Genomic DNA, 288,358 nt, shown 5'->3' with positions numbered 1-288,358 from the left:
ACGTCAAATCACGTGATGTAACTACATAAGGGGTGTGAATAGATTAAGCTGAAGTCAACAGTCAGTACGTTTACGTGCACAGCTTAATCGAGCTATGCTCAAAATTCGATTCTGGCATCTAATCGGACTTCTGTCCTTGTCCCAGTTTACATGCAACTGAGAAAATCAAATTACTGACGGGAACGTGTCCTCCTCCTCAACACTAGGTGGCGATATGCGTCGTTTCAGCGGGTTAATATGGTCCCCTTTCCGGTTGACCTATTACGTCACTTAATAATAAACAAGTCAGGCAGCAGACCGGCATTTTCGAACAACAGCAAGATGAATAATCGTACAGCTTTGTTCATCTCGTACGTAATGTACGCGTTACTGATTGTGCAGATAAGGTGCACGTTATCCCTCGTGGTCATGGCGATTTCGAGAGGCAGACAAGAACGCCGTATGCTGCTGGAGGGCTACAATAGCATGTCTTGTCTGTTCTGGGGTCATACGCCAGTGCGGGGGGTGTGGAGCATGCGCACATGCATTGTCTAGTTTAACTCCGATTACGGCGTATTTTACACATATACATTTTATATGCACTTCAGTTGTCCAGTTATAGTCGGATTAAAGCAATAAGTGTCAAGTAAACATACTGACTGACTTTAGTTTCACACAGGACACAGACAGCAATCTCCTGAATGAAAGTCCGGTGTTTGTTGACCCATCCACCACCCTGACCTGTGAAATGCAAGTTCATAGAGGCCTACATTTCAACCTCTGAGCATATTTTCAGTGTCCACAGTACAACTATTTAACATTGTCTTTAAACTCTTAACTTTTTGTTCATTGTAATTTCTTTTAATTTGGAAAATGAAGTAAACTCAGTAGCTTACGTAGACCTATAGGGTACATGTTGCCTATGATAGGTGCCACTGAAATAACCATTCGGAAGACATTCAAATTCCTTATCACGATCATTTATAAAGACATAATACTTTTACAAATGTTTTTCTTTCAAAGACATATATGATCAAGTGTTACTGTAAATATAAGGTGTTCAAATTCATAGCATTTTTTTTAATTTAAATGATTTTTTTTTCTCTCTCTTAGCTCAGAACAAGATATCCAAACGGTCCCGGAGAGGCAGAGTTTTGGTAAAATGCCCTCCTTACACGTTAAACAAAGTTGTGCCTTTCAGGTTTGGGTAGGGCTCTTAAAAAATGTACACTGTTCATGATGAACTGTTAATAGAAACCCATATCTAGATATTGGGCTCTTTTAATGTCCAACACCAACATTCCACAATCTGTTACTGTGAGTAACTATAAAACCACCATATCTCAAACATTTTAATATCCCTTTAAACTTTGTTTGCACAAATCATTTAGTTGTGCTAAAGGCCTCACAGGTATATGGCAGAGATATGTGTCCCTGTGGACCAGAGATGGTGTGAGTGCGGCCGTGGTTTACAGCCCACAGAAGCTGTACATATCTTTACAATAAGACAAGATTGATATCTCCATCAGCTCGTTGGGACATCAGGCAGCTCAGATGTACGCACTGCCATATGTGTTGCACATGACATGAAGCCATTCAAGAGGAAATCTTAACGCAGCACATGACGCTTTGTCAATAATCTGATCAAAATTTGAAAACCCTATAAGATAAAACTTGCAGGTCCAGATAGAGAAAGAGGATGCAGAGTTTTTCCTCCCTTCTCTTTCCTTTCTTTCTCCATATGGCAGCCATTTGTCTGGAGGAGGTCTAACAGACATAAATAATAGGTTATGAAAAAACAGTAGGAGGGAGGGGGACGCTTGCTTTCTTCCTGAGGGACGGGATCTCCAGAGGCCTGGTGTCCTTCACAGCAAAACGGGGCGAAGGCGAGACGGAGGGAGAGAGAAAGAGAGAGATGGATTGAAGGATAGATTGAAGGAGAGAGAGACGGAGAAGGAGGAAATACAGGCTGCAAGCAAGTGAAGTGGTCAGTGCGCTGTCTGGAGAACCAGAAAGACCTCATGTTATAGTCGACTCATTTGTAATTTGTATGGTTTTTTACTTTACTGCAGCTGTCTTAAGCTATGACCTCCATGACACTGCAACCTTTGCATTAAAGCAAGATGAAGATTGATGAATTGCCTGGGCAGGACGGCAGGAAGACGACAAGCCAGGGGGAAGAGAAAGTGAAGGAAAGACAGAGCGGTGGAGGGTGTATTGTGAAAGGGAGATGGAGTGCAAGGCAAAGAACATTAAGGCCTTCTTGAGTTCGTGCGCGCTGATTTTCATCTGAAACCAATTAGTTCCAAACCACGAAGACAACACCAAGCCTAGTTTTTAAAAACATCCTCTTTTCCCCTCTCCCCATCTTCCCCCCCTCCCTCCCTCCCGTCCATTCATGTGTCAGGCTCTGCAGCTCTCCGCTCGGTCTAGACTCCTGTGTGTGCATGAATGCAAGCATGTGTGTGTGTGTGTGTGTGTGTGTTAGTGTGTGTGCGCGTGCTCTTAAAGGCATCGTGATTAACATTCGCCCCAATTCGCTGAGGGACACGCATTCTAAGCCCTTCCTTCCTGCTCCGAGTGGAATTCTCATTAGCTGATAACTACTTTTCAAGAGACTGCTGCATTCCTCTGCTGGATACCAGGGGCCTTACAGGACTCCTGAACACACACACACACACACACACACACACGCACACACATGCATGCACAAGCAAAGCCACAGATACAAACAAGAATTGGCACCCCAACATGCAGAGATACAAGCGGATACACTTGTTAAGCTTGTAAATCTGATTCTTGGACTTTTCCTTGTTTTCATTAAGAAGTTTCATGGCCGTGTTGCGGGCTAACAATCCTCCTAACTTCAGTCGTAACCCAAAAGTTTCCACAAACACAGACAGGTACACCGGCAATAATAATTTCTGATATGTTCCTGCATAATTCTGCCTTCCTGAGCCACAGGAAGAGAGCACTTTTCATTATTAGATTCTCACCAGAAGTTTATGGTATCTGTTAGCATTGAAACCAAATGCTGTCTCGCATCTCACTCACTTCCCTGGACTATGAGGCTGCCAAGCAGACCAGGTGGGGGGGGGGAGAAAGAGAGCGAGGAGAGAGGAAAGAGAGGTGAGTGTGTCTGTTTTTAAGTGGGGGCAGACAGAGGAGAGACAGGGACACCTGGTGCTCAGTTTTCTCATCATCATCACACCTCATTTGGTTTCATCCGATTCAGAACTTTGGCGAGAGCTGTATAGGATATCGACTACATTCGGGAGAACCTGACATTTATAATACCCATGGGAGCATGAAACCTGTTGATGCCGTAAAGAAATACGGTCAGGTATGGTGACATGGAATTTAAAAAGAAAGAACATAAGAAAGGATGTGGAGAAGTACAGTCATGCTAAAAGAGGAGGAAAAGTTAGTCGGGTCTTCAGCCAGCCACGTCTGGCCAGGGTGTAAATGTGCAAAAGGTGCTCGGTGAGAGACTAATCACCAAATGACCATCTGTCTCATATTCTTCTCACCCTGCATATGTAAACTCACCTCCTTTGCCATCTGCCTTTTTGCTCACAGTAACGGCTGCACGGGCTGTTTTGTTTTACAACGTTCAATTCTCCAACAAACCCAGAGATTTGTCTTGTGCTCAAAGTGCACCACATGCTCGATACTTCATGTCAACACATGGGGCTATTAATTTATAATGTGTTATGCAGAGTGGCCTGGTTATTACAGAGACCGAAAGGGGGAACGTCTCTGTGACAATGGAGAAACAAAGACTGAAGGGAAAGAGGACGACAGTGGACGAATATATTAAAAATCAAATTGAAAACATAGAAATAAAAGCACACAACAACGGCTATGAAATTAGACATTCATCTCCCGCTCTTCCCCAAAATGTTTTCCTCATAGTATCTCAAAATGGTTTGCAACCTTGATAAAAATCATTATAACCCATTGCAGACCTCTCTCACGCAAGCTCTCTGTGTTTAACTCCTCTCTTCAACTTTAAAAGTGGATTGCATGTTAAGCTGTTCTGTGATATTTCCGGTTGTATCTTTGCTTGTAAAGTCAGAGTCCACCTCCGTGATCCCTGTTGTCTACCTGTAGGACTGATGAAGGCGAGTAGCTCTGTTATAGGCCGGTGGTGCCACCCACTTAGCTCTCATTCAGTCATTTGTCTGGCTCCATCCCCTCTCCAGGAACACTTCCCCTCAGCCTGTAAAATGATCACCGGATGGCTACTTGATTTCCCTCTCTTTTCCTCTGTCTACTCTCCTTTCCCCCCTTCCTCTCATCTCCTCCTTATTTTCACTTTCTCGACCCCTTTACTACTCTCCAGCTCACCCAACCCGACGTATAACCTTAATTCTCTCAGTCCTTCCTCTCCTTTTCTCCTCCTCCATCATTTTGCCTTTCTTCCGTTGCTCTTTTCCTCCCTAAAATGGATGCTGTTCCCCTGGGAGTGGTCAGCAGAGCACAGAGGAAGGAGGAGGCACTTACTGTAGAGAGCCAGCGCTGGTGCCTTAACACTGATGCTTCTGTAAAGGAAGGCTGTTAATTCACGGAGGTATTAGGTGTTGGCAGTTAAGGATGATGAGAGAGGTGCTGGAGCTATTTCCTGTCTCTTAATTAAAACTGATAAACACAGTTTGTTGTAATCAACTGTACGGTGTCTGAGTCATCACACTTTTTATTAATTTATTAACATGTCCATAGAAAAAAACAGCTTTACCAGTTTGTCATTCTTCTTATTTTTTTCTTTTTTGTCACTTCAACTTTCCTTTGTTATGTTTACGTCTAATATGTTAAAAATGACAAAATTGATGGCACTGACCATTTAAAGTCCAGGTTTTTATAATTTCAGTCTGTGCGCGAGAGGTACTTCATAAACGTCCTAAAACCAATAGCCCAAGCATCCATCTCATGCTGGGTCATTGGAGCTGGAACTTATCCCAGCATACCTTGTGCCCTATAAAACTACCAAGTTACCACCTAGAAAAGCCACAGGCCTGTGTCTGTGATTGGCCCAGTTGAAAAGAGTGCAGGAATTTTGGCATTTGCTCTCATCAGGTAAATCTTTTATGGAAGCCGGTTTGTGGTTTTTGCCAGCACTCAGGCAGCGGTTTGTGGAAGGAAGTGCACCTTCCATAATTTATGTTCCAAACTTAAAAAGTAAAAAGTTTCTAATGCCCACACTTTCTGAGCTTTCTGACGTGAAATTGAGATCTGCCTTCTGTTAATTGTACATCACTCTGTATCCTCAAGCTGTTAGAGTGAAATATTCAGAATGAAGTTTTGTAATGTTGTATATTTTTTGTGTGTCTATAGCAGCTTGGACTTGGACAGTGGATGTGCACGCAGCTCTGCTTATGCATGAATTACTTTTTCTGCAACTGATGATGTGCACATCTATGTAGCAAACACCCAATGCAGACAAAACTACAAGGCTGTCTGTTTTGGGAGTATATCTGGTTCATTAGACTATGTTGGGTGTCTACTCAGCAACCTCTGGGGCTGAAGAGTAAAGCCAATGCCAAAATACTGCAGTTCTTTGAATGGCCACTTAATTGGGGCAAGCTCCATTCGTGCCACCATAGACGCTTGAGTTAAAGTGCCCAACTTTGCAGCAAAAATAAACATTTTGATAGACTGCTACGAAAAACGGTTTTGGTCTATACAGCTAATCTTCCACTTCGTGACAATGTAACAGGAGGTGAATTTTTATATAACTCAACCATTTAGGGCCACTTTGAGTGACAGGCTATCTGCACATAGTGCCTCCAGCTTCTCAGTCAGATCCACTCCTTGCTCCTCCACAGCTCCAGCTTATCGTCCAAATATGGTCAACCCTGGCTCCAAAAAAAAAACAAGGTGTCGGCCAAAATGCCAAACTTCAGGATTCAAAATGGGAGCCCACAAACCAATGGGTGACGTGACGGTAACTATGTCCATTATGGTGTCTACACACCCACTGTAACTGACTCTACACCTTGGTTAGGAGTAACAGTGAAAATATTGTCTATAAGAAAAACTGAACTATGACTTTTGCTTTCAAACACATCGTAAGTGATTATAGAAAAAAAGAGGCAACAGAATGGAGCTTATTATTATCATTATTCATTATTATTATTATTATCATCTTAGCCATCAATTTTGCTGAAAAATAGAGAAATAATGTTTCAGTGTGGACAGATTATTGCAAATGGTCTGAAAATGCTGGTATGCCGAGTCAGACTGGGAACAAAATTCATCCCAGGCAATTTTCCTCTGGACAGGCCCCGTCGCTACCCATGGCTTGCAGCATCAACCTTGAGTCTTTTTTTCTTTTTGTCTCTATTGTCTATTTGTATTTTTATTCCACTTGCTCCACTTTTTCTGTCTTGATTTCATTTATATCCTGCTTGACCTCTGATATTAGGTGAGGGACCAATCCACTTGAAGGGGTCGGGGGAGGTGACAACAGTTGGTTCCACTACACCGTATAGGTAGGCCATTGACAGTTTTGGGACCATGTAACCCCTAATCAGATGGGCTGTTCCAACATCAAGTGGGCTGCAGCTAGCAGGTCTTTCCTTCTTTTCCCCCCTACAATTACTTTTCCAACATTGCTGGTGGTGGCCTTGCAGCCCACAAGGTGGGGAGGCCCATCTGACATTTGCCAGAATTGCTTGATGGTCAGTCCAAGCTTGCTGGTGTCCATTCAGTGTTTTTAGGTTAAGCCGGTACCAGCATAGTCTTTGTGATTCCTTGCATTCCTTTAAGTTTTCCATTTGGGAAAAACAGATGGCATTTAGCTTGTTACTCAAAGCACAACATGTCTAGTGGTTGAAAGCCTGGTCTATTCAGGCTTCTGTTGATGGAGAAATTACGTATGTGCCACTGCCTTCCTGCAAATTGTGTGCCAGCCAGTACAACATGATGAGTCAAGAATGAAGCTCCCGCCCTTTGATTCTGTGTTTTTTTTGTTGATGAAGCTAACATTTTGCTCCAAACTCCATGCTGATCCTCAGAACATCCAACCAGCCAGCTCTGCACCAATCCTGGGGCCTGGTGCCCCTGTTGTTGCGTGATCAGACAGGCTCAGGGGCCCCCGGTCACTCTGGCTGACTCCACTTCTTTTCAATGGGGTCTTCCGCTGTCACAGTCACAGCCATGGGTCTGAATTCTCATATACACACACACACACACACATTCACACACACATACACAGTCCCTACCCATCCACCCGCACGTGCACACACACTCACAGACATCAAGGGAGGTAGAGGCTGGAGCCGGGGGGACGGGGAGAAGGGGGGCGCATTGGGATAGCCCCGACCGGAGGCACGCTTCTAGACTTGTGGATGAGGCAGAAAAGCCATTATGGATTGTTATGGTTGGCTGATCGCTCCCTTTCAGCTGCTGAGCTGCACACAAAAGCGTCAGGCAGAAGCTAAAATAATGGATCTCCTTTCCACACACCCCCTCCAGAGCGTATCTGACTTTATGTGATCACAAATGCATGTTGGGAGGTGGAGAGGTGTGTTTTTGTGTGTGTTTATATGAGTGTGTTTATGTGTGTGCCTGTTGTTGAGTGTGTGAATAAGAAAATGAGATCACAAGAGCAGGACTGTAAATCTTTGCAAATGCAGGTGAGCATTTGCTGAACGGGTTCGTTTTCATTGACAAAAATGTTCATGGGGGATGATTTGCTAAAGGTATTAGTATGATCCTCAGGTGTTACTAGGGAAACAAAGCTATATTTAGTAAAACACACACACACACACACACACACACACACACACACACACACACACATGCATGCACAAGTGTGGACACAAACTCCTACACAAACATGACAAAAGAACTACATCCTACTGAATGAGATGCTGCACTGCTCTGCTTGCTTAAAGACCCCTCCATTCAAAAATGTGTTTTTCTTATGTTTATATCATTTAAAATGTCTGACCTTGACTTTACTGACTTGTATCTGTGCAACGTTTGTCGCTACAGAACTGTTTTTACATTCCTCTAGAGGGGGCACTGTCTGTGCACTTCCCCAAAAATCTGAGATTCAAATACAACACGCAAGCTTCATTAGGTACGTCACCTGATAGAAAAGCTAATCACTGACTGTGTTTACAAGGTCTTTAGTATCCCGGTTTTGAGGCTTATCCCAGCTTTGAGCATATGCGGGATATGATGTTTACATGGAACACAGAGAAACCCGGTTATTCATATCCCTGTATACATGATAAATACCAGTAACCCGTTTTCTGATCACTGCATCCTTTCTGCGCAGGCGTGTGTTACGTCTTTTACATCTTTTGTTTACAACAGATTGAGCAGGAAATGTGATATATTTATTAGAAGTAAGACAAAAATGAGACCTCTGTGGCTTCTAGTGGGTTTGGCGAGGTGGAAAACCAGCATCACGTAGCTTGTCCGCAACAGACTTGAATAGGTCGGCATTTCTGTGTCTTCTGCTGTCTAAACACGTAGTTATGTTGAGTTCTTTCATCATTTCAGGCAAAATTCAGTCTCTTCGTCGCTCCAAAAATGGGAAGCTCTCGTTGCCGCCATGTTGCTTGTATATCTGGTGCATCACTCTGGTGCCTGCGCACACGCCGGGCAGCTGTCAGAGACCGGGATAAGGCGTATACATGCTTCAGTATCCCGGCTTCTGTCGGAGTACTCCAGGTGTCAAAACCAGGTTTCTTGAAACCGGGAAAAGGGCATAACCCGTTTTCTGAATTCGGGATATGGTGTTTACATGCACAAACACAAAAACGGGATACTTAAAAAACCCAATCAAAACTGGGATACTAAAGACCTTGTAAACACACTCACTGTCTCAATGGGAGAACAGATTTCTACATAACACCGGCAAAGAAACCTGAAACCTCAAGAGCCGCACAGACTGTCAAGGGAGAGTTTGCATTAGCATAATGAACGTTAGCAAAACATAGTAGAGTGTGCAGTGTTTTGATGTAAACTCGACCAATGTGAACACACATTATAGCATAATATTGTATGTTTCAAAACCACTAATGCTGTGTCAACCACTGCCAGTTACAAGCTAACGAGCTAACAAACAACATAAAAAAATAAAAGATGCTAACCACACTTACCTTTCTGATACTTAAGCCAGCTGCCAATTCTAGTGCACAATAAACTCCTCATCTGAGTCTGGGTGTGACTGAAGCTCAAACATACATGGCCGAATCTCTCTGACATTTTGTTTTATGCTAACGTTACTCATCTTGATATCTGGCATCTATCTCCACACTTCACGTTAGCACAAGCAGTGGTGGAGGAGGCCAGACCCAGAATTTCACAGTGAGGGAGTAAAGTGCCATTTATACTTATGCGTCAAATCAGTGGCGTAGGTTCTGTGCCGTAACCTATGCCGTAGCCTGACGTGCACCTCCTCAGAAAGGTAACTGCATGTTACAACGACACACACATCCTGTATTTTTGTAAGCTGAAAACCATTTCCCTCAGTGGAAACAAAGCCTTTATTTGCTTTTATTTCACAGATAAGAAAGAATACATTGTGAAGACAATAAAGCCAGTAACATTACAAAATAGCATTTTAAGTCTTGTGTGTTATTTATCCTTGCTATGAGTAGAGGAAATCTCCGCTAGTTGCTGGGCTAATTTATACAATGTAAAATGCCATAGGCTTGTGCTAATAATGTTAGCATATTGTATTTGTTTGGAAAATGTGTTTTGTACAAGACAGTTGTTTTGTTGGTGAACTCTGTGAGCTGTAATGGAGCTGAGTTTTGTAATGTTACCTTTGATAAATGTTACTGTTGTCCCTGGCTTCATATGAGTATAGGCTTATGCTAATAACGTTAGCATGATGTATTTTTTGACTTGAATCCTGTGAGTTATAACGACGCCCCTTTGTGTACTTGTGTTCAAACTGTTGCTATTAAGCCACGTTTAATGTGTGTTTTGGCTGTGTTTTCAATCAAGTAAACTTTACAGCACTTAACAGAAACCACACTGCCGACTAGTGTTTTGGAGGTGTGACTGCAGAGTGACACAGACACACCACCACACAAGTATAAATGCTAGCAACGGCAGAGGCTAAAGCATAGGCTCTGCATAGAGCTGATGCACAAGTATGAATCCGCTTAATGCTGCATTCACATGCTACTCAGATGGTCCCTTTTTCTGAGTTTGGGTGCTGTTGTTCTGACTTTGACGTGTTCATGGGCTTTTTATTTCCCAGACTGTCCCAGTGAAGATTCATGTTGCTAAGTATGCTGAAGCAGTTTGAAGCTTTATGTTACAAAGTAATTTTGTCCCAGACTTGTTACTGCGCTGGTGCGCTACATTCCCTAAAACCATTATAATAGTGCTTTACCCTTATTGTCTGGTTTAATGCTAACATATAACTCTCCTAACTAATCTAGGTCATTCTAGGAATAAAAGAATTAACAGTTACAAACGTAATATCATTTTACAAATTGTGTGTGAGCAAAAATTAATATGCAATAATGTGAGAATTAATAATCAGCCTACATTTACTTTTGTCCACCATGTTTCTGTGTAAGGTGACATCAACTCAGCATGTTGTGTACCAATATTTTTGTGATCTTTCTTTGAGTTCTTGCTCCGACTGCAGGGGGCATTCATGTAAATTTTCCTCGTGGGGAACTGATTATTCAGATTATTGCGACACTACATGAATGCAAGGAAAGAGCAGAGTTTTTGTTTTACTTGTTATGTGGTAAAACAACATTAGACAAAATATTATTCGTTATTAATCATAGCAGGGTATTTTTATATACTTTAAAATGTGGCTAGAGGGGGACTTTAAGTTACAGTTTGATATTAAATATATGGTCAGGAGTGAATGACTGCTCATGAACATGATAAAATGGAGTCATCAGTGATAGCTAAGCTTGCTGCTAAAATACTTCATTACTGTAAGGAATAATTTTGGATCAAACAAATGTGCAGATTGTGTGATAATTTATGAGCAAATCCTCATAATATGTTACCATTTGCCCTTTTACAAACAGCCAGCCTTAATTTGTTGGGAAGATGTTATCCTTGAGTGCTAACATAGCACAATGACAGTGGCACGCTGGCTCTTGTTATGTCACTGGGCTTCAGTGACATTGAAGGGAGTTACAGCCATCCATCCATCCATCCATTAATCTATAAATAGACCTGGAGCCATTTATAGACCAAAGCCACGCTGTGACGCCTGAGTGCTGCTTTTTACTAAATGGATGACATGTCTCAGTCAATATGAAAAATGGACAACAGGATTATGTCTCAGTGATGGCCTCACCTCACAGTGTCCAACAGTGACAGTGTATTCTTTTTTTTTTTTTTTTTAATTTACATAAACCTATTACAGTAATATAAAAATACAATTTTTACAATAAAAAAGTCACTTCATCTTTGCTGCTTATTTTGGCATGTTTACATGGGTATTTTTACTGCTGCCCGTACACAGGAACTACATCCTGTCACTCTCAAAGGCCACTCGGCTGTCAGTGCTGGCTGTTGCAGAATCAAACCTGTGACCTTTTAGCAGCACTAATAGGACCGTTTAATAGGCTTGCCTCTGTATGCCATAGGTCACTCTGATCCCAGGGTGCATTTTCAAAGGAGAGTACACTTTTTATGTCATATGTTCTAACTTGTGCCCTCACTGGAGAAAAGTCTGTCTGAGACCATTGTCAAAGTCAAACAAAGGCAGCACGCATAATAGAAAGATTTACATGTAACACGTCATAACACCAACATCCATTGTTTTCTATATGTGAGTCTGCATTCATGCAGGGCGATGTACCCGTTCATCCGGTATACCAGTCATAAATTCCCATATGATATGAGTTTTCATGTTCTGCCATATGGGCGCATATAGCTGAAACACCAACTGCAACTCCTCAACAAAGCAGCAAATTAAACATAGTCCTATTAACTTCTCTCTAATTTATTATTGGTCAATTTATAACACAACAATTAATAACAATTAATAACGCCACTAAATAGCATGCTGGGTACAGCTCGCTAGCTAACATTAGCCAGTTAGCATAACAATCATAACTTTGCCAGGAGAAGCTCAGGGGCCGTTTATACGACAACGATTTCAGTAAAAACAGAAAAGTCTGTCCTTTGCGTTTTAAAAAACTTCTGCGTATATATGACGACGTTATTTAAACAATCCCCGTTCACACGGAGCCGCAAAATCTACTGGAAACGCTGTAGTATGCACGCCAGGTCAATGGGTGGCAGTGTAAAACTGCAAAGCAACACCACAGCATGACGCCATGCGCCTGCGCTGAAGCGCCTTCCTCTCCAACGCCGTGATTACAAACCAAAACAGAGAAGACACACTGGCGAAAGCATGCACAGATAACTCTGTCTGGATGGACGACGAGCTGGAGTTGCTACAGTAACAGATCTACACTTCACTTCAAATCAACAGGGTGAGCAGCGCAAACAGAGCTCAGTATTGTTGTTGTGACGGTCGGCATGCCTAGTGACTGGAACCGTAATGCGCGAAAAGTCTCCGTTTTCAGAGGAACTGCATATTGCACGTTTACTTGACAACGGAGATGTTGCCATTTCCAAAATGTTGCACTCTGGAACCTGTTTTCAAAATCATGCGTTTTCAGGCACCCAAAACGCCGCTGTCGTGTAAACGATCGGCCAAAACGCAACTAATGTTTACCGTTTTCAGTTGAAATCGTTGTCGGGGCCTCAGTCACCACATAACATTCAAGATCAGAAAAGAGAGATGGAGGCTAAAGAAAGAGATCAAGAGATGGGAGTGGCACCAGAAGAACTTCTGACTTGCTTGCGCCCAAAGACAAAAAAAACCCACTTTTAATAAACAAACAGCAGAGCTTACTGACAACCGGTGTTGTGCTAGTTACTGAAAAATAGTAACTAGTTACTGTACTAGTTACTTCATTAAAAAGTAACTCAGTTAGTAAAAAAAAAACAACTCGACTTAGGACTCTTGTCCTGGCTGTAGATGACTGAGTGGGGACGCTACAGGGCACTAGGTGCTTTTCTTTTTTGCAGTGTAGTTTTTCTAAAATGAGCTAAAGAGAACATTTGAAGAGCTACATGATGGTGTCGAGTCTGTCGGCCACCACAGACATTGTCTGTCCACAACAAAAGCTTCCTCGGGATAACAATGGACATCACGTCACTGAATATAACATTACTGGGACTAAAAATCTACAGAAGCGCTAACATTACCGCTTAATGTACAGCACTGTGGTGAGGCCAGCAGGTGGACAGTGACTTCAGAGATGGTGAGAGACGTGTTTCATTAAGATGCTCTGGTAAGAATTGTTCATATACCTCTATCTGACTTGACTATCTTTTATTGTTTAGGGCTAAAATGTTTTAGTGAGAGGGAACTTCAGTTTGTGAAGGAATACTGCATGCTGCGCGCTGTTTTAAAACCTGGCCAACAATAACGGAGTAACGCACCATCTGGTAACGGTAACTGAGTTACTGAATTTAAAAACTGATGCGTTAGAGTATTAGTTACTGCCAAAACTAATGGCGTTACTGTAACGCGTTACTAATAACGTGTTACTGCCCAACACTGCTGATAGCGTTAGCCTTCACGTTTCCAAACAACATGGTTAACTGCTGGAGTTGGAGATCACGGAGAAACAATGGAACTGTAAAATGTTTCCTGCTTCCCTGAAGTCAGCATTGTGGCAACATGTTGCCTCCGTGAGTTACGTAAACAACGAAAGCATCTTGACAGGAAAACTACAGTCTAGTGAAGTGAAAGTCAAAATAGCCTTTTGCAGGTAAGGAAACTCAAGCTGTTGTTGTGAATTACCCTCTGCTAAAAAAATTATTGTGATATACTGTGAAACTACCAGACTCTTAAAAAATACGTTGATACAAATTTTTGGTCATACCGCCTAGCACTTCCTACCATCATGATTTGATGTCAACTTGTTGAGCTATGTTACTGTCTTGGTTCCCAAATCCTGTCTCCCCATACGGGCACAGTTCTAGCCATATGACAGCTTCAGCATCCTTTAACCCTTAAGTGATCGGCAATGTGCCCACTATCTCTTGGACATGTTGGGCTCCTTTGTTGGTTCTGTGCTTGCTGGAATGACACAGAACTTGTGAAAAGGGTTGAGTGTATGTCAGCTGTGTTGCACCTGTTTGCCCTCCAGGCATGATGCACCAACATGTCTCTGTGCTCCTTGATGACCCCAGAAATGTGTGTGTAGGGTGTCTACTTCTTGTCTTTTGACGCCTGCAAGGTTAGGCCAAAGCTCCGCCCAGCATTAAAAAGTAGGCGGCCTATGATGACTAACCTTTAGCCAGTCAGTGTGACTGGATCAATGTTATGTCGTGACAGGGCATCCATTCATTGGGCTCCACTCACTGTATCCATATAGTCTAATAGAGGACAAAGCCTGTATAAGACAGAATGCAGGTTACAATATTGTAACCTTAGTTCTATTAGCTAAACAGCTTGCTCAGCTTGCGTGACGGTGCTCAAACCACACGACTTTTATCTTATGGAAACATCAGAGCTGTTATCAGTGCTGACAAGGTTCTTGCAGTTGATTTGCTGATTCACTGATGCTAATTTACTCAGGAGTTACATAAATAGCTTTAATCTAAATCACAAACTATGGAGACATCAAAAACTACAGGGTGTGTTTCCTTTTTGTTGAATTTCTTCTGCACCCACTTGCAAAGCAGACAGCTAAAAATATGAAGATTGTGATAAGTGGTGGAGGGAAAAAATAAATCTGGTGTGTGTTGTGGCTCTTTGACTTCAGTGGTATTATGATGTGGAACCTACTCTATAGCTCTTTCCCACCCAGTTTGATAAGAGTGCTGGACTGACTCAATGCTGAAACAGTTATTTCCTCTCATTGTCTCTGATTCAAACACGCACACTCATAAACAATTGACTATAGGTGATGAATTTTCCAGTGAACTAATGTTTTTATGTCTATTTCCACCCAAGTGACGTTAATCAAAGATATTTTTATACTGCTAATGTATTGTCAGCTGTTGGTTAATTATAGACACTTTAGATTCATATCACTAAATCTGTTAGCAAGCAGTTTATCTCTGTGACTATGCTGACATACTCTCTTTCCATTTCCTCCATTTAAAAAAAAAGTCCTTCAGTATTTATTTTTTCTCATCTCTGTCTCAAAGATCCCTTTTTAAAGATTTGCTTGGAGGTTCACAGCAATGAGAAAATGAAGGAAGTTCTTTTAAACGAAAAAAAAATTGCAATTTCTCAACTTTGAGAAATTTTGACCTGTCTGAAAGAAGTCACTTTAAGGTTCACTTGAGGCGAAAGGAAGTGCTAGCAATCTGTCTTTTCAGGCCTTAGAGTCAGAGTCATAAGACTGAGAGTCAAGGCAGTTCTTGGTGTAGAACAGCACCGGGAAATTTAATGCAGTGCTTGTTGACGTCGTATCATGTTGAGTCACTGCATACGCTACATCTAATGAAACATTCCTACAGTGTATTGTGCTTCATCTCAATCTTACTCAGACTGCTCAGGAGTAGTTTGTCATTTTCATATTGGTTACATATTAAATTGCAACTTGATGATACTTTGTTATATCGAGGGAACATCTTGAAATAGCCTCAGTAAATATGAGCAGTTGGATCAGGGACAAGGAGCCAAGTAAACAAAAGTAGTGGTTCTCAGACTTTGTCCTCAATCTATCAGCAGGTAAACTGACAACCCCTGACAACGTGACATAGATGTAGCATATTAATATATTCCATGCATAACAATAACAGTGTAGAACAACTGATAAACTGTAAAATTAACCTAAATATTGAAGTAAATAACTGCAGGTTTTCAGCAGATTATTTCCTATAAATATGGCATCAGAGATTAGTTTTTCTGGGGTTTTTTTACTCAATTTTTTGTCTCTGTAATGTTTTTGTGTGTTTTTTAAATTTTTATTTTTAGCAGTCATACATAGACCGACTTAATAGACTTTTTTTTGTTGACAAATTCAGTATTTGCTTCAGCTCTTTGCCTGGCTTAACTGCATACTTCTCTAAAGCAGGATAAGGCTGTTGGCATAGAGTCAGGGGTCTGTGAGTATAGCGCAGGGTCAGCTACCTTTACTATCGAAAGAGCCATTTTTGGCCCCTCAGTTTTTTTTTTTTAAATCTGTCTGGGGCTGCAATACATATTTGTGCCTTACAGTGATGGCAACACAGCCTATTTTATCTAAATTAGCCTATAAAAATCCTTAAAGGTCTAAATGAGCATTCATTGAATATGTTTTACAACAAAGTAGTTACTCTGCAGTGAGCTATTTATAATTATTTGATACTTAAACTTTGCAGCGTTTCTAATGAAAGCGAACACATCTGTCCACTCACTATGAGATTCTCTGTTTTCCTCCGAGACGATTTCTTTTTTGGATGTGGAATCAATAGCTAGCCTCACTAAGGCCTCATTCAAGACTAGCCATCACTACTGAGATTTGGCAAATTGTAGGAAAAGGCACTGCTATCTTCTGTCCCTGGTTCGGTAATGGTGTTAGTAACCATCTTGCAACGGGCCAGTTTAGCATAGCGTGCCTCACAGCATATCTCACCAGAGCAGATTGTTTTGGTTTAGGATGGGTGTGGCAGACAGCATGTTGTCTGTTCCGTCATATGGGCTGCTGTGTTGAGCGCAGTGTTTAAGCTGTATTTATTTTTTCCCAATGTTAACAGGATAGTTTCGTTTTAAGGTGTACCATGTACCAAACCAAAAGCCTTGTACTGGATGCTTCAGTATGAATACATGTTTTGTTACACCTCTAGTAAATAGTGTACTGTTCAGTATAGTAGCAGAAGGAAAACTGTAGCACTCCTCATACTGTCTGTGCTGGAACACCTGTATTCACCCTCTGTCTGAGGTCCCGTTTATATGACGATTTCAACTGAAAATGGTAAACTTTAGTTGTGTTTTGGCTGATCGTTTACATGACAGTGGCGTTTTGGGTGCCTGAAAATGTAACGTTTTGAAAACAGGTTCCAGAGTGCAATTTTTTGGAAACGGCAGCGTCTCCATTGTCATGTAAACTTGCAATATGCAGTTCCTCTGAAAACGGAGACTTTTCACACATGCGCATTACGACAACAACAATGCTGAGCTCTGTTTGCGCTGCTCACCCTGTTGATTTGAAGTGAAGTGTAGATCTGTTACTGTAGCAACTCCACCTTGTCGTCCATCCAGACAAAGTTATCTGTGCATGCTTTCGCCAGTGTGTCTTCTTTGTTTTGGTGTGTAATCACTGCGTTGTAGAGGAAGGCGCTTCAACACAGGCGCCTGCATCATGCCATGGTGTTGCTTTGCAATTTACACTGCCACCCATTGGCCTGGCGTGCATACTACAGCATTTCCAGTAGATTTTGTGGCTCCGTGTGAACAATGATTGTTTCAATAATGTCGTCATATAAACGCAGAAGTTTTTTAAAACGCAAAGGACAGACTTTTCCATTTGTAGAGAAACCGTTGTCGTCTAAACAGGGCCCGAGACACCCTGTTTTAGCACCTATCTCTTTATGCTTTCCTCCCGAAAAAGCCAAGTCTGCTCTGATTGGACAGCGTTTCTACAGTAGGTGTTCTGTATGTGCTCTTTTGGCTTCTCTGCACCATGATTACAGCAACGGGAATGACTGTAACAGAGTATAGCTGCAGTGTGAAAAATTATCAATTCAAACTTCCAAAGAAAAACGACCATGTTGCAGCAGGAATATGATTGAAAACTGGGGAGAACATCAGCAACCAAGAATACATGTTTCTCTGACATTGGCATGAAGCTACATGTAGCAGCGTAGACTACATAATGCAAACACTTGCAGTAGTGTGGCCGAGGCAGATGACCATATAAAGAAATCCGCCTTGAGCTCATGTCAGCTTGTTGGAAACTGAGTATGCAGAAATGTCTAAAAGCTGAGGTTTCTGCTCAGGGAGTACTTTTACATGTGTTTACCTCATTATTTGAAACTTTAGCCATGTCTAATATAAATATCCGACATGTTAACATCACATATATGACAGAAAATGAGAACAAATACAGTACATCTCCTTTAAGGAACTGGCCAGTCCAAGTTAGGGAGAGAAAAGAGGGCAAAATAAACAAAGTCAATCTACTGTAAGTTGCCAAGTAACATGAAATGTTTTGTCTTTGGTTTACATTTACTGACATTTCTCTTTGTCTATGAGTGGAAATGCAAAATAAAACTATTTTGTGGTTAAAATAAAATAAACAACATTTCCTGCAGTATAATAACAAAAATACTCAAGATAATGTATCCCCAAAAGAGTAACATTTCTTATCCAAGAGGAAAGCTCTGGATCCCAGAGCACTGTCAGTGCTGATAATGAGTGATTCTTGGTCATGTGTGAGTAATAAAACCCAGCACACTGTTTATTTCCTCAACCTGACCTCTTTTCAGAGCACGCATAACTAGGATTATTACACCGACCGCAGTGATTGTTTTCAGAGGTCTCTGTTTTTAACACATGCCATATAAAGTAACTCTTTCTGTGTGTGCGTGATTGACACTCGCAGCTTTAATGCAGCGATTGTGTAAGAGCAAAACAGCCCATTCATCATATTTTGCTGCGACATGAGAATCACTTTTGACACATTCTCAAACACCTTTTTGCCTTTTTCTTTCCTCTTATCTCTTCTCTTCTTTGACTCTGTCATTCTGTTTGCTCTTCCCTCTTTCTCTCCCTCCTTTCTCTCTCTCAGTCTCTCCCCCCTCCGGTCTTCCCATGGGCCCACAGGAGATGATAAGGTGATGTCATACCTCCGCTTCCTGGGGATGTGAGTAACTGTACACTGTGTGCCTTGGGCCATGGCAAGGAGTGTGTTTGTGTGAGTGTGAGTAGCACGTAGTTTGTGTTTTTGAGTGTGAGAGAGACAAATGGAGAGAAGAGGAGGAGAGAGTCAGTGGTGGACTGACTGCAAAAGTGGCTCAGACAAAATGTTTAAATGATTGTGTAAAGCCCTTCTTTCCCATGTCTGTAACACACACTACGTATTAAACGCTCTCAAGCACTAATATTTTGACATAACTGCAAAGTTGTTTGTGTGTTTGGGACTACGTGCACAATCAGTATGTGTTTGTACATCACAAGGAAAGTTATATATTGCGCAAACTGTTTACAGCCAATGCGGAATTTGTTTCCCTATATTTGCTGCTAAAGCATGATTAAAGTATTTGTGGTTATGTCAAGGCAAGTGTCAAAGTACGAGATTTAAATCTGGGAAGGATCATGGTCAGAGTTTACTTAAAGCGAAAGATGGGATCAGAAACTATCTTTCATCTGCTACAATCAATATTTTTAACAATGGATCAGATGACTTTGCAACACATTCTCACTCCAACCTCGTCACATACTGACATTTGGCCATGAACTTTTCACATCCAGATTCGAGATGAAAGGTACCCTGTGTGTGTTGGTTGTTGACGGTCTGGGACGCTGTGTCAAATTCTGCTTGTTACATGCACTGTCTTCTTTCAAAATACGCTTCTGTTTTCACAGGAAATTTACCGTTTCTGTCAAAATAGATGCACTACGGTGGTACAACACCACACATTGACATTTATTTTCCTCCAACAACCGACACACGTGGTTGGGTTTAGGCACCAAAAGCATGTGGTTAGGTTTAGCAAAAAAGAACAGGGTTTGGCTTTAGAATCTCACTGGATGCGAATACTGCTCTCCCGGGTAAACTTTGGAGTTTGTTGGACCCGTCCATCGCCCCTTCCACCCAGCCTACTCGAACTTTCATCGCCTTAACTGTCATTCGTGTCCTGCCACACTTCCCCCTGACACTGCTGAGCACCGTTAAACTATAACGGCGACTGGCCGCATATCACGCTGACATTAAAGGACAGCTTTTCCGTCAGTGTCTGACGCTACAAGTCGCTGCCCAAGTGCCAAAATTCTAACAACTTCAGAGTATGTAATAGGGGTTGCTTGTAGTGGATAATTGTCATCCGAATCTGCAGTTCCCCTTAACTCTATGAAGCATTTTAATGTCTTTCAGCCTGTTGTTTTGGTTTTTGGGTCCTCACCTTTACTTTTTTGGTTCAGTGTCATCTACATTTACTTTCAACTAAAAAAGCTTAAAATAATGACAGTATGCTACCTACCCAGTAAACAACACAGAGAAAGGATACAAAGTTGGCAACTGGCTGATGAACTGTGGAGCATTTAGCAGCTAAAGAACCAGATTTCCCTCAGGAGTTGGCAGAGAGCTAAAACCAGAGGGAATTTGACCTATATTCAGTCAATCAGCTCAAAAAGTATTTTTGTAGGCTTTGGATTGAAAGTTTTCAATTTCCTAAATAATGCCCTAACTGTTTTTGGAGACCACTGTCAAAAACAGTTTTACAAACTCCCATCCTGTATGGTGTTTCCCTTTAAACTGGAACCTGTGTGAACCAGACTTCATCTCTTATCTGTGGCCTTGTGTGCTTTTATTTGTGTGCTTTGAGTACTCTCATTACTGAACGGTGAATTCAGTCCATCCAAATAAACTCAGGTTACCTATCGATCTCAGAATTGAGTGAACGCTTAACGTTTCACATTAATGTCAACATTACACTGAAATCTACTGTGAGATCTACTGTAGTTGAAACTTGTAGAGTCTCATTTCCAGTATCACTTTAATTCTGATACTCTGGTGTAACTTTCGTAAGCATATCAAAATCAGTGCACACAATAATTTCAAATGCATACCACTACCTCTATTTTTAGTATTGATGATAATAATATAAAAAAAATAATATAAATTCAATTTTTGCAGAATAGACAAGATTATTTTATTGTTAATTCAGTCAAACACATTTTTATTCATGAATACTTTTTTTGTGTATAAATGCATTATGCTTCCATAAACACGTTTCTATTTACTGCTCTATTAGCTACTAAACAAAACCACAGACTGTATAAAATAATGCACATAACTAGGTGTGCTACAAAATGCTGCTGCTGACTGCTATCACGATGATACCAGTCAAGCCAACAGACTCATTAGCTACTGCATGTAAGCTATCCAAGGTGCTCTCTTCAACCACGTTTGCTTGTGACTTGGGCTATAAAAAACGGTGAATCTTGAAGTTGTTGTGCTTTGTACACCACATGACTGATCAACAAAAGGAGGTCACAAAAGATCTTTCACCTGATCAGGAACTGCCTACACATCACCCACTGGTTTGTGGACTGCCCTTTCGAAGCCTCAGATTCAGAATTTATTTTGTTGCCATCTTGTTGTTGTTTTTGTTTTTCTTGAAGTTGAAAGCTATCCACACTCCTTGACTGGAGGGGACTGCACAGGAAGCTGCGGAGACTGGGAGAAAACCGAGCTGTGTGCTGCAGGGACACCTAGCATCATCTCTTGCTGCATTCAATTGCACTCGGTCATCAGATTTTTCGATCTTGTAAATTTCCAATCAGCCACAACTTTTTGAGTTTCTGGGGGCCCTCAGGAGGGCGGGGCCATTTCAACTGAAATGGGTAAAGCATATCTAAGACTGCCAATCACCTTATAGTGGTGAATGTGAAATAAAAAATTGTACTATTTTACTTTAAATGCAGTTCCCACTTAGCCTGGAAATCCAGACGCAAATCTAGAAAGATTTTGAGTCTGGCCCTCACCGATACACCCTTCCTACCCAAGCGGCGGCACTAACTGAGGCATATTAAATGCTGCTGCACGCAACTGGGTAGCACGATAGCCAATCAGAGCAAAAAACAAGGTGATGTATTCATTGCACTAAGAAAAGATAAATGTCGTTGGCTTAGTGTTTCTTCCAAAGCTAAATTGAATGGACGCGGTCCTTCAGCAGCTGCCATCTTGGCTGTTTACTTTTAGACTCTAACGGCGCGGCGCTGTTGTCATCATGTTACGCCCACCCAGAGCCCACCTCTGTCAGATAGACTGATCTGTTGGTTGGATGGCGATTCACCGGGCTCTGCTCGTCAGGGCCAGAGGGAACTGCCCATTGGTCTGACAGCCCGTTAGTCTGACATCCCATTATTCCGACCATATTAAACCCATTGTTCCGAAGTCCCGTTGTTCCGAAATCATCATGATGCCCTGTGGTTAAGGTCTGGTTAGGTTTAGGCACAAAAACCACTTGGTTAGGGTCAGGAAAAGATCATGGTGTGGGTTAAAATGAAAAAGAAAGTGACAAACACATAAGCTGTGAGCCTGCTTTGCCTCAAGCCTTTCCCAGCTGACCCAGAGTTGGTTGTGGCGCACCATCAAGGTAGAAATACGCCCGCTGGGAGCTGTTCAGCACCGCAGACCATTGGACTAATGGGATGTTGGACCAATGGGCTGTCAGACCAATCACATGGACCCGGGGCCAGATCCCCGTGCAGAGCAAATTCAAATTTGCTAGGGGCGGGACATCTGGATTTCCAGGTTAGTATCCAGTGGCTCCACATTGCACACACCTTATGTTCCTCACAGCCGTTTCTTAAAGCATACCTCAACTTTATCAAATTATTTACGACATTCTAAGAAATTTTCAAGAAATTAAAGGAGACTTAAAACTTGCTTGATTAAAGTCAGCTTGCTTTTTTAAAATCATAGTTTTGTAGTTGAGCTTGTTGCGCTTGAGTAGACACCGCAAGATTCTAGAACCACCTATCAAAAAATGTTCACAAGCTGTGATCCTAGAAAAACAAACCTAGAAGACAAACATGCAGAATGTGGAATATATATTTTTTGTGTGAAATAAATTGAGTTTCCTATAAGCATTTTTGATCCTAAAAAAGTAAGGACAAAAAATGGTTGACCACAAAAATTTTCTTATTGTGTGCTGTTTTCAAGTCTGTGTAAATTGATTTTCATACTGACATGACATGAATGGAAAGCATGTTTCCAACATTTGAATGGCTTCTAATGGTAGATCAATCAATCAATCTGCTTTCAGATTACACACATGCAAATCAAACTGAGATATTTTTTACTTGTTTATTTGATGCATCACTACAAATACTTTGAGTAGCATGCAGCACTGGACCAGCAACACTAAAATGCAGTCAGGAAATGATGTATGCAATGTACAGCCACTTTTGAAAATAATATATAAGCAGCTGTGTGTTCTCAACAGCTTCACATGAAATACAGCTCAGTCCTGTTCACCGCTTGTTGTCGACAGCTGACTAAGCCGCCCACTATTATGTTACAGTAATGGATGAGTTATTTCGAGCCAGAAGCTCTTGGCATACATTTTTAGCAAAATTATACAGACGAATTCTCTGGGAGGGGAGCGGCGAGAACGGGCCGGAACAGAGGGAGTCTGAAAATAACTTAAGGACTGGAAAAAGAGAGATTCCCACCTCCTGTTGTCCCTTTAAGACCTGTCTGTGCCCTGAACCCGTGGCAGGTACGCTGGACAGCAGCATGAAGCTGTAAAACAATGTTGAGGGTGTGCTTGAAGCTGTTCCCTTATAAATCAAACATAAAACCATGCTGGCGCTGCAGTCCATCTGGGCCCAGGAGCAGCACTTCGAACTGTGATCATGTGAAGCTTTCACCTCGGATGAGAGCAGAGTTGCGTTAAGCTTCGATGGTGCATTTAAAAGGATAACACCATGTTGTTTAAAGCTTGTACTGGACTTATATACTGCTCTAACGTGTTGGGAAGAGTTGAAGAAGCTATTTGCTGTCATTTATCACTTGATTCTTATGATTTGGAAATTGCTCATGCAGACTTTTTTGGAGGGTCCTTTTCCAGTTGTGTAATCTCTCTTTAATCAGTAGCTTTTATTGTGACTACTTTTGAACATTTTGGATTGGCTGAGTAAGGTATCGGACACAGTTGAATGTTCACAAAACACATCACCAATCACTGATATCCTCTGCAGTCACAGTTTATTGTAAATTACCTGTTAACCACAAACTCTACAAAAAACATGATGTGGTCCACACTAACTCAGATCATTTTGAACATTTTATTTAGGAGATTCTTGATTTTGAACACTATTTCCAAAGCCTTTTAAAATCACTAACATATGTACATAGGATAGTAACGCAGTGTACCATAAAACTCAATTAAAAGCCCAGTCCCTTTTACTAGCTCGGCGTGGCTACACATTTTGACAAATAAATGCTTGTCTCAATTAGATTCCTGAGCTGGTTGTAAAGCATCATTTTTTGCCAGTAGACATTCATTGGATATATAAAACCAGTTTGTGGCTACCTCAAATTATGTGTCCATTCCTCAATTACCCTGTAAGTTATTTATACTCCTTTAGTCTGTAAGGGTCCTCAGATCAGAGGAATCAAAAGGGTTTTTCATAAAAAATTGTGAGTATTGTTTTAACAGGATAAAGTGGTGCTGTGTCAGTATGCTGGATGCCGTAATCCTTGAGTGACGTAACTCTTGCTCTCTGATGAAGCACTGGACGATCAAATTAATGATTTATAACTGATTTCTGACCTGAAGCCTAATTTTTAAACAAGTAATACTTAGGGGTGTAAATCACCAGCTTCATCACGATACGATATTATAACGATTCGTTTGGATGACGATACGATGTTTGCCAATATCACAAAGTCTGTCACGATATGATTTCAATTCGATTCAATTCAGGAGCCTGCGATCGATATGAAGTGATATCATATGCCCATCTAACACAATCATTTACATCAACTCACAAAAACAACTAGAATATAATTTGACCATTTTATTTCTGAGCTCTTCCAGGTATCAGGCATTTAAATGAAAAACAGTATTCTTCTGTAACAAAAAATAATAAAAATAGACCTGTTCACTAAAGTCTCACATTTCTCATGTTTAAGTGGATTTCAAAATAAATGTGTATCTTTAAGATGACGATATGGATCGATGTTTTCATTTTGCATCGATATAATCGGATCGTTCATCGATACATCGATCAATGAATCGATCAATAGGAATTAAAGGCCTGTCGCATGTAGACGCCTGTCTATATAGAGGCCCATTGATGTCAGTGATTTAAGCTATAATTGATGTTTTATGGTATCCTCATACAGTTTGTATGATGTCTTATGAATTAGCACCCCATGAATGACATCACATACTTGATGTAAAGTTGAGTAGGTTAGGATTAGACACGTAACGTTACTTTGGTTAGGTTTAGGACATATCATAAAATAACTCAAAGTTTACTTGGTTTGACATGGTTCAGAGCACTGGTCTCCTGAGGGGAATGTCCTGTGTTTTGTGACCCATTCGTCACCCCAACCTGCCTTCTTAAGAGGACTACTTCCTTCTTTGCTCCTATCAGTGCATCGGTCACGTGATCGCAGCCTTCCTTAATGCGTGGGTTATACATGAATTACTGGCTCATGATTACGTAGGTAATATACAGCTCTTGGTGTATTACTACTCGTGGTTATACGTATGAACAGTGCATGAGAACAGCCTGAGTCATGTGATGTCTGACAACTGAATGCTGCCTGGCAGAAAGCATGAAGGTGCTGTGTACGGCCATCCAACCTTGTCACTTAAAAAATACATTTATATTCTAAGAAATATTCAACAACATTATGTTTCAAAACAAAACCACCAGATGTTCTTAGCAAAGTAACAAGGAAACATTTTGTGATCATGAACAAAGTTGCAACGTACATTGTCAGCCTATTTCATTTGTTTTGCGCCTGTGGCAACTGAAGCAGGATCAAAGCACTTAGTAGCTTTGTTGAACACCACTTAACCAAATTGTTCTTGTAGCTTAAACCTAACGACACACTGGGACACGACCCCCGGCCTCTTGAGTCAAAATGCTTCATACACCCTCCATCCATCCATTCCGACCACCGCCCTGTGAGTTTTCTGTGGTACATAGCACTTCCTGGACTGGTAAAACAGTTGCCAGTGAACGTAATCCACGGAACAATTACGTTTCCTCCTCACAATGTTAGGCTAACCCATTTAGTATGCTATAAATGGAATTCTTAGGAGACAGCGTTGGACCAGCAATTGTTTGGGCCCTTATAATGCGGGCACTTAGTTGGAAGTCAATCCTCTGGCGACCTTAGTGTTAATCAGCAATGTGGCAGTAATATTCCTTTTCTTTCCTATCACACCTTTCTCTCATCTATCGTCATGTCTCTGTCCGTTCCCTCCCTCCTCTGTCCTATTTGCTCACCTTTCCATTAGTCCCTGCTCTTCCTCCTCCTCCACCTCCTCACCTTCTGAGGTCAGCAGACAATGGGCCACTTCAAAAGGCTGGTTTGCTTTAGACATTCTTTCTGGAGTAGGAGAGAACAATTATAGCTACTCCTCTGGTCTGGACACACACACACACAAAAAGGATGTTGCCTAAAAACAGAAAGGAAAGGAAGCGGGGACAGAATAAAACGGGGGAGTGAGTAAGACAGAAAGAAAGAGAGAGGAAGCCACAGTATCCTGCAGTGACACGGCCACGGCCACAACCAAACAGTCTGAGATATCTGGGATATGTGGAATGTCAAGCATTTGCCATAAATGGGCCTCAACGTTTGTTTAGGGATCTATTTTTCCTTCAGTTGGACTTCTTTTTATTTTCATGTTCTGAATGACAGGAAGGGGAAAGGGAAGAGGAAGAGATAAGAGGTTAAACTTGGACGTTTCTTTCCCAGAAAGGAGACTGGGCAGCGACGCAGAGAGGAGTGGGTGTAATGGCTTTGCTTACGCATTCACTGCCAGAATAAGAATAATTCCATGACGACTTCCAGGGAAATGAAAAGAGGATATCGTAATGTCTTTTGCATCATGTCCTTGACCCAAGTGCAGTCATGTCTTTATTTCTGTTGGAGGGGGAGTGGGCTTTTTGCTGCTGTTTGCACATAATTGCTTTGTGTTTCACACCACTTGTTTTAAGAGTGATTTATTCAAAGAGCGTAAGACGGATTGTAAAAATAAATGATATGATGCAAGAGAGATTCATTGTGATTTCCCTCAATGACAAATAGCAATCCAATTAGGTCATGAAGTATCACATTCATAATCAATCAACACAGATAACAAACAGGAATATGAATTCCACCCACCAAAATGTTGTTAATATTGTCCTTTTTTTGCTAAAATCCCAGTCCCACGCTTTAGCTGTATGTAGTAACAATCGGTTCATCGTTGACAACAATGTCTTTTACTTCATTGCCTGGAAAATAAATGGCTTCCTTTCAGTGGACATCATGATGTCCTGCCTGACGTTTTGGTTCCTATTTTGATGTTTAAATGGGAAAGAAGTGAATAATACTTTTGAACAATACAGTACAATGGAACAGTAGACCCTTTCCGTCAATCTGAATGTCATCAGGAAGTCAAAAACGTCACAGGTAGTTTGAAAGACGCACAACGAAAAGGTGTTTTCAGCAGAAGAATCCAGAGCTCAGTTTCCCATAGGATGCTGAGTAATATGGAATGTCAAGACAAACACAGTGTCCACAAAGAGTCATGCAAACTAATGTCCTGACTTTAATCTTATACTGTAATGTGTCGCCATGTGCTTAAAGGGAAATTTCGGTTTATTTCAACCCGTCTCCTATCGTCCTAAATTTGTTTCAAGTGACTAGTGACATAAAAATAATAGTTAGCATGTTAGCCGTTAGCCTAGATACAGCCGGGGCGCATAGTAGTGTCAGACCTGTTAAAACGTAAGTGAACGGGCAACCTTCAAGTGCAAAGTTAATCCACTAAACAAGCTTTTTTTCCACAAAGACCGCCTCATATCGTTAGGATAAATGTCAGAGAACATATAGAAAATGACATGTAAACGTGTTGTCTTACCTTACCGGTGTGCTGCCATGTTTGTTTATCCCTCTAGCTCTGCTTTCCAAAGCGCGGCCGAAATCTCGCGAGAACAAGCAGCAACAGCTGCAAGGCAGAACCGGACAGTAGCCTGAAAAGTTCATTCACTTATTTTATGAAAGATTTATAGAATAATGGCTGACTTTTTGCCAGACTTCGACTTTGTGGAGGAGGAATTTGATTTTGTGTTTTTGAGTTTGCGTGATTTGAGTTTGATGGCCGCCCTTATTTATTTGAGCCAGAATACACTGACGAAGAGCTTTGTGAAATTGAAGAACGGAGGAGGAGAGAGAGAGGTGCAACAGGTAGAGGACGAGAGAGGAGGAATGGCTGCTGCAAGGCTGCGTAGCCTGGAGATTGGTGGTGTACCTGTGAATGCTGTGCCCCAGTGCCCACAGAAGAGGAATGCCTCTGTTGCAAGGAATGGGACCGGTTGGAGCCTTATTTTCAAGGTCTGGATGTGACCGAGGACGAGACACCTCCACCCGGAGTAGTATCCAGCTGGGCTTTATCTAGAGCTGGCGAGATATATTTCGGCCGTGCTTTGGAAAGCAGAGCTAGAGGGATAAACAAACATGGCAGCACACCGGTAAGGTAAGACAACACGTTTACATGTCATTTTCTATATGTTCTTTGACATTTATCCTAACGATATGAGGCGGTCTTTGTGGAAAAAAAGCTTGTTTAGTGGACTAACTTTGCACTTGAAGTATACACGTTCACTTACATTTTAACAGGTCTGATGCTACTATGCGCCCCGGCTGTATCTAGGATCACGGCTAACATGCTAACTATTATTTTTATGTCATTAGTCACTTGAAACAAATTTAGGATGATAGGAGGCAGGTTGAAATAAACCGAAATTTCCCTTTAAATGAGTGTGTGTTCAAATCATTTCTGGTGTCAGGCTGCAGCGTGTCAATAGTGTAAATTCCACAGGATGTCAAAAGAGATAAAAGGAGCAGAGAGAGGTATGACTTCACTGCTAAATATTCCATTCAGGATATTTTTGACCATCACAGGCGTCATCGCTGCAGTTGGTCCCTGTGTGTTAGAGTGTATTTGTGTATGTGAGACATCACAGCTGAGAAGACAGGCCAGCTTCCGGTCTCAACAAGGTGTGTGTGTATGTGTGTGTGTGTGTGTGTTTGTGCCTACTCAACTAAAACAATGGATGACAGTTCTTCCATATTTGCAGAAGCACAAGCAGTGATTTAGAGAGTCACACTCAAAACGTGTGAGACACTGGGGTGAAGACCATGTGTGTGTGGGACTGTGTGTGTGTGTGTGTGTGTGTGTGTGTGTGTGTGTGTGTGTGTGTGCAAATGGTACAGAGTGGAAGTGTGACAGGGGAAACAATCACCACATCAATTATCCATCTCTCACAGTTTTTAGGACATTTGTAAGATCCTTCCGAAGTCCTTGAAGAGTTTGATGATTAAAGTCTATCTTGGGACACTTTGGTTTATTCTGCAACACTTAACTCCTACATTTAGGGCACATTACTTCCTGTTTGGCACTAAATTTTGCCAGTGGGATTAAATCCTGAGGTGCAGAAGCATACGATACAGAAATAACACTGGTCTGTTCCAAATGAATCACCTAATTTTCCCACCCGATACTCTCCGAATAGTGCAAGATGCAAGATATCAAGAAGTTGCAAATCCGAAATTTACACAGTGCCAAAGATTAATATCATTTCCACAATGAGAAAAAGATAAGCTCAATAGGAGCAGTCACAAGTTGTGAGTAATTTTACTCATTAACCAATAAATCACAACGAGTGCCATTTATTGCTAATGATGGCCTGGTGGGAAAGCCCGTTAGCCAGAAGCTACATGATACAGCCACATGTTATCATGTGACTTTAGTTCTCTACTTGGGTCATGAGACGACAAACGAAATGGTTCCAGTCACTGGTAAAAAAATAAATAAATAAATTTAAAAAAGTCTGGCAAAAAGCTTTTAGTTTTACCCCCTGGGTCTAAATTACAATATTTTTCATGGGTAACTGTTTTCTTCCAAGGGTTAAAAACAAAACAGTAAAAACTTCACTAATCTGACTGACATCAGTGACACCACCACTGGAAACATTTTCATGTAGGAACAGATCACTTCCTAACATCCAAACAAGTTTTCAAATTTAAAAAGTTAATTTGACATTTTTGGAAATATGCTTATTTACTTCCTTGCCAAGTTAGTTGTGAGGATTGATACCACTCTTATATCTTGATAATAAATATTAAGTAAGGGCCAGCAGCCTGTTAGCATATCTTAGCAAGACTATCCATTTTTGTTTTAAAATAAAAATTAAAAACATAACTTTTTTTATTGGTAAGCCAAAACATTATAGTTAGGCCTATACCTTTTGAGATTTCATCCCTCTTATGTGGGTCCTCCTTTTCCTTTGCCTTAGCTTGGATGGATAGGGAAGGGCGGAATGATTTGAGCCTGTGGCGAAGCTTAGCCACTAGGGGTGTAACACGGTACACAAAAATCTCGGTTCGGTACGTACTTCGGTACACAAGTCACGGTTCGTTTTTTTTTTCGGTACAGTAATGAAAAAAATAGGCAACTATTAAATATCTTTTACTTATTGGTAACCTTATTAAAACATACCACCACAGCAGTTAACTCTTTTTACACAACTTTTGAATGAAACAAATATATATAAAATCCTGCTTTTTCACATTGTTTGAATGAAAATAGAAATATAAAAGTGAAAAATAAAATCCTGCTGTTTTTTAACACATTTTTTGAATTAAAAATATAAATATACATTTCTGCTTTAACAGTATTACTCAATTAAAATAAAAAGTATAGTGCAGCTGGTCAGCTTTAAAGCCTGCTCAGATTCAGTTTTACTAGGAACTTACTTAGCTTTCCCACTTTGTTAAAGTGCAGTAAACAAAACATGCTTCAATATCTAAAGTGCAGCTTAAACAATTTTACTCAACTCCAATGGCATTGGTTATTTCTTTAGCGCGACGGTCAGGGAAACGCTCTGTCTTTTTAAACGACGACGTTTAACGTTGTCCACTTGTTTATTTCCATCTTCGTATTTTACCCTGAAACCTTAAGGTTTGCGGGTGGGTCTTCAGGTTCGTCAGGCTCACTTGCCATGTTGTCAAAATGCGAGAATGCGCTGCACAAAGTGAAAGCGGAGATTTACGGGACTCGGTCCATCACTCAATTATGTCCATCGGGGAACTAGATATTTTAAATGGTTCGGCTCACAAAAACAGAATTAAAATAAAACAAAATAAAATAAAATAATATTCTGCACCCAATAATTCGGTACAGGGTCGTGTCGAACCGAAAGTCACGTACCGAACGGTTCGACACAAATACATGTACTGTTACGGCCCTATTAGCCACCCTTTGTTTCTAGGCAACCATAGGCCCTGTTTAGATGACAACGGTTTCTCTACAAACGGAAAAGTCTGTCCTTTTTGTTTTAAAAAACTTCTGCGTTTATATGACGATGTTATTGAAACGATCTCCGTTCACATGGAGCCGCAAAATCTACTGGAAACGCTGTAGTATGCACGCCAGGCCAATGGGTGGCAGTGTAAATTTGCAAAGCAACACCATGGCATGACACCATGTGCCTGTGCTGAAGCACCTTCCTCTACAACGCCGTGATTACAAACCAAAACAAAGAAGACACAATGGCGAAAGCATGCACAGATAACTTTGTCTGGATGGACGACGAGGTGGAGTTGCTACAGTAACAGATCTACACTTCACTGTTTGTGAGCAGCACAAACAGAGCTTGGCATTGTTGTTGTGACGGTCAGCATGCCTAGTGACTGGAACCGTAATGCGCAAAAAGTCTCCGTTTTCAGAGGGACTGCGTATTGCAAGTTTACATGACAATGGAGACGCTGCCATTTCCAAAAACTGCACTCTGGAACCCGCTTTCAAAACGTTGCGTTTTCAGGCATCCAAAACGCCACTGTCGGGTAAACGATCGGCCAAAACGCAACTAAAGTTTACCATTTTCAGTTGAAATCGTTGTTGTCTAAACAGGGCCATAGGCAAAATTGGTCACGTGACTGAAATAAATTTAAGAGTAGTCTGTTTTACTCAATATGTGTTTTTTTTTTTTGTTGGACTTGCTGTTCAATGTAGTTTATGTTTTTATGTTCAAGGAGTCATGAGTCTTGTGTCTGAAAAATTATAGACAAGGTTGAAAAAATCTCACACATATGTAAACGCTTTAGGAAGTTACAATATTAGGCTATACTGTTAGCATGATGCTAGTGCTTAACTGCTGGATGAGTCAGTTTTATTAAAAAGGTGGGAGTGGGATCATTTAAATGAGCCAAAAGGTCTGAGGAAAGTTGAACCAGTGGCCTACTGAGGGTGATTATTAACATATTATTTTACTGTCATTCTACATTGTATTCTTTTTATCACATACATGTTGTGACATTTTAAAATTTAGACCAAAACCATCATGTCACGCTTCTATAAATGGAAAACGGACAGGACTTCAACTTCTCTTTTTGGAGGAGTATGAGAGGTACAGAGGGGAAGTCCGTACATCAGGTCGCAGAGTCGACAGAACGACTTTAAAGTGATACATGGATATGAAGCAAGTAGGAGTATCCCCATGTGGCTTAACTTATCCTCTCCCTGGGCTCAACTTACCCCTCACCGGAGGTAAGCTGAGCCAAGAGACCACTTCTTTTTTGGAAGTCATACGTTATGAGCTGTTTATTTTAGATCTAAAGTGATTATTCTGAATGATGCACCACATCCTGATATATGTATATATTTTAGTTGGAAACATTACTGTCATGCCCTCACTTTAAAGATGTCTCAAATAAAACTGGTCCAGCTCACCCTGCTCTTTACTAATGCTCCCAGTACCACTCTAATATGTCGCCATATTTGCACCGACTCCCAATCTATGTGACTGCTTTATAATCAAATATTAGTCTTATTTGTTGTCAGTGCTGTTCTCCTCCATAGCAAACAATGCTAGAACACTCGTGGATGGAAACGCTATTTTAAAATGGGGCAAAACGGCTTGTCTAGCTGCAATGGATCAGCCGTTCTCCGGAGCTTAACACATTTTTAACACATTAGCAGTAGTCAAAATAGTTGCCGGTGCTGATCAATAAACCTTTCCTTGTGCTGGCTCCTTTATATCCGTCCTCCATCTTCCGTGGCCCCTGCCTGCACATACTCTAACTAAAACATCCAGGGCTAAATGACTGAAAAAAATTACCCTAACCACGCCACTGGCATACCCGCTACTTCAGTTACAAGCACACCGCTGCCTGTCAGTAAGTGGATAAAACATCTAATGTGGCAGCTTTGATGAACTCAACCCTTAAGCACATTGGAGACTTAAAGCTGCACTGAACAAGCGCTCAGTCGCTTTTGGCTCATTGTTTTGTTTTGCTTTGTTTCGCCAAAACAGTGCAGCAGCTCTCAGCTTTCATACTTGCAAGCCGGTCACACGCCACCGTGAAATAGCAGAGAGACGACCTAAATGAGTGCCATGTGAAGAAGGTCAAACATGTAACACGCATAAATCTCTCAGGACTCTTTTTTTTATTACAGTTAAAGCTCCTCTTTTTTCTGTCAGCCCAGGAACGACTGTGTCAGTTTCCCTTCACTGGATTCTGTGGCTAAATCCTAAAGGGTCCATCAGTTGACAAATGCCATTCGCTCCCACTCTGAGGGAAAGCTGCATGTTTGGAGCCCCCGCAGAATGTGTCTATCCAGCACAAATCGTCTATTAGGAAAACAGTTGCTGTAGGGCCAACCACAAGCATCCGGGCAATTCTCTGGGTTGTCAGAATGCTCCTGCTCGCTCTCTCTGTCCCCCTGTTTTCTCCCCCTCTATCTCCCTTCCTCCCCTCTTGTCTCAGAGAGCAGTAGCAGATGGGGAGACCGGTGTCAGCATTTCCAGTTGGATCAGCTGACGGATATGTATCCCTGTTTCCTTTCCTGTCGATGTGTGTGTGTGTGTGTGTGTGTGTTTGTGTGGTTGCTTGTGTGGAGGAGAAAGGTGAAGGCAATAGCATGCATACAGTAACGTTGACAAAGCATCTCTGTTTTCTTGATGAGGCCACCAGAACAGGATGAGAGCAAAGGAGGAGCGCAGAGGGGCAGAGTGCAGCAGCCACAGGGATTCAGTGTCCAAAGAAACGGGTCATTATTAAGTAAGATTTTGTCCAGTGGTGGATGAGGTTATTTAAATAAAGCCTTTGCTTTAAAGAAGCATTGCATAGTATGTCTTTACACCGACATTGTTGGGATAGATGAAGAAGACGAAGGTTGTATATTTACTTGCTTTACAGCCTCGGCTTTGCACAGAAAACCAGCTATGTCATGAACAGAATTGTTCACATGCTTGACTATGTTCTCTGCATGTTATTGAGGGACTTAGCCAGAGGGCACACCAGAGAACTAAGGCCGTATTGATCTTCAGGTTTTGCATGATGTTACCAATAAACATGGACACATAGAGGAGGTTATTATATTCTTAATTTTGAGATCCTAACAGAAAAAGCAACAGCAGCGCCATTGAGATAGTAGGTTTTTCACAGTGCAGCGGCAATGACAGGTGATGGATGACAGATATGGGTATTTGCAAAGCTCTACACTGCCCCCACTGTTCATGTGCGTATTGCATCTTGTAAATGTACAGCATTATTTTCCAAGGGCGTGCACAACAAATGCTCCAAACAGACACAGTGTACGTGGACAGCCATCATGTGCACATGAATACGTAGTTCAAAGCAACTAAATCTCCAGCTTAAGATATTCTAATCAGCTTCTGTCTAATCGTGCATTTTCAAAAGTTGTTGGAGTTCCCAAGCAAGGGTCCGGGGTCCAATGAAAACTTAAAATTACGAAACTTCTCAAATAAAAGGACTGAAAAATTAGAAATTAAAGTTGATTTGATGTGGTTACTTAAAAGACAAAAATAATTGATATATTGGAAGGTACAGGGCAGTAAGAAATTAGGAAGAGTGCTAGCAGAGCGGAACAAAGAGAGAGAGAAGCAATGCTGGGAGAAAACGATGAGGAGAAAGCAATAAGAACGAGACAGAGGTTAAAGGAGGCTGGAAATTGAGAGACAGGCAGGAAGGGAGCGTAAAGAAAGACGAAATTGAGGAAAGAGAGAGGAGTAACAGATGAGAGAATGTGTCCCAGATCCAGGGTGTGTACGCGTTCATCTGTGTGTGTGTGTGTGTGTGTGTGTGTGTGTGTGTGTGTGTGTGTGTTTGCTAGAGTGGTTTGTGTTGCAGGGATCTTGGCCGCTGTCAGGCTAGGGGACTCCCAGAGGAAGCCAGTCCTTGTTCAGTTTACAGTGAATGATTCCCTTCCTGCCCTGTACAGCCCTGCAGGCCAATGGCCAAGCAGGTTTGTGTGTGTGTGTGTGTGTGTGTGTGTGTGTGTGTGTGTGTGTGTGTGTGTGTGTGTGTGTGTGCTGTGCTACTTCATAGGGCGGCCTGTTGGAAAGAAGGGGAGAGACTGTCCTGTAAATGAGAGGTCACAGGTTGCATAAGAATCAGTGTTTGTCCACCAACAGCCATGTGTCCGGTCAGTGTCCTTGAGTCGGACAGACCTTCCTTTTTTTGCAGACCCAATGGAAAACCGTTGGATAAGAGGACAGCTCACTTTTTCAGCTTGTTTTTATTTGAGCCTTCACTGGTTTCTTCTCAAACTTAAAAAAATTCAAGTTTGAGAATTAGTTACTTTAACTTTTCCCCCGAATGTGTAAGAGTCGTTAGCTTGTAAGAATTGACGGAGGAAAAAGAAAATATAGTAGTACAGAATGGTATGAAAAGGTGATTATACAGTGGGCCAGTGCAGGCCAATGGTGACAGACATTTTACTCAAGTATAAGTATCAGTACTAAACTGTTAAAACACTTCATCAGAAATCCCATATTCAAAATTTTACCTGAACACAGTAAAGAAGAATTAAAGGGCCCCTTAAAAATTGTTAGTATACACAGTAACGCATTATTGGACTATGTCGTATCTTACAAAATAGCGAATTACTATAGCTGTCAAATAAATGTAGTAAAAAGTATAATATTTTCCTGACATGATAGACAAAACACAAATATACATACGGCGATACTCGAGCTGACGAAGTTGCAGGTCAAGTAGTCAAATAGTGCTGATACTTCATTGTCAACTGAGAATGTTAAATTTAGATCTTCAGCAGAGACGTCAGTGAAATATTATCAGAAAAACAAATCGGGGGACGGAAAGGAGGATAATCCAGCTCTGATGTGACATTTACAAAGGGTCATCAGAAAGTAATCTCTTAAATTGGAAAATGCACAACTATTGCTCAATTTTAAAAAGTAATTTGTCACACTCTTGGAAAAGTAATAACCCTACTGTAATGTTCCCTGCCAACTCGGTTTAAATCCCACAATAATATGGAACTTGTTGGAGCCATGAATCAGCTCCAGTCGTCCCAAACATCTTAAACCACGTTCCAGTGTTTCCTCCAGGATCTTTTTCCTGGCACAGCGGCCTCCGAAACAGCATTTGAGGCCATGTTCTGTTTCAGCCGTTACACATTAAGTGTGGATTACATGAAGAATGCCATTGCTTCCAAAAATGTGGTGAAAATACTTGATCGGGGTGAATGGAGGTCTTTTTCTGTTCGGCTGCGATCATCTGTCACAACTTTAAGGCTGCAATGATTCCAAGTGGACAGCAGCAAGTCTTCACTGAAATTAGTGCAGATGGCTTTTTCCGAAAGGACAATGATGTGTTAACATGGCTGAAATCTTCTCAGAAAGAGTTCTTAAGGTTGCATCATGCTGAAGTATTCAAAATGTAAACAAAAATCTGTCAAAGACTGGAGGTTGGCACTCAATTTTTGGTCGGATTCATGGTCTAGTTTCTTAGATCTGACATTAAATCGCATTTCTATTCGTGTTGTAGTGGATTTTATTTAGGATTAGGATTTTGTATGGCTGCATGGATTAAGAAAGTCAAACACTGTATTTGGTCATTTTAAGTAGAAAATGTGTTTCTACTCAAAAGAAAAAAGCATGCTATTTCTAAAAATAAACCTCACATGGTAAATTTTCCCCTACCCAAAATAAATACAATTGTCTTGGTAATTCTTTTTCAGATATTTAATTTACACGACACATTCTTTATTTAATGACGGAGGATTTGCTGTGTAGTGTGCTCCCTGAACTGTCACAACCCATATACAGGACCTACAGCTGGATACACACATGCTATTGGCAGCAACTGTGTGGTTTCTTGGATTTACCTTTTTTCATTCATGATTTATTTTTACTGGGATTCGGCGAGACCCATGTGTGTAATGATAATAAACCAAGACTTTTGAAGCCCTCTGTAGCGGCCTGAGCGTAACAACACTAACCCTGGAGCAATGCTGCCATCTTGTGGCCAAACATTATTATTTCTAGTGTTTGTGTCACATGGAGGAATGTGTCTCTGGTCAACACCTGTAAGAGTGTAGTTTCTTAAAAACACAGATGTTCACATGCAGTGCAAGGAAGAGACACAAACAACAAACTGATCAGCAACAGAAGTATTGAACACTGGACATAATATGTTCCTTTAAAGAGATGCACAGTTATACACTTTTATTCACATGTCCATGTTTTGGGATAAACAATAATCATTGTCACAGTATACATACTATTAACTCAGATTATGATGCAAACTTCATACATGTCAGTACACTTAATACAATATGTATTACTTTGTAAAAAGGTTACCTTTTTCACTATGCATGTATAAATTATTATTCAGAAAATGTCTATTGCAAAGTTCAGCAAAATTAAACTTTATTAGAAATAAAACTTTATAAATAAATATTCACAATAGTTATTTAACCTAGTATAGTGTTACAGTAACATTTGTTTAAACAAAAATACATATGTTTACAGAAAGAGCTGTTGGGGTGAGAAGCCATTTTGCTAAGTGAAAGGAAACTTTTTGTGACTTCCATGGTCTAGGACAGAATGGTCAATATTTGGTCCGTCACTGCCTCCTCATAACTAAAATATAATAATCTACACGAGTATTTGGTGCAATCAAGATGTTAAATATTCTCTGGTTCCTCCTTTATTTTAAAAATACAACTCAATAATAACTTCATTGATTAATGAAGCTCCGTTTTCACATCTGCCTCAGCTGGCCGAGGCACAAAACAGCAAAATGATCACACAATACAATTATACAATCATACAAATGTTTCACTCTTGTCACAGCTAACTGTATCATAAACAAGGGTGCTGTTTTCAAGGGCTGCGGTGTTTAAATTATATCAACCAAAAACTTAAACTTAAAGGTACAGTTCACCCCAAAATCAAAAATTCATATTTTTCCTCTAACCTGTAGTGCTATTTATTCATCTAGATTGTTTTGGTGTGAGTTGTCGAGGGTTGGAGATATCGGCCACAGAGATGTCTGCCTTCTCTCGAATGTAATGGAAATAGATGGCACTTGGCTTGTGGTGCTCAAAGTACCACTAAAAAACCTCAAACTCAACACTCATGTCTCTTTTCAGAAGTCATGACCTGGTTACTCAAGACACTCCACTGAACTTGTGAGCAGTTTCATTGAAACTGAGCTACACCTACCAACCAAATTACCTGGCAGAAGTAAGCGTGCATCTACTGCTAGCTCACCTAGCACCACTGAGCTAGCTCACATTACAGCTCAGCCAAAAGTAAAACAAACTTGATAACTTGCTTTTACATTGCTGACACTCTACATAGATCACTTGTGGTTACAGAAACAGACATCAAACAAGTTTGAGCAGAATAGTAGTTACTAGTAATTCAGAAGTTAGCAAACACCCACCCTAGTGAACCATTAAGCAAGGCACTGAAATATTTATTTTATTACTGTACTATTAGTCCCTTCACTGTTGACTTTGTTTGCTTAACTTTGAATTCAGCACCAGATGGTCGGCTCTTTTATGTTTACTGCCTTGTTGGTTTCCTTTGTGCCAGACGTGATCAATTGTAAAACTATTTCTGTGTAAAAGCGGCCCGTTGCTGTCTTCCAGCAGTGGAATTTCATACGAGGGTTCAAAGTGAACACCCATCTATCAAGGCTGACATGCACTGATACCGCACACATTTTCTTGTCTGCAGTGGGAGAGTGTATATGTGCTTATATCCCTGTGATCATATACAGTGTAAGCTGCTTACATGAGCTGGAATCACATATTCCAAGAGGAATAAACAAACATGTAGGTTATTAACATTAAAATACAGCTTGAACTAACTGTAAAAAAACAGCATTATGTGTTTGCCTCGTGGCTCTACCACCCTACTGAACTGATTTTGAGTGACCTTTTTATAAGGTTCCTTTGCCCGGTGTGAGAATGCACTATTAATGTGCATTAATGTGAGCGTGTCCATGGTTCCTGGTGCAGTCTTGCTTTACATGTTACCCACAGGTCTTGGCAGGAAAAAGATGGCCTTCTGACCGTGGTGGGTGTCCGGCCCTGCTTTGGGTTGGCCATTCCTCTTCAGCCCAACATACCAGTTGTACTTCTGAGAGCAATATGTGTTGTAGTGGTTTTCTTCATACTTCTCCAGGAAGTAACACTCATCGTTCAGTGCTTGCTAAGACAAGAAAATAAAAGAGAGAAGAGAAGAGAAGAGAAGAGAAGAGAAGAGAAGAGAAGAGAAGAGAAGAGAAGAGAAGTTTTATTGCAAGTTTTCTAATTCTTCCCATCAATTCATTTTAAATGTTGTGTGGATACACACAGACACACAGCCACAGAACAGCAGACTATAGTGCTGAATAATAGAAATAAGAATCCATGTGACAAATCTGTAATTCCTTAATGACTTACTCATCTGTACCAATGATATATTACTGCGCACAGTGATTTATAGTCTACCCTTTGGCGCTGTGATTTTCCAGCATTTTGCAGTTGTGGAAATAACCTAGCTATTACAACACTGTAGGAGTGAGTCTGAACTTATACTAAAACGTTAACAACTATTATGGAATTTGACGAAAGCAGCCCCAACGAAACACCTCTTCAAACTGTTAGGTAACATTTAATCTTTACTCATCTTTACTTCATGGCAGCAGTATTTTTGTGACAAACTCTAAAACGTAAATACTCACCGATCCATAAAGGCGCCCATTTTTGTTCATAGCCAGGTACCTCCCTGTCATCTCGCCCTTGATGACCACCACTCCCACGCTCACAGCCTTCAGCCTGAGGATGTCTGCAGCACAAAAATACAACCCTGTTCAACATAACACCGCCGCATGGCTTTTTTGATGCCTCTCCAAGGATGAAGTGGAAAATAAACTAACTTAAACATAATGTCACCATCATTTTTCTCCTGAAATAAATATTTGCCTGGCATTTTTCAGGCTCTGTCGTCTGAATGTGTACACAGGGTAAGTAATTATATTAACAGTGATCAAATCAGTGAGCAGCTTTACTAGAAGTGCAGCAATTAAATACCTTGCTCAAGAGGACTGTAAACAGTTATTTTCAAAACTATCACACTCATGAGCCTTAATATTCTTCCATTTTATCAAGTCCAGTTATCATTTTAAGTCATTTATTGTGTTTTATATTATCATATTTTACCCCGTCTCTTTTGTTTATCATCATCAGAAAAGATAAAACTGTCATTTAAAGTGTTAAAAGTCAAAAGAGTAAACAGTAGATATGAGTAACATTAACAGAATTTGCTCAGTTTCATTTTCATCTTTAATGTTACAGCTAACAGACTCTCCTCTTGTCTTTTACTTTGCTCCTGATTCTGAGACACAACAACCAATCACACAACAAGAAGAAAGAAAAAAAAAAGATTCCTTCCTCACCATAGCGGTCATTTTCCTGCCTGCCACCGCTCACAGTTCCATCTGGTAAAATCCTCAGGTGATATCCTCCGTTCTGGCTGTACAGCCTGGTCAGTGTCTGGTGCTCTTGCCTGGACAAGTCCAGAGATGAAGGTCCGAAGGGCAGCACTGTAATATCTCCCTCAGACATCTTACACAGAGTGTGAGGCTTAGACGAAGCAGAGTGATGTCCCTGTGTCTGCAAAGACAGAGGAGATCCATCGTGCTCACTGTTCATGTCACCTGGACTGTGTCTGAGACACGAGAGAAAACAGGAAGAGGATGACATCGCCGCTTTCATGATGTGATTACAGGAAATGCTCAACTCCCCCGACTCCCTCAATCACTTTCTCCCTCTCTCTGTGTCTCTGTTTCTCTCCGTCAACCTTTTAAGGCGCTGTTTTTTTTTTGTTTTTTTTTTTTACATAAAGTGATGAAACCAGGCAGGGGATATGATCTGGAAGGAAGTCAGGCAGAGCCGCCACATGATCAAACTTGTTTTCTAACTGAACATCACTTAGGCGCTTTCTTTGTGATAATCATTTCCAGATGGCAGTGATGTAACTTTCACCTGAAATCAGTGCAAGGCCAGACTACCAAATAAAAAACACGTGGACACACCGCAGCAGAGACAGTTTGCGGTAATGGTTTTACTCCCGGCTGGAAATGTTGCAAGTGCCAGCAATAGTCTATCAAGTATATCCAACAGTTTAATAAATGGTAATCCACAAGTGAAACACAAGAACCATTTTCATCATACTGGTTGAGGCAAAGACTTTTGCATTAACCTCCCTGCATTCAGCTGGCTTCAGCCGACTGGTCAAACAAAGTCTCCAGCAGCCAAACTCTTAAATCTTTCCACGAGAGGAACAAGAATCCAGCTCGCCCTGTCTGTCTTACCCTTGGACTGTCTGCTTCCCTTAAAAGCTTATCCAAAAAACAATCAAGCCCATCTTAAAGCCACAATGTCAGTGTAATCTCAACATCCTGAAGGGTAGTGATCCCAGAGCAGCAGTGCCTGTCATAAAGTCTGTCTTGTCAAATGGAAAAGTAGTAGGGAAGCAGCGAAGGACCCAGCCAGCAGTCAGTGGTACTGTACAGCTCGTACAGTCGATGTTATCATTTGTAGCCAGAGGTAGAGAACAACTGCTACAGAGTAATGCTAGCCCACATCTGGAATGTCTTGGAAAAGCATAAGAAACAGAGGGAGGAAGAGGGGAATGAGAGCAGGAGAAGGAAAGCAAAAGACAGAGTAGTGCAAAGCCACAAAAGGAATGTAAGGCCTACCCACTCACAGACGTTTTTTCCTAAGAACAGGACCTGGAGAAGAATGTTGTATTACGGGATATGAGAGGTTACTTTATATCCACAGGGACCTTCGGACAGAGCTGCTGGTGGCAATGACGTCAAAAGTCGACCTGGTGACCGAGTCAGAGTGCAGATGTGTGGGAGGATAGATTGAACCTGTGTGTATGTTTGGGTTGGGGGAGATAGTCGAATTGGATGATGTCTGGGCTAAAGTAGAGCAAAGTTCTGCTGGGAATAAAATACTGATGATTCATGGAAGAGTTCATGGATGCTGAACAGTGGCCCAGCTTGGCTACTTTTGATCCTTAACATGCAGAAACACACACACGCCACATCAGGTGGATTAATTCGTCAAAATTAAGGAAGATCAGTATCAATTTGCTTCCCTGTCATCAAAGATCAGCATCGGTTAATGGTGTATCAGCAAAACACAAACAACAAGCCTCCTCTGATCCAGTGGGTGAGTCACCTACCTGTGAGAAAGTCATGTGACAGTGCCCCTGATAAGCCAGCATGTCCTCCTCTTTTCCTCCTTTAAACTGAGGTTGGGGTGAAACCAGCTCCTTTGCGCCAAACTTTCTGCTTCTTTTCTCCAGCCGAGAAGTGGCTGGACTTTAGAGACTTAAGTGTGTATTTGTACCATATCTACCCCCTCCTCACCTCACCACCCTTCTAGCAGCGTCAGAGGATTCATTTTAACAGGCCAACGTCAGGACTAAAATTACCGCAGTAGAATAGAGAGAGAGGAGACTGAGACAGAGTGACGCAAGTGTCCAGGCGATGGGATCCAGCCAGAGCCTGGAAATGAGCAAGGCTGCCCGTCTGACTGAGCACTGATACATTCTTATAGCGGAGTCCTCCTGGAGACACTGGTGAGCAACACAATATAAACATTTATAAAAGACACAAAGACGGTGACTTCAGTTTCCACAATTAATCTTACATAACGCCAGAACCAGTCCCAGCTGCTTTGATGCTCGGCCCAGATGCCCAGTGGTGAATGGTAAATGGACTTACATTTGTCTAGTGCCTTTCTAGTCCTCCAACCACTCAAAGCACTTTTACACCACCCATTCACACACACTTTCATACACTGGTGGCCAAGGCTACCATGCAAGGTGCCGCCTGCTCACCTATTCATTCACATGCACTCGATAGGTGTACATAGTTGGGCAAATCAGGAACAATTTGGGGCTCAGTATTATAGAGGATACTTTACATGCAGACTAGAGGAGCCTGGGATTGATCCGCTGATCTTCATATTGGTGGATGACTCGCTCTTCCACAGCTGACCCACTGGCGACTTGCTTCACATTCCTGCAAAGTTATAATATGTACTCATCAAAAAAATACATTTGACAGCTAGTAATCCCACATACATTAAAGCTACAGATGGTAACTTATACGAAAATAAGTGCAATATTTGCTGAAACTGTCACTATATTGTAAAAAGTAAAAGTAAAAAGCATGTAGAGCAGCAACAAAGGATCTCCACTCCTGTCTGCTCTGGGCCAGCGTCTTTACGGAACCCCAGGTGTGATGCAGGGCCTTCAGCTCTCCTTCCACCGTCCTGCACCAGGTGTTCTCGGGTTGGCCTCTTTTACGTTTACCATCTGGTGTCCAGTGAAGGGCAGTTCGGGTGATGTTGTCCTGCTCTCTACGGATGACATGTATAATCCATTTCCATCGCCTTCTTATAAGGATGGTAGCCATATTTTCCTGCTTACACAGGCTGAGAAGATGCTGGTTGGATATGGTTTGGGGCCAGAATATTCTCAGTATCTTCTGTAGGCTTTTGGTGTGAAAGGCTGACAGTTTGTGGAGATCATTTTCTGTCGTTCTCCAACATTCTGAGCCGTATAGCAGGGTGAACAGGACGCAGCTCTTCTCTGTTAAGTAGCTGTCCATTATTTGCTCACTGTGGCACTTCAAAATAAAAGCGCTGTACCAGAAATTCCCAGTACTTCAAAATTAAGTGTGTTTTTTACAAACTTGACACATTCACAAATCACTTGTGGTCCATTCAGAATGGACCCATGACCCACTTTTGGACCCCAACCAAGCAGTTAGGAACCACTGGTCTAATGTAATCAGGCCACGGCACGGTCAGTCAACAACCAATCCAGAGCCAGGGAGTCTTTAACGCAGCTGTCAATCATATCAATCGCTCCATGAGCTGCGGTTAAACTGCCACACTAGGCAACACTGACCAAATATGAATCAGGTTCTGTTACTGCGTTTCCTATTTCTCTCCTCAGATATTTTAAGAAACATGTTTTAGTGTACTGTTTAGCTGTAAAATGAGAGTTTGTGAAATGGCCACCATATTGGATACAGGTAAACAGAGTAACAACTACTGTACTGTTAAAGGAAATGGCCACTTTAGAATGAAAATACAGGCGGCACTTACTGACCTTCATGCCGACAAGAAGTCCAGTGTAGTTTTTTAATCCACAAAACTCGTTCGGGGTATCGGAGGATAACAGCTAGCCGGATTTTTCCATACACTTGAATTGCACGGAACCCACATCTTGAAAATGTAATAAAACTCCGCTAATGCATTTCAAAAACGTCAGAACGGCTCGTCCGTAGTAATCCAAGTGCCCTGGAGCCGCGGCATGCAAAACTGACTTGAAAAGACGTAATTTACTCCACTTTCATAGCATCATTTCTGTGTTTATGTGGCAACTCGTGCAAGACTAGCTGATGGCTAGTGGTGCGGCTAGTTCTCGAGTCTCGTGCGTCAAATTATTGTACTATTAGTCCCTTCACTGTAGTCAAAGTCAATTTTGCATGCTGCGGCTTCAAGGCACTTGGATTACGATGGACGAGCCGGCTGGCTGTTATCCTCCGATACCTCAAACGAGTTGTGTAGATTAAAAAACTACACTGGACTTCTTGTCGGCATGAGGATAAGTACTGTCTGTATTTTCATTCTAAAGTGGCCATTTCCTTTAAGTTGCAAAAAGAGAAAGTTGTAACTCTGTTTAACTGTATCCAACATGGCAGCCGGGTCACAAACTTTCTCATTTTGCAGCTAAACAGTACACTAAAATATGTTTCTGAAAACATTTGAGATGAGGAACAGCCAATGCAGTTACAGAATCTTGATTCATATAATCAGCGCTGCCTAGTTTGACAGTTTTACAGCAGTTTACTGAGTGATTGACGGCTGGGTTAGAGACTCTTTGGTTTCGATTGGTTGTTTTCGTTCACATGCAGTATTGCTGTTAGAAACAGACAAGGCAGAGGACTATGGGTTTTTTTTTTCATGGATTATATTTCGCATTTAGTGCTGTGTTGATATAGTGACAGTTTTAGCAAATATGAAAAAAGTTTTTCTAAAAGTTACCAACGGCAACTTTTAAATGTCCTCAATATATAAAAGCAGGTATAAAAGTAGATCTTAAGAGGGAAGATGGTCTTTGATTTCACAATAAATACTCTGTAAGTGAAAGGCAAGATGAGTTTTCTATTTTTTAAAAACTGTAAACTGTAATCTGCCACTCAGATTCCAGTTTTGTCACTGGGGCCCCAGTAGGAGCAAGCAAATGGGACCTTTGAAACTCTCTCGATAGTTTCTGTCTGCAAACAAAGATACTGGTCTGGCTTCAGACTGCCACACACACCCAAAAAAACAGAGAGGTAGGGGTATTACTGTCAGAAGAAAGAGAAAACATACCTATTATTGTGAATCACTTCAACACCTACAGAAGACAGATAATAGTAATGTTTTATTATTCATAATTTTTCAGGACACACCAAAAGAATTCCCCAAAGCCCTGTCACTCACTCGTGACAACTTTCAAAGTGAATGCACTCAGCTGAAAAATATATATTTAAATATGTACTGTGGGGGTGCTGACATCTCTCAATATGGTGGAAATGGCTTCAAAGGATTCACCAGACTCAGTATCTATTTTTACACACTCTCACTGTCTGTCTGGCACTTCCGTGACAATAAACAGCAGTGGTGTGCGGGCTGGGTGAATTATTCACAGCGGTTGCCTCGCCTCTGTCTTCTTCTAATGGATACTCCAAGCTCCTCTCTGTATAATTCATTCTCAACAGTACATCTGCATTTTAAAATCACTCTGACTTTCTAAGTTGCTGGAGACGTAAGACTACATAGAGAATGTGCAGCAGAAAAGAGAGACAAGACTGCCAAAAAGTGGACAGCCTGACCTACTTTTCTCTCACCTGTTGAGCACAGAGCTTCTTAGGTTTTTGAGGGGGGAAATGCAGTACCGCTTACATACCAGGAGATGGCAGAAGAGGTCAACTATCACAAAAACAAAATCAGTTTGGCTGCATATTATGGTATACTCAAGCGTATTGCATTCACTTGACAAATAAAAAAGCCCTGTTTTTCTGAGTATTTTTTTCTGTTTTTCAGAGTAATTTATTTATTTTTCTGTTTTTTTGGTGTAATTTTTTCTGTTTTTCTGAGTAATATTTTCTGTTTTTCTGAGTAATTTTTCCTGTTTTTTGTGGTAATTTTTTTTCTGTTTTTTGTGGTAATTTTTTCAGTTTTGGGGGGTATTTTTTTCTGTTTTTTGCGGTAATTTTTTTCTGTTTTTCGTGGTAATTTTTTTTCCTGAACGAGGAGACAAGATACTTCAAAATCTCGCGAGAAGCTCCCACCTGGCACCTGCAAGTGACCTCTGCATCCATGGTGCATCCGTGCTCCTGCTCCTAGACAATTTCAACTACGGGATCAATAAGGGTAAGGCACGTAATTAGTTACACACAGGGTATGATAATCTAGCTATGTTTTGGACTGCATCCTTCTAGTGTAGGCCTATCGCTCAGTGTAACAGGTTAGGTTAGTAACAGGTTGTAACAACATTAGCTGACAACTGAAATCATGCCCATACACGTTTGTCAGCTAATGTTGTTAGAACCTGTTACTAACCTAACCTGTTACACTGAGCGATAGGCCTACACTAGAAAGATGCAGTCCAAAACATAGCTAGATTATCACTAATTACGTGCCTTACCCTTATTGATCCCATAGTTGAAACTGTCTAGGAGAAGGAGCACGGATGCAAAATACATCCATGAGCAGGAGTCACCATGGATGCAGGGGTCACTTGCAGGTGCCAGGTGGGAGCTTCTCGCGAGATTTTGAAGTATCTCGTCTCCTCGTTCAGGAAAAAAAATTACCACGAAAAACAGAAAAAATTACCATGAAAAACAGGGAAAAAATTACTCAGAAAAACTGAAAAAATTACACCAAATAACAGAAAAATAAATAAATTACTCCGAAAAACAGAAAAAATTACTTAGAAAAATAGGGCTTTTTTTTATTTGTCAAGTGAATGCAATATGCTTCCATAGTAGTAGGCTACAACACAACATAAAATGTTTCCAAAAATTATTAAAAAACTGAAAAGTGTAAAATTCCAGTGACACTTTTGTTGGCTATAGTTTGCACAATATGTGAAAAGAATCTGTTACTATCTTACATTTGTGAGGGAGCTCAGAGCTGTAAGACACCCCCTCACTATTGAGGTTAAAAACACATTTTGAGTATAATGTATGCATAGAAACTAAGACAATAATATTTCTTTTAGTTCTGGTGATGTTTAAACCTAGATTCATTGGGGGTTTTTTTGTCTCAATTCATACAATTTCACTGTGAAAAAAAATGATACATAGAAAGTGTTAGCAAACAGTTGCCTTTTTACACATGGAGCATGTGTAACGTTCATTTAGAGCTGAGTGTGATGAAGTCACTCCACTGTCCCTTTAGCACTCTTTTGCTCTCCAAAACTCCAGAGGGAAATATAGGTTTCTTTAAGTGCTAAATGCTCCACTGTGTTCAGCACCTAATTGCTAGCTTTGTCTGTCCACCACGTGGTGCTGGGCAGGTAGTGTTCACTGGGATTTCATCAGAGCTTTTCTTCATCAAATCAAAACAATGAGCTGAAAGATGCTAAACAGCTCCATCAAGCTGAGAAGAACTGGAGCCTGGTGATAACTCTCTGTGGCATATAAATGACTCCTTCCAAGTGCACATATCCCTTTGATCCATTATTGAATTATCTATCATAGCAACTTTAATTATCATAGCCAGTAAAAGCAGTCTGTCAACCATTAATAATGTCTGTTTGGTTAATAGAAGTGCACAGATGAGGCCTCTCCAGCTCATTCAGGCATCTTAATTGGTTTAAACCAAGCTGAACTAAGGAGAGGTGTGATATATTGTGTTGTGATAGACTGACTTTGCCGCTTATTGTTATTTCGGTTTGTTCTGTCTGTCAGTATTTGTTGCATTTCATAAAAAATAACTATTTAAAGTTGTAACTATCCTGCAGACCTGGGGTTCCCGACAGGTGGGTCGCGATCCAAAAATGGGTCGCTCGCAAGTGACTCACAAACGTGTCAAGTTTGCAAAAAACACACTTTATTTTGAAGTAGAGTGAATTTCTGGCAAAGAGCGTTATTTTGAAGTACTATTTCCTGCTGTAGAGTGAGTGACTAATAGACAGCTACGTGACAGAGACAGCAAACTAGCTGGACTGCATGGCCAAACACAAGTATGACACTGACTGTGTTAAACTGTGTGGACCTTGAACTAATGACTGAGGAGAATTTGGCTCCTGTGGCTGGACCAGTTGGGAACCACTGCTGTAGACCACTGATGTGCACCATCTCTGTTGTAAATGCAGTTGTTGGAGCATATGTAGACATTGTCTGTCATATGTTTGAAGTGGACCTCATGGTGCTGACTGGACTTGAGATGTGCCCATCAACTTCGCTGCCATCCACTTTTGGCACAGATCTTTTGGCAGGGATTTTGTGACTTCACTAAAGCTCACAAAGTAGCCTTGGACTGATACCACTCTTTATTTTACTATCATGTGCATCTCAGTGCCACAGGCCGGCATCTTTTGTTAGATAAATGCACCTAAATCTTTCCATCCTGAGCCTTGGTACATTTAGGTTTCATAGTCCTTGTGTTGAAGGAGCTCGAACATCCAGAGGGAGCTCGGAGTAGAGCCACTGCTTCTTCGCGTTGAAAGGGGTCAGTTGAGGTGGTTCAGGCATCTGATCAGGATGCCTCCTGGGCGCCTTCTGTTCGAGGTTTTCTGGCCACGTCCCACTTGTAGGACGCCACGGGGCAGACCCAGAACACGCTGGAGGGATTACATATCTCATTTGGCCTGGGACTGCCTTAGGGTCCCCCAGGAAGAGCTGGAAAGCATTGCTGAGGAGAGGGATTTCTGGGGTACTTTGCTTGGCCTGCTGCCTCCACGATCTAACCCTGAATAAGTGGTTGAAAATGGATGGATGTCCTTGTGATGTGACAATCCACACATGGTGGTACTCACTGCTCCACCTTAGTAGCATATTAGCCATGTATATTACAGGAATCATTGTCTAAATGTGGATCTTGTAGTAATAATAATACAGAATCATCTTCAATCATCAAGATAATTTGACTTAGGTCTTCAGTGACTCTCAATGTATTTGCAAACTAATGTACAAAAAATGCGCTCTGCATATTTAGAGCTCCTACAATGACTGTACTTATTGCAGTGGCAGGATGTTGTGCACAGAAATTAGTGTCAACTGGACCGTACCAGCGTCCTGTTTTTAACACTGACTGTCTTTACACTTTGGGCAGAAGGACATCCTCTGACTCACCGTAGAGGAAGCACTGAGAATACGACACAAGTGGGTCTCTGGCTCGGCTGTCGTCCTGTGAGGAGGAAAGGGGAGCGAAAGCAATGTAATGCTGAATAGAAGTGATTGACAGCTTGAGACTCAATGAACAGGACTGTGAGGAGGAAAGATTGGTGTGACTGGCACCCTGTAAGAGTAAAAGGGAACTTCATGAACCACATGAGACCCACCAGCAGTTACTTTAAAACTGTAGATCTATATTTGTGATTCAAAGGTTTCCTAAATGCCGGTCTGAATTCTAAGCAAATGTGTGGACAATGGAATATGCAGGCATCCTTTTTTTTCTCCCTTCCAAGTACTCATGGATGAATCTGGAGCAGAATGTAGCTTGCGACAGTAAATGTGACATTGTTCTACGATGTGAAACATTTCTTCCAACTTTACGGTGACTTAGACACTTGAGGAGGACATTGGAGCTGTGAAATGGAAATAAGCATCCGTATTTTTAGCTGTCGATAATGAGGTTACTGTTCTCCCAACAGGAAGCTTTTTGTGAGGGAGGAGGTTGATGCCGAAGATGAAATTAGAGAGGGACAAAAAAATCTAATTAACAGCATCTTGATGGCCATAAAGCATCTTAGCAGTGATGCTGATTGAAGCCATCATCTTTAAATAGATTGATTCAGTGATACTAATGTGATTGGAAATTCTTTTTATAAATAACCCCTCTTCAGAGAAAAGTCAGCATCAATAAGGAAACAGCACAAATGAATCTCTGATTGATGTAGTCATTAAACACTAGCCTCACTACAGACTTGGATTATGTTGTAGAATTTGAAATTTCTTCCTGACGTAGATCAACGACGGTACATGAGCTCATAGAGGGACTAATATTGTGTGATTGCTAAACATGAATTTGACCTGTATTTTGAAGTAAAACCAATTGCAATTTTTAGAAAATTTTTCAAGTGCTGTTACTTTTTAATAATGGTTATTTTCATTTACAATACCAGACTACAAACAAAAACTAATTCTGGTTTTTGAGTTAGCCTCCCACATCTTAAACTTCACACACAAACAACAGGCCATGACGCCCGGTAAAATGGCTATTTCTGTACACCACAATATGACGAGATGAGGAGATGAAGAAATAAGCAGGTGACCAGATGCTGTGCTATGCTTTGGCAAAAGAAATAGCATGTCTAACTTTGAGCTGTTTTCACACCATGACCACAAACTATGCATGTGTCGATCACATGCATGTAGTGTTTAAAAAATGACATAATTTCAGTTGCTAGTCAGAGGTGGCAGCGACTACAATATACAGTCCTATTTTAAGTCAGTGTGTGGCAGATTCAGTTGGCTTGGGGGCTATTTGTCCTTACAACAGTTTTAATCATCATTAGTGTGTGTTCTTGGAAAATATGACATGTTTAGGAAAATTAGTTTTTTGTAGCTTTCCTCTCCCACCAAATCAAAACAGTATTTGATCCACATTAAGTTTAGAGTTAAAGGAGTCACTAAAAGTTGACCCAACAAATACAAATCTGTTGCGGTGCAGCATTGTGCCAACAGAGGGCGCCAGACAGTGACGGCGGCTGTAATCCAAGGCAGATACCACTGCACAGAAATTCCCCGCTCAGGCTGAAATGACATCAACGTCTCCTCCCACCAACCAGGCTCCACTCCCGGCTCCCTGCATGCAAAGATTGTATGCTCAGGAAGATGTCATACTCAACAGAACTTTCGCCCTGCGTGCACACTTCCTGTGTACTTTTAACCTGTCCTGTTAGGCTGCTACTGACTGGGGATCCCCATCTCAACTTCTGTTATTTTCCACAAGTTACATCATGACTTTAATGCTTAAACTGGGTGTGTTAGCTTGACTGACTGGCTCGTTCTGTTTAACCTCCACACAGATCCTGGAAACATCCTGGAGAGCGCCATTTAACCAGGTGACTCTTATCTACCTGCCAATCTGACAGAGCAGAGGACTGGTGAGAGAAGGAGAAGTGCTCGAGAAGTGCTATACGGTGAATAAGGACCAGTGTGACAGTGGAAACGTGAGGTGTTGTCCTGGTCCTGTTGTGGATCACAGCAGGGGTGGCTGCAGTGCGGTGCTACCTGTGTGAAAACCGTTCGGAAACATGGACAAAATTTAAAGAACTTAAAGGAGCTGATGGCATCACATTTCACTGGAGTTGTACGTAGAGTAATTCTGTGTGACAAATAAATGATTGTTTGATTGGTTTTGAGTGAAATGTCTCGACAATTGTGAATTGCTATGAATTTGCAAAGATAGCCTGCTCTCCGAGAGCTTGGGTCTTCAACAGACAGTCTGTGACCCCTAGGGGGTCATCAGAGTTACTGCAGGGGGGACGTCAAATCACCTCTTGATAGTTTAAGTTTTTTACTTGTATCGGCATCGGCCGATACGCGCGTGGGTTTGCGGATTTATTTTTCCCTGGCACTTTTTTTCATTTGAAAGTATGTGGTTAAGTTGAACAAAGCTGTTGAATCCTACTGTGTACAGTAGTTGTTGTTTTATTTATGCTTCAGCTTAAATATTTGTTTATTTTATAAAGACATTACTGGAAGATTTAAGAGCACTGAACTCTTTTTTATTTGAATGTATAATAATAATAATAATAATAATAATAATAATATTCTCTCTGTTCTACCTCAACTTTCCATCTTGTTTTAGTAGTTTTTACTGTTCAATAAATGTTTCTTATTTTAAACTTGAGACCTGTAATATTTGTTATCATTGTGTCATTTTTTTTTATGTAAATTGAGGGAGCAAAAGCAGTATCGGCCCCAAATATCGGCTCAAGAAAATCAGCAGTCCATAATCGGTCATCGGCTAAGGGTGATGGCAAAAATCGGTATCTGCATCGGCCCTAAAAAAATCCATATCGGTCTATCCCTAGTTTTAGAGCCTTCCGCCATTCTGCCTCTTGCCTCTAGAACTCTCTCCCCGACACCATCTGCAGTAGTGACTCTCTTTCCACCTTCATAACCCATCTGAAAACATATCTTTTTAAAGCAGGCATATTAGGTCTGATTTAATGGTGACACACATATTGAGACTTGCATTGATAACAATTTTATAATGATGATTATATACTTAATATTTATAATTACAATTTTTCATTTCATTTCGTTTAATTAACTTTTATTGTATCTTATAGAATTGTTTGATATTATGATCTATGGATACATTGCTGCTTGTTTGTTTTTTTTAACTGTGTCTTGTAAGGTGTCCTTGAGTGGTTTGAAAAGGGGGATTTATACTTGTGCGGCAGACCCTACGCCATAGCCTATGCAAGTGGCCTACACCGTTTTTATTGTTTATTGTTTACACACCCGAAACACACATTAAACATGGCTTAATAGAGGCAATTTCAAACACAAGTACACAAATCTGCTTTACAATAACTCGCAGCATTCACAGACAAACACTTGTCTTTATTTGAACACATTTTCCCCACAAATACAACATGCTAATGTTTTTAGCACAAGCCTATGGCATTTTACATTGTATGAATTAGCCTAGCAGCAAGTGGACTTTTTTCTCTACTCATATAAAGCCAGGGACAACAGCAACATTGAATGAAGGTAACGTTTCAAAACTCGGCTCCATTACAACTCACAAGGTTCACCGACAAAACAGCTGTCTTATACTAAACATGTTTTCCAACAAGTACAACATGCTAACATTATTAGCACAAGCCTATGGCATTTTACATTGTATAAATTAGCCTAGCGACGAGTGGAGAGTTCCTCTGCTCATATGAAACCAGGATAAATCACACACAAGACTTAAAATGCTCTTTTGGGGGGCTTTATTGTTTTCACAATTTATTGTCTTAACTAGAGTGTGGATACCCGACCTGAGCCCGACGGAACCAAACGGACCTATCAGAACCCAGCGGGCCAGGCCGGGTTCGGATGACAAATCAGTAATTTTGATCGGGTTCGGTTCGGGTTCGGCCCACTTGACATGCTGCTGTGTTGTGCTATGGCCTATTGAAGTGCTGGATTTTTTTCATTTAAGTGACAACGCCTGAACGCAACACAGGTCAGTAGTTACATTTCAGGCAAACTTGCTATCAGGAAACTTAAAACTGCCGAAAACCATGCAGGGAAATCGGTGGTATGGAGGCTTTTTGATTTAGTGATTAATGCAGGTGATAACGAAGCAGTTGGTTGTGTGTGTGCTGTGCTGTGCTGCTGTGCGTGTGGCGTGTTTGTGTGTAACAACAGCCTTTTTTAATGGTCATTTACACACTGTCCGTGTGTAATCACAGTAAACAGACAAGCTGTAACCATGATAACAATAACTGTGTCAGGTAACAAACTGCGTCGCTTGGGTTGGGTTCAGACATAAAAATCCGAAAGGCTGTTGGGGTCGGGCCAGGCTCGGTTCGGACAGTGAAAAATGCGGCCTGAACTGCGCTCTAGTCTTATCTGTGAAATGAAAGTAAATAAAAGCTTTGTTTCCACTGAGGGAAATGGTTTTCAGCTTATAAAAATAGACAGGAAGTGCGTCTCTGTGACATGTAGTTACATTTCTGGGGAGGTGAACTTAAGGCTACGGTGTAGGCTCTACATCGATGTATAAATCCTGCAAAGGACTTGAATAAATAAAATGCATCATTATTATTATTATTATAGCCTACTCAGTGACTGGTTGCAGATATTTAGCCCAAGATATAAACCTTATTTGTCCCATTTCACCTGATGTCCTAAATTACCTGACTCCACCCTAAGACAGCAGAACAGAATACCTTTAAGTTCAGTCATGGCTTTTGGTTTTGTTATGTCCCATCTGGCCACCCGTATTCAAAACTTCTGGGGTCGCCTCTGTGCAGCACCTGATGAGATGCAACAACCCAAACTCTTTCCAGGAAAAAACGCCTCTAGAAACAAGCTCAGAGTGAGCCCTCTTCATCTCTGTCTTCATCTCTGCTGTAGAGTAGCTCACCGCGCACCCGCCCCCCGCAGGGTCAGCTCTCCGCTCCGGCCTTCTGATTGGCGGAGAGAGCCGTCAGTCAGGGGATTATCCGTGTCCGGGTAGGTTGATTACGGTCTGCAGCGCTGAGCCGAGCGGGGCTGTGCAGAAAGCATTGCATTTAAAACCGCCCAGGGAAGACACCGCATTTACGAGGCTAGTTTTGTTTTTTTTGCTGCCGCCCTCCCTCCCTCCTCGCCCCGGGTTGACTCTGTCCCGACCACTATGACTTGGTGGAGAGGAATGCAGCACCGGTTCACCTGAGCGCGTGCGTTTTTCTTTTTTAACCCCATCAAACACTTACTCTGCTACTTTTTATTTCATTTAATTGGATGCCGTGTCGGACTGCTGCTGCTGCTGCTGCTGAAAGACCCAGGAGGACTCTTGCTTGTGTCAACTTGTTTGCCTTAAAATAAAGAGACGCAAGGTTATGTAGGTAGGCACTGCTGTGGGATACACCTCCGCTCCGCTGTTTACATGTTGTAATTGGATTTTCCATCATTTCCAGCAGCAGTAGCAGCACCAGCACCACCACCAGCAGCAGTAGTAGTAGTAGCAGCTCGGGGTTTCCTCCCTCCTCCTCCTCTTGTTCCTCCTTCTCCTGTTGGGAGCGTTTTGCCGGGTGCTGGTGGTGGTGGAGAAGAAGATGGGACTACCTGCTCTGGAGTTCAGTGACTGCTACCTGGACAGCCCGCAATTCAGGGACAGACTCAAGTCCCATGAGCTGGAGCTGGACAAGACCAACAAGTTCATCAAGGAGCTGATTAAAGATGGCAAGGCGCTGATCCAGGCTTTGAAAAGTAAGTGTGTGACATCACTAACATTCATGCATGCTCTAAATATTGACAAAACTCAGTTTACTGCATGTGGCTTCTCAGAGTGAGTCACAGAAGGCTCTGACAAAGTCAAGATGCCTTCAGGTGAGTGTGTGAGAAAGAGTGCTTTGGAAGCCTTATCTCAGTTGCACCAGATGAAAAGCCCACACTCTTTGCTGTGTGTGTGTGTGTGTGTGTGTGTGTGTATGTGTAACTGATAAAGCACATTTCAGAAGCTAAGAGGCAAGGTGGGTGAATTTGACTGAGCCCTGAAGCTGTCAGCTCATTTGTTCCCATCAGCTTACATTTTAAGGCATTTAGAGGGAGAGAGGGAGTGTGTGTTTTGCTCACACTGATACTGTGTTAAAGGCTGTGAAGTTGTTTAATGTTGATAAGGGATTTAACCACCAGATCGTTGTCCATACTGTGAAAGAGCTCTTATTATTGGCTTGAGGAATGAGGGGGTGACTCCAGGTGAATAAAAGCTGGACAGATGGGTAGCAGGGCATTGGGGAGGAGCATGATGGTTGTTTTCAGGTATAGCAAGACTAGATATGATTATGTATTGTAGTGTAGGAGTTAGGCAAGGTTTTTTTGATCCACAAGAGCACAGCAATGGGTTGTATTGCAAAATATTTTACACAATGTATGAAACTTTCAGAATTGCAATGGCCGAATGCCAAATGTTAACAAGGACTTTGGTTTCTAATGGCCTTAAACGCGCTTACCCTCAGTTCCATGAACAATGTTCAGGAAGAAGCTTCTATGTAAAGTATGTGTGCGTTCCAGCACCCATACTAGCACACTATATAGTATGCTAGAACAAGATTTAGTATGTCCCAATACATATAATGCCAAAAATACCAGGATGTCATACTATATCCAGTCCGACCCACAATCCTCTGCACTGTGGACGATACATCACATTGACGGAGACGCAAACAGATGACAGTCGATTGACAGCTGACTGAAGCCGCAATGATGGATGACGTTAAAGTGACTGCTGCCAGTCGAATAGTAACAATAACCATAAATAAAAACAAAAGGGCAAAAGTATTAAATAACAGTGACAGAGAAATGTAAATATGATTTCAATGTCGTGAATATAACATGTTAGAATCGACAGTGTACGCAGTTATAACTTATTGCAAAGTAAAAACCAACAGCTGAGGGTGATCTTTGTCTCAGGCAAGCTCGGTGAAGGCATTTTGTTTTATCCCTGAGGTAAGAGATATATGAAAATGAGGGTCAAAACTCAGAGCGTTATGTTATTTACAAGTGGTATGTCCCGATTGTGTGCATGCTGCGTACAACACATTTTAAGGACAGCTGCAGTACATACTAAAAGTAAAAAGAAAAAGTATGTGTTTGGAACACACCCTATAACTTATGTGTAACCAATTAGCTGAAAAACTAGATATGTATTATACATTTCATTGCAGCGTTCGCAGCTTATTTAGCCTACATTCATGGAAGATTTGCATTTGCATGAAAACAAGTGTCCAGTACTCAAATGGGGGATCTTATCAACTCATCAAGAATGTTATTGTGACATGACACTATGTGAGCCATGACTAAAACCTGATGCTAACCTAAAACAAAACTTTAACTGAAATAACCTAACATCACATTAGCCACCCCCCCTCCAATTAAGACAAAGCTATCAGATGTCTAATCAATGAAACAAAATAAAATGTAGGACTATTTGTCCCACGTTTTATTTTGTTTCATTTTGTTCTTGGTCCATGTAGTAGCTGTTGTGCTCTTGGAGATTGTGTCACAATATTCCTCAGGAAAAGGAGTTGCATGAAGTAGATATTAAACGTTTAGATTTAAAGACAGACAGTTTCTATGTGGTGACATTATTCTTGATATTTAATATCATCTAATGAATATCCTCTGGTAATATGAAAGGGATTTGTGTGTTTGACTGTTGTATAGTTGAATATGTTTTGTTATTATTATCGGTATTAATGTAGATTTTACAGTCATATGGTCCAAATCCTGGTTCAAATGTCTCCAACCCATCAAAGCACAAGATCTTCCTATGGGATTTTCTTTGGCATATAAATGGGCGGATTAATATGTTATCCATATACTCATAAGTCTTTTCACTTGTACAGTAAAAAAAATCAGCTGTTTCATATCTATATGTGTTAAGTTTCATGGTGCCACACTGTACATGTACACTCCTGATACTGTAGATACTATTGTGTTTTGGTGTATAGTATTATTTACACTGCTAATATTCAGATCCAGAGTCTAGCCGGCAGGTTAACCTGAACTTTCCACCCCTGTGTTATTGATTGTACCTTTAAAAACAAACCAGCTCAGTCCTCTGTCACCACAAAGCTCGGTCAGCTGACGTGCGGCCACAAAGACAATTCTGCTTTTGTCCACTGGTGAGATCTAGAAATCAAACAGCATGGCCTGATTCACTGCGGCCACGATGAGAGTGAGAGTCATTTGCTTGTTCTGTGCCATTGTAGCAGGGCGCTGCTGAACAAAGGACAAGTCAGCAGATTTTCCTGGTTAATCTTTTTATACCTGCACTACACAGTGTTGCTGCCCTTTGCTGGCATACGAGATGAATCGGTTACAAAGGTCTTGTCTGACAGCACTTTGAAGTTCTCCATGCATCTGTGCTGTAAATCTTTTCCGCTGCATCTTTCAACGCACCTCGACCTCCTCTGCTTTGCTTGAGGCACTGAGAGGATGTGTGACCGACCGTCCTGGGAAGCCCCTCAAGTTTTGTTAGTCACTAATTGCTGCAGGAGGAGGAGGAGGAGGCCCAGAGTCTCCTGACAGCTTTCACATGTGTTTTTGTTGTAAGGACTACATGCATGTTACCACAGGAGAAAGTGAAACATTTACAGCATGCTACTCAGAAGCCTGTTGTTATGTCTCTTGCTTCTCCGGGTTTTAAGTTTAGTTCATATTGCAGTGTGATGACCTGTATAGGGTTAGGCGATATGATGATAGAGACTAATGAGACAATAAAAATGTAACTAATATCAGAGATTTTTTAATACTGTTTATAGGAGTTAAATGTCTCAGACGGTTCACTCTATAAACAAATATACATATTGTCACTCTTACCTGTAGTGCTATTTATCAGTCCAGATTGTTTTGTGTGATATCGCCTGTAAAGATATCAGCCTTCTCTCAAGTATGATAGAATTAGATGGTCTGCTTGTTGTCTCTATATACAGACTCTACATTCACTGAATGTAGAGTCTGTAGGCCAACCCCGGAGATCTTGCCTCCGGAAGAAGAGAGGAAGAGTCCTGGTTTCCAGTTGTAGGCTGTTTGTAGTCCGCGTGACATTGACCAATCACGTTTGAGCCGGCTGCAGTTGTTGCCAGGTTAAACGGTCCCTGCGGTGAACTAATGAGGCGGAACATAATTGGCATCACTGCAAACTCTGAATCCATCGCAGTGGTTCAGCATATTTACTTATATATAAACGGAAGTCGGAAACGGAAATTCATCTCCTCCGCCCAAATCAAACCGGAATGCCAAAAAATCGGGGGTCTGCCCCCAGAGGCTGTATCACCGTCTGCTGGAAGTCAGACGCCGAATACAGCCGATGGAGTCCGAGAATGGTCTGCTTGTGATGTTCAAAGACCCAAAAATAAATTGGAAAAACTCAGCAGCAATGTCTCTTTCCAGAAATCATGACCCGGGTTACTCAAGATAATCCACAGACCCTGTTGGAAGCAGTTTCACATAGGAACTGCTTTCCCTCTGCCGAACTACACCCGCCAGCTGTATCACTGTGCAGAAGGAAGCGTGTATCTACTCATGGGTGAGGAGCTCGTGCTCTTGATAGGGCAAGATGTAAACATTAATGGCATCTATGCTGATCTGTAATGTTAGCTAGCTCAGGTGAGTTAGCAGTATCGTACTGTCATCCATGAGTAGATGCACTCTTCCTTCGGAATGATGATATGGTTGGCATTTGCCTTTCGGTAACAAAAAAGTAGCTCCTACATGAAACTGATTTCTGGAAACAGACATTTTTGTTGAGTGTTCCAAATGTACTTTTTGGTGCTTTGAGAACCACAAGCTGAATACCATCTAGTCTGATTACATTTGAGAGAAGTCTGACATCTCTACAGCTGATATTTTCAACACAATGATTGTCACACCAAGACAATCTAAATTGATAAATAGCACTACAGGTCGGAGGAAAAACATCTATGTTTGATTTTGGATGTGAACAGTCTCTTTAATGTCTGTGGTTGTAATGCTCTACAGAAATACTGGGCTTTTGGGATTTTTGAATCAGTGTATGTTTATTTGTCAGGTATTTCATTGCTAATTTTGATTTAATTTTGTGTTAAAAACAAACATTCAACCAATTTTGTCTTTAAACAGTTCAGTTAATTGGATTTCTGGGAAATTTACTGTATCATGTTGTATATTATCAGTATAAAATTACATACATATATTGTGAGTAATTTTATATTGACATGCACCCTCAAATGCCAGTTTTCATGTTATTTAGCCTCTCTGTATTGATATGGATGGGATGGACACAACAATAGGAACACCTGTTTGTATGAATCCGCTTTTATGTCTGGAATCTCCCGTCTACATTGGGCTTGAGATGTGCCCACGTTGAGAACTTGGCTCAGATTCCGGAGTTACTCCCTTATCCTTAAGCCTCCTTAAGGAATCTGATCCCGTTTGATTAGGGGGTGGGTACCTCTGGCGAGTGCATGCCTTTGCTGACGTTGACCCCAGCAAGATTCGAACCCTGGACCTTCTGAACACCTGTCTGTATAATGCAATATGATTCAACATCAGCACAAACTGCAGGCCCCAAAATGACCATAGTCCATTCAACACCTCACTACATTGTAACCTTCATGAATGTATGATTTACAGCAGGGGTCTTAGACTGCATTAGTTTTAGCAAATAAACTGTCAACTGCAGTGTATATCCATATTGTCCTGTAGAAGACTGCACAGCACACATCTGTTATAGATTCATTTTGTGTGCAGTGTGAAGCTGGCACCTGACAGTTTGTTGCTGATGGTGGTTTCTATAAATAAATAATGTTGCCAAGTGCTGAGAGCGTCGTTGCAAATTGCATAACTGCACTTATTTTGCTGTTCATAATGTGTAATCATCAGATGACAGGAACTATATTAGGGAATCTAATAGTAAATGTTACTAAACATTGATCACAAACAACATCTTTCAATAAAACATATATATGAAGCTAATCTTTTTGCATATGTGAAAACAAATCTGCACTGATACTGATGTACCAGGGATAAACTAGCTTCCTCTTCTTATCTTAAGCGAGTTAAACACTTTGACGTGTCATTGCTCATCAACACCATTTTTCAAATAGAGGAAGTTACACATGAGCTATGATCACCCCATTCCAAATTTACCGCAGCTCTGTCCTGTTTGTGGGTGCCGTTTGGTTTATGTAGCAATTCAACATGTAGACACATTCAGACAAACGACTGTACGCTCACACAAACTCGCACAGACACATGCAAACTCTGCTTCGGTATGGACTTTGCAAACCACAAAGTCTCCTTTGAATAAGTACCTTTGAGACACACACAAATGCGTATGTACAGTATACACAGACACATATGTGTGTGAGTTTAAGTGTGTGTTAGCCAGATGTCATTTAAGGGCAGATGTAGCTTGTCATTACGGAGCCTGTAGAAATGTTTGGTTCTCTGCTCCACCTCTAACATGACACGGCTCAATCAGCCAAACAAACCCTAATTGCCAGCTTGGCCTTCACTGGTGCTGTGAGGGGGAAACGAGACACTGTGTTTAGATAGTTTATGTGACACCGACGCATGATGTTGCCATGTTTTCAGCTCAAAGTGTAAAGATTAATGGAGCTATTTTTGTGTCTGGATTATTTTTGAGTTGGACTCCAGATTCTTTTTCTTTGGCGTCATCGTCCTCACCATGTGATGTGGCAGAAATGTCACGAAGCAGTGTGTAAAATTACTGACCAGATCTGTTGTGCTGCAGTCACTCAAACGCTCCTGTAGCTTTCCAGAGCTGAAATCCATTTTGAGACATTGATTGGATTTCAGAAGCATCGATAAATAGGTTTTAACACAGAGATACTACTGTAAATGTTATCACTATCACGTGTACCATTTTTTTTGCACGTGTGTACACCTGTTGTGAACATAGAAATACCAGATTTAGCGCTCAAATCCCCTTAACAGTTCAACCAAAAGTCAAGCACACCAGCAGTAATCTGTCAGTCAGTAGATCATTTACTCAAAACCCCCCACCCAACTCTATAATCCATGATAGCAGTAATAAAACAATGCTAGAACCAGTACATATCCAATTCTTGTTACCACCGTGGAGTCCCAGGGCTCAGCTGTCATGGACTAGTTTTTCACAATGAGGTCATCGTCCGCTGCACTGACAGCGCTGCTTCCTGGATTTAGGGATGTTTTAGCCCGAGAGTCATCCCATCATTAAGACACACACTAATCACATTGTCATGCACAGTTTGTGTGCAAACACATACACACACGTGTTGCAGTGAAAGCGTGACTTATCATTCTGTCATATAGATCGTTTTTCTTAACCATTAAATAGAGCTTTTAGAGCCCGGAGGCTTGAAACATGAGAGACCGCAGCTGGTAAGTTAGAGTTCCCTGTTAGTGTTGGCTGTGTGTGTGTGTGGTTTCATATCTGCGCATGTATGCTGTGAATATAGTACATTCCTTGATAAGTATTCATGTAGCCTGGTGACCTCTGTGTATTATATCCTGACCTTTCAGGAGCTAATGAGATGATGCTAATTAAAGGGCCAGTGTGTAATATTTGGCATGGTTTATGGTCAAATCTGAATCTGAATCTGAATATTCTACCCATTAATATGTTTGTATAAGTGTACAATCGCTATAAAATAAAATTTGTTTGGTTTTCGTAGCCTTATAATTATGCTTTTATATATATATGTATAGCAAGGGCCTTGCTTTAGAGAGGTCGCCATCTTGCGCCGCCATGTATGTACAGCAGACCAAGCGGACAATCCAGCCAGCCAGAGAATGCGTTTCGTGTGTATAAATAAACCAACGAAGACAGCGGAAGGAAGGAAGAAGGAGGAGGAAACAGCAGAGAGTGTTAGTAGTTCGTCAACAGAGAGTAGTGAAAAGTTTCTTTAGTCATAAAGTTTGCGAATGGACCACACTTACCACGCAACAGGAGAGAATGAACCCGAACCGTCATCTGTGAGGAAAAGAAGACGCAACTTCACTCCTTGTGATGCACTCTCTGCGGTGCTTTTCCTCCTGATGATATGTCTCCCCAAAGATGGTAGCACCGAATCCCATTCTGTGCAGCAAAATGGGAGTGGAGGATTCAGCCTCTCGTCTCGCCCACTCAGCATCCAAGTTCCTCATCTGTATGCTCCGGCTCAAACAGTTATGGCTCTGGGTCTGTGTCTGCTACAAGAAACTCTTCAAAAGTCGTCCATTGCAGCTACTATAGTCCAGAGATATCGCTAGGCTGAATAAACAGCTGAGCTCTGTTTACCGGCTACGCTGTCAGTCAGTGTGCGGGCTGGAGATTGGTGGAGCAGAGAGGGGAGGGGGTACCCGCTTGGTATTGTAAACGAGAATGTGTGTATGGAGTGTTTCTGTTACGCTAGAAGAGTCAGAGTTTGGGACGGAGTCTTTTACCCCCTGGAGTGTTACTGTATTTTTTGGAGTGCTCAAATAAACGGGCCTTTTTCCCGAACGCTCCTCTGGTCTCCTGCTCGTGAGGGATTCATTACAATATCGTAACATGGTTTAGATTTCTAAATAAACATTCACCTCGTCGCTAGATAGACCAACTCCTGAAAAACTCGTGTCTGCGCAAGGCTTTTTGTCCCAACGAGGCCACCGTCATTTACCCGACGGGAGGGTTGAGCGAGTGAGCCCTGCAATCTAGAAGTTGACCACTGATGTCACTGTTTTCAGCGGTTTTCAACCCATTTTACACACTGGCCATTTAATAGAGGGTTACAAGCCAGGACAGATACACTACATGGTGAGACAGAGAAAGCAAGAAAGGGAAAATACAGAGAGGCAGATGGTGGATGACCCAAGAAAACAACGTGTGCTACATCATGGAATTTGTCAGAAATATTTTAGAAACACACCATCTCAACTTTGCACTAAAACTAGAGCATTATGTCGTAATGATGAAATGGTTTAAACTTGAAAAGATGTGTTTTTTAAGGAACTATACAGCTTTATTTCAGCAGAAAAACACAGTCAACTTGAAATTGTTTCACTTTATCAATGGCTACAGCTCAGCCAGGAAGTCTGTCTCTGGTGTAGTTTGGACAAAAATGGCTACACTGAACCATAAAAATTTTCAGCGACTATTTCAGCCCTATATAATTGTCCAGATTTAGCCAATGAAACAATGCCATGGCCCTTTGGGGGAATAGTTGATGCCTAAACTTTTACAACTTTTTTTTTTTACCCATAACTAAATTTACTCTCCAGGAACCGCTGCTATATGAAAATGACATAGTAAACTGGTTGGCCTGTACCAAAAAGTACAGCATCAAAGGCTTGACCCTAAAAGCACACACACACATTGTTCAGGCATGTGTGCGGCCTGTTCCTGGTTAAAAACAGGCCTCCACCCATTAGCACTGTCTTGATAATGGCCTTATTTTCAGGCATTTACCCTGGCTTCAAATTGAACCATTAACTGCCCCTAGCAACCTCTCAAACAAGCTGCGGGCTATGCGAGCTTATTTGTAAATGTCCCAGAGAAGTGGAAGTGGGAATTCCCAGCGACAGACCGCACACTGTTGCAATCGATATCCCTCTCCATCTCCTTCCTTCTTTACCTTCTGTCTTTGTTTTTCCGCAGCCACACACTGTGCTGTCAGTGGGTAATAAGGAGGGTAATAGCAGTCATTCAGTGGCTCGCCTGTCAGCTGGGCTGATGGATGAGGGTCACACACACGCACAAATGCACACCGCACCATAACTAATTCTCAATTATGGCTGATGGAGGGAGTGAACCCTGGCTTTGAATAAGGTCCAGAGCAAAGGAAGAGTATGTGCCAAGGGGCAAAAGAAAGAGAAGAAGAGTGTGTGAGAGAGAAAGAGGAGGTGGGGGTGTTGTTGTCTTTCACAATGGTGTTTAAAAGCCGACATGGCCTTGTTTTCTAGAGGAGCAGAGCGATGTAGGTTGTGGAGAGAAGGAGAGGAGGGGAAGGGGTAGAGGATGGAGGTGGAAAGAAGCAGGAATCTAGGTGGGGGAAGTGAGATGGGTGTCACTGTCTGAAGGCATTCCTATGCAGACGTCACATGGGAACAAAGAGGAGAGAAGGGAGTGTGTATCTGTTTTTGCGCATGCAGCGTATTGTCTGCTCTTATTAATATTCAGGATTTGCACTACATGCATGTTTTCTATTATACTGCTACATTTCTGCTTGTGAGAAGATGTGCGTGTGCTCAGTAGACATGTCCGTGTGTGTGTGTGTGTGTGTGTGTGCATGTTGCCACTGCAGTACAGCCCAGTGGGGGTTGGGGGTCTTCCTTGAGCTGTGACGTAGCGTGGAGGAGAGGGAAATTAGGGCACGACTCAGCCCAGCTCTGGTGCTATTGTTGCCTCGCTTTTGTCAGGGCAGACTGTCTGACAAACACACACAGACACACACAGACACACACACACACACACACCCACCCACGTGCAGTCACTGACTTTTAACATCGTACTAGATCAGAATTACGTGTATTTTCCAATGGAAGAAGCACCAACACCCTAACTCAGAATTTTGCAACAGAGCAGTTTAACACATTTTTTGTGTATCTGATCATTTGTTGCAAAACACGGGATTTTTGCGTTTGAATAAAAGACCAAACAACTTGACTTCTGCACTCAAGCACTTTAACTCCTTGTGCACGCGATGCAAGGTCTTTTGTTGTTGCACATTAACCTGCTGAAATATATATGAGCACATATGAACTTCTTTAGATTTACAGAGCGCCAGTGGCAATATGGGAAAACTCCTAGTGTTTCATCAACAGGTTGCATCCATTAAGAACATCTATGTGGCCTGGTGCATGTATAATTAATATCCTCATTAAAAATCTGTTGGGGCCATAAATCAGGTAATGAAGTGTATTCAAAGTGAACTTCTAAGACAACAGATTTGTTGCAGAAATGGCATTTAGAGTTCATAACAATCACCACAGAAGTGGATCTCCAGCCAGTGCACCGCTTCATCTCATTAGCTAAATCTTTGATGTGGTGTATCGGCCCTGGACTCCAGCTGGACTGAAGCTGGTAAATATTTTAGCTCGGGGGCTTATTTAGTTACACTGCCCGCCATTGATACACTGACTCAGCCCCGAGACGCACTGTGGTATTACTTACTTGTGTTTTCTCTCATGACAATATGGGACTTATTTTGCTGGTATGCAACCTCTGCTATAGGCCCCCAAGATGCATGCACATACAGATGTAAAAAGATGATGTGTTTCCTGTTTTGGGGGGGGGGCAGGTATTGCTGTTGCAGCCGGCCAGAAGTGTTAACACAAGCAACACCTTCCCCTGAGTTTAACTCTGGTTATATGTCTGCCGGAAGTCTTCAGATAGTTTAAAAAAAGCATGATGAATGTACAGTATGTCTTCAGGCAGAGGCAAGAGAGAGGAATGTAGATGTACAAACAGATTCAGGGAGGTAATGTTCGAGAGATTTACAGGATTATATAGAAAAATCTGTCATCAGGGGAACTGAAAGAAGAAGTTTTTCTCATGCCATACTTGTGAATACACTAGAGCCATTTAATTTAAATTCCAAATGTTAACATTTAAGCGTACCTGAAACTGTATAGGAGGAAGTGAGATTCACACGTACACACTGGTATGTTTAAATCTGAATCGCTAACACTTCAGCACAGCCACCACATCACCTTCAGTGATGAAAATACCCCTCTGACTCTTGACAGTAAGTTAAATGCAGAACTGCAAGCAGTGTCTGTGGTGCACCTTTGAAGATGCATACACTGATGACTCATCTTGTTTTATATGTGCTCGGCCACATAGTTGCAGTTCTATTTAAAGACAGTTTTTGTTTCTCTAATGCTGCTGATCATTACTAATATAGAAGATCTGGGGTTTTCCTGTACAGTGACATTTCTACAGAACAGAACTACTTTGAACAGTGCACCTACAGTATAACAAAGCTTTTTTTGTTGCACTGGCCTCAAGCAAGTAGTGTTAATCTGCCAAGTGTGAGCGTTATGTAATGTTGCAGCGTCATTATATTATCTTGTCAATGTGTAGCAACCGAGGCCTCACAACCAAGGCTGATTCCCTCCAGACATGTTTCAAGATGTATAAGAATGTTTCAATAATCTGCTTTTTGCACAGAAAAGTTCAACCACCCTGTTAGAACTCTAAAAATAACATGTGCTCCTTCCTCCACAAGATGCCCCATGGATTTAAGGTGAGCACGGACAAACTTCGCCTGCTCAGCAGATGAATGTGAAAACAGCCTGTTAGTGTCAAACTCTGCAGATACATCATTCTGCACGGTGAAGGTCAAACGTTCAGGTGACGTAACAATGAGCAAAGCACATTTCAGGGAGAAGCCGTGGCTGAGTGCCATTAAAAAAATGAAATATTTTGTTTACTAAATGAATGTCTTTCAATAAGTTGTGATACTTTCCTTCTGTTGTGTGTTTAGTTTGAAGAAATTGGAGCAAGACAGGAAAACAAACCGTTCATGATGAGTAATTGTGGAGGAATTAAATGTGCGTAACTCTATCCTGGCTGCACCTTGTTCCACCTGACTGTGTGTACTTTGTGCCTTTGCAGCTGCATGTAAGAAAATGCCCATCTTAGCCAGTTACAGTCATGTATTTATAAGCATAGTCTGGTCCTGACAGGTTACTTTGCTTAAAAGAAATGAAGCAATCTGCCTTTTAAGTGAGATAATGTCTCCTGCAATCCAATGAAAACCAACTTGATTCAAGAATGTTCTTGAACTGAGCTTCAGTTTTGTCTTACTGCTACAGCTGTTGGCCTTGTTCATCCTAAATTATTTAGCAAAACCAGGAAACTTTTTTTAAATATATATTTTATTCAAATATTCCTCTATGTGTAAATTTGGTGCAAGCACGGTTTTGCTAGTCACACATGAATTTGATCACATAACTACACTCTGAAGATCATAAAGCACCAGGAGTGAAGCAGGATGAGAGGAGGGAAAGTGAACTCTGAGGAATGCTCTTTAACTTTCTGCACACCGCCACCTGATCGCTGCTGTTTGGTCATAAAACAGACAGCTGTGCTTTTTCACAGCTGCTTAAAAACCCTGCTTTTACTGCAGGTGGTTATGGATGCAAATTGTTTAATTGGAGCTGTTTTTACAGCAGGTGGTAGGCGATGAATTATCGTACCTGTACCTGACACCCTACCCTCGTCCTCCTGCACAAGGAACCGAACAGCAGCACGGTGGAGCTTGAGTGTGAAGTTTGTGTTTTCACTTGAAAATTTATGACAAACTTAGACACACAGAAGGGCTGTTATCTCGTTCATGGAGCAGGATTTTACGGCTGATCGGCACCTAATGCAGCAGATAAAAATGAGGAAAAAAGATTTTTCCATTTGGCTACATGTCTGAGCATCTGTGTGTTGTGTCGTAGATCGGAACTGTCAAAAGCACTTTTTTCTTACTGGTTTAGTGGCTTATTTTCACTGCCACACCTGACAGGATGTTGTGCTGGACGTTGGATGTTGTTACTGTCCATAAAGTGTCACATGAGCTGACTTTGTTTGCAGAATTTTATGATGGTTGAGGAGCAAAATGTGCTTCCATGTAATGATAATACCCAGATTGTCCAAACAGGAAGCTACAGACTGAGGTTTATTACTGAATGCCATGGGAATGAAATGCTGCTTTTTCTGTCCTGCAGGAAAAAGAAATGTCAGAGGAAGACAGGAAGATTTATCTGAACCTCTTAAAAGTGAATCTTCACCTTGAGGTTATCGTTAACTGGATAGCCTGCAGTGTTGAGCTGTCAGTCCCAAATTCAAGACCTGTGATAATGAACTAGAAACTCTCAGCCGGTGGTGGCGTGAGGTGAAGGTGTGGCTCTGAGTCGCTACGCTTGAGCAAGAAACCTTAGGCTACTGTAGATCTTGCCACCCAGATATGTTACCAGGAACACTTATGGAAGGCCTGACAGGTGTGTTTCAAATTGGGCAGATAATACACAAATACACCCACACACACATTCTCTCTTACATATACATACACACACATGCTGACACATGTTGTTGATAAAATAGTTTTTTTCCTCCCACATCAAAGCTCCTGTAGTGAGTCAGAGCGAAGGAAGAAGAGCCTGTGTAACAAGTCAGAGGCCGGCCTGGTGTTCATATCCAGCTTCTTTTCAGGGATCTGAGTGTGGAGGTTGGAAGGTGAAAACAGGTTGTTGTTGTCCAGGAGGGACGAAACTGTCTTTGATATAGCAGAGAACAATCCCTCTTTGTTGGGTTTAGGAGGCAGCTCAGATTTAATGTTCAGCTCCAAGGTTTCAGTGTTTTGAAAGCTCACTTCCTTGTGGGCATGAAGGAATAAACAGGTTTTGGTTTCCAGTGACCGCTTGACGTCATGGTGATTACATTTGTTTAAGTACCGTGCCTATTTACCAATTCTAGGTACTTGTACTTAACTTTCATGCCATTTTACACTTCCACTCCAGACAGAAATACTGTATTTTTTTCTCTTCAGTTACTAGATACTTTACACATTTTGATTTTACATCGTAGTGGCATGGTGGTGCAGTGCCTAGCATTGTGGCCTCACAACAAGAGGGTTCCCAGTTCAAATCCAGGGTGAGGGAGCCCTTCTGTGCGGAGTTTGCATGTTCTCCCCATGTCAGCATGGGTTTTCTCCAGGTGCTCCAGCTTCCTCCCACAGTCCAAAGACATGTAGGTTAATTGGTGAATCTAAATTGGCCGTAGGTGTGAATGTGAGTGTGAATGGTTGTCTGTCTCTGTGTGTCAGTCTGTGATAGTCTGGTGACCTGTTCAGGGTGTACCTCGCCTCTGGCCCAATGTCAGCTGGGATAGGCTCCAGCAACCCCCAACCCCTAACAGGATACGGAAAATGAATGAATGAATGATCATAAAATGAGCTTTTCAATTATGTGTTGCTAGAACTTATAACATTAGATCCACCATGAGTAACTAAAATAATAAAATGCTATAGAGTGTGCCAGTAAACCCGGAACTCCGTTAGTGCTTTTACCACTTCCGTTTCTCTCGTCTAAAAGTCGATATGCTTTTTGAATGGGATTTTGGTAAAATGCCTCAAATAAGGTCTGCGGTTAACAAAAGTTTAAGCGAGCTTCAGGTTTTGTTCTACGACATAAAACAGGTCAGTAAATACCCTACTTGTGAATTTTGAAGCTTTACGTGTCGTAAAAAAGGCGGTTGCTAACAAGTTGCTCAATAATACAAACCCTGTCGGGGACATTAAACGTCATCACCCCCGAACAGGCAAGAGTGCTGGCAGTCCGCCATTACAGCTTCTTATTTAGCTTAAACAGTCCGATTTCCCCATTATACAATGTTTTTAAAATAAAGAGGCCGAAATCAGTTGAAAGCTTAGTGGCGGTGACGTCAAGAGTCATGCGACCGTGGAGTAGTCATGTAGTCCGTTAAAGCCTAACGTTAGCTTTTTACTTCTGGCGATCGCATTTAAGCTTCAAATGCGGTATGAAAGGTGTTCATGTGTGAAGATTATCTCGCTGAACAAAATCTGTAAGTATCATAAACTTGTGTTAGCCACAGAGCTTATTTTCTGACATAATCCAAAATGCAATGTAAAAATCACATTCACTTTCTCTTCCGGGAATCAGCCCGATGCTAAACTTCCAGGTTTTGACGTCAGCCCCGGCACACTCTATTGAGCATTAATGCATCAGTAAAAATAATCTAATATATAACAACGTGACATAATGAGTATGTTTACTTTTGATACTTAAAGGTCAAATGTGTAGGATTTAGTATTGTCTAGCGGCAAGATTGCAGAACTGAAACTTCTTTCTTGTGCCAAGTGTGAAGGAGAACTTAAGTGGCTGACATTAAATCGCAGCCCGCTCTAGAGCCAGTGTTAGATTTGTCTGTTCTGGGCTACTGTAGAAACAACATGGCAGACTCCATGGAAGAGGACCCGCTCCCTAGATACAAACAGCTCATTTTAAGGCAGCGAAAACATAATGATTTTTATTTCCATCTGATTATAAACTAATGGAAACCTAGTTATGAATATTATATACAATTTCTGTCAATAGATACCCTAAATCCTAGACCATTAAAGAATATTTTGCTAATAATTGCTAGTTCAAGCTTGTTATTTAAAGGTAATAAAAAGGCACTCTGGGACATGTCGAACGTCCATACAAAGCAGCTTGAGGGTCACTCTAAAATGATAGACCACAAAACCCTGACATAGATAACTCTTAAGATATTCATAAAATAAACAGAAGTATTTTAGATTCAAACCGATGGGACTGAGCTCATGCGCTAAATTTGATCTCAACGAGTTGTGAAGTTTGCGCCTACAGGCTGCCGAGCTCCCGGGACACCCTTTAACACAATCCTCCTTTGTTGGATTTCTCCTTGTTGACCTCTTGGTGTTGTTCGTTTTAAAGTCTTTTCCGTTGACCATGTGTTGACAGCTTTCTTTGAAAACGATTACCATCTTGTACTTTAAACTGATTAATTGTTTCAGAGAACAAGTAACAAGATGTGGTAACTATTGGCGGCCTTTACAGGAAAAGGCGAACCTACAGCCTTCCTTTTTATTCCTCAATCAAGAGTTTGTTTTTGATGATCTGTGTGAAAAATGCTGTTAAAATTCTCACATGAACATGACATATGACTGTTCATATCTTGATGTTCAGTTGCAGGTAATTTTCAGGGTGCAGTTAATTAAAGAGGGCAGAGTTTAATCCTCATTTCCTCAGCAGCAACTTTATAACCTCAGTGTCTTGTGTGTTCATCACTGGCAAAGATATCATATGCTTCTGTTCCTTTCTTTACTAGTGTGACATCTTGTTATTGTGTTACAGCTATATGTGACTATGACTTCCTTCACCACCTCTTCATAGATGCTTTTGATAAAGGCATTAAAGCACGGTGTGTAAGCTGGTAATGATTAACATGTAAAATGTAATGTCAACATCCCACTCTTCACCTTAAAAAGGCTCTTTATCACAGCTTAATCTTCCACCAGGGTACTTTAAACAAGTCATGAATGAAAGGCGAGTAAGTCCTTAAGGCTCTCATTGTGTTCTGCCTGACTGGCATTGAAGGAGACAGCTGACCTTCCAAAACAATGATCCTACTTTCCCCTTCTCCTTCTCCTCCTCTTCCTCTTGCTTCCCATTTCCTCTTCCGTCATACGGGCACATTTCTACATATATACCTCATCCTCCTTCACATTCTTTTCCTCATCGTCCTGTCCCTCCTCATTTCCTTTTGTCAGTCTGACATGGAAATGCCTGTTACCCTTTGTCTTTCTTCCAGTCTCTCTCATCCTGTCTCCCTCCCTGATGCATCTCTGTTTCGTGTTATTAAAGTAGGATAAGTGCTTGCAGAGAAACCTGACTTGGCTGTTATTGGAAGTGTCGTGGCGAATGAGTGAAGGAGTATTAAATGAAGTGCAGGAGCCTCTTAACGCTCGCCATCTCTCCCATTGTTTCAACTGTAGCATGGCAGGCATGACCACTCGCCGGCCAGGCCTTGTGATGCGTTTGGCCAGAGGTTGTGTTATTTTTATAACAAACGAGACATGAGCAAACCCCCACTGTGGTGAAGTAATCATACCGGGCGTCGGTCCGAAGCAAACACAGTAGGCTAGTGTAATGATGTGATTCAGAAAACTACTAGCAGTCGTTGGATTGTTAGTTGTTCATGGCATCTCTGATTCTGAGATGCACATATTGAAAAGTGTATTTCCACGTGCGATCACACCCAGCCAGACGTTTTCTATTTATGTCACAGTGATATCCTGTATATGCAGGAGATTAATGCAAAATGGTCCTAAAAAAGGAACGGATGCTCTGAATTATTGAACACAATGCAGTGACCCGAGCTGAGGCGTGCCCTCTGTGTAACTAGTGGAGTCAGCAGTCTCAGACATGGAGGTAGAGAGATGGAAACTGCAGCAACAAAGGAGAGCAAGTAAATAAAGACTTGTAGTAAGAGCCTTATAATGAGACCTATTTAATAGTGAAAGAGACAGAATAGTCTCCCTGTTTAGAGGCAGCAGTCTGATCCTTCTTTATGTTCAAAATGGATACAGGAAAAAAGCTAGAGGTGGTGCAAATGCATGCAAAACCATTGAAAGTAGGCAAAGTTTCAAGTGTCAGGTTTCAGGTTTCATGGCAATGAAATTGACCCAACTTAAAGGGATGGTTTGTGTCTTTTGAAGTGGGGCTGTATGACATACTTTTCCATAGTCAGTGTGTTGCATACAGTGGATGTCAGCTGCCACACCCACAGTGTCGAGAAGCAGATACCAACACAGAAGCTAAGCAATGTACTGCTATGGAGGGGCTAGCATCAAAATGTATTATAGCCACCTGAAAATAGTCCCACTTTAAAAAATCACTTTAAGTTTAAGTGTGTGCTATATTTAGAAGATGTTTTACCATTTAACCTGTCAGAATGTGATTCCCGATGCAGCTGGTATATTGACCTCTACAAGCCAGACTCCACTGAAAAAAGCAGTAATTTTATCTTGCTGAACATGGGAGCTGCTGATCTACCACTGCCTTGATCAGTTAGTAAGATTGTGTGTGACTTTGGTGTTTTAGAGGTTAAGTGCACATTCACTAAAGTTACACAATTAACACAAACAAACTAACCGAACAAGGCAGCAGTAAACCAGCAGCTCCCATGTCCAGCAAGATAAAATTACTGTTTTTCTCAATGGAGTCTGGTGGCTTTTACGAGAACATAGATGAGGAACTTAAGCCGTTACATCTTTCCTGTCGGAACAGGCTGTATGCATCAAAGTAAAGCAGTGAAAATATTCTCAGTATAGCATACACTTAAACTGATACTGATTTGTTTAGGTGGCTAAAATACATTTTGCTGCTGCCCCCTTCAACAGCAGTACATTGCTTAGCGTCTGCAGTGCTACTCCTGTCTGCTTCTCCAAACTGAGGGCGTGCCAAACGACATCTACTGTACGTAATACACTGACTATGGATAAGTACCTCAAATAACCCCCACTTTAAAATTAACAGAACTATCCCTTTAACTCATGGCGGTGCAAACTAAGGTACAGATGTGCATACTCCAGTTGAGAGATGCTTTTGAGGACTCCTGGTGTCTGTGACTTATTTTTAGTCCATTAATAAATTCAGCTGCAGGGGAAATGTGTCTATTGGGCACTGTGGACCAAATAAGACGGTATTTTCGTTGCCTTAAAAGACAGTTGATGTAGCCACATGAGCTATCTTTATGTTCTGCAGGTTTACAGAGTTTTTTTAGCATCCCCTTTTTGAAATGTTATGGCCCTCACATTCACAGTTTTGGTTTCACTGTACCTCTCACATCAGCCCCATTTCCAGCAGTAGTGAGCAATCTGGTAAACGCTACCTGCCAGACAGACAAGGTTAGTGACTAGATGGTGATCATAATGAAGCATGGAGAAGTGGAAGGGACAGCTGGTTCTGGAGTTGTTATTTTTTCCTGTTCTGTATTTCCACTTCCCGTTTTTTCTATTACTGAAATTCTCAATGGTACTCAGCATAGAAACAAGGATAAAGTAACAATACTCTGGGGTTATGTTACGGCCACTAGTGAGCCTCAGCTGCCACTGCTGTGTATAAGTAGCCAGTTAAAGATGCAAATCAGAGCTATAACAAATTCAAAAAGTTGTAAAGAAAAAAGTGCACTGTCGTTGCTATTCATCCAAAATTGATAGAGAATCCGAGGTGATTCACAGTGACAGTGTGGTCCACCATTACAAATGAGTGCAAATGTTGTTCCATGTCTGCTGGATGTGTAAATAGGCAATCATTTGCCAACATGTGCGCCATAGGGAAAGTGTAAGCAATAATAATTTAGGGCAGTGTGTGAGCTTGTTGTGGAGTTCATCCACCTGTCTGTTGCAATGAATGATAAGCTAATAAACAGCAACAGAGCGCCCTGGTTTAACTGTCGTCTTTAGTTAACATTAAAGTAACAGTTTTCCTTCAGTAGCTCATACTGCTACTCTTTCCATCTCCAGCACCGAAGCACTTGAGCAGTGTTTGTTGGGGAAAGGAAGCGTGCTACTGCTTGACTTCCACCACCTAGATTTTCCCAGCTGGTTGAGGGATTTGAACTGGCAGCCCTCCAGTCACAACCTATTATATGTATGTAATGAACTGATGTAATACATTGTTTCACTGCCCCACTTTTCCCCTTACTAGTGTTAACCCGGTGTTGATTTTTAGGTCTGCAGTACACCTTCATAGTAAGATAGAAACGTGCAGCTTTAACTCTGTATCTGCATGTATGGGTGAAAGGGTGGGCTGAGGGTAAGACTCATCTCCACTGCTGCCCAGAGCCAACTCAAACAAACCACAGTCCACTGGCATGAAGAGCGAGGAAGTGTGTGTGTATTTAATAGTGTGCGTGTCTGCGTTCGGCTCCCATCCTGCTCCAAAAATAACCCCCGCTAAGATTATTTAATCCCCAGGTTACCGCACCCACTCTCTCTTCCTTTTATGCCTTGCTCTTTATCACACCCTCACACATTTTGATGTGCATACTATATCCACACACTCTCGCACACATGCAGGGGTGGTGTGGGGGGTGGGTCTCCTGGTGTAAAGCCGGCCAAAACTCAGGCTTAGCGGGGGTAATCTGGTAGGTGTGTGCTGAGTTTATCTGTTTTCATGGGTCTGGTGTCACTGTCGGGGATAAATTGGTTGGCTTGGTCTGGTGTCTGGCTTTGGCCTTGGGGATGAGGGAGTCTCTGCATTAGTTATTTATTTCGAATTCTTGTTGTCTTCCTCAGGATTTGATAACTATATTTTTATTTGAAGTGACATTTAGATCTTCCTTCTCCTCCCTTTGATTCTGATCACATCCTGTCCACTAATGGAACTTGGTGTCATGAGGGCGAGCCGATTAATGCTGGAGAGCTGGGGGGGTTTGGGGTGGTGTAGATGGGAGAGGATTGAGTTTGGGGGGGGGGGTAGGGATTTATGTCCATTTCTGTGGGAAATTATAGCCAACACAGACTGTTTATGGGGTGGCTTGTGGTTGATGCTGGTGGAAGAGGGTGGGGCCCTCCTCTGGAGGACCAACAGTGTTTTGTAGTTAAAGAATTCTGCAGAGAGTTTGACTGTCAGCTTATACTTACTCATTTCTTATGATTCATTGAATACAGAAATGACACAGAGCTGAAGAGACTGGCAGCGTGCCTCATTTTCAGGTCGCATTGAGCCTTTTGTGAACACTTCTTCTTACAAAAGCTTTCACACTGAATGTTTTTCCACCTCTGTATTAGAGGAGATTTTGCAAAGAGTTTGATGAGATGGTGAGTTGGTGAGGTGTGATAATGCTTAGTACAAGCTCCATTCAAGGCCAGATGTCAGGTGGTTGATATAGAGTGTGGTTACTGCAGGGTTCAAGGTCGTCTCTGGCCTGCAAGTCGAGGCTGCGATCAATAATGTGACTCTGCACTGTTAGCTCTGCCGGCCTAGAAACACAGAAGTGCAGTATTTAAAGAGTATGTGTGTATTTAACAGTTAACAGTAATGTATTATTTCAGTATAAATGAATGTGAAAGTTCAAGAAACATTTTTTATTGAATAATATGTTATTTAATCTGCTTTTTAAGGTTTTTTTGGGGAGTTCCTCCTTATCTGAAGTGAGGATCTAAGGCAGAGGTTCTCAGATGTGGTGACTGAGTGCCAGTTTAAGGAGCCGGCATATGATTTAGGGCCGCGCACAAAAAATGCAGTTAAAGGGAAATTTCGGTTTATTTCAACCTGTCTCCTATCGTCCTAAATTTGTTTCAAGTCACTAGTGACATAGAAATAATAGCATGTTAGCCGTTAGCCTAGATACAGCCGTTAGCCTAGATACAGCCGTAGCGTCAGACCTGTTAAAACGTAATTGAATGGGCATCCTTTTAAGTGCAAAGTTAGTCCACTAAACAAAGTCACAAAGACCGCCTCATATCGTTAGGATAAATGTCAGAGAACATATAGAAAATGACATGTAAATGTGTTGTCTTACCTTACCGGTGTGCTGCCATGTTTATTGTTTATCATTTAGCTAAGGCTGCAACCGGTCCCATTCCTTGCAACAGAGGCATTCCTCTTCTGTGGGCACTGGGGTACAGCATTCACAGGTAACGTTACACTACCAATCTCCAGAGCTAAAGCCTTGCAGCAGCCATTCCTCCTAACATCCAGCTAACATCCTAACTATTATTTCTATGTCACTAGTGACTTGAAACAAATTTAGGACGATAGGAGACGGGTTGAGATAAACTGAAATTTCCCTTTAAGAGCTGACCACCAAAACTGCCAACTTAAGCTAACGTCACTAGGATTTTATTTGTGATTTTTCAGTACATAAATACAATTCACTATGAAAAGTGGCATTTGAGCACTACCCTTTAATCTTAATCTGACTTGCTGTGAAGTGAAATTAATGCATTTATTGTCAGTTTTACAACAACTGTATGTAGGTTTTAGCTCAGGACAGCAGAAGCTCGGAGCTATTGGTTCATTACACGTAAAGGCAAAGTGATTGAATATCTATTTTTTTTCTCCATCAAGGTGAATATACATTCTTTGAAAGGTAAAACAGCTCCTCTGATGGGTGATAGAAACTCGCTGTCTGTTTTTGAATTATTATCTACAGTCAGGTCCATCTAGCTCAGACATTATGACTCTTTGAGCAGACTGTTCCTTGCAAGTTGAAATTGAGCTCACAGAAGATTCATTAGACTAGATATAAAATTGAGTTTTGTTGGTTTGATTTGGCTGAGCTGGTTCAGTCTGTCCCAGGTTTCTGTTTGCCAGAGAGATAATAGCTCATCAAGTTGAATAAGCAGAGTTTCTCTGAGACTTATTACACAGAAATGACACAGAAATCATTGTGCTTTCTTGCTGCTTGATGACTTACAGACATCAATGATAAAAATACACATTTCTATTGGTATCATTTGGTATTATTGTCATTTGGATGCACTGCATAGCTCTAGGTTTCCATTTTAGAAGCACTCAGAAATGAGAGTATATTCTGCAGGGATGTGGGGCACAGCTGAATACTGAAAAGCATCTTATCCCACAGTGGTGTGTGCAAGTGCTGAAATCAAATCTTGATATTTTTATGTTGTTATATATTCCCAGCATGACTTTTAACGCCCTCCAGGAAAGTGAATTTTATTGACAGTATTTCCAATTGGGGAAGAAAAGTGAGTAATACACAGTATCTTGATGAATAATCGTTTTTTAATCTAAAACTCCAGATACTGTGGCATCACCATCTTTTGTGCTGACTCAGAAAGCCAGCTTAACTTGTCTGTTTTTCATTGTCATGACAGATGACTTTTCTCAGCCAGAAAGACACAACATTCAAATTCTGCCGGGGGTTTGCACAAAGAAAATTCCTCTCTATTCTAAATTTAGACCCTTATATAAGCTGACAGAATCTTTCCAAAATTGAATTGTTTCATTGCGGCTTCTTTTTGAAGAAGAAAGGGGGGCACAAGCCAAGCAGGGCTCTGACAAAATATAAATAAATAGAAAGGAAGGAGTAAACAAGAAAAATAAAAATGAATGGAAGCTCTCAGACCTCGAATGTAAAGCTGTGTTGTTTTTGTACCAGCATTCACTAAACAATTACATAAGTTATATGTAATTGTTACATAAGTTGTAATACTATGACATTGGTCCTCTTTAGTATTTGTACAGGGGGATTTAATGTAATGATGGAGTAAATTATCACCATCACCATCACTCCCTCTTCACACAGCTGGCAAAAAATAGAAAAATCATCTTTCAAATTGAAGTTGTCACTTCGAAAGACGTCCCGGGGAAATCAAAAGCTCACTGTGGGAACTGTGGAGGATCATATGGTGATAAAAGCAAATTTTCTGGCTCACAACTGAAACACCAAAACCGCAATAATGTAAAGCTCATTTGTCTTGCTATGCGCCGTAGGTCCCAAAAAGTCTAGTTTCCCATCCACCGTCAACAGACCATCACATGTTGGACTCTTTATCTGATTCCCGGCTAATTGGTTTAGAACAGTCTAATCAATAGCCAATTAAAGTAACTTAAATAACTCCAAACGAATAACATGTTAAAATGGTAAATTGAGTGGAATTCCCTTTTCAGCTGCTCTGTAAACCAGTCCTCTATCTTATTTGTAGGTTGTCCTGTACGATTTCACAGATTGACACTGAAGTTTGCCACAAAGATATGTAATCGCCTCATTTCAGCTTCCATTTAAAAACTCTCTTGAGTTCTTTTCCGATAAATTCATTTGGGGTATTTCTCTCTGATACTGTTATAATGAGCTAGTCATAACTGTATAAAAAAGAGAAGGGCAGGTGATAGCTGTATTTGCACCTACAGCGAGTTTGGGCTTTAGTCTATTAAAACTGCAGCATTCAGCACTTATACGTAAACATATCTGCCAGTAGTTAGTTGATTATATGTATTATTAGTTTTGGAGCCTGTGCACATGCGTCAGCCCCCCTCGTCCACAGTAAATATACTACGTTGGAGATGTTGTAGTTTCTCACGGTGGTTTGTGATTATTCAGGAATCCAGTTCCACTAACAATGAACACAATTTGCTCATGACTGTTACAGGACAACCATGAAATGTCCTGCTACATTATATAAACATGTACTTCCTTGCACAGACCAAGGTGACACAGGTCTAACTGAGGGCTGGGCGATATGTCCTGAAAATTACATCAAGATATGTATAGGCTGTATCTCGATACACGATATGTATCTTGATATTTTTAAATCTCCCCGAAAGTACTCATTAATGCTACCCTGGATATCCAGAGTTCTCGCGAGAGCACAATTTGAATTTGCTCAGCGAGTCACTCTGGCAATCAGTAATGATGCTCATTACCTATAGCCATGAAACCGAGCTGCACCAATCACATTGGTGTATCTGATATAGGCGGGCCAGAGGCGAGCTAAACAGATGACGACAGCGCTGTGACGACGAAGTCCGGAATCAGTCAGTAAACATTGCAAGATGGCTACGGATGAACACCAGTTGTTTGAAACGGCTTTCGCCACTACAATGAACGAGTTAGACTTGGCTTTTTCTCTAAAAGAGGAACAGAAGATGGCGCTCGAGTCTTTCCTTTGCAAGAAGGACGTTTTTGCTGTTTTGCCGACCTGATACGGCGAGAGTCTAATCTACCAGTTAGCTCCGCTGGTAGCTAAGCGTATACGTCACCCCGTGTGTTGTTCTAATTGGTCGTAGTGTTATCCAATTGCGTGCAGTGATTTTTACAAATGCATGCTTGGTGCCGCCCCTCAAGTTGGGCCATTTTCCTTACTCATGGCCAGACCATAAATCTTTCTAGATTTGGGTCTGGATTTCCAGGCTATATTAATGCTAGGACTGGGGGATGAAATCGAATAGGACCAAATACCCTCTCGATGCAAAAAAAAAGTTGTATGGATGACTCTTCTTGTTTTTTTTTTTTTTCTCCAAAAATATTAACAAAATAATGACTATGTGGGTTAAAAGTCTGGTAAGTTGATAAATTTACATCACTTTACTGTAACGCAGCCTTCAAAACAAGGGAATAAACACAATTTACTGTATGTCATGTCACAATACAATGATATACAAAATCTAAGACGATATATAGTCTTATATCTCGATAACGGTATAATGTCTTCATATTGCTCAGCCCTAATCTGACTAATGAAGGGTTTTTTGATTTGATGAAGAAATATCCTCTGCAGACGTATTGTAACATACGTATTTACAATATTGTCTGTGTGCATTCAGTACCTTAAATGGTTAAAAAAAATCCAGCTATCATTGTGTTGATGCTAATTTTGCCACTAGCATTTTGCCATCAAATGTAATGTGGCACCAGTATCATTGGAAGTTTCATCTCTCCTTGCATACAATGTATTTTTTAGTAGTATTCAGATTTCAGTATTTTGGACTATAGTATGTTTTTCGGTTGCTGAGCAGTCAGAATACCAGCCATTTTGCTGTCAGCTCATAAAGTTGAGACAGACATTTGCAGGGCATGAACCTGCCCAAACGGCAGAAAGGAGGATGGAATTCGTAATACCTTGCTGCCTCGAGGCAAAACGCGTCTATCATGCCTTCAAAGTTAAACCTCCAGCTTGTTCTTCCCAAAATCTGTGCGAGTGCATGAGCAGCGTGGCATTTCATGCGTTGTCTTGATCTGTTTTGAACCCACAACCCTACTGTCTTTTGTGTCTCTCTCATCTCTGTCTCTCTCTGTGTCATGCCGGCCTCAGAGGAAGGACTTAAACTGACAAGCCACCGAGCAGCAGCCACTCGGCCGCAAATCCCTCAGGCTACTGTGATCCGTCCTGACAGAGAGAGGGACAGAGACACAGAGAGAAGTGGGGTGAGGAGAGGCAGAGAGAAAGAGAGAGAGAGGAAGAGAGAGAGGGACTAATGGCTGCACTAACAAAAGACTGTACCAGGCTCAGAGGACAGGGCATGTACTCTCTTTATCTGTGCTATCTGTGCACACTGTAATAGCCACTGAACACAAAATGAGGTTGTGTGCGTGTGTGTGTGTGGTTAGACGCTAATAAAGCGTATGATGGTGCCTTCAGGGCTGCTTTTAGAGTCCTACTGGGACAGAGAATGAGTTGAAGACGGGTTGGAGCGTTCAGCTTCTGTATTTTCTGTAATAAAACCAAATGTGAGTGTGTATATGAGACAAGCTAATCAGCAGTGCTTTTATTACCATGAATGTTAAGTGCTGTAATCTTCTGTACTGTAGTCGAGCTTTTCTCTACATGTACAATGCCTTTCTGTCTTTCCTTTTGTTTCACTGAATATGAATTGATTTGAATCTCTTTCTATCAGTGAAAGGTTGTTTTTCCTCATATCTGTCTGACTAATAAACACGCCTGAGGATTACAGACCCAAATTTATGGGTAGTTGGGTGTTTTGACAATAAAAAGACAGATTTACAGTTTTGGATTTTCATGCAGATGTCCAGAGAAGAACAGTAAGGAAATTATTTTAACAAGAGTTATAGCAAATTACTGACTCAAGGTCTTTACACACCGGGGGTGTGACGAATAAGCGACAGAAAATATTATGCATCAAAACTAATCATGTGATGCAAATAGCGACACTTGCAAGTGGTTTGTTATGATATCCGTTCTGCACAAAATGATTGGTTGATGCCTTTATACGTGGTGTGAAAGCTCAGGAAAATCGACCTAGACCAAGGCGACCAACGCCTGACTGGCAAAGGGTGTTTTGTTCCCCAAAAACGTGCTTTTTTTGCCATGTAATATTTGTGTTCTGTGTAAAGTACTCACGATAAAATGGCAATTAAAAAAAACATTCCTAGTGATACAGCAACTTCAGAATTTTGGAGTACTCTTCGCTACATCATGAAATGCCTTGTCAAAGATATTTTTTTGGCACAAGTGAACAAGTATTGTCAGTCACTGTGGCAGTAAAAGAAAGTAATGCACAGTGATTCTTCACCTCGCTGCTGTGGTGCCCTTGAACAAGGCGTTCATCATGTTGAAGGGTGCCAAAATCTGTCTGAAAAATTCTTCAAACCACTCGTGGTGTGTTCGGTTAAACAAATCTCTTTGAGTTGATGTAATTAATCTACAACTTGTCATTTCTTCATTTAATTTGATTGAAGTGGATTCACAGAAGGATTTTGCAACCATTGGCTCCCTTTCCTGGGGAAGAGGTGGTGTGATAGAATGACAGACAGAGACGGAAATAGAGGCACAAAGTGTAAAAACATGAGGAAGGGTATGAAAGCACAGCGAGATATTCTTACAAGAATTTCAAAAGTGTAAAATTGTGAAGAAGAAAGGAAATAGAGCCCTTTTCCAATTGACTGCACAATGTTCTAACACAGAATGATGAGCTCAAGGCTCACAGAGATTGATCCACCCATGTACAAGTGTTCATGTAAAGTTAAGATAATTGAAATTGGCAGTATGAGGGATTCATGTGGCAACAGTGGTATGTTTCATGCTGTGTGTGTACACTGGAAAGCCCAACTCTGCACGCTATCTCTGCACACTCTTCCCTTATCCCCCAAACCCTCTGCCCTTCTGCCTTCAGTGGCTCAGATTTACTGTATGTGTATGTGGGACTAGAGCTGCAAGTATGCTTCCTTAGAAGTGCTCATCAGATGGTTGCATAGCTTCGTAAACCCCCTCTTTCCACGCCTCTCTAGTGTTGGATTAGGGGAAGTTGTGTCTGAGCATTTCTGCAACTTTTCTGATCCAACATTCACATCCATTTCACACCGTGATTGGCCAGGCTCACAGAGGTGTTGGAGTCTGGGTTTAAACTCTCTCTACCTCTCTTTTTCTTTATTCTTGGCTCAACTATGTCTGTCACTTAAAGGGATAGTGCACCCAAAATGAAAATTCACCCATTATCTACTCACCCTCATTCCGATGGATGCTCAGGTGAAGTTTCAGAGTCCTCACAACACTTGTGGAGATCCAAGGGGAGAGGGGGTAGCAACAAAACGTCCAAAAACACATAATTGAAACCACAAAATATCTCCATGCTGCTCGTCCGTAGTGATCCAAGTGTCCTGAAGCCCCTACATAAAAAGTTGTTTGGAAAAATGTCAACTTTTTATGTCTCCGCAAGTGTTGTGAGGACTCTAAAACTTCACCTGAGCCTACATCGGCATATGGGTGAGTAGAATGGGTAAATTTTCATTTTTGGGTGCACTATCCCTTTAACATGTGAACAACCAAGTAATGACTTCCAGGAGAGACTGTCTAAAAATGCCTGACATTATCCCCATATTTAAATGATTTTACCGGAACATCGTAACGTTAATGCAACATTACTTGACCATTATGTAGTGACTTGGCTCCCAGCCTTTCTTAACCTCACGGCAGCTTGCCCGAGGCTGCAGCAGGTGTCAGAGACAGCTTGCTCACACATGCATGCGTACGCACAGCAGCATGAACACATGGGCGCTGAGACACACACTCGCCCCATTAGTTTGCCTTGTAGCTATGGCCACACAAAATTCAGCACAGCCACAGATTTGCAAATGACAGCTTTCCTCTCTCTGAAGTACAGATGCATGTCAGGAAAGGGCTCTAATTCAACACTTAGAGCTTGGGGAATTAATAGGATTGCCCTGATAACCTGGCAACATCTCAACAGGAAAGGAGCAAACAGGAGAACGAAGGATTAGCCATGGAAGAGGAGAGGAAAGGGAGATTACAGCTGGGAGGTGCTTAGTTTGCGTGGGGTTCGGCTCAGTAAAGGTTGAGGTTTCATTGCTGGTGATGGTGGGGGTCGGTTGGGGGTTGGGTGTTGGTGGGAATGACTGCGAGGCTCAGTCATGGAGCTAAGAGAATATTAATTTAAAGGCATATTTCTCTGCCTCTAGGGAGAGGGGAAGAGAGGGAGGGAGAATTAGCCAGAGTGAGGGAGAGGTTTGAAAAAAGAGATGTTCAGACGCAGACCGGCAGGCTAGACTCCACGTCTAGATCAAAGTGCAATTTCTTATTCCTTCTTCCGGATTCTGTTTGAAGCTGGATTTTCTCTGAATACTTTCAACACCTCCAGCAAATTCTCTGCCGCCACAGCACATAAAAGGCAGCGAGGTGCGGGGAGAAGGGGGGCAGGGTTGCTAGGCTGGCTGGCGAATGTCAGATGGCATTGGATACACAACGAGATGACTTCTCTGTATCTGCTCAGTGGATAACTGGTGCTTGGCCAAGTTAAAGGTTGCCATGTGGTGGCCATTCAGACTGTGTATGTGTTCAGTGACTCAGAAAAATAAATGGGATCACAGGTTTTCTTGTTGTTGTTTTGTTCTGAGCAAACAGTTACAGTATTTCAAGCCCACGTTTCCATCCAGCACAACCAGGCTTTGTCTTTTGATTTTGTGGTGGGTTTCAGCATGTCTTCTATATTGTATACGAATATGAATAATACATAGAAAGAAATTTAATAGGGAATATAATCAATTTTTAGTCTTTGTGTTTTAATGTATTTCTGCAGTTGAATAAATAAAGATTTTAAATAATGTTGCTTGATGCTTCAGGGGTTGTGTTGTGCTTCGTTATGCTCTCCTGTGTGTTGGTGTTATATGGAATACATGAATGTATTATGGTGTATGCTTTTCATTTCTTCTGGACTATTATTGTAAGGCAGCAATACTTGTACAACTGATTCCAAGACGAATTTTCCTATGTGGACAATAAAGTATATTGCAGCGTATTGTATTGTATCATATCGTATCGTATCGTATCGAATCCTATGGGATCATATCTCGTATCACATGGTATCATATCGTATCGTAATTCTAATAATTTTTAATGCTAATCATTCGCTGTTTCTTGATCCTCAAAAAATGTCAGGATTATCTGCTTTTTTTATTGTTGTACAATTTATGTTTACAATCATTTGACATGATATATTAGGCAAAACAACTGCAGTTTTTAAAACAAATTGTACATTTTGTCAGAAAGTCTTCTAATGGAACTGTTCTCAAGCAACCAGTGAGTCAAGCATCACTTTTGTCTTTGGGTGAAATGGATAAGAGCCAGATTTGTTCTTCAAGCTGTGAAGCTGAGAATGCAGCAATCCATTCATCACTGACTGTTTAATGCTTCATTCTAAATAAATGTTTTGACACCGCAGCACATGAGATATTTCCTGTGCTATAATATAACAGAATGTTCCCACGTCAGCGTTTGGGTTAAGTTTTTCTGGCTGGAAAAAAAAGTCTGGATGGAGAACCCACTTCCTCTTCCTGTTCTTGTTTGGCACTTCCTGATTCAAACTTCCCAGAGCTACGACAAAGAAAGTCAAGAGGGCCGCTGTAAGCCTGGGAAAACTTTTAGTATGAACGACATGCACAGATGTTGTACTTTGCCAGTACTTTGTATGATGTCTATGAGCTTTTCGAAAAAACATTATGGCTGCAAGTGCTGTTATTTTTTGGATTGATTAATCTGCGCTTTACTTGCTCAATCAATCAATTATTTTGTCAATTGAATGTCAGTAAATAGTGAAAAACGCCTTTTAGAATTTCCCAGAATCCAAGACAATGTCTTCAGGCATCTTGTTTTGTCCAGTCAACATTTAAAAACCCTAAATTATTCTGTTAATTATCACATATGACTAATTGCAACAAGAAATCCTTCTATTTGAGCAGCTAGTACCAGTGAATGAGAAGAATTTTTGCTGAAATTATTATTAAGAATTTGGGATGATTTCTTAATTTTTGAATGTGAACTTGGGAAAAAGTGTAAATATGTCTTTCCTTTACGGGTTTCTTGTAATGTTCTTTTTTTTTTACAGACTTGACTTTTGACATTTTATATCATATAATCTCAAGTTTTATTTGAATTAATTTGTAATTTTTTTGACTTGGAGCCCTTTTTGCTTTCATCCATGTCCCTTTAACTTTTAATTTCCTATGTCTTCTTGCTTTCACTCGAGTGTTGTGCTTTTAAAACACTTTTACAGTAAAGTTTTAGGTTTTCTCATTGGGGATATTGTGATAATCAGGATCTCAGATTTTTCATGTACAGCTCAGTTATTTTTTAAATAGAGCTCAACCTTACCAGTTTTATAATTCCTTGTGTTTGTGTGACTCATTTTGAACCCACAACTGCTCAATTTATTGAATAGAGAAATGTGTTGCTCATTGTAAATAGTCCGTAAGCTTACTGCAATCATCAGAATAGTTAACGTCTACATATTTCATGCATACTAGACTCCCTAAAGAAGGTTTCAGAAGATGGTTTCATTAGTTAAATGTTAATTGTTTCATATCCACAAATAATCTTCACTCCAGTTGTACTTACTAGCTTTCTCTGGAGCTTTCAACCGCATTTCATGGTCTTCCTCAGTGAAGAGAGTTTTCTCAACTGCATGGAAATGGCTCAGTCATGTTGCAGACATGTAAGTATGGAAATTCGGTCACCCCATCTGCTGAGGAAGACTATGCGATGTGGTTGAAAGCTTAATTAAAAAGAAAAAACACACTAGTTAGACTATGATTGGTTCTTAGCTTGAGACGCTGTTAAAACTGATTTTTCCTGCATGCCACATTGATACTGTATGAACGCTCACTGGTTCAGAGCAGCAGTTTTATGACCACTTGCCACATTTACCACATAAATTCCTCACTTCACTGCCAGTTTTCACTATTTTACAAGCCATTTTATTTTGGAATTTAAATGAAGAATAAAGTAGGGCAGGACTTTGAATAATTTACCTGTCTCAGTGGTGAGATTAAACAAACTTGGCAATAATCAAAACACACATGATCATTTTTATGCACAAGTTAAAGGTAGATAACCTCTGCTTCCCATTTTTTCCCTCCAGTTTTGACTCTCACTCTTTTTTGGCTTCTCCCTTAATCCTTTCCTCCGTCTGTCCCTGAAGACTTGAAGGAATGAGGTCAGGGGCTTCAGCCAATCCTGTTAGAGACTGCTGATTTATTTCCTGGTTAATGTCGAGCCGGGCTTGTGTTCAGAGCTGCTGTCCTGTGTCGTCTTAGACAGAGGAGATTGGCATTTATACAAAAGTCTTCAATCCAGTCAGCACTGGCGCTCTGGCAGCACGTTGGCAGCTAATTCACTGGCATTTTATCCAAGCATTCAGTTGTAAGTGAGGCTGGCATCCATCGAAGGCAAGTTGCCACGCTGTAGAGCTGGCGTCTGAAGGATAGCCTACTCCATTAACCATGTAATGTGTTTAAGACTGGCATGGCAGACATAATAGGTATTGTAGTTGGAATACATTCCACTTATGTAGGTCAGTTCTGCATCGACATGATGCCAACAACATTTCCTGAGAGAGTAGGTCGTCTGTTTCCAGCAGTTTTTGAGGCCTTTATTAAGACTTTCTTTACATTTTTATTGACCAATGCAGGCACAAACAGAAAGGTCATGCTGTTTGGTTGTTTATACCTCATACCCTAGCTGTTTTAGCTACTGAATTTGTAAAATATAGAACTAAAGTTATCAAGATGGGTGATGGTAAAGATGCAGGCATGGGAAAAATGCTCTTATGCGACAGTCAGAGCATTAATACAGCAACAAAGCACTGTTTGCTATGTACAGATATAGTGGAGTAATGGTGTCACGCTACCTTTGTGTGTGTTGAAACCTGAGCTTCTCTGTGGTTTGCTGTGGTAAGCTGGTCCAGCTGCATGTGCATGTTATTGCATGTGTGCACCTCACTGGCTAGCTCTTCGCCATTGCTTTGCACTACTGTCATATGGCGGTTACTGCTGATGTTGGGACAGCGTTGTTGCAGAAGTTTACACCCACCCTCTGGTTCCCCCTTGGTTAACACTGTTAGCTCTGTCATCACTGTTTCCATCGTTTAGTGGTGTTTATGGAGTTAGCTGCTAGCTGCTGGCTCAGCCAGACAACTCATACGCTCTGCAAAGAGCCCATTGAAATATTTTTCATCAGTGCTGCACTCAAAAATCAAACAATTTTGGCCTTTTATAAGTCCATAGATGTTTCTGATGTGTTCGCACTACAGACTCAGTATTCAGTAAGACTTACTCAACAGTAAACAACAGGGAAGTTTCAGCTGTAAAGTAACCAGCAGTAGGAGGCCTCTAGTATAAGTAAGCTCACAAGGTCACAGTTAAGCTCTCAGAGAGGGTTGTAGGCAGTGTTTTTCTGTATGTTTGTGTTGTCTTCTGGCACAGAGGTCAGGTTTGTGTCGGGCGTAGGGGAGGAAGTGGACAAAGGCTATTTGGAGACTGGCGCTAATCTGGTTAGCGTGGTTTCCACCCTCTCTTCTTTCTCTTTCTCCTATCACCACCCTTGCCATTCTGGTCTGATCCGTGCCAAACAGTCCTTTATACCACTGACTGCTGCCTGAACATTGCGTAGTTGAAGTGTCTGCATGAGATACTAAACTACTGTGCAAGTCGAGACTCAAACAGTTAAATTGTTTGGGTTCTTTATGTGAGAACACTGCTTTATGAGGAGAGAACGTTTGGGCAAAGCTGATGGAAAAATGTGTGAACAAGATTGTCTCAGCATTGTTGATTTAATATGATTTATTCACAACCTTTTGACATAATAATAAAGACCAAATGTTCTTTTTCCACTGTTTGTGTTGGAATGGCATTTAGTTTGTCTTGTACCAGCGATGACCTCAAGTGGGATAACGGAGTCTCCCAGGCAGCTCAGAGCAACTACACCAAAGCACAACAGAAGGGAAACTACTCTGTCATCCTCTGGCTCTTGTTTCCTTCTCCGTTTCTCTCATCTTCTCTATGTAAGTGTGTGTATCTGGGTGTGTTTCTAGCATCCCGTGTTCTCCGCACTCACTGACAGCTCTGTGTAAAGGGAAGGTCATTTATTCTCTTACATTTCCTGTTTTGAAGAGGATGCCAGGGCTCCGTTTTAAGTCATGGTCATCATATCAGGGAATTCTCTCAGATGGGTGGCTTTGGGGAGTATTGGAGCACCAGTCATCTTAAAGGGCTGCAACAAATTACTTCTTCTTTAATTAGCAATTTAGCAACCATTCATTTTCTCAATTGTATGATTATGGTTTGGTCTATTAAATGCCAGAAAATTAGGGAAAAATGCCCATTACAATTTTGTTTAGTTTGATTGTTTTTTTTCAGCCAACAGTTCAACACCCACAGATATTCAGTTTAGTGTCATAAAAGCCAAAGAAAGGCAGTGAACACTTACCATTGAAAAGCTTAAACTAATGTTTGGCATCACAATACTGTAGTTACGCTAATGGAGTCATGTGCTCATATTTCTTAGTGCCTGCTAAAAATTCGGTTGGCAGCAGCGCTAGGCACCAGTTGGAGTTGGCGAAGGGAGCTCTGGCTGATATCAACGTGAAATGCATTATTCTAGTAAAGGTGGGAAAAAAAGCATATATCAAACAGTAATATTTTTGAAATTCTGATTTATCTGTTCTGGTTTTGTTTGTTGATTTGATCAGTGGTGACCTGTCCAGAGTATACCCTGCCTCTCCCCCCAGTGTCAGCCCCTCCCCGACACTGTACCAGGATAAGTTACGGAAATGAATGATTTGATTGAGGTGTTTATGGTGAACGCTGGGGAGGAAGTGGAAATATTTATGTTCAATTTTGACCTGTGCCAATCAATTGTTAAAGTAATTTATCAGACAAAAATGCATAATTGTCTGTAAGTTATTGTAATTGACACTTCTTCCAGAGGCCTGCACTACAAAGCCAGTTCAGCTTGGATATCTTTGCATTATCTGGCTTGACTAACCCTAACATTGGCTGTCTGGATAACTGGTATCTCGAAGCTGGTTCTCAACTCGTTCAGTCAACTCATTCAGTAAAAGAGGCGGGGATGTTAATTGAAGTGGGCTACTTCATATGACGTGATGAAACGGTAACAGTAACCTTCGGGAATGTTCGGTCCTTGGGACAGTAAAAGTCATTGGTGTGAAATGTAAATGATGTACTCTTATAACAGAAGATGTAGCAACACTGGAAATCATTTCCAAATATTAAACACAGGCGAATAATTAAAATATGTGTATGTATTCTTATTATATGTGAAACTAGTATAGAGTAAGTATTTTTTACTATTTAGATAGATGATGAAGAAGCTGCTCTGAAAATGTCACACTGAAAAAACACTGCCAGACTGTTTCTGATCCGAAATAAAGGGTAATATAATGACTGATGATGTCTATCTGACTATAATGTTGCATAATGGGAGCCAATGAACAGTGTATAAATGATTTCCTAATCAGTTAGTCTTTGGTTGTTTTTTCCCCCTAGTTCTCATTTCACAGGTGTCTCAGTGTCAGTGTAAAAATAGCAACACTGTTAGCTGTCACTGTGGACTAAAATAAACTTTGCATAAATTAAAATACAGTTAAAATCATGTGTTCAGTGTTGTAAACGATCTCTCTGTTTGTTATAAGCTGTTTTAAAACCAGTGGAAATAGAGCCCAGGAACAATAAGATGATTCTATTGACCTATGCAAATATATAGATCAGTCTTTTTAACATGTCACTCATGTCAGGATACTTCTTTTCTTCAGTGATCTGATTGGTCGGGGTGTTGACAGGTTGTGATCTGCTCTGGATCAGGTTAGCTGTCCAGCACAAGCTACCACAGTGATTTATCACGGTAAAAAGAAAACCATCTTCGTAGTACTGAAAACCCAGGATACAGGATTAACCCTGAAATTACCTCATTAACTCCAAATCCTGCTTCATAGTACAGGTCTCTGATTGATTCACAGAAAACAATCAAAAGCTGATGAAAACCCACATCAATCTGCAGAACTTATGACCGTGAGCAGCTGAAAATCACAACAGTGGATGATACTGGGGTTGCTCATCCAACTGACTGATAACAGATAATGAGAATTCACTTTGCCCATTGAATCTTCACTGTTCTCCTCCTTCTAATGCTTGTTGCAGACAATCTTAACATCATGATCGAAGCTCTGGAGGAAATGCTACTGGGCACACACGGATACTTGTGGCGTCTGTGTTCTCCTCACTTCACAAGAATGTTATAAATCTGGCTGAAAACTTGGTGTTTTCCTTCAAATTAGGAGGTCAGTTTTAGCCAGAGCAGGGCATTTCTGGCCCCGTGTCCTCCGCTCGGATTCCAAGTCAGATTGTCCCACATTCCTGCTGTGGATTTTTCCAACGGCAGCCGGCGGTCCACAGGATGATTTCACCCCACAGACGCTTTCTTTCTTTTTTTTTTTTTTTTTTTATTTAAAAAAAAAAAAAGGGGAGAGAGAGGAAAACCTCCCCAGTTGTCTCTGTTCGCTGTGTCAGCAACAGGCGTGGCAGGGCCAAAATCAGAGCGGGAGAGAGGTTGAAAGAGGGTAACAAAGTATGTCAGACAGGGAGAGGAGGGAAGAGTGTGAGAGAGCATGAGAGCATAATATCAAAAGAGTGAGGGGGAAACGATTGAAATAAATAACGATGAAAGACATGGACAGAGGAAGAAGTACTGTACAAGAGACTTAAAAAGAGAAAAAGTGAACTTCCTGCTCCTTACGGTGGCCTGGCTTCTTTGTGCCTGTTGCTAGGATACGATAGCTATGTGGCCTGGGACAAGAGAAGGGAGAACGTGAAAGCCTCAATGATGTACAGTGTTCCTCTCTTTTATTCCCAAAGCTGCACAGATAACTTCCAACTATTAGAGTCAATCATATAATTATAGTGTCAGCGATATAATTTGACCCGCAGACACTGAGGAGGATTTGGAAACTCAATGTTTCACTGTCATGGTGAAGATATAAAGTGAATGCTCAGATATTTTAACATGTTGTACTTAATACTTAATGCGGATCTGACGTTGTGTATGTTTGTTAGATAACAACCAGTACTGGATTAGGAGGCAGATACAATGTCAATATCTGTAACTATTGCTGGTTAAACGCCGTGATACAATTTTGATAAACAGTCATTTGCCGAGCAAATATATAATTAGCTCATTTTGAAATTAGGGCTGTTGATTAATCTCTCGTGCGATGCCAAATACTTGTTAGAAAAAAAAAATACTTGTTTGAAATTGTGTGTCTCCCAAACCCAAAGATGACATGCTCATGTCCTTTTTGGTCCACAACCCAAATATATAAGTTAAAGAACTAAAGACGCCATAAAATGTTCACATTTCAGAAACTGGATTCACATAATTTTGACTTTTTTGTAATGATCAGATTAGTCGGCTTTTAATTTAATAGTTGACAACTAATTGATTTGTTATTGCGGCTCTGTCTGAAACATAAGGATTGCTGCTTTTCTTTGTTTTAAATCATGTGTACATCATATATAAATTATGAGTGTATTGAAAATCTTTGGGTTTTAGACCATTAGTGGGACAAAACAGCCGGTTTGAAGATGTTGCCTGGACACAAGGAACTTGTGATGAGCATTTTAGACGACTAAATGAATAATCAATTCACAAAATGAATAATTAGCAGTAGGGCTGCCACGATTAGTCGACTAATTGATGACTAATCGACTATTAAAATAATCGGTGACTATTTTAGTAGTCGACTAATCGGTTTGAGTCATTTTTCATAGAAAAGTACTATAAAAGAACCCCAAAATACTCTTACTGCAGCTTCTCACGTTCAGATATTGGCAGCTTTACACACTCTCCCTTGACAGTGAACTAAAACCCTTTGGCGTGAGTATGAAACAAGACATTAGATGACGTAATTTTGGGGTTTGGGCGAGACAGACCGACATTTTTCAACATTTTAACACATTTTTCGATGAAATGATTAGTCGACTAATCGAAGAAATAATCGACAGATTAGTCAACAATGAAAATAATCGTTCGTGGCAGCCCTAATTAGCAGATGAATTGATGCTGAAAATAATCACAAGTTGCAGCCTTCACTGGTTTGATAACTGCCTATCAGCCTATCACGTAACGTTTTTGATAAGGATACCGTTCAGAAACAGGAAGACACTTGACATAAATAAGTGACAGAGGTGGCTGTGGCTCAGAAGTAGATTGGTTCGTCCACTAATTGGAAGATCAGCGGTCCAATCCCCAGCTCCTCCAGTCTGCATGTTGAAGTATCCTTGAGCAAGATGCTGTGCCCCAAATTGCTCCAGATGGCTGTTCCATTGGTGTGTGACTGTGTAGCAGGTGGCACCACCTCAGCCACCAGTGTGTGAATGTGACTCGTAGTGTAAAAAGCGCTTTGAGTGGTCAGATGACTAGAATGGTGCTATACAAGTGCAGGTCCATTTACCAATGTCTTGAATGCATGGATAACAGCATGTCAGTATCTAAAAGTAAAGTATCAAATTGATAATGTTTTAATGTGTGTGTGTGTGTCTGATTTTGAAAGTAAACATTACACTGTTGATTTCTTCTTCTTCCCTCCAGGCTTCTCTTTCCTTAATATGCCCTCACCCCTTAAATATCCCTTTATTCCTCTTTCCTCTCTGATGCCTTAAATCCAGCCAGAAACCGTTCACATCCCCTTAGTCTACAGCTGTTTCTCAGCTCAGCGCCCTCCGTCCCTCACTAAAACTATACAACTTTCTTCCTCTTGCTTCTCCCTGTTTCCCCAACTCTTCCTGCCCCCTCTCCAACAACCAACTCAGTTCATTCTAGCTGCGACTCTGTGTGTCATTGTTCGACTCCTTTTGTTGCCAGGCTTCATTTAGCCATTGTTGATCACTTTGTTGGCCTCTGACCACCATTCATTCATTTCTGATGAGCAAAGTGCTATTACAGAGCAAAGAGAAGCCATAATAAACCAGTACAGAGCTTCACTGACTTTATAATCTCTGTGTGATTTGGAGGAGATGATTTCATCTTGTGTTTTAGTGCTTTTCTTGTTCTTTGCGCCTTTAAATTCCCTCCATGGGATTCTTCCTTGGGATGGGCAGTTTGGCACTCATTAAACAGGAATGAAGATGCAGTTGGGGTGTGTGCGGACTGTCAGTGTGTGTGTGTTGTGTTTAGATTGTTTAGCTCCATGAAAAGTCGGACCTACTGTATGTGGAAAATTAAAAGGCTCTGACTGTTCTCAGCTAATTACAGTGAACTTTTACAGTACACACACACACTCTCATACACACAAACACTTGTCCTCTCAGTCGCTGCACTGTCACATTGAGACGTGATGAAAGCCATCTGCTGAGATAGACAAAGGGAGTGTTTCCAGTTTGTGTGTGTGTGTGTGTGTGTATGTTCAGTCTGTTTTGTCAACCCCAGTGCTGTGTCATGTGTTGGCCCATGTTTGCTTTTATAAGTGGTTCCAAATGCGGGCCAGTGAGTGCCCGTGTTAGTTCCTGTGTGTGTGTTTACTGTCATGACTCCCACATGCGAGGGAGTTCCATCACAGCTTAGTAGTGTTTATGGTCCACGGAGCAGCTGCTGGCAGACACACAAAGGTTTTCACAACATTATCGTAGTAAATATAGAAACAAATGTTCGTAATCTGTTCACGGTCCTTGAAATACAGTATAAACAAAATGTATTTGTCACCATGTTACACATCTTTTGGGATTTATGAAATTAAAGGTCTCGAGTCTTTAAGTCTTTTCTAAATCAAAGCTGTAAGCCGAGGAACCTGAATCATTCGTTTAGGTTTAATCCAGTCCACTAAAACAAATGACATATGTATATTACTTAATATGTTGGTCAACTAACAGCTGTATAGTTTCATTCGCTGTTTTAAAATGTGGACAAATATTTTAAACCAGTGTCAAATTTAAGTACTAAATTGTGGCTTTAATATTACCTCATTTCCTTCTCCATTGCCTTCTGCGGTTTAACGTGTGTCCAAAATAAAACTGACAGTGAATGGCTGGCAGTTGGGGGTTGGTGGGGGGTCCGTGTGTCAGCCTGTATTAAAGCACCAGCAGGAATATTTATACAAGTGGCGGCAATTAGTGTGTGATTGAGAGGTATGTAGAAACTGTGTGTGAGTGTGTGTCTTTTAACATTTTGCCTTTTGAAACCGCTGTGGTGGTGGTGGTGGTGGTGGAGTACTTGTACCTTGGAGCACATATTCATGAGCACCATGCTGGTGATAGGAAGTGGAGCTATGTGGCCAATAAAAGGCTGCTCAGTATCAGATGAAACATGAAGAAAGGTCGGCTACTATGCCTTCTGTGTTCTGTATCTGACATCAACACAAATCTCTAATGGATTTTGATACTGTGCAAATAAGGACCTTATTTAAAAAGTATTGAAATGATGTCCAGTATGTTGCATTCACTTTTGGTTTATAAATTTCATGCATATAATCAAGGACTGGGCAATAAAATGATAACTGTCTAATCTTGATATAATTTTCCTCTATAGAGATATAACAAATGTTCGTTAAATCCTTGATATAATTAAATTATCCATATGCCCGTGGAAGGAGGCGGTAAACACCGGTTGCCACCCGCCATAAACCAGAAGAAGAAGATGGAGCATCAGTTGTAGTAGTAGAAGAAGAAAAAGAAAACAAGACCATGGATAACAGCGCAAGGCTACCCCATGACTGAATTCACCACATAACCTTAGCTGCAGTAGCTGTGTAGTTGATCCACCTAATGCTGATTTAAGTTAGCAAGTTAACGTGACTGACCTTGCTATTTCATTAGAGTGATATGACATGATGTAACATGGTGCAAGGGGATGTGACTAAAACTTCTATACAATTCCTTGTTCGCAAACATGATTTCTGTCTGAGTCACGCCAGTTAGATTTTCACCAGCAACGACCCCACGTTACTTCATGACATTATCAAGGCTGTTGTTTGTTATTGTTTTGAGTGAGAAATGGCAAAAATGACTAGCCTGGAAATCCAGACCCAAATCTAGAAAGATTTAGGGTCTGGCCATGAGTAATGAAAATGGCCCAACTCAAGGGGCAGCACCAAGCATACATTTGTAAATATCACTGTACGCAATTGGATAACACTACGACCAATCAGAACAACACACGTGATGACGTATCCAGAGCTTAGCTACCAGCGGAGCTAACTGGTAGATTAGACTCTTGCCGTATCCGGTCGGCAAAACAGCAAAAACGTCCTTCTTGCAAAGGAAAGATTCGAGCGCCTTCTTCTGTTCCTCGTTTAGAGAAAAAGCCAAGTCTAACTCGTTCACTGTAGCGGCCAAAGCCGTTTCAAACAAATGGTGTTCATCTGTAGCCATCTTGCAATGTTTACTGACTGATTCCGGACTTCGTCGTCACAGCGCTGTCGTCATCTGTTTAGCTCGCCTCTGGCCCGCCTATATCAGATACACCGATGTGATTGGTGCAGCTCGTCTCCCAACGGCATGGGTAATGAGCATGATTACTGATTGCCAGAGTGACTTACTGAGCAAATTGTGCTCTCGCGAGAACTCTGGATTTCCATGGTAAGAAATGACACACTATGAGTACAAAACTTGTACAGAAAGTACTGACCTCAGTTGAGATTATTTTCATTTGACTATGTATTTTGTTTACAGTGTCAGCTAAAACACTTACAGAATGTTTTCAACCATCTGTACAAAGAGTTTGACATGCTCCTAACCAGAGATAAGAGTCTTTTGACTTTTCATTGTTTGATTTGTTGAAATTATTTTGATTATTATTGTTTTGAATCTACTTCAGAATTGGGAAATATTCTGCTATTTGACAAATGCTGTCATGTTCTGACAATAAACAATAGTGTACACTACAGTTAACACAATGATTTCTTCAACGCTTACACAGGAGCAAAAATCAGCCTTTAAACTTAGAAATATTGATTTGACTTTCTAGTGTGATAATTATCCGTATTGACTTGACATACAGTTTTTTATCGTGATATGAATTTAAGCCATATCGCCCAGCCCTTATACAATCTAATGCTTTGTCCCTTGCACATTGTCATTGTCAAATTTAAGAAGGTTTGGCCTTTGATCTCAAATGCCTTGAATTTTAAATGAAGGTCCAAAATGACCAAAACAGCACCTCTTTAACATTCTGACAGCGTGCAGATAGCCACCAGCATAAATGTTTTTAAAATTAAAATGTTGATATTAAACTTTTAATCAGTTATCCAAATTGGAATAGATGAGATACTTCCAGCTACTTCTAGTAGTATTTCTACTTAAGAAAGTAATGTTCCTTTGTAGTGTTCTGACTAACGCTTTTAGCCATGCTAGCAGCCTGGCTCTATGGATGGCAGCGTTGGTTGGTTGATTGGTTGACCACTTCGGTCCACACTCAAATATCACAAAAACTTTTAAATGAATGGCTGTGAAATTTTGTACAGACATTTATGGTCCCCAGAGGATGAACCCCAGCGACTTTGGAGAGCTTCAGGTTTTTTTCTTCTGCCGCAGCCATGGGTTTCACGTGCTTTTGAGTGAAATGTCTCAACTATTGGATGGGTTGCACTAAAATTTGGTTCACACAGTCATGTCCCCCTTTGGATTAGTTGAATCCCCTCACTTCTCCTCAAAGTTTCAATTTGTCCAATACTTTGGTTTATGACCAAATGTCTGCAAAACTAACAACATTGCCATCAGCCTTAACTTTCTGTGAACTACTAATTAGCAAATGTTAATATGCTAAATTAAGATGGTGAACATGGTAAACATTCATCAAGAGCATGTTAGCATGCTAACATCAGCATTTAGTACAAAGCTCTGTTGTGCCCAAGCCTCACAGAGCCACTAGCGTGGCTGTAAACTCAGTCCTGCTTGTGTTTACAACTTGCTAACATATTAGTAATATGACATACAGCACATTTAAGAAAATAAATCATCAATAAATGCATATGTGTGCTCATGTTCATGTATAAATGCATGTGCCTCCTGCATGTGTGCGGGGATGTTAGTGTGAAGACTAAACCGCTGTGTGGAGGTTGTCTTGAGCATCTTGGCAGCAGCTTGTCCTGATGACATATCTAATGTACAGGCGGCCAGCTTAGCCGTTGGAAGGTGATGAGATAAAATATAGCTCTGAGCTGTTTTTCCACTTGTTCTCCCCACGTCTCTCTGCCAGTCTCTCACTCTCTCTTTCAATCTCTGAAGTGACGTTAGCGCTGTAACATCCAACTCAAACTTACACTGTGTTGAAATGGTCTTGGATATGATTTCTCATGTGCCATAACAAAACATTTGAAACTTGACTTTCTTGTTTGCACGTAGTTGGAATACCCACTCGCATGCTGTTTTCCAAGTCAGCCATAAAATTAACACCATCCATGCTACAGTATGACTGAAGAGGCTCAGTTTGATTCCGCCGCAATAAGAAATCCACCTTTAACCTCTGAACATTAACCCGCTTTACACAGCCTGCCTGCAGGGGCTGCACGACAAGGTATTAGATGCTATAGACATAATGTTACTGGACAGCAGTGAGCTTTTTTTTCCTGCTTTTCTCCAGCTGTGTTGGTGGATCACGTTACAGGCAGATGATGGGCCTGAAATGTGGATCTGTAACAGGATCTACACTGATGGCCAGATTTGACCTTAATCACCCATATATGCTCCACTGTGGGCACAAGAAGAGCGATGAGACAGTGTTGTGCGTCAATGTGGACCGACCCAGTCTGCTTCCCATAAAGCTGACCGAGCAGAATGGACGGACGAAGGGTGACCTTTGACCTCTGCTTCCCCCACCAACCTGTGCTCACCACGGCAACGCCTGAAAGAAGCCATCTCCACTTCCTCGCCCTTTTTCTTTCTCACACTTTCCCTGCTTCTGGGACTTATTGTTGCCACGAATGGAGTGTTTCCTCCCTGCTAAATGTCCAAGTGACCTTATGTTCCCTGCCCAACAGGAAAGCCCTGTAGGTCCATGCACAGTGTTTGATGATGTTCACTTACACTGGGCATTCTTTTCTTTATAAAGTTGATCTCGAGCAGCTCCTGGTTTATTGTTGAGGAAGGAAAGAGGCTGATTCAAACCCACAAGGTTTCAATTAGAGTGTGTTTGTTTCAGCATAAAGCTATCAGGATGCCACAGTGATGGTATTTAAGTTTGACAGCAATGACCTTTGCAATATTAGCTACTCTCTCTGTATGTTCCTCCTCCCTTTGCCCCCCTGTCTTTACATCCCATGAACCCACGCACACAGAGAACAAGCTATACAAGAAAACAAGACTGTTTGGCCAAGGGGGAGGTCGTTGGCTGTCAGAAATCGGGGTCAGTTTCACAGAATTTTCCAAAGAAAGGTGAAGGGATTTGGCTTCTTGCTGTAGTGCCCTGTTCTGTGTTTTGTCCATCCCAGCCTGCTTATGTTGCAGCGCTGCTCTCCTTTTCCACAGCCAGGCTCTGAATCTGCACCAACAGAAATGTTGTGTTACAAGTCTGACTTCAAGAGAGGGTTTTCTTTCACATTTTCAAAGCCAGATTAATAAAACGGCCTGGACGATATTAACTTATCAACAACATATTGGTATCTGTGTATATGCTGGTGGACAAGTAACAAGAAATGACAGTAATGAAATGCAACAGATGCGTTTGAGGTAATTTGGAAACAAGAGAAAAAGTGCACCACTCACAATTTTTTAATGACCAGATTTAAGGGCTCCTCATCAATAGCCCCTTTTACACTGCCAGATTTTCCGTGAATGTTGGGCCATTTTGCCGGCAAGCTGTGAGCGTTTCCCTCCCATGCCACTGTTTACGTCACATGCTGAGCTACACGTTTTGTTACTTGCTCATGCCCCCCCATTGTCCCGAAAAAGGCGCATTCTGTATAAACAAAAGTAGGTAGGCGGCACTCCCCGATTTAGTTTTTATGCTGCCAATGCTGAAAAAAGACTGATTGGACTTTCCTGCAAATTTGCATAATTCCTGTTTAAAAAGGGCTAAAATGTTTAATGTTACTTACTACTGCTACTTTTTTAAATGGCCTATGTGCTGTTAGGAGATTTTTTAAAATTCTCAACCATTGATATTGGTATCACCCTTAATCAATATCTCTCAAGCTGTACTGTTGACCGAAATATCTTTCACAGTATGGGAACACAGGGCGGCACGGTGGTGTGGTGGTTAGCACTCTCGCCTCACAGCAAGAGGGTTGCCGGTTCGATCCCGGGCGTGGGAGCCCTTCTGTGCGGAGTTTGCATGTTCTCCCCGTGTCAGCGTGGGTTCTCTCCGGGCACTCTGGCTTCCTCCCACAGTCCAAAGACATGCAGATTGGGGACTAGGTTAATTGGTAACTCTAAATTGTCCGTAGGTGTGAATGTGAGTGTGAACGGCTGTTTGTCTGTATGTGTCAGCCCTGCGATAGTCTGGCGACCTGTCCAGGGTGTACCCTGCCTCTCGCTCCGATGTAGCTGGGATAGGCTCCAGCCCCCCCGCAACCCTCAAGAGGATGAAGCGGTTAGAAGATGAATGAGTATGGGAACACAGAACTGTATTTGTTTATATGACTGTTAAATTGAGATGAAAAGCCAACGTACAGTACGCAATAACGACGGCATGAAAAATGGATCGTCTTTTTCTTCTGGCTGTTGTGGCAACGCATTTTTATTTCTATTTAGTGCAGCTTCAGATAGTTTATTAAACAGTCAATTTTCCATCCAAAGGACGCAGTTTTTGTGCATATAATAAAACATGATAAGCATTTTTTGGCAGTTAGAAAACTCTTCTTCCTCGCAGGGCTGGAACTCGACTAACATGAAACACACTGTAGCTGGAACCATGTTAACGGATGTTGCATCTTTATCGACTCAGCGAATATTGTACAAGTCTGAAGCCACATGTGGAAGTAAATTAGATTCAAACGCCTCATTTTTTCTGTTGGCGCTGAAACCAAGGCAACCACAAAGGAATATTTACACCGTGACATTAATTTTTAGAGACTAAGATCAAAACAAAAATGTCTCAAGTGAAACTCTGGACTACATTATTCTATCTGGACACTTGAATGTGTCACTCCATTGTTGTTCAGATATCATCCTGTTAAATCACAGGATTTTATGACAAGAGCATAAATTGTGTCAGTGCGCTGTGTCGTATGATTTCACAGTCTCACAAATTCCTCTCCTTGCTTGGCTGCTGGGTCATGTAAAGCATTAGATGAGGAGACTGAAATCTGTCTTTGTGTCCACACATGAATGGTGTGCGACGTGTGTGTGTGCGTTTGTCCCACTTGATGAATAGCATTTCTATTCACATGCTTGTGGAACAAAGCTACTGCAGAGTTCAAGCTACTGCTGGATATCCTGTTGATATCACACAGGCCCATTCTTTCGACTGTCTATATGTGCGTGTGTGAGTTAATACACACAGCGGCCGTTGTGCACTTCTGCTGCATGGTTGTGGTTAATTACAGATTCCCTTTGTGTAGCTTATAGTGCAGTGTGTGAATGTGTGTGTGTTTTTTTTCTCTGTGCTGCTGTGAGCAGGAAGCCTCATTCCAGCAGTGTCTAAACCACTGTCCTTCAAATGTCATTGTTAAACTGAAGGCAGAGCATGTGACTGGCTGACAGGATTCCCCTTGCCACTAATGCCGCGCATGACAAGCAAACGCTTTTTAAGAAATATCTGTGTGACGCCTCAGAAAGGAGTGACCAAGTCTTGCCTCCCTTCCTCCCCTTTGTCCAAAACTGCAACATGTCATGGCAGTCAAACGCCCCTGTAGTGTTACAGCTCACCATGCAAGCATCAGTGTTGAATGAGTTTCAGGGGACCTTTTCTCGACACAACTCGGATCTTATTGTTGCAGCCGTGGTGATGATAACTGTGTATGTCTGCCTATATGTTGTATTCCTGGCACATTTTTACCACGCTGAACCCAAATCACATTCCAGTGACTTTGGTTTTGCGGCCAACTAAGATCTGGGAACACTGCGACATTTCTACAGTAAAGTTTAATCATGTAAAGCGCTTTATTTAGTGATAATCCCTCATTGCATAGGAGAACTGTTTGTGTGGTAGATCAAAGTTAAACCAATAAATGGGTCTGTGAACTGTGACAGATGTTCCCAATAGATAGTTTGGGTTATAATTTCACTCTTCGCCTTCATTTTCCAAATAAGTTTGACTATCACAAGAGTTTGTTGTCTTAACTTCTTTTCAGCGACGTTGCCATTGTTTGTTTATTTGTATGTGTCTCCACTGGCCTCTGTTATGAGCCCAGGAGGGAGTGAAAGGCAGAAGAATGGGGGGAATTCTGTCGTACAAGTGTGAAAGAAGAGGGGAAGAGGACAGAGAAGCGAGTGTCAACAGGGCCACTTATTTTTAGCTGTCACTGTCCTCAGTTGTCCTTCCTGCCTGGACACGGACACAGAGACCCACACAAACACTAACAAGCAGTCGCAGCATAGCATCATCTGTGCATCTGGGAACCCCCAGCAATGTTTTTTATTTTTCATTCAGCTGCAAATCAGATATTCCATCCATCCATTATCTTTACCCGCTCATCCTAAGAGGCTGGCTGGAGCTGATCCCAGCTGACACTGGGCGAGAGGTGGGTGACGCCCTGGACAGGTCACCAGGGCTGACACAGAAACAGGCAGCCATTCACGCTCTCATCAAACCAACGGGCAATTTAGAGTTGCCTATTAACCTAACCTGCATGTTTTTGGACTGTGGGAGGAAGCCGGAGAGCGAATCTAATAATGCATGTTCAAAATATTTCAAATATTTTCTAGTCGGTGGTTGATTTTTATCAGTTTAACAGCCGACCTACGCAGCAATACCAACGATGGAATGCCGGTGCAGCAGCAGGGGCAATGTAATGTATAATTCAGTTGTGTTTGGTGGTTTATTTAAATGGACTGTGCACTTGATGGACGTATGTAAATGGGGCAATGATAGTCAAAAATGGCCAGTGTCAGGGCAGCCCTGTAGCCTGAGGGTTAAGACATTGTCCTTGAACTTCTGTGTCCTCGTTTTGTGTCATGTCTCTACTAGTATTTGCAGTAAAGGACAAAAAAAAAAAGGAACTTAGAAATAGCCAATGTAATCAATAGTCCGTGGTTAGGTACTGTATTAATGGGTCTTCACCAAAATTCACTCTAAGTTTTCCTTTCTAGGTATAAGTTGATTTTTGGTTGTTTGTTTTAGCATTTTGGGTGAACTGATCCTTTACCTCTGAAAAAATGGCTGTTGCAATTAGTGGCAATCAAGTGCACGGCTCAGAGATGATCAGTGATATGATGCTGTGACCACCCAGTCATGATATACCTCTAATGTTATTCTTTGTACACTGGTGAACCTGTGAATCACCTCAGTGAAATCACTACAGTACCATAAATGGTAATAAGGCATTAGCGCTGCTACATCTGTAAGTAGACGTTCTCTTACACTCTGGACAATGTACTTGTTGTGGCATGTAATTCCCTCTTTGTTTTGTAGTAATTCATTTGTGTTGGCGGGATCTTACAGAATCATATTGGCCAACAATGTGTTTTCAATTTAGAAAAATAGTCCGAGTGAGCCCGAGAGCCCCGCTCGGAGCCGATGTGTGCTTGTGTACGGATGCGTGAACGTTCATGTGTGTTTGCATGTGTCTGAGTGTTGCCAGCATCTATGGAGAACATGGCTATGGGGAGCGATATGACATGCATGATGTATCTGCGTATACGAGCCAGAAAAAATTCTTTGACGTTACCTCATCACACCGTTTGCCAAAATGTACAGTGAGACATCCTCCAAGGGCGAGTAAACTAAACACAAATGCACGCTGGCAAGTTTGTTTTTCATCACAGATTTGAGTGATGCAACCTGAACTCATTGTTTCCAAAGAAGAATAAAGTCAGTTGCTCAGTGCGCCAGCACATAGATAAACAGTGAAAGTCCTTGCGGCATGTAAATACAATTTGGACTTTGCAGCATTTAAAAATGTGTTATCATCTTAATAGCAACACTGTCAAGTAACTGACAAACAATAATATGAACAATAATGCAGTCCTAATAGTTTTTGCACCCATTCCAATGGATTATGGTCACTGTTGCTGAATTGTAACAGTGAGGAAGGACAAATCAGCCACACATTCATACAAAAAAAACCCCAACCTGGATAATTCACCTTATCAGATGCTCAGCCTTTAATGCGCGCAGCAAGATGTATAAATTCACTCTTGAAGGTGTTAAGCACTTTCTTTTGAATCAGTGTAAACCTCAAGAAGGCTTATTTCACTTGTGCATAAACTGTGGTGACTGCTGTACTTTTTAATGCTCGCATAAAATATAATGGTCTGACCTAATGTGCCTCCACCAGCATTTAGTACTAAAGGTTAGGCAACACTCCACCAGGGAGATCCTATTAAGAATGTTTTCATTATGTTTTCATACTCTGCTTGAGGTGCATTTAAATTTACGACCACTTAAACAGCCACATATATTTAAGCTTGATGCTAAATTATTATTATTTTTTATATATCAAGCTGCTTGTGAACTGTGACTCAACATTTCAGCTATGAACTGACAGTATCCAAGTCTGCCTTTTTGTAGGGTTGTTTGTGTGTACTGGTCTTAATGAGGACAGTTTGTTGCTCTGAATTTTCAAAGTCTAAAATGTTTCTCTCCAAGCATGTGTAAGATTTTTGAAATTCTGAGAGGTGTTTTCCAGATGCGTAACCAGTAACTTAAGTAACCTGTTTGCAGAAGTGGGCAGTTTCAAATCAAAAACGGTTTGTAACCTTTCAGCTTTTGTTCTCCAAACCAACAGTTTAACACTTTCAATGTTTGTGAGCTGATAAGAAAACACAAAAAAAACAGGAAGGGATATGTTTGTCAGTTAAGATAAGCAGTTTCATTTCAGCAGTGACCATGGACTATCAGACCCATCAGGGCATTCAGCTCTTATGTGTTGCATATAGATTCTGTCTGTTAGGGAAAAATCTCCCCTAAAACACTTGAGCTTTGTTGAAAAAGCTGATAGTGTATTTGTGATGTACTCTGCATTTCTGGGTGCATTGAGGGTCTGTCTGAAACATCAGCGACAATCACTTACAGGGGTGAGTCCCACTGAATCAGAGGAGGGGCTTCTCTACAAACTCAACATTTCAGACGGATGTTTGAAGGTTATACAGGAAGAAATTCATCACAGAAGAATTTTTCCACTCACAGTCAAGCAGCAGTCACCATGTCTGCATGTTAACGCCACTGTAGATGTCATTTTAAAAAGCAGGTTCTGTAGTGACACAGGATTCTGGCTTCACTAAAACAAACACACAACAGCTTGTTTGTTTATTTTCCATAACTGTGTTAAAAATGTCTTGGCAAACCAAGCCCCTAAACCTCCTATTCTTTATATATTTCAGCTAATTTCAAGTCTTCTAATTCAGGCCTTGATGGCATTGTGAATTGTGAAACCATTGCTCGATTAGCTATTAAGGCATAAGGTCTTCAGACATGGGTGTTATCACAGGTTCTACATCCATGTTTCTGTGTCCAACAGACTCAATAGATCTCATGATTTTATGAAAGTATTTACCAAATGAAAAACCTCTCAACTGTTGCTCTGTCCTGCCAAAAGTTCATACTGACTGTCTGACCAAAGGCATTTTGGAAAGTCTTCTGTCCTCACAATACATGTAGGTGGACAGATATGCAACAAGCTAAACACACTTCCAGCTAGACTGGCACAGACCTCTGCCAATGCCAAATGACCTATCTCTTTTTCTTTTCTTTTTTTTAAGATATATTTTTTCAGGTGTTTTTATGCCTTAATTGATAGTACAGCTCCAAACTGGATGGGCAGGCTGGGAGAGAGAGGATGGATGATATGCAGCAAAGGGCCACAGGTTGGAATCGAACTTGGGTCGCAGCTAAGTAAGAGGCTGTATACACTGTAGAGCTCAAGCTCTACCCAGTGAGTTAGAGTTTGTCCCCAAATGCCCAATCTTGCAATGTTGACTAAAATGAAATGTAATTTGTTTATCTGCCCTGTGACTCGAATTTGCTCTAAAATTTAACGGTTTCTTTTCTGGCCCCTTCTACACCCTTCCAACAAGTTTTATGAATTTTCAGGCCTGTAGTTTTTCCATAATCCTGCTGACAAACAAACCGACCAACCTATATTACCGATATTATCTCCTTAGTGGAGGTAATATAGGTTGAAGACACAGATTGCCTTTGAGGTTTTTCTGGAAGCAGTAGTAGAACTGTGAAAACAGAATAGGACATCAAATTTCATGAGAGTGATTAGAAATCAGAAAATGTTTCCATAAACAAGAGTTAGATCAAAATGAGTATGGTAACAAAGACTGGATTCACAAAAGTACAGAGTAGCAGTCATGCTGTTACAATGTGCTTCATGTCAAGAAACAAAATGTCGCCAGTGAAACATTATTTAGTCCTAATAGGATGCATAACACAGTAATTAATTGTTTAAACAAGATACACAGTGGTTGTCCCAACAGTACTTTTAATTCAGCTGTTCCCTACAATGTTACATTAGCAACACATTAGCTCCAGACACTTTGTATGGTGGCCAGCTTGGTTAGCAAAAGGCTGATCATATGAAAACTAAATTCTACCAGATCACAAAACAGCTGTAACTAGTAAAGTGCACTCAGCAGATTGTAGATCTCTGCCAGGTGTGTCTGGGAGCATGTGGTTGGGAAACAGGGAGTGCAAGGCAGGCTGTGCGTCCAGCGAGTGTGCCTGAAAGAGAGTAAGAGTGGAATGAAAAGAGAGACAAATGCAGGTTAGATTATCAAGGTGATAGACACGCTTGATGAGAGAAACCTCTACCTCTATTTGCCCTCCCAAACAAAGAAGAGTCTCATTCAGTTCACTCTCCCAGCACCCTGAAAACTAAGTTAGTTATTTATCTCATAACACGCCTAATTTTAGTGAATCTTACCATATTGGGCATGGAATTAATTTGATACTCCAGTTGCTCCAAGATGCGGCCAGACTTTTCCATGAATGTACGTTTTTGAGCCACAATAAAGGCTACAATGTTGCCTGGTACAGAAAAGTAAGACTTGTTGTCGCCTAGCTGATTGTGGGAAATGCGTTTTGGCTATGTGAATGTGTTGATCACTTGCGGCTCCTGTCAGCCGCAAGGTTAGAAGGACACCATGTGAGGTGTTTGAGCATACATCCATAAATGCACATAAAATATTAGGCTGCTGGGTCCAGTAGTATGTGAAATTAGCTTAGGACAGAAAGATACACACATGAACACATACAACTGAACGCACGATCCACTCATGCCTGGCAGAGATAATAAAAGGAGTGTCTACAAATAATGCTCCAACAAGAGCATTTGCGCAGTAGATCTGACAAAATGGTGGATGTAACAATGTCAGTTAAACTGTTATAAAACTGTGCCAGTAATGGTTGCTACTAGCAACATAATGTTCAACTGAAACCAAGTGCTGTTGGCAGAACAAAATGTATGAAATGGCAAAATGAAGTAGAAGTGCATGACTGATACTCATCTAACAGCGTAAGTGTATCTGAGGCTGTGCTTTTTTTTAAAATGCCCGTCTGTTTTCCTACTCCTCGGTCTGTGGCTGGTTTTGATGTTTATGAAAGGGAGCACGAGGAGTGTGGCAGGAGCCAGCGTGAAGAAATTAACAACGACAGGCACGTTTCACTCACAAGGTGCTGAGAGGAGCTGTCAGTGGCAGAAAGGAGAGGGAAGAGAGGCAAGGGCCAAAAATAAATAGAGAGCAGGGAAGCAAGAGTGAGGAGGACGGTGTAGAAAGAGATACAGCTGTGTGTAGCTCAGTGGACACATAGCATGACATCAGTCGCACTGGGGTCACACAGGTTCATGAAACCTGATCAGCTAATATAACTCTTCATGGTAGCTGATTTGACAAAGGATTTTGGGTTGATTGCCACTTTAGTGCTCCACAGTGTTTTGATAACATGCAAAATAATGGTTCCCTACTCTCTCCACAGTCACTGCCAATGAATTATCATCAGGAACAGCACAAAAACACCCTGATATTTCTGCAGAGCTCTCACTGTTGCTGTTGAGTCACTCCTCATATCTCACAGATGAATATGCCAGGTGCTGACATTTCTGGCTTTCAAAGCTGTGCATGCACACACAGCGGCTTCAAAGAGTCGGCTGTAACTTTCCTTTTAAGCAGAAACGCCGTGCCGTCTCTAACCTCGACACGTTTTCATTCGCTCAATGGTGGGAAAGACACAAGTGACTGTAAAAGGGTCGTGACCATTTGCTGTTGGCCTCATTTCATAAGTCTTCAATACCCATGTCTTCTATTAGATGTAAGACCTGTTTCAGATAAGGTTTTAGCAATATAATAAACAGGTTTTTGTTGGTATTTATATTATTGCCACTTATTTATAATGAAATTTATTCGCATTATTAACCTCTTTTTAAACTGTTAAACTTGGATTTGTAATCTCCAGCACAGTTCATATTGTAATGTATCTCACTTAAGTTTCTCTCCAACTTTGTTATAATTTTTATTTTAGGGCTACTACTTTTGAATTAATTGTGACAGTGCACAGGGTACCAGGGGACAGACGAGAAGAACTTTAAGTATTTCTTTACTCTACTGGACACTGGCACTGTAAAGCTGCAGTTTATCCTTCAAGGTCAGAGTGTGGGCTCAGTTCGGTCATACTTAAGTTATTTTGACGCTACAGAGCCGCTGTGACTGTGTGTTTTACAGAGTTTATCCCAGGAGAGATGGTGTGTGTGTGTGTGTGTGTGTGTGCATTTGTGTCTGCCAGCGTGTGTGTTTCTGGCAGAACATGCAGGAGCGCCTAGGTCTGTGTTTCATTTTGCCGATTGGCAAGCTGCAGTAGATCTTTCCAAACACACACACACACACACACACAAAGATATCTGCATGGTGTGGTATTTACATGAACATGGTCAATTACACTCTGTCTGTCTTGTCTCTCTACACTCACTGTCCTTTCCCTGACTCCCATCCGTCTTTCCATGAGACTCTTGATCTCTCTTCCCTCTTCATTTCTCTGCATCCTTGTCTTTATTTTAACTTCCATCAGTAGTTTGTAAAACTGGCTGGTGTGTGTGTTTTGCATAGTTTCTGTCCTCTCTCTGGAGAAGTTGGAGATCCCTGCTGAGGCAGACCACATCATAGTTACAGTTTTCGTCTGTTTCTTTGACCATGAAAGTAAAGGAAGGCATCAATAGAGCTTATGAGCATTTTCAAATTCCTCTAACTCAGGGTAACATGCAGTTCCTAGTCGCAGTGTGTCGTTCCTCAATATGTGCAGTTTCTCAGAAAGTTATGAGAAGTGTCTCTTTCGCTCCGATCATGCATATGCGGCTGACCTCGGCCAATGCGGCAACAGGAAATATGGCTGTGAAGGTGACCCTGTCTTGGGTTTAAATAGACGGGAAGCCAAACTCGCCGTGAGTGTCTGTCTCCTAGGAGCTCTTAGCGCCTCATGTATTATTTGAAAGGCATCCATCTGTCCGGCGCTTTTCACCGCCTCACTTGGCTGATGTGACTTAAGTTTAATGGAACTTTTGCACTTGTTAGCACATACACACACACACACACATGCACAGACACAAAAACTCCACACAAATGTAAGAGCTTTCGACCTTCATCACTAACACCACTGGGGATCCACTCAGAGTATCCGCCTGTCTGCATTGAGCCTCCCTCCGCTCACTCTCACTTTCACTAACAGCATGTTATAAAATAAGTCTAATCAGATCTAGAATATTGATATCCACTTTCAGGGGCTCATTACATGTTTTTAGGACAGCAAATATGTGATGCTTTATATGGTCCTCACTGCTGTCTCTTCTCTTCTCTCTTTCTCTCAGGTCTGTCAACGGCCAAGAGGAAGTTCGCCGACTCGCTCAATGAGTTTAAATTCCAGTGTATTGGAGACGCCGAGACGGATGATGAGATATGCATAGGTGAGCTTGCTGATATGAAGTCCTATATACTCCCTGTACCGACAGAGGGGACAGCCTGAAAATACATGGGAGACAAAACGCTGTCATTTATAGTAGCTGAAATCAAAAATTAAAGGCCAGCTTGATGCTAAGTGCTATTACATAGGAAGCTATAACAATCATTATCATATTTTGACTCTGGTGCCTAAATGTGGGTGAAAAAGGACGAACACTTTTCATTTAAAACAGCAACTAATGAACAGTCAAAGTAAGACTTATTCTACATCGGCTATGAACTTAAATACTGTGATCATTTGATTTGTTATTTGAATTTGCAGCCGTTTTGGTGCTTTATCATCTTTAGTTGTCACTATTAATCTTCCTTTGTTTTATTTATATAATTTTATTTCCTTGTTAGAATCCTCAACATAATATAAACTATATCATTACCAGAAAAGAACCTCTCACGGGGTCACAGAAGCTGTAGCCGGTCAAAATATGCAGGAGCCTAATCCTCACTCTCCTCTCTTCATTCGTCTGTTGTCATTATGTGATGTGCTAACAATCAGTAACTAGATTTTTCCAGTAGCATCAGGCACATCCATTGTGTGGATAACATGAGCTTTACAGTCCAGTTTACAGTAGAAAATTTCAGCTCAATAAAAGCTCCATATACAAAAGATACACAGTCATAATTACAGTGTCAGTGTTGCCTCATCCTCTATAATAAAGACATGATAAAGTATCGTACTTGAAGTGACATGTAAAGCCTGCTTATGTTGCTCCCCAACTAGTGTTAAACTCACATTAGAAGATTGTATAAAACTGTGGTGTAGTCTACAGCACGTTAGAATATAATCCTTTATTCCATGAACTCATCCAGGCCCCTCAGTGCTCTTTCTATCACCGTCCAAGCAGCCCGCTGTGAAACATGCAGCAGTCACCACACCCTCCCATGCTGCCTGGCTCTGTCTGTGCAGGCTGCAGCTTCTCGCTGGCCTGTCCCACCCACTACTGTTGTTTAACTAACCCCAGCTATCTTTCCTGAACAGCTTGCCGCTCAACTGGGCTGCACCGTGGAACTGTTGTTCTTAGGATATTCTTAGTTATACTCATGTCCAAACTCGTTCCTTCTCTCCGGTACAGTGATGATTTCACTTCAAACGGCTCTACAGGATATCAGTCTAAAGATCATACTTTCATTAATTAAAATGCAATGGAAGAATAGCTCACAATCAGCCTCTGTTAGTTTAACTTGGTCTTTATCTGAGTGTTTTTCTCTCAGTGTCATATTTTCAATATTCTATGTGATTGATAAAGAATGTGATTGAGCTTACTGCGAGGTTTATAAGCTTTATTAAACCATCACACTTTGTTTTAATGCATTCCTCACATAGTCCTGAGGTTCTGCTCCCTTTTAGTTGGATCTAACTTCCAAGAGCCAAATCCTGTTACTTGAAGTATGATGTTGAAAAGCAGAGTGTGTGTGAGTGTGTGTCGTGATGAGTAGGAATACACTGTGTATGTGCATGCATGTGTGATTTCCCTGTGCACATACTGCACGGGTTGAGTATGTTATGTGCGCTCGCTGTGTCTGAGAGTTTAAGTGTGTGCGTGCGTGAAGTGTTGGACAGGGACGGAGGCAATTGAAGTGGAAACTCTGACCTAAAACAATGTAGCCAGTCCTCGCTTGCCAGCGAGCGGGGAAACAAGCACTGAGCTGTGCTCGCTGTGAAAGCACCATAGAAACAGACCATCTAAATTGCGGTTTCATTTCCAGTTAATTACTCTGCTGTGTCATGACTTTAGAAACATTTGTATGAGGTCCAAGAGCAGAAATAAAGCTTCATCCCCGCCACCTCGTGCCAGCTCTCTTCAAACACTCTCCCTCTTTCTGTTTGCCTGTACTTGTGTGTCTCTCATGATAATTGTTTGACATAACTAATAACTTTGTCTCTGTCTCTGTCTCTCTTTCTAATTATCTCTCGTCTGTTATGTCTCTGTCTGTCGACCAACATGTCTGTCCTCAGCCAAGTCTCTTCAGGAGTTTGCAGCGGTGCTACAGAACCTGGAGGATGAGAGGACACGGATGGTGAGTGTCATAACTACTTGTACTGGCTGTGGATGGAGAGTATGTTTTTGCATTATTATTATTATTATTATTACTATATAAAGGCCTTTGTCATTCCTAGAAAACTATTCCATGCCCAGCATCATATAGTAGCTTTGGTTTGTGTGTCTTTTTGCCCCCAGATCGAGAACGCCAACGATGTGCTGATTATGCCTCTGGAGCGGTTCAGGAAAGAACAGATCAGTGCAGCTAAGGTGAGGAGGCGACAGAGCACAGCCACAGGACTTGTGACTGAAACACACGTGTACTGTGCATCAGTACTGATAAGCTGGCAGTAAAAGAAAAATCAGAAAATCAATAAAATCCCTTTAGTGCTTGTGCAGCTCTTAGAGAGGGGCACTGGCAGCCACAACACCCACACACAACATTTAGCTGGTGATAGACCTCTGCTCTTATATTGGCGACTGTTAAACTTCAGGAAAGATGTGAGGACACTGGAGGTGGTAATTGACGTGTGACCTTTGACCCTTTGATGGATGACTGCAGTTGAAAAACTTGCAGCCTCCTCAGTATTGGCACCTCCACATCACCTCTACTTCACCTTTAAGATGTGACTGCAGGTTATCTTTTGTTCCAATACTGGAGAGTGACTTTGTCATCTGCACATCTGGGTAAAATTATTCTTACTAGTTAATAGTCACTGTATATTTTCATTTTCCTTGAAATATTTGATCACAGCAGCCCCAGAAAATTGTGCTTCTACTGTTCGCATTACCTTTTTAAAGTTATTGGCACATGATAAAATTCCAGTGAGATCCTATTTAATGAAGGATAAGTGCAGTATTTCCATGTGTTAGTAGGAATGTTCAATACACTGTGATATTAAGAAAAATATGTAGCATATTTGACTGAAAGGCCCGGTATAACAGCCTCACTAGGAGCAATATGATGTGTTGGAGCCATTTATTACGGAAACATATTGCATTCACTTGACACATAAAAACAGCCCTGGTTTTTGTGGTAGTTTTTTTCTGTTTTTCGTGGTAATTTTTTTTCCTGAACGAGGAGACGAGATACTTCAAAATCTCACGAGAAGCTCCCATCTGGCACCTGCAAGTGACCCCTGCATCCATGGTGACTCCTGCTCACTCAATGTAACAGGTTAGGTTAGTAACAGGTTGTAACAATGTTAGCTGACAACTGAAATCATGCCCATACACGTTTGTCAGCTAATGCTGTTACAACCTGTTACTAACCTAACCTGTTACACTGAGCGATAGGCCTACACTAGAAAGATGCAGTCCAAAACATAGCTAGATTATCATACCCTGTGTGTAACTAATTACGTGCCTTACCCTTATTGATCCTGTAGTTGAAATTGTCTAGGAGCAGGAGCACGGATGCAAAATACATCCATGAGCAGGAGTCACCATGGATGCAGGGTCACTTGCAGGTGCCAGGTGGAAGCTTCTCGCCAGATTTTGAAGTATCTCGTCTCCTCGTTCAGAAAAAAAAATTACCACGAAAAACAGAAAAAAAATTACCACAAAAACCAGGGAAAAAATTACTCTGAAAAACAGAAAAAAATTACCACAAAAACCAGGGAAAAAATTACTCAGAAAAACAGAAAAACATTACCACGAAAAACAGGGAAAAATTACTCAGAAAAACTAGAAAAAATTACCATGAAAAACAGGGAAAAATTACTCAGAAAAACAGGGAAAAAAATACTCAGAAAAACAGAAAAAATTACCATGAAAAACAGGGAAAAAAATTACTCAGAAAAACAGAAAAAAATTACCATGAAAAACAGGGAAAAAATTACTCAGAAAATTACTCAGAAAAAATTACCATGAAAAACAGGGAAAAAATTACTCAGAAAAACAGAAAAAAAATTACCATGAAAAACAGGGAAAAATTACTCAGAAAAACAGAAAAAAATTACCATGAAAAACAGGGAAAAAATTACTCAGAAAAACAGAAAAAAATTACCATGATAAACAGGGAAAATTACTCTGAAAAACAGAAAAATTTACTCAGAAAAACAGGGCTTTTTTTATTTGTCAAGTGAATGCAATATGCTTCCATAATTTATAGCAAGTCTTAGTTTCCTATTATTTTTTTAAGTCACGTTAATGCACCACCTGACCCGGCATCTTGGGAACCTTTAATTAAAGACAGGTGTGTTGCAGTGAGTGTTGAGCGTGGAAGACGCCATGGGTTTAAGATCTTTAACTTTATTGCGGCTTCCAAATAAGTTCAAAAGTAGCTGCCCACAGACACCGTAACAGGAGATAAGAGAAACTCGCTGCCCATTTTTTTTAATCTTAGTTTTTTGTTGTTTGATGAAGTCGTTTACTACCCCACTGATCTGAACTTAGTTTTGAGAAAGGCCTGTTTATTTGGAGAATCCTGCAATCCTGCAACATCCTGCAAATCAATCAACTCTTAAACCAACTGAAGCACCCGGATCATCAAACAGTGAGTAAAATGAAACCAAAGACAGCGAGTTTATCATATCTCCTGTTATAGCGTCTGTGGGCAGCTAATTTGAACTTATTTAGAAGCCGCAATATGATGATACAAGTAGTAGTGGTGGAAAGTATTTAAGTGTATTTACTTAAATAGTGAACATAAGTACAGTTTTGAGGGCCTTACTTTAGTGTTCTCCTCTAATAATGTATACTTCTGCCTCACTACATTTAAGAGGCAAATATTGTACTTTTAACTCAACTATATACAATTTTAATTACTAGTTACTTTGTGGATTAAAACTAATGATGCAAAATATAATCAACAAATACATTCTGATGTATTATAATAGGTAAGGATATGATAAAACTTAACTGACTCCCAGGGGGAAATGTACCAACTACCAAGCAATATATAAAGTCATTAAAAATGACCTCCACTTTAACCAGCTGCAACATTAAAGTGATAAACACATCATGCATTTAAATCCAGTTATTCTGAAATGAGCCGTTCTGCATAAAGGGTATGCAACTTTTGATACTTAAAGTATATTTTGATGTTAATAGTTTTGTACTTTTACTTAAATGGAGTTCTAAATGCAGAACTTTTAGTTGTAACAGAGCATTTTAACACTGTGGTATTTCTTCTTTTTCTGTAGTTCAAGGGTGCATCTTGCACCTCTGATAAGTACAGTATATATTGAAGACTAATGGAGATGCTATGATACAACACTTTGCCTAAACTGCAGACCTGTAAGTGTAAATGACGCCATAAAAGTCTCTTTACTACGTTAGTATTAGCACAGTACAATCACACATCCACACCACACAGTGGAGCTTTGCACCAGCTCCAGATTATTCAAAATTCAGCAGCTAGACTTTTGACCAAAACAAAACGATCCTCACACATCACACCTATTTTGGCCTCCCTGTCTCTTTTAGAATCCATTTTAATGTTCTTTTAATTACATACAAAGCTCTCAGTGATCTGGCAACGCAGTATATAACTGAGCTTCTCACACTGTACCGCCCAAACAGGCCCCTCAGGTCTGCTAGTCTGGGTCTTCTAACTGTTCCAGAGTCCAGGTTAAAGATGAGCCTTTTCAGTTCTTGCTCCTTGTCTTTGAAACAGCCTCCCACTGAGCGTCAGATCAGCTTGAAAAATGCTCTACAAATAAAGATATTGTTATTAACCTTGCACCAGGAGAATATCAGAAAGTGCTTTTTAAGGCAGGTTTGTAATAAAGCTATAGTATAAATACAAATATATAATATTTACTGCATGTCTCCACCATGATTGTCCATAAATCAAGGTCTTAACCATCAGTGCATGACCTGGATAGGAGATTAGAGGAATACATAATCCTGCTATAAATCACTGGGGGGTCTCTAAGACCAGCAGGGCCCCCTCTGTTGTCTTAGGGTTTCAGTGTGTTTAAATTTTTTTGTCCCCTGACTCAATGTACAGGAGAGTAAGAAAACACTGAACATTAAAAAGTAAGTAAGTATGGGAGCATGTTAACTCAAGATTTACTACTATATACAAAGTATGGTCATTTGCTCTGAAGACTTCAAACAACAGTTCTACAACTCTCTCAGGGTAAAGGATAAATACCATACTGCATATTTTTTGGGTAATCCTTTGCCCCATGTTTTAAATATGCCATGATTCAGTATTCAAATCTCCTTACAGCAGGTCATGGTGCACTTACCCCAGGCCGTCATTAGCCATAGGACCCAGATGAGTAGCCACAGGGGGCTCCCCTGATACATGCAGTATTTAGCATGTCATCAGTGTATACTCTGCTAATCCATCCCCTTGTAGCAGGTCATTGTTTGATTGTACATCGTGGTCAGATTAAGAAGTGAACGCATAATCTGCGCAGTTAGGTCACCATGAGCGATGTACTAATCCCAGTTTAGCCCTAAAAGAACCGAAGAAAGATCTTCTCCTGGCACAGTTTCACCTCGTCCTAAAGCTCCCGAGCTGCCAGTCCTCTGACACAGGAGGAGTTTAGGCAAATTTCAATGAGTCGAAACAAGTTTGAAAGAGTTTACTTAAAGGAAACTCCAGGTCCTAATCTCATTCGCTGTAGAATTCACGCAAATTGTGGAATCAAAGTCTCAGAAAATGCTTTGCACAAGTATTTAAATCCCTTCAGCAGTCACTGCAAGCATGAAGAGCACAACACTGCTTTGAAGATGAACATGACGCTGGCATGAACCCGTGTACTCTAAAGGACATAGTGCTGGTAATGTGATGGCCATGTTTGTGTACCAACAAATAAGTCAGTCCTGCAGCAACTATAGAAACCTGTCTGAAAAGATCTACTGCTGTAATGATTTTTCAGAGGTGTTTCCACTGATTAAGCAGAGTTAGAGAATACAATGAAATTCTGGTAAATTGGTATATCTGCAATCCATCTGTCCATCATTTAAGACTGAATGATAACTTGTTTAGGTTTACACATTTACACTTTGATCAGAGTCAGTTTAAGCCCCATGCAAGGCACGGCAGATGCCTCTCCTATAGGATAGGATATTTTTATTAATACAGCACAGTGCATTTCTTTTACTGCTAGTGAGCTTTGGTTTCATGGTAAACTGAATAAAAGCAAGAATGAAGTGAATGTTTACAAAAAGTCTCATGCCATGTGCTGCGTGCAGAACCAAGCAGGGAGTGATGATGTATTGCTTCATGTCTCAGCGGGACCTCCTGGTAACTGTTGACATGACGGCACAGTGGAGTGTAGTATAACTTGATTGTAGCTGTGATGAGTCAGTGTAGTCGCAGGGCATGACCTTGTATCAAAACATGTCATGTACTTTACTCTTCTGGTAGAAGAAGAAAACAGCATTGAGTGTCATACTGAGGGGAGACTGCCATCTGCTGGCTGAGAATGGAAGTGGCTTAAAGTCGACCAGCTTTAAATGCCTCTAACTTTTTTACTTAGTAAAGGGGGAAAAGGTGACTAATAGAAACATGACATTTATACTGGCTGCGTAATTTGAGGTTTTCACTGCCACATTACTTTCAATCAAGCTTCCTTAATTTGTTTTTAAAATGTATTTTTAGTCAGAATTATGTCATGAAACTCTAATCAGAAACACACAGGCGAAGGCAGCAGCTGCAGTCATTTCAGACACGGTTCCACAGTGAATATGGAAAAGTCAAAGCAGCCGACTTTAAACAGAGGCCTTGTTGTTTAGAGGAATGTTCATCTTCTTCTGATGCGTTCTGCAGCTGCTGTCTGTTCCTCCTCTGGCCCTGACAACTCTGCTTGTTGTTGAAACTGGCTTGGCAGTGGAGCACCTGTGTCATGTGACTGCAGCAGGGGCTGACATCACGGCGATTTTTATGTGATTGATTGTGACATTATTCCGCTGCTTTCACTGATCTGGGAGTTTTATTTTCTTGGCAAATGTCTTTCCGAGGGGTGTTGGGAAAACTAATTCACGCAAAAACCAATAACCAGACAGGAAGACTGGAGAGTCCAGCAAATTACGTACATGACGGATGAAGACAGTTCATCACATTAATGCATAAAGTCCTGTAAACCGCAAAATACCATAAAACAGTGTTGTTCAGTGATTCACAACGTTACCTCCCAACAGGCCCTTTTTACAGCAGACATTTTGACTTAGTATGGACTGCATCATCAGGGGTGGGGTATTGATTTTTTAATACATAAATTATTAATGTTACAAATACAAATTAAACTTCAGGTAGAATAGTCCACTAGATATGTTTTGCTGCAGATAAAATGGCTGAAGTGATACAATATATTGTATTACAGTACTCAGTGTGTCGCAATAATATGGTATGGTGACCCAAGTATTGTGATGATATCGTATCATGGAGTCTCTGGTGATTCCCGCCCCTATATATCACTGGTTTCCAACCAAGGGGTCCCAACCCTCATAAGGAGAAGCCAAAGCATCGTGGGGGTTGTGAGGCCTTCATGATTTTAAGGGATGTAAGAAACAAACAAAAACAACTACAGTGGGCCTCAGCATTTCATTCATTTCTGTGAAGGAAACTAAATGAAATTGTTGTTTTTACAGTTTAGATTATAATTATTTAAGATATAATATTAATAAAATCTCTCACAAGTATGGTGTCGTATATATGATTGTTAAAAATTGAAAAAAATCATAATACAGACAGATCGCTGTAAAGAAAACCTTTCAAAAATATCAGGAAAACTTATCTTTGATGCATTATATACAGACATAATCTGCTCAAAATTTATCCAAATCACTCGTTTTACACAAAGTTTCTGTGGTTACTTCCTTCACTAATTGTACAATTTACCAGTTGTTCTGTACTGTTATTGTTATGTATTGAATATAATGTGAAGTTTCTATAGAAAATGTTGCTTAGTGAGGGGTTGTCAATTTTCTGCATGAGAAAAGAGGTCTCTTAAAGGGCCAGTGTGTAATATTTTGCATGGTTTTTTGTCAAATCTGAATCTGAATATTCTACCCATTAATATGTTTATATAAGTGTATAATCACTATAAAATAAAATTCGTTTGGTTTTCGTAGCCTTATAATTATGCTTATATATATATATATATATATATATAGCAAGGGCCTTGCTTTAGACAGGTCGCCATCTTGCGCCGCCATGTATGTACGGCAGCCCGAGCGGACAATCCAGCCAGCCAGAGAACGCGTTTCGCGTGTATAAATGAACCAACGAAGACAGCGGAAGGAAGGAAGAAGGAGGAGGAAACAGCAGAGAGTGTTAGTAGTTCGTTGATAGAGAGTAGTGAAAGGTTTTTTTAGTTATAAAGTTTGCGAATGGACCACACTTACCACGCAACAAGAGAGAATGAACCCGAACCATCATCTGCGAGGAAAAGAAGACGCAACTTCACTCCTTGTGATGCACTCTCTGCGGCGCTTTTCCTCCTGATGATATGTCTCCCCAAAGATGGTAGCACCGAATCCCATTCTGTGCATTCAGCCTCTCTTCTCGCCCGCTCAGCATCAAACACATGGAGTTCCTCATCTGTATGCTCCGGCTCAAACAGGTATGGCTCTGGGTCTGTGTCCGCTACAAGAAACTCTTCAAAATCGCGTTCAAAGTCGTCCATTGCAGCTACTGTAGTCCGGAGATATTGCTAGGCTAAATAAACAGCTGTCTCCTGCTCGTGAGGGATTCATTACAATATTGGAACATGGTTTAGATTTCTAAATAAACATTCACCTCGTCGCTAGATAGACCTACTCCTGAAAAACTCGTGTCTGCGCAAGGCTTTTTGTCCCTACGAGGCCACCGTCATTTACCTGACGGGAGGGGTGAGCAAGTGAGCCCTGCAATCTAGAAGTTGACCACTGATGTCACTGTTTTCAACCCATTTTACACACTGGCCCTTTAAGGAAAAAGGTTCAGAATCATTACATAAATTGTCACACTTTTCTGGCATCAGTAAGTTTAAGCTGAAAATAAAACCTAATTGGTGAACAGACGTTTGGCTCGCTGGTTCTCAGTGGATCAATTTGGCGATACATTTGGCTCTTCTGTGAATTTAAATTTGAACAACTTGTTTATAGCAATGTGGACACATAAACTGGCATTGAAAACTATTACTTTCTTTATTGTTTTTTGTCCATTAACTGATTAACTGAATATAGTGTAGGAGCAGAGAAAATTGAAAAACGTCCCACACAATTTTCCATCTTCTTCTCTGCAGCAAGGCCTCACATTGAAAAAGCTGGAACCAGAGAATGTTTAAATGTTTATTTCTTTAAAGCGATAAGTTAATTTTCTATCGTCCAATTATTGAAGTTGATTGTGTGTGTTTTTTAATGGTGAAACGCTCAAACGATAGAAGCACTGAGCCGGATGCTATGCCCAGTGTTTATCAGCCTCATTCTGAAGCTCCAGCCTCGTCACTTTATTTGTTTTGGATAAAGACATACAGCACTGTTAACTGGCTGGGACAGATGTACAGTAATAATACCACAGGGCCTCTCTGACAAAGAGAGACCCACCCTGATCTGCCCCTCCTCTGTTTATGTGTCCACTTCTCTCCTCGTTTCCCTCTCTGTCTCTCCTCACTCATATCTCTGTCTCCCCCTTCAACTGGCCTAAATTAGATTAAAGTTTAATGATCCTAATGAGACCATCAGAACATCCTCAGGAAAGAAACAATCGGTGTGTGTTTTTTCCTTTTTCTGCCTCTAAGTCTTCTTGGACACGTCTCAGTTTATCTCTGTATTTTTCAGTCCAGTAATCTTAGGAAATACACACCCTGCTGTGGCTGTCCCTGGTTTATCATCCGTCTAACTGTCTGTCTCTTCTGTCAGTGATGTCAGCGCTGATGAAACAGTGTGTTGTTAAATAAGCAGCTGTGCTCCCCGGAGGAACAATTTCATACTGGAGAGTCTCTGAAAAATGAAGAATGTTGTATGAAAGTTAAAGTTTGAGTTCCTCTCTGGTCTCAAAACCTGCAGCTCAACCTGCAAGGGATACGATGGGTTGCAGATGGCGACTGTCAATGTATGTTGAGAATTAGGACAGATGTTTGGTCTACTGAGGTAGCTGAGGTGAAGCTTGATCTTCCTGTCAGTCACTCAAATAAGAATTGTTTTATCTGTTACAGGAAGCCAAGAAGAAATATGACAAAGAGACAGAGAAGTATTGCGCAGTGCTGGAGAAGCACCTTAGCCTCTCAGCAAGGAAGAAAGAGGCACATCTACATGAGGTAAGATCCGATTTCACTTCACTATTTTGTCTCCCACCATCTCTCATTTTTCTCACCATCGTGTTTCCTGATGTCCCTCTCCATTCCAGGCGGACAATCAGGTGGATAACGTACGGCAGCATTTCTACGAGGTCTCCCTGGAGTACGTCTTCAAGGTGCAGGAGGTCCAAGAGAGGAAGATGTTTGACTTTGTGGAGCCTGTAAGATGACGCTTGTTTTTGTTTTTCTCTCGTTTATGCAATGTGTCTGTTTTTAAACTCTTGATTTTCCCCAAAGTTGTTGTGCACACATGTTCTTTTTCGGCAGTGGGCTGTCATACATTTACTCACTTTGACATATCCACACCCAACAGCTGCTCATTACACACACAGACCTCTGATGGTAACGAACAGTGGTGTGGAGGTTTTCGTGCCTTGCTTGAGGGCACCTCAGTGCTAGTCTCTGCGGAATTAAAGACAAGTTGTTGCACATGCACCACAAAAACCTCACTTTTAACCTTTTATAAACTAGGTACAATCTAGTATGAGTTCTGTCTTTTGAATGAGAGATTGTATTTTATAATTGGTCATTGTTTTGTGGTACAGACATACTTCCAAAGTCTTGTAACGATAAAATATATCTGTTCACTCTTTATCCTCTTCCTTTCTTTGCATCCTCCTCTTCCAACTCCTCCACTTCATCTTCCCCCTCTTCACTAACCCAAAATTTCCTCCTTGTCCACATTCTTCTCTTCCTTTTTGGCTTCTCCCATCGCATCTGCATTACTTCGCTATCTTCCTCATCTGCCTTGTCCGTCTTTACTCTTTTTCACCTTCTCCATCTTTATCTCGTCCTTGTCTTCCTTCGTCTACTAAATTATCTTGCTGTCGTTGTTCCCCTCAGCTGTTGGCGTTCCTCCAAGGCCTGTTCACCTACTATCACCACGGCTATGAGCTGGCAAAGGACTTCAACCACTTCAAGACTGATCTCACCATCAGCATACAGAATGTAAGGTCCATCAGTGCTGGTGTTTAATTTGTTTTTTTTGGTTAAGGTGGTAATGATACATCTGCCTCGTTCAGATTTGCTTTGGTTTTTGATTGACAGAAACATTTGAAAGGGCATCACTTTAATTTCAACTGAACTGGGCTGGGAGGAATTTAAAAGTCAGTGAGTTATTCAAAGGGAGTTTTTCAATATGCTAACATGTCTTCTCATTTCCTGACACTTCCTGGTGTCTTTGCTCCTCCCAAGGTGGGTGTGAGGGATAGATGCAAGAAGGAGACATGAGGACAGAGGAGCCAAAGCTGCTAATTAAATAAATCATTGGTGCCATAGCGTCAGTCTAACGGCTCATGTATACTCTCTTTATGTACAAAAATTGACATGTCCATCTCAGACTTTGTAAATATCACTGCCCTCATACTTCCATGCGTCCGTTAGATACAACCACTAGAGGGCACTAAAGGGAGAGTCAAAGGTTTCATACAACAACAGCGGATGGGGTCATAATAATGCACCTTTTAACAGAGGTAGTGTTGTAGACAGTGGTGCTATGTGAGGTCATTCAATACACTGTGACATGTGGACGGAGAATTCTTTTTACTGTATCACCAATTTCTTGCATTACGCTATTTTTTAAATGTCTTTGTCATCTTCTGCATTTGTATCTCACATGAACTACACTACACTGCCTCTGTTATCTCGGTCGGTCCTGCTCCTTTCACAGAATATGTACAAGTACACACAAAACGAATGCAGAGAACAGACAGATAGCTCATCTGTATGTATTTAACGCTGAGCACAGATGAGCCCCTCAGTGACATCGGTTACTCCTAACATGCTGTGCCACACGTGTGGAGGTATTGCGTTAATACATCATGCCATCTGATGAAAAACTTTGTGTAGGGTACACCTGTGTTTCCTCACTCTAACTTTCTCCAGAAGTCTCCTCTCTCCTTGCTCCTTGTCTGCTCGAGGTGCATTTAAGCATTGTAAGATTCTCCATGAAGGCAGTGGGGAAACGCAGAGTCATGGGAGGAGAGAGGACATGAGGAAGCATATGTTAGCCTAATGAAAAGCAGCCACAGTTATGGCTTTAACTTTATAGTTATGGGTTATAAAAAAGAACATCCAGGAACCTCTCTTCAAAAAATGGAGCATTCAGTGAAAGGCCCACGGTGTGAGCTCCACTGTACTTGTGTTGACAGACGAGGAACCGCTTTGAGAGCACGCGGTCGGAGGTGGAAAGCCTGATGAGGAAGATGAAGGAGAATCCACATGAACACAAGAGTGTCAGCCAGCACACCATGGAGGGATATCTGTTTGTGCAGGAGAAGCGTATGTATCAGCCCATTTCTGTGTGTGTGTGAGTGTGTTCATGTCACATCTTACAATGAGGACACAATTCAGCAATAATTTAAAGTGTAGCAGTACCATGGAGACATGATTGAGCATGTGTGGGTGTGTATGTAGGCACAGTGCGTGCATTTTAAGGACATGTTGTTTGGCTCAAACATACACACAAACAGTGTCAGAGCAGCAGGACAAACAAACCATAATGAACCTGTGGTTGACGAAGTCAAGTCTGATCTGTTGGAGACGTGACTGTAGCTCTGACCGCGTGCAGTTACCATGGTAACCCATCTAGCACTAACGCAGGCATGACTAAGACTGTCACCCCCCTCCTGCCTCTGTCTCTTCTTTTTCCTGATTGTTTGACATCACTGTTTTCTCTTTATTCTGCTTTTCTCCTGTGGTTTTCTTTTTAACCTTCTGTCTCTTCACCCGTCTCCATTCCTGCCTCTCTCTGACTCAGGCTCCTTTGTATCTACCTGGGTGAAGTACTACTGCACGTATCATCGTGAGCCCAAAAGGGTCACCATGGTCCTGTTTGACCCTAAATCAGGAGGGAAAACGGTGAGTAGCTTGGCCATTTAAATAAACAGATAAGGTTTCAATCTATCTGTCTAGCTCTCTGTCTGGATCAATATGCACATAAATCTTTCACATGCTCAGCCACTCTCATATACAGATGCAAGAGTGTCACATTGGCCTGTCATTTTTCCTGATTTGCAGTTGGGTTTCACCCAGTTCATCCCACTGGGCTGCTCTCCAACACCACAAGCTCTCACTGTGATTGGGTGTATTTTTATTATTCCCAAACACATGATGTCACAGGGTATTTTCAGGGAAGCTACAAAAGAGTTTTGCAAGCAGGAAGCTGTTCAACTATTTTAAATCATAAACAGTGTAAATTTCAAGCTTTGCGTCAGTCCTTCCGCTCCAAGACGAGAAGCGTTCCTGATGCCTGGTGCCACTTTACACCGGCATACAGTCATCTCGGGAAATATCACTTTTAACAATTTCTCCCACAGCAACAGCTTCAATAGACGAGAGCGCAGCGTCGCCTAAGATGTTTTGAGTAGGCAGCATGACTCCAACTATTTTCTCAAAGTGCTATCTGTTATCACTCTCTCCACCTACACACTAAATAACCCAAAGCTGGTGCAAGTTCAGGCCTGCTTTCTGAAGGTTCTCACGGAGCATTTTGAGTGTTTAACTGAAGGAGAAGTAAAAAAACACTGAACGTCACAGAAAGCCTTTCAGCTCCCACACAGGAAGACAGCCAGAATATATATAGGGGATCACAGAGCCAAGCTGATAACATCACACCTGGGCCTATAAGAGTTTAAACCGGAAATGCTTTGCATGTGTGCTGTGTGTATATGAAAGTGGTGCTTTATTAGAAATTACAAACATAGATTAAATGAAAGGAATAAAAACACACGATTAAAGAAACCTCCATTTTATGAGAGGAAGTGAGACCGAGCATTTTTAGTGATCGACTTGATTGATGAAAATACAGCGTGGAGGTAAGTTTAGTTGCTGCTTCTGAGGCTGTAATATGATTTATATCACTCAACATTAGTCCAAGTATGGAGACATTCTCTTTTTGCCTCTCTTGGAATTTTCTTCATGTATTCCTCCTTAGTTAAGTATTTAGGGCCAGACATGTAAGACAACTGCCTTAAGATGCATTTGAACCAGTTTTAATACCAGTTCTAATTTTTGTGACTTACAACATGTTGCACTACCCAAATTTTCTATGAGGATGTAAACCAAAAGGGACAGTTAAAAATCAAAATCCCATATTTTTCTTCTTACCTGTAGGGCTATTTATCAGTTTAGATTGTTTTGGTGTGAGTTGCAGAGTGTTGGAGCCATAGAGATGTCTGCCTTTGCTCAAATATAATGGAACTAGATGGCACTCGGCTTGTGGTGCATAAAGTGCCAAAAAATATATTTGAAAAACACAAGTCTCCAGAAATTGTGACCTGGTTACTAAACTCAACCTGCCAACCCTATCACCATGCAGAAGGAAGAGTGCATCTACTGCTAGATCACCTAGCACCGCTAAGCTAGCTAAGTTTACACCTCAGCCGTGGAGGACGCTATTCATTTTTACATCTTGTACTGTCAGAAACACGAGCCTCTGATCCGTGAGTAGATGCACACTTCCTTCTGTGCTGGTGTTGTTCGGAAGAAAGAAGATAGTTCCTACATGAAACTGCTTTTTTGCGCTTTGAGCACCACAAGCCCAGTGTTATCTACTTACATTATATTGGAGAGAAGGCAGACATCTCTAAGGCTGATATCCCCAACACTCTGCAGCTCATACCAAAATAATCTAGATTGATAGACAAGACGAGACGAGACAAGAAAAAAGACAAACTTCACTGCCCCCAGAGAAATTTGTCTTGGGCCAAAAAAAGTGCTGGACACAGCTGCATGACTTTCAAAACCTGACAGTACATTACCGCAGGACAAACCATGTACAGCGAACAGCATGATATCACATGACATGGAACAAAAATTAGGCGAAATATTGCACATAACCCCATAATGAATTCACCAAACTATAAGATACTAATACTATGAAAAGCCCAAAAACATGTGATAGTGAGACCATGAGTCTTGCAAACTTACTGTAAGCCTACCACTGAAATTAACCTAAATTAACTTGCTCCTTAGCTTTGTGATTCGTCACCATTAAGGAGGATTAACTAGCACTGTAAATGTGAGGAAAAATATGTACTTTTAATTTCGCACGTCACTTTGGCACAGCAAATCATATCCTATGTAAATGTTGCAATCCATAAAGATATAACTAGTTTCTCTTGGGCTACAGTCTGTGAGAAGACAATCAGTCAGGTCAATGATAGTGCAGACTTCATCAATTAAACAGTCCAGATGCTTTTTGCCCTCAGTTTTGGTTTCAGCAGAGAAGCATGCTCAGTTGGATTCAGGTCAGATGATATGACTTGGCCATTGCAGAACATTCCATTCTTTGCCTTAAAAATGTCTTTGGTTGCTTTGCAGTATGCTTCAGGTCAATGTCCATCTGCAATGTGAAGCATCGTCCAATGAGTTTTGAAGCATTTAGTTGAATCTGAGCAGATAATGGTGCCCCAAACACTTCAGCTTTCATCCTGCTGCTCTTGTCAGTAAGACAAGACTTCACTAGAATAAATACAGAGGGTTTATCACAAGATGCAAACCATTGGTTAGCCTTAAAAATGGAAGGCCAGATTAGAGTTTGTCAAAAACCATCTAAAAAGCCTGTACAGTTGTGGAACAGCATACTATGGACAGATAAAACAAAGATCAACTACCAGAATGATGGGAAGACAGGAGAAGGAAGAAGGGAAGGAACTGCTCATGATCCAGCACACCACCTCATCAGTGAAGCATGGTGGAGGTACTGTTATGTCATGGCCATGTATGGCTGCCAGTGGAACTGGTTCTCTTGTATTTATTGATGATGTGACTGCTGACAAGAGCAGCAGGATGAAAGCTGAAGTGTTTGGGGCTACATTATCTGCTCAGATTCAACCAAACGCTTCAAAACTCATTGGACGATGCTTCACAGTGCAGATGGACATTGACCTGAAGCATACTGCAAAAGCAACCAAAGACATTTTTAAGGCAAAGAAGTGGAATGTTCTGCAATGGCCAAGTCATATCATCTGATCTGAATCCAACTGAGCATGCGTTTCTCTTGCTGAAGCCAAAACTGAGGGCAAAACACCCAAAACACAAGCAGGAAGTGCAGACGGCTGCAGTAAAGGGCTGGCAGAGCATCACCAGGGAAGAAACCCAGCATCTGATGATGTCTATGTGTCCAACACTTCAGGCAGTCATTGACTGTAAAGGATTTGCGACCAAGTATTAAAACTGACTGTTTAATTGATGATTATATTAGTTTGTCCAAATACTTATGAGCCCTTAAAGTTGGGGGACTGTGTGAAGAAATGGTTGTAATTCCTACACGGTTCATACTACATTTTTGAAAAAAGCCTTAAATGAAAGCTGAGAGTCTGCACTTTAAGCAGGTATTCATTGTTTCATTTAAAACCCATTGTGGCGGTGTACAGAGCCAAAATGATGACAACTGTATCATTGTCCAAATAATTATGGACCTGACTGTAGTTTCAACTGCTTTCAAAACTTTAAGATGATACAGTAACACTGAAGTTCTTAGTCCCTATTTATACATGTTTTTCAGTTTCAAACTCATTCCTCGTGAGCCAGTTCCTGCAGAGATTTGTGTCGCTGCCCATCTCACACTGCAAATGTTTGTCCAAAATTATCTCAATGTGCTTCCAATTGCAAGTTTAGCAGTTGTTCTCCAACACGAGAAGAAAGAGAGTGAGTCATTATCATGATATGCACTTATCTTAGCTCTAAAAAGCTGACCTAGTGTTTTGCTAAACATGTCAGAGTTCTTAGTTTTGTCCAAGAAAACATCCATCATTATCTCAGTAACACCCAAGATGTGGTTGTTTTCTCCTCTCGTCCTATAGAGAGCACTGAAATGAGTGCCCTACATGCTATTATCAAAATAATGCTAATATACTATGATGCTTTTTTCTCCTTCACTCTCTCTTTGTCAGGGCGAAGAGGAGAGCTTCATCCTCAAGTCATGCACCAGGAGGAAGACGGACTCCATAGAAAAAAGGTTCTGCTTTGATGTGGAGGCTGTGGACAGGTCAGTGTGTGTGTGCTTTGACTTTGTCTCGGCTTTACAGCTTCTCCATCTCCGGAATATAGTGAAGTTCTGCAGGAGGAGTTTGATGAATCCTTTGGGGAATACCGCGGCACAAATACACCAGATTCTATTTCACAACTTGTTTCTCGCACAGAGTAAATTAGAAAATGGTTCTCAGGGGAATTTGTCCCGGTAGCCCAGTGATTGTACTGAAAAAAAAAAACAACTATCTGAAATACAGGCATGCCAGGAAAGAGTAAGATATTGAAGGCTTCTGACTTTGTTATAGAAAGTAATGGAAGCGTCATGGATTTTGATGCCAGTGAATGCAGTCATGTAGCACATTGCAGCCATGTTGCTCTGATGGTGTAATTACAGCTAACAGACACAGGGGGGTGCTCAGTCGATTTGGAGCTGAAGACGAGACATTGAAGCTCTCCGTCCTCTCAGGCTCGGCCTCTTGCAGTGCCTCGCTTCCTACACTCCTCCTCCCCTCCTCTTTCTCCCTCCCCCCCTTCCTGCCTACTCCTCCTCATGTTCAACCTTCCTCCATTAAATCAACTCACCTTGTCATCATCTTCTCCACTTGTTTCCCCATCGTGCCTTTATTTGTATTACCGTTGTGTGCGTGCTAACGTGTGAGTGGTATTTCCTCAAACGGTGTGTTTACACGTCATTTGTGTGTTGCAGGCTGCCATAAAAACATTTGATTATGTCAGTTTCGTAAACATTTGTTTTGCTTAGCATGTACTTATCTGCACCCGCATGCAGAACGTGGCTGTGCACAGTCACCTGAGTGTGACTGTACTCCGGGTGGTGTGTCATGATTGAAGGACAGTGTATAGATTGGTGTGTGTGGAGGGGGTGCTGCAGTGGTGACGGTGCCAGTGACAGGGTGACAGACTGTATAGGACTGATTAGAAACCTTAGAAGACTGGGATAGACATGACCAATGAGGCCGTGGGAGTGTGTGTCTGTGTGTGTTTGCACTCTGAAGGTTGCCTGTATCAGGGTGATATATCAGTTGCTTAGTGGAATGAATTTTCAGGCTAAATTCTTTGTCCTTTTTGAATCCTTTTATGGTGAAGAAGCTGTTGATCATCTGTTTTTGCTGGAAGGTGATACAGTAGCCATACCTCTGGTACCCACTAATGAGTATGTGAGATTTACTGCTGAGATCCTTCTGCACAACTACAAAAAACACTTTAAATGAATTATTTTCAATCATGACATCAGGTATATTTTTATTTGTTACATTAGTTAGTTCTAAAAATCTAAAAGATCTCCTGTTTGATGTTATGGTTGTTATAATGATGCATTTTTATCCCTGTGTGCGTTCAGTCACTACTTGCAAGGCTCGGTGACGCTTTTAACAAACAGTCTTTACCATTCAAATCATCATATCTAATAATGTACCTTTTGTGTGTGTGAAGGTCGGGCGTAATCACCATGCAGGCTCTGTCAGAAGAAGACCGCAGGTTGTGGATGGAGGCCATGGATGGGAGAGAACCGGTAGGTTACCAAGGTTACCAGTTTGTTCTTATGTGACGAGAGAGAGAGAGAGAGAGAGAGAGAGAGAGAGAGAGAATGTGTCTGCTAAAGAAAACAAGTGCCTCAACATTTAAAATCATTTTTGTAGCACTGGTTTGACTCGTGCAGCCCTCCCTCTGTGCACGCTGTCAGGACATACATAGCATTATGTTAGCTGTTAACATAAAGTATTGATTCTCAATCAGGGGCTCAAGACACCTCTGAGGGCCCTGACACACTAAGGTGATGGCATCTGCTGTGTTCAGAATGTTTTAGCTTTGTTTTTGTACAGTGGGGGTGAGTGGAGATGCGTCGTCCATCTTTATATACAGTAAACGGTCAGTATTGGGCTGTCAGTAAGCATCTGTTGCCCTAGTTTTTGCTGTGTGTCCTTGGCACTTGGCAGCCGTTGTTGGCCCTTGAATTCGCACTTGATACGGTGGTGCCTGTCAGTAAATGAAATCACTTTGGTTGGCAGTTCAGCTCAGTGCACCAGAAGAGAAACGGAAGTGAGGAAAGCAAACAAACCACTACAGTCAAGAGGCCATGATATTAAAACTAACTTATTATATTAGGTGAGATGATGTTTTTAACCATTTAGCTCTTCAGCAGACATGATTTATAATTGTTTATGTTATTATTTGCGAGCACACCACAGATATCCTTCGTTCTTTCAACATCAGGGGATTTTGTTAAGGTGCTGAATCTGAATGACAAATACAGACTACTGCCACCTGCTGGTATGGAGAGTTACTTCCTCTCACAAAAGTGCAGGGTGTTAGTTTTGGTTGGCTCTTGACTGTGATGTGTTCATATGAGGCTTTTTAGCAGAGATACAGGCGATGTGCACTGATGCAACAGTCGGCCTCTGTCACCAATGGTACTCAATGTTAGTTTGGTGTGTCTGGGCCTTGAGGACTCCCAAAATAAATCTGTGGACAAAATATGAGTAATGAGATTGTAAAAGGGAAGAAACTCAACACTTTTTCTAAATTTTTTCCTTTTGAAATACTAATCTATTCAGCTACTTTAGGCCAAACAGAGAAACAGTCTGAGAAGGTAAGAAGGGAAAATCGGTCTTTGGCGAAGCTGCTCACAAGTCTTGACAAATAGTCCGCAACCTGTGGTGAGGGCTTCATTTGAAGGGTCATAACTAAAAACAAAGAAGTTGTGGAACCACTGTCAAGACGCCATTATCCCGCAGATTATTTTGGTGTTTATGCTCCTAATAGGAAAGTTGACTGACAGCCAGTTTCTCCAACTATTTGTTTATGCCTTCTTAATTTTCAGCTTTTTCCACCCTAAGGCTTTCAAGCATGTGTTAGCGCTTATTTCCACACTCTGATTTAGTCGCGTTCATGCCCCAACACCTCTCTCATCTTTGTGTCTACATTCAAACGTGCAAAGGTAATCACTGTCAATAAAGCCACCGCAAGCTCCGACAAGTAGTCGCTGAGCTCAGGCGATCTGTAATAAAACAGAGATGTTGGTGTTCGTGTTTCACTTATGCTTATTCTGTCTTTGTTGCTGTCTGCTACTCTTTGTCTGTACATTCACACTGATACTTGGTGCAAACTCACCACTGACCACAACTGCACAGTACAACCACAAGAAGTTCAGTGCATCCTGTACAAGCGCAGACAATGGAGGGGTGGGGGAGTCGTAAACACACACAGTCACGTAGTTTGTATTTTCTGTATTTCCTATATGATAGTTGGTTAATTGTTAATTGTTTCTAAATGTGACCACGTATGGATATTCTTTAAGGATATTTGTGAGTTATTTTTTTTTTACAATAAAAGTGGGCATGAACACAGAGCCCAAAACCTAAACTTAAAATCCTCATCATTACCATGGGAACTGAATTTATACAGATTGCAGAAAAGCCAAGAATAGCTGTGACATTTTTATACGTTTCTCAATATCCTCATGTATTGCAGATTATGTACTCAGATTTTCTCAGATTTAAACTAAGCAGCATTTGCTAACAAGCATTCAAAGCCCAACAGGGAGACATAGATAAACAACAGAATACAACAGGTGTGTTTTTCTGCTTTGTGTGTTTAAATTGTTGGCAACGGATGTTGTGATGTACAAATATATCCTGCTCTCATTAGGCTAAGTTGTGAATCATTTTCCATCTGAAGGAGTTGGTGTTTTTTTTTCTATTTATTTGCAGGTATACAATCTGAACAAAGACAACCAGGCTGAAGGCAGTAAGTAGCTTTAATTGGAATTGTGTTTATTCAAGGGCGCAGAACATGCAGAGTATTTTCAATACGAGTATTTTCAAATACTCCAGTCTCCCAGAAATCTAAACTTTTCCATTCACTGTTACTAAGATATAAGGATTTCAACTTCCTGTTTTATGTTAGAAATCAAAGCATAAGTAAAAATTTCCTGACTCTGTAATAATTCTGTTTGTCTCCCTTCCCATCAGTGGCCCAGCTGGATGTGATCGGGTTCAACGTGATGAAAAAATTCATTTACGCAGTGGAGACTCGAGGTATAGCGTTAACTCTGATTCATATTTTATTCCTTTTGTTCTGTGGATTTCCTGCCAGTTAAAAGATCAACTCCTATTTTAAGAGACTCCCTGGTAAGGTGTGTGCATGGTAGAAATGAAATTATATGCTCGAACCTTAGTATTGATTTTGTAGCACAGAAACTGTTGGAAGAGGGGGTTTTGAAATAACTGGTTTCAGGGATCATCTGCAGGATTTAAACCCTCCACTCTCTGAGTGGATTGTCTTCTGACGCACCTGGAGGTCCCTCTTTACAGACTTCCTTCTGAAATGTCAAAGTAAAGGTTCCACATGTGCAATATCTGCACCTCTTCCTTTCATCAGCTGCTAAGAGCATCTTCTGGGACACTATTTGGCATGTCATCGCTCAGCAGATGCATTTACATTTAGATGGTGTATAATGACGGCCCTTGTGTCTCCGAGCTGCCAGGATTATGCTTTATAGCAGGGGCATGTGTGAAAGTAAAAGTGGAACAAAAAAAAAGAGTATAATGTTAAATCAAATGTCAAGGCAAATGTATATGTTCTTGGATGCTGAAATCACTTGAAGTATACTGAAATAATTTGTCACTATGGTAACCTTTGCTTGCTGCCCTGCTCTTGGTCCTCATGAAGTGTATAAGAAAAGACTTAATTAATTGCACACTGGGGAACTGCACACTCTACAGCAGCTCAGAAGTATGATAAAAAATATGATGAATTTACAAATTAGACAAAAAAGAAATAAATTAATATTGAATCTAAATTTACTATGCTGAATAAAATCCGTCATACCCCTTTTTAGACTCAGCAATTTGATTTCCTGTGACAGATTAATTGAATTGGAGTGCGAGTGGTGCCAGGTTTAAAATAAACCTACATAAGCATGGAGATGTGGCATCTTATTATCACAGGGCCCAAGTGCTTGAAGTGCTTGGATTTCGAGGAGAAAAAATCAAGTACTGAAATATCTTGAAAAACAAAGTTCCCTTGAAATTCATTTTGTAATGTCGGTATGAACCCCGTAACTATTTACGCCTTCTTCAGATGGTTCCCGATGTTAAACCAGCTTGTTCTTTTTCCCCCACGTACTTTAGAATTGTTTGTAAGTGGAGGTATTAACATTGCTGATGTATGTTACCTTTTATCTAAGAAATGTCAAATGAGGCTGGTGTACTGTACTCACATGAGGAAGCTCAGATAAATTCAGTGTTTTGGTTGGTTAAAAAATTCCTCTCCTCTCCTCTCCAGGTATTGATGATCAGGGCCTGTACAGACTCGTTGGCGTCAACTCCAGAGTACAAAAACTACTGAGCCTCGCTATGGGTAAACACAGACACACGTATATTATTAAAATTGAAACAATGATATATTTTCCCCTCTGTAATATAATCATTGTTTCTTTACGTCCGTCAGATCCCAAAACATGCGCTGACGTGGAGCTAGAAAACCCCGAGTGGGAGATCAAGACGATCACGAGTGCTATCAAACATTATCTCAGGTTTGTGTGAAAGCACTGAGACAAGATGTAATAAAAATTGCAAGTGCTCTGAAACAGCTGTAAAATGTTCTGTAGTTATTATCAAAAAGTTCCCTACTGTTGTGATTCAGTATTCCAAGATTAAGAGCTTGTTTCCAACTCAAAGACCCTCGCTAAATGGATTGATTGCTCTTTTTATAACTCTGAATTATTTCTTCTTGTTCAGAAATTGCAGCACTTCTCTGTTTTTTTCCACTTAGTACTTGAATAAGTGCATATTGCTGCTTCCAGCCTGTGCCTCTTGTATTGCACAGTATTTGCTGTATTCACTTACTTTTATTTTACCATAGAGGGATGGTTCATCACACAAATGATCTTTTCTTCCACTTTGTATTCACACTTGAACACAATCGTGTTAACCCCAGTCTTACCTGCAGGTCACTGTAAGGCAATACAAATGACCATTTTTATATCAATTATTCATGTTACATTGAATTTGTGAAGAGAACTGTTTCTCGCATGCCTCCAGTGAACGGAGAATCCAAAAACAGAGCAAGTTCTTGACAAATCTAAGCCACAGGCGACTGCGTTTACAGCAGCAAAACTATATCAAAACATCTGTTTACAAACTTTCACACAACTCCAAGTCTCATTTATCCAGTCGTATGATCAGTGCTTCACAGGCAGAGGCAGGACAGATTAAAAACTGGAATTTTACCTCATCAAACTCAGGAGCTGCTTATCTACTGCTGCCTCAATCAGTTAGTTTGTTTGTGTTACTGTATGACTTTGGTTTTTAGTGAGGTAAAACTACTGTTTTTGTCAGTGGAGTCTGGCTTTAAAGAGAGCATAGATAACTTTCTTTTATTTTTTTAAGATGTTTTTTCGGGCATTTTTAAGCCTTTAATCGATAAGACAGATGAGCGTGAAGGGGGGAGAGCGAGGGAGTGACATGCAGCGATGGGCCACAGGCTGGAGTCGAACCCGGACCGCTGCGGCAACAGCCTTGTACATGGGGCGCGTGCTCTACCACTAAGCCACCGACACCCCAGCATAGATAACTTTCAGTTCAGTTCCCCGTCGGAAAGGGCTGTCTGTTTGAGAAGTACTGAGCATACGACTGCATAAATGAGACTTGGATTACACTGCACAAATTGTGTTAGAGTTTGTAAATGGATTTTTTGATATAGGCTAGTTTTATTGTTAAACGCAGCTGTCTATCAAGAATTTTCTGTTTTTGGATTCGTCGTTCACTGGAGGCATGCCAGAAACAGATTTCATCATGAATTCAATGTCATGAATGATTTTAGTTAATAATTAATAAACAAATGGTTCTTTTGGGGTTGAAGTATCCCTTTAACAATCAACTGCTTTATGAAGACCAGCAGGGAAGACTGGGGTTGAACTGTGGAAGACAAGATCATTCGTGTTATGAACAACCCCTCTATGGTAAAATAAAACTGCTGAGCATGTGACTGGATAAATGAGACTTGGATTATACTGTAATAGCTGTGTGAGAGTATATAAAAGGATGTTTTGATGTAGTTTTGCTGTTGTTAAACACTGCTGCCTGTGAGTCCAATTATCAAGAATTTTCTGGTTTTGGATTCTTCGTTCGCCAGAGGAATGTGAGAAAAACATCACAAATTCAATGTAACACAGGGTGAATAATTGATATACAAATGACCATTTGGGGGGTGAAGTATTCCTATAAATGACTGCCTTTCCTCTTAACATCTGAGATAAGGGAAGTGAGGGAAGATCAGGATTGATGGAGGACAGGAATAGGCTATAGCAGAAGAAGCAACGCATGAAAGGACAGAGAGTAGTGGTGTTCAAGCTGTGCTCAATCTACTCTGCCCTAATTAATGTACACTGCACACAACACATACACACAGATAAAGATTCACATTCATAGACATTCATACGCATACATGCACTTCAGTGGCCATACATGGACAGCTTCACAGAAAGACGGGCTACCTGCACACACACACACACGCCACACTATACACATTAACGGCATTAGGACCATCAGGCCTCATTGAGAAGCAGCAGGAGTCATTACACTCCTCAGGCAGCGGTGATAAACTGATGTCCAGCTGTGCAAGCAGGCAAGGTGGAGATAAAAGGCAAGAAGCAGAACATAGTTAGACGAGTGCTCTTCCAAAACTGTCAAGATTTATTGATTTTCCCGGAGCTCTGTTTTCCAAGCTGATATTCTACACCTGACATCTCTGTCTCCTTTCTCTCCAGAGTGCTGCCCGCTCCTCTCATGACGTATCAGTACCAGAGGAGCTTCATCAAAGCTGCCAGTGAGTGTTTTCATTTTATTTTATTTGCCTCTCAAATGTGGCTTTGTCGACAGAAGATAAAACACTCTCCTGCAGTTTGAGGTTGTTGGATTCCTACTACGGTCAACCATATAAAAATACTACCAACAGCTATTGTAAGACCACTTTGGATAAAGAAATAAATAAATCTGCACGGTTTACATGGAGAGGTTACGACTAAACTGCTAAGCACATAGGCATTGATTTCAATATTTAGAACATGTAGTTTTGACCCCCGCCCCAATAAAAGTAACAGAAGGCAACATTAAAGGCATTTACACCATAAATTGATGCAGAAAATGCACAAATTGGTGCATAAACATTCACAAGCAGGCAGGAAATAAAGCGTTAACTGCTTAAAGATTTCTACTGGCGGACCCCCAAACCCCCCGCATCATGTGTGTCCCCCTCAGTGTCGAAATGAAACCCATGCCCTTGGCTAAGTATGAGAATCCTTAAGTAGCCTTTGGTTTGTTATTGAATTAAGATGAAATCCCCTTAAGTCATGTCATGTTGATACAGTATGTACAGTTTATGAATGGATTAAAGATGGATCAGATGTTTTTTTCATTTTTGTCGAGACAGGGATTCTTTGTCCTCTTTCTGCAAACTAGTGCCTGTTTGAAGCAATTTCTTAAGCTTTCCTCCTCAGTTTAATTTGAAGAACGTATCACATGAATTATCTCGTGAATGAGATCACGACTTTCTATTAAACCAATTACAAATAGATGTTTCACCTACTGAGATAACAGGGCGCCCACTGTGCCATCAGGTCGCTTCTATCCGTCCGTTTGCCCTGGTAGCTGAGGCTCCCCCGACTGCTGCTTCATGTTGTGTGTGTGGCACACAGCGTGCCGCCGACCTGCTGTGTCAAGTGTTTTTACACAATATTTATATGAGATTCTAATTCCTCGTGAAGAGGAAAGGATTGGTGAGCTGATCTGAAAGTGAAGTGAAAGCTGAGTGTTTCGAGGTTTGCTGGGTTAAACAGCAGCTGCAAAATCTTCCAATTTTTTTAATTCACCAGCACCTGATGGGTGCGGTGTATTGAGCCTGATTATATAATATAATTTTCAAAAAACACTCGGCTGTCTCGAAGACAAATTGCCTAAACTCTCCAGCAGTCACTGCAATCATTTCAGTGTATTCGATTCTTCTCATGTGGCTCCTAGGCTACACAATAAACATTTACAAGCACTAATTGATTCAGACCATAAAATCTCTTCACAGCAGAATAATAGCTCGTACTTTGAGGATTTTTCTGGCCTTGTTTGGTCTAGTTTAGTTTAGTTTAGCCTGGCTTCGTATGGTCTGGTTCATTTCCATGTTGTTGCTGCATCTGCTTTTTACAGTTGGTCTTTTTAGCGAGCCCAGGTGCAGTTAAATCTAGTCCAGTCCAGTCTGCTTTTATACAGGATGCGTCAGTGACCTGTTTTCTCTGTTTGTCGGTAGCTAAGCCTCTAGAAAGCCAAACTGACAGGGGAAGAAACTGCAGGAAATGACCGTGTGTCTCTGGCAACGCAACCAGGAAATGGTTCCACAGTGAGGCCAACTGGAGAGAAAAAGAGTAAAGTGTGTCTGAGGAAAAAGCAGTAGAACGTGGCAGTTAAGAATGCCAAGGTCGCGGGTATAATAGCAACTGCTATAACGCATGCATTCATGGATTTGTGATAACCGTAAAATATAACGCATGCTTGCCAACTATTTATATATGTTTACAGATTTATATCTCCCCTTTCGCACCAGTTCCTTTCTTCTGTTAAACTTCTCTATTTTTTTCCCCCTCTGCAATTCATCCGTTTCTATTCATGTGGGTGTCCACATTTGCAAGTCATGAATTTGTGTGTGAATGCAGTTGTGCAGAATGCGTCTCTGCTTGTGTGAGTATGCTTTTGAGTTTTTTCCAAGGCAGAATTTTGCAAAAGCAGCGAGGTGATTTGAGGACAGCGTCCTCAGTTGAACTCCGTCTTTTGGTTTTTCCCTTTTTTTCCTCCTGTCTTTCACGTGTCCTCTCCAGCTCCTCCCACAACCCTGCTCGCAAACCTTGTGTTCCTCCTACAACTCCTTTAGTTTCGTCTCGGCTTACTCTCCCATCCTGTGCTAATCTGGTTTTAAATATCTGGTCTGAATGGAAAGCTTAATGTTTTTAGGTTTGTTGGGTCAAATGACAGCTGCAAAATTTTCCTTAGTTTTTTGTTTTTAACCAGCACCTGATGGGTGGGGTGTATTGAGTCAGGATGAATAATTTTGTTTTCAAAAAACACTCAGCTGTCTGGAAGATAAATTGCCTCAACTCTCCAACAGTCATTGCAATCATTTAGTGTATTAGATTCTTCTCATGTGGCTCCTAGGCTACACAATAAAGTTTTGAGAGCACTAACTGATTTAGACCATGAAATAGAGACTTTAAGAGAAAGATGAGGAGAAAGGAGGGCAGCCTGCCACCTGGATTTCAGATACCTGCCTCAGGCAAGTGCCAGCCCAGCAAGAAAACACACATACAGTAATTATTCTGTCTCTGGTCATTGGGTTTTGCTCGCAGTATCTCTTTCTCATTAATTCATGGGTTTTCTCCTCATATTTCACCTTTACTCTCTGTTTTCTTATTCCATCTTCACTTGTGTGAAATACCTGCATTCCTCCCGCTCACTTTTCATTGGGCTTCATTTTTCAGTGCTGCAAAGTGAAGGGTTTTAATAATGGTACTACAAAGCTGGACCAAACATTATTCACTTTTACCATCATTACAATTTTTTACTTTATAACCTAGTACATAAAAGAAAGAGGTGAAAGGATGAGAGATGATACAGCGGTGACGGATGATGACCCTGAGTTGAATTTAAAGCTAATGTACAGTTTGACATTGGGAGTCTAACCTGCATGGTCCATATTTCACAGGCTTTGAAATATCCTATCCCTCTTTTCAAGCAGCCACGCTGACACAGGTTCTTTTGAAAAAAAAATGGTATCAGGTCTCAAAACCAGTCAGTCGCCTTGTTTAACAAGTGACGAGACGGATGAAAAGATTTCTTTTTTTTAATACTTTGTTATCCAAATATTTGTTCTTGTTTTCCATCCATCCATCCATCCATCCATCGATCCATCCATCCATCAGAACCGGGTCTGAAACTCCATTCCCCTTAAACCTTTTCGATGTGACTGCAGTCACAATTTTTGCAACTTTCCGAAATAAGGTTGCCAAGCAGCCAACTTCATGCAATAAATGAGAAAGTATGCAAGATTTTTTCCATTCTTCACACTATTTGTGTCACTTTTTGTCTGTGCAACCGACAATTGACAATCGTTATCCCCATTTCTGTGATTCATCATCTCTTCTCTATGATGACAGGCTTTCACTCCACCTTTAAGCATGGACATTTGGAACATGTATAAGTACATTTGCTGTAGACGTGGTCAGAATTTGTTGATTTTTAAGCATACTCTGGCCAACAGCAAAGTAGCCTGGATGCCCTGCTTACTAGTTACTATTCCAAGGCAATCCCAGGTCAGATGGAAAACAAAAATCCCTCTGGCATGTTCTGGGTCTGGCCCAGGGTCTCCTATCAGTTAGACGTGTATGGAGTACCTCCACACGTAGGAATCCAGGCTGCATACTTAGGAGAAGCCCCAGAAATACCCCAATGCATCAGTGGTTTTACAAAAGGTCCCTTTCTGTATCATTACATTATCCTACTTAACTTGCTCTGAAGGTTCTCTGCGTTCACTTTGAAGGCTGTCATGGCCGTTGCGACAAAGAGAAGAATGTCAGTGATGATAGAACACGTCAGTGAACATTGTCCTTTGAAAAAAAGGCATATGATCATACTTCAGAGAGCATCACAGCGAGAGTTTGAGCCTGGTGAACAGTTACATCTTCTCACTCAACAGCAAACCTGCTGGCGTTACTCCCAACAATGGAAAACACTGTAGTCAATAATTTAGACTGCTCTGTGTTCATCACTGGATGTAGTCAGTGTTATGTTGCTCCAAGCCAGGTGGTGTAATTTCAGCCTGCATCTTAAACGGTGGTCAAACATTATGTTTTCTCATCCCCTGCATAATAATTCTCATCACATCTTTCAGTGACGGCCAAACAGCTCCCAGCTTTCAGCTTGACAAGAGACAGATTACATGAAACAGAAAACTGAGAGCTGGAGAATTGCAAAGACAAAGACAAACACCTGTTGTTTCCCCTATGCCAGACACCTCCTCCTCATCATTTTGCTTGGAGAATTTTGACACTTAATCCATAAAGTTTGATGCCCGCTACGGAAATAAAATGTTTTTTTTACATGCTGAGCTTGCTGTCAGTTACTAAACAGCTTTAGTTGCCTGCAGCTGTTCAGAGCGATTATGTCTCTGTTCATGGAAACTGTGTCCAGGATGTAAAAGTAGCCTTTACTTGCTAGTTCAGAATGAAACTTAATTTGTGTTGTCTGCCATGATTCTATGAACATTTGTCATTAGGTGACCAGTGCTAGATAAGTATGAGAATATCTTTTGCATTTGGGCCTAAAGCAGTATTCAGTGATCTCACGTGGGAAGCAGAGCAAGCTGTAAACACAACTGTGACATTTTCTCATCTGTGGGTTTGTCACTACAAGTGACCCACATGTAATTTGGACCCTTGTTAATATAAAACATAATGATGATTGAGTGCAGCTTTTAAGATAATGCACGGAGTTCACAGTAGACCACTGAACCTACTACTAAAGATTATGCAACATTTCAAATTATTGTTTAATACCATCATTCAATTTATTTTTGAGGAAATAGGAAACGTTTGACCTTCTGTTCCTCAGATTGTATCAGTCACGCTCCAGTTAAATTAGAATCATGTGCTTGTTCAAATTTTATAGCAAAATATCTTAAATGTGAAACACTCAGTTTGTATACAAGACGCAACTCTTAAAAATACTTACTGTAGCAACGTTGGTTCAAAATGAAAAACGAAATTTGCCATCGTAAAAATGTAAATGTTTTGGGGTTTTTTTCAGTTCTATCTTGTGTATTCTATATGAATCCAAGCAAGATTCTGGAGATGAGATATGGATATACTGCATATACCGGCGCACAGACTGGAGACATCCAGTATGAATAATGAATGATGAGAAAGTAGAACAGGTGGTGGTGCTGGAGTTTGTTAAGAATCAGCTGATGGTCAGCAGATGTGGCAAGCTTCTTGAAGCAATGTACGCTTCATTTACTGTATGTGGGTGTGTACGTGTTTGCTTTCCCCACTTTGATTGTAAAAGTATGTTCTCCGTGCATAATCAAAATCCCCTCTTGCTTTAGAGAAACAAAGATGATGTTTTGATGGAGAAAGACCCAGACTTTTGTTCCTTCAACTTTTTCAGAGCCAGAAGCTGTAAAGACAGGGGTATTTTACACAAATCTATGCTTAAATGTGTTAAAAGATAGAAGTGTGTGAAATTCAGTTTCAGCCAAATTCATGTACATGTGGAAATGCAAACACACATGTACAACAATTAGAAAGGATAGGCATAAATCCTAAATGGATATTGTGTGTGGATATCTACGTCGTTGTGTGCAGGTGCAGCTTTAGGCTGTTCATATGCTTGATCCCCCACAGTATGTTAAAAGACAGACCATGAATACTGGGACCATAGTTTATTTATTCGTTTGTCTGAAGGGCTGAAATCCAAGGTGAGGGAGGACAAAAGTGGCTTGAAAAGGTCGTCGTCTGTTAAGTGATGGATGAGGTGGAGGCTGCGATGATGAATGACTTCTGCTCGGTGTAATGACTTGTGACTCAGCACCATAGCTACTGACTGCTGTGTCACATCGACATTCAGCCTACGTTTTGTGCATGTGTTTTGTTTTCTGACTCATCGCTGCTGCTGTCTATTTGTGTGTGTGTGTGTGTGTGTGTGTGTGTGTGTGTGTGTGTGTGTGTGTGTGTGTGTGCATTTGAATGTGTGTCTGTACCTTAAGTCCCAGACACACCAAACTGACTTTAGAGAACTAGCAGCAATGAAAGCTGAATGTTGTGTCCCCTCATGTCGCCTGTGTCGCACCCAAATAGTTGCACCTCTACACACTGCAAAGACTACAGCCTACAACGAGCATGTATGTTCTGCGCCTGCATAAAAGGGAATAACTCTCCAAACCAGCAGATAGTGGTAGTCTGTATTCGTTACTCAAAAAGGGAACGGGAAGACCATCTTTATGCTAGTTAGCCTGTTAGCATATTAACAACACAATCCAATGTTAAAAGAACAAAGCATCTTTACCATGCACCAGTGAACAATATCACAAACCATCATTAAACGTTTCTGCTAAAGAGCTCAATGGCTAAAGAAAAATAATCTTACCTTATGTGACACGTTTGTTTTAGCCTCACTTGCTCTTGATTTAAGCTGTTTGGTTACTTTCCTCACTTCTGTTTCTGTTCTTGTGTGCTGAGCTGAACAACCAATCTAAGTAATGTTATTCACCAATGGGCTCTGCTGTCGCTGACACTGACGCTGACTCAATATGCTGAATCAGCCCAAAAAAAGCCAATGGGGCTGACTGCTGATGACAAGGGGCAATAGTGCAGGACACCGCACCAACTAGGGCAACATACACTAAAAGCCTAACATTGACTGATGGCTAACCATCGGCCTGGTGTGTCATTGCTTTTAGTCCAGAAAGAACACAGCTAATGTTCTTATTTATTCTACTGAGTGCTTTTAAGTAATTTTCCTTTATGGAAGGGCTGAAATTAGCCACTTAGCTTATTGCCTTGTGGTTTTTAATACACACAAAGAGAATCATAGCAATCATGTGATCTCAAGGCAATAAAGCAAATAAGCATAATTCCCAAAATGTTGATTAATTCACTGGATTTCAGAATGACTGTGCCATTTGACATAATTGAGGACAAATGATCAGCTTTTGTTTGAACTACAATCAGTGTAGCATCTGCACACTGATCTATGTGCATCGAACTAAATTGTGAGTACAGTAGTAAAAATAGGCTCTCTTGTAGTTTATGAAATCAAGCCTGTTAAAACCACCCTGATGCCGTGAGCTCAACATTATGTTTCACTCTCTGTATCAGTCTGGACACGGTGCTGCCCCAAATACTTTCAGTGGGTGGGATGACTCACCTTGACAGACGAACTCCTTCAGCCAGTCAGTGTAACAAAACACCAGGAACATCTTCATCACCAACAGAGCCAGTTGATTAATCAAGCTTTTGCCAAATCCAGTTGGAAGAAGTGGAAACTCATGCGAGTGCATACTCTTGTTCTTGTCTGCAATGCAGTCCCTGAACTACGGTGCAGATCCCTGATGGGTCTTGATTGGATTTTGATTTCAGGAAAGTGTTTGGGGCATTAGTGGGGCCAGAGTGATACAGAGAGTGAAACAGAATGTTGCGCTCACATCATCAGGATGGTCTTACCAGTCTACCTGAAAGCACCCAAAACACACCTTTTATCACATTATCAGCTTTATTGGTAATAGTGTTGCACGGTATACTGGTACTAAAATAGTACTGTGGTACTAGTAGCATTCCAAACGGTACTATACTGCATTTGGAAAATACCGGTACTTTTTAAATTGATTCAATTCATTCATTTAATTCATTTATGCACACAAACGCCTTCCTTGTTCTTATTGGAGCACAGATTGTACAAGTGGTGTGTATGACAACACCTGTATCAACATTTGCAGCTGGCGTACGTGAAAAAAGACAAGAGAAAGTCTGCCTCGCAAAGGGAGACAACACGAGACAACACAAACTTGGTGGAACATTTGAGTTACCAAACCGTGACGTCCGTACCGAGGTACTTACTGAACCATGATTTTTTGGTACTGTTACACCCCTACTATTTATTGTTCTAAAGGTTTGTAGCCAAAAGGACTTTTCCTTAGGAAAACTACCGAAGAGTATTGAAAAGTATCGAAATTCATATTGGTATTGGTACCGAAACAAAGATTTTGGTATTATGACAACACTAGTTGGTAATGAGTTGATACAAAAGATAAAATTACTGTAAATTAAAATTTACCTCATGGATGAATCATATTTAATTTACCTGTCTATGTCTCTCCTCGTATTTGGTAGGTGTTAGTGGGGGTTAATTCTAGAACTTAGTGTGATTGGAATATTAAGTCAAGGGGGGAAAAACTGTCTGCTGTAAATTCACTCCTAGATAGAATAAAGATATTTTCAATAGTGGTACACAACACATGTGTGCATGTAGTGTATCGGGTTTGAAGGGAAGAGAAGAGTGTGTGCTTTGGCATAATGTGTGTGAAGCGGTGGACACCAGTGAATGCATAATAGGGAACGATGTGTGTTGCTGTTTTCATGTGCATGCATCTGTTTGGTGGTATGTATGGGTGCAGTGGACATGTACATGCATGTGTATGTTTTAGGTATTTGAGTTTAGTGTGTGTGTGTGTGTGTGTGTGTGTGTGTGTGTGTGTGTGACTGGTTACCTGATTTTGTGTCTGCATGCATCTACTAAATTATTCACTTTTTATGTGTGGGAGTGCTTGCAAATACTTGCTCTACATTCACTGTATTTGAGGGTTGGTGTGTTTATGTTTTTGCTTGTGTGTGTGTGTGTGTGTGTGTGTGTATGTGTGTGTGCTTTGCCATTTGCGAGTGCATTGCCTGGTGCTGACAGCCCGGGCCTGAGGGCTGATCTAGTACGAGTCTGCTGTCATCTCTCGATCGACTAGCTCTGCAGCCGAGACTTATTATTGTCATTCATCAACAATAGGTCTCTCTGCCTGTCTGTCTGTCTGCCCTGCATGTCTACCTGTTAATCACCATGACACAGAGCTTTCCCACTTTGCAACAGAGTTAAACACTCAGTGACTGAAACGACCTCTTCATTTGTTCCATCAGCCTTTTTTTTTTTTTTTTTTTTTTTTTTTTTTTGGTCTGACTCCCTCTGTGTCTCTCAGTCTGTGTCACAAACACTTGACTTATTAAATCAATTGTGATTCAGGCGCTGCACTGCTTTTCATGAAAATTATTCAAACATAGTGGTGGCCATATCATCTTGTTCACGATAATACTGGTATAATTTCCAATGCCACATGAAAAATTCACATCGTGATACACGCAATATTTCGACATGTTGGCATATTGACGTTATACTGTTACCCACGGCATCAACAAGCATGGCTGAAAGCAGAATTATTACAAGCTCCGTTGTGGTTCCAAAACGAGGAGCAGCCTCAGTAGCCTGGGATGTCCTGAATGTTTTATGAACAGCCCCAGACTTCTCAGACTCTTTCAGCGACTCACCACTCAGAGCAAACTCAGTCAGCAGCTCCTCCGGCAGCAGCACAGCGTCCCTCCCTCTCCTCTCTCGCTGTGTGAGCGAGAGATTTTGTCATAAACCTTTGGTAAAGTAAACTTACAGGACACCCATGGCTCGCCAAAAAAACAACATATATGTGAATGTGCAATAATTATGGTAGCATAACAGCCTGCCACATGTTACAGCGTGATGATTAGAGGAGAAATGGCAGTGCATAAAGGTCCAGGTGGAAAAAACATAACTCAGTCATTCAGGATTTTGCTGAAAGAGAAGGAAATCACCTGTTGATTTATATATATATATATATATATATATATATATATATATATATATATATATATATATATATATGGATCCCAGGGTACATTTTTTGTATTTGAGAGCTGTTTAAATGCATAATTTGTGGTAGATTTTATTAGGTTGCACTATTATTATTGTACACAGAACCTGAATCTCACTCTGAGTTACTGTTGTTGTTCACAAACTAAAGAAAGAGATAATTTTCACTGAATATTTGAAAGCAAACTGCAAGGTTGACTCTCAAAAATACCTTGAAATATCTTGATATTATTTCAGGGCCATATCGCCCACCCCTAATCAAAAATATCGAATTATGGATACATATCGAAATGGTTTTAAGTCTCATTTTTGGCAGTAGCTATACACTGGTACCAGCTCCTGTCTCTCTGACTCTCTTTTTTTTTTGCTAATGTTTGCTACACTCATTCTGCTACTAACCAAGAAAAGAGAAGTCTGTGTTTTAATGCCATAGCCGGGGAAGTTTTGTTCCCTCAATGTCAATGTTTCCTAGTGTTATCAAATATTGATATTTTTCAAGATATTGTATCCAAGGTCGATATTCCAACATCATGACAACTGTACTCAAACTGGAGTAAACAGTGCATTTGTTTAGGGCCATTTTCAGTTACAGTTTAACACACATTTAGCGCTCTATTGAGTATTTAGGGCAGCAGGAAGGTGTATGCAGGATTAACTCAAAATAAAATACAGTGTCCTTATTCATGGCATCGAAGGAACATGGGACATACAGTTTTTGAAAAACAGCGGGGCTGGATGGAACAGAATAATGAGTTGTATCAGACTGCAGCTACACAGACACTACTTGTTAGCAAGAGTGATTGACTGTTGTTTGGTGATTTCACGAGATTCATTGCTGATGAGAAAAATCAAGCCAGCCTGGTCCTTCACATCTTGAGTGATGACATAAATATATACATACTATATCTAAGAGGACCTCTGCATGATGGATCCGCTGAATGGAGTGATATGAACCTTGTGTTCTTTTAATTTCTTAGCTCATTCTTACCAAGCGTAAGTGCAGGCGTACTTACCCTATGTGTCTATGCCAAGGTCTTGTAAATATATATAATGACCACAGTATGCATCATCTTTATAACAAGACTAGATGAACATTAAAACCACTGGCGGTTGAAGTGAATAACATTGATCATCTTGTTACAGTGCAAAACCTTTGGTCCTGGAATTTATGTAGATGCTATTTGACGCGCTCCACCCATTCGAACCCTGACCGTCAAATACCCCAGATCCCAATCTGGTCGGAACGTTTTAGGGATGTGCTGGTGCCTCAGAGGTACCCCCGATCCATGGTCGGTCCTCCTTGGACTGGACATGGCTCTGACCTGTTGAGGCATGGACACAGGAACTCGGGATCAAATCGGGATCCAGGAAATTTGGAGGCCAGGTTGACGCCTTGAGCTCTGTCACCTTCCTCGGGCAATTCCTGAGCAGTTTTTGTTGTGTGGCATGACGCTCTGTCCTGCTGAGGGGCGGGGGGCACTGTGACTGGGGAGTGCCACTGACATAAGGAGGGGTACCTATTCTGCACTGGTGTTCAGGTGGGTGGCGCATGTTAGGTGGCAACCACATGAATGTCAGAACCCTGAGGTTTTCCAACAGAACATTGCATTGTTACAAGATGATCAATGTTGTATCGGTGCATGTATGTGTCAATCATCAAATGTGACTTGCTCAAGTCTTTAACCGTTTGTGTGTCTGTCCGTTTATCTGTCTTTGTCCAGAGTTGGATAACCAAGAGGCCCGAGTGACAGAGATCCATGCGCTGGTGCACCGGCTGCCTGAGAAGAACAGACAGATGCTGGAGCTGCTGATGAAACACCTGGCCACGTAGGTGGACACATCACACACAGACAACTGCAGTCATTCATTATGCTGTATTATACATTGTGCACCTACAAAACATCACAGGATTTAATTTTAGCAGTTCCTATGTCGTGATAACGGAAATCCTTTTCTCTCATGCCCTCTCCTCTTTCTACACCCACATCACGGTAATACTCCTTATCTTGAGTGTTGTTGTTGTCCATCCTTGAGAAGGATTAGGGCTCTATGTAATCTCTTGACCACATGCATTAAGGCAGTGTGCTCTCAAAATAGAAACTCATCCAGCACCCATCAGGGCAAATCTATTTTCCGACTTATCCCTTGAAGGGAGAGAGGGGTTAATGGTCAGGTGCAGGTCTTTATGTGGATGCCAGGAAGCGTAGGAGCTACCATGGTCGCAGCCCATTGAAGACTAATTTGGTGATTTGCAGGGCAAACGATGTCCCAGTGTGTAGGTAGTTTTTCATACATTTAGTTTACTCATAACTCTTCTGTGAACAGGATTGAAATTACTATATTTCGATCTGCAACAAAGACATCAGTGCTGTTGAAACAATTTTATGTTACGTAAATGTTCAGAAACCGAAAAGTTCAAACTAATTTAGCCCAGTTATAATCGAGATGATTTCTGAAAAATAACTGGTAGATAAAAGGATGCCACTTACCCTTTGAGTTGATTGTAATTCAATGTTTTGCTCAAGGACATTTCAGTGGGGCGAATGCTGATGAGCACTCTGGGTGATTGGGTTCAGTAAGTCAGTTGTAAGACTCCTGCAAAGATCTCATTTTCTTCTTATGAACGCCTTTCCCTGACTATTACCTCTTCACTTTTCCCCTCCCAGGACTTCAAATCCCACTTTTGCGTCCACATTTTGGTTGGTTTTATACTGGAGGCAACGATATACTGTCAAGACAAGAAAAGAAAAACGTCATGAATCAAACAGGTTGTCTGTCTGTAGATTACATAACCACAAGCTGCTGCAGCCTATAAGCTAAAAAGCAGGGCACGGCACAGTTGGCTTATGTGTAATTATTCCTCTAAAGCAGCTGACTGGCATTGTGTTTTCACTCCAAACCCTCGTCTAAGCCCTCTGGCTTTATCAGGCTTTTCTTCAACAGCAGCAGCATGATATAATGTGTGACAAATGGGACATCAGCCAGGGTTATACAACACGTAGGCGGGCGCGAATGCATTCTTAAGACATGCACATCTTTACCTGGGTTTAGTGGATTATACCTGCCGGCGGTCATTATAATCATCATCACTGGCTTATAGGTTGAATGACTGGATCATAGTAAACACACCTTAGCTCTCCTCAGCTTTCTGTCTGCTAAATGCAGTCTAGTACAACAATAAATCCTACCGTCATAAAAGCTACAATGTTCATTTTAAAGAGGTGTTGATTCAACTTTATGGTCACATTGGAGGATGCAGTTCGTGGTGTTGTTGAGCTGCTATACACAGAGAGGTGTTCTGTTATTCAGCCTCCCCCCACACTGTTATAAATAGGACTCACTAACTCTCTGTCTACTCCTCCCCTCACCTCGACAGAGTGGCCAGTCACCACCAGCAGAACCTGATGACCATCGCCAACCTGGGTGTGGTCTTCGGGCCGACTCTGCTCCGCCCGCAGGAGGAGACGGTGGCAGCCATCATGGACATCAAGTTCCAGAACATCGTAGTGGAGATCCTCATTGAGCACCATGAGAAGGTAAGAGGGTGCGAATATGAGTTTATACAAATGAATCACATGAGCAACAGAGTTTGGTGGCGTGGTTGAGGATTAAATTAATCCTTTGGCTTTGTGGAGGGGATTACCTTTTGTTTAATTGTGCATTCAGACAACAGTTAAAGGGATAGTGCACCCAAAAATGAAAATTCAGCCATTATCTACTCACCCATATGCTGAAGGGGGCTCAGGTGAAGTTTCCTCACAACACTTCGGAGATCCAAGGGGAGAGGGGGTAGCAACAAAACTCCACCTAATGGAGGCTGACGGCGCCCCAGATTCAAACGTCCAAAAACACATAATTGAAACCACAAAATATCTCCATACTGCTCGTCCATAGTGATCCAAGTGTCCTGAAGATAATGGCTGATTTTTCATTTTTGGGTGCACTGTCCCTTTAATTCACCAAATTTTTATATCTGAATGAGCACCTGTCACACACACACACACACACACACACACACACACACAAGCCATAACTGTGCCCTCCGCTGTATATACACTTTAAAGCTACTTCCCCTTTTAGATCCAAATAGCTAACTGGCAGGCCAAGCTGCTTACAGATGTCACCATGGCAACAGACAAGTCAACATGACTGTTTCAGAACCTAGAATTGTGCACACATGGTACATTCAGCCAGTGGAGAAAACAAATGATCAGATGCACAGACAAATGACACATATCCCACACGTGTGCGGATTAACACACAGACTGGTTACGCACACACACACACCTGCCCCGCATCCAGACGTCCCAGACAGCAGCTGTCTCCAGTGCAGTGTGCATAAACAAAACAAATACAGTATACATGCTGTGACGGAGGGGCTCTGAATCCTTAAAGAGATCTCATCACAGTCCTCGTGTCACCGCCTTCTGCTGTACACCTGCAGAATAATGACACTCTGCACTTTGCTTATCTGCATCCTCTCCACAAATAAAAGGAGGATTAGACCCATATTTCAGAAATCCTGTGCATTTTAGTTGCTGAATTCAGCTTGTGTGAAGAGCTTTTTATCATCTTCCCATGACAATATAACCGCCTGGTAAAATGAAAAGATTTCATTTTGATGTAAACAACACTGAAATGATGCACTCGAGCTTTGTGATGTGCTCTTGTACTGTACTGAAACATTTGTAGATTTCATGTGATCCTGCTCATTACAGTTTGTCACGCTTTTCTGCATCCAAAACAGCAAATCCAGTGTGTTTAAAATAAGTTCTCAGTCTGTTTTTTCCTCCTCTTTTCTTCTCGAGTGGAGCTAAGGGTGTGGAGCTGGCTGAAAAGCAGGAAAAAGGCGATGACAGTTGAATGGATGTGAGAATGATTACGTTTTTACTGAAGCTGGAAAAAAAATACTAATGCAAGCACAGCAGCATTAGTGGAAAAAAAAGTTTGAAAAATACGGAGATATGTAATTGAGGAGGAGCAAAAAAACACAGTGCAGTATGTTTTTATCACAGCATGGTGCTCTCTGCATCTTGCATAATTGTAAATTGAAATGCACTTCAGCAATGTCATGCATGGTAAGTGCCACAAATCACAGACAGAAGCCCACAATGTCCCCTGTTGTTACGTTTCTGCACATGTAATTATTCATAGAACTTTTACACAAAGCAGCAAGCAGCTTTGTTGTTTAAGTAGCATCTAAGCTGTGAAGGCTGCAGCTCAGTAGCATGAATCCAGAAATTAGTTTTAGATGTGCAGATTTTTTTAGTACTGTTTTTCTATCAAATCACAATCCTGCATAGGTGCACGTTTTTAAATTTAAGCACAATTTTGTGATCTCTGTCTTTGCCTTAAATGTGATGACCTGCAGTTACATTTGAGATCATAAGTTGTTGGACAGCACAAAGAACACGCTGTACACATGTTGTTCACTGGAGAAAAACACATAAATTCTGTAACTTTTTACCTGCATGTTTGTTTTGTGAATTTATAAATTGTTTCTTTGACTGTACTCACACTTGACTGTCTGTTTTGTGTGTGCAGATATTCAGGGACATGCCAACTTCGGCAGGCGGTCCGACCAACATGCAGCTCAACCTGTCCAGGAGCAGCAGCCAAGGTCGAACCCCGAGACACAGCCTGACCAGCAACGACGGAGAGCAAGACACCCGGCAGATCCGGCCCAGCTCACTGTGAGTGTATCAAAAAGTTACACCGTGTAGTTCCTCAGACGCTGTAGGTCCTGTTATTTACAGTTTTAAAAAAAAAATAGAGTAAAGGGCCACTGACTGGATAATGATAGTAACAGTATTTTAGAAATTAAATTTAAATTATTAAAAGTACCATTTACAGTGTAAATTCAGTGCAGTTTAACCATTTGCGGTTTAATTAATAATTTTCAGGGATAATTAACATCTAATTTTCATGTTTTTTCCCCATTTTCTCTTCATTTTCCATGACCAGAAACATTTTCTAAGCTTTCCTTGTTTATGGTAATCTGACGGGAAAAGTGTCTGATTGTAGGGGGAAACACTTTTGGATGTTTGAGGACGTAAAACTCATCAGAAAATCTGTTTAAAACGATCGTCATCTTGTAAAAAAAAAGGGGTATTTTTCAAGGAAAATCCTACTAAAACTCAAGGTGCTTTGCACAAAAAAACTCAACAGAAGCAAATATATTAAAAAAAAAAAGGAGAACACAGGGAAACCACAATGAGAGAAACGTTAAGAAAAACAGAAATAGATTTGCAGCAGATGGGTGTGAGTGAGGAATAAGGAATTTGCAGAGTTCTCATTTGTGTTTACAAGGAGAAGTACATATACACATGCAAACCTTTAAAACACATTTTCAGATAATTAACATCTAATTTTCATGTTTTTTCCCATTTTCTCTTCATTTCCATGACCAGAAACACTAAGCGTACATGTGCATAATATGTGGCTGCTGAGCACTTGGAGAGTCAGTCTCATGACTGGCAGGTTGTCTGTTTAAAGCTATGGTCTAAAACTCATCATGAAAAGATTTGAAAAAGCATCCCCAATTTCCTCTGTAAAAAAAGGGTATTTCAGAGGCAGACTTACCTCCTTTCAGCCTTTGCGGTGGCAAGCAGAGGCTGCTGCAGAAGCTCTCTTTATTTTCCTTACTAAAACTCAGTAGAGAATCGCTCAGGGCCTTACAAACCGCTCGTACTTTCAAATGCGGAGGGGGGTTGGGACGAGATGGGACGAGGAGCAGAGGAGTGTCAAAATAGAGTGAGGGGATTGGACAAAGGGTAAGAGAGAGAGAGAGAGAGAGTGCAAATTTGAGCAGGAGTTCTCATGCGGACAAGGATGGCTGTGATATACACATGCAAACCTACAAACACATGGGTTCAAGAATGTATGTGTGATTTTTTTGGTTCCTTTTGCTCTTCACATTGTGTAGCTAGCACTATTGGGCCATAACCACCATCTAAATGATGTTAATAATAATGATCAATCTTTCTAAACGTAGACCATAGCTTTAAATCCCCAGAGCACCTGGGAAATATTTACAGAAAGCAACTCTGACTGCACCAACAATAGAGGACTGTGTCTACTTCCTCTGAATGAGGGAAACTTGAAATAAAAATAATAACACAAAATTCCATTCACATGCATTCACCCATAAATGTATCATGTAGCAGGTACAAAATCTATTCAAATAAGTTTTGAATACATTCACATACTGGGCATGTATGTGTTGGATTTATCTTTCAAAGCATGCCTACTTTTCAGGCTGTCTCGGTGTCTGGCCAGCAGTTTACACGACTGAAACCAAAGACCAACTTAAACAGAAAATATTTTCACTGGTCTGAAAAAGCACCACAGCCATGCTGAGGTTATTAACAGGTGTAAACACACGCCTGCATATGGAATTCACAGCAACATGAGGCTGAGTGCACACACACACACACACACACACACACACACACACACACACACAGGCCGTCATTGTGGGATCTTCTGTTCCATTCTACAAGCCTCTTCGGTGTTGACACACACCTTGTCAGATCAAGAGAAGATACAAACTACCAGTCATCACACTTCCTGACTTAAGAGTCCTTCAAGTGCAGCCTGTCACCAAAACGATTGCACCTCACCACTGATTACTTTCCTTCCTCTGTCTCCTCACTGAAACCTCCACTCTCTCTCCTTGACTCTCCCTCTCCCCTTCACCCTCATTCTTTTAATCTCTCTCTCACAGATAGTTTTACACCCAGCTTTTGGTTATGTACTCACCTCTACATGTGAATTCTGTGTCCTGTGTTCTGAGTTCTTAACTCAAAATCCTGCGTCATACCTTCATTCTAACATAACAAAGAAAATATATAATTAAACTTTAGATAATACTCACATTTTCCTCAACATTTGCTTTTAACATATGTTTAACATACAGTCTACACTAACTACGTTTACATATGCAAAATATTCCGGTGTCAGTCTAATATTCCTTTCATGTTGTTTACATTGGTAATTAAATTGAATATTCCAGTAATATTCTTGTTTTCATGCAGCCATGCATACTCATATTAACGTAAGGTGTCTCATAATGTATCTCCTAATAAATACTTAATATTTGCACATATACAAAAACCTGTTGATATTCTTCTTGTAACATTTAAAAGTAGATGTGTTTCTCCCTCTGAGCTTTTCTTTTGGGCATGCATCTCTACCCCATGGCCTTGCAAACTGTTGGCTAGTTCATTTGGGTATAACGTATCCATGACAACACACAGAGCTGACTGAAACAGGCAAGAGGTCCTGTTTCCCAAATTGGGATAAAGCCAGAGGATCCACCATACGATATTATCACGATACTTAAGACACGATACAGTATTATTGCGATTTTAAATATATTGCGATATGTTGCAGATTATTACCTTTTTTAACTGTAAATTATGTCCCCAGAGGAGAACTTTGTCAACATCTGTTTTATCTAATAAGATAAAGTTTTCAATCTGTTCATCTCACTTGAGCCATTTTTATTTTTAATTAGCAAAATGTATCCAGTGGACTCAAAAAGTAATTGATTATATCATTCTAGTAGACTACCTTAAGTTTAATCTGCATTTGTCATATTAATGATTTATAGGATAAAATCGATACTTTGCACTGTGTGACATACGATATTGCCACACAGAAATATTGCGATACCATGCTGTGCCGATTTTTTATCCCCTGCCCCTAGTAAAGCCCCCAGTCAGGATGCACATTCCAAATGCATGTATACCTGTCCGAGAAATGCTCCTAAAACTCAAATGATACCAGCATATTCCACATGCCTTTATGGAAATTGCTACAATAGGAGACAGGCCTATTTCAGAATAAACAAACATAATGAGCAGAGGTTTCATTCTAACAGTGAAGAAGTATATTTTTTTTTAAGGAAGGAGTACTTTTCATGTTCCTTTTTTTAAACTGTACTTCTAGTCTTAACTTGAGTATATCCTGAGCCACTAATCTACTTTTTACTTAACTACATTTGCCATTTCTACCTTCGTTACAGCAAGTCTGCTCTAGATGCGATCGAGTTTTGGGGGGAGAGCACCCGGATAGTACTCTGGAAATCCAGAGTTCTCGCTAGAGCAAAATTTGAATTTGCTCAGTGAGTCACTCTGGCAATCAGTAATGATGCTCATTACCCATGATGCTCATTACCCATGCCCTTGGAGCCGAGCTGCACCAATCACATCGGTGTACTTGATATAGGCGGACCAGAGGCGAGCTAAACAGATGGCAACAGTGCTGCGACGACAAAGTCTTCAAAACGGCTTTGGCCGCTACAATGAACGAGTTAGACTTGGCTTTTTCTCTAAAAGAGGAACAGAAGACAGCGCTCAAATCTTTCCTTTTGCAAGAAGGACTGTTGCTGTTTTGCCGACCGGATACGGCAAGAGTCTAATCTACTAGTTGGCTCCGCTGGTAGCGCTCTGGATACGTCACCCTGTGTATTGTTCTGATTGGTCATAGTGTTATCCAATTGCGTGCGGTGATATTTACAAATACAGGCTTGGTGCTGCCCCTCGAGTTGGGCCATTTTCATTACTCATAGCCAGACCCTAAATCTTTCTAGATTTGGGTCTGGATTTCCAGGCTACCTGGATAGCACCACAGTTGCAAACCAGACTGACCTAAAGCATCTCGGATTTTTCAAAAATGTGTTTTTCAGATGTTTTTTTAATGAAGCATCTAAGACCAAATGCTACATTTTACACATACATACAACATACAACTTTTCTTTTCAACCCCACATTGAAGTAATGTGCACAACCTGTAGTTGAAAATGAGTAAGCAAGCTAACATTAACTATGTTAATATTTCATGTGCAACATTAATTTTCAATGTTATGATAAGGAAGGGAGGGGTAGGGAAGAAAAGATGAAATAATCCTTATTTGTTGCTTGGTTTTTGCTATTTTTTGAGTAATCTATTAACCAGGTACTTTTTAGCTTGTACTTGAGTAGGTTTCTCAAATGTTAATTGTACTTGTACTTGAGTTATTTTTTATGGGAGTAATTGAACTTCTACTTGAGTGTAGATTTCTGGGGGACACAAATGAAAAGGGAGGGTTTGGGGGTTCTTCCAGAGGAAATTTTAAGCGTCAGTCACTTAATTTCCTGCCTTCTGGTGAATTGAAACAAGAGTCCTCTACTACTTCCATGCTTTTGGGGGGTGGGGTTGGACACCCAAATCTACGCCCATGTATTCCCATGACCTGTATCAAACTGGGACTATTGTCATATCCTGATTAATAGTGTAATATTAGTGAGCATGTAAATGTAGTCAGTGAGTAGTAAAACCTGCAGTAAACACTTGAACTACAGTCGTACTAATCCTGTTGCGCGCTATTGTTCCCTTGGGGCAACTTGCCTCAGGCTTCATTGCTCTGTAGATCGGCCCTAATTACAACAGTCGAAGGAATAAATATACAGACCAAACAAGTCAAACAGTATAATATTTTGAATCACCATGGCCTTAGTCCTTAAAAAGTGGAATATGGATGCATTGAAAAAACATCTATATAGACCGCTTGACATGCAGCTTCATCCTCAGAATGTTACAAAAATTGTCGCACTAGTTGACGCATCATGATGCTGTCATGTGTGTGAAGTCTGAAACTTATTGAGAAAACAGACACGCTTTAAATCCCAGGTATTAATGTAATCCAGTTAATGAGCTTTTCTGTTACACATATATAGGCATGTTATTTATTTATTTTGCATTTCTTGTACCAAGGCCAGGATCCACCTGAGGGTGTTATGCAAAGATAAAAGACCTATAGCATCTATGACTGCTTGTTAATGTTGGAGGGGGGAAGTGAAAAAGAAAAAACTGAATTGGAAAGAGACTGAAACAGATATTCAAGAGCACAGAGGGCAAATGAGTCACATTAAAGAGGCATTTAACGACAGAAGTGAACAACCTGTCGGTCATGACAGGGCACCTAATGATGCATGAAATGAAACGTTCGCAAGCATCTGTCCTAATTTTTTCTGCCTTTTCTCCCCTTTAGGTGATGCTTGTGTGGAATAGAGTGCTATCAAGTGTTTTATACCTGTGGGCCTTTTATGCATGTATTGCATGCACGCGTGTGTGATCGAGGTGAAACAGATTTCCCTTTATTAACTCTGCCCCAGCCAATTTAGTTGTTAGCATCTTGCAGTTTCTCAGATGGAAAGCCTTACGCCCTTTGTAGGCGGATTATAGCTACATTTTATTTTAATGCATTTAAAAAAAGGGCAATGTGTGATCAAAGCTCAGTAGGGTTGGGTCGATTCTCGGTAATACCAGTTCGGTCCGGTACTCCGTCTTGGACCGGGTTTTATTTTTTGAGACCAACCGGACCGCATACTCGGGCAGAATGTACGCAGAGCGGACGCCGCGGAGGTCCGCCTGGTAAAAGTGGACGTCCGCAAGCCCTGTGCGCGGAAAGCTCCACTCCGCGCACCAGTGTCACACAAAAGACTGTTCGCCATGTATTTTTCACATCGTGGGGATTTTTCATGGACATTTTTACACGGAGTCCGCTCTGCTTATAGTAAGCCTGAGTCTGTGAGCACATGTGTCTGCTTCTTCACCAAGCGCACAGCGAGCAGGAGAGAGAGGGGGGTGGGGCGGGGACTGAGCTAGGAGGTGCGAGTGCGCATGCGCATCTACTGTAGCCTGGAGTTTGTTTAATAGTGACGGGGAGTCGATAATGGCGGACAATTTAGTCTCGACGAAATCATGGAATGCGCCACTATGGCAACACTTTGGCTTTGAGCCAGACGAAGGAGGCAACCCTTGTTTGCACTGATTGAGTAAGCTGCAAAATGTATTTGTAAGGAATAAAAGAAACAACGTGTTGCTGTCACTCTGTTGTCTTAAGGTCTTTTTTTATTTTAAATGAGTCAATTGCGCCCCCAAGTGGCAAAAATCCGGTATTACGGACTTGATGCGGTTTTTTTTTTACAAAAACCGGACCGTTTTTATTTTTCTCATACCAACCCAAACCTAAAGCTCAGCGTGAAGAGACACACAGCAGAGGATTTTATTTTAGATTTAAATGTTGGGCTGCTGAGTGATTTTCAGCCTCTTAACAGTCAGCCACAATGAAAACACGACACATTACGGTGCAGAGAAAGTCTATTTCCAAAGCTTGTGGCTGGAGTTGTCAGTGAAGTGCGAATCTCAAAAGGGCTGCCAAGGCCGAGATAGATCCAGTAAGATTCTCATTATTGTACGAGGTTGTCCTTTTAAAGCAGCAGTCCCGAATTGTGTGAATCAGCCACTAACATCAGCTTTTGTCTTTAGTGGGGACGGTTACATAAGGCCTTCATTTCTGGAACAAATGACGCTGCAGTCGCCATGGGTATTATCAGCTGCTTGTATCCAAGCAGCGCTCACACATTGCTCCAATTTTGTCGGCACAGAGCTTAAAAACAGACTGAATAAGTGACAGATTAAAAAGAAGTAACCACCATAACACCTTCACTGGCTTCCATGCTGCTTTTTACTGTCTATTTACCTGTTTGCTACTGCGTTTGTGACGCTGAACGTGACACATCAGGAAATAACTAGAAAGGCGTTCTCATCTAAAGCACAACTCTGGTCTACTGGCAATCTGAATGGAGCATATCGCCTATTTTTAGTGTGTTTTCCATGTTTCAGAAACCTTACATGTGGTAATTCTGGTGGAAAAAGGATAGTATTCAGAGTCAGATGAGAGGATGCAAAATCCATAATAATCAATTTGATCTCTCATCTTGGCACAAAGGCTGAAAGAGAGATGAAACCAAGGCGTAATAAAATCAATTTAACTTGAAGGCAAATAAATGTACATCTCAGATAAATTTCCCTTTGATCGAAATGCAGTGTTAGCATGCTGCTACTCACTCTTGCTGATTGATTCTACAGGTAATAATAGCAAAAATAACCATGAAAGGTTTTATATTTGCATCACAATAACGGATGATAGGTCAAAGAAAAGCTTGAGAACCGCCACATTACCTTGGTTCATATATGGAGAAAAAATGCATGAAAAAAAAAAGGTCCCTGGAACAATGTTGTAGCCAGGGTGCTCCATAAAATGATCTCAGCAAGGATGGCAATCCTCCTGGCAGCTTGAGATTTTGCTTCTGCAAAGACACTAAAATAGAAAATTAGAAGCGGGTTATTCCAACTGGTATTTTGTCTGTGTTCGTTGGCTGCTGTCCTTGAAACCTGTCACTAAACAGTGAATGCAAGAAAGGATCATTTTTCATTTTATTGAAATAGATTATCTGCATCTCTTTGATTTGCTGTGCATTATGTAACTCCCTCTAATTTACCCATTCAGTCTAATCTAGCAGAAATGAAGAAGATGGGTTAAGCAGGCTGAAAGAAACAAAATCTGCTCATCGCAGATTATTGAAAACAGATATAACTTCGTGTTTACGAGGGCTGTGAAGACCCTCACACACACAAACACTCTGCCATAACAGAAAAGATTTAGTTTGACAAAGGCATGATTCTTTTGTTTGTTACCACATACCATCCATAAATAGTCATGACACTCCACACAGAGTGCACAGAGTTTTCTGAAGATATTCTGATCAGGATATAGAGCCTAAACTTCAGTTCAGAGCTGCAAGTGGCAGGTTTTCATACATTAGATCATTAGAAGCTAAACATCATTTTTCATTAATGGTTTCATATATGAGGCAAACAAATATGTAAAAGTTGAATGATGGCATCCTGAGCGGAGAATGAAGTCACACTCCCCTTTGTGTATGTTGTAAGGTTCATATTTGTGCACGTGAGTCCCGCTCTTCATGTCCCACAGGCTACATAATCGCTGCCATTCTGCACGGCACTCATGAGGCGGTTACTGTGTCTGTAACTTTTCTGACCCACGTTAACACAGCTGGCTCTGTCAGCACTGTTGCCACTGTTTTTACATATTAAGATCAGTTTACTCGTTATGATTCCACCGCCTGTGAAATCAATTGTGTAATGCTTTCTTTGGCTCTGGAGGAAGCTTTGTAAAGTTTCAAAATTAATCTCTGACACACCAGAAGTCGAAACATTATTCTTTTTCATAAAGGTTGTTGCCTCTTGTCTGTGTGCTTCAGCACATTTTGGACCTGATCTCTGAAGTCTCCTTTGATTAAAGGCTGTCCACCAGACAGACCTGCCATTCATTGAGTTGTGGCTGAAGTATGCTGAACTGTTTCCTTCTTTTCTAACTCTTATGATGATGTAATAGTCAGTCCCTCCAGGATCTCGCAGCAAAAAAACCCTTGAATTTGCGGCCAATTTTGTCAAAAATTTCGATTAAAATGCATGTAAATGTAATCACTTGCTACAATAATCACACTGAATATTACAAAAATAGCTGCAAATGTTTTTTTTATAGTTCTCTTCTTTAGTTTTATTTCATTAGGCTAATTTCAAAACAATAATGTTGCAAAAAATCTTGAGTGAATATTGTAGTCCTCAAACCAGTGACTGTAAAACAACATGTAAGCTACATCTTCTGTAAACATAACATTTTATTACATTCAACACATATTGTATGCATTTAAACAGTGCAAATTCTTATGTCAATACAGAGCGTTTCTCCATACTGCAAAGCCATTAGCGCATTTGATGACACATCTGATGACATTTCAAATGACGTCGTGCGACGACTTCTGGTCAGCCAGAAAATGTGGAACACCGAAAATCGCGGGACTTCTGAAAAATTGCATGCCCCTAGAAATATTGCTGACTTTTGTTGAATTTGTGTCAATTATTGCGATTTTCTTGAGGGACTGAATAGTGATGTGTAGTGAAGGTTACCTCATCTTGGTCTCAGAGAATACAAATTCTTCTTTGATAGTCTTGGTAACTAGAAATGGGAAATCTGAAAGACATGGGTGTTACCAGTCGTTCTTTTTTAATTCTGTATCTTGCAAGTGTTCCGATGTGCTGTGATGGAAGAGCAAAATCTAAATTGCTGGAGTAGTTCCTTTAAATCCCGACAATCCTGTTTTATATGCAAAGTGTATGATGGAACGTTCTCCTTTGAACAAGTAGCCTGGCCTTCTCCAATAGTGCAACAATGGCCCAAATCGGATTTATTAAAGCCAATTTACAGCATAAGATGCTTCCATTTTTTAATCAGCACATGGAGTCTGTCTGGGATGCCAGACATTATGGATTTCCAAGAAAAGCCGGCCTACACTCTCATCACAGACAAGAGAGGTACAAAGGTCAGAGTTTAACAGCTGGGCCTTCAAAAGCCTCATGCTCCCCTGGGGCAGATGTTATTTTCAGTTTTGGCACCTTGAGCACTTGTCAGGCTTTGTGCTCTTTTACTCTAGCTTGTTTTTGGGTGGGAAATGCCTGGGGGACTAACGCCTCTTTTAAAATATCTCTTTTAAAGATCACTCACATGCAAATCACATCCCCATGACTCTTTTTAGCAATGCAGAAAAAAAGTTAGTGAAAAAGGAAAACACAGTCAAATTGGCAAATGAAGCGAGTGTGCTAGAGTTGGAGTTTACTGTCTGGCCTCTGAGTCTGTAACACACGCTAGCATATGTGATTAATATGACTGCTGACCCCGTGGACTTGACCTTGGACCTGATGTTCTAAGGTGAAAGCATAAATGGCGAAACGTCTCTTTCTGTTTTCCTTCTGTCCCTCAGGGAAGGTTTATTCCTCCTGTCCGTTTGGCATTTGGGAGAAAAGCAAAAAAAAAAGAAAAAGGGAAGGAGAAGTGAAGCGCAAGCATGGGATGAAGAGAGATTAGAGTGAAAGAGAGCGAAAGAAAGCTGGAAAATTAAATTAGCCCCGGTGGGGGGAAGAAAAAAAAAACCCACACACGCTATGGGTGAAAAGCTGACAGAAATCTCCATTGTTACTATAAAGTTTATACAAAACCTGTCATAGAAATATTTCCTCTCCACTCCATAACCCCCATGTACACACACACACATGCACACACTCAATGCAACTTTTACTGATGAGCTGCTTCTCAATGTTTCCTCTCATTCTCTTATTCCAGTTTTATTTATCATTTATTTTTCTGCCTTCAGCACAGCACAGACACAATATGTCTCTCTCTCACATGCTCTTTGATCTTCAGATATTACACTGAGCACTGGCAGTCGCTCATGAGGGATTCAGCTTAAGTTTTGAAATGGGTTTAAAAGCTGCAACCCTGATAACACTTGGTATTTTTGATTTTGCCAAAGGCATCAAGATCAGAGAAAGTTCTGCATAGACTTCCTCTCCCTGACATTTTCCGTTCTCTGCCTTCGTCAGTGTCTCGCCCTCTCGTCTGCAACACTGAAAGTATAATTAATGTGTTGTAAGATCCTGTACAGTCATGAGTGTGGCTACATGTTACAGCTTTATCTGTTAGGTTGATGATGAAAGTCAAAGTATAACCAGTAAGCAGGGAAATTAATCAGGAAGTGAGTTTGCCTTATTATTTTAACTGAATGACTATAAAGTAGCTGCTTTTGCTGTGAATCCTCATTTAAAAGTGAGTGTCACCACTTTGCTGCTCTAAGTTTCTATTTTCAGTATAATTACCAGCTTCATCCACCTGATGATTCCATTTTTTATATATCAGGTTTTTTCTAATTAACATTAAGCTGCTGACAGACAGACTTTTAATGTGAAAAATCTGCTGGTCTTTAGTCGCCAGGGCTGCCCCCAACTAAGAATATTCCTAGTCGACCAACAGTTGTCATTTAGGGCCATTAGTCGACTAGTCGCCCGCATGTTTATGATATTAATTTAATTGTTTAATTATACATTTTGGGCGGGGCAACACAATGGTTTGAGTTGAAGGTGTGAGAAAGAATAGTATCAGTAACATTGTTAACACTGTGCTACATTACAGAGAAATACAAAACCGTACTAATGAACCTTCATTAATATAGGCCTATATTTTATCTACAAGTGCACGTCACACACTGAGCGAGCCGCCTGTTAATGACGCTGTGGGCTAATGGGCATGTAGCTACTTCCATGTTTCAGATGATACGTCATGTTTGTAGTCGACCAATGAAGATGAGTTTACATATCACCTTGGGTTCGTCCTTCACCTTCTCAAAATGATCCCACACTTTGGATTTCCTGCCCGACATGTTATTAACTAGCCTGTGGAATAACCGCAGGTACCAGCCCTGTGAATTAGAAGCTGCACACATTCTGCGTCTTTAACCGCCTGGAAAATGCAAGGTCGGGCGCTGGGTGCTTCTCTTGTGCGTTTTCTGTGCCAGCTTTCAAGTGTGCAGTGGCAGGTTGCATCTGAGGTTGCTAAGCAACCTTAACAAGCAGCATATAGCCTATTGACCTGAAATCCTGAGTGCAGAGCTGATCTTCTTCCAGGTGCTGTTTATAAGTGTGTAGGTCTATCGTCTGTGGGACAGATGTAAAGCTCTGGGTAGCCCTGCACTAACATGATCAACATTTCCGTGTTTATCAGACTGAATATTTACAGAAGAAGGGAAAGATCTCTGTCGGCTGTGATTGGTTTGTAACGTGACTCCTGTCTGACTGCTGAGCGTGGACACTTCCTGTGTCTGTCCTTTCAAATTAAATTCCCGCATGGTCCAGTCATATAGGTTTTGATTTATTTTGACAAGGTGCATCTCCTGATAGAGTTTCACGTTTGTTTGGTTGTTTTTTTTTTTCTGCGACTAAGCGACCAATGAAATCTTGCAGACTAAGGACCTCTCTGGTCAACTAACGTTTGGTCGACTATTTGGTGGGCAGCCCTGTTAGTTGTATTCATCAATCAGATAAAATGGGAAAGTAAAAGGATTTGAAATAATTCTATGGTAGAGAAAAGAAACTCGGAGCAACAGATTGGTTAGTATGACATGACTCTGTTGTTATATCGATAGGATATGTGCTGTGGAAATGGACATCATACTGTCATTATCAAGACAACAGTTTCACATGGAGTTAGTTTAGAGTTATGGACAGTAACAGTAGGAACTAAAAGCCAAATAAAGGGTGGTTTTATAAAACTGTTCAGCTGCACAGTAAATCATTAGATAGTGTTTCACAATGGTGTCACAGCTCTGTATATTCATGTCAACAAGATAGAAATACACCCCGAGGGAAGAGGCAGCACAAGCTTGTTTGACCTCCTGCCTTGTCCTTTGTATCACTGTAAGTATCTTGATGTAGAGCATCTTTCTGTCATTGTAAAAAAAAATTGAGGTAATCTTTGGCTGAGTATTCCCTCTGTGACAACTGTATAAACTAAAATTTACGATGCTCATTACTGAAATATTTCTGAGAGCTGTTTGCACCTTTGTGTTTTTTCTGGAGTCCAAACTTGAAATTTGCAGGTCATGCGTATTTATTTTGCGAAGGGCCTTTAAGCAGTAGACGATACATTCCTATGTAAGAGATCCTCCAAAGGTTATAAACCTACACTGTATTTGTACCTCAACAGGACTCTTACTGTTAAAAAAAGATGCCATCGACAACAAAGCAGTGACCAATCCGTGGACAAGAATTGCATGCTGTGGTTGCAGAGCAGCATTTGTGTCAGCAGTAAATACAGACACATACATATAGGTGTCGTATTGGTGGCAAACACATTGTCTAACTTTGATTTGAGATTGTTGTTTTTAGTATCAAGGCTGTTAAAATCTTCACTGCTTACATGCACTGTCTATAAATTTTAAATACATGCTCACTGTTGGCAGCTCTCACGTGTCATTGCATTCACTTTTTAATGAGATGGAAGTGTGTGACTCTGCATGTGTGGCTGTGTGGGTGTGTGTAGCACAGTGAATTGATGGCCTGTTAGGGGAGGAGGTGGTGAGAGATGAGGGATCGGTTTAATTAAATCAGCTGTCAAATGTGTTGTGAGTGCGATGGTGAGACTGTATACACCTGAAACAAGTTGATTCACTTTGTAACCATGCCGACAAATGTGAGTCTTACCAGAGAAAGAGGAGAAGTCAGTCAAGAAAACACTATTGATTTATATATTCAATCAAAATATCCCGATTGTCAGCTGAAAAGCATTCCTCCTCGTCTCTTTCAACAGCTCTGCTTGAGGAAGGGAGAGAAGAAGAATGGATTAGAGCGAGATAGATAGGATGGAAAGAAATTGAAACAGAGGAAGCAGATGAGAGGGAGCGCATTGACAGACAAGCAGTGAGTGACAAATGAAGAGAGAAGGTGGACTGTTGAGACAGTCACTCAAACTGACAGTTTAATAAATAAATAAATAAATGAGGACCACAACCACATCTTTTTACTGGGTTGTTCTTTAAGTTGGAAGTCTTAATACAAAGCAAACTTCCATTGAAATAAAACACAAGAAGGGAACTGTATGGAGAAAATAGATAAAACCCACAAGCTAAATTTAAATCTGTAAAATGTCTTAAATATGCCTTATTGAGCTTGTTTATTCAGTCTTATTTATACTAAACAGCATGTATCATCCTTTTAGTGATCACCGCAGCTCATGTTCCAATATTGAGATCTGTCTAGGGCAGGAAAAAAAAAAAAGCAGGTCAGCTTCACAGTGTATCACTGAATTAAAAGGATATCATTTCCTGCTCTGTTTCCAATCCATTTTGGATATCAGTCAGAGCACCATCTGCTTAACACTCACTTAAAAAAATGTCATATTATTGAGAATTTCAAACCAAAATATTCATTTTACAAAGTCACCTCATAATGTTTATATCCTTTCCAAGATTCACAATATGCTGTCAGTGCAAACATCCATCATCCGTGTGATACTTTGCAAAGGTCCAAAAGAGCCACAGAGGGGACCATGTGGTGAAATAGTTTTTTCCTGTTTCCAAGGTCAAGACTGAACTTTTCACCTCACATCCATCACCCTGTCTATATTCGTCACTTGGCGACTTGTGATTCCACCGCGGAGTTATTGCCAATATTATCTGCTGGAGTGCATTGTTGGCATCGGCAGATGGACTCCTTACAGCGTGTACATTTATCACTTCTCCTCTTTGTGTTATTGAAAGAGTGATAGCATTAAAGGTGGTTATTGAAGTGGAGCATGCGTTTGTTGCTAAAGATTATCCCAAATCTAGCCTGGGGATATAGAAGTGTCACTATGGCAACCACATTGCACGTCATCATAAAAGGGAAAGACTATGCTATAGAAAGAAGCTCTGCTGTGAATGAGTTGATATTTTGTGCCAAGCAGTAGATAAGAGTCACCTATATGCTGTAAAAAAGGAATAGGGAGTGAACTGTCTGACCCTGGCAGAGGCATAAAATATTAACATTCTGCATTTGCTGCAGAGTACTTCTGTTTTTTTCAAATGATGAACCCTAAAGCTGCTTTAACCAATGTTTTTATATCAACAATGGACAAATTGACTGTGTGTAATGTGAAAGGAGTAGGGATGCACCGATCCCATATCTGGATCGAATATCAGCCCCGATATCATCAAAATAGATGGATCGGGTATTGGAAAATGCAACCTATACCTGAGGCGATCCTTTCCCTTTAAATCTATTGCGACACAAGCTACGTCATACATCATGGAGCGAAGGAGAGAATCTGCTGTGTGGAGGTATTTCACACTATTTCAACTGCTGTTGCACAGTTGTTAATTTTTGTTAAAAATAAATAGTTCATCATTGCATTAATCTGTTTCGTTTTATCTCAGGAAAGAACTGTGTAGTCATCAATGCCTGATGCCTCTTGTCTTTTCTGTTCTACATGTAAAGGTATATAGCTTTTTAGGTCAACCATTGTATCGGGTATCGGCTGATACTCAAAGCCACAGCATCAGGATCGGTTTCGAAACTGAAAAAGCCTGATCAGTGCATCTCTAGTAAGGAGTCACTCATAGTGACGAACCTACAGAAACTTACCACCTGACTCCAGTTAAGAGCGAATATTTTGAAGCTTTGAATCATCATTTCAATCGGGAGAGACTTGTTTTAATCGTGAAAAGAATATTTATTAACATGCACGAGAAAGAAAAATGAGAAAAGTCTTTGGTGATTGGACCCCATGGAGATGGTATGACGAGGGTGATGAATCCATAGTTGAACAGGAAGGTGGTCGTAGAGGTGGTGAAGATTGGTTTGGAGAAGATGGAGACATGCAGGTGATCGGGATGAGTAGAGGAACGAGTCTTTGTTGAGCTTGTTTCGGACTTTGGATACGTTGGCTGGAGGTGAACGGGGTGAAGGTTGCAAAAGTTCTGCCTCCTCTGCCAGCTGACAGCAGCAGAGGAGAGAACAGGTTTAAACTTTTGCAGTAGCATCCTGATTGGCTGATAGAGATCGTGGCAAAGTTTGATTAGATAATTAGAAAAGTGAACACCCATAGTTAGCTGATTAGAGGAAGCAGTGGGAGGGAGAGAACTGTGAATGGATGAGCACAAAGAAAGTCTTCCTGATTGAACTTAAGCTGAGCTTCATTTATAACATTTGCACTCAAAAATCAACTTAAATCAAAATTCGAATGCTGTGCAGCTTTTTCTTTATGCATGTCTATTCATTTGGTTAAAACCCAGTATTTCTGCACAGTTAGAGATTAAGATAAGGCAAATATTATTAGTATTATACTATTAAAATAATCAGATTCCAGTGATGGCTGTGGAGGAATGTGTCCAACTCGTGTGAACCAATCCAAATATTTTCAATATCTCCAGAGCGCTGTAAAGTCCAAATGTCAAAATTCATTTAAAAAGAAAGATGAGATCATTTTCAGCATTCACAACATTCTGCTCTGTCCATAGTTTTTGGTGTTTAGCCTCTCAAAAACAACAAGTCCGCTGTGATCAGAAAACTGCTCTTCTTATACATACCTGTGTTAGCCTAGCAACAGTCTAACAGAACTATGAGTAATTTTTTTCATTAAAGAAAGTTGATTTAATATAAAAACAGACAATCTCATTTAATCTGAAAAATTACCTCATTTGAATTGAGGATTTTGTTTCCTGGATTTTAAATTTATTTTACAGTAATCACATCATGAAATATGACTAGGAACAATCAAGGCTTCATTCAAAAATCTCCACAGAAGCTTTTAAAGGAAAAAAAAAAAAAGACATTTGGTCCAGCTGTACTGCAGTTACCCTTCGGCTTGTTGTTTTGGTGTTACAATCTGCATCTTTACTGTTTTGGTACAGCTGCAAACAGCAGACAGACAAACTTAGGGATTAGCTGGTGAAGATACTGTGGCATGTAGCCACTACAGAGCCAGATATTTATCTCAGTAGATGGTAGAGAATAAACCAGAGCTACATGCAGAGTGACGATTGGGCTTGCAGTCACCAGATGGCCTGAAACACAGCAACAGTTTGCTATCATATAAGGTGTCGATATGTCAGTGTTGTTAAACTCGGTCAACAGTGTTCGGAGGGTTACTTTAAAATGTATTTCATGACAGATTACTGAATATATGCACTGAAATGTCATTTGTAAAGTTTTGTCTGGGTCTTATATTTCCATGCCAAAAACACAGGACAGTGTCCTGGCTGTGGATCTCCTCTGCCACTGTCGTGTGGCAGGTGCACTTCACACACTTTTTTAAATATTTGTTTATGGAAAATACGTGCCTCATTTGAATTTTTACGCCAAACATCGCTCTCTGTCCACACTGAATCTGTTAAATATGAACTTCTGTTAAGTCATGTAAACAAACCACGTAGGCTCACATTACTTACAAGATGGGCAAGTACTTTCTGTTTTCTCCATGTCCACTTTTTAAGCAGAAAACACACATTTTAGGGACGTCGGTGGCTTAGTGGTAGAGCAGGCGTCCCGTGTACAAGGCTGTTGCTGCAGCGGCCGGGATTCAACTCCAGCCTGTGTCTCTTTGCTGCATGTCACTCCCTCTCTCTCTCTCTCCCCGTTTCACACTTGAGTTTCCTATCAATTAAAGGCAAAAACTGCAAAAACAAATAAAATAAAACTTTCAAGTATTATTTTGAATACTAGCAATTTAAACTGTTACTCTGTCAATACAGTTACTCATATTTTATATTTTAAATATGTAACTCAGGTACTGGCAGCACAGTGGTGCAGTGGTTAGCATTATTGCCTCACAGCAAGAGGGTTCCTGGTTTGAACTCGGGGTGGCGGGTTTGTGTTCAGCCTAGGGATTCAACTGACCACAGTCCAAAGACATGCAGGTTAGGTTAAATGGTGACTATAAATTGGCTGTAGGTGTGACTGTGAGCGTGAATGGTTGTCTGTTTCTATGTGCTAGCCGTGTGTTCAGGGTGTACCCCGCCTCTCATCCAATGTCAGGTGGGATTGGCCTCAGCCTCCTGCAACCCCTAACAGTATAAGCATCTACGGAAAATGAATGAATGAATTTAGTTACTTCCATTACTGCCAAACCCTGGAGATTATAAGAGTGGCCAAAACATACTGCATACAACATAACATAACTCCTCTGTTTCCCCAGATATCACCATTTGTTTTTTGAAAGTGGTAAATGGACCTGCAATTGTACAGTGGTGGAAAAAAGTTTTCGGACACCCTTAAAATTTTACACAATCTCAAATATTATCATGAAATATTTGTGGAAAAATCTTTTTTGTGTTTCAAAAGGTGTGGCTGCATTAGACAGATACAAACAAATACAAATTATATTTTTTTGTTTATTGTCTACAAGAAAAACTAACAAAACTAAATTCTTGACAGTTTCAATATGTCAGTTCTCAACATTGTCGGTATCAAAGTCAACAAATAACAGAGAATGTGTTCAAAACTGAACAAAACATAAATAAACCATCACATCATCAAATTAATATTTAGTAGTCCTGCCACTGGCACGTAGTAGAGCTCTAATCCTGGCGGGCATGTTCCCCATGAGCCTTTCACACTGTTGAGGGGTAATCTTGTCCCATTCTTCTTGAATTACTGCTTTTAATTCTTCTAAATTCTTTGGTTTATGCTTTGAAACAGACCTTTTGATAATCCACCACAGATTTTCAATGGGGCTCATGTCCGGGGATTGAGCTGGCCACTCTAAGACCTGGATACTGTGCTCCTGCAGCCAAGTTCTACTGGCCTTGGATGTGTGGCAAGGGGCATTATCTTGATGAAACACTCAGTTTTTACCTCGACGGAACAGTGCACGCACAGAAGGGAGCATGTGGGTTTGGAGAATGGTACAATACTTGGTAGAGTTCAATGTGCCATCACAGACAGTGAGATGACCAACACCAGCAGCACTCACGCATCCCCAAACCATGATACTGCCTCCACCATGCTTGACAGTAGGTACTGTACATGCTGGAGATAATGCTTCGCCTGGCCTTCTGCGTACCCTCACATTAGTAGGAGGAGAATAAAGCTGGAAACTGGACTCATCTGACCACAAAATCTTCTTCTAATTCCTGGCTGACCAGTTCTTGTGTGCCTGGGCCCAACGACGCCGGGCTAACCTCTGTCTCTCATTGATCAGGGGCTTCTTGATAGCCTTGTGGGACCTTAAGCCATGATCTAAAAGTCGGCCATGTACAGTGCAGGTGGAACACTGGACACCAGTTTGGCTTGACCACTGCTGCTGAAGCTCCTGTGATGTCATTTGGCGGTTTTGCCTGCACATGCGGATCAGGATTCTTGCTGAGAAACCCTTGGACGCCCAGATCTTGGTTTGTCTTCCAAGCTGTTGGTTCGTCTGTATTTCTGCAGAGTGTATCCAACTGCTGAAGGACTGCATCTGCACTTCCTGGCTATCTGGCGGCAGCTGTACCCTTCCTGGCTGAGAATCTCTATCTTCAGGCGTGTTTCCTGCGTTAGGTTCCTTGTTTTAGCCATTTTTGTGTCTGAAGAACTTTCAAATGCGCTGGCTTTATGTAGACACGAAGCTTGGCAACAAAAATTGTGTCTTTTAATAAAAAGAACGATCTTCATCACTGGTAGCAAAATGACCCAATACTCAAAATTTCTTATATATTTTTATGGAACCAATCAATTTTAAGTTTTTAATGGCCTTTTCAGGATTTATTTAGTATTTTGGCTGTGACTGTACTAAAAGAAATTGCACTTGAAGACCTAAGAGTGATTCTTAATGCAATATTTCACAAATGCATGGGGTGTCCGAAAACTTTTTTCCACCACTGTATAGCGCCTTTCTAGTCATCCGCCCACTCAAAGCGCTTTGTACACTATGAGTCACATTCACCCATTCACACACACATTCACACACTGTTGGCCGAGGCTACCATACAAGCTACCACCTGCTACTCAGTTTTTAACATGCTCACACAGCAATGGATGAATCATTGGGAGCAATTTGGGGTTCAGTATCTTGCTCAAGGATACTTCAACATTCAGCCTGGAGGAACCGGGGATCAAACCCCGCTGATCTTCCGATTGGTGAACGATCCGCTCTACCATCAGGCAAAAAAAAATAAAAAAAAAATCCAATTATCACATTGTGTGTCTGCTTGTTTTAACATTTCATCGAAACTGTGCGCTGAGATATTCAAACCAACATCATGTCTTTCTTGGCTTTACCATCACATCAAACAGAAATGTAGATTTATGTTCCATAATCATGTACACAGTACTCAGTGTGACATGTTCAGTATCTTTGGGAACTCCCTAGAATTCAAAATAAAGTTTGGTTTGACTCTCCACCCATGTGACTCTTGCAATGTTTAGGGCAACATTCATAATTAGCCGTATCACTTTCTAGTTACTTTTAGTAGCTGTTGGATACTTGCATCATTTAAAACAAAGTATTCAACTATCAGACATTAATTTAAAAAAAATCCTGCAGACTTTGACAAAGGTAACCTTCTGTCTCCAATTTGTGCATCAGGGTGGGGTAATGTGTGCTTGCACCTAGCACTGGGGTGTGGTTACTTGGCTGCGCTGTGCTCTTGGAGAAAGTTTCTGTTCCACACCTTAACTTGCACAAAGCACGGTTTGAATACAACTGAACTTCAGCACTATTAGCTTCAATAGCACCATTTTCTCAATCCTGGCAACAAAATGTCAGTGATTAAGGGGCAGTTAGATCGTGCTGAGTGTATTTTAAACTCATTGGACTGGTCAGGTGGGAACCCTGTTGATTTCACATCATGGATCCTGAACCAATGAGAATGAAAAGGCTCAAGAAGTAGTTTTGAAGCCCTTGAACAATGGAAGCAAATTGTCTTTGCAGTTCAGTTTCATGAATAACAAGGCCCGTAGGCAAGATCTATAATAGAACAGTTAATTGTCTCCACTTAGATTTTATTAAAATCAGGCAAGTGGCATCTAGTTGTACTGTAAAGGGAACACCAGGCAAAACTTTGCTGATATAATCCAGCCTTTTAAGGCTTTTCCAGTATTATTTCAGTTCACATGGGGCAGAGCAATGAAATAATGGAGAAGCAGAGGCAGCAGAAAATCTCCTCTTTTAGCCTGAAACACATGTAGTCAGTCGTGATGCTCGACAGCCTGGCTGAGTGGTGGGTGTTCAGTGTCCTCATGACTCCACTGGCCTTGTTTATGACTGATTTTTCAGCGATGGCTGCGTGATCACAGAAATATATTAAATCAAGGAAATTATCTCACAGCCTGTTGCAAAACCCGGTCCTACATAATTTGATTGACACATTTTCTTTGCTTTCTCCCTTTATTATGCCTCGCTGTTTCCTTACTCCAGTCTTGAACATGCCTCTCTGTCTGTTTCTTTCACCTCGTCTAGACCATGATTCATCCTTAAGGGCAGCTTGTGATGGAAAGCAACCTGCGTGTCATCTCTAAGAAAGAAACCGAGACTTGAGTAATCGACATGCTGTGTGTGTGTGTGTGTGTGTGTGGGTGTGTGGGTGAATGTTTGAGTGTGTGTGTGTGTGTGTTTGGCAACTTGCAGCATGAGATTAGATGGATAGAATGACAAATGGATTGATGAAGGCAAACAGCTTGTTTAGATAGATGGATGAATTATATTTCACATCATGATGTCGTCTGACAATTTGGAAATTAGATTAGATTGATGTAGATACACACTCTAACATAAGCTTGGAAAGAGTCCCACTACAACTATGTGTAATTACAGTAGATACATGAACCAAATCTAAATTACTTAGTCCTGTCAAATCGATGTTACGTGTGTGCCCCTGCTGTCTACGGACTGTGAAATGCAGCAATTAGTTTATACACTGGGCAGGTATAAGAATCATGTCGGGGCCAAGTGTACGTCAGCTAAAACCTTCATCTCTTTTGACCCTGGAAGCTCACCAGAATGTACTGTTTTTCTTCATCATAGCTATTAGCCTTCATTTAAGATTGTTATTTTAGTCAAGGCTGGAGCACATTAAAACAACTCACATCACCCATTGAGAGCTATTAAGGAGTCAGAATCTCCTTTCAGCTAAATTATTTGGGTTTTATTTTAATTATTATTAATATTTTTTTTTTTTTTTGCCAAGCAAGCTGGGAGGTCTTCTCTGTGGGCTTGTCATTTGTTCCTTGTGTGCTGTAGAGCTAATGCAAATAGACCTCAGCAAGAGGACAGTGAGAAGGGAAAACCCCCTCAGTAATACAATCTCTCTTGAGACTTAATGTCTAAATTAATATCAGGTTTGTTAAAATAGCTTTCCTTTGCTTTTACAAGTCCAGAAACATTTTAGTACTTAACCTTATAGCTCCTTCATCAGGATGGATTACTTCATCATGGTTCTTATTTCGTCTTGTGTTTCCAGGCTGAACCCAAAGAGTCGTGGCAGCATACCAACCAGGTAAAACATCACAGCTGACAATAATATAGTTTGTAGTCGATATAATGCTGCCAATGCTATAAATTGCACCCTCTGTATGTATGTGTCCGTCAGCACAATGTCTCCCAGCCCCACCTCCCCGCGCTCTCCCTCCTGGCCGATGTTCTCTGCCCCATCAAGTCCTCAGCCGACGTCCTCCGCCTCCAGTGACTCCTCCCCCGTCAGGTTGGTCCACATTGTTTGTGTAATGATTTAATCACAGCTTGCCACGAATCACGATGAAGCTGTAAAAGACTGTCGGTGCACTGGGGAACTCTTTCTCAACAGCAAAGGTGTGTGATTGTGTGCAACAGAGAAGACAGGGAAGAGAAAAAAAAATGGATCCGTTTTTATTTCTTCTGGAGGTGTTAGAGTTCTTGCAATTTGGTTCAAGCACTAGTCAAGCACCATTCAGTAATATATTTGAATGGTGTTGGCAATATGCTAATGTGCTCTTATTCATTTACATAGTTCTTCAAAATTCATCTTTCCAAATGTCTTGACTGTTGCCATTTTACTTTGAAACAATAAAGAACAGCAAAGTAATTCAAGAAAAGCTCTAAAACCTGAAGGCTTTTTCCTGCAAGTGTCTTTCTTTCTGCAGTGTCCTTGAGCAAGACACTCCCTATTTAGAGCCATCTTATAGTGGACCATGGCCTCGAGCTTTTAAATTCAAATAGCTCCTCAGTGGATCGATATGGCCATGTAGACATACTATGCTTCAAGGTACAAGCTTCCAGTGTGCTGGTGCTGCTGCAGAAGCTGCTAGTTTCTTGCCACTGCTTTGCACCCTCAAAACCTCAGCCCTCCCTTCAACCACTTCCCACTGCATGGCAGCTAGCAGAATCTGTGGCAGACCATGATTCTGTAAAAGCTACAGTTATAAAACAATGACGTAAAAGAAAAATGAAGTATTACATTTGATATACATGAGCATTATGTGTGCGAGAAAAAGGGAAACATTAGAACTGGAAATCCATTCCAGTCTAAAAAGGATCACTTCCTTATGGTTTGACTCATGGTAGAAAACATCCTTTATCATTTGTAAATACAGCCACCTGGTACTTATAAAACAGTTGATATAAAGTAATGACCCATGTCTGGTTTTAGGTGTCTAAGTTAAGCATTGTTTCAAACTGAAAGCTTTCTGTTTTTTCCCTTGAATGAGCCCAGAACCTACTGTCTCACTCTCACTCTCTGAATATCTCCAGTATCGCGGGCAGGAAGGCTCGGGCGCTGTATGCCTGCAAGGCAGAGCATAACTCGGAGCTGTCCTTCATCGCCGGGACCATCTTTGAGAACGGTGAGTCAGGCCCTGGACTTGACAGCAGAAAGGAAATAGGAAAGAATGTGGGTTGGTGTTTGAAAAAAAACAAACAATTACTGTCAAAATGAACAGTCAGCCTTGGGAGTTCGCCGTGGTGTTGGATTTCATTGTTGGGGTTGTAAGTAGTCGACGGTTTTTGCCCAGAAAATAACAACTGGAACACAACTTTCTCTGGACTACCATTTTTTATAACAGACTTAAAAGGTCCCCTGTCACTTCTGCCCAAAGTTTCTCCTTAGGTAAAATGTGGTGGTCATGTTGGAGTGAAGAGGAAGGTGCACTGGAGTTGCACGAAGAGGCTGTTTAGTTGACATCTTGCAGTTAATTACTGAGAGCCTGAGCCCATAGCATGTAATACTTTTTTTCTTCTTTTTAGAGTATTTTTATCCAACACCTGGCTTTAAAATAAGCTTGTGTGTGCACTCACTCATATTGCACACTACTCCAGAGAATATTAGAGGCTGGCAAGCAGACTGGAGTGTGACAGATGTAGTAATGTGCAATGCATGCAGCCAAGCACTTAATATCTTTTAGATTCGGGGAGTCACTTCTCTTTAGGGGGCGGGCAAAAGTAAGTGTTCATACTTGAAAGTAACCCTAAGTACACACACACACACACACACACACACACACACACACACACACGATGACACAGAAAAGCATTTAAAATATTAGTTCTATTTTTCCTTTCTCTTTTTGTTTCCTTTCCTCTCTGCATTGGGATTTCGATACAGACATTCTCAGGGTCCTCTCCAGCCTAATTTAAGCCTCTCCAACCTCAAGCCCAAAACTATAAATCACATTTATCTCCTCGTAGTTTTGTTTGGCTCAGCTCTCCTAATGAAGACCAGATTTGCACAAATTTAAGGATAATAAAACCACTTGGGCAGTACTTAGGCGGCTTCTCTAGTTCTCAAGCAGGAAAACAGTCGAACTTATTAGTTATCACGGTATGTTGTAAAGCCTGCAGGGGAATTCTGCAGGGACACATACAGGGATTCATTTTTTTGGTCATGCCAGTTGCCACATGGTGCCTCAGACCCTAAATAGAGTTAGCTGCGTTCAGGCTATTGAGGGTTATGTAATGCGTAGCAGTGTCATCGGAGCCTTTTGGGTCAAAATGTGACCTTGGGGACATATAATCCCTACAGTGGTGTCCCAGTCTGCTCATGGCTAGCCACTGATGGCTGTCCCCTCAGAGCTTGTACTGCAGACTCATAATGCCTTTGTAGCTGTCATAAGAATGCTACAATACACTGTATTTATGTGTTTATCTGTTCTACAGATTATTACCACAGTTTTGATTCATACTTTGTTGCACAAACTAATTTCAGAGGAAGAGGATGATTTAGTTTTGTCTAAACCAGAAAGACCCATGACTATTAAAGACAGATAAAAACCTTGTGTACTGTCTCATATTAAGTTTAAATTTTGTGTCTTCCTTTGATGTGACTCTGTGGTAGAAGGGTCTGCAGCTTTTATTGAGTCAGATTTCCTGTGAGGACAAAATGTGGTAAACACACAATTGATTTCTGCAGCGATGTTCCTTTGAACTTCCTGTGTTTTTGCCATATCTTGCCAGAGGCCTTCTTTTTTTAGTGGAGCTTTAACCAGAACATTACAATATACTGCATGCAACAGCAGCACACAATTGGATCAATTACACTGCTTCCTCAAAACCGTGGTATTACTATAGTTCATGCATGTCAAGCCCTGCAGTGTTAGTCAAGACAGCTGTTTGGGCCTGTATACTCTAAAATCAAAATCAGCTTTAATGTTGGTTTTCTTTTCATAAGCTCAACTTCAGCTTCAACTTTCTTATATTTACAGCTTGCATCGTCCACATGTTTACATCTGGTCTTTTGCTTCCTACTGTATTCTACCTGCCCAGCACCAAATGGCCAACAGCTTAAAGGCCCAGTCACACCAAAACAACTTCAGAAAACGTCGCCATGTCTCAGCCAGAAAAGTTGCACATGAGCACACCCCACAGACTTCAGCCAGTGGTCAGCCAGCACATATGTTTTGTGCCTGCATTAGGGCTGCAACGATTAGTCGACTATCAATGACCAATCGACTGTGCTCAGTCCACAAGATTGTGGAAATGAAGGACTTGCAGTGACTTTGTTTAACATTTTTAACGCAGTCGGACTGTGTTTACGAGCACAAGAGTTCAGCGAGCCACCGAAGGACCGCCCTGCGGATTTACTATTGGTTCTGCAACATAGGGAGTTTTTTTAAACTCTGAAATTGTATCCGCCCATCTAAACACAAAATCAGGGAGAAAGGCATCAGTCTTTAGTTAAGCAAAGCATCTATGGTCATTCAGAAAGGGAAACCAGTAAACCATCTTGATGCTAGGTAGCCAGTTAGCGCATTAATGACACAATCCAATGTTAAAGGAACAAAACATATTTACCATCTGCCAGTGAGCAGTAACACAAGCCATCACGAACATTTCTGCTTAAGAGTTCAGTGGCCAAAGACAAATAATGTTACCCTATGTAAGAAGTTTGTTTTGGTCTCACTCCCTCCCGTAAGTGTTTTGTTTACTTTTCTGACTTATGTTTCTCTTCTGAGGGCTGAGCTGAACTGTTAATCAGAGTAATTTCATCACCGACGGGCTCCACTGTCGTTAATGGCGATTCCATATGTTCAGTCGTCGAGAAAAAAAAAAAAAAGGCGACAGGGGCTGGCAAGGGGCAATGGTGCAAGAAACGCCACATCGTCGAGGGCAGCACACACTCACCAATGGCCCAACTTTGACCAATGGTCGACCGTTGGCTTGGTGTGTCTGGGGCCTTACAAGTCAGACATTTCCCTCAGGAGGTGGTGGGGACTAAAACGGAGCTAAAGAAGAATGAATATGGACTTGGACACGACTCCAATCAAATGTGTGTGAATTAGCACTTGCCTATATACTGCCAATGTCAACTTTATAAGGCCATAATATTTGGATGTTGTGTTACTCCTGCCCAGAAAATTAATTAAGACTGGCGGCTCATTTAGATAAAACTGTCCATGGCTTATGAGGCACTGCATTGACATGAGGCTACACAGTGGTATAAATGCTCTTTTCTGATTAACAACAGTAATGCTGAAAGAATATCCAATGTAGCATCACAACTGTACAAAGAAGGAGTGTTGCGGGGACAAGGACAATCCAGTCCAGTAGAATTCTCAATAGCAAAGCACAGCTTTTATTAATATTTAACCATTGTCACTTAGTTGCTTGGTTTTACAGCTTTTGCCAAAATATTTTTTCAGTACTTAGCTAGTTCTCACCCTCTTCTACAGTCGATGATCTTAGTGGATCCAGCAGGAAACACTACATCTCTCATCCAGGCACATATTTCGTGCTCACTTATTAGCAGCTATTGCTGTGTGATTTTCCCGCCAGAGATGTATGCTCAAAATATTTAGATATGAAACACAGAGATAATGAGGAACATGTGAAATTATTGAGTGCCCTGTTCTCACTTATTGGCGTCTGTCTCTCCACCCCCATTCCCCCACTCTTTCACTCTCCCCCCCACTCTCTGCACATGTTCATCCACATGTTTAAGTGCCACATCTTTGTGGGTATTTTCCTCCTCTATCTTGAGTTGTTCAAACAAAATAAACATTTCTTTCTCTCTCTCCAGTTCATGCCTCCAGGGAGCCCGGTTGGCTGGAGGGGACTCTGGATGGCCGAACAGGATTGATACCAGAAAACTATGTGGAGTTCTTATAGTCCAGGGCAGAGACAAAGACTTGAAGTGGACGATATTGGACTGGAGTTGACCAAACTGGACCCTAGAGGACTAGATTTGACTGCACAGGACTGAACAAACTCAAATAGGTCGTATATCATACTGGACTGGACCATTGTTAATGAGGCCTCTCTTGTCCTGACTGAACCGGGAATTGAAACTGGACCAAGAAGAATCATATGGAATGGATATAACGCAGGACCGAAGTAGAGACCCTTGGATTGCACTGGAAAAAAAAAAAGATGAGTTCCACTGTGGTTCCGGCTGTTATTGGATTAGTGTGGATGACTTCCCAAGTCCTGGTGAGATGATGTGGTAATGAACCTGGAATGTGTGTGAGAGAAAAAAGTGGAGGGGTTTGAGAAAATCACATGTATGAATGAGATGAAATTGAGGCTGAGCTGTGAGGCTTCTCAGCCCTTGCTTTATTACGTTGAACTGCACTGCCATATCTTCAGAATCTCCTCTTTTTATCAGCTAGAAATTAAAAAAAAAACCTGTGGAGATGATGGAGATGATGACAGGGAGTAAGACTAAAAGCAAATGGCTTTTTTACTTTGGACTTGCTAGTTCACCTTCTCACTGTGCGCTGTTTGAATGATTGCTAATCCCACTAGGGGGACTGGAGTTTTTAAAGCTGATTTAAATGATTGGGTTTTGGTTGTATGGCTATAAATGTGTTTGGGAGCAATTGCTGTGGCGGTCCCATAATTCCCCAGGACAAGACTCAACCTTGCTAATGTTTCAGATGTCCAGGTCAGCAGCAGGAGCCCTGGGGCAGATCAGCACAGGGTGAGGTTGCCTCAAAACAGTTCGCCAAAAGGTCAGCGTTGGGTTTATCCTTATTTATAATGCCTCTCCCTGCAGAGCCCTCACAAAAAATGTGAAAAATTTCAAACAAGCTCCCCAAGCTGGTCAGTGGTTTACAATACAGCAGAGGAGCTACAACTGATTCCTCCTGGTTAAAACAAGTCCGGCTGCGAGCCTTGCACTGCTACCCCAGCTTAGATGCTTTTTTGATTGTTGGAAATAATTGGATCCAGTGTGGAACATAGTGCTGAGTCATGTTCCCAGAGTTCAAAGATGTCGTATTTTTCAAACCACTATTGTTATTTTTCAACCTTACTCGACAAAAACGTATAATTGATCACATGTATTTCTATGAAGCCTGGACCTTTCTCTCCTAGTTTTAACCGTTATGCCAATTCAGTGCTAATAATGTAAATATCTGAGGAGGCAATTAAATTTGGAACTGGGGTTTACAAGCCAAGGCTGTCATAAAATGTAGATGTGGATTTTAGAGAAGCTAAGACATTTGAAAAAAAGAAAATCAATATGTTTTACCAGAATTGCTCAGATGTGTATATGCAAGCTGGTCTGCTTTGGGGCTCCAATGAATGTCCTCATTTCATGAGTCGAAGTTGAACAACTTGGAGATCTGTATTAAAGTATATCATTGAATTGAATATGTTCTGTTAGGGCAGAATATTGAAAGACCATTTAGCATTTTAACAGGAAAATCAAATGGGAGAGTACAAAAGAAAAAAACTTAAATGTGAAAAGAGACTACTTTGTTCATATCTGAACTTCTTATTTATGAGAGTTTCTGAAAGGCTCAATCCTGAACTGTATTCATTTTGAGGTGTTTTATTGACATTGTAAATAAATACACAGCATTTGATAAGGTATAATTTTTTTAAGTATGAAATTTTATATTTTGTATTTTTAGAATACTAACTTAATTCCTTAATTCCATCCTTGTTGCCCAGATTTTTGTATCATTTAAGTCTATCTACAGCCTTAAATATTCTTTCAGATGTTTTGGTGAATTGATAAGATTGTGCAGAATTAAAGATAAATGTTCAACAGCTGTACCTGGAGTCTTTGATGTTTCTTTTGGATGTAGTGCCTGAAGATTAATACTGTGGCTGTATTCAAACATGCTGAAGTGCTTTCTTTGTATTTATGACTGCCGTGTTTAAGCAGTCAAAATCAAGTTATGTCAATGGAATAGCAGCAAGAAATGGATTCACTTGCAGCAGCAAAGTAAATTTGTACAAAGTGGATCAACTTCTGTGCAGTTCTACGTATGAATTCACACCATTGACTGTTTTGATAAAGCTGACCTCTGCTTTTCAGCTATCGTACAAGCTGTGTCGCACGGCCAGCAAATAATCATTGAATTGCAGAGCTTTCGGCACAAGCTTTTTTGTGAGGATGCACAAATGAATTTTGGCGTGCCATTTTGGCATTAGCCAGCACTATGTTTTTGGTTCCCTGTACTGCAAGTAGAATTTCTAGTACATTTGTTGGTCTAAACCACTTGATTTTAAACTGATCCAAATTTTGGATCCAATTGTGCTAAAAGCTGTTAATGAAGACTTGCAGCTAAAATAAAATTACTTGATAAAATCAATCAAAAATCAAAGCACACATGATCTTTTATCAGTCATGCATTATTCCTTAATAAATGTACTATAATAAGTAAAACAAGAAATGTAAATGTAAGTTCACAAAAGCATGTTATATTTTAAACTGTATTCCAATTTTCAACTGCTGCAACAAACACTTACATTCACACTTAGGTTTGTTCACCGTGTGTTTCTACCAAAAATGTTTTCTGCTGTTCAGGGAGTACTTGGCTGAAAAAATGTTTCAAAGCAGGTAAATTGTTTTAAAAAAATGATTTGGAAAGCACTGTACCATATTATGACTTTCTCATGACATTTTATGTCATACTACACTATGACTTTTCTTATGACATACTATATTATCAAAATTTGTATGGCATACTATACAATAACATTTTTTATTATATATATTTTTTAAATGAGTTGTCAGTTAACATATCCTGTCTCTCTTTAATTGTCTTCAAATTATGTTTTAAAATTAATTTGCCAAAAAAAAAATCAAACATTGAGCTTGTTTTGCCTCCCTACCATACCGCGACTTTCTCTCATGCGAGTACATGCGAGATTTTGACTGGTCCGGATGTTCATTGTAATAATGATAATGAGGTGTGCGTTGATTGGCTGCAGGAAGGACAGGGCCGGAATGGGGGCTGGCCCAATACATCCACAAGTTGGCCGACTCCGAAATAACAACAATCCCTTCGTCATGGCGCACGCACCAAATGAACAACCTGACTGGGCAGCTGTTAATGGAATTCGCTCTTTTATGTTTGAACCGGAGTCGGAACCTGCCAGAGAACCTGGGTCTCCGCAGTGGTCCCCGTCATGGTCTCTGTTTACAAACATCCATACCACAGTACAACGCACCCCGGAGATATAAAACGAAAGACATGGGGTTCATTTCTAAATCACATGAGGTCCACAGGTTATACTAGTCCCTTGTGAATAATGTTAGCATCTAGCGTTAGCCCAATTAGCATAGCTGCTGTCTACCGTCGTTTCAGGGTCAAGTAGCCAACACAGTAAAACATACCGTTAACTGTTACATAAAGCGGCGAGACTTACCGATTGCACTGCTGGTGAGTCTCGAATAGTAGGAATTGCCCCTTTCTCCAAACGCAGGGTTGAGGCCAGATTCGCCTGGTACTGTCCCAAATTTGAAAAACTGTCAGGCGAAAAATGTTTCCCACAGACGTAAGGGCGACAGGAAGAGGCACGGGAACATTGTTATTGAAGATAAAATGTATCCACTGTTCCTTTGTTGCTTGGTCCGCCGATGCTGGGATGCTGAAAATACTTTTGTGTTCATTGTGGCAACCAACAACGGAACAATTAACATGGGAGCGTCGTTTAGACATTTTACACACCTTGTCGGTAATGGCGGCAGGTGCAGTCTGATTCAGGTGGTGTGTGGGGCGGGGTGGGGGGTGGTGGTAGAGAGGTGGAGCTTTTGGACGACATACTATACTATGACTTTTTTTCAAGATTTTGAACTACATACTATGCTATGATTTTTTTATGATTTTGAACAACATACTATACTATGACTTTTTTTCAAGATTTTGGACGACATACTATACTATGACTTTTTCATGGTATTAAACAACATACTATACTATGACTTTTTGTCACGATTTTGGACGACATACTATACTATGACTTTTTCATGGTATTAAACAACATACTATACTATGACTTTTTTTCATGGTTTTGGACAACATACTATACTATGACTTTTTTTCATGGTTTTGGACGACATACTACACTATGACTTTTTTTCATGGTTTTAGACAACATACTATACTATGACTTTTTTCAAGATTTTGAACGACATACTATACTATGACTTTTTTTCATGATTTTGGACGACATACTATACTATGACTTTTTTCATGGTTTTGGACAACAAACTATACTATGACTTTTTTTCATGGTTTTGGACGACATACTATACTATGACTTTTTTCAAGATTTTGAACGACATACTATACTATGACTTTTTTCATGGTTTTGGACAACAAACTATACTATGACTTTTTTTCATGGTTTTGGACAACATACTATACTATGACTTTTTCATGGTATTAAACGACATACTATACTATGACTTTTTTTCATGGTTTTGGACAACATACTATACTATGACTTTTTTCATGATTTTGAACGACATACTATACTATGACTTTTTTCATGGTTTTGGACAACAAACTATACTATGACTTTTTTTCATGGTTTTGGACGACATACTATACTATGACTTTTTCATGGTATTAAACGACATACTATACTATGACTTTTTTTCATGGTTTTGGACAACATACTATACTATGACTTTTTTCATGATTTTGAACGACATACTATACTATGACTTTTTTCATGGTTTTGGACAACAAACTATACTATGACTTTTTTTCATGGTTTTGGACGACATACTATACTATGACTTTTTCATGGTATTAAACGACATACTATACTATGACTTTTTTTCATGGTTTTGGACGACATACTACACTATGACTTTTTTTCATGGTTTTGGACGACATACAACACTATGACTTTTTGTCACGATTTTGGACAACAATGGGATACGAGAGAGAGAGAGAGAGAGAGAGAGAGAGAGAGAGAAGGTGCCCGGTGTATTATAGGGGGTCCTCCGGCAGACTAGGCCTAAGTCAGCCTAACCAGGGGCTGGTACAAGGCAAGCCTGAGCCAGCCCTAACTATAAGCTTTAGCAAAGAGGAAAGTCTTAAGTCTAGTCTGAAATGTGGAGATGGTGTCTGCCTCCCGGACTGTAACAGGAAGATGATTCCACAGGAGAGGAGCCTGATAGCTGAAGGCTCTGGCTCTTTATCTACTTTTGGAGACTTTAGGGAACACGAGTAACCCTGCGTTCTCAGAGTGCAGAGTTCTGGTGGGATTATGTCATCCATATAATATAATATGTCCTCCACAATCGTGAAAAAAACTTATAGTATAGTATGTCGTCCAAAATCATGTTAAAATGTCATAGTATAGTATGTTGTTCAAAACCATGAAAAAAACTCATAGTATAATATGTCGTCCAAAGTCATGTTAAAATGTCATAATATAGTATGTCGTCCAAAATCATGAAAAAAGTCATAATATAGTATGTTGTTCAAAATCATGACAAAAAGTCATAGTATAGTATGTTGTTCAAAATCATGAAAAAAAAGTCATAGTATAGTATGTCGTCCAAAATCATGAAAAAAAGTCATAGTATAGTATGTCGTCCAAAACCATGAAAAAAAAGTCATAGAATAGTGTGTTGTTCAAAATCATGAAAAAAAGTCATAGTATAGTATGTTGTTCAAAATCATAAAAAAGTCATAATATAGTATGTTGTTCAAAATCATAAAAAAGTCATAGTATAGTATGTTGTTCAAAAACATGAAAAAGTCATAGTATAGTATGTTGTTCAAAATCATAAAAAAGTCATAATATAGTATGTTGTTCAAAATCATAAAAAAAAGTCATAGTATAGTATGTTGTTCAAAATCATGAAAAAAAGTCATAGTATAGTATGTTGTTCAAAATCATGAAAAAAGTCATAGTATAGTATGTTGTTCAAAATCATAAAAAAGTCATAATATAGTATGTTGTTCAAAATCATAAAAAAGTCATAGTATAGTATGTTGTTCAAAATCATGAAAAAAGTCATAGTATAGTATGTCGTCCAAAATCATGAAAAAAGTCATAGTATAGTATGTTGTTCAAAATCATAAAAAAGTCATAATATAGTATGTTGTTCAAAATCATAAAAAAGTCATAGTATAGTATGTTGTTCAAAACCATGAAAAAGTCATAGTATAGTATGTTGTCCAAAATCATGAAAAAAAGTCATAGTATAGTATGTCGTCCAAAATCATGAAAAAAAGTCATAGTATAGTATGTCGTCCAAAATCATGAAAAAAGTCATAGTATAGTATGTTGTTCAAAATCATAAAAAAGTCATAATATAGTATGTTGTTCAAAATCATAAAAAAAAGTCATAGTATAGTATGTTGTTCAAAATCATGAAAAAAGTCATAGTATAGTATGTTGTTCAAAATCATAAAAAAGTCATAATATAGTATGTTGTTCAAAATCATAAAAAAAGTCATAGTATAGTATGTTGTTCAAAATCATGAAAAAAAGTCATAGTATAGTATGATGTTCAAAATCATAAAAAAGTCATAATATAGTATGTTGTTCAAAATCATGAAAAAAGTCATAGTATAGTATGTTGTCCAAAATCATAAAAAAGTCATAATATAGTATGTTGTTCAAAATCATAAAAAAGTCATAGTATAGTATGTTGTTCAAAATCATGAAAAAAAGTCATAGTATAGTATGTTGTTCAAAATCATGAAAAAAGTCATAGTATAGTATGTCGTTCAAAATCATGAAAAAAAAAGTCTTAGTATAGTATGTCATCAAAGTGTCCCCAAAAAAAGTCATAGTATAGTATGTCATTCAAAATCATAAAAAAAGTCATAGTATAGTATGTTGTTCAAAATCATGAAAAAAAGTTATAGTATGTCGTTCAAAATCATGAAAAAAAAGTCATAGTATAGTATGTTGTCCAAAATCATGAAAAAAAGTCATAGTATAGTATGTCGTCCAAAACCATGAAAAAAAGTCATAGTATAGTATGGAGTCCAAAACCATGAAAAAAAGTCATATTATGGTATGTTTTTCAAATGATGAAAAAAAGTCATAGTATAGTATGTTGTTCAAAATCATAAAAAAGTCATAATATAGTATGTTGTTCAAAATCATAAAAAAGTCATAGTATAGTATGTTGTTCAAAACCATGAAAAAGTCATAGTATAGTATGTTGTTCAAAATCATGAAAAAAAGTCATAGTATAGTATGTTGTTCAAAACCATGAAAAAGTCATAGTATAGTATGTTGTTCAAAATCATGAAAAAAAGTCATAGTATAGTATGTTGTTCAAAATCATGAAAAAAAGTCATAGTATAGTATGTTGTTCAAAATCATAAAAAAGTCATAATATAGTATGTTGTTCAAAATCATGAAAAAGTCATAGTATAGTATGTCCTCCAAAACCATGAAAAAGTCATAGTATAGTATGTTGTTCAAAATCATGAAAAAAAGTCATAGTATAGTATGTTGTTCAAAACCATGAAAAAGTCATAGTATAGTATGTTGTTCAAAATCATGAAAAAAAGTCATAGTATAGTATGTCGTCCAAAATCATGAAAAAAGTCATAGTATAGCATGTTGTTCAAAATCATAAAAAAGTCATAATATAGTATGTTGTTCAAAATCATAAAAAAGTCATAGTATAGTATGTTGTTCAAAACCATGAAAAAGTCATAGTATAGTATGTTGTTCAAAATCATAAAAAAGTCATAGTATAGTATGTTGTTCAAAACCATGAAAAAGTCATAGTATAGTATGTTGTTCAAAATCATGAAAAAAGTCATAGTATAGTATGTCGTCCAAAATCATGAAAAAAGTCATAGTATAGTATGTTGTTCAAAATCATGAAAAAAAGTCATAGTATAGTATGTTGTTCAAAATCATAAAAAAGTCATAATATAGTATGTTGTTCAAAATCATAAAAAAGTCATAGTATAGTATGTTGTTCAAAACCATGAAAAAGTCATAGTATAGTATGTTGTTCAAAATCATCAAAAAATTCATAGTATAGTATGTTGTTCAAAACCATGAAAAAGTCATAGTATAGTATGTTGTTCAAAATCATGAAAAAAAGTCATAGTATAGCATGTTTTTCAAAATCATGAAGAAAAAGTCATAGTATAGTATGTTGTTCAAAATCATAAAAAAGTCATAATATAGTATGTTGTTCAAAATCATAAAAAAGTCATAATATAGTATGTTGTTCAAAACCATGAAAAAGTCATAGTATAGTATGTTGTTCAAAATCATGAAAAAAGTCATAGTATAGTATGTTGTTCAAAACCATGAAAAAGTCATAGTATAGTATGTTGTTCAAAATCATGAAAAAAAGTCATAGTATAGTATGTCGTCCAAAATCATGAAAAAAGTCATAGTATAGCATGTTGTTCAAAATCATAAAAAAGTCATAATATAGTATGTTGTTCAAAATCATAAAAAAGTCATAGTATAGTATGTTGTTCAAAATCATGAAAAAAGTCATAGTATAGTATGTCGTCCAAAATCATTAAAAAAGTCATAGTATAGTATGTTGTTCAAAATCATGAAAAAAGTCATAGTATAGTATGTTGTTCAAAATATCATAAAAAAGTCATAGTATAGTATGTTGTTCAAAATATCATAAAAAAGTCATAGTATAGTATGTTGTTCAAAACATCATCAAAAAGTCATAGTGTAGTATGTCGTTCAAAATATAAAAAAGTCATAGTATAGTATGTTGTTCAAAATATCATAAAAAAGTCATAGTATAGTATGTTGTTCAAAACATCATCAAAAAGTCATAGTGTAGTATGTCGTTCAAAATATAAAAAAGTCATAGTATAGTATGTTGTTCAAAATCATAAAAAAGTCATAGTATAGTATGTTGTTCAAAATCATGAAAAAAAAGTCATAGTATAGTATGTTGTTCAAAATCATGAAAAAAAGTCATAGTATAGTATGTCGTCCAAAACCATGAAGAAAAAGTCATAGAATAGTGTGTTGTTCAAAATCATGAAAAAAAGTCATAATATAGTATGTTGTTCAAAACCATGAAAAAAAGTCATAGTATAGTATGTTGTTCAAAATCATGAAAAAAAGTCATAATATAGTATGTTGCTCAAAACCATGAAAAAAAGTCATAGTATAGTATGTCGTCCAAAACCATGAAAAAAAGTCATATTATAGTATGTTTTTCAAAATGATGAAAAAAGTCATAGTATAGTATGTCCTCCAAAATCATGAAAAAAGTCATAGTATAGTATGTTGTTCAAAATCATAAAAAAATCATAGTATAGTATGTTGTTCAAAATCATGAAAAAAAGTCATAGTATAGTATGTTGTTCAAAATCATAAAAAAGTCATAGTATAGTATGTTGTTCAAAATCATGAAAAAAAGTCATAGTATAGTATGTTGTTCAAAATCATGAAAAAAGTCATAGTATAGTATGTTGTTCAAAATCATAAAAAAGTCATAATATAGTATGTTGTTCAAAATCATAAAAAAGTCATAGTATAGTATGTTGTTCAAAATCATGAAAAAAAGTCATAGTATAGTATGTTGTTCAAAATCATAAAAAAGTCATAGTATAGTATGTTGTTCAAAATCATGAAAAAAGTCATAGTATAGTATGTTGTTCAAAATCATAAAAAAGTCATAATATAGTATGTTGTTCAAAATCATAAAAAAGTCATAGTATAGTATGTTGTTCAAAATCATGAAAAAAAGTCATAGTATAGTATGTTGTTCAAAATCATGAAAAAAGTCATAGTATAGTATGTTGTTCAAAATAAAAAAAAAAAGACATAGTATAGTATGTTGTACAAAATCATTAAAAAAACTCATAGTATACTATGTTCTTCAAAACCATGAAAAAGTCATAGTATAGTATGTTGTTCAAAATGATGAAAAAAAGTCATAGTATAGTATGTTGTTTAATACCATGAAAAAGTCATAGTATAGTATGTTGTTCAAAATCATAAAAAAATCATAGTATAGTATGTTGTTCAAAATCATGAAAAAAAGTCATAGTATAGTATGTTGTTCAAAATCATGAAAAAAGTCATAGTATAGTATGTTGTTCAAAATCATAAAAAAGTCATAATATAGTATGTTGTTCAAAATCATAAAAAAGTCATAGTATAGTATGTCGTCCAAAACCATGAAGAAAAAGTCATAGAATAGTGTGTTGTTCAAAATCATGAAAAAAAGTCATAATATAGTATGTTGTTCAAAACCATGAAAAAAAGTCATAGTATAGTATGTTGTTCAAAATCATGAAAAAAAGTCATAATATAGTATGTTGCTCAAAACCATGAAAAAAAGTCATAGTATAGTATGTCGTCCAAAACCATGAAAAAAAGTCATATTATAGTATGTTTTTCAAAATGATGAAAAAAGTCATAGTATAGTATGTTGTTCAAAATCATAAAAAAATCATAGTATAGTATGTTGTTCAAAATCATGAAAAAAGTCATAGTATAGTATGTTGTTCAAAATCATGAAAAAAGTCATAGTATAGTATGTTGTTCAAAATCATGAAAAAAAGTCATAGTATAGTATGTTGTTCAAAATCATGAAAAAAGTCATAGTATAGTATGTTGTTCAAAATCATAAAAAAGTCATAATATAGTATGTTGTTCAAAATCATAAAAAAGTCATAGTATAGTATGTTGTTCAAAATCATGAAAAAAAGTCATAGTATAGTATGTTGTTCAAAATCATAAAAAAGTCATAATATAGTATGTTGTTCAAAATCATAAAAAAAAGTCATAGTATAGTATGTTGTTCAAAATCATGAAAAAAAGTCATAGTATAGTATGTTGTTCAAAATCATAAAAAAGTCATAATATAGTATGTTGTTCAAAATCATAAAAAAAAGTCATAGTATAGTATGTTGTTCAAAATCATGAAAAAAGTCATAGTATAGTATGTTGTTCAAAATCATGAAAAAAGTCATAGTATAGTATGTTGTTCAAAATCATAAAAAAGTCATAATATAGTATGTTGTTCAAAATCATGAAAAAAGTCATAGTATAGTATGTTGTTCAAAATCATGAAAAAAGTCATAGTATAGTATGTTGTTCAAAATCATAAAAAAGTCATAATATAGTATGTTGTTCAAAATCATAAAAAAAAGTCATAGTATAGTATGTTGTTCAAAATCATAAAAAAGTCATAGTATAGTATGTCCTCCAAAATCATGAAAAAAGTCATAGTATAGTATGTTGTTCAAAATCATGAAAAAAAGTCATAGTATAGTATGTCGTCCAAAATCATGAAAAAAGTCATAGTATAGTATGTTGTTCAAAATCATAAAAAAGTCATAATATAGTATGTTGTTCAAAATCATAAAAAAGTCATAGTATAGTATGTTGTTCAAAATCATGAAAAAAAGTCATAGTATAGTATGTCGTCCAAAATCATGAAAAAAGTCATAGTATAGTATGTTGTTCAAAATCATGAAAAAAAGTCATAGTATAGCATGTCGTCCAAAATCATGAAAAAAAGTCATAGTATAGTATGTTGTTCAAAATCATAAAAAAGTCATAATATAGTATGTTGTTCAAAACCATGAAAAAGTCATAGTATAGTATGTTGTTCAAAATCATAAAAAAGTCATAGTATAGTATGTTGTTCAAAACCATGAAAAAGTCATAGTATAGTATGTTGTTCAAAATCATGAAAAAAAGTCATAGTATAGTATGTCGTCCAAAATCATGAAAAAAGTCATAGTATAGTATGTTGTTCAAAATCATGAAAAAGTCATAGTATAGTATGTTGTTCAAAATAATGAAAAAAAGTCATAGTATAGTATGTCGTCCAAAATCATGAAAAAAGTCATAATATAGTATGTTGTTCAAAATCATGAAAAAGTCATAGTATAGTATGTTGTTCAAAATCATGAAAAAAAGTCATAGTATAGTATGTCGTCCAAAATCATGAAAAAGTCATAGTATAGTATGTTGTTCAAAACCATGAAAAAAAGTCATATTATAGTATGTTTTTCAAAATAATGAAAAAAAGTCATAGTATAGTATGTCGTCCAAAATCATGAAAAAAGTCATAGTATAGTATGTCGTCCAAAATCATGACAAAAAGTCATAGTATAGTATGTCATTCAATCCATCCATCCATCCATCCCCTCACCGCTTGTCCTCTTTAGGGTCACAGGGGGGCTGGAGCCTATCCCACCTGACATTGGGCGAGAGGCAGGGTATCCTGGACAGGTTGCCAGACTATCGCAGGGTTGACATATAAAGACAGACAACTATTCACACCTACGGACTATTTTCTTTTATCATTGCATCTTTTATTGTATTCAGTGTATTTTATTATATTCTAAAGCCTGACCAGGGACACAAACTGCAAAGTAGCTGAAGCTAGACATCTTATATGCATCACATTTTCCCATTTTTTTGTGGCAATGTTGTATGTATCGTCCCTGTTAAATGAACATTAAATAAATAAATAAAAATTGACTTATCCCCAACCTGCATGTCTTTGGACTGTGGGAGCAAGCATGAGTACCCAGAGGAAACCCATGCTGACACAGGGAGAACATGTAGACTCCACACACAATTCACACTCAGAATTGAACCAGCAACCCTCTTGCTGTGAGGTGACAGTGCTAACCACCACACCACCCTGCCGCCCTTATCATCATCATCATCATCATCATAATATTATATATTATTGAATAATTGTCATAAATGTCATGATATTTTATGTCTAAAAATCATTAAAAATGTCACAATTAAGTATGTTTTTACAAAATGGCTTTGAATGATATTATAAGAGCATACTATACTATGAAGTTTTATGACATCCTCTGAGATAAATTAAACTATGGCTTTTTTTTTGGACATTCTTTTAATGAAGTACTATACTATTACTTTTTTTTATAAGATTTTGTATGATGTATGATACTATGACTTTTACAATTTTTATTTCATACATTTCATAACTTTTGATTTTTTTTTTTCTTTTTTATATACTGTACTATAACATTTTTATGACATTTTCTATGACAAACTATACTATAGCTTTTTTTATGACATTTTTTATTATGGCATGCTATACTATGACTTTAATTACTTTTTCTTTGACGACACTATACAATGGCTTTTTATGAGTTTGTCTTTGTCATGGTATACTACCCTGTGACATTTTATATGACATACTGTACTATGGCTTTTTATATCTTTTATGTAATACTATACTATAACTTTTTTTATGTAATACTACACAATGACTTATTAAATTACTTTTTGTGTGATATACTATACTATTCTTTTTTATGTATGCATGACATTATTATGGCACACTTCACTATGACTTTTTTTGACATTTTATATGACATACTATGGTATGGCGTTTTTTTTTATGACATTATTATTGTGGCATATTATACTATGACATGTTTTATACCATTTTTATGACGTATTATACTCAATGAAATTTTTTACAACACACACTAACTTTTTAAACATTTTTTTTCTGACCAACTCTACCACAACTTTTTTTTGACAAACTATACTATGACTTTTTATGACATGGTTATTATTGCATACTATACTATGACTTTTTTTTTTTTTTTTTTAAATAATGCCATGCTATATTATGATGTTTTTATTACATTTACCATGACATAGTTGCTTTATAGTTTGTTTGTTGTTTTTTTTTAACAATTTTATTATGGCAAACTATACTATGACTTTTTTGAATTTATGACATATACTATAGCTTTTTGATGTCATTTAGATAATGGCATTCTTTGGTGTGACTTTTAATGACGTTTTCTACAAGGTACTATACTTTGACTTTTCTATGACATTTTTAATCATGTACTATTCTATGACTTTGCATTTGCTGTTACATATTATACTATGACTTCATGACATATTGTGAAAAAACTATGGCACACTATAAAATGACTTTTCACTGGCATACTTTACTTTAACATTTTACCATGAGATATTTTATAAATCCTTATGACAAGTTTATCGCATATTGCACTGACTTTTCTCAATGACAATCTATACTCATGCTCAGCAAACAAGTTGAGTGTATTTCCCAGATATCCATGTATTCCTTTAAATTATCTTTTTTGAAAACCAATATACATGTAATTGCCAGCATTCCCAGGTCATTTTCACTATTTGAGATCTGAAATAAAAAGTAAAACCACTGAAACTGAGTGTTGAAAAACAGGAAACTTTATTGTGTAAGATGTCTGAACTAAAAAGAAATCAGTTCTTCTGGATCTCCACTTTCAACCAGTGATGAGAAAAACTTCAGCCAAGTTGTTACCAACATGATGCCAAATCCGATGTCAAAGAACAACACAGATAACTTAATTCAACATTTAATCAAATAGGTGAAAATATCGACACTGACTACAGAAGAGGTGTAATACAGAAGTAAAACAAACTATTGTTTTTTTAAACAAACATTTTATATTTTTTGTTTGTTTTTACATTGGATTACATTTACATAACTGAAATACGAACAAAACAGACTTCAATGAAAGCCATAGCCATATGTACCAGTGAAACATGATCTGCCCTTAATCTTTAAAGATAATATTTGCATGTATTTTATACAAAATAGACTTTATCAACCAGTATGAGGGTAGTGCAATTCCGTCAGGCTCTGGTAGATTTACTTTCACACGAAGATTCAACTTTTTTTGTTTCATTTTCTGTTTTAAAGTGACCAGTAAATCCTCACAGCAATATACATGGGATCCAAAGCCTGGACCCTTACAAAAGATACCTTTCAAATAAAATAAGAAGTACTAGAAGTTGGATAATAAGTGCTACTTAAAATGTAACTGCTTGAATACTTCTTTTTGTTTGTTAAATCTTTTTTTCTCCTCTCTGCTTTGGTCACTCATATATAACGCAAAAACCTCCTCCAGTCCGTCTCGCCTTTCCTCCCTCGTTTCCTTATAACTTTAAAACACAGTGAGCATTCATATAGACTTTCCCATTGACTCGTAAAATTTACATTTACTTCACAAGACGAACATGTTTAACACTTCCTAATGTATTCAACACGTCTACCTTTATCAAACACAAACCAACAAACAGAAAAATATTTACTTTCTTGACTCGTTCAATGTACAAAAAGGATTGGGTAAAATTATCCATATCAAAGAAGATCAAGCTTATGTATTCAAAATCACAGAAAATATTGTCTTTTTTTTCTTACAATAGATCAATCTCCAAAAGCATTAATATTTGTTAAGGGTTTATCTATTTCCTGATTTGAAATTGTATTTCTATGGCTCTCTGTCTCCCTTTCGCAAGGCCTTTACATGTAGTTGAAAGGTAAAAGAGAAAAGTGTATGAGTATAGAGATTATGTCCATGTAAAAATATTTTTTAATAATAGACATTGTTTACATTGCACTGGATATGTTGGCGCTGTTATATACACTTATGGCCATTTAGAAATGAGCAGGGATATGGTTACATCTACACGTTAAAGCTGGTTCTCTGAAGCACCACCACCTGGAAACAACTGTACTACTGTATGCAAAAGTCACCCAAACAAATACACTTTAGTCAAAGCTTCCCCAGAATAATCAACACTGATGTGAGCGCCATCAAGCCCATGTTCATCGAAGCGCAAGGCCAAGAGACCGAGTGAGCGAGCGAGGCTGAAAGCCTGCACTGCACATGAAACAACCCTGCTGTGAATGACCATCCTTTGGCAGAATGGCTGATTAAAAACATGATGGCTCTTATTTAATAGTGGCTTGTATGCGGCCAGAGTCTGCTGTGCTGTTAGCAGGAAGTAACACACAAATGATCGGTCTCTATGGCAACCTGCTACCTGGTCTGTTAACTGCCATTCAGAGTTATGCGCTGCGGAGGGATGAGTACCATTCAGAGTAAACAGCTGAAAATCTGTACGGTCGACATTTTAGGCAGAAAGGCCTGGCAGTTACAAGAAACACTGAGGAAAATAGAACTATGAGGGGGGAGCATTGTGTTTGCACTTCCAGCAGAAGCCAATGTACAACTGCACTGTTAATGTCTATTTGCTTCGGCCATCACATAAGCTGGTACGGACGTTTTCACATTACAAATGTACCGAATGCTGACCACCAACTGTTTGACAGCAGTGTATATTACTGCTTTGCAATTTCAAAAATACAATATTTTGTGCATCTCAAAAAAAAAAAAAAAAAAAAAAAAAGTTGATACAATACATACATACACTTGACTTGGATGAGAACAATCAGTACTTCTAAGCTGGTGTAGGTGTGACACGGAACTAAGAGCTCATAAACGAGCACCCTCAAGCAAAGTTACAAAAACCACATCATGTCGAGTCCCAGCTGAATCATCACTTCTTCACATCTCCAGGAAAGGATATATCTATATATATATAGATATAAAAACTTGATATTACATTTGGCACTAGTGGAGCACATCTGGATGATGTAGTCACTCATAGCCTGAGCTTTGATCTACAAATTATTTGGATCAAGCTGCATCTTCTACCAAAAATATTTCAACTTTAGAGGTGAAGTCCTGTGCTGAGTAAAGAGTTTCCATCGATAACGGGTGTCTCTATTTTAATATATCTCATATACAAAACATATATTTATTTATATATATATGTATATTCAATTACCTTTTCAGCCATGCTAAGCTCAACAACTTAATAAAAACCCCACTTCCCATCTGTGCAAACAATTTGAGATGAAGCTGATTAAAGGGCATTTTTCATTTAAAATGATGTTTTGAGTGAAATACTTTGGTCACAAATAATATGCTTTTTGTTGATCTATCAGGAGTACTAAAGGGTGAAATAATACTATTCTAAGTATTTAGTAATTTGAGAATTGTTGAGCACCTAACTTGTTCGTGGTACCTTATTTTGAAAATCTAGAACCTAAACCTAAACTAATACCTTAGCATGGATGCAGCTGGCAATGAAGGACGGTTCTGACTTTAAGCCAGGTTTTCTATGGCTATTAACTAACACACAGACACCTTGGATGTTTTTTTAAAGGTATTTCAGTCTTAAAAACCCCACCTGTGTAGTTGCATCTGAATGAATTGCAAAGATCTGTAAGAAAAAATCTTATTCCAATTCACAACTCACTGATTATTCCAAGATCTAAATCTCTATGCCCCTAAATATGAGAAAATATCATAATGCCTTGTTTAATTCCAGTGGCCTCCATCAATGTGGTTGCAGCTACTCACAAGCTTGTTTAGGAATTGATTGTTTATTCAGCGTTATATTTGTTGATATAATCTGGATACTGTAATTTTGTGTAACAATGTGATACTGATTGGAAGATGCAGTATTTATCAAATATGCTTTACATGGGATGAAGAGACACTTTTTTTTTTTTTTTTTTTCCTCTAAACTTTCCCTGTCTTTTTAGCTGCGATTCTCAAACTTTCTAAGACCTAAAATTTCATTTCTAAGCTGTACCATAGGCTGTCTTGCTTGGTGAATGTCTGGGGATCAGAACCGAGAGCCCACATTAAAAAATGCCAACAACGGCTGCTTGGAAAGAAAACAGAAACTGCTAGCTCGGAAAACGAAAACAGGAAAAAAAATGTGGAGGTATGACGTATGGGTAAGTTAGATTCATACACGAAAAAAAAAAAAAGTCGGCTTGGAGAGGATGGCTGTGAAGAGCTTTAAAAGCTAAAAGGCACTGTTTTTCCCTTCTCAGATACATCCTGTGTAAACATTTTGCTGAGTGTGTGTGTCTATGAATACTTGGTATGTTTTATGTCCGTGTGTGTAAGCGTGACTTGCATGTGAGTGTCTGCATAAAATAAATGAATATTCCTCTGGCTGTTTTTTTTTCTTCCATTGGTCAGGTATATAAATCTGATTTATATCGTTTCATCAATGATAACTGACTCATAGCTGAAAAGTTTGTCCTTAGAGTCTTTGGGTCCAGAAGGAAAAAAAAAAAGATTCTGTCATGTCAAAGCGTTTTTGTTTATCCCCTTCTTCGCCAACAGTCCTCTGGAAACAAGTGAAAACTCACTACATTCTCTGCGTAGTGGAGCTGGGAAGGGCAAACAGAGACAAGCTGGGCAGGTGAGCAGAGGAACAGTAGGCTTGAACTTGGAGGGACCCTCAATAGGCTGCTAATTCGGTGCAATGGACAGTATATATGGTGTCATGTTAAGGGTGGAAAAGGTGTTTCTAGGTGTTGGCTTGTCAGTAAAAACAGCAATAAAACACTATAGGCAGGAGAGAGTAAGAGGCAGGCGGCCACCAAAAGAAACAGCATTAGAAACCTGAGGACAGGGCTGTGGACGGAGGAGGGGGTGAGGGGGCTGGAAAATAAATCAAATAGACAGAATGCCCACAATGTGCATCCTGCCCACAAGGCATTCAGAGCCAAAACATTTCTCCTGGAGGACAATTTTCTTATTGTTTAGCCAAGAGGACGGGCTACAGGTTGGTGGTAGGTTGTCCTTGTTTGGCCCAACATGGGGCCAGATTAGTTGGTGTGAGGCCACAGGTATTGTGCTCCGAGATTCGTCTGAATGGCTGAGGCTAGGAGGGGCGTGGCAGAATTCCTAGAGGGGGCCTGGGAAAACTGAGGAATCCAATCCAAGTGATAGCGGAGGCAGGACAAGCAAAGGCTTACGGCTTGGGGTGAAAGCTTGGGGCCCCGGAGAGGTACATGGGCAGGGCAGGATTTAAGGCATTGCTTCACAGTTTAAGGCAGTCACTTCTGATGAAACAGCAGAGGCTTGACACTCCCGTCTTTGAATTTTGGTATTTGGTTGGAGATGATCTCCGCCAGCATCTCCGGGAATTCCACACTGAGGGTTTTATTCACAAAGGTGTAGAAACAGATCTGGAGAAGACCCTCGACCATCTGGAGGAGACACCCAGGGAGACAGAGACACAAACTGATTAGTGCGAGTCTATAGATATACAGTATAGATTAATTTGCAGGATTATCCTTAAATTAGCCTCAGGTCTATATACAGTAGGTCTTTACTTCAGCAATAAAGAGGCTTTACAGAGAGCGGTTGGTAGAGAGTGCTTGTACGGACTGATTTGACTGGAACATACAGCAATGCACTAAGCAGGATCTATGAGTGTATTCTTGAGGGTTTTACACTAATCAGCATGGTCCAGGGGACTCAGTGGAACTCCAAGTTATTGATGCATTTGAACCGCAAGATATGAAAGAAAAAGCCTGGCTGGTATATAAAAGACATTAAAGGAAGCCATAGTACTAGGGATACACCAATTCTGGGCAGATTCTGATACAGACTGTTTAAGAAAACAAGCAATATGGCCGATAGCCGACACCTAATGGAGGTTTTTATGTTGTTTATTTTGTTTTTGTTGTTATTTATCCCCCTTTTGTGTCAGAGAAACAAAGAAATGTACCCTACAAAAACTTTAATTAGTAGCCTGGGCTATTATTTGCTTTAATCACTGAAGTCAACAGGCTTATATTAGAGACAGGCGTCTATGTGGGATGGGCCTTTCATTCCTTTTACACAAGATTTTTGCTTAGCAAAGATGGGAAATTCAATCAAATCACTTATATAATTACTTACATAAATATTAGGCTTTGAATAAGATATCAATTATGTATTATGCATTATGACACAGCACCCAAGCATAAAACCTTAATTCTACAAGATAATACTAAAGACTTAATGAGAGTGTCATAATTTAGCTTCGTCCAACACTTATTTTTACTGAACAGAGCTTGAACGCATCATAGCATAACTCAATGCAGCCTGCGTGAGCCGACAGTTGCAGCCACCAGCTGCTTAAAACTAACATTTACCTGCTCTCCTGCTGATAGTCACATGGATTCATTGCTCGCAATGTGACATTATCAGGGAAACATTAGAGTGCATCCTCCGATGCGACAATTGTGTCTTTTCCATCCTTTCGTCCCAACAGGGAAGATCTCTGTTCATCACAAACATGTTTTCTGTTGTCCCAGGGAAAACAGGATACCAGATGCTATGAGCTACAGAGTCTTGTCACACAGCAGTGAGATCACAGAGCCAATTTGCCCAATACTGATGTGACACAACAAAAAACTTTGGCCTCTGCCGTGGGTGAATGCCATCATCTCTACTTGCTGATAGCCCAGTGGCAGTCAACAAGAAGAATATCTGCTGACACCAATGTTCGGCTGATAAATCGGTGCATCCCTACATGGTTCACTTGTAAAATGCTCTACATGCATTCTATTCCAATTTACTAATATAAAGAAAATCCTATTTAAAACAAAGAAACGAAAAATACAAAGCATGCAGTACAGGTCAGTGTGTGTGTGTGTGTGTTTCTCTAACCTCCTGCATGGAGTCCAGTAGCTTAGTTAGCTGGTAGAAACGCTGCCAGTTCTGACTAGCGTTCTCCTCTCTCTTGACGATGGCTTTTCCCAGCTCCTTGATGTACGTCATCCTGATCTCGTCAAACACCGCCTGGCTTTTCAGGCCATCTTTTGGTACTGCACACACAAACATTAGCGTAAGAGTTAGCCACCATCGGCAGGACTGTGACTGGTAAAGTAAAATTACAAATGAATAAATCACATTGTTGAGTTACACAGAGTTTGCTTGAAAATTTTACTTGTAGTTGGAGCCCCTCACAACATCTGTGATGTAAAAAATAAACTACTTTAAATCTTATTACAACATTGCTGTTATATTAAGCTGGTTGTTAACACAGAAGCACCCAACAGTTTTTTATGTTAAGAACTCAAAATAAATTCTCATTACGACAAAGAACACGACTGTAACACCCCGTCTGAGAGGAGGATATGGACTTTGTTTTTGTCTTTGAACACAGGGAGTGAGAGCAGTCTTTAAAACTTATCCTCAATAGAAGAAGAAAAATTAGATTGTAAGTGCACTGAACAGCTTACAGTGTACCCATGCACTTTGCATGTAGACATTTGTATATCTCTGCTCTGCCATCTGGACAGCTGGTGATGTGAACAGCTGGTTATGCACATTTAAACTTTTGACTCAAACTGAAAAATCCACCAGTAATATTGCTATTTGTCTTAATCTGTTCTTTTTCCCGTCCTCTGCTGCGACCAACAGCACAGGGCATTAATAATTCATTCAAATTTACTGTGTGGGACCCCGAAGAGGACAATTAGGAGATGCTGAAAAAATACACACAGGAGCATGCACATACCTCTTAACCAGAATGCTGTAGGCAATGGAAAATATGCAAAAAAGGCAACATCAATAGCTTCTGTGTGCAGCGTGTGTACTCACTGGTGTGGTCTGAATGAGAGTATAAGAGGACCAGTGAATGTTTGGACACACACCTCATAAAAACCACAACCTGCATGCTAAATGTATTGAGAAGACCACACACTGACTGTGCTGGTCACCACTAAAAAAGCTAACAACCAACAAATGGCTGATAAAACATCAGTATGCCGTCGTCATAACAACCATGTCAACACATCACAGACTCCTCGTCAGTCTGGTGCCTGGCATTGGGCCCAGGCAAAGCCACAGTAACTGGCCTAGAGATTATGCAAAGCCACAGAGGGCAGCGTCGGGGTGAAATACTGTCCGATTTACATAATCAGATAAATGGGAGATACTGCAGTGCGAGCGCTATCAGGCCTCTTCATTACACATGTTCAGATTTGGCTGAGAGAGCAAGAATCAAAACAGATTCCCTTTGCTGCTCTCTACTCTGGATTATTTAGTGTAAAATAACCGAATGTGTTATCTTATTTAACAGGGTTTAGGGATTAAGTGGAAAAGAGCTACTATGACCCATTTGAGTTTGCTTTTAGAGAAGCAGTGTGGAAGATTTAGGGAGATTTAGTGGCATCTAGCTGTGAGAGCTGCAGACTGCAACCAGCTGAAACTTCAACCAATTAGAATTCCTTTAGTCTTCATAGTAAAGGAGGTTTTAAGCGCAGGCCAAACTGACCCTTTACTAAGTCCCACCCCCGGACACAGACTGGCCAATCATAACGTAGCATCTTGCAAGCTCAGACCAGGGTCCGACAACAACACAGCTGTGTTCCATTGACTCTAATGCAATTGTTTCAGATTTCCTTTATTTCCATTTATTTGGTTTTGTGGATTTGGAGCTAAATGTTGTGCCTGGGGCACGTCGTGTATGAATGATACTCGTTACCTGGAGAGGTTGGAAAAAGATATACGTTTGGTTCCAAAACCAAACCCTGAAGTGTAGGGTTAGCTAGCTAGCTACTGAAGATATAGCCTACTGAATGTATACACATGCTGCTTTTGCTCTTTAATGATTATAACGCTGTAAAAAAGACAGACCCTGCTGTACAGGAACCAGTGAAGGGAAGCAGGGAAACTTTGCTGATGTTCAACCAGCTGTGTGTCATCACAGTGTGTGCAGATGAACATTGTCTGACTTCTCCGGAGATCCCTGTACATCCGGCAGCAGATGTCCGGGTGCTGGCAGCAGCACGGGGGCAAAGCCAAATGCCGTTCATCTGCACATACCGTGATGCCACACAGCTGGTTCAATATCAGCAAAGTTTCCCTTTATATTCATTGTCTTGTGTGGCGATCAGCAGTGATGTGGTGGTTCACTTTTACACTGTGATCTGTAGCCTATAGTTCGGCTTTAGCTTCTAACTATCTTTGTCTTTTTAACCTGTTGTTGCTGCTGAGTCAGTTTGACATCCTGGATATATCCTTCAAACACAGACTGTAGACCCCTCTGTCTGCTTCTCTCTGGAATCACTGTTTCATTTCTCCAAAAATATGATTTCTTCAGGGAGTGCAGTTAGTCAGAGTGTGGGCTCCGTGCTTACTCTGACAGCTTGACAGATCATCACAAAGGGGCGGGGCTTAGCTAAAGGTCAATTACCTGCAGATGTCTCCTCTCCAAAAAACAGACTAACTGAATAAAACCAGTAAAACCAACTATGAACGGCTCATTCTACAGTAACAAAAACACAATGATACTCATGTACAGGTGATTATACACTAAAGAAAACATACTTATTATACTATCTTCCCTTTCTGCCAATATATCCCCCTAAATCCTACACACTGGACCTTTGAACAATAATTTAAAATGCGTAGTGCAGATGGTACCTCTGCTGAAAGTGAAGTCCGCCTTCTGAACTTAACACGCATGTTAAACAGTAAATCAAACTGTCCCATAGGCGAGTTTAATTTTCATCCACACGTATGTGAAATGATCAAAACAGCTCAAACCAGTTGTCCTGACCTGACAATATTTCCATCCCTGAGGGGAACAGATGGAAATAGCTCCCAGGTACGAAAATGCAAGAGCGCTCAGTATGGAAATGTCATTTCCTCTGCATAAAGTGCAAATCGCCTCTAAAGTGCATCCTTTCCTCCTCCATTCACCAAGAGTGAGGTGAAAGAAGTGAGCTCTGCTTCTCAGCTAAGGGTAATTTAAATGAATTTACATAATTAGGAAAACGTTTGATTTAGTAATACTTTTACAATGCTGCATAGTGTTTTTCTGGGGATTTTAAGGGTGCTGAGCCCACTCATTCATAACTATTATTTTCCTGCATCAAAAAGAAAGGAAAGTGAGGGCTGCTGAGTGTTTTACCTTTTTGTTCTACCTAGTTAGAGTCCCTCCTTTAATGACCCTAGCCAATTTGTACACTTTAAAGTAACTCAAGCAAATTACTGCCAACAGAAAATGCATTCAGAATGAATTTAGAATACCAGAATAAGTCTCAATTTTCGCTCAGCAAAACTGAAATTATAAAAAATGGACAACGGTTTTGCTGTAATGATGTTTTCCATTATGTGCTTTGGCTTAGATGATTGTGATGACAACATAGCAGGCCGTACAGTGGGCTGTATTTTGTCCTCTGAGATAAGAAACAGAAAGTTAGATTCATTTAACTCTTTGTTTGCCTAACCGTGCATTTCATAATTTTCAAACAAACTTTGGGATCAAATCGGTGGTTAAAATACAAAGCAGCAACTGTTCGTCTTAATAGAGAGGGGAAAAAAGGGGCTGTCTACAGATTAGGTACCTGTTGGACACTTGAAGATCTTTTCAACTGAGACAGTGACTACAGAAGAAGAACAGACTGTACTTTTCTGTCAGTGAAAAACAGTTTTCAGGCAAGCTTTGAAAGGACACTGAAGGAAAAATGTACCTTTTGACAAACGCTGATCAGTGACAGATCATCAATCTGTCATACAATGAAGTGTTTGTATCTGCCTTTTCACAAAATGCCTTTGGGTGATCATGAGAAAACTGTTCTGTTACATTTTTTGACAGTAACAGCAACAGAGAGGGACTTTGTGCTGTTATCTGGTCCAGGGACTTTATTTTGTATTGTTGTCTCAAAAAGAAGAGTCCACAATATAAACAAGATAAAAAGACACCATCTAACCAAACAATAGACTCATGGCGTATTGCAAGTGTTTGAAATATTTAAAGGTGTATTCAATAATCTCAATGTAAACAAAAGGAAAGCCTGACTGAGGCTGGCACTGACTGACACTGATCACTACGGTGCTTTCAGACCTAGAGCTCGCTTGCTTTGGTCTGAATCAGGGACTAATTTTGTTGCCAAGTTGCATAATTCCCTAGAGTTGGTTCGTGTTCTCACGGCAGCATTTATAGGCAAACCAGATCAAATGCCATGCCAGAACGCTGCTCTTGATTGGTCAGAATTTCCATGTGGGAAAAATCCAGGAAGTAAACAAAACGTTGAAGAAGAGTACACTTGCAAGATAAATGTGACACTTTCTAATGTCACAATGGAGGGACAACTACGCAGGTTGATTTTAGCGCTGCTCATCGTGGACTATATTGCTGTCATTGTTCATTTTAGTCAAACCATACAGTTTGAAAACGAGGCGCATCAATGCATCAAAACAAAGTTTTGATGCATTGGATGTGCTGAATGTGCATATTAAGGCAGTACAGGAGGAGGTGCACATTAATAATCCTCCAGGACTGTAACATGCTCATGTTTAACCCAAACAATGTGTCATGTGACTGCAGTTGGTTCGAATTGAGGTCAGAGGTCAGTTCTCTCACCACAAACGAACCGCACCAGAGTTAATTTGTAACTGGATTGAGACCACCTCTTTGAGAAGGTCTCGGTCCGGTTGTTTTGGTCACACCTGCCCAAACGAACAAAACTTAGGAGGCAAAGGAACTTGAGTTCGATTGGACCAAACCAAACAGAGGTGAAAGCACCCTAATCATGTGTCTACAGGTGCTCAAGGCATGTTTATGTTTGCTGCAGTCATTTTGAATTCTGGGTCCTGTAGTAACAAATCTCACTTGCCTTTGCTACCAGTAACTGCAGGTGTTGCCAGATCAACCAGGACTGAAATCATCTCTACAAACATAAATCTGCATATTTATACAGAATCTGTGGGCAGCGGGACAAGATTTATGAATCAGGAGTGTTCTAGTGTCCATTTGTAGTCTGAGTAGTATTGCCATCAAGTCTAAAGCTTTATATTTACATTTTTTTGCATTCATTTGCAGATATTTGTTTATAGATATTAGCCAAAATGAAAGTGCACAGAAGAGGAAGCCATGGTCTGGATACCATTGGCTGCACTGGAGCAGCCCTAAACATTGGCCCTTGCCCCCAAAGGCTTTATCCTTGTCAGACAATAGGCAATTGGGGCATAAAACATTAAGATTACAACTGTAAATGTTTAAAGCTGTGTCTTCCTTTTTTAAGACACTCCTTGGAACTGCAAACTTTTTTATTGTTTTACTGCATGGCGCACATAGTTAAAATAGTCTCATAACACAAAACACAACATGATTTAAGTTGTTCAAATGTCTGGCCTTGTGTGCACCGTAGATCACAATCCCCTGAATATTCAAGAGTAAAAGAGCTATTGTTTGGTTTGTTGTTTATTCAACCAAAATACAGAAAAATATGTAATGATATACTGAGTGCTTATGTTCAGTGTCTCTTGGATGAGGAGATGAATCCATTCATAGCTCTTGTAGTAACCATGGTGAGATACAGAAATGTCTGCAGATGGCACATAGAGCCAGATGTATTCACTCAACCATCCTCATTAATACGCTGAATTATGGGTAGAAATTTGCATTTACAATGCAGTTTGTCGCCAGTTTAAAAAAGACACAGCTGTGACTTTTAAAAGAGAAGCTTGTTCCATTACCTGTACTGAGCAGTAACAGGACCTTCATGCACAGGTACTCCTCATAGGACACCTGCAGTCTGACAAACTCATTGCAGATCTTCAGCATTTGCTCGCACTGGTCGGTCATGAAGGGCAGCTTCATACGGTCTCTGGAAGAAGGGAAAGAAAGGGCAAGGCAGGAAAGTGCATATGAGAGAGAAGCGAAGAACAGGTGGAGACAGCGGGGGAATAAACAGGAGGAAAACAGAGATGTATAGATTAGACTTGAAGCTCTTTCACTCATCCTGTTTTTCAATTCTAAATAAACAGCCCCAGCAGGGGAGCAATACAACCTTGCAGGAGAAAACCGCACTGTGAAATCAGTCCTGATAGATTTTCACACCTCACTTCCACTAACACACAGCCCACATTACTTTCTACCTCTAAAATCAATACAGCACATTCTCCTGATACATAGCCCTGGGTTGAGAGACATCTATTCATTTTGTATAACTGCAGTGTTACCAGTGATGACTTCTTCACCTTTCATATCTATTTTTAACCCTCCCTGAGTCTGCGCGTCCTTTAAGAGTGGCTCTTTACAGCTCAGGCCGACTCTTTCTACGCATTTCCATGGAAGAGGATGAGCTGTTGGCAGGTTGTCAGGGGCAAGAGCTCAGTGTTTGTGGCACTCTTGCCACTCACTACTAAGTGAAAAACATTTACACTTTGGGCAAAAGAACACCGCACTTCAAACAAGTGCAAAATGGTCACATGGGAGTCAGTGGTTACTTATAAAGAGCCATGACCAGAACCCCTGCCAAGTAGTTAGCAAACCAAAGTACTCAAGATATAGGTCATTAAGACAAGTATTGTAATTTTCAGATGAATTAATGTTCTTTGATCAAATATGTCTTGACTGAAATTACATTTTTAGGTAGTTCTTATCACGCTGCTGTATGTTCATGTGTTCATTTCTGATAAATTTGGTTTTAGCTATTTGATGCTATAAAAAGGGGGTTTGATGTCATGACTGACAGCTCTGAGCGCCAACTGGTGTGCTCTTGATCAATAGCTATTTGATGTGCTTGCGACTGGTCGCATGGGTGTATGGGCTCCAAATGGCACGACCAGCACAAGATAGCAGCAGCCATATCTGGTATATTTTGGCCTCACTTTTGTACAGTGGGAGGAAGTGGAGAGTGTAGTGGGAAATGAACAGTAAAAGCCCACGCAGGGGTAAAGAGGTTTAATGGATTAATATTGAAAATAACAGATAAAATTGGACAATGTTTTTACCCCCCAAAGCATTTAAACTTTGACCTTTAAAAGCTAGAAATAGCACTACAGCAACAGCCAAGCTAACTGGAGATGAGCCTCTGCTTTACTCTGTTTCCTCCGGGGACTACAAAGACTGTGGTAAGCACAAAGACTTCGAAGCACAATCAATTTCTGCAGGCAGTGGTTCTTTAAGTGATGTGGCTGTGTAATTAACATACTGCAGTTGTACCTGTGCAGTCTCTCTGTAGCTTCTGTGTAGCACAAAAGGTTATTTATTGTATAGTTCAGCGTGTAATTGATGTACTTTCTTCTGCGTGTGCAAGGAATGTGGTTTCCTGGTTGTGCTTTGTTACTTGCATTATAAAACATGAGGGGTTCTTTCCTATGAAACTTCTACTACTTTTAGAATTGTAAAAACACATTTATCATTTCACTCCTGCAACACTGATCAGCAGTTTCCTTAGCATTTGGAATTAAGCACCTGCGTACTGTTGTTTTACTTAGAGAGGGTGATTTTGATAATATAAAAAAAGTGTAAAATCAGAATTTTAATCATCTGGGATTTTGGTTTAGGAATATAATTATATATTACATCTTTTTACTTTTTGAAGATCAATACACCAGGAGGGTATTAGCTTAGCTTAGCTTAGCATAAAGACTGGTGGCAGGGGGAAACAGCTAGCCATGTCTGTCTAAAGCATGTAACTCTCATGGATGTATAAAGAGAATTGGATAGAGTGTTGGAGGTCGGGCCCTGTTCATTCCTATGAAAGTTGCTCAGTAGTGTATGAAGCCAAAAAGTTCAACTGCGGCGTATAAACTCAACCAGATAATCGACACTGCTTCTGCACTGTGTGGCCCACAAAGCGGGTGCACTTGATACTTCAGCCAGCTGAGCAGCTAACTGCTGATTTAGCACTACGCTAACTTAAATGTGGATAAAATGATTCAATCGTACGGCTCTTCTAGACTTTCCAAATGTTACTGAACCAACTGGATAAAGTCCTGATCGTGAAACAAGTCATTTCACAAGTGTTGTGATGCTCCAAAAAATGCATCCACTGTAGGGGTGGGCGATATATATCGTTAACGATAATATCGTCATAGTTGTTTTAACGATGTGCAAATTTACGTTATCGAGTATGCAAATGACTTCACAAAAACAACTGAAAACACACGTTGAAAGGTTGAAACCCCACACATTCACCGAGAGTTACGTAACTTGCGTGCAGCAGCACGCCGCAGTACCCCTAGGTGGTCACATGATCTCTCACTGGCACCTTCCTGGCAGGTCAGCCTGCTGCCGAACAAACATTAGCGAGACAACATAGCAACACCGCCCACGGATGCTCCAGCAGCTTTGGAAGACGTGGGTCAACTGTAGTGATAGGTCCCAGCCTGTCAGGCTAAAGTTCGCAGTGCCTATCTGAACAGTTGCAAATGGACCCGGAATTGATGCTACAAAAGGCTGTCACCAGAGTCAAACAGAGCGAGCAGGTAAAAAAGCATCAAGAAATGTTAAGAACATTTTTCCATTAATATCATCCATGAGAAACAATTAATGAGCTATAACTCAGGCTGTTAAAAACACATATTTAAAAGAATATAGTCTAATTATCGTTATCTTCAAAATCCCCAAAATATCGAGATATTATTTTTTGTCCATATCGCACACCCCTAATCCACTGATTTACAGATGTCTCTTTTGCCGTGTAAGTCAATGGGAAGAAGTCTTTTTGGGCCACAAGGTGTCATATGACAGTGTTATAACACAGTTTGGCCACTACTAAAATTGGACTTAAAGCCCGGTTCACTTCCTGTGGGCCTGGTAACTCCCTGTAAAACCGCAAATGTTGGTTTTAGGTCTTAAACAAACAACACTCAACATGTTAGTGCGCTTTAAAGATAAACTTATAATATAAAGGCATATTTAGACCAATGATTTGTGACGAGACGAAACCGTTTAAGAACGCTGCAGAGAAAAGCTGCAGCGGAGTGAACTCGCCACCTGAGCTTGACTCAAGCCAGCTGATGGTGTCACCTGCAACTCAGCTGGTCAAACTGCCAGCAGCTGGTTTTAGAACATGACACGTCACCTGTTTCAACAGCCAATCTGCTTGTAGTGAAATCTACTGGTCAAGCTCACTTGCTGCGACAGGTGCTCCTGGTGTTTTTCACCATTTCATCACTACAACAAATGCATCTGTAGCCAGTATCTCACTATCACTATCCTCATTCATATTCTAAGAAGCTACAAATTATATTCAGCCACAAAATAAACCTGAAAAACTGTAAATCAGAGTTGTTGCACAGAGATGATACACTGTCTCATCTAGTTGCATTGGTGTGAACCGGCAGGTTTTTACAACACTGCAGAACAGCACATTGCAAGAAGTTGCCTGTTTCAACTCGTCTCATCGTAAATCTTTGGTCTGAACTGGGCATTCCATTTTTGATGGAGCAGGGACAGTTGTTTCCCTCCCTTCCAGTTTTTAGGCCAAGCGAGCCCAGTCACCTCCTGGCAAATAAGCCTTCAGTTCCCTGTGCCACAGTCTGTGCCTCATAACTCCCCTGCTGACCTGAGGAGAGTGCAGAAAGCCAAGTGCTTCCTCTAATAAACATGCTGTCATAGGCTGCTTATTTTCACCTGATCTCACAACTTAACACGCAGAAACTGCCAAATTTCCAATACACTGTAGACGCACCTATATCCAGTGACCTCACCAAGCTGAGTCATGAACAGATCGATGGGCGCATGTGCAAACCACGTAATGAAGTGAGACTGACACCCTGAAATGAGCAAATGCAAAACTGGCTGGCAAAATGTCACGCTGAAGAACTGGCTGCAAAAATATCCAACAGCTGGCTGTGGTACGTACTTGTTGATGACGAGATCAGGGGCGAAGCAGAGCATGCTGCCGTTACACTGCTCATATGACCTCCAACCGAGACTGAAGGACATGAGGAAGAGCCAGGAGCACTGAAGCAATGTCATCTGGTCATCCAGGTGCAGGTTACGGAAGCCTAGGAGAGTCAGAGCATCAGTGGGTCAGATTAACACACGCAGACACAGCCAGCGAGACAGAGAGCCACAAACACACAGTTATAATCACACAAATTAAATGAGCAGCTGATGATATGACACTAAAAAAGGGATTACTGCATTTGAGCATTTAGTTGTCCTTTAAACATTGTTGGTTACCATAGTAGTAATAATTGTACAGCATATTTTTCAAAAGAGTGCATAATGAACGTGTTTTTGCAGCTTGAAAAATAATGATTTACTGTGTTAGTGTAGTGGCGTATGTTGCTGCTTGTGATACTATTCACCTATTCTGTCTGCATCATTAAAAAGCACAGCGTAATATATTGATTTCAAAGAGATAAAGAAGAAGTAATTGCTCAATACATCATTAAAACACAATTACGAAACCAGCTTACACAAAGCAAAATGGGACAATCTAGTTAAGTCGATGTCCAAATTGGAATTAAATTGCAGCTCAGTCGTTTCCACACTGTCAAAACTATAAAAGTGGAACTTCACATGAAAAGTCCTTTCACATTACATTTGTTTTAAACCGCGGCTTTGTTATGTAAAAGCTGCTCCCCCCCTACAGTAAGAGCTTTTCCTCACTATCACCTTGGCGGCCTGCCAGCTGTGGACAATGCAAACACAAAAAGATTAGAGCCAGATTTGTCCCTCATCATACTGTCACAGACAGAGAGAGGGGGAAGGAAAAAAAAGTGAGCGTTATGGTTTTGTTGAGAGGTTTTTTCTCTGAGAGCTCTGATCTTAAATCTTTGGTATGACCAATAGCAACAATTACAGTGAGAGGAGAAAATCTCCAAGCAAATACTTGGAGCGATTATCAAGTCATGTGCCTTCTTTCTCATGATTAGAAACTAGCATGGGTGGTTGGAAATTCCAAACTCTTGTGCTTCCATTTTTTGCTTCTGTGGAAATCAAACTAGGTAGCCTTCAAACTCAGCAATTAACCTTGATGTTCACAACATGAGTTTAAGTTTGGGACAACAGTAATATTTAACTATATACAGAGAGTCAGATCTTTAATGCACAAACACAGGGTTTTTTTTGTTTTTTTTTTTTGCAAAACCATTACACTCAAAGTCAAGATGACAGCGACAATAGATGCAGTCATTCAAATTGCTTTGAGATGAAAAGGGTAAAATTTCATCCGCTGCCGGAAGACTTTCTTTACAGAGATAATGATTTCAGCTGGTTGTAGGAACATCATCTTTATGCACCTTCAAAAAGATATTAACCTTGGTCATGACCTGATCAAAATCAAAGTGCTTTGGAGAGGCCGGGTTTCTAAAGTAAATTGTTCTTTTACAAGCCGCCATTATTCTCCTCTTCTGTCTGTAATTACGGATTCAGCCATTACACAGAGGTCATACTTTTTATTACATGGTTGCTGAACATCTGTTGTTCTTTGTCTACACTGCCAAGAGCAATCATGTGGGGGAAAAAAAAATCTTTGTCTTTTTGTACAGTCTGAAGTTAAAGACTTCCACATTGACCACCACTGTAGCAATTAAGATAACCAACTCGCTACCAGCCTGACCATGATTTAATCAGCTCCAAGATGGCTTCTCCTTTGCTTGTCAGTCTAAATCTGAAGAGCCCCATTAAAGTTACTAATCTTACTTCAGTCATGTCAGAACACCTGTTCAAAATACTGTAGGGAACACTGTGACATTCTGAATTATGATAAGTTCTGTTCCTTCGCTGGAAACGTCACCTATTTTGCATCATTTTGCGAGTTAACTTGCAGCTACTCGTGTCCTTTAGTTTTACTGAGGAATACCAACAATGCTGACAAGCAGATGCTCGGTTAACTGGAGGGCAAAAGTGAAAGCTACGCCATTGTGTACTAAACGTCTAGTCAATCTGCACATTTTCCATTTGATCAAAGGTGATGCAATTTCCTAAACCAGCTGCATCTATTGAAACTAACAAATGACTTCACTTTCCATCCATGCCTTGGCTCACTTCAGTACACATTAGTCTCAATTACAAGCTGGAAATACTCCCAGTGACACACTTTGCTTGAGCAGTATTATGCATCTAAACTATACCACAGGCAACGCATGGTAAGAAGCTTTTGGTTACCTGGTAGTGACTTGGCCCACTTGACTGCAGAGATGACCTGCTGTCCCCCCAGCCTGTTGAGCGTGGTCATGAGCCGCGAGGAGGTGTCAGGCAGCGTGCTGTCATAGCCGGAGTAGATGACCTCTGGCTCGATAGCCTTGAGCACAGACAGCATGGTGGGCACAAGTTGGGGCATGCACCTGGGGATGACTGGAATAGGCATGTTGTTGATAGGCTCTGCAGGAGGCCGCTGCACTTTCATCTTGATCAGCTTCTTGTTTTTCCTCGCTGGGGGGATGGGGCAAGACAAAGGAGGAGAAAGGGAGGGAGGGAGACATGAAACAGGGAACTGGTGAGCAGCGACAGTCGTTATTTTACTTTTCAGCCATTAAGGAGATGTTCCTTTTTTCAACTTTTTTAAATGAATGATCTCTAAATTTTAAAACTAACAGCATTTAAAGGTCTAGTGTGTAGGATTTAGCGGCATCTAGTGGTGAGACTACAGTCAGATTGTAACCAGACTTCTACCAAACTACGGTGACAGACATGAAAACACAAAAGTGCAAATGTAGAGCCAATATCTGGTTTGTCCGTTATGGGCTACTGTAGAAACAACATGGCAAACTCAGTGGAAGAGGACCCGCTCCATACACAGATAAAAACATCTCATTCTAAGGAAATGAAAACATAACAGTTCTTAGTTTCAGGTAATTACACACCAGTAAAAACATATTCATGTATGTGGGGATTAATAATTAATAGACAATACACTTAGATCAAGGTCATCACCAGAATTAATTTGATGGAGAGTCGTGTGTTTTCTCCAGAGAGACATGTACTATATGGTACAAATTTATAGACTGCCAACAGAACAAGGAGAAACAGCCAGATGTTCAACCTCGCAGGAAACCAGAAAGCACTGTTTTCATTATTAGATCATCTGTCATGTCTTGGTCTATAAAATGTCGGCAAATGGTGAAAAAAAACAAAACCATTTTCCTGGAGGCCAAGATGACGTCTTCTAACGTCCTATATTGTCTTGTATAAAACTTAGAGAAGCAGGGAATCCTTTTACTAGAGAAACGATCAAAATTGTTGTCAATGCTCTGTTGATCAGCTTATTCATTAGTTGGCTAATCCTTTCTTTTTGTAGTTTCTCTCAAGAGCAACAACAGGAATAGCAAATTGTTGTGTTTTTGCGCACAACATATAGACTAGGCATTGTTTTGACATTTTCTCCCACTAAATGTGCAAACATGTCAGGGGTTGAGGGGCTTACACAAAAAAAACATGTTTTTTCCTACTCTACCTTTTTTAATTTCCTCTCTTGGCGTTTCTATGGCAACTAAGAGCCTTTTCGGTGGGAGTCTGTCTGCTGATGCTGCACTGACGTCCATCAAATCCCTCTCCCTGCCTCCCTCTGTCTCTCCCTCTCTGTATATGGAACTACTTTCACATTTGTCTGACACACACCGCACTGTGTACATGCAATCTCACCCAACACTGACAGCAATTTCATGCCCCAAGAAAGCATCAGCTGAAATAACACAATGAGCAAGTTCAAAGCACTTATGCAGTTGCTGTGCTCCACCTGTTGCTTCCGATTTCCAACAGAGCCTAATTGTTGCACTGTGTCTTAAACATTTATCCCTTTGGGAAAGAATCAGGTGAAGGATCAGCAGGGAAGGCTGTAGACGTGATCCATGAATTGAAGTGTGGAGGTGGCACTCTCTCATTCAGCCTCGCCTGCATACCAGCACACGTGTACTGAACAGCACATTCATCGATAATGCCACATGTTCCCAGGTGGATGACTAACACCAGTCAACCCACGCTGCAGCCTTTCTAAATTTTGTTTGAGACAAAATGTTCATAAAATGTACAACCAATTCAAAAGTTTTTAAGTGATTTTCATTGTGGTATCTGTGCTCACAGTCAGGGCTTTCGGTGAGAAGACATATTTTCCACAGAGCTTTGACATATTGCTGAGTACTGGCACTGTGCGAGACTAGAGGCCATTTATTCACTTCCAATATATTTCATCTTGACTGTTTCAAATCTATAGACCTGAGAAGCATTAAAACCACAAATTATAGAAGGATTTTTGATATCCACACGTGATATTCCTTCATCTCCATCACTACCACTGTACTGAGCAAAAAACTGTCTTTCAGCTAATAGTGAACATGAGGTTAGTAATAATACCCAAACAGTATTCCTATGGCAACAGAATTATTACATAAGAGGTAAGAGAGAGGGAAACAGAACAAAGTTAAAGTGAATACATGACTTACAGGACTGCTGTAATCAGCCATGGTAATTTGAGGCTGTGCGTTCAGAGCGGACGATAATGGGTAAGTCGAATGGAAATTTAATTGTAATGTCTTTATAGATTCCTTTCCAACAAAAAAAAAAAATGGCGCTATGGATAAAAATACAGCTTTGAGCAATAAAATAAAATAAAAAAAATCATAAAAAATAAATAAATAAATGAGCAAATAATTAAAATAAAACTAAATAAAAAATATTAAAATAATGATTATAATATTAACAATAATAATAGTAAAAATAATAATAATAATAATAATAATAATAATAAAAGTTTTATAAAAGTTTAAAATCTACAATAACAAATACCTAAAACTAACTTGAAGCTATCAGCATTGTAGTTACTTAAGTACTTTCAGTTTCACTGTACTTTACAAGTGTTAAGCTACAAGCATGATTCTAAACACTGCAGTGTTCTATCATCCCTGTTGTTTTATTTCTCATGAGAATTTTCTCAGTCATTCACCGAAGCAGAAGCTGTGGTGACATGACACATCGGACTAATGCGACTTGCCCACTTTCCATTAACTTGGGTGAGGGTGGTTTAAGTGGAAACCAGACATACTGGAGGCCATAGTGGAAAGAGTGGGTGGCAGTGCCGCAGGGCCAATGACACTCACTGCAGGGGAATTTCAACGAGCTACTACTTATAGACACCATTAAATAAAATAAAAAAAAGTTATAATCCTGTACCCCGGTGTTAACTGTTCTCTTGGTATATTAAATATTAAACTATTTTTGATGACTGCATCTTAGGGGAGTACACATATATTTATCATTTCAAATGTGGCTCTTGACCTGGGGGTGTGAGTCACTCACCCACCATATAAAACCCTTGACCTTTAGCTTGTGTCATAGTAGCTATAAGAGCGTTATCATAGTTAAAGGTGTGTATTCATATGTCAATTTTTCAATTTTCCCCTATCCTCTGCCTCCTGATGTAACAAAGGGAGGTGTGGGTGGAGGCTAACGGTTTTCCACAGCTCTTTACTGTCTTGTATTTGTCACATATCCTGTTTTTCAGATGAAAATACCGCACAGTATGAAAGTTAAAACCTGCTGTTTCACTGTGAATTTAAAGTCAGTTATAAGGAAGCCGGCCTGATTGATAAGATGGGTCGGACCGTTTACCTTCCAAGTTCATTCCGGCTTGAAGACATTTCCTGAAGCGGCATGCCGGACAGTTCTTCCTTCGGATCTTATCGATGATGCAGTCGTTTCTCCCTGCACACAGGTAGTTGTGCTGGCCTGTTAGGATGAAAGGGAGAAGAAGAAGAGGAGGGGGGGAAGGGAGACATATTAGCCAGCTAAGAAGGTGTGAGAAGGATTAGCCTGAGCAGTATGTATTATGACCACACTAACCACCTGCCGATTCAACAGTAAGCCTGACAAACCTGTGGCTTTCCTCTGGTGTTGAGAGCTCTGCTTTTTAAAATCCTCACTTAGAACACATGGCACAATTCGCAAATGTGCACAGAGCTCTTTCCCAACAATCAGGCACGGTCCACATTCATATTGTGGGCCATGTACAAGAGCATAAATAGTCCACATCTGTTTGCATACCATGAACACTTTCCCATTCTCATAATAACTCTAAATGCCGCACATGATTAGGATATGGGAATATAAACCAGAGATGAAACTGTACTTGGATCAGTTTAATTTGAGGCAGTAATAGATATCTGGCCCAGGGGAAGAAAACGTGTCGACTTCATCAAACATTTTTTGAAGAAATACTTGTCAGTGACATGCAAGCAAGACTTTTTACGAGAAACAGGCTTGACCATGACTTTAAAAGTTTGGGATGTTAAAAGATAAAGCTGGCAATACTTTCCATATCTGATATTGGAAACAAATGTGATATGAAGGGAACAAAACAATGGATCATTCAAAACTGTAACCTCCTTACCCAATCTGTGGTTCTCAGTCCCAAGCTGAGTTGCTATGACTAAACATAAAAATATTTATAAAATAAAGTCACAAATAAATGATATCATTTTTAAAAAAAGACTCAGTAATTTCCCCAAACAGTAAAGCACTGTAGTTTTTAGCAGACGGTACTCAAAGAGAAGTAAAGGGTGTATTTGTTGGGGTATCTTTTTTTTTTGTTCTGGATTTGGTGTGCTAGTATTTACACACTACACTACAGCAACGCTACACTAAACTAATACTAGTATTGTCCCCTCGCATTTGAATGCCTCCATGAACCATTTCAATTGTACCTACAAATCACATCCATATGTGTGAAAACATGGATGCTTCACACACAGATCTTTACCATCAGCAAAGTTTCAACGTGGGCACCTAAATTGGTGTCACCAATTCAGTATCTGAGCAAATGTTTCCCTTCTGTTCCTGACTGGAAAAGTGTTTTCGCATCATATTATGATGTCACAGCGATGTTGATCTTTGACAAATACCGTCACCATTTCATTTTTTCCTACTAGAGTTTTATGTGATTGTTTTTCACAATAAGCAATCCTTGAGTGATGGCCAGTGACATGTTTTGTGAGATCATGGTGACCTTGATCCCTGACCACCAAAATCTAATCAGTTCATTCTTGAGTTCAAGTGGCCGTTTGTTTCAACTTTGAAGTAAACCTTCAAGGCCTTCTTGAGATATTACAATCACAAGAATGAGACAGACTCAAGGTCACAGTGACTTTGACCTTTGGCCACCTAATTCCAATTACTTTTTTGTTGAATCCAAGTGGACATTTGTGCCGAATTTGAAAAAAAAAAAAGTCCCTCAAGCATTGTTGAGATATCCTGTTTACAAGAATGGGACAGACAGACATACATACAAGGCAAAACATAATGCCTCAAGCCACAGCTGTTGCTGGCATGGAAACCTACATCTATAATGTGCAGCTGTAACAAAGGTTCAAGATCTGTCATGGCAGATTGTGTACCGCTACTTCATTTTTTTGTAAATACAAGCCAGTAGCAGTGTAAGACCCCTCTTCCTCCATGGAGCTGCAGCAGTATACTTCATGGTCCACCCTGGAAGATCTATTGATCTACGTGATGTTACCATGTCAGCTCAGTAGTAGCCCGGGCCACAGTGCAACAGTGTTTTGCTTTTATCACATAGAGTACTTATGCTGCAGAGCCTGAGGAGTGTCACATGAATCTCATCTTTCCAGCATCAACACATTCTTTTGAGTTCAAACTGAGACATAATCAATCTAATAGACAAAATTAATAAGAGGATGTCCCATAACGTCATGGCAGACATGCCATGGTCATTTCTTTATGTTTCATTCTGACAGTCGTTCTATGAAATCCAACTGCCATTATAAACTAGAATAACCTCGGATGTACTAGATGAGTCACTAACCCAGCAAAGATATTCACATCTGCTGTCGAGCTCATGTAACACTGTGGAAAAAAAAGAACGTAGGCAGTGATTTAGGAGGACTCTACTTGCACTGCAAACTCAATCAAAGCTGACTCTTGTGTCAAACCAGCCACAGGTCTTACAGTTAACGTTGTACTCTTGATATGGCCTGTATGAACTTATTATTCTCAACTTCTGTATTTCTAAAAAGCTGTCTTAGATCCTGGTCCGTTAGGGAAAAACACAGCCAAGTGTTATACAAGTCAATGAGTGGCAGAGAAAAGAGATGAGATGCAACCACAAAAGAAAAAAAAGCCTGTAGGAATGCAGGCCGTTTTTTCACTTCCAGTAACTCATTAGATACCAAACTGGCAGTTGATCTGTGCTGCATTTAACTAGGTCTGGGTGATATGGACAAAAAATCATATCTCTATATTTACAGGCTGAATGGCGATACACAATATATATCTTGGTATCTTCTACAAAATGGGCTGCATGTTTTCAGTTACAAGTCAAAGCCACATTTGTGTTTTATAAAAACAGGCTGTGATCAAAATAAAATGCAAAGGCAGGGATTTTCCCCTGTTTGAAAATATACAGCTGCACAACATGTAAATGAAAACTGACATAAAATAAATAGCAAGGCTTTACATTAACGTTTTTTCACACAGCACTGGAGCTACAGAGGTTTAAAGGTTTGCAGCACAGGACACAAAACTTTAACGTGAGTATAAAGGTATCAAGTAAATCCATTGAAGTTTGGAATTAAAAATGTTTGTGAGGGAGTTAAAAAGTCATTGTCCATCTGTTAGCCTTTCAAATGAATCTAGTGCTGGAAAATGATGTAATCTATATATCTCATTTATGCACACTGCATCAACAGAGAGGACGAGGGAAGGAAGGAGTTAGAGGCACTTTGTCCACATTATATACGTCTCCTATATGTGATGTCTGTGCTGCCGCTGCATTTTTAAAACAAATCTGTCGCCTGCATCCAGGTGCTGTCTCTGTGTCACAAAATAGACTAAAACTACCAAGAGGAACGGCAATGCACTATGAACATGTGAGTAAATGAGTGGGGCGGAGCTGTGCGGAGATTGTGAGGGGGGAGAGATGCACATTGGTATGCGTTATGTAATGCAACATGACCGTATATCGATATAGACGGTCTAAATTTTTATCTTGCTTGAAAATATATCAACATATCGTATAGTCGTTATATCGCCCAGCCATCATCTAACCTAAAGCTGCAATTCAGCTTAAAGGTATACTAGGCAGGTTTGTAAACAGTATAACCAGCAAAAGTAAAACCCAATATTAGCTATATATGTGTTTTTTTTCTGCACCGTGTTAGCAACTTTTAAAGCTTCCTCTTCCTCTGCTTACACTGCGGTACCTGTTTGCTGCCTTTTTATCCTAATGCTGTGCCCAGGAGCGTCCCGAACACGGCCAAATAAGACAGAAAATACAGACACAAGGCAGGATCTTTACCCTACAGATAAATATACCTGCCAAACACTTCTAGCGGGTCATAAATGATGACTAAGAGGGACAGCTTTTGTACAAATCTATACCTTTATTTTTTATTTTTTTGGAGGGGGGGACGCTTTAAGATCTGTGATGGAAAAACACAGCTGTATAGCAGTGCTCCTTTAGAAGTTGCATTTCCTTCTGAAAAATGTTGAGCTCACAGCCACCTCTTATTAAAGAGCAAATGCCCCTTCTGGATGGCTGGCTGACTAAATCATAGCATACTCCCCCATCACCAATTACTGTAGATATAGAGAGGTAAGGTGGAAAGCCTGCTCATTAGTCACTTGTGGCATAATAGCAATACTCATTATAGAGCCAATGTGCACAGCTCTCAAACTGTGAGGAGCGGCAGAGGAAGAGGATACAATAAATTATCACACGGAAACCCTGTAATGTACAGTCTTTTCATATTCATCAAACTTGCCACTGTTTTCTAAATTGATGGAGGGATCATCAAACTGGATGATACAATAAATATTTCACTTGTTCTTTCTGTGCCATTCTCCAGCAACCCTTCAATTATTGTACACACACACGCGATGAGAAGTTTTTGCATGACCGCAAAAACCATCTCTGCCTGAAACAAGACCTTACACAAAGTCATCAGACAAAATGCCCTTTGGGACCATAAACATTGTTACTGATCTTCCAAATATCATGTGTTTGATGCGTCTTTTTGAACTAAAGGGCATTCAATAAAACCGCTGGCGCCATATAATAGAATGTCAAAATAATACTACAGTGTGCAATTTGTTTGCTTGTATCACTACACTACATCCTAGAGGCATGTGGGCATGATAGCAGAATAGTGCAATATATTAAAATGATATTCCTAATAAAGCCTTTGTACTTAGAAAAGCCTTAAACGTCACTTTAACGATGCCAAACCACTTTTGAGCACTGTTCAGTCATGTGTCTAAAAATAAGTTCCAGGAAAACGTCTTGTGATCCTTTGCTATTGCATCACAAAGCAGTGCAATAATCAAACCAATCAATTTTGAGCTGGCATGTATTCTAGATTCTCCATTAAGGTTAACAGCTGGCAAACATCAGTGTTAATGAATATGTGTTTGTGAATGAAAACTAAGACGGAGAGTATTTGCTGACCAACATCTTTGTCATGCTAGAACTGAAACGAGTACTTCTTAAACGTCAACTATCTTACAACAAATGAAAACTACTGAGGAAAAAGGACGTATTCCTTAGGCATCTTTCTTATCCTGACTTATGCCGCTCGACATCTCTTCAAAAGCTGGCTCTTGGCCTGGCTTGACCTGCTGTTCCTGCCGGTAATGTCAGCTGACACGTTCATGACCTTAATTCATCTACAGTCCCACACGAAACTAATTAGGCTGTCAGCCGCCAAAATTCTCTCACAGATGTTCACAAAAGATTATTTTTGCATTACTGTTATCTAATATTTAAGACGCTCATCTAAAGCTAAATTCAGACGGCATTTTAGTGAACAAATGTGAATCAGGCAGCTACAACAATGACACTGTGTGTATATATCATCATGGCAACCCAAGACAAAAATAAATAAATACAATCTGTCTAGGTAACACTGGAAAGAATGCTTTTTTTTTTCAATTATAGAAATATATGTAAAGGGTGGAAAAACAGCCTACAGAGAAATTGACCTATGGCTAAGCCCCGCCCCCAAACGCAATGAGCCAATCACAGTGCGTATAGCCATTCCCATACACTTGGACATTCTCTGCGTGGACGTTCATTGAAATGCATTACAGAAAGTCAGTTTTGTTCGGTTTAATGAGATTTGAAGTTTAAAAATGGTCAAACGGTGTGCATGGGGTACATGCAGCTTCGACACAAGGCATCCTGAGAGGCTGGGCGATGGTGTATTTTTTTCACTTTCCTAAAACACATCTCAACCGAGAAAAGTGTCTCCTTTGGATAAAGTTGTGTGGTAACGTTAGACCACAACATCAACTCAACGTGAATAAGATTAACAATGATGTCTACATCTGTTCTAAGGTAAGTCAACATCGTGTTTGAGGCAACATATTGTCACTTTGCTGCAAAGAAATATAAAGTTATCTTTAACATCTCTAGCTAACGTTAGCTAAAGTTAGCCTAACGTTAGCTCCTAGCTGCGTTGTTCATCCTGTCACCTTGTTTGCTGGGAGTTCATTAGCCTATTTTGTTCTAGTTTTGTACTTTGGTGATCGTACATCATTGTTAGCTGTTGTCCAAAGGGCTCTAGTTAAGCTAACGTTAACTTCTGGAGCTTAGCTTCATTAACTTATCTATAATCGCAGAGATAGCAAAGGTTGGCAAACGTTATGCTGAATGATTCAGTGTAAATACTGTAGCACCAAACTAACGGAGAGACACTCTTGGTAAAGATGGTAAAAAGGCCGTTATCCTTTTCTCATATTCTGAGCCAAAAACCTTAACTTCAGTGGCACTTTAACTTGTTGTCTTTGATGGCGACGGCAACAAGATGCGGTTCACAAGCGCACACTGTGACCTGTAAATTTTGGCTTGTAATTTAAGCTTTTCATCGACCTTCTCAACAATAAAATGATGAATATATCCCTCCAATGCGTAGTTTAGGCCCTTTTGGTTACTTCTCAATGACATCTGATCTTTATGTCCTCAAAAATCATCAGTTGCCTCCTGCGAAATGCTGTGTACCGTGACACCTGCCATAGCGCCGGTCACTGAATGTTGATAGTTTGTCCGAGTGAGTGGAGGGGGACGTGGCTTAGCCATAGGTCAATTGTGTACTGTGCTACCTTTACTATACTGTATGCATCTCTGTGCACAGGACTTAGCTGCCAGTTGTTAGAAAAGAAGAAAACCAAAAATTATAATCATTATAATGTTCATAAGCCAGCCACCACCATACAAAGAGTATAGAAGCGGATCAAGAGAGAGCTGCCCCCCCACACCCCCACCCTCCTCTCAAATGCAGACCAAACTCTGATCAAATGGTAAAACTAAGTAGCGCTGATCAAATATAAACCAAGATTCTGTTACAGTATCGCCTATTGCTCACCGTAAATGTCTTCAAACACATTTTAATACACTGTTTGGCTGTAATACGAGAATTTGTGAACAGGAGGCCGGCCCCATACTGTTTCCTGTGCTGTGAAAACAGAGGCTGAAAATACGATTAAACAATAAAACTAAACAGTGCTGATTAAATATGAACTAAAATTGTATTACTGTGTTGCCTATTTCTCACCTCAAATCAGAAAATATTTAAGCTTAACGTCCAACTGCAATTCGACATTGTTTGTTACCAGCCAGCTGCCATATCGTTTCCTGTGTAAAAACAGCCAAGCTCTCATTACCTCACCCACCAGCGGGAGCGTTTATTGGTTCAGTGCGGCACAGTGTGTTCTGGTGGTTGTAGCTTTTATACTTCCTGAGCAAAAGCAAATGCCACAGCACTTTTCTTCTGTTTTCTCTGATCATGTAGCACCAGTTTCAATTATTTGTATCTTCCCACTATAAAGACAGTCAAGCTTTACGAAAAGTCCATCTTTCCAGCTGTGAAATACTTCCTTTAGGCTGAGTCATATAGGCCATTTTCAGTTCTCTTTAAGGTTATGACCTGGACAGTAACATAGTATAGAAATTCCTTTTTTAAGTATGTACTTATGTTTGAACAGCCACTGTTCATGCATTGTATAATGTTGATTTCCAGACTTCTGTAACCCTGACCTGTGTGATTGCCTTTATAACAGTGAGTCAGCTCACATTCAATTTCTGTTATCATATAGTGCTTTACATTATTTTGCCCTTCTCCTGTTTGCTCACAGTGAGTCAATACTGAGTCTAATACTGCAGCCTAAATGCATGAACTATTAGTACCAGCAAACACTGAATCTGGGACATCAAGCAAATGATTAGCTCAGCTTAATGATGCTTCAGAACAGCAGCAACCACTTTTTGTGGTGGCTAAATAAATTCTCTAATCAAGGTAGAGCAAACTGGTCTGTCTGTGTACTGTACTTTAACACAGTAGTGTAAAACTATAGACTAAAGCTTATAGCATTATAATGTATTAATGTGTTGTGTGTGTGTATATATATATATATATATATATATATATATATATAGGCTAATCATTTTTATATTCATATTAGTGGCAAAGGCAATGTTTCCCTAGACGGTTATCAGTATTACAGGATCACCTTTAAACTTACGAATAATCACATATCACACAGACTGGAAATTAATCTGTAGGGTTGGTGGTGTGACGACAAGATAGCAGCCTCAGGGCTGCCAGTTGTAGGCACCACTGATATCACAGGAAGTCATTGCAAACAATGGCGTAAACAGCCATCTGTGGTGTCAAAAGTGCCAGCTGAATCACACTGATATCCTCTCTCCCTTATCCTGCCCTGATCTGCTAACAGGGGCCTGGCAGCATCTCTCAGCACTGGTCGGTGAAGCCGCTGGCTGGGTTTGTAGCCAACACTAACATGTAGGGCTGCAGCTAATGAGTGTTTGCTCAGTGGGCCAGCGGTTAGCACTGTCAGCTCACAGCAAGGAGTTACAGAGTTCGGACCTGACCAGTTCCTTTCAGTTCAGCAATAATTACCATTTACTTTGTCTGACTGTTTGCAAATAAAATTTGTTTTAACCAGCAAATGTCTTTGATAATTAACCAAAACAATAAAATTACATCTGATATGGTGAAAATCACTTTTATTTTAAATTGCCATGAACATATACAGTAAGTGACTGGAAGCAGAAATAAAAATATGTAGTCTGTTTCTGAGTGTAACTGGGATCTCACTGATATAAAAACCTGCATTTAACATAGCCACCAATTAAAATGTTTTTATTAAAGGTTTTATCACTGCAAAATATCCAAGCATATTCCCTCAACTAACTTCCTCTGCCATGCAGCAATAACATAAAACACAACTGCTTTGCAATTTAAGAAATTACATTTTGCCACAAAGTTCTGAAACTACTGTTTCAATACCTTTCTTAAAGGAACAGTGTGTACGATTTAAAAGCATTCAGTGGCATCTAGTGGTGAGGACTGCACACTGTAACCAGCTGAAACTTCTCCCAGTTAGAATTCCTTCAGTGTTCATTGTTCAGGAGGTTTTTACCAGGAGCCGAATTATCCTCTGAGGTCTCCTCCGATCCAAAAAAAGACTTCATAAAAAGTTAACGTTTCATGTTACAAATAAGCATTGAACCAATTATGTTAAGATGAGATGGGCTGGTAGCCTAGTACCTGCTCATTTGTGCTTGCCTTTTTTCTCTGAAACTGTAATTTCCAGACATTTAGGAGGTTTTTTAACCAGGAGACAAATGATCTGCGGACATCTCTATGTCTCTAAAACAAACAGACATGCTGATTTAAACCAGTAGAAACACTAAATAAAGCAGTTTCACTCAAAAAATAAATAAATCAGTGTTTATTTAGCGCTTTCGTCACAGGGCAGCTGCTTCCTACAGAGGCCAACATGAAATAAAAATGGCCCTGACTAGAGCTAGTGTTTAATTTGTCCCTTCTGGGCTACTGTAGAAACATGATCATCTTTGTAGACCAGGACCCAGTTCCTATGTAGATATAAACGGCTCATTCTATAATGACAAAAACACGATTCTTATTTTCAGGTGATAATACACTAAAGAAAACATACTTATTATATTATATTTTATTTCTGCCAATAGATGTCCCTAAATACTACACACTGGACCTTTACGTCTTGTAGAGGAGCTCATTTCTTTTATGTCTTAGAGCAGCCAAACATAGTTTTAAACAGCATGGAGGAAAAACACTTGGGAGAATTGTGGCACATTTCTCAGTGGAAACCACTGTGGAGAGGAATTTAACGCAAAAAATAATTAAAATCTCATCTCAAAAAAATATTTGGACTAGAAATTTAAATTTACAGATGATTTTTAGCCAATAATGATCCTTTGGAAAAACCTTAGAAATAAACAAAACAAATATTACTGTTAAGAGTGCTGGGTGTAACTAATTTGAGATATCTCTGTTATTTAAGTTTTTTGTTCTTAAGTTGAATGTTGGTCTCATTCTTTGCAGAAATTGCTTATTGTTGCTATCCAGTTAAAACCACATAAGCCAAAATTTCTGTGTGGGTTTTTATTTTTCAAAAATGTCAAATAAGTTGAAATATAAAGTGGCCCTTTATATAAAATTTTCAAACTTTCTAAATTACATAAACCATTTTAAAACCCAATTGGTTTGTTGATGAAAACAGGGCCTCTGTTCTTAACTTATAATAAGCTGACGTTTTGGAGATACATGGTTTTCACAGCACAATGATGTTATTTTACTGTAGACTACTGTTATTTGAGGTCAAAATATATTGGTATCAGTTGACAATCAGCCCAGCAGGATGAATCCTGAATCAGGGTATCTGCAGTTTTCAGTAAGTTAAATTTAAGACTTTTTGAGACCTTTTTAATGCGACCTTGAATGGAATTTAAGACCGAAAAAACTATAAATATAAGGGATGGTTGGGGGATCCCGCTGTACTGTAACCAGTGCTTAATTTGTAAAATTAGAAGTGGGGGAACACTTTTTTAAGCGGCACCAGAGCCGCTTCACTGCGCAACTCCGAATGGAATGGATGTGACATCTAGTATTGTCACGGTACCAAAATTGGGACCCACGGTACGATACCAGTGAAAGTATCATGGTTCTGAGTAGAATCACGATACCACAGCAAAAATGAGGCAGATGTGCCTTTTGACATTTATAAAAAGATAAATCACTTTTCTATAATACATCAATGATATTTCAATGGAATAAATTACTTATTGACTTATTCATACTTCAGAAACAGCATCAATAAGTGATGAACATAGGGGGGATCAATATAAAATAAATAAATAAAATAAAAATCAACCAGCCACCCTCCTCCCCTGACAAGTAAAGAACAGTCCCTTCATAAGTAAAGAACAGTCCCTAAAGTGCGGTGAGGTTTGTGGGCCGTTACCTGCCAGAGAGAGAGAAATGTGAACGGCAGTCATGATGCCAACAAAAGAGGAAATTAGGCTACTGGACCTGGGGTCAGATTTCTGTGTCGCCGCCAGTAAGCCATAATCACAGAAAAGTGCCGCGAGAATAAAAAAAAGAAAAGAAATAAAGTCAGATTAAATATTCCTTCCACAACAATTTTAAGACCTTTGAGTAATGAATTTAAGACCAATTTGAGACATTTCTAATGAAAGACATTTTCAGGCCTTACTTTTAGATACATGAATTTCAGACTTTTTAAGACTTTTCAAGGATCTGCGGGTACCCTGCTGAATGTGGCCAGTCATCAGTGGAAACACACACACACATAAAACACATGAGCAGCACAAGAGAAAAAAACAACACAAAAACAAAAAGAACTGAGAGGTGATTTTTGACATCAGATCTCAGGAGGTTAAAGTGGCTCAAGTACAAAAGAATAGGTCTAATTAGAGACAGGGTGTGATTGCAATTATTGGATCTACCACCTGCCATGATGAGGTGGAACGTGCCAAGCAGGGACTGAAGAGCACAAAATCACTCACAGGCAATTAACGCTGACTTGAATTAAGAAATCAGAACATTTGCATGCATTAACAGATAGTTGGCAGAAGAGGCTATGCATGTGTCTAGGCAGATTGGTCATATTTCAGAGCTGAAGGAATACAGGGACATGGGCAAATCAAAGTTGATAGTATTACCATCATCATCATCATCATCATAATTGTAATTATTATTAATTTAAATATAAAGTGCATTTATTTACCATCTGTGTTTTGTCGTGCTCTCCATCCTTCACCATAGAGACAACGACCGGACAATGGAGAGGGGGGAGAAAAACAAAACAGATATAACTTTCTCAGTGCTAGTGTCAGCAGCTATTTTCAAAAATAAAACTTCAGTTTGAGCGCTTGGCATTTACACCAGCGCCGCATTATATAAAGCTAATATGGTGAATAACAGTCAACAATCATACAACTCAACAAATTAACTGTAGCAGATTGTCCAGAGTTCATATCTAGAATTTTACAATCCATCTGTACTATTGTTTTTGCACATATTTTAGGAATAGTAGCCCCAAATAATTTTGATTGTATGCAGGAAGCTAATAATGTCTTCCCATCAACAACCACCAGCCATGTTTTAGTCCTGAACTGCTGCAGAAGTCAATCAATCTATGTTTACTCCATCACCGTACATTCAAAGTAATGATTTCACTTATTTTTAATTTAGTAGCAGCGTTAATTACAGATAAAAGATAAAGACAGTGAATGTAGGCACAGAATGAAAGAAAAGGACAATGCTGTCTGCCTGCTAACTGGGACTTGAAAACAAGAGATTAGAGTGGCTCATGTATGCGCATTTAGTAACCAGAGTCAATTATAAATGGAGAGTGGTTTATTTATTTTTCACCAAGGCATTACCTGCCCATTGTTGATGAATGCAATAATCAATTAATAGTAGCGCACTCTTCAGAAAAGCCTTTTTAACCTACTTACACGTCTGTCGAGGCAGCTTTAGAGAGACAGGAAATGGAGAAACAGAAGCAGAGAGAAGCTGAGGGAGATGGAATGCATTGCTGAAATCCTTAAACATAAATTACTTTCTGTTTGTCAGATGCATTCCTTCCCCTCCCATCTCAAGATTTTGTTCAAGACAAGCACCCTGATGCACAAACTGCCTGAGACCAGAACCGAATACTGTATTAGAAGATATTAATGTTCCTGAAGCAAAGCAGAAGAATGGCTGTCCCGGCCTATTATAATACCAGTCCTCTACGGGGCCAAACTGTGTTAACAGAAATAGCGTATTATTTCTGGAGTAGGCTTTCTGTTTTCAAATATAACTACTTATAAGTCATCACTGCCTTGATACAGGAAAAACAGGAAAGACAAGAAGAAGAGGAGGTGGTAACATGCAAGGTCAGGACTAAGACTCAAAATTGCAAAAGTGCATGAACGTGACGTGGGTTGACTGAAGTTCAACAACTGCCACCGAACTATTCCACTCTGCCCTTGGCCTTTGGGAAGTAATTTAATTCTTCTGCTGCCTAAGAAAAGAGAAACAGCAAAGATGCTTTATTGTTGTGTAAAAGCTCCATGATTATATGTGACTCAAGTGACTGAGAGTCTTTGGGACAAAATGTACAGAGGTAATAGATGCTAACTGTTGCTGTTAGGTGCACATGTACAATGTTGTGGCTGCATAATATAGAATACACAGACATGAATATGTAAATCTGATTAAAGCCCGGTGTAAATATGGCCACAACTCATCCGTTTCAAAATGAAAAAGTTTGAAACAAAAACCCTTCTTTTAGAATTTTTATCACTGCTGCCAAACTCTTTCATTACAAAGATCAATGTAAAAAAAAAAATAAAAAAATAAAAATTTATATTTAGATTTGTAATTTACAAATTGTGTGTCATTTCTGAGTTACTGAGGCATGCAGGGAGGCGTGTGAGACCAACCTTCGACGGCTCTCTTGAAGAAGACCTTGCAGCTGCCGCAGGTAACAACCCCGTAGTGGCATCCCGAGGCCTCGTCTGAACACACCAAACAGATCTTGTGAGTCTGCCCACTGGGCTTGGTTTGGCCCGGCACTGCAGTACTGCTGGTCTCTCCTGTTCTCGGTGAGGGGCTGAAATGTACAGAGAGACAGAGAGGAAAATATGTGAAGATGAGTAAGCAGCAAAGATGTTTATGATAAATTCAAGGCAGGCTGCCGAGGGCTGGTTTATGAGTATAGACAGCCAGAATGGTATGCCGTACTGTTGCTAGGAGACATGAAAACTCTGTGGACACATGCAGTTGACAAAGGGAAATGTGTGAACTGAAGACGGATAATGTTTTGATTGTGCCGCTGTTTCTCTGATCGATGCCTTTTCCTATAGTGATCTGAAGGACTTGAATGGTCAAAACATGGTGGTGGTGGTATTGCGTAAAGAATTAAAGGGGCAGTGTGGTGAGGACTGCTGAAACTTCTCCCATGTGCCAAGTGTGAACTCCCAGTTAGGATTCCCTCAGTGTTCTTTATTCAGGAGGTTTGTACCGGGAGCCTAATTATCAGCAGAGGTCTCTTCCTGTCCAAGACAAACGGACCCAGCCATCAAAACCAGGCAAATAACTGGAAGTTAGATGTTCTTTAGGAAGCATTCATTTCAGTATAACTGACTGGGAGGTTGTCCTCAGATGATGCTCTCTGACTTAAGTGCAATATAGCTGATGGCTTGTTAATTTTGATGAGCTTGCTGATTGTTTTCTCATTAATACTTAATGCGCAAGCAAATGAGTCAAACCCAATGACGCCTATCACTGGTGACAGCTCTTGCACTCATTGCAGTAACTAAGCTTTAAATCTCACTCCAAGCCTCCCATTGTGTTACAACGCACATTAGAGCCTCATTTAAATCTCTTGAGAAACTTGCCCGCACACACACACACACACACACACACACACACACACACACACAGACAGAGAGTTGTCATAATCCCCAACTGTCTATAATTAGACTAAAAAGTAACTGAGACACCTGAACTGCAGTGTGAAGCCTAACTAGACACCAACACCAATCTGTCAGGTGTACTGCAGGCAAAGTGCCAGCATGTGCGCAGAGAGTATGTCAGGTTTAAGAAGCGTGTTGGGGCCAAACTGACTCCAAACTAGTGTTAGACTGACACTGCTGTGTAATCCATGACAGGAATTTAACAGCATTAGAAGGGCTTAAATCTTTTCTCCCTTGTTTGTTTTGGCAGCAAACTCATTGGAATGCATATGAGCATCAAGTAACTGAGTCGGCTTCCAAAGCTCGATAATGACTTTGCATTCAGGCCAGGCCTATGGATATCTACCCATTTTCTCTCCATGGCTCTCAAGCTACAGGGCCATATTTGCAAGATAGCAGTGGAGAGTGCAGTGTGTAAATGGTACTCATTAGTGTCCCTCCTAAAGACCAGGAGCCATCCCCGCTGCCTGTCTCCCCAAACAAGCCTGACCTAAATTCACAGGCCAGAGCCTCATGGTCATAGGAAAGACGACACTGGCTTATGTAAATTGGACTGCGACCAAGGGGGAGTAGAGGTGGTGTATCTTGGAAAAAGGCCAGCTGAGAAATTTAGCTTAGCACTGGACAAGCCAAGATTATTCCCAACACATGCAGACGGGTTCAAATAGTGGCGGGATTCAGAAAGCGATTCCAGCTTTACTTTTGGCAGTCGTTAGAAAAATATACAATCGCACTGTTTCGCAGATGGCTTAAAATGGAGAGGGGGAGATAGAGCAGGGAGCTTGTTCACAGTCTGGAAGAGTCAAAGAGTCAAGACATTTGCTGTGTTGATACTTTGCTAACATCCTATTAAAGGATAACTTCGGTATTTTTCAACCTGGGCCCTATTTCCCCATGTGTATGTGTACATATGATTCATGGGTACAACTCGTTCTAAAATTGGTTCAGTATTGAGGGAGGCAGATGCAGCTGGGAGCCGCGAAACGAGCTAAAACGGTAATGGGGGCAAATGCGTCCCGTATAAGTTTGCGCGAACTGATATTCAGTTCGCTAAAACAGTATGTGAGATTTTTTAGTATACAAAACTTTAGTGCGAAACCAATAGTATGTGAATTGCATACTAAGTCCAGTGAAAAGTTACTGTATGCAAACACCGGAAACACCTGCTTAAATATCTGACAATCCAATGCAGTAGAGGACAACATTCCTAACAGACAGTGACCAAGGCAGCTCTGTTACGTCAATAATACTTCAATTTAAGTACATAAGAAGTGTGAGATTTCATTTTGCTAGGCGTAATACAGGTTTTAAATTATTTTTAAATTACCAGTAGAGCATGGGTTGGCATGGGCTACCATGGTTACATCTCTCCAGCCGACAAGGAGGCTCTCAGAAAGTGACATGGTTAATTACAGCTTAGTGATTTTGAAAGGATCCATACTATATTTTCATTGCACAATACAATAGTACATATACTGGGTGTGTAGTGCAGAGTATGCAATTCCAGACGTAGTGATTATCCGTCTGTGCATTTCCAGTGATGCTAAAACACATTCAATCTAATATAAACTAGAAAAAATAAGTACAGCATGGTGCTGCTGCATAAAAAATTACAAGATTATTACCTTTGTGACCTCAAATAAAAATGTTGTACAAAATACATTGCAACCAAAGGTATATTCAAACATGAAACACATCTCTCAACCACAGACCTAGCAGACTTGATGACTCATACCCAAATGACTGTGTATGGATCATTGTGAAACGTATTAAACCCACAACCTGTAACCGTTTTCAGTCTTTGATAGAGGTACAGTAATCAACTTCAAAAAAACTCTGACCTACATTTAAAACCCAAATCCTACATACAAACCAAAATATGTACCCTAACAGTCTTTATCACCATGTTGTGCAACTGATCCTGCACATAGCGTTAACTGTCGGATACATCACAGACTGTGTTGTCAATAAGGTTTTCCACAGTTGCTTGACACCGAAATTAACTAATTCAGCTCACCCTTATCCTGAACGGTACACGGGTTAGACTTTATCTGCGACACTAGCACTCTGAACCTTTTGGCAGATGCTTTCTAATATGTACTGGTCTTAACTTTGGATCGCCAGTATGGCAGTAGTAGGATATTTATAGGAACGGTCCTCTTTGAACCTCCGTTATGAGGAGTATGGTGTCCTGCTGTCAGCTCATGTTTCTGGCTCTCTCATTACTTGTCAACTTAAAGCCTCTATGACTGGATTTGAATGACGATGCTGTGAACATTAATTATCGGGCAGCGCTTGACCTGTGATGGCTCTTTTGGGATTGCTCAGCCACCGGAAAAAAGAAAGACTGCCAGTGAAGCAGGAGATCACCAACCAAGTGAAGTCGGTGGAGGCTTTTACTTGGTATTTGCTTCTTATTTTTGCAGATCATTAGAGTTTTTATTAGGAACAACTGCACTGCAAGACTTGATCTATAGCATTTTATGTGAAGCTAAAAAGTGCTGAATGTTACACAGCTCTATACTGTTCTATTCAGTCATGACTTAAAATGCGGGTAATGTAAAATGACCACAGGGTGGTGTTTGAATTAAACATTTATAACCCCCCCTTACTCCTGCTCTAACTCGCATGCTCCTCCCATCGCTTGAGCCAACAAGTGTGGCTCTGAGCCATGCAGCAGAGACTCAAGCCTCATTAGGAATGCCTCCATACCGGACCAGAGAGCAATAAAAATGTGCACCTTCTCAGTCACTGACACACACACACACACACACACACACACAATATAAAAGACTTGTATGTGCTTATAAATGAGAGCACATCACAGACAAATGCATGCTGCACACAGTAATTAGCACACAACACAACAACAGTCGGGTACACACATGCAGAAAACTAAAGCGTAATAATCTAAAAAAAAACACACCCACACACACCATCACAATTACTTTCAGGAGGAACTTGAGCAAAAAATATGAATATACACAGTAAGGTTGCAGTTCAATGCTCTTTGCTGTTCTTTCGATGCTCACGCTGCTTTTAGCACTTATGCGTGTGTGTCACTGCACAAAATCCAGTCAAGCACCGAGGCTTAAAAAAGACAAATGTGCCAAAAGACTAAGCAGGCTGGACAGCGTTTACTTTCTGAGGCATGCCGCCAATCAGCTCCCTCATTATTTTACTTGTACCTACAAACACATCTTCTTGTGTGTGAACATGTGCTAACAGTATGTGTCAATCCTGTTAGCAGGCTGTGCAGAAATATTGGAGGGGCAACCAGACTCACCAAAACAAGAAATTAAATCCTGCTGCAATTAGAACACACAACCCTCTCCATCTCTACAGAAATAGTATATTTATAAAGTGTACAATGTACAACTGGAAATCTGTTTTGACATATTTCTATCAATGACTCACCACCGTTGTACATTTTTTTTCACTGTTGATAAATTCAGTAATCAGGATGTTGATTTTTGATTCATCACATGAACGTGTCAACTGTTAATCTAATGTGCATCAGAACAAAATCAAACCAAAGCATCTAGCTAAGACATACATTTCCCTAATGACATAACACTGCATGATGAGGTGGTGGAAAAGCACTAATGACAGCCTACAACAAACAAAGCGCCTGTAGCAACTATGACGGGAGACTGTCTGAACTGGGCTGACCCGCAGCTGTGTCACTGGGGAATTGTATACCAGTGATTACAGTGGGAACTGATGAGGGGATCATTTTTCCATTGAGATCAAAGTTGTTTTTTTTTTTTTTTTAGGTCAATGTAGGAGGGAGCAGAGAGTATGCGACAAGCGGTGGGAGGCTGATATATGTGTGAGAACATTCACAGTGGTGAGGCTTGACACAGACGTGGAAACTGACTGGCTTGGCCATTATGACAGACATTAGGGGAAAATAATGTAAGCGTGAGTGTGGTTTCTGACTTGCTTTTATTAATATATTATATAACGCTGTTGAATAAAAACAGTTGTAGCTGCTCTCTTTGAAAAAATAAACATGGAGATGTCTACGGGAACTATGTCGAAAGCTAATGTTAGAAAACACATTGTCTTTCTTAATCTAGTTATGAAACACTTGATGACTAACGCAGCTGCTGTTTGAATGGATGGATGGATTTTATTGTATATTCCAAGCACATTTATCTCAGCTGAATAGCTCTGATTTCATTGTAGTTTCTGCAAAATATTAAGTTCCATCTTTATCACGGCAACCTTGGCACATAATGAACATCCTCCACGCTCTACCTACACTCTGATAATGAGTGGGTTCCCTGAAAGGCCATCCATTATTGGAGACCCACAGAGAAAGGGTTGCAATCTACATTCAAAGGGGAAAACATAATACTTTTGTTCACCCATTTTAGGGGTAGACACACTCAGTTTGTAGACTGGAATGACATTTTCTGGAGTGCGTGCTTACATGATTCAGTTACAGTGATCAATTAGCTGTTTTATTTTTCTATAAAATGTCAGACAAAACATGAAATGCTCATTTATCATTCCCAGAGTCCAAAGCGATGTCTTCAAATATCATGTTTTGATACTCAGATCACAATTCAATTCAATTCAATTCAACAGAACTTTATTTATCCTGAAGGAAATTCTAGTGCCAGATAATGCTTCAAATGACAGTAACACTAAGTAAAGTAACCACAACTTTAACAACCAGACAACCACTGGGTTCCCCAGGTCAGGGTCACTCACTGGGCCCAGTTTTAGAACAATATAGTATTGAATGTCTGGCAGAATATACAAGTACACAAGATAGAAATGTTTTCTCGGAGCAAAAGCAAACAACAGGCAGGCTAGAAGGCTGCTGCTCAAGATGGCGCCAAAACAGTGCTATGAAAACAATATATAAAATGATATAAAAAGAATAAATAAATAAATAAAACCCCCAGCAAATCCTGATATTGAAGCAGCTGGAACAGACAAATATTTGGCATTTTAGCTTAAAAATGTCTCAAAAGATCAAGCTACCGTCAAAAATTGTTGCTGATTAATTGAAGAAAATATGACAGTAATGATACAGGTTCAGGTGCCAGTAAACAAATCCTTTATAGCCTTAGACTGCATTAAAAAAAATGGATGTAGACACTGTGATGTCACCCATTGGTTTGTGGACTGCTGTTATGTAGCCTCGAGTTTAGCATTTCGGCCATCGCCATCTTGGTCTTTTGGAGCCAGAAGTGACCACATTAGAAAGAAAGGGTGGAACTGTGGGGGAGTGAGGGGTGGATCTGATTGAGAACTATGGTACTAATTGGTACTATGGTAGCGACACAGGGTAGCCACTCTCTAAAGCATACACTACTTTATCATCTATTTTACTCTAAATGGGACCATAATTTACAAAATGAAAATCATGCTGAATTTTACGAAGACTTAAAACTAGCAATTGAGACCATAAACGCATTAGGAAAATCTTTACTGAGGTAATAAATTGAAGAAGTAGGGTCATTTTCTCATAGTGTTTTTTACAAAGAGACTTAGGCCCAATCCCAATACCCCCCTTGCCCACTACCCCTTGGTCCTCGAAATGAAGCAACGAGGGGTTGGGGTTGAAATCTTTCCCAAGGAATTGGGTCACCACTCACTATGTCACCGCATTGGTTACGTTCACGCATATGTAACTATTTTTAATAGGACGCCACGAGCCATCTACATTTCCAACCAGCATCTACAATGGAGTCTCCAGATGAGTTCATCCTACCGATCCCGTTTGCTGTATTCATCATTCTTCGTTTGATGAACGACAGACGACAGCTAACTTCTGCTAGCTAGCTAACCAGCTAACATTACAAGGCAGCATAGTTATACTAGCTGGCGTGTTATCGTAATGTGAAAAATCCGACAATTTTGCAGAACAGGACAGATGACAGACGCCAGATATTGCGAGTGAGCTAGCTAGCTAACAAGCAACCTGACGACAGTAACATTAGCTATGTATGAACTTTTTCCCCCGTCTCTTGCTTGGTGGTAGCCATGGCGACGTCTACCCCTCACTGGCAAGTCAGCATCTGAAATCCCTCACCCTGAAGGGCTTGTTTCATCCCCACTACCCCTCATTATGCCCCCTACTCCTACACGCAAAAAGGAATTGGGACACCCCTACCCCTCACGGGAACGCACAAATCTATGGGTAGGGCTAAGGGGGGGTATTGGGACGGGCCCTTAATTTGGAACCAGTGGAGTTGCCCCCTGCTAAGGCACTTTCTTATCGGCTTCACTTTTCAGACACCGGAGAATGCCATATGTTCGTAGCACCCTCCCTAAAACTGTCTAATACTCTTCGAATGTCAGGGTAAGCCAATCAGAAGCAGAAGAAGGCAGAAGAAGGCAGAGTAAGACTGGCTATCCGAGGATTAATAAGCAGTCACCGTGGTAAAGCATTTCATTGTCATTGTTAATCCTGACGTCATTAATTCTTACAGCCCATCCCTTAAATTTGAAGCCAAATTAAATCCAACTGTATCGCACATGTAGCACAACACATGTAGATAATGAAAAACACAATCAATTTAAATGCTGTGATGTTACTGATGTTGCATAAACAACGCAGGTGTGATGTATGTCTCCATTCTTCATCATGTTATTTCTCTTTTAAAAAAATGTGTCAAGCTAAATGCAGTCTAACTATTTGGTAATACTGTGCAGCCCTATTACATGCATGCGTCAGCCCATTATGTATAAAAAAAAATCTGGTCTCTGACTTTTTTGTCTTCATTGTGTAATTTTACTGTCTTACTGTACTTTCCCCTTCCTGCCTTTCCCAACTCTCACTTCCTCTCCCTCCATCACATCCGCCTCTTTCACCGACTCCCTCTCCAGTCCTCTCTCACTGCTCATTCCTCCTCTTCCTCCTTCCTCTTCCCTTCACCCCACCTCATCTGCCAAGGTTATATAATATTCGTATTACTGCTGCTGGGGCAGCCTACTCCCCCTCCCAACCTGCGCTCAGCCTCTCAGCCAATCGAGTGTCACGACTGGCAGGAAGTATGGAGGAGGTCAGGCGAGTCATGAGATTATCCAACTCACCTACCCGGAGACAAGCGTACACAGCGTATGTGTGTGTGTGTGTGTGTGTGTGTGTGTGTGTGTGTGTTTTCTGTGTGTGTCACTAATAGGAAGCTTGTATGTGTGCATGTGCGTGTGTGTTAATTTGGTCTTTGAATTACTGAGCGGAGCTTTTGGTTGCTACAGACGAGCGCAGTTATAAAGCTACCCTTGTTTCAGAAATCATCATGTGATTGTGTGATGGCTCTCCCTTTTCTTCTCTCCTTTTCTCCCGCTAAACTCCACTCACCCAGCTACCCCTCCTCACATCTGAGAGTCTGCATCTCCTACACAGTGCTGTCACTTCAATCATCATTCACTGCATCAGCCTATCCCCCCCTACGTAGCCTAACTTGAACAGTTTCAGTTGTTTTCATCTATACACGCACACCATTTTCTCCAGTGAAGCAGACGTTGAGGCGAGTGTAGTTTGTTCAGATTCTATGTTACCTGACTAGAACCTTGTGGTCATGCAACTTATGATTAGTGCATGTTAGGAACAGAAGGGAAAAGAGGTGTTACATTTTTATAGAGCTGCAAAACATGTTAGTAAGGGGGTCGAAATAGGGCTGTCACGATAACTACTTTTGTTGGATGATATACAGTCCCAGATATTATTACAATAAACAGTATTGCTGCCAATTTGAGACCATTTTATGCCACTGATATGATGGTAATATAATAACTAGGGGTGTAACAATCCATCGCTCTGGATCGATACATCAATCAAATGATGAAAGATCCAATGTCATCTATGCACAACGAAAACGTCGATCCATATCGTCGTCGATATGCTTTTATTTTGAAAGTCTAAGTCACTGTCAAACAGCGGCAAGCGGGCGGCAGGCGGCCAAGAAAAAGACGTTGTGGATAACATCATTTACTCTGGAATAAATTCGCAGTATGGAAATATTTTGGATTTCGGAGAAAATAAGGATCAACAGACAGCACATGCCGTATGTAAACAATGCTATTTGGAGATCAAACACAACGTAACTTTACCTGCCAGGTCGGGCATCTCATTCTGCTAACTTCTCACTGTAGCAACATTAGCGCCGTTTCAACAATGTTCAGCTGAAAGAATGTACATGTAGGCTGAAATTCGACCCAGCTGTTCTGTTGGGAGAAAAGTGACTTAAACCAACGGGGAGTAAGAAAAATAATAACATAAAATGTAATTTGTTAAGCTATAAATAAAGGAAAAATGTCCGCTAGCCGCTAGGTTAATTTATGCAATGTGAACATGTTAAAGCTAATAATGTGCGACTAGCAAAAAACATTTATTTATTTATTTTTTTGTCATTACTGAGCTGAATGTTATACTTTAGTTGTTATATGGCTGTTTGGAGAAGTTTGCCTTCAGGACTTTAATCCAGATGGACCTGAAGTTTTATGAAAAAGATAATGGTTTGGGTAGAAATGTAAAGATTTCTTCCTGAAAGGTCTTTCTGACAGAAAGCCCTGGAGGTTAACTTATCTCATGTGCTGTTTTATGTGTGCTAGTGGAGTCAGTTTAAAGTAGACTTTACTGCACTTAAGCAGTTACAAGTACTTACATTATTCATGTGTTGTGTTAATCTTTTATGGCCAAAAGCAAAAAAGGAAAGGGATGGCAGCTTCTTCTGTAACAGACTGTGTTAAATGGGCAGATATTATCATTTCACATCGATGGCAGGCCTATTGTAACGTTGCTCAAAGAATCTATAGGCTATATTATCAAATCGTGATGAAACTGGCGATTTACACCCCTAACAATAACATAGCAAGAACACCCTTTCAAAGAGCTATGAACTTTTAATTCTTAAGAATATCCAGACATTGGACGTATACATTTTTTAAAAAGTAATTAACACCTTTACAGGAGTAGCCAAAAATTACTGAATTTGAGAATAAATACAAAATTTGGCTACTTAAATAAAACCAAGTGATGCCTATTGCGACTGATAGAAAAGCTTCGAGAACACAGTGGTCACCTTCTACATTATCTGGCAGGTGTACTGCAGTTGGTTGGCTCCCAGGGATGGATGGCCTGTGAGCCACATAGTTTGTTTGAGAATTCACAGAAGAGGGAGGGGACTTGTCGGGGGATAAAACTACAAAAAAAACTGTTGGACTTTCTGGCTAATCTTACACTGTGTCATCTTTTAAGTGTTGTTTTAGTTTTCGGACAAGTCGGCTGGGGTGGAGAGAAAGAAAAGGGCTGCATCCATATCTTATGATGGCTGGGAAAACCCTGCTGTTAATGCTGCTGGGTGTTGACAATGTTGGAAATGTTAGTGACATTCTTACGCAAACAATCAAGTGATATCAAGGTCAGTATAACGATTGAGGTCATGTCCATACATCGTACAAGTTGATAACGTATTTATAGTGACAAGGCCAGGTTGGTGGATACGGCAACAAATTGTGTGACTGTTCACAGCCATATCACCTAAGAGTCAACACAGCTATCTTATAACCTCTCCACAACCTTAAACAAATGGTTTGTGTGTCTAAGCATATCCAAAATGTAACAATAGCTCAGATATAGATCAGACACAAAAGATAAACAATGCCATTGTCCAAATAGGGGCACCAGTTAAGAATACACTCATATGGGTCTATTTCTAACTAGCGACAGTATTTTGTCATTTAGTTTGGAGGACTTCTTGATTGAGGCAGTAACTTCCCCCTTCCATATTGTTGGACAACATTCATTCACTTGAATTCATTCAAGATTGCCAAAAATCGTTCAGAAAAAAAAAACATGTAAATTGAGTCTTATAATCTCAACTATTCTGAAATGAAAAGGAACCTTTTCATCCTGAGCAGCGAATTGTCTGCCCCGGCTCCTTTTCAAACCGCTGTGTGATAAGTGAAGGCCAGAGTGAGGGAGGGAGTGAGGTGAGTCAGCGCGCAGGAGAAGTGAAAGCTCAAATACAGAAAAACAAGTTCACATTCAGCCGAGGACTGTGACTTTCTAAGTCTCAGGCGCAGCAGTGACAGTTGATGTTTGTGCCATGATCCTTCTATTGTTAATTTCACATTTCGTCTTGTTCCGCCCTTTGTCTCAGTCATATTTGTATTCTAAAACACACGGCCACAGATGCTCATAAAGAATCATTCGCTAAGCAGCCGCGATGACATCCCATTAACGGTAATTTCCACTGTGACTGGCTTTGAACCAGGGAACTTTTAATTCAGGTTCAGAAATAAATCAGTTGCCGCCATCTGCTCTGCCCTCGTCTTTTCATTGGGCCTGAACACAATTTTTCCTCTATGAATACAATTAGTGTGTAGATGCACCGTGTGTGCGCAGCGGAGAGCTCATACAGATTACAAAAACTACGCCACAACGGATATAACACAATGCAAAGTGAGATGACAAATAAAGTAGGGAAAAACTGAACAAATCAAGTTGAAAATGTGCAGCAGAGTGGTGGTGCTTTTCACTGTGATTGCCTGCTAAATTTGCATTGATATTTGCTCTTATGTAGAGCAGAAGTGCCACTTAACATGTAAATAAATAACAAAGATACACAAACTGCTCCAGGGATCATGCAATACATGCATCTTTCTGAAAGCAGACAGGAATGAGAAAAAAAATGAAGCTTTAAAACTTAGAGCGGCCTGGCATGTATCGAGGCTGCGCAATAATTCAATATTTGTTTATTTTTATTTCAGTGGAATCATGTTGTGACGATCAGAGGATATTGTGGCTATTGAGGATATTGTGAAGCACAATTATGTTGTCAAAACAGATGATAACGAGTGCATTGTATTTAAAAACTGATAAAACAAGGCTATTAAACTTGATAAAGAATATTGGAGGATTGTTAGACGTCCTGCCTATTGTTATTGTCCTTTTTTATAAGATGGACGATATTATTTCACAAAAAAACTGCGATATTGATTTCAGACATGCAGCATCACCCGGTAAAGTCCAGCAGGAGGCTCATCTCTTTACACAAGCTTCAGTTATATATAGAGAGGCCAAGACGAGAGTGTGCGTAGGCAGAGCAGAGCAGCCCAGAAAAGAACAGATTACAAGAAAGAGTGAAAAGTGTGTTAACGGGACAGAAAGTAAGGCTTTCTTCTGTGACTTTGATGATCCAAGATAATGTCCAGAACAGAAAAGAGCAGCTGAAAGACGAGAGACACAACTTCTACTGTTCCCCCCTGACAAGGGTATGGTTTAGGCTAGATGAGGTCACATGTTAAATCCCCGGAGCGTAGCTATGCTGTATTGGAATGTGGAGCTCTACAGGAAATTGGGCCACATGGTGCAGACCACAGGGATCAGAATGAAGGGCAAGGGCACAATCCTTCAAGTTTATCCCTGTTAGATCAATATGAGTTCTGTTCTACAGCACCATAAGGGTGTGTTATCATAAAGTTTAGCAAGATATAGATGATCCACTCAGCCAACGAAGAGGAGGCGAGGACTTTTGGTGTTTTAGGAAGCTGCAGTGTATACAGTACATATCCTGTGGTTATATCAAGCAAGGTTTACAATTGTCCTGTTTTATGTGCAGTATTTCTTTCACAAAAATACCATAAAACTGTGTATCCCTGTTATGGATAGCACAAGTTTATTTCCTGATGCAATAAAATGTACACTGACAGAGGATGGTTGTGAGCAGGTGGGGCTTTTTTTGTGGGTTTATGGTGAAACTGAAGAAATGACTGATTTGCTGCAAAACTCAGAAACATAACTTAATTTACCAGCAACTGTAATGATGATTGATTTGATGATCGATCAAACCACTGAAGTCATTTTCTACATCAACTTGCAGAAAATTTCCTGGTACCAGCTTCTCAAATGGGAATATTATTTCAGTCTTGTATGAATTAATAGTTTTTGATTTTGGACTGACTGGATATGGATCACAATGTGACATTATGATGGCCATTTTTGATTAAGAAATCACATGTCTTGTATTAATTAATAGATTATTCATTCAAAAGACCCATAATAATAATAATAATAATAATAATTAGGATAGAGTTAGGATAAAGTTAAAACAAAAGGACAAAAAAATAAAAATTATTATAAAAAATATTATATATACATTCAATCATAAAGAGCAAAAATAATAAAATCAATTAAAATAAAATAAAAAAAGGAAATAAAATAAATAAAAAGACAACATCACATAGGAGCAAGTCTATGAAGACCTTTAACCTTTAAGAAGTTATTTAAAAGAAGTCACTGATTCTGTGAGCCTTATCTCCTCCGACAGGTTGTTCCAACGCCGAGAGGCCCTGATGGTAAAAGCATAATCACCTTTAGATTTAAGCCTCAACTTTGGGAATGGCCAGAAGGGCCACACCTGATGATCCAAGGCTGCAAACTGGCTCATATAGGGTCAACATTTCTACTCTGTAGCTTGGGGCCAGATGCAAATGAGCTTTAAAGTGATCAATAAAATCTTAAAATTAATTCTAAGGGAGCTACAGGGAGCCAGCAGATAGAAGCCAGGATTGGGGTGATGTAATGTTATCTCTTAAAGCCGAGTTGCTGCATCCTGAACTAGTTGGGAGGCGGGAGAGTGACCTTTAGTTGATGCCAAGGAGGACGGAGTTACAGTAATCAAGCCTGGAAAAAATTAGTGCTAAATTACTTTTTCCAAGTCTGAGTGCGAAAGTATTGATTTGATTCTGGAGATGGTTCTTAAATGCAGGAGGCAGAATGGGATGCTTTTTTGACATGTGGTTGGAAGGATGGGTCAGAGTCAAATATTGATCCCAGATTTCTGGCAGCGGGCGTTAGCTGACAGGGGACCAAGGGCATTCACAATAGGGGTTGTAACATTTGGCTCCAAAATAACCAATGCCCCCTGAAAAATAACTGAATACCAAAATAAAATTTAAGCATGAAGCAACATGCAGCAGATATTTGATTAAGTAAACCACATCTTGACTTGATTATTCGGGATAGTGGGACAGAAGGAGTGGGATAATCAATTAACGGAGCAATCCTTTGAACAGTTATTGAATATGGTACTTTCCATTCATTAAAGTGTTTTCTGAATTGAGCCAAGGCTGTAAACTCCACCTGTCTGATACACTGAGGTTCTCAGCATTATTGGCGGCCATATTTCAACAGTGTCTGAATAATAATAGGATGAGGAGGGACTCATGGCAGTGACCCACCTGACCGCAAAGCCAAAGTGGGTGGGGACCCTTCTCCACCACTGGGGAGGATGATCCTTGGTCTGCTGTAATAACGTCTATGTGTGTGTGTGTGTGTGTGTGTGTGTGTGGGGAACCTTCAATTGCTCCCTGCAGATTCGATTTGCTGCTGACACGTTGTGTGTCTTAAATCAGATAGATGGCCAGGGCCCGAGGGCACAGAGCACCCATTTCCCCTGGTGCTCTTATGTAATTAGCTTTCACTTAGCACCTTAATGCTTTGCCCCCCCACAAATTACCCACGAGAAAGTCTCCCATTCCCCTTTCGCCCACTCTTTCCCCTGTCTCCTCCTCATCTTTCTTCCTCCTCTCCCTTTCAACGGAAAGGTGACACAAAAAGACCACTTTCCTCTCTCACAATGGTTTACCACAAATATATTTACTATTGAGATCAAAAGTATGTATTCAAAAGGGCAAATGTGCCAATGTAACTGCTTGTATTATTTCTGTTGCTGTGAACAAGCAGCAGAGACACGCAGCATGTAAACCATTGGTGATTACATAACAGCAGGCTTACCCCAGCTACATAAATATTTATCAAGGCCGTAAACATGTAAATAATAATGATATCAACATCCTACTTTTAGAGGGGGAAAGATTTCCACCTTAAATCAAACAGTTTGGCCTTAAACCACATCTTCACATGGAACACGGAAATACATCAATGAAAAAAAGGCAGCGTTTTAAAAATGGTTATCTGCCTTTGAGGCTAAATAAAGAAAAGGGAGTGGTATGATGTGCTGTAGTGAGAGAAAGGGAAAAAAATCCATGAGGCATTCTGCAGTTTGGCCTACATTTACTGGACTCAAACATATAAAAGGTTTAAACATACAACACCAGAGAGAGTGAAGGCCGGGGCTGAGGGAGTGTTGAATGTCAGCCCGCTTTACACAAAGTACAGTAGAAGCTGAAACTCGATATGTGCACCCGGTATCGCCCCCTGAGGTCTGGCCTGACACAGCTTATGAAAATGAATGTTTGTGTCTCAGGAAACAGTCGACGGCTCGCTTTCATTACTGGCTTCTAGCATAGAGTGAACGGACCCCATTGACTCCTTTCATTCAATTGACTTTATATCGCTGCCCGCTAGCAAGCGATGAATAGAACTGGCACCGTTTTCAACCAACGCGCAGCAGCTTTAAAATTGATCTTTTCTCCTGTACTGTACCTCTGATGAGATTATGCACTTTGATGCTGTTAGATTTCTGGGGTCAGTGTGTGGACAGAGCAGCCACCTTTCAGTAATTATCTTTACAAACAGTTTAATTAAACACTGACTGCGCAACTTTACATGGAGGCAATCTGCAGACCTAAAAGTGTGCCACTAGAGATGAGCACGCTGAGCCCAAACCTACTGCGGGCAGTATTTTGGTCTCTGCTGCCAACAGGCTGATGGAAAACAGGTCACACATATGTACAGGCGGACATGCAGGCAGAGCTGGTGGGCAGGAATGCGGAGAAATATCCAATGCAGCAGTGGCAACGTTAGCAGAGGAGAGCAGTGACATCTCATGCTGACTAATGGAGAGTTAAATTTACATACGCCCACCATCTCTGTCTGCAGAAAGAATTAATGGAGGTGAAGATGCAATGTGAATGCTGGTGACAGACAGGAGACGGGCATTCAAAGTGTGACCGCGTGGGGTACGGCGCGGGGTTGGGTATCGAGAACAAGATCTGAATGGGGGCAAGGTTCCACATTTCTGAGAAGCAGGGATTTGTTATGGAACGTGCTTTTCAATTTTGTTTACTCTGTCTGCATGCATCAGTGCCAGTGGAATATAGCCGACCGGGGGTATCGCTTACAAGTAGAGCTGTGATCGGTGCTACTGTGCTATGTAATCACATTGCCAAACTAGTTTCCTGTCAAAGAGAGGCCTGTCTAAGATGACAAAGCTTTTACTGCAGTGTGGAATGAAACGCAGCGTCACGTGCAGTCAAACAGCCGCACGAAATAACAGAGCATATTTGCATTTTTCATTCCCTCACAAAATACCTTTTCACTGATGACCACAGACCGGTTTCCTCTAGTAAAACAGTGGTATGGAATCAGAGCCAGGACTCAATAAGCAGAATAGAAATCAGATTAAAACCAGAGTCAGCAACATCTGAACAACTCTTAATCTTGAATCACCAGTGAACAGCACATGACTTGGTTGGGAGTTCCAGGCTCAGTGTGCAAACGTGTAGTATTTTCCACCTCTCTAAAGTCTGCTGGGAAACGTAGTTCAAAGTGCCGTCTGACTGACACGTCTCCCTAAATGATGCATTCATGTGTGACTCTAAATTGGAAAATGTACTTCACTCAAACTGCACTTCCTTCCTAAGTGGCGATCAGGAATAACCATTAGAATGAAATCCTGCATTTGGAGCCAGCTCTCTGCCTTACTGTATTTATAAACAGTATACTCACATACATTATACAGCACATAGTTGGCTTGTTAGTTCATGCAAGCAGCTGCTCTGTTACCAAATATAGCTCACAGGAGAACACAAACTGCACATGAAGGCACTGCTTTCTAACATTTTGCTTCATCATAAGAGTGTGTGCGCTTATGAGTATTAAATATTTAAGTCCATGTGACAGTTTTGTGTGTACAAGTTACAAAAATAGTTTTACAAAAATAAAAAATACAGTTATTCGGGATGTCTTTATCGAATGATGGTGCAATATAAAACCCATGCAGCTCATGCTTCAGCAATGGCCTTTTGACACACTGAATGAATGAAACACTTAATTTCAAACCAAAAACAACATAAAAAAACAACTTGTGTCCGAAAAGAAGTAGGTAGAAGTAAAACTTATGTGTCCCTACCCCTTTTCTTCATTTAACATTTTATTACTTTATCAAATTCCCAAATTTATTTACAACTAATACACAACTATTCCCAGTCTATTTACCACCCGATTAAATAAATAAGTAATAAACCCAGTCTAATTACCACCCAGAGTTACAAAATAAATATGCACCCCCCAAACACAACCTTTCCTCATCTATATATCTGCCAAAAATATCTTTTTTGTATAGTTTTTAAATTGATTTATATTTGTGCTTTGTTTCAACTCATCACGCAGCTCATTCCACAAGTCCACCCCACACACTGAAATACACACACTCCTCTTAGTCGTATGAGCACATTGTTTTTTTTAATTAAATTCTCCTCTTAAATTTTACCCCCAGAAAAGAAAGAAAAACAACTGCAGCACAGCTCCTGTGAGTTAACTTTTCAAACCTGCGCTGAAGTACTGCAGCATCACAACTCATCTCTCGCACTACCTGCTGACTCAGCGTTTCCACTCAGAGGTAAGAGGTGTCGGTTAATTTGTGGTCCATAACCTGTGTAGTGTAATTGTTTTGTTGACTCATTTGGTGACAACACGTCTAAGTCCACATCACGTCTTTATTTAGATGCAATTACACCCTCACGGCATAGATGGAAATGCTGGGTTTATATTGATTGTAAGAAATCTGTAAAGGTCTCTTCACAAAATAAAGTCCAAAAAATAAATTCAGTATGTAGAAAATAGTTTGTGTGTTTTATTTATGTAAGATATTCAATCTTTGGATCTGATTACTGTCTATAACACTGTTTTATGTGACGTCTTTAGCGTCTGGTTCATTGTAATTCATTTAAAAATATTTTATAGAAACAAATATGTTGTCACTTTTTATCCTGCTGTCCATTTTTCAACTTGCAACAAAATAAATAAATGATATCTGCAGTACACATTTTTCTTTTTTAACTGATTACAAGCCCAGAAATGGGCGATAGGGAGATCTTTGTCATCTAAAAAAAAATCTTTACTGCATTTGGATGATACAGAGAAAGAAAGGCAGCTAATTTTAATTTCACGCTCATTATAAAAACTTAATCCAAGTAGTGTATCTTCAGGCGACTCTGCATCTTCGTGACTAAACATGATTTTTATTTATTTATTTTTTTTTTGCTGTTGTCTCATTGTAACAGACTTGTTTACAGCTGACAGTAGTATAGGCCGGACAAAAACAACACAGTGGTGCACGGCTCATCCAGCCTGCAGGCGAAGCTGCACAGTCAAAATAAAACCACTAATGAAACAGAGAAATGTGGTCAAAAAATAGATAAGACTGGGCCTTGAAAAAAGAAAACACACACACACACACACACACACGCACACGCACACCTGTGGCTGCTCATCTCTTAAACTTATATAACATGTTCCAGACAACAAAGCATGCAAATTAATGCATGCATGTGTATTTGATCTGACTCCGCCGTAGCCCAAGGTGCCCTGAAAACAGTGGAGCCTGTTGCATTACAACTGAGCTCGGTTAAATATTTATCACTTATTAGAAAACTGAAGCAATGTTTGTTTTTAAGTGCTGTCAAAGTGCCTCTGAAGATGAAGCAAGGCCCGAGTGAGGTTTTCATCTTGTCCTGTTCTGACTGCAGAACTAAAACCAAAGGGTTACACACACCAATTAAGTGCTCAATAAAAAATAATTCTGTCATAACAGTTTTGCAAACTCATTACATTTTTATGTGTTTTTGAGTTTGATCCCAGCTGCCTGCTGCCCCCGCTGGTACGACTTTACTCTCCTGCCGTATTTCTGTGGGTGACATCAAAGAGACAAAGCAGACTCTTGCCCTGAGTCCATAAGGGCACAACACTACTTTTATTTGGCTACCCTGGTTTTAATGCACATAAGGTTGCCCTCTCTCCCTCTATCACACACACACACACACACACACACACACACACACACACACACACACACACAGAGAGGACACACCTACGCATGCACACAGAGGCGCACACGATGAAAGGGGTCAATCATTAAACCAGAGAAGTACGCTCAGTGTCCCCTCATGAAGCCTCTTATCCATTCCTCTGTCAGAAATCACACGAGGGCAAAGAGGTGTGGTGTGATCCGGGCATTTGGATGAAATGAGAGAGAAAAAAGTGAAGGTGGATAGATATAAGGTGAAAAGCAGGGTAAGAGGAGATGAGAGGAAGGCGAAGAGAGAGTGAAAAGACCTCACATTTGATAAGATTAGATAAATAAATTAGGCCTGGAGAAGAGTAGGCTGCACACATTTTTTCCCAGATTTCACAATTACAGATTTCATAAACACCCCCCGCAGCAAGGGAGTGACAACAACGGGAAACAGGGAAGAGAAGGAAAAGAAGTGCGGGAAAACTGATGCAAATATCAACAGAGATCGAATCACTGACGATGAGCGCCCGTGGCCTCTGCCCTCCCTCACCAACATTTCAGCTTCCAGTGGAACATGAGCTTCAGCACTGATCTCTGGATCCTCCAGATGTCAGCTTTCACTCAGGTGAACTCACTGACTGATACACAAAAAAAGAGCAGAGGGGGATAAAGAGTTTGATAAGAGCCCTGGAGAGGCGATTCAGTTGGCTCTGCTCCTATTATTGTAATCCAAACAACCACAGATAGCACCAACAACAAGCTCACAGCATGTAAGGGGGAAATTACCTCTGCCTTTGCCAACAGCGCTGACAATAGCGCATGTTTGCTGGAGCAGAATTAAAGCATTAATGGTTTGTTATTAGTTTCCCACCACTTGAGACGCTAATGACAAGAGCTTTTTTGATAACATTAATGAAACAAGTGGTTTAAAATTTGTTCTGCAACATACAGTGCAGACACGCAGCTTCAGGAATAAAGTAAAAAGGGGAAAAATTAGCTACATGTGAATCTCTACGATTTTCCCCCAGCGAGCGCCGCAGCGGTGAAAACGTCACCCGCAGCACTAATTTCATGGAAGTAAACAAAACCATTAGTGGTAAAAGTAGCATTTTTGCACCATAGGTCAACACTAATGGAGCAACCACAATAAAGCATAGACTCCACAAAACAGTGCATCAGAGGTGAGCTCCAGAGAGCATGTGTGTGCGACTTCACCCCACACACACTTATTTCTCAGAGCTTTTCACGTTGAGCTCGTGCTCCAGGTAGCCGAAATCACTGTTTGTCCGAGCTTACCAACCCTGTGCTCTTTTCATTTCAGTGCACAGTCCAGTTAACACATCAACAGCTGAGTAAAGATCTTTTAAGGACAGACCTCCCACTCCACCAACACTTGAGAAATGTTTGGAGAACTGACAGCCACCAGCGTATAGTTTTTTTTTACTGTATTTTTCCATTTGACTGTACTTTAATGGATACCAGGTGGGATGGAAGTTAAGGACTTTTTTCTTCCCTCAAACTGCACTTTATTTTCTGATGTCTGGTCGCCTGAGCGCAGGTGGGTGTTGCGTCAGATTGCCTTTTACAGTGTTTTCTGGGATAATCTGTACCATTAAAAAATAGATCACAAAGCAGCCGCGCAGGAGCTAGAAAGACAAACGACTACCGCAAAACCATGCTGCAGCCTCACAAGGGAACGGACGAAACACTTACAGCACACTGAGACAGTGTTTGTCTGCCATCTACATAAAGTGTGTCCAGATAATCTGTCCCAGACCAATAATATTTAGAAGTACTTTCCCTTACCTTCCTCACTCAAAGGCCTGCTAAGCCTCCAGCTTATTATCTGACTATTGCAACTCACTGATATGGAGTTATTAGCTTTGATATGGAGGTGTTAAGATCATGCTACTGATATGTACTTTGTGATCTTGTTAGCATTGTCAGTGTACTGTTTTAAACATTTCAGTATCTACTGTAAAACAGTCTGTTCTGGGTAATTATGTGCAGATCTATTTACAAGCAGCAGTGTTAACATCATTGAGGTTGGAGTTGAATTAAAATGAATGATTCCCCTCTGGGGCTGCGCAATTAATTGAAACATTATTGAAATTGCAATATGGCCGAAAGCATTAATCACATGAGCTGCAATTTCTTTTGGTGAAGGTAAAATGTGTCAAAATGCTATAGTAAATGCAGCACTGTGGTGCTACAGAGAGGTCAGGGCCTACAAATTATGTTCCAGACATAGGGGAACATGCTGTTTGGCACAGACCCCAGCAAAAATCACACCATCACCTTTTTTTTTTTTTTTAATATTTTTTCAGTGAAAATTAAATGCAACAATTACCACTCAGATCGACTTAAATCGCAATCTCAATGTGTCAAAATAATTGCAATATGATTTTTTTTTGCGTATCATGCAGCCCTAGTCCCTTCTTCTTATCGCAAAAATATATTTTCCATGTGTGTCACAGCTGTATGCAGCTCAAAACTGACAAAATATTAAAGTACAGTAAGCCATAGCACAGTATGTTCCCAGGTATGATGGCATGCCTTCCAATTATCTACCATATTTGCACGTGAGTCAACACTTTCAGTCAATCATTCATTTTAGTGAAAAACACCCCATGCTAGAGTGCAGCTCAAAGTGCTTTATGACAGAAATGACATAATGATACAGGAAAACTATCATATTTGACCTTTTCAGGGAATTATGTTGCGAATAAATTATATTCTATCATTGAGATTTTTTGGAGGGTTATTGGAATATGCACGCGCAAACTGAGATCTGTCATACTGCAAACTGACGGGTTCACCCCCACCTGTGAAGGTTATCAGATTATTATCAGTGTCAAAGTTATGTCAGTTCTCATGGTATTCAGATGTTTCTACAAATAGAGCTTCCACCTACTTCTTCTCACATCTGGCCGGCTCCAGATAAGAGACAGATCTTACATTACTCGGCAGACTCATCTGCCAAATAATGCTGTTAGTCATAAAGGAAACCAAAGGTATCAGCTATGGAAAATCAGGTGATTCATTCAACCCAGGCACAGAGCCTGTCACAACCCCAACTGAGAACTCCAAACCTTGGTAGTTTTCCAAATTCCAGTTTAGTTAAACTGTTACAAGATAAACCAACAACACACTGCATTCCTTGTTATTGATCTAAAGAAGACCGTCCTCTAGAGCAGCAATCTTGGAGCGCTTCCAGTGCTTGGAGGGATATAAAAGTCTCCCGAATAATCAGAGCAAAAGATACGCAACTGTGTAGAAAATATGTTGCTTTCATAAAAGGCAAAGATACAAGCCTGTGTACATAAAGACATCACTAGAGAAATTAACTACGATTCCCCAAAGTGCATTTCTGTTTCTACCTCTAAAACTTTTCGAGGCAAACTATATAGCAAATCCATTTTGATTTTACTGTTTTGAGTTTTTGGATTTCTAACTCAAGTGTTGTCTTATGTTTTCTTACACAGGAAAATAATCATAAATTATATATTTGAAGAAATATACTGTGGTTATTTTAAACCATTTCTTAACTGAATTTACAGAACAATTTCTGTATTGTGATATTAGGGGTGGGCAATATGGGCCTAAAATAATATCACAATATTTCAGGGTATTTTTGCGATAACGATATTTTTGACGCTATGACAAATTAGTTTAAAAAAATCTTATTTAAGAACATAGAATTGCAACACAATAAGTGATATACTTTTACATGTCATTATTTTACCTTCAAATACTCAGTAAAAACTAAACAAAAATCATCTCTCATTTCTTCAGTAATTAAACAATAACTCAAGTAAGAGTGAGGTTCAGATTCTGAATAGAAAATTAATAGTGTAACAAGATTAAATCTACCACAAATTACACATTTAAACAGCTCCCAAATACGAAAAATGTACCCTGGGATCTATACGTATAAATCAACGGCTGATTTCCTTCTCTTTTAGCAAAATCCTGAATGACTGAGTTGTTTTTTCTTTTTCAGCCTGGACGCTGTGCTGCTGCCAGAGGAGCCTCTTTGTGGAACCACCATGTACTAATTTCGCTTTCAGTCATGCTTGTTGTTGCAGTGGATAACAGTATGACATCAATATGTCAACAAGTTGAAATATCGTGAGTATCACAATATGAATTTTTCATATGACATTAGAATCGTACTGGTATGATCATGAATAAGATGACATGGCACACCTCTATGTGATATATAGCACTGCTGTGATATAAAGGTAAATATTCCATGATAGAAGATTTTGGCCATATTGCTCAACCGTATTTTGGATAAATCCAGAAACTATGGAACTGTGTTTTGTTTCTACAGCTCTGATTTGAGCCAGTGGTGACCGAGGCTCATGGGCGTCAGGTCTGTCACTTTTTATTCAAAAGCTGAACTACCTCTCTAACACAAGAAAAAAATGGACATGCACTCTGTAACAATCTACTAAATTCAAAATGAGTAATAGTTCTTGTTCAAGTGACTGCTGTAATGGTTATTATAGTATTTAGAGTCATGCACCACACACACTGACAGAAAACCATGATTTCACAGGTAGAAAGTTGAAATAATAAAACGGAGGGCCAGAACCAACAGTGTGTTGAGAAACATTGGAGTTGTCAGTAGAAGAAAAATTAACAATGGAAATTTGCAGTGGGGAAAATTATTTCTGGAACCAGGAGCTCTGTCCTCTTTGTAACACCATAATGACCTTTTAACAATTTGTCAACCACCCATTAACTTACAGCAGCCTGGATATGCTCAAGCCACCCAGGCACTGAAGAGTATTTAAGGCTAACCATTAGGCCTGAACAGGCCCACCTCCATATTGTAGACAGTTGACTGTTTTTGGTTGCTGGCCTGCACCGGCTGCCTCAGATTCCTCCCCAGCATTGGGAAATACTCTCTAATCAATCTTTCATTTTGGACAGTTCACTGCTCACTTCAGTCCAAAATGCGTCAGATTTCAGAATGATAGTGAAAAACTTGACCCTGAAGTTCAGCTCCATAGCAACGCCGCTGAGAGAACAGCATGACTAAGTGCAGTGAAGCTGTCTCACTCATAGTGTAATGTTTTACACCAGCATCAGCCTGCAGACGTCCAGCAGTCTGGAAGCAACGTGATACACGACTGTTGACTACAAATACTGAGGGCTTGGGTTTGGATTATGTACAATAAAAAGAGCATTTCATATGTTAAATGTGCCAAGGATGTCATGAATCCGACTATAGTTTTATCAAATAAAAAAGAAATATCAAAAATGATTTTCAGCTGTAGCATCCACTACAATAAAGGCCTACAAAATTTCAAAGTAAACAGCTTTCACTGACAACTTGTTTTTGATTTTCAGAGAATAAAAGAAACACATTTTACTCAGTAATAACAAGGAATTGGCTTAAAATCACTCAGAACAGAGCTGACTGATGCCTAATGTATTCTGACAAATGCTGTTTACCATTTCTGCGCAAGAGGGAGGTGGAGATAGGAAAGAGTGACGAAAGAGTGGTGAAAGAGCAAAGATGAAGAGAGAATAGGACGAGAGAGTAAAACAAAGAAGAAAGAAAAGAATGAACGAGTATAGTGGAGAGCAGACTGAGGGAAATGGGAGAGAGTGTCAGCTGTAATTAATGGATAAAAGGCTGATCTATCAGAGAGGAGGAAAATGTGGAGGAGCGAGAATAGCAGACGTTAGAACGAGGCTTCTGACGGTTACAGAAGGAGTTTAACTCATTTAATGTGCGAAGGCAGAGGAGGCGCAGCATTAATCATGCAAAGACACAAAACAACAAAATCCAAACTTGTAGAAGCAAAACACTGCCCAGGAGGTCTGATTACTGCTAGTGTTTGCTACAGTATGTGCAGCAAAGCACTTTGATCTGCATCTTGTGTATGAGAGGTGACGCAAAAGGCAACGCAGCTGAGGAGGAATGATCAAGTCACCCCAGAGAGTTTACATGATAAGCTGTGTATGCGTGTTGTGGCATCTAAGCCCCACTGAGGCAGACTTTCAGTGAGGAACAGAGAAAACTAACTGATATCACTGTGTAAGCCGTTTGAAGTTTTACAGAGAGTTTATGTAACGGTGGGGTTGGGTACTGCCCACATTTGGACTGATGCAAGTACCTGGAATTCGGTACCAGTATCCTGTGGTACCGGTTTCCATAGTGATGAGGGAGTACACAATCATCTGTATCTGATTAACCAACTAAATCTATTTACATCTATATCTGTATGGGAAATGAGTTTAGGTCAAAAGTGGGTGGGACCTAATTGGAAGTTGTTATTTTAAGCCTTGAATTGATACGGGTTGATCAGAAGTTACTACAGGAACCCAAATCCCCTCAACAGGAGCACTGATAGTACTAGTATTCATATAAAGTACATCACCTGTAATGGATACTCGTTTAATCTGAGCTCAACCCTTATTTTTCGGCACTTAACTTTCTTTGTACTAATGACAAACGAATACTTGAACAAGATGCAGGAATGATGTAATGGACTAAAATGCACCTTAGCTCCTCTGCTCTTTTCTAATAACACATAGGGCTGATCTCATGTCTCTGTCTGTCTGTCTGTCTGCTTGTCTACCAGCGATACTACGCTAATACTAAAATAATGAAAGAAAATAGACAAGACGCCGCAACTATAGCTGCAAATTGGCACTGCTGAGCTAGTTTTGGCTCGCTGGGAAGCCAAAGGAGCAGCCAGTGGAGCAGCCAACAGAGCAGTCAATGGCTACCCGGCTTTGGGGCACTTCTGCCTCCTGTCTGAAATTGAACTCAGCAGCTCTGTGGAGCTCCATACATGGCTTCCAGGCTTTGGGGTGCTTTGCCGCACTTTGGTCTCTTGTCTAAACCTGACGTTCTCACCCAGATGTGCTCTCAGGTACCGATAGGGATGGGAATTGATAGGATTTTATCGATATCAATGCCATTATCGATTCTGCTTATCGATCCGATTCTTTATCAATTCCCTTATCGATTCCTCCTGTGAATTAATGATATCACCTCCTGTTGTTTGTAACCCAATACATCTGCTTTCAGAACGTTTTATTATGAACCTTAAAGCCATGGTCTAGTTTAGAAAGATGATGAGAAAGATTTGAAAAAAAGCATCCCCAGCCTGAGTGTGTCAACACCACGCAGCTAGTGCAGCTAACTCAGGTGAGGTAGCTAACGCAGCTAGCCCAGCATATTATAACAACAAATAGCGTGCAAATCAACTCAACTGCCCTCATCTTACCATCCTTGGTGTTCCCATGAAATCCAACAACAGGAGCGGTGATGCGCTGAAGCTCCACAGTGGGCTAGCAGCTCCAGGGAGGCTAACAACAACAGTGCCCCGCCCGCTGTCCACCTGGAGCAGAGATGCGCCGAAGCTCCAAACTGGGCTAGCAGCTCCAGGGAGGCTAACAACAACAGTGCCCCGCCCGCCGTCCACCTGGAGCGGGGATGCTGACTGACGAGCATAGATTCGGCGTAATGAAAAGAATCGATAAGGGAATCGTTATGCATAAAGGCTAATGATGTTGACGAATTGGACCAGTTGGAACCGGTTCTCAATTCCCATCCCTAGGTACCGATGCTTGGCACTGACGGACTTAATGTAAACTGGTTCTCGGTAGTAGCGACATATTTTGGGCAATACGCTTAAAAGTACCGAGTTCAGAATCCAAGCATGTAAAAGTTACTTGCTGATCAGTTAGTCAGTAAAACGAAAATGAATAGACACCAATGCTGATAATCAAATAATCATTTAAATTAATCATGCCAAACATTCACTGGTGCCAACGTCCAAAATGTGAGGATTTGTTGCTCTTTTGGTTGATATAATTGAAAATTGAAAATCTTTGTGTTATGGACTGTTTATTGGACCACACAAGCAATTTTATGATGACAGTCTTGGGCTGAGGGAGTTTGTGACAGACATTTCTCACGATTTTCTGACAATTTATATAAGAAGAAGAAGAGTGTTGCAGTCCTAGAGAGGACAATAACTGTAAAAATACAGATTCATTTTTGTATAGATCTTTCTGTAGCTGCTCCCAAAACACTCACTGCTTCCCACATGTAAGTTCAATACAAAAGTGAACGATCAATACTTTTTGTACTTTACAACTGCTTCTCCTGGACCACTAGTGCTCATGCTTGGCTTCTCTTTTAACTTTTTTTCTTTCAACAGTTTGGAAATTAATCACCTGGGAAAGTGCACCATCTTTCTTTTGTGTTTGCAAAATCTGAGAAGAAAATCTGTGACCCGACTGTGGCGAAAGGAAAGCTTGTCAGGAATTTTAGTGAGCGCAGCCCAGGTCTGCAGCTTTAGAACAATACAGACATTAGAGCGTGCTCTAAAACAACATGAGAGAATAGTACACAAACAAAGCTGAGTCTTGCACAAGCAGGTTTTAGTTTGGCCGACTTTCAGCTACTGAGGAAACAGAGAAAACAAAGTCCAATAAAAAGGGTACAGTTGTTCCAGAGAAAAAGATGCTAGCTGCAAACAATGCAGAGTAACAGAGGAGAAAGAGAAAAACAAAGAGTTAAACAGGGCTGGAGAGCGGGGGAAAAAAAAGAAAGAACGAGGTGGGGAAAGAGCGAGGAAGAGGAGAGAGTGAGAGAAAGCATCAGGGAGAAAGCTGCAGACAGAGACAGATATAGAGAGAAGCTTTGGCCCAGCTGGGTTATGGCCCATTTAAAGCAGAGCTTGTCGGGCTCCTCCTCCTCCTTTCCCTCCTTTCCCAGACCGACAACGGTCACAGAAGGAACAAGGAAGAATTTGTCTTCATTGAAGCCAGAAAAGTCAGCAAACTGTGACCGCTGGCTGGGTCACAGCATGTGTGTGTATGTATATATGTACATATATATAAAATATATAATCATATCTATATATAAACATGATTATACATGTTAAGCATATTATAAGTATATAATTATACATATGATATTCATGGTGGACCATTTTTTAGTGCTTCTCTTCTTAGATCAAAGCCCCGAGATAATTCAGCAATCCCTGTTTCATCTCTTAATATCGTTTATCATGTTAATATAGGCTAAACAGAACATGGCCGATAGCGGAGCAGCCTTCATCAAAGTCGTTTTTTTTCATCTGAAGTAACTCGTCTCCTGACGCCACTTGCTTCTGCGGCCCCTTAGAGACCAAATAAATCCAAAATAAATTCATCACCGCGGTTGTCTACAAATATGTCTTTGTTTAGCGGCATAAACTTCAGCATCACTGTGAGGATGCTTGTGATCATCAATCTCAAGAAGTAAGTAAGTAAGTAAGTAAATTTTATTTATATAGCACTTCTCACAGAGAGGACTCACAAAGTGCTTCACAAGATAAAATACAATAACAGAAACAATGCAAAATACACAAAAAGAAATAAAAAGTAAAGTGCAGCGAAATACAGAGATGATACAATGGACAATTAATGGAATGCATGCCTAAACAGATGTGTTTTTAACTGCTTTTTAAAAATGTGTAATGTCTAATTCTTAAAGAACTGCGATTTCCCACACAAGTCCCATGATCCACCTCTCAGACAAAGCTGAATTCACATGATCTGTACAATGGGAAGATGTACTTCCTTGCGTGTTATTGATTAGTTTTCATCAACCATGGTAAAGTGACTGATAAGGACATGCACAGCAAAACAGTATGTTTCTAACGCAATAACATACACTATGGTGTTATATAATCTACAGTGCTGCTTCAGTACACATGGGATAAATAGCGAATTCAGTAGCCTAACACTGTTTCATTTACCATGGAGGGGCTGCAGCCAGCTGACTTTAGGGTACTTAACCGTTGCTTCTCAAGCCATATTAGAGAGGAAATGCTGCAGGAAACTGCATGTTTTGAAAAGTGTTAGAAGTGTAAAAGTAATCAAAAATGAACCATAATAATTACACTTTAATTATTATTCATGAGCAAACAAGAAGTTGTACTTTTCTTAAGGATATTTTTTAATGGATTTAAATAAGAATAAGGTGGTTAATTCTAGCTCAAGTATCAGTCTCCCCAGTTGTCAGCAGCAGACTCACTACAGTCTGTCCTGCTGACAGCGTGATCTCGGTCAGATAAACAGCTGCAGGCTCAGCTCTGGACTCTGCTTTAATTAAAAGAAATCCCACATCAACCTATTAGTTAGAAAAGCAGGAGTAGTGTGATTAGAGCCGCTGCAAGGGGCTTTCAGCGTGCGTATAGGTCCGACAATGAAATGACACAAAATGATTTTATTTCATTTTGTCCCTGTGTACTTGTCAGGATTGTTTAAGTGCCATCCACTAATATCTGGCTTTTGTCTTCAGTGGATACAGTTATAAGTTGCATTTATTTCCCGGGAAAAATGACCCTGCAATGGTTTTCATTGGCTCCAGCTCCGATCAGAAAGAATGCATGAATGACACCCGGGTGGACGTGCTAATTTTTGCCCCTCGTCCGGCGTGACTGTCAGTACCCTCTGTGACTCTTTGTCATCTTAGCCACAAATCCTGTCCTTATCTGTCCAATCAACATTGTTCCAGATTAGTTAGCACCGAGTTTGGAAGAGAGACTAAATAAATAATAGATATGAAAAAGAAATAACCACTGGGAACAATTTTGCGTGCCTACATGCTGTTTTCTACTGTTTACTAACCCTGTTTTCTGGTGCATTCATGACATTGAACATGACACACCAGATAAAAACAAAATATAAATGCATATTCGACTACAGGCAATGGAAATGGAGTCTATAAACTATTTTTAACAGGTTTCCCATGTTTATAATATCCACATATGTACTCATTTTGGTAGAAAATAGGTATACCTTGTCCATGAAATAAGCTAAGTCCTCATTAGGATGCAATCACTGACACACATACAGCAGTTATTGTGATTACAGCCTATAACTCACTACAAGCCTCTTGCTCTATGTACATAACCCAGCTACTAATGTTTATTTATGATCTATGTAACCTTTTGTGCTAAAGGGCGCCACCCATGAATCCAAGCTGCTTACTAATGGCCGTGTGTGGTGCATTCAAGGTATTCTTGACAGGCTGACGCCAGACCTCCAAAAATTTGAGGCAGCAGTCTGCTTGAATACAGCTGTGAGAGTTGTTACATAACACTGCTGGCTAGCTTCCAAGCCTGAGCAAAAGGACATGAAAAAACAAATATGGAGGAGCTGTAAATTGCCCGTGACCAAATCCTTAGCAAACACATCTAGCCAATCAGTAAGTAAGGCAGGATGCCGTTTCTTAGTATCCTGAATCAAAGAGCCCACAGTGACAGAGGGCTTTCTGTGAACGTGTTTCAGTCACGACAGAACAGAATGAATAAACACAGATTCTGCATACTTTTACATCTGAATGTCTCCTCACGTCCAAACATATTTCCTCCAGTTGTTGCTTTCCGTTACAACCGTCCAGCTAAGGAGGTTAGATCAGACGTAAGCCTCGGAACAGTTCAGGAAGCTGCTGTAACAGTTAGCTGAAGTCCCACTGTAAGCAGACATGCTACTGCTTCAGAATTACAATCACACTGGTGCAGTGCACTTTTGCAGCACATGCTGGCACGCCTGGTGCAACTGCAGTATACCTTTGGATCAATTGTCAGGCTGCTGCTCAGTTGCAGACTGGGAAGAAGTGAGACATTTAATCAATGTCCTGCATGAAAGTAACATGAACCAACAGATATTCAGTCAGATAACATTGAATTAAATACAAAAAAAGACTTATAATTCACTCATAAGGGAATGGCTGTCATTCTAGATGATTCCCATTGTAGCTTGGGGAGGTCCTATGGGGCTTTACAGGTAACCAGTGCCAATGTAGCTGCTGGATGCCTCAAATGTCAAGGTCTCACATCACAAGACAGTGCTGGACTGCAGTCTAAACTAGGAAACCTATCTCAAGAGAGAGAACGCAAGGGAACAAAAGAGATAGATGACAGACAGAGAGAGTGTTGATGCAATGCCGCTTGAATAATTTTAATCACTGTGCCTTGGAAACTGAGGCCACTATTCAAGGTGGGGTCTAATCAGGTGACTGATCTAGTGTGAAGACTGCGCCATGACGATGCGCGGTTCTTCATGTCGCAGTCGTCCAACACCACTTTCAAGAAGCTTAGGATATATCCACTTTGATTCACACCATTCACACAGCAACCTCTACAACAACGTTTTCGCCAGAGCACAACTGTACCAGTAAAGTTTTTATATCAAATTCAAAATAAATTAAAATATATTGACAAGGGAATGAGGCCATTTCACTGTCGGTATCTGACCCAAAAATCCCATTTTTAGTTGTGTCCTACTTAAAAGTCCTCCACCATACAACTTTCTCTCACACATGCCTGCCCTCGTCTTCTTATCATGTGAAATTAGTAGGAAAAAAAAAGCATAGAGGGCGGGGTGAGTAAATTGTCCATACCTTACTGCTGCAGTAAATGTCAGGCATCTTGATTTATTGCAGACAATCAGTGAACCTGTTCAGCATGTTTGACAGGAGTAAAGTGTGACTGGTGAATGATATAAACCTGCCACCGCCTCGTGCAGAGCATCAAACTCTTGTTTCCAAGTTTGCTTTCACCACTTTTTGCCCACCTTTCAATTCGCCACTGTATTACTGAGGACGAGAAGACTGATAAGGGCAAGGACATTGGTACTATTCTATACTGTTGACTGCAAGCAATGGAGGACTTATAGTGTGAGGTCTGAGCTGAGCAGAGAGTAGAAGGAGAGAACAAAGGCAATGAATCCGAGATACTTGAAGAGTATCTTGAATAGTGGTCTCAGTTTCTAAGGCACAGTGATTAAAATGATTCAATTACTACACTGCAGCAATGTGTCAGCTCTCTCCTTCTGTGGTCCCTTCTTTGCTCTCTTGCTTTTTCTCCTTTGAGAAAGGTTTCCTCATTCGGACTGCAGTTCAGCACTGCCTTGTGTTGCCAGATCTTGACATTTCAGACATCCAGCAACTATACTGGCACTGGTTATCTGTAAAGCCCAGAGAGATACTTGAAGAATATCTTTGTGTGGTCACAGAATGAATACAACCAGATGGAGAGAGGTGAAAGAAATACATAAAAGCAAGGTATCAAGGAAGGAAGAGTCTGGAGGAAAAGGAAGAAGGTGTGTGGGTGGGTGTTGGTTACACGGCCCTGCACTTGTGTTAATCATTCTGGGTTTCTAACAAGCACAGAACTAAAATTCTCTACAGTCCGGAGTTGAAGCGGAGGATGTGGCAGGTATGTAACTCTTACACAAGAGGCCCTAATCCTAAAATAATATGCCTACAACTTGGAGCAGAATGTTGGTGACATTTAGAGCTGCAGTCAGTAGGAACCAGGACTGGAACAAATATCCATCCTTATTTAATTCAATTAAATAATAATTTTTCAATTCATAGATTAAATGTCCAGCCTGTAAAATGTAGAACGTGATGACAAAAGCCCACCGCACATTAATAGAGACATGTCTTTGTCCGACAACCGTTAAACAAGACTAAGAGTCTACACCCACGCTAGTGGCTCAGTGAGGCTATAATTAAAGGCACAGTGATGCTTAGAGCTAAATTCAAACATGCTAACATGCTCACAATGACAACACTACAATACAGATGTGTTGCTAGGCCCTGATGAATGCCAATTAGCCTTGCTTACAATTTCTCCCAGTGGCCAGAAGAAGCATTTTCACTGTTTTTTGGCCGTGCACCTCACGAGCGTATTTATTTTGAGAGTGCTTGCTTGTTCCTACGTGACCAAGAAGCATTTTCCCCATAGACCACCACTGTAAAAGAGACATCTGTAGAAATGTTCAAAGGACACATCAAACTGCAAACAAGATCAATAACGACTCTTTCTATTGTGTGTTTTTGATCCATGGTGGTTATATATTTGTAAAACTTTCCTCAAGCCAAGAAAACGCAATTGTCTTACCATCTTAACGGTGAGTCTTTGAGGCACTCGTGGGCGGAGCCAGTGATAGAAACACTACTCTGCATATTCAGTGGGCCGCATACCCCCGACGTAAACCCAGAAGTTAGAAACTTTTTTTGGCGCCAGGTGAGCATTTCTCATTGGACTTAATAGGTGCCATTTTGGAGTCTGGCATCCAGATCTAATAATTCAATTTAATTCAATTCCTTTTATTGTCATTGTGAATAAATACAGTGAAATGTAATGCACAGAATAAAATGGAACTCATTATAAAAGTAATAAATAAATAATAAAGGGGGGGATAAGCTATCATTAATTCACACTCTGAACACACACTGCACACACACACACACATATGCAGACACAAGCAGTGCCAACATATGCCGTGAATATAAAATGAGTTTAAAATTATTGCACATAAAATAAATAAATGAATTAAGTTACTACACATGATGTAATACATATGTGTGTAGCAGTTTTTATGTTTACTATCTTAGTTTAGAAAGTTTGCATTCTAACCTTTGCTAATTAGCACTAAGTATAAAAGGAGGCTAATGGGAAAGTCAGATAATGGTCATACACCAGACTACTAGTTATTACAGTGCATCCCGATGGCGAAATGGATGTCTGTACGACATTGTTGCAATATTTCACTGGATATGTGAAAACTTTGACCTGCTGGTGGAGATAACCAAAGTCGGAATCCATCCTCTGGAGACCAGACAATTTTTTTTTCAGCAATACACCCAGTCGGAGCTGACTTATTAGAGTCTGGACCAAAGTTTCCATCCATAGATCCAACTTTAAGTTATTCATTTTACTCTGTTACACAGATTAATGACTTAATAAAAGGACTTTATAATGAATAAATGTACCGTGGAACGACTGAAGGCCACATCAATGCTATGAGACTAAACATATGTGTGGCAGCCACTTAAATAGGATATGATGTACATTTCCGTTTTGTTTGACTGATTTCAATGGATTTGTGCTGGAGCAAAATTATGGTTTAAACAGAAGCTCTGACAGAATCATTTCACAATGAGCGTTTTATCTCACGAAAATAAACAACAGCTCTGACCTCAGCTACACTGTGTGCAGTAGGTTATCAGGGGAAACCCTAACCCTAACAACAACTACTTAAAAGCAGCACAAGCTTTAAAAGCCACAAGCGCTATCCCTGAATTTGAATTATGGCCATCTCATGTCAATAACTAAGCAATAAAAATAATACTGCTGCTGACCCGTTGCTTCTTCCAGCACTCTGTATCTATATTCAACAGTGCTTTGGCAAGACAAAAATTGGCACACTGTAACTTACAGCAACGCATTATCATCACAAGCTAAAGCGGCTTTAAAAATAGTAGTTAGGCCTTAGCACTAGCTGCGCTGAAAATAGACAAGCTCCAGACACAGAGGGGCTTCTATTTTAAAGAATGACCGCATGGTGGCTGAGAGGTGGGTCAATATCCCCAGACAAATAAACGACTCTAAGTAGCAAGAAGTACTGGGGTCACTTTTCTTTCACTTCAGTCAATGCAGGGACTGAAAAGCACTTCAAGGAAAAGAAAATCTTTCTGCAGTTATTATATCAATAAGTGAGATTGCCCAGAATAAGAGCTCCTTTGTTGTCGTTAGGTGAACTGATGTTTCCTTTTTTTTGTATGATTCAGCTGAACGTAAGCTGATCCAAACTCTGGAGGGAAGGGGACGACTGTGAGAGGAAAATGAACAGACAGAAAGAGAAAAGGGTCGAGACACATCTACCCCTGCAGCTCACCCTGTGTGTCCTACAGAGACACAAGTCAGCGATAAACACAGTCACCAACCAGCTGCTTGTTTAGTGAGGATGATAAACAAAGTCTACGCCTGTTCTACCTCAGGCGGTGTCGATACAGACACCACCCATCCGGACAGATGGAGCATTACAAACCATTCTTATACTGCTGCTACACCCACGGTCTGAGTAATCTTAAAATTCCCTCTTTTAAATATGCAGCTGATTCATTTGGAAATACATCAACTTGTACAGTGCCAGTGAAACAGAAGTTATCAGCCTTCACAACGTGTCACATCAGTTTTGAGCAGGCTACAAAGCAGCCACAAACTTAAATCAATGAGCAGGTAGAAGAAGAATACAGTGACTATTTGGCAAATGGGCTCTGTGATCTCACTGGCTAGTATCAGTCGGTGTCCCATCATCCTGGGGACAATAGAAAACGTATTTGGCACAAACAGATCTTTCATGGGACGTCTTCGGGAGGAAAGGATGCAGTAAACTCACTAATGTCGCGTCAGAGAAAGCACCCTATTGTTGCCCTCATAATGCTAAATTGTGCACACTGAATCCATGTTAAAATAAAAGCTCATGGAGTGTGCACTGAATTACATTATGGAGCATTCAAGCTCAAGCCAGTAAAAATGAGTACTAGGCGAAGGTAAACAGTCTCATGATGTGCTAAAAGGAATTCTTGTAAAATTTATTTTGGCGAGAAACTCGAATAAGTACAGCTATATACAGAAGGAGAATTTTGTTGATATTTTCACAGCAATATGAAATAGATATTTATATTGACTAGAACAGATATTAGTAGTATTTAATGTGAAAATTTATATTAAATGTTTCATAAATTTGTATAACTGAATTTTTGTCCATGGTGTAATGAAGAGCTTAATGACTTTAAAACACTTGTTATTCAAAACTCAATTCAAAAATAATTTTGTAGATTTCATTGTTTGCCTTACACAAAAGGGGGAATAAAGAACAACAAAAATAAAATAAAAAACAAAATCAAAACATTGGTATTGGCCCTTAATCTTTAGCTTCTTTACTATGATGAATTTCCCAGTGAAACAGAATATCTGAGCAGTATACAGTTACAAGAGGGATTTAAATCAAATCTTTACATTTGATTGGGATGTTAAAAGTGGGCGGGCTTAGAGTTTAGTGCCTTACAGAGCTACAGCAGACTGTTTGCTCGAATCCAGCTCGCGGCCCTTTGCTGCATGTCAGTCCCCACTCTCTCTCTCTGTCTCCCCATTTCACCCTCTTTCCTGTCAATAAAGGCAAAAAAGCCAATAAAAAATAATCTTAAAAAAAAAAAAAGGGGGGGGGGGACAGAGTTGAAACAGTGAAAATGTATTTTTTTATTTCACCGTTTCTTTAAGGGCAGCAATCAGACTTTCTCAAATCAGAATAAAATCCGCCTACTTCTGTTCAAGTGATATATCATCTTCATTGTGTAGTATGGTTTCCTTTGCATCCATGTTCTTTCTTTTGTTGGCATTTATATAGCTGCAGGGTCAAGTGGACACTTCAATGTACAGTCATCAGAGGAGCATGATACATTAAAAGCCGGGGAGAATGAGAATGTGCTTTCACAGCAAACCACAGCATCTCAAGTGCTTCCCAGTGTCGACTTTGGAAAACCAAAATGTGCCCTCGATGTCAGTCACAACCAGTGTTGTATTTTCAACAAACTGCTCGCTGGATGTAAAGCAATGGAATGGGCAAGCACATTTAGCTGAATAAATCAAGTGCTTAGTCATGACAAATTCAAGCCGTCCAAACAGCAGAGACATGATTTGAATTTTCCAGAACTGTTGAACTTACGGCCAAAAATATTAATGTATATTTTCTCTGCCATTTGACGAAGAGGAGGCAGCCGTTAACTGCTGAATATTTCTATAAAAGTTTGGTGGAGTGAGTTTAAAAGAAAGTAAAATGCCCGGTAAAGACATTGCGTACTGTGCAGTGGTGGATGAGGCAAACAGACCCTTTACTGCAGTAAAAGTACTAATACCACACTGCAAAAATATTCCACTACAAGTAAAAGCCCTGCATTTAAAACCTGACTTAAGTATAAGTATGTAAGTATTATCAGCAAATTGTACTCAAAGTATTAAAAGTCCCCAGTGGTTTTACTACTCTATCAGATGTTCTTAGATTAACATTACTGCTGTATTAATGGGTATGTTGCATTTTACAGCTGTAGATGTTTAAGTTTGTGCTCATTTAAACACCTTTATATACTGTTGGGTAGTTTCATCTACAGCAATGCATCATATTCTAGACCACTATCATATTTTTGCAGCGTCACTATCCTGTGAGAACCACACACGTGAGAAAAACAGGCCTGTTTTCAGCTTTGTGGCGATGCATTTTCCTCTTACAGGAACACTTCATCCTAACACTTTAAAAGTCGGGAGATACATGGTTTGCACCGGACAGGAAGGGGATGAAAATTGTAATCAGAAATGACCTAAAGCTGTCAGACAAAGGTAGTGGAGTGAAAGTACAACATGTGCTACTGAGATGAGGTGAAGTAGAAGTAGAAAGTAGCAGAAAATGTAAATACTCAGCCGATGCTGAAACTGATACTGTGGAGTAAAAAATTATACATATAAAGAATATTGATATATATTCCTCTAGATATGGTAATCAAACACTTGTGACAAAGATATGTAATGGAGGAAGGATATTTTTAGTCGTAGTAGAACTAAACAACACAAACACAGCTTTGTTCCAGCTGCAATCACACTGGTAAACAAGCTGCAGAATCTTTGCACAAACTGCACAAGACAGTCACTTTGGAGCATGTATCTTATTTTTTATTTACTGATTGATTTTTATCTCATTGTTTTATTCTTATTCTATTGAACTGTTTTTATTCCTGTCACCTATGTCTTGTAGGGGATTTTGCTCTTGGTGTTTTTCACTGTTTTTAATTATTTGCTTTTATTTTATGCTTTTATTTCATGGATTGCAGCACTCTGTCGTTTTAAATTTTTCTCTTGTTTTCTATGTTCTATGTTTTTGTTTTGATTGTTCAAACTGTGATGGATGTTTTGACCCTCAACTGCAAAATTAGTTTACCCTTGGGTATCAATAAAGTAACCTGAACCTGAACCTTTAACAATAAACTCTGTTGAAAAATTGAAAAAATGACATGGCAGTAAAACAGTAAAATTCAATGTGAATCTAATATTTGTAAATTACTCCAAGCATTTTTTCAAGCATGGCCTGTTGAATGAACTTTTCCTATTGGTGTGTATCAGACTATGTATAAGCTGATAACAATACTTCAATTTCATTGTTTTATTTATACAGGAAAGGAAATAAAAGTAACATTGTGTGTTACAGTCCAAACTGGCCTGTCTCAGTTAAAAACTGGTTTTCAGCTGGTTCCTGTTACGCAACCAAAACATATTAGAATACAAAATAAAATCGGCAGAGGCAAAACAACAAAATGTGGGCAGCTACACAGACATTGCAGAGTAGTAGACTGAAGTGGAATGAGTAAAATGGGATTTAAATCAGTCAAATAGTGTTTCAATGCGTGTTTTAAATGCGTAAAAGAGGGTATATCTGTGATAGGCTAATATATAAGGTTATCAGTTGGGCTCTGAAGTAGAGTGCAAGTGCCTCAAATTTATACTTATGCACAGTATTTAAGTAAACGTACTTAGTTACATTCCACCATTGGCAATGTGCGACTACTGGCAGCATTGTTGACAACTCTGACAGTTTACTATGTGCTCCACAGAGCTGAACAGACCCTGCCATCAGCTTTAAATAGCAATGTATTTCAATTTCTGGATGGAGCATGATTTAAGTGCGCTCCAGTGGCTCAGCAAACATACAACAAGAAGTGGGTCACCTAGGACTATAAAGGCTGGACCCGTACTGAATCTCATTAATGGTGTTTTGACCAAGGCAAAATGAGGCCATTATCAAGTTTTCCCTCCAACCAGCTGGCAGGGATCATAAGATTACACAAGGTGTAAGTCTGAACGACAGCTTCGGGGGGTGAATGTTTGCCTCCACATGTACAGCAACCTTGGTCAGGTAAATCATTGACCAGTCTATGGCACAAGGTCCTCTGCGTTGTCTGGTGACAACCTACGATACAGCCAGCTGCACATATTCAGCAATCGAAGGCTGCGAATACAAACTGAGAACTGTTTTATTCTGTGAATATGTGGGTGCATATCTTCACACACTCGGGCAAAAAAAAAAATAAACGTGATGCAAATCTGATCTGATGCAATAAAATGCCTTTCTGTCTAACACTACACAAATTAAATACGTTACACTAGTAATTTCCCCAGGGGGAATTTATTCAGCTGAACTTGGCAACATAACAATCCACCTACTTTCACATCATTGGCATTCACAGCTGAAAAAAGACAGTCTCCACTGCCAGAGTCTTCAAGGACAAGCATCAACTTACACCAGCTGGTAAAGCTCAATAACAAATATGAAATAAATAATTATAAATAGCTACTATTAATCATTAAATGATTGAACTGTGTCCTCCGGCAGGAGCCATAAACACTTTAAAATTACATCCTCGGAGATCTCTGTTTCACCCTCTTTGGGAGCATTTAAGTGGCACCATACAATCAGACACACCCCCCTCGCAAGAGTCCTGCGTTGGATTTTCTGCCTGCCCGTGCACATACGACATTTTCTCGATGCATATGAATAGAGAAAATGGAGAACCATGCTGTACTGTAGATGCAAGTTTCCAGTACACTTCCCCCTACAGTTTGGGAGAATAACGATTTACTGTGAGGAGAAAGCCACATGGAGTTTAAAAGATCCAAACGTTTCCTCGTCACGATTCCGTGTCAGCTCATGTCTATGCAGTCATCCAAGTGGAGAGCATAATTATGGATTAAAGCTTGAAACGAAGCTGGTAAATTTATTTATATCGGCTTGTTTTATGAGCCCTGCAGCTGGCGAAATGAAAAGGTTACCACAGCATAGATGGTGTGTGTGTGTGTATCTGTGTTTGCACATGTATGTATGAGTAATTTGGTGTGTATGAGAACGGATCATTAATGACTGTGCACCACTTGTGATTTTTGCAAATGCAAAGGCTTTTATCAGCGAGCAACTGCACAATCACTGTGTGTTACCTAACTCAGCAATAGACAGTAACATTTTTTTTAAAAGTGGATGATCTTCAAGATTATTACTTTAAATTACAGATGCGTCTAAAAACTTCCAATTAACACTAGGAAGCACCAAAGATCACTTTCAGATTTCTTCTACTTTGTGGGGACAGAAACTTGGAATTCTAATAACTCTTTCCCGACCTTATCTTTGAAAAAATGGCTTTGAGGAAGTATTTGTTGCATTTCAGGCTGATCAGTAATTCCACACACAAGCACCTCCACACTCAGATACATGATCTCCAGGCCTCAAAAGCTGGCAGGTCAGTGATATTATACATTAGCCGGAACTAAATGACCCCTCAGCAAATCAAAAGTAGTGACGCTCTGGGACCAAAGGGATTCATCAAGTTGCTCACACTTCAACAGATTGGATGCTCGCTGGCTGCCAGAGGGGTCTGAACCTGTGGCCTCCTGCTGACAGTCTCCCTGGTTACTCTGCCACCCTGCTGACACTGATCAGGTGGAGGGAAAGCTCCAAACTCTCTTGAAGAATAACCCAGTAGAGAAGCACAGGACTCAGAAATTCACTCCACTTCAAAGCCCTATTTGTAGAGAATTTTCCTAAAAGTCGCTAAAATATGGTTTGTATTTTGCAGTATTTTTTTCCCCAGGTAAAATAACAAAAACCTGACACAAACGTCATGTTCTAAACTCTTTAAAAATACCCTACGTCTGTTTGTGGAGACGGTAAACAAATGAACTAACAGTGATCCCTGAACCTTGACAATCACACCCAGGCGACACCCAGACTACTTTTCCTTCAGTCCAATCAGTAACCCTCCAGAGGGTAAGGGACGTGCGGCCAGAGAGATGTGTGTATTCCTTCAACAGATTAAGGGCATTCCCCTCCTTGCTGACTCGGGAAGGAGGGCTTAAACATGATCGCATCTGTCTTAGATGACGACGACCCACATTCTGGCAGACAGGACGCACGGCGCAAACAAATCAAGAAAATATCTCACATTTTAGCGAGCACACAGACACAGAGAAAGCAGACAGAGTAAAGAAAAACACAGAATGGCTCAGTGCCCAACTTCTCTGAGGGTTTCTACAGAAACAGGCAATCACTGGAAAGCAGCAGAGGCAGGAAATTCCACCAACTTGATTCATCGATCAGAAAACAAGTCATGACACACCAAACTTTAGAGGACTTGCAGTGAAGCACAGCACCAACACAGTCCTGCTGTAACTGTTTGTGTTCCTGCAGGGGGGTTTTTTTTAATGCTCATTTCTAAATCCACTCGAACAGCACAGATAATGGAAAGCAACTGTCAAGCAAAGAGAGGCAGAAATATGATTTTGCTGCATGTCATTCCCAGTCTTTCTCCCCCTTTTGTGCGATATCTGTCCTGTCAAATAAAAGGCAAAAAAGCCCCAAAAAATCTTTAAAAACATAAAAAGGATTTGTTTCCATTTAACTTCTACGACAAAATTAGAAACAATAAAATCACAGAGATAAAATAGCATTCATCTATGATTTAATACTAGGGCCGTAACGGTACGTGTATTTGTGTCGAACCATTCGGTACGCGACTATCAGTTCGGCACGACCCTGTAGCGAATTACTGGGCGCAGGATATTATTTTATTTTATTTTATTTTGTTTTATTTTAATTCCGTTTTGCGAGCCGAACCATTTAAAATATCTAGTTCCCCGATGGACATAATTGAGTGACACTGCAGAACAGCGGTCGGGTATGTACTTGGAAACACATCTAACATGCTAACGCATCTAAAGCGACACCACCCGAGTTTGAACGTTAACCGGCACAACTAGAAAAAGCAATCTGGTGCAAACTACGATATCGTCGTCGTTTAAAAAGAAAGAGCGTTTCCCTGACCATTCTGATCGCGCTAAATAACCAACGCCATTGTAGTGTTGTTTAAGCTGCACTTTAGATACTGAAGCATGTTTTGTTTACTGCACTTTAACAAAGTGGGAAAGCTAAGTAAGTTCCTAGTAAAACTGAATCTGAGCAGGCTTTAAAGCTGACCAGCTGCACTATACTTTTTATTTTATTTGAGTAAAATTGTTTAAGCAGAAATGTATATTTATATTTTTAATTCAAAAAATGTGTTAAAAAAACAGCAGGATTTTATTTTTCACTTTTATATTTCTATTTTCATTCAAACAATGTGAAAAAGCAGGATTTTGTATATATTTGTTTCATTCAAAAGTTGTATAAAAAGAGTTAACTGCTGTGGTGGTATGTTTTAATAAGGTTACCAATAAGTAAAAGATATTTAATAGTTGCCTATTTTTTTCATTACTGTACCGAAAAAAAAAACGAACCGTGACTTGTGTACTGAGGTACGTACCGAACTGAGATTTTTGTGTACCGTGTACACCCGTATTTAATACCCAGATTAATAGCACCAGACTCAACTGAATTAACCACTGTCAGATGTAGAGATTTGTGCAATACATTACAGCAAAGGCAGAAGGAATTTTAATGCTTGGATCTGCCTGATTCAGCATCTAAATCGGAAAAAGAAAGATCCCATAATATAGTAATTCTGTAGACTGTCTCCATTGATTAAGCTCTATAATGTACAGATGAAGGTTTTATTTATGTGCGTTCAAATGTAGAGGACATTTTGTGCACGCAGAAGATAATGGTGAAGATTATAACCTTTTGTTTTCTCTCTTTTTTTAGCGCTGGTGGTGGGGGCATAGCTAACCACCTCCGCAGGGGAAAACCCCACAAGGTGTTGTATGGTTTGAAGTTTATGCAAATTTCCAACACCTATTTGTTTCGATTTGTGGGTTTTTTTTGTCTGTGTTTTGTTTTTTAAGCTGTAGCTATTGATTCTGGAGAGTTGTTGCTTTTCACTTCTTTGGGATTTTTCTAAATGTCAAAGACTTTTTTGCGTACATCAGCAAATCACCACATTTCCTCAAAGCCATTTGGTGCTCTGTCACACGGCCTCAGTGATACACGTTATGACTGTTCACGAAAGGTAACACTTCCAACACACTGACCACAAAGCCAAAGATAAATTTAGCCGCCACATGGTGCACTGTGCACTAATTAAGTTAATAATCAGAGCGGCAGTACTTTTGTGATTGCAGGTAAACACACAAATCAGGCACAATAGTAAAAACAACAATAGTCCCATAGTAATTATTTCTTTGTTTCCTTTAACCTGAATGACACTTTGTCCAAGGAGAGCAGAGGGGGCAGCAGCCTGAGCCTTTCTAGCCGCTAGACACCGCACTTCCCGTTTCCTGATAGAGTGGTTGCCAAATATAACAAACACAATCCTCTGTTTATGAACTACAGTGAGTCAGTTCTGTTGGGGCTATTAATGCCCACTCCTGACTTATCCGAACACAGTTTGCTCACCAATCTTTATGTGAACGTAGCTGAGATTGCACTGGCTGGAAAGAAATAACCTGCTGCCATCACATAAAGACACACACTGCCTTCATGCAACCAATTTCTGGTCCAGTTGTTGAGCAAGGTTAGACTGGTGCGTTGGCCATCAAATTTATGACATAGGGACAGACATGCACTCAGAGGAACTTTGAAGCATAGTGCTCATGGCCATCACGTTATTTATTAGACAAGGATGAGTTCAGAAAGAATCCTGTTGGAGTTATCCAAGGATATGATACTCTATTCTGAGTAATGGAAATCTACACCAAGAAATGCCCTCCAGCTAGCTTGGCCAAGCATCCGCAGCCATCATATGATGTGCAATGAGGCATTTGTCAGTGCATATGTTTGTCTGTGCAGAGTGCACGATATGTGGGTGTAATGTGTACACATTTTATACAGCAGATGCGTGTGTGGAAACAATACACTATTTAAGTAAATCTAAGTGTAAGTGTTCGGAAGTGGCAACACTGGCTGCATTACAAGAGCAAATTATACTGAATTTCCGAAGAACGCTAAGCGATATGCTGCTGACAGTAAATGACGCTGGCAGAACAGGAACAGTTAGAGATGGGTTTTTCTTGTTTTGATCTGACAGAGGGATGAAATTGTGCAAAACAAGAGGTTTAGTCTACATTACAACTGTTTTTAATGTGGGTTTTGAAAATCAGCACACATGATTACACGTGACCACTTATTATCAAGTGATCAAGTTGATGAGCTATCATCATGACAAGTGAGCAAATTTCATCTGCTTAAGAACTTCGGATGTGGTTAAAAGCTATAGAAAAAAATATCGTGTGTGTGTGTACCTTGAGCTAAGAAGAATAAAACTAATCTCGTCAAGGTCAAAAATGAACTCTTAAATTAGAAATATATGACATTCAACTAATGTCCTGCACACCATATGGACCAAATCATGTACATTCAACCTGGTGTGAGTCTGCTGTGTACTGTAGCTGTCCTGGGAATCATGAGGAAAAGATATTTTAAGTTAATGGACAATTGCTTTGTAATACTACAAACCCCAGCCTCAGAATTTAACTAATACGAAGCAACACTTCCTGAAAGTGTTGCAAAAATTGTAGGGCCATCAGCATCATATTGAAAGCATCTCTTTTTCTTTGCTGTCCTTTGTGCTGCTTTCCAAAATTTGCAGTGATTAAAAAGACCAGCTTTGTCCTGCAAAAAGAGGTCTAATCCATCATGTGGCCAGTTAAACAGACCTTGGATATGTTCACGACACCTAACACCCGCGTAAACATACCAGCAGCCACCTAAACAGCCTTAAAAAAGAAACAGCTTGGCTGCTAAAGAGGCGTAGACCTCCTTTGGCTCTCTGCACTACAGTGACCTCAACTGAAGCCTACATCAAAGCCTCTGTACAGTAGGGGGAAAGCGACCGAGGCAGACAGACACAAGAGGAGTGATGAGACAGAGTGAGTGAAAGAGCATCTTGTCGGGAAACGTGTCTTGGCTGATGATCAGAGCTGACATGTCCGCTGTCAGGCTGTTCAGGCCGCATGTATAAAGCCTCTTTAAGAAAGACTACTGCTAAGTTTGATCATTCGGTTGCACAATGACGACCGAGTTACAGACGCTGCCTTTGAAAATCTGACTTTGCACAAGCCTTTGGGGACCATCAAATGATTCCAGCTCAGTTTGAAACAATTCAGCAGGCTTCACAGTCAGATTTCCTCACTGCAGGATATACATTAATAGCATTATAGTGCTGCTCCACGCAGAGTAATGCAAGGCATAACAGCACATTTCCACACGCTCAACAACATGTAGCATGGATGTTTGTGTCCAGGGTCCGGAATTAACACCCGCCAAGCGCCAAATGCGGATGGATTTTCCGCTCGACTAGTAAATCTTGGAAGGCTATCCGCCGCACTGACGGGTAAATATTTGAACCAAAATAGTCATGTAATAAAAAAACTATGCTGAGAGTCTCTACCGCAAAACAAGTTATATTCGGACACTGTTTGTGTCCAGCATGAACGTCTCAGGCCTGTCCATCTGATCCTGAGAGCAAAATGTAACCTGAGTGTGAGTGACAGGCAAAAAAAGGGAGAAAGTGGTAATTAAACAGGAAGATGGCAGGAAAGGCAAACAGCAATGTATGTAGCCTTGCATACAGCAAAGGTTATCAGTAAGCCTATTAAGCAACAGGAACTCAAACAAACAATGAGGATTGAGGCTGGCATAATCTTAGAGATTACAAATCCAGGGAATTGAGTCAACAGAGTCTGACCTAGTTTGGCGTCAGTTTGTTTTACTTGCCCGTTGTTAAGTGACTATTGAGGACACTTATAATGGGACTTGAAATTCCATGCATGCATCTTAGATAATGTATATGCATGGCATGGTAAAAGAATCTTATGAGACTTGATGTAAAATAATGGACATTCAAAGGACTGCCTTTGTGTCACAATACAGTAAATACATGCAGAATCACATAGAAGGGCACTGGGAGACCTCTGCTAAGGCCAAAAGTCCGATCTCACAATGCTAAGGAAAGTGAAAAACAATTTGTGTATCTGCCCTGTGACTGGGATCCTCTCCAAAATGTAACGGATTCTTCCTTGGCCCATGTTGCACCCTTCCATAGAGTTTAATAAAAACCAGGCCAGAAGTTTTTCTGTAATCCTGCTGAGAAACAAACAAACCCAACCAAAAAACTAACCTCTTTGGTAGAGTTAATGATCAAACTGATTTAGTGCAATACTCTGTGTTCCACTGCTATTCATGACATCAGCATTTGTGCCAGTTTGGCGAAATGATGGTGATACGATCATGGTTATGCAATAGTTTTAAATTATCCGCCAGACCTCACATGTCGTCAGTAAATCCATCTAATTCAGTTAACTCATTTTGGGATAGGGTGTTGACATCAGTAAGTTACCCACAAAACTCTATTATACAGTAGCAATGCTTGGTAAAACAACAATCAACTGTCAGCTACAGTTACAACAGGCATCAACATGATGAAAAAATTCAGCCGTTATGAAGTAAGCTGGGCAGACAACCACTGACACCATGATTTGAATTTATCTTAGGGGCATTTATAATAGCAACCCATCACCTAACGCATCATCATAATCACCATCATTAAGTTGCCCATTCTGATTTATGGTAAACGCCCGAGTATTGCTGAGATGCCTCACCAGAAATCATGTTTACATTTGAGCTGCACCTATTAGCCCCTTGGACAGGCCTTATACTTTGTTCAGAGGCTTCTGTATTGAAGGTAAGGCCAGATGAGACTTACACTGTGACCACACTCTATGAGCTGTCATGTTGTTCCAATTATGGTAAACCTTTCATTTTGCAATAAAATGACACACAAATATCCTCCAAATATGTTGTTTACCAAGTCTAAATTTAGAGCACATTTTACGGTATAGGACACTGCACGCAGAGCACGGCTGCAGAGCACGTTAAGGCCTCTTTGTTGTGTTAATGCTAACGTTAAAGTAGCTCATGTGCTGGAGTGCTTACATCAGCACTGGGTTAGGCTTGGAAATAAAAGTTGTCTTTCGCACCAGAAGGACATCAAACAGCAGACAGATCTTAATAACAGTGTCAAAACTGCCACGTTAATGAGATATATGCTGAAAAGTTACTGAAGTATGAGGTCCACTGAACTGCCACAGCTTTATGAAGCATCAGCACACCCCAGTCTAGCAAAACACAATACTGTTTTATGATGCATTAGCAAAAATATGCATTTGGCACTCAACACGAACTCAAAAACTTCTGACAAAAGCACAATATTCGTGTCTAAAAAAAGAGATGAGTGAGGTGAGTGCCTCCTTTGACATCAGGACTCTGCAGCACACTTCTAACATAAGAGTGTGTGTGTGTGTGTTTGCATGACGTCTGCGTGTGTACAGCTTTTGCGTGCCTATGTGAAATATGGAGAGCTCTGAGGGGCCTATCAGGGGTGATTAGGTGAGAAGACGAAAGCAGCTGAGTGACAGTTTAAGCAGAGAGAGGCAGCAGCAGAATACAAGAGCAGATCTGTACACGTGGCCTTACAGCATCCCTGTGTACACACACACACACACACACACACATGCACACAGACACACACACACACACACACACACACACACACACAGACACAGTCTGTCTTGCTCTGGCGCACGCAGACACATGCAGCTCAGCAACAGGGAAGAGTTTACATCAACTTTTAAAGCCTTTTTTAGTATGCGTCAGCATGACTCACACATATTGAGAAGAAAGATTAACAGGCGTAATATATCAGAGAGCAATCTGCTGCGTGCAAATAAATGTGATGCAGCAGACAAAAGAATAAAATGAAGAACGAGTTAAAAAAAAAATCTAGTCAATGGAAAGAGCATTATGCAGTATATCAAAAACAATAAATCTTAAACAATGTTTCAAGGGCCTCGTTTCACCCATGAAGCAACAACATTTGTCCATTTGATTATCAGTTACATAACGAGAGCCTTAAGCCAAGCAACGTGAATGAGCCAAATTGTGTTCCAACTGCGCTGAAAATTTCCACAGAACGGCTAGGTGGGCTCCATGATATACAGTTCAGTACACGGAGTTGGTTGCTATACTAACTCATATGGTAACCAGGCAGCCAGTCATTTTCCTGATTTTATTCCTACTTTTGAGACATATTCAGCATCGTATGTATGCATGAAATAATGCAACAGCACTGCAGCAGGATATTACTCTGTCAGCTTATACAGTACATTTAATATAGCGGTGTATTATAATGTTATAGATTGCGTTATATTGTAATACCCACTTTGACACAACAGTACTGTGTCTACAGGAAGCCTTACAGTCTGCATGTGAAACATAGACACACATTTAGTTTCAGGCAGAGCTGGAATAAGTAATCAATTATTCATCTGAAAGAAAATTAATCTGTAATCATTCGTCCTGTTTCAGGTAAAATAAAAAATAAAAAAAAACGTACTTTTTGTATCATAATATTCATTCAATTTATTTTGAAATCACTCTTCTGTGTTGTGCAAAACTGCATCAAAATAATTTTCGGGAATCTAAAAATTTGATCATTTGAGATATCAGGATATTTAATCATTGCCAAACGATGTTTGTTGGTCCATCAGTAAGTCGGTTTGTTTTCATCATTTGTTTTTTATGCTAACTTGTTTATGGGGGTTTATCCACGGCACTGTTTAGATCTTGCAGAGTGTCTGTGCCCTGCACCACAGAAACTCAGTGTGAAAACACATGCCATGCTGGTGCATAAACATACCAGGAAGTAGCTCGGGTACTGTAGCACTGTGGCACAGATTCTTGGCATTACAAGACAGGGTTTTAAAAAACAACACTGTTTGTTGTTGGAATGAATTAACAAGTGACAAAACACCTGTTGCCACATCAGCCTGAGCAGAAGCACACACACACACACACACACACACACACACACACACAGATAAAGGACTTCATGAAGTGGCTGGCAGTTATTTTTAAGGATGCCATCTTTGTGTTTCTACACAACTCTGTCATCAGTGTTTATGGGAGCAATCAAGTCCACCGCTGTTTATTATATGTATAGAGACGACTTAAAAACAAACAGCTTGCACTTATGAACCGTGAGAAATAGAGTTCTCCACAGTTTAAACAGGTTAACAACACAACAGCCCAGGAGCATATCAGTGCAACAGCAAGGAGATTAACACAAGCTGACACCCATGTTCATCTTTGACTTGTTTACAAAGCAGCCGGAGCCAAACACCTCAATGGCTCTTTCAGGACAGTACTGCCTCACATTATTACCCCTCGTTAATCAGACTCATCTTGTGATCTGCCCATTCAAGCCTAGTCACAAAGACGCTCATAAAACAGCAAGTAAATCTCTCTCTTTCAAAGTTCCACTCGCAGCCAGTTCATTTATCAGATGGGAGCCGACGGGAGGCGTGAGACACCTCTCACCGTGCTGCACCTTACATGACTTTCTCACAGAATTAATTTCCCTCACATAAACCACGACCACACTGTATCCTCAGAAATGCACATTATCACATTTTCTCGATGAATCATTTCCTGTTGGAATGACACATTTACGTAACTCTGTGATATCTTTATGAGAAGCGTCGTGTTGCGGCACTGTTTCGGAAAAGTACCAGGGGGCAGATCGTGGTGAAATTAGGCTGAGTTACTTTGTGTGAGAACAGTTTCACAATTGTGCCAAAATAAATGTTGATTTTCAAAATCTGATTCAGAGCAAGCACGAAAAAAGAAACTGCTCTGGGTTATATAAATCACCAAAGTTGTAACACTCCCATCTCTTCAGGGTGACTATCCCCAAATCTAACTTTCTTATTCAACAGGATTTCTTTTTCACCCCTACCTCATCGTATCCTGGCAACAAATTCACCACCTTTCCTTACATCTACTTCTTCTGACAATGCTCACGTAAAAAAAAGAGAATGTAATCCTACATTTCTTTCGTCATGGCGTTCCTAAAATGTGATGTGATGTGGATAAATTGGAGGAATGTGTGTCCTGCTGCGTCTGCCTATTGAAGGTGATAAGTGCCAGATGCCCTCCACCCCAGGGGTGCCAGGAATTCTCTCTCTCTCTCACACACACACACACACACACACACACACACACACACAAAAAAGTCACAGACAAACATGCAACACCTGAGCAATCTGTTTTATAGCTTGTTTCTTTTCTTCAAGAATCACACCGGAAGACTGAAGCCTAAATGCTGTGAAATGCACCGACTGCATTCATTTCCCAAATACACACTCAAAAGTGTCCTGCAGGGAACTGGAGTGCCCTGGTACATCACTGAGCTTGATTTGATTTCAGGCGCATCAATAGAGATCAGATACTTCTGTGGTTGCAGGAGCCAAAGTGCAGAAAGATTTTTTTCTTCCGGAGAGAAAGTAACCTGCCTTTTTCCTCGGCTGTCAGGTCCTGCTTTTGACTGCCATATTTTTCAATTAAATGCCTGTTCGTAGAATTTTTTCCTGCTAAAATTTACTCTCATGATTTAAGGTTCAACGCATGTCGCATCAGAAGCCAAATTTAATGTGTTTGACCTTTAGGGTCATACTGCTAACAGCTTCTGTTCTGAGTATCTGACTGGTTTTTTTTACAACAAAACAACAGGCCACTAAGGGTACTCCAAGAAACTCAGCTAAGACTGCTGCACAGCATGAATAATCAACACCTCTTTGGTTCTTGCGCTGAATTTTAACATGTCTTAACATTTTAAAAGCCCGACCTCAGAGAACACTCATACAAATTCATGCACACCATGAAAGAAAGCATACACCAAATCAGCCACAGAGACAAAAGTAAACAGCAAGATAAAATCATCCAGTGAGACCTACCTGGAGAAGCTGACAGAAAAAGTCGCCAAGGCTGCGGCGGAGGGGATTCCATCATCAGCCCTCTGTAACCCCGATGACTCTCCAAACCTGTTCCCCCTGGCCCAGCTCTCTCCACCCAGAGGCATGTTTGAGAACATACCAAAAGGCTTCTGGTCTTGTAGGCCCACTGTGGAGGATGGGTTGGCTCTGTAGTGGTAGCTAGGTCCTGCACCGACGCCCATAGGCGAGGACATGGCGCCTCCTCCATGGAGAGAACTCATGCTGCTCTGGAGGCACTGCGACTGGCAGAAACCATCGCCGTCCCGCTTCTCCTGTTTGACCACACCAGGAGTGCGGATGTGGATGAAAGAGTCGTCGGGATCCTTCTCCTCCTTGATCATGACGCTGGAGAGCAGTGACGCAGGCTGCTGCTGATGGTGAAGCTGATGTTGCTGGTGTTGTAGAAGGTGGTGCTGCTGGTGCTGATGGTGTATGGGGTGGTGCTGCTGGTCTGTGCCATTCACACTGGTACAATTTACTCCATTACCCACAAGAGGCTTTGTTTCCTTTAGCAAGCCGCTGACAGGACCACCGCCGCCGCCAGTGCTACTGTGTAGGATGTTATCCAGATGTGCCACTTCTGAATCCAACTCAAAATCACTGATTTCTGGCAGAGAATTAGGAAGGTCCAAGTCCTGCCAAATCCCGGTATCCTCGAGTAGACGGCCGCTGTTGCCACCCAAATCACACAGACCAGCGACTGTGTGTCCACTGTAAGTTTCCAAGTCTTTATCCAGAGAAAAACTTCCCTCCTGCTTGATGTGCTGCTGAAAAAGATCGGGCAGAGGGAGGTTACCCTGGACGGAGGAGACCGAGGTGCTGATGACAGAGGTGGATGTCCGGTCAAGATCAGAAATACTCTCTTTTAACAGCGGCAAGTTGTCCTCCATGTTGAATACACCAATATCCTGGTGCTGTTTCTGCATTCTGATGATTTTACCCTCCTCCATGTCTGAGCCCTCACACAGGAGATGATGCTGAGGGGACTCAAAGAGGCCTCCAAGGTCCCCCTGGTCTTTGGTTCCACCCCGTCCATTTGGGGCCACTGTGGGCAGGGGCAGAGACCCTGGGACGCTCAGGTGTGCTGCAGACTGGAGCAGTGAACCCGCTGCGTCACCCATTTCTCTACCTACTCCAGGTCCCGTCTCCCCAAATGTCAGGCTGTCGTCTCGATTACCGTTGCGCTTCAGTCCACCCTGATCCATTTCTTTGTCCTGACAAGACGGTGAGCGTGAGTCAAAGAGCGCACAACACACACAGGGTGAGAGAAAGAGGAGACAAAGTTAGGCCATAAAAACAGAACTGGTGCTGGAGATAAGACGATATATACCAGTAAAAACATAAAAATCTTCTTTCATGGTGAGATCTGCGTTAAAAACATGTTATGACACAGTTTTAAAGCACTGATGGTGCAAGGCTCATGTCTCCTATCATGCACAGCCGTCACCATTCTCCAAATTTATCTTTATCTTATTTTTCAAGAATTGACTGCAGCCATAGCAAACAGGCCATCTCTGCCTCTCACACCGACACTGGAGCAATATGGCAGAGGCTCAAATGGCACAAACAATGCTGAGCAAAACCAGTACAGTGTGTATGTGTGTGTGTGTGTGTGGGGGGGGGGGGGTGAGAAGGAGACCACAGCCATTACATAATATAGCTAACCGACTATAATATTCATGTTATTTCTTTGAACTGCGCCCTCCACTCAACTCAAGCGTCAAGAGTTGGGAAAACATGCCCAGGCATAACTTGTGTTACATGCAGTGCCACTGACAGTCCCACATACAGCCGAGCATGTGTGCAACAACACACATCTGTCGAAAGAGATTAACCCACTGTGGGCCTCCGGGCATTTTGCAGCAGTCGCCAATAACTGTCAATCCCCATTTGCAAGAGAGCGCGAGTTAACAATGCAGTCCAAACTCCATTTATAACATTTAAAACTTAAATAAAAGTAATAATAAAAATGAAATGGCTGCAAGTAAAAATCATGTGACAACAGCCTGCGTCAAAGCCAAGCTCTGCGTGCACGTAGGGGAGGGGGCACTTATTTAACTGTTTTTCATTAACAAAGATAGAAAACAACAAAGTAGAAAAGAACTAACCAGGCGAGCTGTCACTTGCGGCAATTAGTCTGTTTCAAAGTCAGTGCCTCGGACTGAATATCACTAAAACAGGGCCTGCGCCGCTCACAGCATTCAACTTCATCTGCTATTTTTAAGTCACATAAAAATGCTTGAAATTACGCATGGCTGAGCGGTTAAAGACGACTGAATACCTTCCTGTGGATATCTGATCAATGTGATTGGCTCTATTTTATGTGTTTGTTGCCTCAAGCAGCGGTCGTGACATTCTTACTAGCAGGCATGACTCCATAAAGCGCACAGAGGATATATGGTGCCATATGGGCAGCGCGTATTTTGCACATACAGCTCCTGTAAGAGGTTATGTGGGACTCTCTGTTTTGTTTTTTCTTGAGGTGAAATGAGTAAAAATGAGGAGAATTAGCCTATGAAGATTTTTGCTTTGGTTATAGGTTTCACCACTTTCCCCCGCCCACAGGTCAGTATAGACGGCTCTGCACTGTAATCGATACTGCATCAGATATGGGACACAAGCTTCTCTCATTGAATTGCAAGTTTAATGCATTTTAAATAAGGTAATGACACTCCTCAGGATATCAAAGTTTTAAAAAGTTTGACTTGCTATGCTGTACTTTTCCTACCGAGCAGCGCGACACATCATTACAGCATTAGTGCAACCTGTTGGCTGCGATGGGAAATTGCAGCGCTCACACGCCTACAGCCGGACACGCACATAACGCTGCCTTTTCCGTGGAACTTTGTGCACCATTTTCTCTTTCTTACTCACAATAGTAAACCGTTCCCGTGAGCACTGGTGGTGGTATTGTGAGTGGGTCGCACGGTGCGGGGGCTGTCAGTGTCAGTGCGCCTTCCACGCAGCGCCGGCGACGCTCAACGTCGGCCTACCTCGGGGAAACAACCAGCCTCTGCCGATATTTCCCCAGCGAAATAATGACAAGACAAACGGGTGCATTGTGAAGCGGACCGTACCTGTGGTGAAAGAAGGATGCGCTCCGCCAGTTAGGTCATCTCCCGTGCGTCCAAGTTGGAGGAAAAAAATGTGACAAATAACGCAATGTCCACACAGTCAGGCTCAGGAACAGACCCCCTTCTTTGCAGTAACGCTGCGTGGTGAAATGTCAGCTGGATTTGTTGCCGCCTCTCTCCCCGCACGGCAGGAAAACATCGTCCGCAATAGCAACTAATTCTATAAGTAAAGTCAACAACGTCGCTGACCCGAGACGGAGCTGGAGAGATCCACCGTGTGCGCCGTTTCGCCGATCTGTCGATAACTTTTAACGCACGTCGCCGGTGGCAGGAGGAAAAAAAAAAAAAAGTGATCGATCCGTCACTCGTTTGCGACTTTAGGAAAATTCCGCAATGAATCCACAGTTCTGCGGAGCGCTGTTCTGCTCTTGCGCCATTAAACTCGTGAGTACATTAAAGTTATATAATACAGCCGTGGCGCACTCAACTGCAAACTCAAGCAGGGCAGGGCGGACAGTTAGTGAAGCGGTGTCAAGCTGCATGGAGCGAGTGAAGCACTTCCGGTTTGTTTTTCCAAAATAAAAGCAGTGCTGATGCAACTGTTACGAGCCTACATGATGAAAAATGGAACTTCCTGCAGCTAAAAATATAAGCAAGGGCCACTTTTGCCAAAACAGAGAAGGAAACGTATCCTTTAACTCATTGTGTGGTTCAAAACGAGATATTTTTAAGGCAGATACCTCGACTTCCGGTCAGCTCGTACACACGTGTGAAAGCTTGACATAGCTGTTAGTTTGACACTTGTCGGTGAACGCCCCTTTCCCTACTGAAACTCTGCTGGGGAATCTGTCTCCGTAGGCCACCGCTAACCTCACGGCATAATGCGATTGAGAAAGCAACTATAAGTTGTAATTTAAATGTTCTGCTACAGCCTCTCTGTAACCACCAAACCGAGCTGGGTTAGTAGCCCTACAAATCCCCTTATAGCTCTGAGTTGACAAAGTTCATGTTCCTTTCGGTGAGCCTTTGTTAGGGTCAAATGAGGTTGTGAGCAAAGAGGAGGGGTCTAGCTTTCCCCAACGCAGAGCATGTAATCACGATTAGGCTGCTAGGAGCCAGGGTTTCATAGGCGTACTCCATTGTTATACCCTCAACAATGAAATGAAGCTCTTTAAAAAGGAAAAAGAAAAGTCCACCTCAGAGATGAACTTCTAAAATGTATCACAATAAAGTTTTTGACAATATGAGATCTTGATGTATGGAAAGGTAAATGGTTAATGTAAAACAGCCATTTGAAAACGGTTTGTTTTGACACCTTGTACTATAATTTCAGTGTCACTCACCTGGAGTTCTTTCCAGGCCAAAAGACATGGCCTAAGCCGAGAAACACGCTGACATTGAGAGACAAGAAGCAAACATGGAGATGTTAAAGAAAGGAGGAAACACAGCTAGTACACTTAAACTATATATCCTGTCAAGGCAAAACAACCTCTGAACAAAACCGCCTTCAGGACTTGGAGATCAAGGGCATTAATCATCCTTGGACTAGATCCTTCTCCGCTCTTAACAAAGCAGAGGTATAAATGGGGAGCTCATATAGGGCACGGTGTTATTCACTGCAGCAGAGAGTGGGGGGTCAAAGGGCAGGCTGACAGCCAGCAGCACTCCTGGAACTTGAAGCCTGTTTTCTAATCTCTTACATGTATCATTTGTGGATTGTTTTCTTGAATGATAATACATTTAAGAGGACATAAAACACAGACAAGCAGCACACCCATAGGTGTAGATGTCTAAATAGAGCATGTGCACTTCCACCCAGTAAAAACATGAATGTGGCAGATGACTCTTTCACCATAAATTGATGCGTAGAAATCCACTAGAGGGCAGGGAATTAAGTCTTTGGTGCTCAAAATTCCCCGGAGGATGACCCCAAACCCTGTGTCATATTTTGATTGTAATCTATTGCTGTCACCCACCTGTGCTCAAGTATCAATCAAGATTGAGTGACACCTCCTACCAAGCTTATAAAAATGTTTTGCTTGTCCCCTGTTCACCCTTTTGCACCCTGACGAAGACCTCAGGGTCGGAAAAAAAAACGGTTGGTTCAAATGCATCATTTCCTGCTCCAGGCATGAGTGTGTGAAGTTCATTTTTTCCTCCCATGTTCTGACCCTTTCTTCAAGAGCACCTGCATTTTTTCTTGAGTTACATATGATAAAGACAGTCCTCAGGCACTCTACTACCTTGCTTTAAAGTAATTTTCTGTTGATCAACCAATGTAATCGACTAATTATTTCAGGGGTATACAATACAAAGACAAATGGCACTTCTTGAAATGAGGCCATGAGAAGTCCAACATTGTTCAGTTATGATCTTTTAGGATAGTTCACAATATCCCAGTACTTTTAATGCATTTAAAGGGCCTGCTTGAGTCCAACACAAACTGACGAGTGACCCTTCAGTGACTGTAACACCACTTTACAATTCTATCTGTCACCTTCACCAGACAAGGTCTTCTTCAGCTGGAAATTCATTTTCCTGACGGCACCTCAGCGGACCAGAACAGGGACTAATTTGGGTTATGTGTTCAGCAGAGTCCACCTAGGGTAAAGAAGAAGAAGAGGGGTGAGGAGAGAAAGTGGACAGTCCAGGCTGTGCAGACAGGCGCAGACGCCCATGCTGTTCCATCTGCAAGAAAAGAAACAAGGATAGGCAGATGCAAAACCAACAGGCCAGAAGAAGGAAAATGGGCGGAGGGGGGAAAGGGGAGGGGGGCAGGTGTGGCCCTCCATGCAAGTCATTCGATTAGAAGGAGCAGAGTGTGTCCTGTGCATGTGGATGTCTCATTAAGAGCTAGCGTGGCTGGAGAGAGGCAGGAGCTCCCCAGGGCCTGAGAAAACCACACTGTTCTCAAAACATCACAGGGAACACTGTGAGTTTTTAATACTGGGTAACAATGGGCGATCCTATTTACCGATAAATAATAATAAAAACCCCGGACGTGTGGTGCTTCATGTGCATGTATGTGCAACTGGGAATTCGTGGAGAAAAGTATGTTACTGTGGTTGTGTAATACACCTCGTTCTGTATGCACAGTAGGTTACGCTCGTTTTAATGAATGTGCTGCTGCAGAGACAACTTCATGTGAATATTCCTTGATTAATGTACACTCACATGATGTGCTGGTGACTAATAGAGGCTGAAGGTTGCGTTTAAAATGTTCTTGACCTTTGACAAAAAAAAACCACAACCCTGATTTTAACTTTTGCCTCAAAACTCACTGGTCCCAAGCAGAGGTACATGTTGTACACACACACGCACACACACACACACACACAGTTGGCTGCCCAGTTGCTTTTATAAGTACCTGATTAAACAACAGGTAAAAGGCATGGCTGAAAGGTCATTCAAATTACAAACAGAGTTTCTCAATCAACCCAGCGGTATCTGATTATGCAGCGGATGTTGTTTTATCTGCTGAGGTTTTCAAATATCTGTCTCTGAGATTTCTGCCACAACCCAAATACAATGAAACTGAAAGGAATTTTGTTTCTGGTGCTCACAATATTTTAAAAAAAATGTCCCTTGAAAAACTAAACAGCAAAGTGTCCCAGATAAAATGTCCAATTTACTCTAAATAATTTTCAAGTGTCAATGGCAAGATTATTTATTGTGAGCTTTTTCATGCAGTGTTCATTTCGTTGACAAAAACTTTGAGGAACATTTTTCGCCAGCAACCCTTTTTCATGACAAAAATGAGACAACGACGAGCTAAAAATACTGACAAAATACTAACAAAAACTGAGACGAAATCTATATTTAATTTTTATTAACGAGCCGTTGACATAACGGAAATGTTAGTGGTGGACTATCTGACATTGAAAGCCAAGAACAGCAGTGCTTGTAATTATCTTCAAATGCCACATGAGTGACAGGCTGGTAAACTCCAGTAAATAGTCTGTGCCAGGATGTTTAGCTAGCCAGCAAAAACATTCACATTCTGGAGCAGCATTAGCCCGTGGTGCCAGTTGTGAGTTGAAATTCGTTAGTAAATAATCATCCGTGTGTGTCTGACTGTGGATGGTGGACGTGTTAAATTGATTTGTTGAATTGAATTGAATTGTTGATTGTTTTGTTAGTTGCAGCGGTGGCCGTTAGCTCTGCTTTTTAGCCGCTGAATGGCAGCAGAGCAAGCAGCCACCGGCTGCCGGACTTCAAATCTGTTGATCTCCACAGGACTCTACTCAGTCCAGACTGGAGAAGGTGTATGGTTTGATGCTATTTGACAGGCAGGTAGGAGGCTCGGTTACCTGTGAGTGTAGCTGTGCTGTAAATAGTCTGACCTCTGCAGAGTTTTCTCTGACAGAGAAGAAAGTTTAGTTTAAATCACCAACTGTCAGAGGACATATGAGTTTAAACCTCCAGACTGACATGTTGCAGATTAAGAAAGATTTCAGGCATTAATTAAGTTATTTTTCTGCTTCTTAACAGTGAGATCAATAAGTCAGAGTTTACAATGAACCTAGGTACAAATCCTAGTTGTCTCAGATTAGCAATGTGTGGTGTCAAGTTTTCTAGCGCATAAATAGAGATGTTGAGCTTTTCAAATGATGATCAGTAAGCATGTGCTTGTAAGTCACCCCTTAATCCTGTGAAGAAATCATTTGCAGTTGAGGAAAAAAGTGTCTAAAGGAAATTTTTATACAACCTGTCACCCTGATTCCAATTTGTGATACCTGAATTACCCTTGGATTAGTTTGAAGGTTAAAAAACATATAGAAAATACAATGACTAAAGGCTGACTAAAACATTTTGTATTTTTCGTCAACTAAAACTAGTCTAAAACTATGAAGGATAAAAATGACTAAAATGTGTGACTAAAACTAATAAGAATTTAAATTAGCTGTCAAAGTTGACACTGATTTCATGTTAAGTAAGAGCTTTACATCATGGAAGCTGTGAATATCTCAATTTCTTTGCAAATACAACCAGAAGTGTCTGCATGGCCTCGGACCTCTCAAGGGTTAGGGGGAGAAAAAGCTGTTTTGTAAATTGGTGGGGGCTGACCTTTTACAAGTGAACATGTTTTGGGTAAAACTTGAAATTTTTTATTAAACTGTTGACAGGAAATGAGTGTAGAGACACATAGGCAAGGGTCCTTGAACTGGCGATACTGCAGCCACCAGCATCCTGTCCTCAATATAATCCAAAGGGGCGCATTTCCAGACTTTGAGTTTGTAGTTTAATGCCTATGAAGGTAATCTGAGTTAAAGAGTGCGGATGACTCCATTCTATTAGTGTGCTATAAACAGATTTATTTTACTCTTCCCTCTGCCAAAATCTAACCTCGCAGGCGGCCCACTTGCCAAACTCTATCCAATGAACGAGCTACTGGTGAGTCCACGGGCCTTTTGTTCAAGTCCTGGTTTGTAATTGGGCTGCAGCAACACGCAGGGTGAGTATTGAGGCTCAAGCTATTGCCCAATTTTCTCACAGAAATTGCAGCTCTAGAGGAAGTAATTACTGTAGTATTAGAAACAGCATTATTGTTGCTGCTGTTATTCTGTAAGTTATAATTGTGAGGAAAGCCTGCTGGGCACCCGTTTAATGAACAGTAATGACGTCTTCAGTGCTGGCATTCATAATGTTCTGTGACTCAGCTTGGTTTCTCTCTCAACACCCCTTTTTTCCTTTCTTTTCATAGCTGATTTGGTTCCTCTTTATCATGGCATACAGCAGTTGATTTTCTCACATTCATTTGCATGTTTGTTTGAAACTAATGTTAAATGAGCAGTCTCCCGAAACTATTTATCTTAAATTTAGGGACACTTTTCACCATAAATGTCTTATAGTTAACTGTGGTAAACAAAGGTTAAAGCAGCGTTATAAATGACGCTTCATATCTGCAGAGGTGGGAAGTCACAAGTAAGTCTCATGTCTTCGGTTTCAAACAAAGTGAATCTGGGCAATTAAAGGATAACTTTGGTATTTTTCAACCTGGGCCCTATTTCCCCATGTGTATGTCTGGTTCAGATCGCCAGTGCTTTCTCTGTAAATAGCATACTAGCCTTTCCCTTACCTCTGGGCTGTGTGATGTCATGAGCTTTGCTCCACTGTGTCTGCAGCTCTCTCTAATCGTGGGACAGCCATTTTCTTGAGGAAGAGGTGTTTCGGGATTGGATGTCTTGTCTTCTTCGGCTGGCGGTAGTCATCTTGGGAGAAGTGAGCACTGCAGACCCGATGGTCTGCAAGGCGCAGTGTCTGGACAGGAGTGTTAGCATCCATTTGTAGCACAACTAGCCACAACTTCAGCATTTCGCTGTCTGACAAAGGCAGCCTGTGAAAGCTGTACGGGGTGTTGCGCGACATCCTGTTCTTGCGTTCGGGAAAAAGGCCCGTTTATTTGAGCACTCCAAAAACTCCGGTAACACTCCAGGGGGTAGCACGTAAAAGACTTTGTCCCAAACTCTGACTCTTCTAGCGTAACACACACTTCATACACACATGCTCACTTACAGTACCCAGCAGGGCAGCCCTCCCCCTCTCTGCTCCAACACTGACTGACAGCTGACTCCACTCATTCACACTCACCACTGCCCCAGGGCCGCTACAATATGCTATCTACAGAGATAGCACTGGCGATCTGAACCAGTCAGTGGTGACAAAAAAGCACTTTTAATGTGCAAACTTATACAGGATGCATTTCCCCCCGTTACCGTTTTAGCTCGTTTTGCGGCTCCGGCTGCATCTGCCTCCCTCAATACTGAACCAATTTTAGATGGGGAAACATGGGGGAAATAGAAACATGGGGGAAATAGAGCCCAGGTTGAAAAATACCGAAGTTATCCTTTAAGTGTCAGCTTGGTGGGAATGAATTGCGTTAACGTTAGATGATCTAGAAAATTAAGGTAACTTAATTGAGT

The 288,358-nt window shown here is 40.4% G+C and overlaps 3 protein-coding genes across 12 annotated transcripts; 1 reads left to right on the top strand and 2 right to left on the bottom strand.

Annotated features, from left to right (window-relative positions):
• Nucleotides 1-37,386: 37,386 nt before the first annotated feature.
• On the bottom strand, nucleotides 37,387-42,602 carry LOC125898461 (putative fibroblast growth factor 1). Of its 8 annotated transcripts, none has more exons than XM_049592261.1 (4): nucleotides 42,425-42,602; nucleotides 40,626-40,897; nucleotides 39,912-40,015; nucleotides 37,387-39,397 (listed from the first exon to the last, which is right to left on the bottom strand). In XM_049592261.1, the coding sequence occupies exons 2-4, from the start codon at nucleotides 40,879-40,881 to the stop codon at nucleotides 39,212-39,214; spliced, it is 546 nt and encodes a 181-aa protein (XP_049448218.1). In that variant the 5' UTR covers nucleotides 40,882-40,897; nucleotides 42,425-42,602; the 3' UTR covers nucleotides 37,387-39,211. The 8 variants fall into 8 exon arrangements, with proteins under 8 accessions (XP_049448218.1, XP_049448216.1, XP_049448222.1 ...); XM_049592259.1 differs by having other exon boundaries at nucleotides 40,626-40,842; nucleotides 42,425-42,601; XM_049592265.1 differs by lacking the exon at nucleotides 42,425-42,602 and adding an exon at nucleotides 41,939-42,349 and having other exon boundaries at nucleotides 40,626-40,842.
• A 12,095-nt stretch (nucleotides 42,603-54,697) lies between these two features.
• LOC125898455 (rho GTPase-activating protein 26-like) lies at nucleotides 54,698-180,347 on the top strand. The gene is made up of 23 exons (XM_049592251.1): nucleotides 54,698-55,397; nucleotides 109,854-109,949; nucleotides 111,959-112,020; nucleotides 112,182-112,253; nucleotides 121,085-121,186; nucleotides 121,276-121,386; nucleotides 122,069-122,173; nucleotides 123,376-123,505; nucleotides 123,984-124,084; nucleotides 128,122-128,216; nucleotides 129,650-129,728; nucleotides 131,926-131,962; nucleotides 132,187-132,252; nucleotides 133,502-133,576; nucleotides 133,667-133,751; nucleotides 135,987-136,045; nucleotides 147,414-147,519; nucleotides 149,069-149,228; nucleotides 151,237-151,385; nucleotides 173,349-173,384; nucleotides 173,478-173,588; nucleotides 174,614-174,705; nucleotides 178,374-180,347. Exons 1-23 carry the CDS (start codon nucleotides 55,244-55,246, stop codon nucleotides 178,460-178,462), a joined length of 2,172 nt encoding a protein of 723 aa, XP_049448208.1. The 5' UTR covers nucleotides 54,698-55,243; the 3' UTR covers nucleotides 178,463-180,347.
• A 12,391-nt stretch (nucleotides 180,348-192,738) lies between these two features.
• On the bottom strand, nucleotides 192,739-281,950 carry LOC125898453 (glucocorticoid receptor-like). Of its 3 annotated transcripts, none has more exons than XM_049592248.1 (10): nucleotides 281,439-281,950; nucleotides 278,323-279,575; nucleotides 227,700-227,869; nucleotides 225,995-226,021; nucleotides 214,502-214,618; nucleotides 211,064-211,330; nucleotides 208,809-208,953; nucleotides 204,688-204,818; nucleotides 198,865-199,022; nucleotides 192,739-197,414 (listed from the first exon to the last, which is right to left on the bottom strand). In XM_049592248.1, exons 2-10 carry the CDS (start codon nucleotides 279,564-279,566, stop codon nucleotides 197,262-197,264), a joined length of 2,412 nt encoding a protein of 803 aa, XP_049448205.1. In that variant the 5' UTR covers nucleotides 279,567-279,575; nucleotides 281,439-281,950; the 3' UTR covers nucleotides 192,739-197,261. The 3 variants fall into 3 exon arrangements, with proteins under 3 accessions (XP_049448205.1, XP_049448206.1, XP_049448207.1); XM_049592249.1 differs by lacking the exon at nucleotides 281,439-281,950 and adding an exon at nucleotides 280,470-281,001; XM_049592250.1 differs by lacking the exon at nucleotides 225,995-226,021.
• Nucleotides 281,951-288,358: the final 6,408 nt, after the last annotated feature.

Source organism: Epinephelus fuscoguttatus, linkage group LG12 (assembly GCF_011397635.1).
Source record: "Epinephelus fuscoguttatus linkage group LG12, E.fuscoguttatus.final_Chr_v1".
Lineage (NCBI taxonomy): Eukaryota > Metazoa > Chordata > Actinopteri > Perciformes > Serranidae > Epinephelus > Epinephelus fuscoguttatus.
The sequence above is the reverse complement of the archived record's forward strand: the minus strand, read 5'-3'. Positions and strand labels throughout refer to the sequence as shown.

Bases quoted from the DNA above. Each gene is read 5' to 3' on its own strand.
- LOC125898453 (XM_049592248.1), bottom strand. From the start codon at position 279,566: ATGGATCAGGGTGGACTGAAGCGCAACGGTAATCGAGACGACAGCCTG. The intron at 227,870-278,322 runs GTAGGTCTCACT...TGTACATTTCAG, and splicing joins TTTTCTGTCAGCTTCTCCAG to CCCCTCACCGAGAACAGGAG. The intron at 204,819-208,808 runs GTACGTACCACA...CCCTTCTTCCAG, and splicing joins CCTGATCTCGTCATCAACAA to AGACCGTATGAAGCTGCCCT.
- LOC125898461 (XM_049592258.1), bottom strand. From the start codon at position 40,944: ATGAAAGCGGCGATGTCATCCTCTTCCTGTTTTCTCTCGTGTCTCAGA. The intron at 40,016-40,625 runs GTGAGGAAGGAA...TTTGTGCTGCAG, and splicing joins GCAGGAAAATGACCGCTATG to ACATCCTCAGGCTGAAGGCT. The intron at 39,398-39,911 runs GTGAGTATTTAC...TTCTTGTCTTAG, and splicing joins ATGGGCGCCTTTATGGATCG to CAAGCACTGAACGATGAGTG.
- LOC125898455 (XM_049592251.1), top strand. From the start codon at position 55,244: ATGGGACTACCTGCTCTGGAGTTCAGTGACTGCTACCTGGACAGCCCG. The intron at 121,187-121,275 runs GTAAGATCCGAT...TCTCCATTCCAG, and splicing joins AAGAGGCACATCTACATGAG to GCGGACAATCAGGTGGATAA. The intron at 124,085-128,121 runs GTGAGTAGCTTG...TCTCTTTGTCAG, and splicing joins CTAAATCAGGAGGGAAAACG to GGCGAAGAGGAGAGCTTCAT.